At 45.1% G+C, this 288,358-nt stretch overlaps 1 protein-coding gene across 2 annotated transcripts; it reads left to right on the forward strand.

The window, feature by feature from the left end:
* The first annotated feature begins 72,439 nt into the window (after positions 1-72,439).
* On the forward strand, positions 72,440-226,933 carry LOC138300544 (protein DDI1 homolog 2). Of its 2 annotated transcripts, XM_069240037.1 has the most exons (10): positions 72,440-72,854; positions 116,654-116,783; positions 118,109-118,330; positions 118,657-118,783; positions 146,055-146,182; positions 170,189-170,317; positions 213,394-213,497; positions 215,593-215,782; positions 218,083-218,144; positions 221,814-226,933. In XM_069240037.1, exons 1-9 carry the CDS (start codon positions 72,717-72,719, stop codon positions 218,097-218,099), a joined length of 1,185 nt encoding a protein of 394 aa, XP_069096138.1. In that variant the 5' UTR covers positions 72,440-72,716; the 3' UTR covers positions 218,100-218,144; positions 221,814-226,933. The 2 variants fall into 2 exon arrangements, with proteins under 2 accessions (XP_069096138.1, XP_069096137.1); XM_069240036.1 differs by lacking the exon at positions 218,083-218,144 and having other exon boundaries at positions 72,578-72,854.
* Positions 226,934-288,358: the final 61,425 nt, after the last annotated feature.

Consider the following 288,358-nt stretch of genomic DNA (forward strand, 5'->3'; position numbering starts at 1 on the left):
AGATGTCAATTAAGAAGATTTTTAACCCCAAAATTTTCATCGGGCCAGCCGTGGCAGAGGGCGCTCGACCGGCTGCTTCTCCATCCAGAGCCCTCCCAGGGGCTTTTGACGCCTGCAAGAGCTGCCCCCCCCCCAGGGTGAATTCTTCAGCTCCCGCAGACCCTACAGAGGTCGTGGTTAAGAGGCTCCTCCAGACCACAACTTCAGACCCAGCCAGGTAAGGTTCCACACTTCTTCCCCCTTAGATCTGAGAGGCAGGCTGGCACGGTTCAAACACAATTGGGTAAAGCTCACATCCGACGCATGGGTCTTACAAACCATTCAGGGTTTCCATATAGAGTTTTATGGTACCACAGTGCAGCCAGTTTCCCCACACCCACTTCACTTTCAGAAGTCCAAGCCACCTTAATCGACAAGGAAGTGGCAGATCTCCTGTAAAAGAAGGCCATAACCAAGACTCGACGACACCCCAGTTTTTTTTTTTAGCAATCTCTTTCTGTTGGAGAAGCGGGATGGGGGGCAGTGTCTGGTAATCAGCCTCAGGGAGTTCAACAGCTGGCTGGCGTACCGCCATTTCGAGATGGAGGGTATCCATCTTTTACGGGACATTCTGCGACCCAATGACTGGATGGTCCGTTTGGATCTGTAGGACGCCTATCTGACGGTCCCAATTTTTTCCCCCATTGCAAATTTCTGCAATTTCAGTGGAGGCATCAGGTCTATGAATTCAAATCCCTGCCTTTTGGTCTGTCCTCAGCTCCCTGGTGCTTTACCAAGGTCCTTAAGCCGGTGATGGAGACTTTGAGAGCTCAGGGTTTTCGTCTGATAGTGTACTTGGACAATATCCTCTTAATGGATCATTGCCCGCGACGCCTGTCAGACGTACTTCAGGTTGCAGTCACCCTTTTAGAGGACCTGGGCTTCATTATCAACAGATGCGAGTCCCTGTTAGCCCCTGCCTGTCAGACTAACTTCCTTGGTTTCTGGATAGATTCGGTTGCAAAATCGTTGAGCCTCACGGTGCGAAAGATCGCCAAGATACGCCGGTAAATCAGAAAGACCATAACAAAAACCTCCACTTCTCTTCGGCAGATCGCCAGGGTAGTTGGCTTATTATCTTCGTCTATCCAGGCAATTTTTCCAGGCCCCCTCCACTACAGGGCCCTTCAGCATCTGAAGGCCTCTCACTTGCACAGGAGACTCCAGTACTCAGAGAGGGTCTCCATCACCGACAAGGTAGTGGACAAGATAAACTGGTGGCTGATGCACATAGATGCCTGGAACGGATGTGCCATTTTCTGTTCCGACCCCGATCTGGTGATCGAATCGGATGCCAGCAAATCAGGCTGAGGCACGCGTTGCGGGGACTTTTGTACAGGCGGAAAATGGTCTGATGAGGAACAGGCTTTGCATATCAATTGCCTGGAGCTCATGGCTTGTTCTTTCGCTATAAAATGCTGGACGAATGACCAAATTCGCTGTACTGTCCTGTTGAAGATGGACAATCATTCAGCTGTCAGATACATCAACAAATTGGGCGGCTGAAGATCCAAAATTTTGGCCGATTTAGCCAAGGACCAATGGGAGCTTTGTCTCAGCAGGAACATCTCAGTTATGGTGTAGTATCTGCAGGGGGCTTCCAATTCCGTGGTGGATTGGTATTCCAGACAGTGGTCAGACTTGAGCCTGTGGCGTTTAGACACGGCGATTTTCAGTTGCTTGAATTCCCGGTGGGGTCCCTTCACAATAGACCTTTTCGCCTCCAGGCTAGATCATCAGGTACCGCGCTTCATCAGTTGGAGGACGGATCCTCTGGCGATAACAACAGATTGCTTTTCTCCAGGACTGGTCGAAAGAGCAAGGGTATGCGTTTCCCCCTTTTGTGATGATCACAAGGTTGACAGCACAGGTTTGCATACAAGAAGGTTCTGATGACTCCGTACTGGAGGTCACAAGTTTGGTTTCCAGGTCTTCTGGAACTTTCTTGGGATTCTCCAATCTTCCTACCCCACGTTCTGCATCTCCTTCGGGATCCATAGGGCTCCTACTACCCTCTAGTGATGCGCGGCCGGATGCCGCACGTGGCTTGGCGGATTGCAGGCAACGCTGGAGAGTCCCAGGGTTATCGGAAGAGGCTGAGAGCATGTTGGCAGCTGCATGGGCCTAGGGAACGAACAAACAATATCGGTCAGCCTGGTTTAGATGGGTAAATTGGTGGGTACAAAACGACCAGGATCACCTCGGGTGCCAAGTGGTCCCCAACCTGAATTTCCTGGCGTCCAGGGGGTTGGCCTATAGAATGGTGAATTATTATAGGTCCGCGCTTTCAGCTGGCTATCTCGGTTTGGAGGGTGCCCTGGTAGGGGAATATCCCCTGGTTTGCAAACTAATGAGGTGCATACGTCTGTCTTTGCCGTCTGAGCCGCGCTACTCGGCTCTGTGGGATGTGAATCTCATTCTCAATCTCTTCCAAATATTTATCCCGAAAAGAATTATCCGCCAAGTCAGCCGTGCTCTTGTGTCTGGTCTCATGTCGTCAGGTATCAGACGTGAGGTCCCTGGACATTTTGGGCTGCTCCTTCACTCCAAACGGAGTGACGTTCACTATTTTCAAGTGATTAAAAACTAATTTGAAATGTGGTTACTTACCCATCATTTCAGTGCTTCCCCAAACTATGTGTTGTGCGTTGCCTTAGAGCCTACGAGAGAATGACAGAAGAGTTCAGACCTTCCGGGGAGAGGGAGTTACTTACCTCTTTTGAAAGGCCTCATAGGGCAGTCTCATTGCCCACTATCGCGAGATGGGTCCAATGGATCATGCAGGAGGAAGGGGTTAATACCACGATGTTCAGAGCTCACTCAGTACGAGGAGCGATGGCTTCTAAAGCGTTCAGCTTGGGAGCCCACTTGGAAGACATTATCAATGCAGTGGACTGGTCTTCAGATACTATGTTCAAGCAGTTTTATTTTAAACCAGTATTGGATATGGCTTTGTTGGTGGTAAATAAGCTTTGAACGGGCATAATCCTCGCCTCCAGTCCTGAAATAGAACGGAAAATTTCCTAGTAAACATGAAGGAAAGTTTCAATTCTATTAAGGACACGGAGGTGAGGATTATTCCCACCCTTGGCAATGTTACCATTGCCCAACCCTTGGATTTTATTTCCCGAAGATGTGCTAACTGTTACAGCATAAGGCCTAAGTAATCTTTATGGTATTCTTGGATCTGCATGCCCTAAGGAATGGGGTGTCATATGAAGTTATAAAATAAGTTCACGCTGCGTACCTGTTTTTCTGCCTATGACTACCTGGGGTGGCTTTGGGCTTCATAGGAATGCAATTTTCTGTTGGCTTAGTTATTAACTGGCATTAGAATACCAGATACTTTCTCTTTGTTTAACAGGAAATGAGGGGTCCAAACAAGAATGAGGAAAGCGGAAACCAACTTTTCTCCTTGCAGTCAAGAAAGAGGACATCACGGGGAAGCGACCCGGATGTCATTGAGCGGGTCCCGCTGTGGTGATCATGAGACCTGTAGTTCTTTCCCTGTGTTTCTTGGGAAATGTAGTTCAATGTAGTTTAAGTTGAAGCTGCTGTTGAAAAATAAATAAAGAAAGAAGGAATAATCCTCGCCTCCGTATCCTTAATAGAATTGAAACTTTTCTTCTTTTTGACAAGGAACTTTTTCATTGTCATAGGGATTTTGAACACGACTACAGCTTGATCCGTTGGATGGAATGACACCAAATTTGGCAAAAAGGTAGATCTTGGTCAGAAAGCACACTTTTTGTTATTTGGTTCAGTAGTGTGAGAAATTAACAGAAATCCAAATTTGTATATCTAGGTGCGCAAATCATTTGTGAATTCTCCTGATCTCATGCAAACATCTGATTGGCTGCCAACACTTCAGCCAAGAAGTATCTGGCGCCGGGTTTGGTGCTTATAGGGAATTGGCCACGCATGGCCGAAGGCCATGTGAGGCAGTGGTTGGATTAACGTAAAGTGATTAAAATGACTTAATGTTAAAAAAAACATAGAAATTCACTGAAAAAAACAAAGGTTACAGGGATGTTACAGTTAGGAAAAAGAATTTTAAAAACAGAGAAATTCACTTAAAAAGCCAAAGCTTAAAGAGACGTTGTAGTTAGGTTCTGAATTTACTCGCACAAAACCATAGAAATTCAGGAGTTATAGTTATCTCAAGTAACTATAACTTGTGCCTGCACCATGCACTGCTAATTACCCAAGGAGAGGGGGCAGGATGTGTGTGAAAATTGTATGCGTTCTTCAAAGTGTAAATGCAGCGTTGAATCTGAGGAGGTGTTGCCTTTCTGATCATTGGCTCAAGAGTGCACATTCATTTTAAAGTTTTAGTAGCTTGCTAAAAGTGGTGGTCAATTTAATACTCACTATAAATGGGCGAGTCCACGGTTTGGGTAAAGGACTATTGGGGCCAGAATCTTTACTATTTCTGAACAGCAAACTCAGCATCTGGGGCTTCAGCCCACTCCCAGCAGAAGGCCCTGACTCAGCCTTGACACGTTGTCTAAAACTCCTGTGGTGCGAGGAAGTGGTAAGTGGATTCTCAAGGGCAGGATGCCCGGGGCAACCATATAATTCAACAAGCAGCTCCTCCCTTGCCGTGGCCTCATCTATACTAACTTTCGGCCCGGGCAAGGACCGATTTTACACTCACGAGGGAAATGCCCTAGCGAAATGCCCTTTTGAATTTATTGGTGGTGGAAAGTAGACACCATGTACTATAACTCTGAAATGATGGCCAGTGCCCAGAGAGGCCACATTTACGGGAGGACAATGCAGTACAGTGCGAGAAGTGCTGGTTCTTCAAGAATAACAAATTGGCTTCCTGGAGTGCTCCCCACACACTTAAACAAGAAAACGTGCCCGATAATGTGCAGTAATTGCATTTCACTACTAGGTAGTGCCCAAAAGCTTTTGCGTCATCTCACCTTACGGAAGAACGGGCCAGGCAAATGTAGCGTGCAAGATAGAGCTTGACTGATTATTGTTATCAGGATTAAGGAGCCTAGAACTGTGGGGCCCCAAACCTCATCACTCTATGCCAAGCCTGCACATTATCCCCTATGTCATATCACCTCTCCCAAAGAAGTTCTCAGTGTATGTTTTTAAATGCCTATAACTCAACATTTCTACTAGGGAATACCAGGCTGAACACTGGAAATGTTTCAATCATGCAACTACTTAAAAGGGCCAATTCTGGAACAAGCAATAGCTAGAACGTACTGCCCTTGCTTCCACGGATAGCAAAGTGCAGCTGTAATTAGTTCAAAGCTCCTAAAGAAAATCGAATTTCAACTTCTACATTTCTCCCGTTAGAGTGCATCTTGACCAATGGAACCTGGCTCCATGATAACATAAGAGAAGATATTAAATACAGTGACTTAACTTTTCCGTGGGATTTAGTTTAAATCACCTTTAGGTGCTCAGATATGCTCAGCTAAGGAGACAGTTTTCTCTGCTATAGCAACCCATTGACTTGTAAACCTCAGTAAGTGACTTCTAGATTGTACAGACTCATGGGGAAGCACCAGAAGGCATAAACCAGCCTAAGAGGACAATTGAAGTATGAGCCTACTTAGGGAGGCTAGCAAATGCATGATCCAGCTTAAGTTGACACCAAAGGCATGAACCAGCTGAGGGAGGGAGCATAGGCATGAGCCAGCACAAAAAGGAGCAGCGAAGGTATGATCAAGCACAGGGAAATAAATGCACCAGAGTGGGGGCTAGGGTATGTCGGTGGGGAACCGGGAGTTACATTACTTATTAACGACTGAACTGGTGCTGGGGAAAACTAGAATTAGCATATTAATGTTTTCATAATTCGTGGCAGCAGTTTGAGTGTGAGAAAAAAGGTAAAAGAACATGTGCTGGAGAAAGTGGTGCCTGTTAACAAGTGGGGTACTACAGAGGTCGGTGGCACACACAAGATCTTCTGTGGGGAGGGTCAAGCCTTTAGCACAATTATTGCCAGCGCATGTGGATGTCATCATGAGACAAGAAGGAAATGACCCAACCGGTACAAATAACTCTCATAAGTGAGCAGTTAAGGAGGTGATATTATGGATTAGATTTAACCATAGCTCAAGTAAATCAGACTGAGCAGGAATCTAGTGGAAGACAATCAACAGGATAGTAAATGGAGGAAAATGCACAGAAGATAAGTGAACAGATCAGAGTGGTCAAGGGAAAGGGGCAAAGGTGTGAAGGAACTATCTTCGTGCAAAACATTGGAAAAAAGTTTTAGGAAGGCAACAAAATGTGGTCAAAAAAGGAGGTTTACCTAAGTCCATTTACTATGTCCTTGGTTTTCTCAAAGTAGATCTCATTGAGTGCTCCTGATCTTATTCTCCATATCCTGCAAAAGAGGAAGAAAAAGACAACTCTAAGACTCCAGTGCTGCTAACCCACCAGACTACCCTGCTAGAGTACAAACTGTGGATATCACAACACTGAAGAAACTAGTTGACACCTCCTCCCACTATCCTAACAATACATGCAGTGCGCTAGTGGCAGAGCAGGTGACTATCTCCATCTATTTTAGTACAGTACAAGCAGAAAAGTGCAGACATGGAAGGTACTAGTTAACCTCCTTCATCTATCCAATTATTATACAAGCACACTCATTCAACCGCCCCTATGACCTAACACCCATAGCGGTGACACTGAAGACTGAATGAAATCCAAGATGCATTCTAAATCATGCAAGCAATTTAGGATGATTTGCACATAATCCCGTCTAATGTAGTATTGCTGTTTGTTTCATGGTGTTTCATGGTGCAAAAAGCACACTGTTGGTGTGTTTATTCACTAGAGGTCAGCACAAGCTTTCAGTCAGTGTACATGAAGCAGCAGTGCTACTATAGGGTACTCATCCTCCCCTCCCATTCCAAGAAATACTACATGCCAGATTACCAGTGTCCTACAACACGTTCCTCGATTAACCTCCACCACACTCTCAGTGACCCACTGCTTCACGTCTACCACATTTCTTACTCGTTTATCTCTACGGTTTAGTTTGAGGTAAGATAGGTTTGACTGAATGACATAATAACCACAATGACTATGGTCAATGGTAAAAGAAAAGAAACACAATCAAAGCTAATCCAAGCCAGATTTCAAATGTGCAAAACAAATCAGAGAGACTATTATGGCAGAGCTCTCTTTAGAGCAGAGGTCTTCAAACTGGGGGGCGGGCCCCCCTTGGGGGGCCTCAAGTGATCCCAGGGGGGGCGCCAAACTCTGGTCAAAAGAAATATTATACAGATAACATGCCTTTGTTTTAAGCAGAAGCATGTTATTGCAGTTTTAAAAAGGTAACAGTACTTAACTGCACGGTTTAAATAGGTTTAGACCTATTTAAACATTGCCATCTTTCTAAAATAATTGTGAAAAATTCTGAAGGGGGGCCCAATAATTTTTATTTTTCAACTGGGGGGGCGCGGCATAAAAAAGTTTGAAGACCACTGCTTTAGAGTGTGGAACACCAGCAAACTTTTAGGTCTTGCCATCCACTAGAACCAAGTAAAGTACTTAAGAATAGAACCAAACCCATATTCATACAATTGTTTTAATTTTGAAACCTGGAGAGTGCTATATACGGCCATGAAGAAATCCTGCTCAGAGAAGATCCACACTATATGCAGACTATGAACCAGTGCATCTGCTACCATAGGAAAATTAGAGCTCCAAATGAAGTCAGTACTACCTCCCTAATACTACCAGGAAATGCATGCTTTCCTTACACTCTTCTTTGCCTCATTACTCGCCTCCACGAGTCGTCCAGTGTTGGCGATGTGTTGGGAGGAATCGCTCACAGTTTCGTTCTTCTCCATCTGAGGATCAGAAATGCAAAATAAGAAATGCCCATCTTTGAACCAGGCTTTTAATTATATTTGAATATACGATGATGGAGTAACCACAAACTGCTTCTGGGTACACAAAGGGTCCCACAGTTAAGAAGTTGTCCAGGATCAGATTTCAGCAAAGACATACCTGGTGTCCATGGAAGAATTTTGGCAAGTTCCATAGCAGACGTCAAGTAAGTGAATATTACCAATAACTATAAGGGAGTTACACAAAAAAACACTGATGCTTTCCACTGAACTGAGAATACAGATTCATTTCATGTAGGTGGATGATGAGTAGCATGTGAAAACAGAATGCAAAAAAGAGGCTCATATGTCTGTCAAAATATCTCTGTACCTAAAGAATAATTTACTTACCTTTTGTGTTTCCGGTGGATATGCTACCTGTAAATTCCTTATCTCTTGAAGCTCTTTAAGTACCAAACTGAACACAGAAAAGTTTAAATTGTTCTCCTTTTCTGACAAGTGATGTCTTTGCTCCACACAACTCCAGTATCACCCCAGATGTGATTACACTGAGCCTAGAAAGGTGCCACTGCGATGTTCTCATGTCTGTTCCCATCCATTTTTCAACTCCCTTAAAGGTGATGGTGAGACTGACATACTGACAGAAATTACAGCAGTTAACTAACTGGGGATGTCATGAGACACCAGTGGTGGCTACCGCCAATCAAAAGTGGTGGGGCGGGGAGATAAAAATGAAAATAATAAAACCTTGCCTGCTGCTCCCAATTCTCTGCCGCCAGCTCCCTCTCTTCCCGGCAGTCCCCACAAAAGCACAGGCTCCCAATCCAGATGCTGCTCTCATGCTAAACCAAGCATGAGAGCAGCACTAGGATTGGCCTAAGTGGGCTGATCTGATGCCCGCTCAGGCACAGGGAGCCTGTACCATTTCTCCATTCGGCTGTGCAACACAGCTGGGTTGGAAAAATGTAAGTGCGCATATCAGTTTGGCTGGCCTAAGATGGCCAACCAAAGCAATAGACATGCAAACTTCACAGTGCCCACCACTCCTCCTCCCTATGACCTGGCCCCACCCATACCTAGATTCATTGATTGTCAGAGAGACAGTGACCAATAAAATAATTGTATCACTTTGCCACTGCCTGACTATGAGTGGGGTGCGGGGTGCTGCTCCTCCGCTATAACAGAGGAGCCACCCCTGTCAGACAATACTCCTCACAATGAGGCTGTGGATTGCTCGGTGACAAGTCTTGACCAGAAACACTTACAGACGATAACTCATTCTTGTGATATATACTTCTACCTGCAGATGCCCTACCTCTTCAATCCATACCAAAGCACTACATCAAGAGGAGAGTCTGTGGAGAGACAGAAGAGCAGCACTAAGGGACGTGCAAGAGTGATTATCCATAGTCCCAGCTGCAAATTGAGACAAGCAACAAAAAAACAAACAGAAAATCCCTGCACAGTAAGCCAGTATATACACTTGCTGATTGAACGGTCCTTATTCTAAATTCCAATTTGGATCAACCAGTTTTTTTGTTTGTTTTACTAATGCATACGGAAGAAGCGGGAGAGAGAGACTTTCAACACAAAGACTTAGGGGCTCATTCCGACCCCGGCGGTCAAGGACCGCCGGGGCCGGGGATGCGGGAGCACCGCCAACAGGCTGGCGGTGCCCCGCAGGGCATTCTGACCGCATCGGTTTGGCTGCGGTCAGACCAGGAAAACCGGCGGTCTCCCGCCGGTTTTCCGCTGCCCTGGGAATCCCCCATGGCGGCGCAGCTTGCTGCGCCGCCATGGGGGATTCCGACCCCCTCACCGCCATCCTGTTCCTGGCGGTTCCGACCGCCAGGAACAGGATGGCGGTGAGGGGTGTCGTGGGGCCCCTGGGGGCCCCTGCAGTGCCCATGCCAATGGCATGGGCACTGCAGGGGCCCCCGTAAGAGGGCCCCACTTTGAATTCCAGTGTCTGCTCAGCAGACACTGGAATTCGCGACGGGTGCAACTGCACCCGTCGCACCTTCCCACTCCGCCGGCTCCATTCGGAGCCGGCTTCCTCGTGGGAAGGGGTTTCCCGCTGGGCTGGCGGGCGGCCTGCTGGCGGTCGCCCGCCAGCCCAGCGGGAAAGCCAGAATGGCCTCCGCGGTCTTTTGACCGCGGAGCAGCCATATGGCGGTTCCCTCCAGGGGGGCGGCTCCCGCCACCCGCCGGGGTCTGAATGACCCCCTTAATGTACATTTTACATGGCAAGTCAGGTTTTGCTTAATAACGGGAATGACAAGCTGACATTTATCTCCCACTGTACAACATCTTGCTCCAGTAGAGAAAGGCAAAACACTTAAAGAGTAGGAACCTGTTAACACGACTGCAGTATGCTGCCTTAGCAACCGATAATTGCCCAGACAGAAAGAACACAATGCCACTCAGTAAGGTCCAACACCAAACAACTCATGAACTGGGACAAACAGGCTCCACTGAGGCCCAGAGTAAAAAACTAAGTAGGATGTAGGAAGCCCCAGCAACAGTGATGGCAGAGGAGGCCAAATGAGGGTGTAACCAGATATCCTGGACAAGACAGTTGCATTTCGGAGAGCAACAGATGAGACTAACTAAAATAGACACCTGTTCACAGAGGCAGCCCCAAGAAAGCCATTCCCTCCTAAAAACATCCAACATCCTACGCCATCATCACAATTATCTGGCCATAGAATCAAACAGTAGAACCAATGGACGGGGTCTGCCTTATCATAAAGGTATACCCGGGGTGGCAGAAGTATCCATGCAAAAGTAAACAAAGTGCTTCCAGGAGGAGCTTTTAGGCACCACAATGGTGCATGCTCATCTCATACACTGCCGTTAATCCTGGTACGAACAGGACTAGCACCGCATAGATGGAAATGTTGACATTCTGAGCACAACTTCAGATATTATCAACCGTAGATAACCTGGGGGGCTACACGCGAAAGAGTGAAGGTGTGAGCAAACGCTTGATCTCCAACTAGCAGGTACACTACACCAAGATAGTGAAGGAAAGCATCCCAAAATCCACATTCTATATCGGTTTGCAAAGCTACCTACCCATCTCTGCCACTCTCGAGTTCAAGCAGCTTGAGTGGCCATAATCCAAGTCACAGATATAAATCCTGTTGCTCCCTACGAAGATGGTAGGTGACCAAGCAGCAGTACCCCTATAACAAGGCAGACATTTATAAACTGAAAAAAGTTGTTGCTCCCTCCCAAAGAAGAAGCAAAGCACTTGAGCACAGTAGGTCAGATCAACTAGAACAAATGATTGCTATACCGATGAGCGATGCAGTACTGCAGAGCACCCTTTAGATCAAAACCACAGACACAGGTATTCCATAACTAACACCAATAGACAGAGGGAAGGTGTTTACTTACTTTGAAATGCAGAATGCACACAAGTCACACAGTGTCACCTAGGCACAATCACCTACATGGGAAGAACGAATGGTCACAAAACAGGTGATGACAAAACCAAATACATTCAACTGTAGGGTAAAACCCCATCAGGGACCAATGAGATATTTCTAGAAAGAAGGGCTCCCTTGCAGAGGAATGAAACTCAGACACATCAGTTAGCAGTACAACAAGATGCCCACACAGCAAGGGAGTCCGCTGTGCAGGCTCATTATGAACAGCAGTCTTTCCAAGAACACAATCACATACTCAGACCCTCTTTCCAGCGAGACATTAACAGGGTTCGACAGGGAAACTGGGAGAGGGAGGGGCGGGAGGGCATAATGAGAAATGTTGCTTTTGGACATGGCAAGGGGTTATTGCATGGTCATTGGAAAAAACGGCAGCAGAACAGTAGAGGGAATGTAGGTTCCATTACCGATACTTGGGACCTTCAAGAGTACGAGTAAGAACAGAGCTAATCCACTGCCTCTAACTTTGAGGCAGCGAAGTTCTCAAGGTTTGAGCAAGAACCACAGGAGTCTCAAAAGAAGATCATCCTATATGTTGTGAGAAAAGAGTTAAAGACATAAAAAAAAGTCAAGAAGGTACAATCAAATGTGAGTCCTAAAGCTTCTGCAGAGCTCAGCCTGCCCAGGCAGACAATGTGTGAATCTGAAGATTTTTTTTAAACGCCTGGAACAGCACCCACAGTGTCCAGGCCACTTCTTTTGTGGCTTTATCTGTATGATATGCAAACAGAAAAAATATTGGAGCATTTTTGGCAAGCATTGAAGAGTGAACTGACCTCAGAGCACTGGTGTGGTGTCATACAGGCTCTGTGACAACATATTCATGGAGGCACACAAGTTATTTTGGAGCCCAGGCGACACCTGCCAGCAGGGGTCTATTTCAACTTTATGGGTAATCAGGAAAGCAAATAAGGTCGTAATTTTTATGGAATGAAATGTACATATGGAACAGCTTTTGATTGTATGTATTTCAGAAGGTGTCTTCTATTGTCCTATGCCCATATTGTGCTATTAAATGCTAAAACTGAAGTCAGTAAATACGATCCAGCAACATAGACTCCTCTCAACATCGATCAACTTTTATAGCTGAATATAGCATTTTTATAGCGCTCAATCTACAAGTAGTATGTTTCTAGGGTGCTTTTCTAGGTCCAGAACAGACCTTCTAAATCATTTTCAGGTTTGCATCATAAACTGGAGTTTCAAATCGTTTGGTGATCATGTGTGCTTTGTTCTCTATCAACATTAACTTGCCAGGCCCCAAGGGTTTTGATCTTAATTCCAAAAACCTATACTTGCCTACTTAGTGTTCTTCATCAGTTTGCCCAATAGCTTTGGTCTACCATTTGACCTTGTTGCTGGTGTGGTTCCGTTTACTCACTGGTTTGGGTTTTTCAAGTAAAGATTCATGTTGTGGAGCCTTCTTCTAGTGAAATGATGCTTCAGCATGTAACGTGGTGAGGGTAAATTGCTTACTCTGCCTCCCAACATGGTGTGCATTGCTATGCAGTTTCACACAACTGTTGTGCTGTGTGAACAAAAGACCAATGGATAGGCAAAGTCTACAGGGTGACATTTTTTCAGAAGTCCAGCCACTGAATACTGCTGCTATTATGTAAAGTTGTCAGTTTATGTCTCTCTGTCTTGGTAACAAGTTTCAGGTGCACAAATAAAGGTCTTAACAGAGTTGTATGTAATTAAGATTCAAAATACAGTAGAGGGACTGGGAAATTTTTAGATTGGTCCAGTGCACAAACTCCCAAAAGTCAAATATAAGAAAATGACCACTCACAGGTTGTCATGCTTCATCATTGGGCCTATTCCTCGTCATAATTATTTCGTAATTAAGATTCAGCACAGAGCTCGTTAACCCTTTCGCTGCAAGGCCTCCCGCCCCTCCAACCTTCCCCCTCCCACCCCAAGTGCTGAGCCTTTTTTTGGCTACATGGGGTATTTCACATTTAGACCCCCCAATTACCTTTTGTCCACAAAAGGTATCCACGCCAAATTTGCGTCCTTTTTTCCCCCAACATCCTGAAAATTCTGAAGGTACCCCAGGGTTTGTGGATTCCCCTGGAGGAGACCGTGAAATGAGCCACAATACAGCTAATTTGGGTTTTTGGCGAAAAATGTGCTGCAGAAGAAAGATTCTGGCGGTCATTACAACATTGGCGGTAAAAGCCGCTTACCGCCGTGCAGAAGACCCCCAACACACCGCCGCGGCCGTGGAATTCCACCACAGCTATTATGACCCACATCTCGGAATCCGCCAAAAGTCAGACACCCACACAAGTCCGCCACACCAAAGGTCAGTGATAAACTGGCGAAAACAAACCCTCCACCATCACGCCAACAGAAATACGGCCACACTATCACGACACACGAATCCACACAGCGGTCTTTCATCCGTGGTATTCCATTGGCGGTACACACCGCCGCGTTCAAAATACACACACTCTTACAAAACATCCCCACATTGGACAATTCAAAATACATACACCTGAGACACATACACACACCACTCCCACACACCCATTACAATTTAAAACACACACCCACATCACCCACAAACCCCCACAACCAAAAATTCAGAAAGAAGGCCAGAGAGAGACACCACCAGCAAGAACAACAGCATCCACAGGCACGCAACACCATCACCCACACAACTTCCACGCACCTCACACAACACACCACTACATATCACCACACTTATCACCACACACTCCACCCCACACATCACCTACACCACCCCATGGCACGGCAAAGACAACCCAGGTTCTCGGAGGAGGAGCTCAGGGTCATGGTGGAGGAAATCGTCCGGGTAGAGCCACAGCTATTCGGATCACAGGTTCAGCACACCTCCATAGCTAGGAAGATGGAGCTATTTCGCAGAATAGTGGACAGGGTCAACGCAGTGGGACAACAACCAAGAAATCGGGAGGACATCAGGAAGAGGTGGAACGACCTACGGGGGAAGGTGCGTTTCATGGTCTCATGACACCACCTGGTGGTTCAGCGGACTGGCGGCGGACCCCCACCTCCTCCCCCACAACTAACAACATGGGAGGAGCAGGTCTTGGCGATTCTGCATCCTGAGGGCCTCGCAGGAGTAGGTGGAGGAATGGACTCTGGTAAATCAAAGCGTTACTATTACATACCCCACCCTACCTGCATGCTATCACATACCCCCACACTCACCCTCACCCCCAGCACCCCAACTCCTCACAAATGTCCCATCATCACAAACCACCCATCCCAATACCAAGCCCTGCATTCAACTACAAAGCATGGACACCCATCACCAAAGCATGGCCACTGCACATACCCATACACCCCCCTAAACCATCACACAAGCTCCCACACAGGAATGCTAGCACTGGGGTACACGCTCACCCACCCATTGCACACCATTACACACACAGATTTAACAAACATCCTTTTATACCTCTGCAGGACCCCTACCCAACGTCACCGGACAGGAGGGTCCACACATGTCCACACCACCAACAGAAGAGGCCCACAGTGATGACAGCACCTCTGTCCAACTGGATCTAGATGACCAGCCCGGACCATCGGGGACCTCTGGACAGTCGGTTCTCCTCACACAGGCACAGGCCACCACAGACCAACCCCCTCTGGAAACACCTGCACAGCACCCACCCAGCGGGCCCATACCTCCGTCCCCAGGACACGTCAATCAGCTGTGTGTCCACCACTACAGGGAACCCAGGATAACCCACAACCCCAACAACAACAGGGACCTGGGGGCAGTGGTAGTGGGCACACGGTCCAGGGGACGGAGGAACTGGAACACAGGGGAACTGGGAGGGCTGCCGTGCGACGGGGTCGGACAGGCCAAGGGAACCCACTCTCCACGAGGCCCTCTCCTCCATCAGGTGAGCATACCACCACTCCCAGGAGACGATGGCAACGGTACTGGCCAAGTTTCAGGAGACCCAGCGCATGCAGGAGGAACAGTATATGGGCTTCAGGGAGGAACTCAGAACCATCAGCTCCACCCTGGGCACCATCGTAGGGGTGCTGAAGGAAGTACTCAACACCAGGAGGGACACTGTGGCACTACAAGGGGCCCCTGACACTAGCATGGAGGATGAACTCCCCACCACCTCTGCCGGCCCAAGTGGACAGGACGCCCCGCCACAGGACCACCACACCAGCACCCCACCCCCTGCAGAGGGAGAACCACCTCGCAAACGGTCCCTGAGATCCAGGAACAAAACAGAGAACGATGCCAAGACTCCCGCCAAGAAATGAGACCACCCTGATTGTCATCCTACTGTCCCACTTTGTCACCCTGTCCATAATTAAACTGCCCCAGCTCAACTTCCTATGCCCATCTGGCAATGCACCTGTGAGACTAATAGACTGGACTCTGCCATGGACACTCCCCCGCCATCACCCCTCACCATTTCACTACCCCCTCCAATATTTAGCATTTAAATAAACACACCTAAAGCACAAAATGATCTGGAGTCTGTCTGTGATTTCGAAATAGTGTATTATCAATTACAGTGACAAAATGTTTTTGAAATAGTAATGTCAACATACCTATGTCACATAGCTCTAGTCCATGAGGAATCTAAGCAGATGTCACACAGTGGGACCCACATCTGAGAAACCGTAAGGGAAAGTGACAACTCAGTGACCATACACTGGGTGAAAACGACAGACAGGAGAGAGGTAGTAGTGTTAAAGTACATGTAGTAGGCAGGATTGTATTCTTACCTGTGTCTCACTGGAAATATTGCTGGATCACTGAGTCCCTGTTATGCATTTCTTCTTCCTCTGCTTCCTCTTCATCACTGTCCACAGGCTCCACAGCTGCAACAACACCGCCATCTGGACCATCCTCCTGCAGAAAAGGCACCTGGCGTCGCAAAGCCAAGTTGTGAAGCATACAGCAGGCCACGATGATCTGGCACACCTTCTTTGGTGAGTAGAATAGGGATCCACCTGTCATATGGAGGCACCAGAACCTGGCCTTCAGGAGGCCGAAGGTCTGCTCGATCACCCTCCTAGTTCACCCATGGGCCTCATTGTAGCGTTCCTCTGCCCTGGTCCTGGGATTCCTCACTGGGGTCGGTAGCCATGACAGGTTGGGGTAACCAGAGTCACCTGCAAATGGTGAGGGGCAACTGTTAGACACACACTAACCTGGAGGCATAACCCCAGACCCAGACAACCATTCCTACTGACTTGCTTCCAGGTGCTCACCTAATAGCCACACACGGTGCCTCTGGAGTTGACCCATCACATAATCACATAAGGGATGCTGCTATTCCGCAGGATGTAGGCGTCATGCACTGAACCAGGGAAGATGGCATTCACATGGGAGATGTACTGGTCTGCCAAACATACCATCTGTACATTCATAGAATGATAACTCTTCCGGTTTCTGTACACCTGTTCACTCCTGTGGGGGGGGGGGGGGCAAAGCCACATGTGTCCCATCAATGGCACCTATGATGTTGGGGATATGTCCCTGGGCATAGAAATCACCTTTCACTGTAGGCAAATCCTCCACCTGAGGGGAAAAAATGTAGCTCCGCATGTGTTTCAGAAGGGCAGACAACACTCTGGACAATATATTGGAAAACATAGGCTGGGACATCCCTGATGCCATGGCCACAGTTGTTTGAAAAGAGCCACTTGCAAGGAAATGGAGCAATGCCAGCACCTGCACTTGAGATGGGATTCCTGTGGGATGGCGGATTGCTGACATCAGGTCTGGCTCCAACTGGGTACACAGTTCCTGGATTGTGGCACGGTCAAGCCTGTAGGTGATTATCAAATGTCGCTCCTCCATTGTCGACAGGTCCACCAACGGTCGGTACACCGGAGGATGCCGCCATCTCCTCACATGTCCCAGCGGACGGTGCCTAGGAAGGACAACAGCAAGCACAGAGTCAAACAACTCAGAGGTACATACCCACAGTTTACCCAGAACACCAATCATACACAAAAGGTGGCCTGTATGTGTGTTGAGACTAGGCCTAGGTATGTGTGATGCAGTTGAAAATGAAGCCATGTGGGCCCCTAAAATGGCGGCTGCCTGACCTGTAACGTGGGACAATGGGATGTGAGGTAACTGCGCTGGCGTTGTACACCGTCGCGGTAGGCGGTCGAAGACCACGGAGCAATGCTGCATTGGTTAACATTGGACCCTATCGGTCCCAGGAGCCAATGACGATGTACGCCGGCGGTGACGGTAGGCACCGCCACGGACGTGACCGCCATTTTCTATCACTTCAATCACTCGATACCTGATCTTTGACAGCAGAGGACCTACACTGCAAGTGCTGCTGTGACCTCGGTCTGGAAGAGACAATGGCTTGTGCGTCTGGGGATAGGGCCCCTGCCTTCACATCAGAGGAGTTGGAGAAGCTCGTGGATGGGGTTCTCCCCCAGTACATGCTACTCTACGGTCCTCCAGACAAACAGGTAAGTACACAGGGAGCATGTTGTATGGGCTATGCCTGTGTGGAGAGGGCTGGATGTAAGAAGGAAGGGGGCAGAGTGCTGCGTGCATGAAAGATGGTGAATGCATGTGCCACATGGCAAGGGTAGGGATGGGGGTCAATCACTTTGACGGTGCAGTTGGTAATGACTTCTCTTCTTCCCCTGTACATTTCATGTAGGTCAGCGCCCACCAGAAGAAATATATTTGGCGTGCCATCGCCAAGGACGTCCGGACCCTGGGGGTCTACCACAGACGGAGCACCCACTGCCGGAAAAGATGGGAGGACATTCGCTGCTGGAGCAAGAAGACGGCGGAGTCTCAGCTGGGGATGGCCTCCCAACGTGGGAGGGGTGCCCGTCGCACCATGACCCCCCTGATGTTCAGGATCCTGGCGGTGGCCTACCCGGAGTTGGATGGGCGCTTGAGGGCATCACAGCAAACACAAGGGGGTGAGTACACTCTCATTCTGCTGACTGTGGGTTTCCCTAGGCCAGGGCGAGTTCCGTAGGCAAGGCCCCTCCGTAAGGCAGGCCATGTGGCATCCCAGCCCACCTCTGTAGACTGCCAAGTACAGCTATTCATGCCCCTGTGTCATCTATGTGTGCATAGTAGCCTTGTAGGCCATTTCCCAGGAATTGAACAGTGGAGCCCAAGAGCGCGGCGTAGTGCAGGGGGCTTCTGTGTCTGTCTTGTCCGCCAACGGCAGCGGTAATCCATGCACTCAACATGTCTTTCTTCTTTCGTCCCCCCCCCTTTTTGTGGTCTCCCTGTTCTTGTGTGCATTAGCATCATCAAGCGGAGGAGCAGTGGCACCGGAGCACGAGGGAGCTGCATCCCACATGGCCCTGGAGGGCGAGACTACGGACTCGGAATTTACCAGTGGGACGGAGGGCGAGGGGAGCTTCACGGCGGGGACAGGAGCTGAGACCAGCGACACGGACACGTCCTCTGATGGGAGCTCCCTTGTGGTGTCGGCAACATCTGTGCCCCTCGCATCTACAGGTACAGCCGCCACCCCCCCCTACCAGCACTGCCCTCCCAGCAGCCCCTCAGCCTTCGCCCCGTGCCAGCTCACCCAGGATGGTGGGCATCACCTTCGCCCCAGGCACCTCAGGCCCTGCCCCAGTCACCCCTGCTGCCCTCAGTGAGGAGGCCATTGACCTCCTCAGGTCCCTCACTGTTGGGCAGTCTACCATTTTGAATGCCATCCAGGGTGTAGAAAGGCAGTTGCAACAAACTAATGCATTCCTGGAGGGCATTCATTCTGGTCAGGTGGCCCTTCACTGAGCTTTTCAAACTCTGGCCTCAGCAGTGATGGAAGCCATTGTCCCCGTCTCTAGCCTCCCCCCTCCAACGTCCTCCACCCAGACCCAATCCCCTGTACCTCTGCCTATCCCAAGCACACCATCAGACCAGCATGCACACACGTCAACACACAAGGGAAGCTCAGGCAAACATAAGCACCACACATCCCACAGGCACTCATGCAAGCTACACACACATGCAGACACACCAACATCCACTGCCTCCACTGTGTCCCCATCCTCCTCGTCTCCCTCCTCCCTCCCAGTCTCGTCTACACTCACACCTGCATGCACAACCTCTACAGCCACTATGTCCCTCACCAGCACACCCACCAGCGGACCCCGCTCACGTGCAGTCACCACCCCCACTACCATTCACATGTCCCCTGTGTCCTCTCCCAGTGTGTCTGTGATGCCCCCTCCCAAGATACACAAACGCAGGCACACACCCACCCAACAGCCATCCACCTCACGACAGCCTCCAGCGCATGCACCTGCACCCAAAGTCACCAAACATACACCTCCTACTACCACCACCTCTTCCTCCACTCCCAAACCCCCTCCAGCTACCCCTCCCAGTGTGTCCCAAAATCTTTTCCTGTCCAGCCTTGACCTTTTTCCCACACCTCCCCCTCTGTCCATCTCATAGGTCCCGAACTAGCACCTCAGCCACAACATCTCCGGGACCAGTGGTGCCTGTAGTCACCGGTATGTGGAGTGCTCCGGCCACCAGGACAGCCAGTGTGGCACGGAGCCACAGCACAGACAGTCCCTCACCTGTGAAGCATCAGAAGTTGGCCAGTGCCCGGCGGGAGAGGGGGAAGAGTCCAGCCACCAAAGCCGCTCCCAGGGGTCCCGTTGAGAGTGTGGAGTCAGCTGTGACACCTTCCAAGGTGGGGAAGGGCCACAAGAAACCTGGCAAGTCTGGGAAGAGCTGCACGGCGGAGAAGACCGCCATCATCCCCGCTGCCCAGGAGGCCACCGCCAGCCCCAGCCCAGCTGCCCAGGAGGGCACCGCCAGCCCAGCTGCCCAGGAGGGCACTGCCAACCCCAGCCCAGCTGCCTAGGAGGCCAGCCCCAGCCCAGCTGCCCATGAGGCCACCGCCAGCCCAGCTGCCCAGGAGGGCACCGCCAGCCCCAGCCCAGCTGCCCAGGAGGCCACCGCTAGCCCCAGCCCAGCTGTCCGGGAGGCCACCGCCAGCCCCAGCCCAGCTGCCCAGGAAGCCACCCCCAGCCCAGCTGCCCAGGAGGCCACCGCCAGCCCCAGCCCAGCTGCCCAGGAGGCCACCGCCAGTCCCAGCCCAGCTGCCCAGGAGGCCACTGCTAGCCCAAGCCCAGCTGCCCAGAAGGGCACAGCCAGCCCCAGCCCAACTGCCCAGGAGGGCACCGCCAGCCCCAGCCCAGCTGCCCAGGAGGGCACTGCCAGCCCCGCTGATCCATGAAGAACTGCCACACCAGCCCCGCTGGGCCATGAAGGACCGCCAGCACCAGCCCCGCTGGGCCATGAAGGACCGCCAGCACCAGCCCCGCTGGGCCATGAAGGACCGCCAGCACAAGCCCCGCTGGGCCATGAAGGACAGCCAGCACAAGCCCCGCTGGGCCATGAAGGACCACCAGCACAAGCCCCGCTGGGCCATGAAGGCCCGCCAGCACAAGCACTGCTGAACAGGGCACCGACATCTCAAGCACCGCTGAACAGGGCACCGCCAACTCAAGCACCGCTGAACAGGGCACCGCCAACTCAAGCACCGCTGCACAGGGCACCGCCAACTCAAGCACCGCTGAACAGGGCACCGCCAACTCAAGCACCGTTGCACAGGGCACCGCCAACTCAAGCACCGCTGAACAGGGCACCGCCAACTCAAGCACCTCTGCACTGGGCACCGCCAACTCAAGCATGGCTGAACAGGGCACCGCCAGCACAAGCACCGCTGAACAGGGCACCGCCAACTCAAGCACCGTTGCACAGGGCACCGCCAACTCAAGCACCGCTGAACAGGGCACCGCCAACTCAAGCACCTCTGCACAGGGCACCGCCAACTCAAGCATGGCTGAACAGGGCACCGCCAACTCAAGCACCGTTGCACAGGGCACCGCCAACTCAAGCACCGCTGAACAGGGCACCGCCAACTCAAGCACCTCTGCACAGGGCACCGCCAACTCAAGCATGGCTGAACAGGGCACCGCCAGCACAAGCACCGCTGAACAGGGAACCACCATCTCAAGCACCGCTGAACAGGGCACCGCCAACTCAAGCACCGCTACACAGGGCATCGCCAACTCAAGCACCGCTGAACCGGGCACCGCCAACTCAAGCACGCTGCACAGGGCACCGCCAACTCAAGCACCGCTAGCCCATGAGCGGCAGGGGCACTGACGCAACTGGGTCCGTCACGGGGTGAGTGTTGCACTCTGGGCACCAGTCCCCCTCCAGAATCAGTGGAGACATCCATCCACTACCTCTATCCCTCACAGGATGAAGCACTCTGGGTACCAGTCCCCCTCCAGAACCAGTGGAGAAATCCATCCACTACCTCTGTCCTTCACAGGATGAAGCACTCTGGGCACCAGTCCCCCTCCAGAACCAGTGGAGACTGTTATCCACTTGAGAGACTGTGGCTTTGCACTCCCCAGGATGGAACAGTGGGCAACCCACCCACTGTAGAGACTTGGGAGACTGTGGCTTTGCACTCCCCAGGATTGAAGAGTGGGCAACTCACCCACTGTAAAGACTTGAGAGACTGTGGCTTTACACTCCCCAGGATCCAGCAGTGGGCAACCCACCCACTGTAGAGACTTGAGAGACTGTGGCTTTGCACTCCCCAGGATGGAACAGTGGGCAACCCACCCACTGTAGAGACTTGAGAGACTGTGGCTTTGCACTCCCCAGGATGCAGCAGTGGGCAACCCACCCACTGTAGAGACTTGAGAGACTGTGGCTTTGCACTCCCCTTGATGGAACAGTGGGCAACCCACCCACTGTAGAGACTTGATAGACTGTGGCTTTGCACTCCCCAGGATGAAACAGTGGGCAACCCACCCACTGTAGAGACTTGAGAGACTGTGGCTTTGCACTCCCCAGCATTGAACAGTGGGCATGTGGCCCTCTCGTGAATTTGGCGTTGTGCACTCAAGCGGCTGAGGTGCCCCCCCTTTCCCTCCCCCTGAGGTGCCTGTTTAGTTGCTGTCTGATGCCCCTGCAGTGTTCTCTCCGTCATGGTCGGGGATCTTGTGTGGGCCTCGCCCATACCGTGTGGTCCCAGTGTTCCACTGACTTTCTTTGTGCAGTACCTGGACTACTATGCCTGGTCTATATATTTTGTACATGGTGTATATATATATTTCTGCCTACTTGTTTGTAATATATTCCGATGGTTACACTCATTTTCTTTGGTCTTTGCATTCTTCCGAGGGGGGTTTGGGGGGGTAACTGTGATGTATTGATATGCATTAGTGTGTGTATTATAGTGGGTGGGGGTGGGGTGTTGCATATGTGTGTCCCTGTATTTTGCCTCCCCCCTCCCCTGTGTCGTAGGTGCAGTACTCACCGTGGTCTTCGCCGCCGGCGTTCGTGCTCCTGGTAGAGGAGCAGGAAGACTATCGCAGGTAGAATTTGGATTTCCGGTTCCATGGTGTACTTGTTCCTCGTGGGTTGTGTAGAGGTGAGCGTTTTCCCTTCGAAATTCGTGTTTTCGCCGTGTTTTTATCCGCGGTGAATCCGCCCCAGAAAAGGTGGCGGATTGGCCTGTCATAATAGTGTGGCGGTACATTGTCTCCCGCCTGTCTGTTGGCGGTGACCGCAACGCTGTTTGTTTGTACCGCCATGGCGGTCGGAGTGTTAAAGTGGCTGTCTTTGTTGGCGGTTTCCGCCACGGTCGTAATTGCAATTTGTTACTGCCGGCCTGTTAGCGGTCTTACCGCCGCTTTAACACCGTCCGCCAGGTTTGTAATGACCACCTCTGTTTTTTCCCTGCAAATGGCATCAACAAAGGGTTTCCGCTTCTAAAATCACCATCATCTGAGCTTTCAGGAACTGGCAGACTTGACTCAGAAAACCACATTTTTCAACACAGTTTTGGCATTTTACTGGGACATAGCCCATTTTTCCTATTTTTTTGTGCTTTCAACCTCCTTCCAGTTAGTGGTAGAAATGGGTGTGAACCCAATGGTGTATCTCAAAAAGCTAAACATTTCTGAAGAGTAGGCAAAATCCCGAATTCAGCAAGGGGTCATCCTTCAAGATTTTCTAAAGAAAGTAAAAGTTGAAATAAAAAAAATATTGAAAATGAGTTGAAAACAGCCATTTTCATCTACGTTTTCATCTGTAACTTTTTTTACCTATGGTAGATTTTCAAAAGCAATATACCGTTACGTCTGCGGGACCTTTCTGGCTGCGGGGATATATAAGGATTGTATGTTCAAAGAGAACCCCATGTACCCAGAGCCCAACACCTGAGCTGCACCTTGCAATGGTTGTTCACAGAGTACTGGGTATATAGTAATTTGTTTGGTAAACATAAAGAGTGAGAAATAGGTATCAAGGAAACCTATGTATTTCTGAAATTGGCACAAGATATGGGGTTTAGAAGCAGTGGTTATTTACACATTTCTGAATTTGAGGATACCCCTACTAGCATGTGAATATGAGGGCATTTCTCAAAATGACTTTCTTACACACTGTCTTACATTTGGAAGGCAACAATGTATAGAAAGACAATTGGTAATAACACTTGTTCTACTATTCTGTGTTCCCCTAAGTCTCCAGATAAAAATTGTGTGGGTAGGCCTTGTGCCCACAACAAGAAGCAGCCCAAAATCTAACAGGGATACATCACATTTGTTCCACCCAAAACTGACCCTTTTTTTGCAATGTGCCTAGGTTCGGATTTTGGGTCCTAGCTCAGCCGGCACCCAGAGAAACCTAGCAAACCTGTACATTTTTTCAAACTAGACATCCAGTGGAATCCAGGATGGAGTGACTTGTGTGGCTCTAACCAGGCTCTGTTACCCAGAATCCCTTGCAAACTCCAATTCGTCTAAAAAACATATTTATCTCATGTTTCTGTGATGGAAGGTTCTGGAATCTGAGGGGAGCCACACATTTCCTACCACCCAGCTGTTCCCTCAGTCTCCTGATAAAAATGATACCTCATTTGTGTAGGTGGTCCAAGTGCCTGCTACAGGGAAGGGCCTAAAACTGGCCCTTGAAGCGAACCAAAGTGGGTCCAAAATTGGGAACACCACCACCTTGAGTGTCAATTTTCATTTTATTCAGCAGCACACTCCATTCATTCTTGTTTAGATTACCTATTGACACATTGCATGCATGCACACAGATTCACGCAGACCCATTTAATGACCAGGGTTATTTCGGATCACTCCCCGGTAGTGGGGATCTTTTGGGCAGACACCCAGACTAGATGCGATGCCACAAATAGATCCCTGGTACTTCAAAGACAAGGCTAAAATGGCACAACAAAGTGAGGTGGTGATTTCCATTTCTGAGAAAATAAGGGCACTGTTGACTCATCTAATACAGTGTGGGAGACCATCAAGTCCGTCCTGAGGGGACATGCAATCGTTTGTTCGAGGGAATTAAAAAAAGAGTGCTTGGTGAACTTGAAAATTTGGATGGTGAGATCCAGGAACTGGAACAGGACAGTCAGACTCAGACGGACCAAGGGAAGGGCCACAAACTGTGGCTTAAACTAAGTGAATTCTGGGCGCTTTCGGGGGCATGGCTAGGACACATACCCTGAACACCTAGCCTCAACTATACAAGGTAGGAAACAAGTCTGGCAGACTGCAGGCATGGTTGGAGAAGAGAGATCAAGGTAGAAGCTGGGTACTCAACATATGTGACAGGGCAGGAAACCTGTGGGAGTTAGCCTCTGAGTTTGCGGATACTCTTGCCTCTTACTACTTTCTACTGTATACACTCAGCTCAGAGGCCACACCGGAGGACTGTATTGAGCTACTCAATGACATTAAGGTTCAAACCCTGCCGGATGAAGACATGGAGGCTCTGTAGAGCGATATCACAGAGGGAGAGCTGGTGGGTACCCTAAAATCAAAACACTCTTGGAAAGCGGTGGTCCCCAATGGCCTTCCGATTGAGATCTATAAAGGAATGGTCACTAAGGTAGCTCAACACATGCTGGCAATGTATCAAGAGTCCTGGCCAGGGTGCTGGCACTTAGGCTACTTAAAGCGATCACCACACTAATTCAACCCGATCATTCCCGGTTCATGCCCATATGGGAACACGACGCAGTCTATGACAGTTATATGGGGTAATACACAGGACCAAGGATTTCCACACAGACCTGACATGGTCCTTCCCTTAGATGCACAAATGGCATCCGACAGTACTGAATCCGATTACCCATTTGCTGTTCTCCGGCATCTACGATTTGGTCCTAAATTTTGCACCTGGGTCTGCCTTCTGTATACGAAACGAGTAGCACGGGTCAGAGTCAATGGAGTGCTGTCCTGAATGATTAACATGGACAAAGGAACCAGGCAGGGGTGCCCACTATCCCAAATGATCCTTGCACTGGCAATGGAACCCTTGGCAGCCTGGGTCCCTGGCAACCTGGTTATTTGGGAGATTAATGGTACGGGTACTAGTGAAGAAAGCATAGCTCTTTATGCAGACAGAGGAGTACACTCTGTTTATCAAATTAAATGGGACAACTCATGTCCAATTCTGCTGATGGGCAGTATATCGCGGTTGCCATGGGGGACGGTGCTACTGCTAGAACTATAGGGCATCACTTACTTAGGCATTTTTATTACATGCGACCCCATGGAATTCCTGCAGAGGAATTTGTACAACATTCTAGATAGGCTCCGGAGAGATGTCAGTCATTGGCTGATGCAGCCTGTGTCCTTGATCTCAGTGCTTATTTTGTAAATAAAAACGTGCTGGTACCCAAAGCCCTACTCTTAAACATGCGGCTGCTGCAATTAAATGTGCGAACACGGAACGCTGAGGCACCGTAATTCTGAAGCCATCTCGGGCCTCTTCAATCCACTTACAGCCACTCCCTGCCCCTTTGGCTCACTCTTGCAGCCTTCTGCTTTCTCCCATTGTGACGCTTTTTCATTTTCCTCTTCCTCCGCCTTTCCCATATGTGTCTTTTGCTCGCAGTAAGTGCTTGAGGCAGAAACATAAGTGCTGGCTCACAAAAATAAGTGCTGGTGCCCCGCACGGAAAATATAAAATGATGGCCCTACCCAGACTTTTGTACGCCTTACAGAACACAGTTTCCCGCAGACCTTTTTCTACAGAGAGTAGACCAGATGGTGCACCATCTCCTATGGAATGGGGGGAGGTGGGGAAGGGGGCTGGTGTGAAGATTGCACTGCAGAAGCTCCAAAGGGGAGTGTATGATGGTGATCTGGCAATTCCAGATGTCCTTAAATATTACTGGGCTTCACAATTAGTTGTAAAAAATTAATGGGTATATGCCGACCATGAGGAACCAGCTCTTAAGGTGGATAGGGAGGCAATGGGACCCAGAGACTACCCTAGGCTCCTAAATACAAAAGAGCGGAGACGAGATTTACAAATGCATACGAGGACAGTCAGAGGTATGGCTTGGCACCCCCAAGATTTCTGGGGTGGGCGGGGAAAGCAACGGAGCAATCCCCCATGGGACAGTGGTTCGCTGTCTTAAGTGGGCAGGCTGGAGTGCTTCGCCAAGTAGACACTCCTAGATATTGAAGAATTAGGGGATATTTGGAGAGGGCAGGATCGCCGACCCTTTGAGGCAGTACATGCGGAGTTCCAACTGGCAAACTCCAAACATTATTGCTACCTACAAGTGGTGCATGCCCTAAGGGTGCCTTTGCCTGGGCGGAAGAATCTTCTCCCCTAGAAGACAGATTGTTATTCGACCCAGGGATGGAAAAAGCTATTTCACTTACATAGAAAAATATTATGAATAACACCCCCAATACTGAATGTGGGGACACCTGCTGCTATACTACAATGTGATATGCTTAATCCTGCTGATGCACTGAAACATGCTTGTATCATAGATCGCCAATGCTATTGGTCCTCAGATAGAAAGAAGCTAAAAAATTAAAACAAAATACAAAAAGAGAGAAAGATGGACACAAGCGTTTTATCTTTTAAGAATATAGGGAAGGACATTCAACAGAGTTTCATAAATCCAAATTTGGTACAGATATAAATATACAAAAGCGAGCTTCCGAAGCTTCTTTAAGTAGCTGTCACAGGTCTGGCAGAAATCATTCAAGTATACACCGTCAAATATCTAGTGGAGATATGTCAAACATTCCTGGATTGATCTCTCTGTAAATCAAAGTTTTTCTGGGACAGCTGCAGAGCCAGCAGCTGCTCTAACTGATCGCCACATCATTTTGACAGCAGTCTTTTCAGAAAGGAATATGTAAAAGCTGATCAGCTTTACGCATTCGCTGGTTTACATTTTAGCATTCTGTCTGACAGTCTGAATTTAAAGCCTAATACGAGAGTGTCTTGGAAGTAGGCAATCCTGTTCATTAGTGGCTAAGTCTGCCCACTCTCCCAAAAGTGATGTATTTCAGGACACAAGTATGACAAACTGTAGGAAGTTGGCTCTGTATGCACTATTTCAAAGTGAGGAAGAGTATGCACAGAGTCCAAGGGTTCCCCTTAGAGGTAAGATAGTGGCAAAAAGAGATAATTCTAATGCTCTATTTTGTGGTAGTGTGGTCGAGCAGTAGGCTTATCAAAGGAGTAGTGTTAAGCATTTGTTGTACACACACAGGCAATAAATGAGGAACACACACTCAAAGACAATTCCAGGCCAATAGGTTTTTTTATAGAAAAATATCTTTTCTTAGTCTATTTTAAGAACCACAGGTTCAAGATTTACATGTAATACTTTAAATGAAAGGTATTGCAGGTAGGTACTTTAGGAACTTTGAATAATCCAAATAGCATACACAGTTTTCAAATAAATCACATATAGCTATTTTAAAACTAGACACAGTGCAATTTTCAACAGTTCCTGGGGGGAGTAAGAGTAAGTTAGTTTTTGCAGGTAAGTAAACCACCTATGGGGTTCAAGTTTGGGTCCAAGGTAGCCCACCATTGGGGGTTCAGAGCAACCCCAAAGTTACCACACCAGCAGCTCAGAGCCGGTCAGGTGCAGAGGTCAAAGTGGTGCCCAAAACGCATAGGCTTCAATGGAGAAAGGGGTGCCCCGGTTCCAGTCTGCCAGCAGGTAAGTACCCGCGTCTCCGGAGGGCAGACCAGGGGGGTTTTGTAGGGCACCGGGGGGGGACACAAGTCAGCACAGAAAGTACACCCTCAGCAGCACGGAGGCGGCCGGGTGCAGTGTGCAAACCCGCGTCGGGTTTCCAATAGGAATCAATGGGAGACCAAGGGGTCTCTTCAGCGATGCAGGCAGGCAGGGGGGGGGGCTCCTCGGGGTAGCCACCACCTGGGCAAGGGAGAGGGCCTCCTGGGGGTCACTCCTGCACTGGAGTTCCGATCTTTCCGGTCCTGGGGGCTGCGGGTGCAGAGTCTTTACCAGGCGTCGGGATCTGGGAAGCAGGCAGTCGCGGTCAGGGGGAGCCTCGGGATTCCCTCTGCAGGCGTCGCTGTGGGGGCTCAGGGGGGGCAACTCTGGCCACTCACGGTATAGCAGTCGCCGGGGAGTCCTCCCTGAAGTGTTGTTTCTCCACAAGTCGAGCCGGGGACGTCGGGTGTAGAGTAGCAACTCTCACGCTTCCGGCGGGAAACGCAAGTTGTTTTAAAGTTGCTCCTTTGAAACAAAGTTGCAGTCTTGGGTGAACAGAGCCGCTGTCCTCAGGAGTTTCTTGGTCCTTCTAGAGCAGGGCAGTCCTCTGAGGATTCAGAGTTTGCTGGTCCCTGGGGAAAGCGTCACTGGAGCAGTGTCTTTAGAAGTGGGGAGACAGGCCAGTAGAGCTGGGGCCAAAGCAGTTGGTGTCTCCGTCTTCTCTGCAGGGTTTTTCAGCTTAGCAGTCCTCTTCTTCTTAGGTTGCAGGAATCTGAGTTCATAGGTTCTGGGGAGCCCCTAAATACAGAATTTAGGGGTGTGTTTAGGTCTGGGAGGGCAGTAGCCAATGGCTACTAGCCCTGAGGGTGGCTACACCCTCTTTGTGTCTCCTCCCAAGGGGAGGGGGTCACATTCCTATCCCTATTGGGGGAATCCTCCATCTGCAAGATGGAGGATTTCTAAAAGTCAGAGTCACCTCAGCTCAGGTTGCCTTAGGGGCTGTCCTGACTGGCCAGTGACTCCTCCTTGTTTTTCTCATTATCTCCTCCGGCCTTGCTGCCAAAAGTGGGGCCGTGGCCGGAGGGGGCGGGCAACTCCTCTAGCTGGAATGCCCTGGGGTGCTGTAACAAAGGGGGTGAGCCTTTGAGGCTCACCGCCAGGTTTTACAGTTCCTGCAAGAGGGAGGTGATAAGCATCTCCACCCAGTACATGCTTTGTTACTAGCCACAGAGTGACAAAGGCACTCTCCCCATGTGGCCAGCAACATGTCTCGAGTGTGGCAGGCTGCTAAAACCAGTCAGCCTACACGGGTAGTTGGTTAAGGTTTCAGGGGGCACCTCTAAGGTGCCCTCTGGGGTGTATGTTACAATAAAATGTACACTGGCATCAGTGTGCATTTATTGTGCTGAGAAGTTTGATACCAAACTTCCCAGTTTTCAGTGTAGCCATTATGGTGCTGTGGAGTTCGTGCATGACAGACTCCCAGACCATATACTCTTATGGCTACCCTGCACTTACAATGTCTAAGGTTTTGCTTAGACACTGTAGGGGCACAGTGCTCATGCACTTGTGCCCTCACCTATGGTATAGTGCACCCTGCCTTAGGGCTGTAAGGCCTGCTAGAGGGGTGACTTATCTAGACTGCATAGGCAGTGTGAGGTTGGCATGGCACCCTGAGGGGAGTGCCATGTCGACTTACTCGTTTTGTCCTCACCAGCACACACAAGCTGGCAAGCAGTGTGTCTGTGCTGAGTGAGGGGTCCCTAGGGTGGCATAAGATATGCTGCAGCCCTTAGAGACCTTCCCTGGCATCAGGGCCCTTGATACCAGGGGTACCAGTTACAAGGGACTTACCTGGATGCCAGGGTGTGCCAATTGTGAAAACAAAAGTACAGGTTAGGGAACGAACACTGGTGCTGGGGCCTGGTTAGCAGGCCTCAGCACACTTTCAAATCAAAACTTAGCATCATCAAAGGCAAGAAGTCAGGGGGTAACCATGCCAAGGAGGCATTTCCTTACACAACCGCCCCCCAAACGAAAGAGGATGAGACTAACCTTTCCCAAGAGAGTCTTCATTTTCTAAGTGGAAGAACCTGGAAAGGCCATCTGCATTGGCATGGGCAGTCCCAGGTCTGTGTTCCACTATAAAGTCCATTCCCTGTAGTTCAGGGACCAAACCACAGCAAAGGCCTCCCTCTCAATGGCACTCCAACGCTGCTCCCTGGGGAGTAACCTCCTGCTAATGAAAGCAACAGGCTGGTCAAGGCCATCATCATTTGTTTGGGACAAAACTGCCACTATCCCATGTTCAGACGCATCTGTCTGCACAATGAACTGCTTGGAGTAATCTGGAGCTTTTAGAACTGGTTCTGTGCACATTGCTTGTTTCAGGGTGTCAAAGGCCTGTTGGCATTCTACAGTCCAGTTTACTTTCTTGGGCATTTTCTTGGAGGTAAGTTCTGTGAGGGCTGTCACTATGGATCCATATCCCTTCACAAACCTCCTGTAGTACCCAGTCAAGCCAAGGAATGCCCTGACTTGAGTCTGGGTTTTTGGAGCTGCCCAGTCCAGAATAGTCTGGATCTTAGGCTGGAGTGGTTGAACTTGGCTTCTACCTACAAGGTGTCCCAAGTACACCACAGTTCCCTGTCCTATCTGGCATTTGGATGCCTTGATAGAGAGGCCTGCTGATTGCAGAGCCTTCAAAACCTTCTTCAGGTGGACCAGGTGATCCTGCCAGCTGGAGCTAAAGACAGCAATATCGTCAAGATAAGCTGCACTAAAGGACTCCAAACCAGCAAGGACTTGATTCACCAACCTTTGGAAGGTGGCAGGGGCATTCTTTAAAACAAAGGGCATAACAGTAAACTGATAATGCCCATCAGGTGTGGAGAATGCTGTCTTTTCTTTTGCTCCTGGTGCCATTTTGATTTGCCAGTACCCTGCTGTTAAGTCAAAGGTACTTAAGAATTTGGCAGCACCTAATTTATCAATCAGTTCATCAGCCCTTGGAATGGGATGGGCATCTGTCTTGGTGACAGAATTAAGTCCTCTGTAGTCCACACAAAACCTCATCTCTCTCTTTCCATCTTTGGTGTGAGGTTTGGGACTAGGACCACTGGGCTAGCCCAGGGGTTGTCAGAGTGCTCAATGACTCCCAATTCCAGCATCTTGTGGACTTCCACTTTGATGCTTTCCTTAACTTGGTCAGACTGTCTGAAAAAAGAAATTTGACAGGCATGCTGTCTCCTGTGTCCACATCATGGGTACACAGGTGTGTCTGACCAGGGGTTAGGGAAAAGAGCTCAGCAAACTGTTGCAGGACCTTCCTACAATCAGATTACTGTTGGCTAGAGAGGGTGTCTGAGTAGATCACTCCATCAACTGAGCCATCTTTAGGGTTTGTGGAGAGGAGATCAGGGAGAGGTTCACTCTCAGCTTCCTGGTCCTCATCTGTTACCATCAACAGATTCACATCAGCCCTGTCATGGAAGAGCCTAAGGCGGTTCACATGGATCACCCTCTTGGGGCTCCTGCTAGTGCCTAGGTCCACCAGGTAGGTGACCTGACTCTTCTTTTCTAGCACTGGGTAAGGGCCACTCCATTTGTCCTGAAGTGCACTGGGAGCCACAGTCTCCAAAACCCAGACTTTCTGCACTGGTTGAAATTCAACCATTGCAGCCTTTTGGTCATACCAAAACCTCTGGAGCTGTTGGCTGGCCTCAAGGTTTTTACTTGCCTTTTCCATGTACTCTGCCATCCTTGAACGTAGGCCAAGTACATAGTCCACTATGTCTTGTTTAGGCTCAGGAAGAGCTCTCTCCCAGCCTTCTTTCACAAGAGCTAGTGGTCCCCTTACAGGGTGGCCAAACAGAAGTTCAAAGGGTGAGAACCCTACTCCCTTCTGAGGCACCTCTCTGTAAGAGAAAAAGCAGACATGGCAAGAGGACATCCCATCTCCTTTTGAGTTTTTCAGGGAGCCCCATGATCATGCCTTTTAATGTCTTGTTGAATCTCTCAACAAGGCCATTAGTTTGTTGATGGTATGGTGTAGTGAATTTATAAGTCACTCCACACTCATTCCACATGTGTTTCAGGTATGCTGACATGAAGTTGGTACCTCTGTCAGACACCACCTCCTTAGGAAAACCCACTATGGTAAAAATACCAATGAGGGCCTTGGCTACTGCAGGGGCAGTAGTCAACCTAAGGGGAATAGCTTCAGGGTATCTAGTAGCATGGTCCACTACTACTAGTATGTACATGTTCCCTGAGGCTGTGGGAGGTTCAAGTGGACCCACTATGTCCACACCCACTCTTTCAAAGGGGACCCCCACCACTGGAAGTGGAATGAGGGGGGCCTTTGGGTGTCCACCTGTCTTACCACTGGCTTGACAGGTGGTACAGGAGACACAAAACTCATTGACCTTCTGGGACATGTTGGGCCAATAGGAGTGGTTGACTGATCTCTCCCACGTCTTGGTTTGTCCCAAATGCCCAGCAAGAGGAATATCATGGGCTAAGGTCAGTATGAACTCCCTAAACTCCCGAGGCACTACCACTCTCCTAGTGGCACCAGGTTTGGGATCTCTTGCCTCAGTGTAAAGGAGTCCATCTTCCCAATAGACCCTATGTGTTCCAGTTTTCTTGCCATTGGACTCTTCAGCAGCTTGCTGCCTAAGGCCTTCAAGAGAGGGACAGGTTTCTTGCCCATTACACAACTGCTCCCTTGAGGGTCCCCCTGGGCGTAGGAGCTCAACCTGATAAGGTTCTAACTCCAGATGCTCAGTTCCCTCAGAGGGCAGAACTTCTTCCTGAGAAGAGAGGTTCTCTTTTTGTTGTTGTGTTGCAGCTGGTTTCCCAGTTGTCTTTCCTTTTCTCTTGGTAGGCTGGGCCCTTTTTCCAGGCTCCAGCTCTACTTTTTCACCCTGAGCCTTGCACTGTGCCCTTGTCTTGACACACACCAGTTCAGGGATACCCAGCATGGCTGCATGGGTTTTTAGTTCTACCTCAGCCCATGCTGAGGACTCCAGATCATTTCCAAGCAAACAGTCTACAGGGATATTTGAGGAGACCACCACCTGTTTCAGGCCATTGAGCCCTCCCCACTCTAAAGTTACCATAGCCATGGGATGTACTTTAGTCTGATTGTCAGCGTTGGTGACTGGATAAGTTTGTCCAGCCAGGTATTGACCAGGGGAAACCAGTTTCTCTGTCACCATGGTGACACTGGCACCTGTATCCCTCAGGCCTTCTACACTTGTCCCATTAATTAAGAGCTGCTGCCTGTATTTTTGCATGTTAGGAGGCCAGGCAGCCAGTGTGGCTAAATCCACCCTACCTTCAGAGACTAATGTAGCTTCAGTGTGACACCTGATTTGCTCTGGGCACACTGTTGATCCCACTTGGAGACTAGCCATTCCAGTGTTAGCTGGAGTGGAGTTAGAAGTGGTACTTTTCTTGGGACAGGCCTTGTCTCCAGTTTGGTGTCCAGGCTGATTACAGCTACGACACCAGGCCTTTTTGGGATTTTAGTTTTTACCCTTGTACCCAAAATTGTTTTGTGAATAGGCTCTGGGCCCACCCTCCTGTGCAGGTTTTTGGGGGCCTGTAGAAGACTCTTTACTATTTTTGTTTGTGGATGTCTCAACACTCTTCCCCTGGGGAGGCTTTGTGACCCCTTTCTTTTGGTCACCCCCTGTGGAAGTCTTGGTCACCCTAGTCTTGACCCAATGGTCCGTCTTCTTTCCCAATTCTTGGGAAGAAATTGGTCCTAGGTCTACCAGATGCTGATGCAGTTTATCATTTGAACAATTACTTAACAGGTGTTCTTTCACAAATAAATTGTACAGCCCATCATAATCATTTACACCACTGCCTTGAATCCAACCATCCAGTGTTTTCACTGAGTAGTCCACAAAATCAACCCAGGTCTGGCTCGAGGTTTTTTGAGCCCCCCTGAATCTAATTCTATACTCCTCAGTGGAGAATCCAAAGCCCTCAATCAGGGTACCCTTCATGAGGTCATAAGATTCTGCATATTTTGCAGAGTGTGAGGAGTCTATCCCTACACTTTCCAGTGAACATTTCCCAAAGGAGAGCACCCCAGTGAGATCTGTTTACTTTTCTGGTTGCACAAGCCCTCTCGAAAGCTGTGAACCATTTGATGATGTCATCACCATCTTCATATTTAGTTACAATCCCTTTTGGGATTTTCAACATGTCAGGAGAATCTCTGACCCTAATTATGTTGCTGCCACCATGGATGGGACCAAAACCCATCTCTTGTCTTTCCCTTTCTATGGCTAGGAGCTGTCTCTCCAAAGCCAATCTTTTGGCCATCCTGGCTAGCAGGAGGTCATCTTCACTGAGGCTATCCTCAGTGATTCCAGAGGTGCTGGCCCCTCCTGTGAGGGAAGCAGCATCTCTGACTATCACAGTTGGAGTCAGGGATTGAGGGTCCCTGATCTCCCTAATTAGGACTGGAAGGGGGGAATTCTCCTCCAAGTCACTATCATCATCCTCTGGGAGGTCATCCTCAGAGGGGTTGGCTTTTTCAAACTCTGCCAGCAGCTCCTGGAGCTGTTGTTTGGAGGGTCTTAAGCCAACTGGGATTTTCTTTATTTTGCAGAGAGACCTTAGCTCCCTCATCTTAAGATGGAGGTAAGGTGTGAGGTAGAGTTCCATCACATTCTCTTCTGCACCAGGCATTATGGGGGTCATTCCGACCCTGGCGGTCATGGACCGCCAGGGCCGGGGACGGAGGAAGCACCGCCAACAGGCTGGCGGTGCTTCTGGGGCAATTCTGACCGCGGCGGTAAAGCCGCGGTCAGAAAAGGGAAACCGGCGGTTTCCCGCCGGTTTTCCCCTGCCCCAGGGAATCCTCCACGGCGGCGCTGCAAGCAAGCATGGGGATTCCGACCCCCTTCCCGCCAGCCTGTTCCTGGTGGTTTACACCGCCAGGAAGAGGCTGGCGGGAACGGATGTCGTGGGGCCCCTGCAGTGCCCATGCCACAGGCATGGGCACTGCAGGGGCCCCCTAACAGGGCCCCAGTAAGATTTTCAGTGTCTGCAAAGCAGACACTGAAAATCGCGACTGGTGCCACTGCACCCGTCGCACACCAGCAACTCCGCCGGCTCCATTCGGAGCCGGCTTCATCGTTGCTGGGGCTTTCCCGCTGGGCGGGCGGGCGGCCTTTTGGCGGTCGCCCGCCCGCCCAGCGGGAAAGTCAGAATGACCGCCGGGGTCATTTGACCGCTGTACGGTCTTTTGGCGGTCTCCGCCCGGCGGCCGGCGCCCGCCACCCGCCAGGGTCGGAATGACCCCCTATGTTTCTAAAAGTTGGAATACTTTTTAAGAATCTAAAACTATCTCTAGAACTTAATTCAAACTTTCACAAAACTTTTAAACTCTAAAAGAAGTGTTAACAGGGACTAACACAAGGCCTTAGCAGGACTTTTAATAAATTAGAAAAATAGCTCAAATTGCAAAAATCAGTTTCTAATGACAATTTTTTGAATTTGTCGTGTGATCAGGTATTGGCTGAGTAGTCCAGCAAATGCAAAGTCTTGTACCCCACCAATGTAGGAAGTTGGCTCTGTATGCACTATTTCAAAGTGAGGAATAGTATGCACAGAGTCCAAGGGTTCCCCTTAAAGGTAAGATAGTGGCAAAAAGAGATAATTCTAATGCTCTATTTTGTGGTAGTGTGGTCGAGCAGTAGGCTTATCATAGGAGTAGTGTTAAGCATTTGTTGTACACACACAGGCAATAAATGAGGAACACACACTCAAAGACAATTCCAGGCCAATAGGTTTTTGTAAAGAAAAATATATTTTCTTAGTTTATTTTAAGAACCACAGGTTCAAGATTTACATGTAATACTTTAAATGAAAGGTATTGCAGGTAGGTACTTTAGGAACTTTGAATAATCCAAATAGCGTACACAGTTTTCAAATAAATCACATATAGCTATTTTAAAACTAGACACTGCAATTTTCAACAGTTCCTGGGGGGAGTAAGAGTTAGTTAGTTTTTGCAGGTAAGTAAACCACCTACGGGGTTCAAGTTTGGGTCCAAGGTAGCCCACCGTTAGGGGTTCATAGCAACCCCAAAGTTACCACACCAGCAGCTCAGGGCCGGTCAGGTGCAGAGGTCAAAGTGGTGCCCAAAACGCATAGGCTTCAATGGAGAAGGGGGTGCCCTGGTTCCAGTCTGCCAGCAGGTGAGTACCCGCGTCTTCGGAGGGCAGACCAGGGGGGTTTTGTAGGGTACCGGGGGGGACACAAGTCAGCACAGAAAGTACACCCTCAGCAGCACGGGGGCAGCTTGGTGCAGTGTGCAAACACGCGTCGGGTTTCCAATAGGAATCAATGGGAGACCAAGGGGTCTCTTCAGCGATGCAGGCAGGCAAGGGGGGGGGCTCCTCGGGGTAGCCACCACCTGGGCAAGGGAGAGGGCCTCCTGGGGGTCACTCCTGCACTGGAGTTCTGATCTTTCAGGTCCTGGGGGCTGCGGGTCCAGAGTCTTTACCAGGCGTCGGAATCTGGGAAGCAGGCAGTCGCGGTCAGGGGGAGCCTCGGGATTCCCTCTGCAGGCGTCGCTGTGGGGGCTCAGGGGGGGGCAACTCTGGCCACTCACGGTCTCGCAGTCGCCGGGGAGTCCTCCCTGAAGTGTTGTTTCTCCACAAGTCGAGCCGGGGGCGTCGGGTGCAGAAAACGCAAGTTGTTTTAAAGTTGCTCCTTTGAAACAAAGTTGCAGTCTTGGGTGAACAGAGCCGCTGTCCTCAGGAGTTTCTTGGTCCTTCTAGAGCAGGGCCGTCCTCTGAGGATTCAGAGGTCGCTGGTCCCTGGGGAAAGCATCGCTGGAGCAGTGTCTTTAGAAGTAGGGAGACAGGCTGGTAGAGCTGGGGCCAAAGCAGTTGGTGTCTCTGTCTTCTCTGCAGGGTTTTTCAGCTTAGCAGTCCTCTTCTTCTTAGGTTGCAGGAATCTGAGTTTATAGGTTCTGGGGAGCCCCTAAATACAGAATTTAGGGGTGTGTTTAGGTCTGGGAGGGCAGTAGCCAATGGCTACTAGCCCTGAGGGTGGCTACACCCTCTTTGTGTCTCCTCCCAAGGGGAGGGGGTCACATTCCTATCCCTATTGGGGGAATCCTCCATCTGCAAGATGGAGGATTTCTAAAAGTCAGAGTCACCTCAGCTCAGGTTGCCTTAGGGGCTGTCCTGACTGGCCAGTGACTCCTCCTTGTTTTTCTCATTATCTCCTCCGGCCTTGCCGCCAAAAGTGGGGCCGTGGCCGGAGGGGGCGGGCAACTCCACTAGCTGGAATGCCCTGGGGTGCTGTAACAAAGGGGGTGAGCCTTTGAGGCTCTCCGCCAGGTGTTACAGTTCCTGCAAGGGGGAGGTGATAAGCATCTCCACCCAGTACAGGCTTTGTTACTAGCCACAGAGTGACAAAGGCACTCTCCCCATGTGGCCAGCAACATGTCTCGAGTGTGGCAGGCTGCTAAAACCAGTCAGCCTACACAGGTAGTGGTTAAGGTTTCAGGGGGCACCTCTAAGGTGCCCTCTGGGGTGTATGTTACAATAAAATGTACAATGGCATCAGTGTGCATTTATTGTGCTGAGAAGTTTGATACCAAACTTCCCAGTTTTCAGTGTAGCCATTATGGTGCTGTGGAGTTCGTGCATGACAGACTCCCAGACCATATACTCTCATGGCTACCCTGCACTTCAATGTCTAAGGTTTTGCTTAGACACTGTAGGGGCACAGTGCTCATGCACTTGTGCCCTCACCTATGGTATAGTGCACCCTGCCTTAGGGCTGTAAGGCCTGCTAGAGGGGTGACTTATCTATACTGCATAGGCAGTGTGAGGTTGGCATGGCACCCTGAGGGGAGTGCCATGTCGACTTACTCGTTTTGTCCTCACAAGCACACACAAGCTGGCAAGCAGTGTGTCTGTGCTGAGTGAGGGGTCCCCAGGGTGGCATAAGACATGCTGCATCCCTTAGAGACCTTCCCTGGCATCAGGGCCCTTGGTACCAGGGGTACCAGTTACAAGGGACTTACCTGGATGGCAGGGTGTGCCAATTGTGAAAACAAAAGTACAGGTTAGGGAAAGAACACTGGTGCTGGGGCCTGGTTAGCAGGCCTCAGCACACTTTCAAATCAAAACTTAGCATCAGCAAAGGCAAAAAGTCTGGGGGTAACCATGCCAAGGAGGCATTTCCTTACACAAACGATGTACAAGTTTGCTGTTGACTTAAGGCTAGGGGGTGGGCATGGATGTGCTAACTAACATCTTCCCATAAACAGCTGTGCCAAAAGCGCCAATCAGAGTTGCTGATCTAGAAAGTGCAAGAAAAGGTCTCAGTCAAACCACAATAGGCTACGTTTGACAGCATGTAAAATGAGAAACAGGTAAAGGAAAACCGTTCTTTAGAATGAGTAATTAAAAAAAAAAACATTTTGTAAGAGCTTTGTACAACAATTTCAACCACAGCGCCATATAATCGACCCAGTTGAATGCAGCTATTAGACCACGAAGCAGCAGCAGAGTACAGATGTTGGATCCACCTGCTTTGCATGCTCCGGGCACGTTCTGTGGTCAACCTTCCTGATTAATAACAGTGTACCGGATCCAGGTTCCACTTTGTGTTTTTTCTTAAGATTCCAGTACATCCTAGAGCTCTACAGGAGTCATGCTGTGGCTTATGAGCAATACTCAACAAGTGTAAACATGTGAGTTCAGAATGTTCAACAGAACATAATCCAGTTGGTGGGGTTAACTCTGTCTCTGGGTGATCAAGCCATTAAGAGGGTGGAAGATGTTCCTCAGTTCCTCTTGCTGCAAGAGCTTGCAGCATTTAAAGGAAGTCTAATTGGCAGTATTTATAGTTATATAAAAACAGGCAACTTTGTATTTTCATCAGACAGGCTACCGGGGAGCAATGTTAGACTGCTTCGACATAAGTTCAGCTCTCTATTTCATTTGAAGAGCGTTGGTCATGAGGAGGTCCTGACTGTGTCCAGACAATGATAGTGACACTAGCTTACTTTCAATGTCACCCTTGTGACCCTAAGGGGCATATTTATACTCCCTTTGCACCGAATGTGCCTCAAAACCTTTGACGCACATTCGCCGCAAACCTTGCCCCATATTTATACTATCACGCCCAATCCCGTGGACGTCAAAAAACCTCTGTCTGCATAATTTTGGGGATGCGGGAAACCGCCTTGCGTTAATGACATGCAAGGTAGGCGTTCCCGTCCAATAAATGACTTTAAGGCCTGTGTGCCTTATTTATACTCCCACGTCATTTTGACACAATAGAGGGGGCGGGCCTTAAAAACCGGCGCACAGTCTGGTGTGCGCCGTTTTTTAATGCCTGGGTAAGGGAAGGCGTTAAGGGACCTGTGGGCTCACTTCCATGGTCTCTGACCATGGAAGCAGTCCAGAGGTGCCCTTCCCTGCCCCCAGTGACACCCCCTGCTACCCTAGCCCACCCCTGGAGGACACCCATGGATGGGGGGACCCATCCCAGGTATGTACAGGTAAGTTGAGGTAAGTATTTTATTTTTATTTTTTAAAGTGGGATAGGGGTGCCTAATTTGGGTCCCCCTACATGCCACTGTGCCCAATAGCCATGCCCAGGGGACAGAAGTCCCCTGGGCATGGCCATTGGGCAAGGGGGCATGACTCCTTTCTTTGCTAAGACAGGATTCATTTCAATGGGGGTTGTGCGTCAAAAAATCAAGTCTGGTTTGAGCCATGATTTTTTACTCAAAACTGACTTGCACCATTTTTTGACGCACAACCCCCATTTTCCCCTACTCCGGCGCTGCTTGGTTTGAGTCATTTTTTTTCACTCTGACCAGCCGCAGCGCCGGCTAACGTCAATCCTTAAATAAGGCACCCGCATGGCACGTAGGAATGGCGTTAGCCGGCAGTACATTATTTGACGTAAACCAGCGCTGGCGCTGGTTTGCATCAAAAAGTATAAATATGGGCCTAAATGTCCAGCTTCTACACAGAGGGTGGGGCGGCAAGGGACTTGGAACAGCATCAAACCAAGGTGGTCTAACTGTTCGGAATCTGGGTTTACCCACCAACCTTTGACCCTTCAGTCCAAAATATAGTACATATTTCGCAAGAAGCAGCTCACAGGAGGAGAACAAGGGAAAATGAGTAGTACAGATGTTGTATTGCCTCCATTTTCATTTTGTATACTTCAAGAGACATAGCCATAAGCACACAGTAACAAACATAAGCGTTAAAGTGAACACACTGAAGCCAAAAAGTGGACATCTCACTGCACAATCTTGTTGAATGTTTTAAAAGAAAACAAAAATGGAATCAAGAGTCCAGAAGATGTCTAGAGCATACTAGTTAGATCCCTAGAGCTGATACAACTTCTATTTCACCGACTACTATTTAAAAGTTACAGAATATTCCAATAGCTCACCATACTGGAAGTCATAGAAGTTCCACACCATCGGACAAGACCACGGTCTACATTTTGAGGCAACAAGTGCCTGCGTGGCTATTATGTAGTTAGAGCAGGTGGGATACTTGGAAGTTAGAGCACAAGCTACCTTGTACATGTGGTTCATTATTTCTCTGCGCTGACAGGGTGCACTCCTCCAATAATGGGTCAAATAAACCATAAAAAATATTAAGGTAATACACTGATCATTGTTTTGTATTCAGTGTATCAAAAGTACTAATTACAATGTGGTGTGGAAAAAAATATTCTGGCGCAAACTATGCTGGACTGGGGTTATTGGATTGGGCAGGATGAAGAAGGCAACACTAGACTGCCACAGGCTAGCAGAGAAGACAGAAGGTGGGTTAGGAATTAGGAGTGGTACATAAAAGCATGCAGAAGGGTGGAAAATCATTCCATGAAAAAATGGAAAACCAAGTAAAAACTAGTGGTTCAACCCTGAAACCATCCTCAAAGATGCTAGCTGCACAGTGGCTCCAGGCTACAGCACAGATCTGCTACATTTCCGCTGACAAAGTAAGTGTTTCACCTGGGCATGCAGCTACTTTGTAGTTCGAGTATGGCCCCAGAAGAACCTGGCACTTGTTTATATCTATACAGCTTATTCTTTGCAATGCACTTAATTACATAGTGTACAATGTCTCCTATTTACAGGAGGGATCTGCAGTTCCCTTTCATGTACTGGGGATTTCACTCTATTTTTGGCCTTCTCAGGAAAGAAGCAGAACAAACTATGTTGACTGAATTCCTGCAACTTTTTCCATGTTACTGATCGGGTATAGGAGCAGTACAAAAATGCTGCACTTCCAAAGTCACCAAAACCAATGTGGACCCACTGATTCTCACAGTGAATCTACAGTTTCCAGGTGGAAGTCTGAGCCACAGTCTGAATACCGTGGTAATACCACTTTAAGAAATTATTGATCCCTTAACATTAATTATTTGGAGAGAGAAAACTACACACATTTTCAATGACCTCAGAATGGGAATCCAGGTGAACTACACCAGCTAGTAATGATTTTGTTTATAGCACCTATGGTTTTTGCACTGAACTTCAGACACACCTCTAAGCTTATGATCAAATGTCACACAGCGAGCACTATTTTCGTTTGCATTCTTGACGAAGAAAGCTGAAGGGCATTGCTATAAACCCGATGGACCATGTGAATGATGAAGCTACACCTAGCTGGGGCAAAACCAGTCTTAGGTTGCTTGTGTTACTGTTCACGGAGGACCTGGCCAAGCAGTTCGAGATGGACGTTTCCCATGAGTCCAGCAGGGTCAAAACTGATTTGCAAATGGCTGGGTCCAAACTGAGGTGGCATGGTGTGCAAAAGAACGATGGTTTGTCTGAGCTATCACCAGTGGCTGAGATTAATTCAAGCATTTCATTCATCACCTTGTTGTTATTGCATTTGCTGCCCTAATTGCACCCGGTATGCCCAGAAGTAGGTCTTGGGCTCACTAGGCCACTGGAACCAAGCTATACCTGGCTGAAGAGCCCTATCTAGGGTGAAACCGGTCTTAGATTCCTTATGTTTCGGTTCAGGGAGGACCTGGCCGGGCAGTTTGGCTAGATTGTTCCTATGAGGACTAGGGTCAGGACTGATTTGCAAATGGCTGAGCCCAAACGGAGGTGGCATGATTGGGAAGGAAAAAAAGATGGATTGGGATGCGGCCCAGAGTGATCGCAAGTGGCTGATATTAATTCAAGCATTCCATCCATCACCTTGTTGTTTTCCCATCCGAATGATAAACCAATTAACAAGCCTATGTAACCTGCACCTGAAAGATTTGTGGAAAAATCTACTAGTAAACACACAATATAAGCAATTCATTTCTTGAGACTGGCAAAATGTGACACAATCTGTTTTCACAACCTACAAACTATTCTAGGTTAAACATTTAGAAATTCACATGGTTTGCTTATTACTGTCATCTAACCTCTTAATGCATGTTCCCACTTCCTCCCTTACCAGAGTCAGATTTCAATGAATGTTAATGTTAGATAAATTTATAAAGCGCTCAAATACCCGAGGGTGTGTTGGTGCTGATCCTGCTGAGCCGAAAGACTGACACAGCATTAAAGATTGAAAAGCCAGGTTTTTAAGAACTTGTGGAAGGCCAAAGATTAGGCAACTCCTTGATTTACAGGGCTAGGGAGTGCCATTCCTTTGTGGCAACCAACCAGAAACTTCTTCCGCCCCATGAGGCTTTCTTGACCGGAGAGTCCTGGATGGGGCGTACCATTCCAGACAATCCTTCAGGGATGCTTGTCCAGATCCAAGTAATGTTTTATAAGTCACACACAACTTTAAAATTATTCTTTTATGAATCGGAAGCCAGTGTACTTGCCTTAAAGCCTCAGAGGTTGATTGAAACGTAGGAACCTTTAAAAAAAAGTGTGCAGCGGCATTCTGTATGGCTTGCAATGTATTTATAAGTTGTTTCTGCAGATTTGAATACAGGCAGTTGCTGTAATCTAATTTAGAATTTAGAAAGGACAAGACATGTAACCACCAGTCTATGCAATTAAAAGGGAAGGATTTTCTTTTTTGCTTTTAAAACATAAAAAGCAGATGAGGTAACTAAATTAACCTGGTCGGTGAAAGTCAACTTTGTATCTAGGACAATCACAAGATTGCAGGCTTTCTTCACTGAGGATGGTAGTCTCCCCAGCTCTTGTGGCCACCAACTCGGGGACCAAAATGAGGTTTGGGTTCCAAACAGCAGAACTTCAGTTTTATCTGAGTTTAGTTTTAAACAGTTCCTGTTCATCCAACCATTGACTGCAAAGATGCAGTCACGGAGTATGGGTCCTATATGGGAATCATTATTGGTCAGAGAGACGACAATCTGCATAAGTAATCAGGGGGAAGCTGTACGAAAGTATCAGGCTGGCCAGAGGGGTTATATAAATGTTCAACAGGGTAGGTCTTAAAGAGGATCCTTGGGGCACCCCGCACGTCAGCAAAAAGGGGTGAGATGCAAAAGCACCCAGGTCTACCAATTGTTCACGGCTGTGGAGAAAGGTTCTAAAAAGATTCACCACCATGCAATTTATCCATAACTGGGCAAGGCAGGTGAGAAGCAGCTCGTGGTTCACAGTATTAAATGCTGCTGATAGATCAAGTAATATAAGTGCTGACTGCGCAATGATGCTCTTATTTCTTCGGGTGCTTTAATAAGGGCTGTTTCTGTACAATGCCCTGGCCTAAATCCAAACTGTGTGGGATCTAGCAGGTCATACGTATCTATGTACTCCATTAACTGTTCATGATTTTCTCTACAATATTGGAGGGCAGTGGTAATCTTGAAATAGGTCTCGAAATGTTTGCATTTAGTTTTTTTTTTTTTGTTTGTTTTTTGAGTGGAAGGAGTGATGCCCTCTTCCAAGGTGTGGGGAAACGGCATTCTTTGAACATACGAGAAACATTTCCCTTAAGTGCACAGCAATAGGATATGGGGTGAGATTAAACACCCTTGGGGGACATGGATCGTGTGGAGAACCTGATTTGGATGATATAGTAAGAGTTTTTGGTGCCCTAGGTTGAGGAGGTAGCATACCTTCTCAACTGAGGGCACCAAAAACCCGCAAAGGGGTCCCTAATGAACCAACTGGCTGAGCCCGACTCTGCATTGCGGACATGGAGCCCATAGCAGGGGGAACTATCTTGTTCTGAAGCTATAGCTGGCCCCTCATTACCTGTGGTAGAGGTGTAGCTGGTAAACCTATTATAAGTTTATTCTACCATATTTCGGAAAACATCCTCTAGTGTATTACAGAAAGCTTGAGTTTTAATAGCCAGTTTAGTAGTTGATGGGAGTGGTGAGTTTAACAATTGTACTAAACAATTCCTTCATGGATTGTGTAGAGGCGCAGAGCGGCTGGTGTCACAATCCTAGACTCGTGCTGACATTTAGTAAAGCGTGCCCCTAAGTAAATCGCCTGCCCTTGCCTGGGCCAAAGACTGTTGTTGCTTTTGAGAAATGTTTATTTGAACCAATGCTTGTTTAGAACTCATGTAGGACTCTGGGGCACATGTCAACTTACTGCCTGAGCTTGTGGCATCTTCATGACTCAGACTGGGTGTGGCCAGGTACAGCAGCCTTATGACTCAGACTGGGTGTGGCCAGGTGACACAGACTGGGTGTGGCCAAGTGCAGCAGGTATTTAAGGCCACACCAGCCTTGAGGTGATTGCTTGGTGTCAGAGGTCTTCAGATGCAGAATGGAATTCTCTGCTCCTCCACGCTTGTTCCTCGATCGTCTATTCCACAGCCCAACATCTCGGACGCCGATCCTAAAAAAGTAGAGATCAAGAAGATTAGTATCATAAAAGGTAGAAACGCACTGCACGTGCTTGAAAGGCTTCTTACAGGTTACCTTTGATAGTTGATTGCCGGATGTTAAGACGGGCAGCGCACGCTAGAAGGGCATGTTATCAGTGTCCTTGGTTACTTGAACACTTCCTGTCTGCGAATAATAATGCTCATTGATGTTAGCTTGAAATGACAGTACAGATTTGAGCCTATGTTGGACAATTGTTATTTTAACAATGTACTATGAACATGTTTGCTACAGTTGAGCTTTATGTAGCGTTTTTGTGATATCAATCATTGCCTATGATAAAGAACACTCAGTGCTTGGCACATGCTAGTTTAAAAACTTGAATCAAAGGTCTGTTATTTTCATGTTCAAATGTCACTGTGATGTAAAAGTGACAACACCAATTACATACTAAAGTGAGCTTTAGTATATTAACCCTATGCTCTCACTGTGGTTAAAACACTGATCTCTGTTCTTTCCGATACTAACATGCTGCGCTGATTAATCCCTGAATACTTGAGAAATCTAAATACTTAAGAATTGATTTTCATTCTTTATGCCTGTGATGTGTCTATGATTGTGAGTGTGACTGTGTTTTAGAAAGTCTCATCAAGACCTAACGAGCAAGACATACAATGAATTACTGGAACACTTTAGGTAGGTCCTCCATTGGGACCACATTGACTTGGGAACAAGGTGGGAATACATGTGGATAGTATAGAAGGCTAAACATCGTATCTGGTTGCAAGTTCAATACTGTTTCTTGAAGAGAGAATGGAGAGCCATCAAAAACGGGAAAGGGGGTCCTGACAGGTACACCTAGTTTGTGGGAATTGGTGAAAAGTAGTACACTAGCCATCCTTAACCTTCCAGGCAACTTCTGTGTTTCTCTCTCTCTCTCTCATCCATCCCCTTTTCTCCGGAATGTTCCAGTGCTGATCACATACAAGTAAGTGGGAGGCACACAATGTCTAGGTGGAGTTGAGAACAAGCAACTTGGGTCAGCATTGTGTCCCTGTGGGACGAACAGTTTAGTGCTTGACATTTTTGTTGGCTTCAGAACTGTGGGCACTCTACCACTGCTAACCATTGCAAAAGTGCATGTGTTCTCTACCCTAAAACATGGTGTGATTGGCTTATACATGTATGACATAATTGATTTACCTGTAAGTCCCTTGTAAAGATTTATATTATATACCCAAGGCCTGCAAATTAAATGCTACTATGGGACTGCAGCGCTGATTGCACCACCCACAGAAGTAGACTTTCCAACCTGTCTCGGGCCTCCCACTGCAGTGCCTGCGTGCACAATTTACTGCCACAATGACTTGGCATTTTAAACTACTTACCAAGGCCTAAACTCCTGTTTTAATTCACCTAAGCACCTCTAAGGTAGGCCCTAGGTAGCCCTACAGGCAGGGTGCTGTGTAAGTAAAAGGTAAGACATGTACTTTTATGTTTTACATGTCCTAATAGTGACCAACAGCCTATTTTGTTTTTCACTACTGTGAGGGCTGCTCCTATCATAGGTTAGCATTGGGAATTCCCTTATATATTGTTAAGTGGTAAATTATGATTTAAAAGGAGTAGCTCTGGCATGTTTGGTATGTTTAGAATGATAGTGAGAAATCCTGCTTACTGGTGTAGTTGGAGTTTCCATTACTATTTTAGAGATGCCGCTTTTAGAAAGTGGGCATTTCTATGTGTTTATAACTCTAGTGTTTTGCAGCCTGACTACAATCCATGTCTTGGGCAGAGTGACAGTTACTCTTTGTGCATACATTTCAGACAGCCACAACTCAGGAAGGGCAGAGTATGACAGGAGAGGCATCTGCAGCCATCTGCATTCTGATAGTCTTCATGGGCTGAGAAAGGGAGAGGTTGTTCACACCTTACATGTCAATAGGCTGTGTCCTGCCCTCACACAAAGTGGTGATTTACCCTCTACTGAAGTCTGGAGCCAACACTGAGTTTAAAGGGGTTGTGTTACAATTGAAAGGGTTCTCTTGAAATCATCCCTTTAATCAAAGACATTTTGAGTAGAAGTACAGGGGCTCTGACCCCATATTTGTTTCAAGAATACTTTTGGAACTGGGACTGAACCTCTGTCGAAAGACTGTTGTGCTGCACAAAGGGCTCACCTAGACTGCTGTTCTGCTGTTAACCTGCTACCTGCTTCTTGCTGGGTGCCCTAAAGGACTCACTGGATTGCATTTCTGTTTGTTGCCCTGCTCCCTGATTATGTTTTGTCAAAGTACTGTGGGGCTACCGGGAGGGACCGCCATTGGAGTTACTTGCTTGCTTGAGCTGACCTGTGGCCTGCTGGGTTTCAAGAGAGACTATCACCCTTGCTAAGGAAACCCTGATGTGCTGACCTGCCTGCCTACTGCACCTCTTGTGCCCCAAGTGCCCCCCTTGGGCAGGGAACTGTCCAAAATTGGCTGTGGGGCTTGACTCTGTCCCTCCACTGCATTAGGAACTAGCGCCTGGTAAGCGCTTCATTCTCTTTCCCCGATAGTCTGATCCAGCACATATGGAGCGCTTTGTTTGTGGCCAACCTAAAGAGCAGGCCCTTTTGTAAGGAAACTGCCCCCCACCACCTGGCTACATAGCGTGCCTCCACTGGTCCTCAGCATGTGGAAAGCGTGTGTTGAGTGTTCTTCAACTATCCCTAAGCACCAGCAGCTTTCCCCATTGTGACACATGCTGTGTGTGCTGAGCTGCATTCTGACTGACCCCGTATGCTGCATTCTTTGAACTGGGCTACCCCTTCTGCCAGCAAGATTGTTGCGTAGCTGAGTGAGGAGAAGGGTGTCAACAACTGTATCAGGTGTCTGCAGAATTCAGTTGTGTCCACCACATGTTGACCCCATTGGTGGCTTCACGTGTTGAGTCCTCAGTGGAGGACCCCTGCTTCTTGTATCTAGGAGACTCACCAAAAATTATAGTACCACGTTTAATAGGCTTACAATCTGCCTGATTACTGTATTACATCTTATAAGAGTGTAGGTGGGGTGAGACAAATATTTTACTGTGATTTATACAGATGATGAGCTCTGTCTATTACCTGTAGCATGACGTGTCCTATACCTTACTTTTATACCTTACACTATTCCGGACAACAGGTACTATTTTATGTGGCCGCATAGTATGCACGGTAATGATGTTTGCAACCTATGAATCTACTTTTTACTGTATGCACTGTGATGCCTGACAACTGTCTATTTGGCAAAGTAATTACTGATTTATACTGTTCTTAGTCTAATATGTATACATATATTTATATATATATAAATACACATTTACAATATAAAAAGTGTATCTTGTGTGAAGTCTCTCTTGTGGTGCATATATTGTGTCATTGGTGTAAGTGTGTAGTGCAAATGCTTTACAGATTGCCTCTGGGGATAAGCATGACTGTTCTGTAACAAGCTACCAGGAGGTGGGCACAGATTATCTTTGGTGTGCAACTTACTTGCCCTGATTACAGTGGGGGTTTCTGTCTGGCTTAGGTGCATTCCCTAGCCAACCAGGAACCCCATTTCTAAAAGGAGGAAATTATTGAAAGACTAGCAGAGAGTGAGCTAAAAGCAAGGAAAGACAGATCTGAACAAAAGCGTGAGAAAGACAGAAAATAGAGTGATAGGTATAGAGATACAGGGAGAAAGACAGAAAAAGACATGGAGAGACAGAGGCGGACTAAAAGATAAGATGCAGAGTGAAACGGCACTAGAGAGAGAGAAAGACAGCAAGAAATGGGAAGATATAGTCAGGGAGCAGCAGAAAAAATGAGACAGTCTGGGATAGACAGAAAGACTAAGGCCCTCATTCGGACCTTGGCGGGCGGCGGAGGCCGCCCGCCAAAGTCCCGCCGTCAAAATACCGTACCGCGGTCGCAAGACCGCGGCGGGTATTTTGACTTTTCCCCTGGGCTGGCGGGCGGCCGCCGAAAGGCCGCCCGCCAGCCCAGGGGAAAACGACCTTCCCACCATGAAGCCGGCTCGTAATCGAGCCGGCGGAGTGGGAAGGTGCGACGGGTGCTACTGCACCCGTCGCGTATTTCACTGTCTGCTATGCAGACAGTGAAATACTAGCGGGCCCTCTTACGGGGGCCCCTGCAGTGCCCATGCCATTGGCATGGGCACTGCAGGGGCCCCCAGGGGCCCCGCAACACCCCCTACCGCCATCCTGTTCCTGGCGGGCGAACCGCCAGGAACAGGATGGCGGTAGGGGGTGTCAGAATCCCCCATGGCGGCGCAGCGAGCTGCGCCGCCATGGGGGATTCAAATGGGCAACGGAAAACCGGCGGGAGACCGCCGGTTTGACGGCCGCGGTCAGAATGCCCAAGGGAGCACCGCCGGCCTGTCGGCGGTGCTCCCGCCCCCGTTGGCCCTGGCGGTGCAACACCGCCAGGGTCATAATGAGGGCCTAACTGAGAAAAGGCAATAGAGATACACTTAAAAGATGGAGTAGGTGAGAACTCAGCCTACCCTTCTTCTGTCTACACCTAGCAAGCTCTGTCTCCCTGTCTAGTCCACTTACTTGTCTATCAGTCTCTATCAAGCCACGTATTTATTTAACACTGTCTCTTCCTCTGGGTAAACTGCATTCTCTTATGTCTGTAGTGTCTTGCATGTTTTAGAGCGGAACATTTTTGGCTCCAAATGGACTCCGTATCACTGTGACATAATCACTAGAATACAATGTAATGAAAGCTTGGTACACACAGAGGAATAAAGACATGTGATTTACAGCTCCATGTGTGACATAGCCATTGGTGGGCTGAGGAGGATGCTACAACTGGTGACAAGATAGGGGATAAGTAACCTGAAGAAGAACAGTGCTCTCCTGGAGAGATTGCCGTGGTCCAAGCAATCTGCTTGTGCATCCCATGTATGCCTTTGTCGAAGTACCGAGTCAATGGTTGGCGTATGTGGAGTCAAAGTGCAATTCCAGCAGGTTTGAAGCGTTTGAATAAAAATAAAGCTTCACTAAGAAGTCTATGCATTGTTGGTCAAAAAGCTAGGACAAAGACCATACTAAAAGGTACTGCGCTACCACACAAAATAAAGTTATACCTTATAAGGAGAGTTGACCCTAAAGACGTATACAACCAGGTTTACAAAGTGCAGTCAAAGAGAACCATAATTTACCACATAAGATTGAGAATAATAGCGCTGGCTGACAGAACAAGTAAAAGGGAAGCATACTATTATTACACTTACCAGAGTCTTAAGTGGAGCGTTACAACTTCAACACTGGGTGGGGAGACCCAATAAGCAGCACTAGGGTTGTGCTTACAAAGATGTCCAATACTTGAAGCGGCACACCACAAAAGATGAAAGGTGGTGGCTCAGAACAACTCCAGAGGTTTCTGTGTGTGACAAGGCTTTGTCGTAGACACGTAGCCCAAGAAGAAGGTCAAAACTCCAAAGATTATTCTGAATGACCCAGAGGCTGATCCATCTTCAGGCCTCTGTGATGATGTAGATTCTGAGGAACAGCCAACAGCTTCTGAAAGAGATCCACCCTCAATGTCAGCCACTCCCATGAACATTTGCAATGCTGCTGCCTTCCTGACACCACCACCACCCCCATTTGATACCGCCAAAAAGCAAAATATTGCCTATAGATGGACTACTTGGATACAGACATTGGAAAGTTTCATTGATGCACTTGAAGAAACTGATAACAGAGAGATTATCAAGTATATCAAAAATCTTGCTGGTGGTGGTGTGAAAGACGACATATAGAAAATGCTGAGAAATGACAAAGAAGTAATGTACCGTCAGATTAAAAATGCTTTGAATCTCACATTCAATCCAGTACCAAACAAGGATTATGAACGATAAGTTTTCAGTCAAGAACGTCAAAGAGTTGGTGAAACTATCAAGTTTGTGGAAAGACTTGATGCACTCATCAAACACTGTAAGTTCAATTAATTTAACGATGAAGAAGCTATGTGTCTTAGAGTTATGGATGGATACTTGTCAGATTCATTCACATGACAAATGCTAAGGGAAACTCTTAGTCTGAAACAAGTATTGATGGCTGCCAATAATGAGGAAGGTGCTGAGAGACAAGCTGCTGACATGGAGGCTAGAGGTGCCCAGAGCGAGTCAGTCATGAGTGTGAAAAGTAATCCAAAGCAAAAGACTGAAGGGCACAAATCGATGTCTACACATAAAAAGAAGGTGTGTTTTAGATGTGGATTTTTGTTTCCACACGAAGGAAAGTGTCCCACCATTTAACATATATGTAAAGGCTGCGGGGAAGAGAACCATTTTGTGACGATGTGTAGAGCGAAGAAAAAAGTGTGCCACAGTGTGAAGGCAAAATGGTTGGCAGAACGTTCCAGAAGCAATGTTCAATGCATGCACACAAAGCCAAGCAATTACATCAGTTGTGGCAAATTGATACTAAATTAAGTCAATTGTCATCTAAATCATCATTAAACAGTTCTTCCATTTCAATATCGAGTGAGAATGAAGAAAGTGATTGTGCTGTGTCAATGTTTACTTCAGAGAAATGTGGGCATGTTGGACTGGTCACATGTGAAGGAAAATGTCAGTCAAAGAAAAGTCGACATGCCAAAGACACAAAATCATGAAAACACTGTCCAAAGATTACATTGAAAATAATTGGTTGTTCAATACCTTTCATTATCAACAGTGGTACATCGATAAACATAATGCCTGAGAAGAAATACAATGAACTATCTCCATTGCCACGGCTTACGTCATCGAAGACTAACGCGTAGACTTGGGCTGCAACAACACCCAAAAAAGTCAAGGTTCCTTTGTAGTGACAATGAAACATAAGAAAACAAAGGTACAAGCACCAATCCATTTGCTTTAAGGTACAGTGTCAAGTGCCTGTTTACTCAGTTTCAACATGGCTGCTGATATGAGATTGAGTTCTGTGAATTACAACATGAATGCTCATCACAAAATAGTAACTCAATACCCTTTGTTGTTTCATGGTTTGGGAAATCTGAAAACTATGAAAGTAAAACTTCAGATTAATGAGGCTGTCTGACCTGTTGCTCAGAGACATCTACAAATTGCTTTTCATTTGCAAGGAGTTGTTAAAAAAGAACATGGATCATCACTTAAGCAGGATATTATTGAGCGTTTCACTAGTCTAAAACCATGGGTTCCTCCTGTAGTAGTAGTGCACAATGAAGGAGCTGTACGCATCTGTGTTGACATGCATCAGGCAAAGAAAGGCAATTAAACAAGATCCACATGGTGCTGACATGATAATGTAATTGAATGGTGCAAAGGTCTTTTCCCTTATTTATTTTAATAAGGGTTATCATCAGTTGGAACTTAAGGAAAGTTGCAGGTACATTACAACCTCCTTTTATATACATGTTGGTTTGTTTTGATATAACAAATTTAGGTTTGGTGTGTCATCGACTGTAGAACTTTTTTAAGACATCATTGTAAATGCATTCAGTTACAGCACTGACATATTAGTTTTTCGAGCTACCTAGAAGAAGCATAATAGTGCTCTCACACAAGTATGTTGTTTACTCATGCAAGGATGCAGGATTTGCTTTGAATGCATACAGGTGTGACTTCAACAAAACAAAACTAAAATTCTTTGCCTATATTTTTTCTGATGGGCGTATGGTACCCGATCTTGCAAAAGTCAAGCTCTGTCAAATGCTGATTCCATACAAGATGTTTCAATGGTACGGTCTTTTCTTGGCATGGTCATTTAATGCTCAAGGTGCATAAAAAGACTTTGGCACTGTTAGTGCTTCATTGCAAGAGTTGACAAAGAAAATTTTTCCCTCTCGATGGTCACAAGAATTTGAAAAAAGTTTTAAGAGAATAAAACATGCCAATGAAAATGATACTGAAATGGTATACTTCAGTCCAAAGCCTCATACAGAGATCGTAGTCAACACTAGCCCATTCAGGCTAGGAGATATCCTTGCACAGCATAGCGGATCCCCAAATGCTGACCAGCAGATTGTGGCCTATGCTAGTAGAAGTTTGTCCTAAACAGAACGTTCTTACTCACAACCGGAGAAAGAAAGATTGGCTATGGTATAGGCTTATGGATATTTCTATGTATTCCTGTGCAGAAAGCATTTAATACTGGTAACTGATCATCTAACATTACAGACTATCTTTGGCAATCCAAAAGCCAAGATGCCTCCTTGCATTGAAAGATGGGGACTATGATTGCAGGAGTACGATTATACAATTGTACATCGTTCAGGAAAGGATCAGAATCCTGCTGACTACTTTTCAAGACTGCCTATACAAGGTCCCAGTACTCCATCCAATATGACAGAAGCCTACATTAATTTCATTGTCAAGTCAAGTATATCAGCTCCTGTCCCATTGGCCCAAATCATCACTGCCACGAGCCATGATAATGACATGCTGAAGTTAAAAGACATAATTATCCTTCAGTCATGGAGAAAACACTCTTCGCCTCTCACAAATGCAGATGAATGTCAAACATAAAAAAGTCAAATATGAGTTGTCCAAAACTCAGGTAGAAGTTATACTGTGAGGGTCAAGAATCCTGATTTCAGAAAGCCTACAACAGAAAGTGTCTCATAAAGGACATTGTGGTATTGTTGCCACTAAAAGAGCTCTCTAAGATTCCCATACTTAGATGAAAGAGTTGAAAAGGAACTCAAGGCCTGTCATATATGCATTTGTTTTTCTACCAAGATTCCTCAACATACTCTAAACATGTCAGAACTCCCTAAACATGCATGGGAGAGTGTAGCCATTGATTTCTTTGGTGCACTTGATAATGGACATCAACTAGTGGTGACTGTAGATGAATACTCATGTTTACCATTGGTTGAAGATCTATCTATGACTCACAAATGATTAATTGAATAGCTTGATGGCATCTTAGCGACATGGACCATTCCAGCTGTTGTGAAATCTGAAAATGGCCCACCCTTTAACAGTAAAGAATTCAAAGAGTTCCTGGAGCATCTGAACATAAAGAATCAAAAAAGTACACTTTTATGACCATAGGCCAATGGACTTGTTGAGCGTTTAATGAGTGCGCTAATGAAAACAGTACAGGGTGCAACTCTTGAGAAGCTCAATTTGAAAACAGCACTAAACTCTACTCTAAGAACTTATTGTTCAACACCCCATTTCACAACAGGTGAAAGTCCTGCTACTTTGATGTTCGGGAGAGTAATGCAACCAAGTTACCTCAATGGACCACCAAGAGAGACAACAGTGAAAACATGATTTGTGTAAGGGACTTGGTTGACAAACAGAAAGTGAAAGCATATACATACAAGAGGCAACATCCGAAAAGCATCTCGTTTAGCACAGGAGATCTGGTGATTGCCCGTCAGATGTGTAAGAGAAAATCTGATGCTCCCTATGATGCTGAACCTTTCTAAGTCATGTCTGCCAAGGGACATATGGTGACTGCCCAGCCCCCTTGGAAGTCTGTTTCCAGAGACTCTTCTCCTCACTTTAGGCATGTGATTCATCGGTCTTCAACTCAAAATGGTGAAAGAAAGACTGACCTTGAACACTCAGTGACTACTGATACCTTTTTACCATCCTTGGCAATCTCTGACATTGAAGATGACAGCTTCCAGTAACCTGATCGATCGTATGATCAAAGCGCCAAGAAGATTGATTGAAGAGATATAGTTGTGTATGTCTCTGTGTAAATGATTGTCAACTGATTTTATAAAAAATAGAAATTTTCATTTAACAGAGGGGGAGGTGTGGTTTCTTGCATTTTTCAGGATGGAACCTTTTTGGCTCTAAACGGTCTCACTAACAGTGTGATGTAATTGCTAGAGTAGAATGTAATGAAAGCTTGGTTTAGAGTGTCGGAGTCCACAAGTGTGGTGTTGCTAAGTTACCATGATTCTTATTTAGAATGTAGAATTTTATAGGGTGACCACTGTGGGGGACAGTTGGCATGGACTTTGGCTGTGAAGGACGCATCAGCCACCTATCCCTTCTGATTACTAATAAACCTCCTTTCAAATATTCCAATGTGTGTGCCTTGTTACTACAAATTGGTGAGGAGCTGAGGACACACCTACCTGTGATTATGTGTATATCAACTATTGATTGTTAGCAAGTGCCTAGAGGGAATCAAAGGCATATAGAGTACTAGCAAGACAATAAACAAAGCATAACATTCAGTGTCTGTGTGGGTACAGAAAGCAAAAAAGCAATGACAATTGGGACAAGCATTGCAAAAAGCTGTGCAGGCAATGGAGCACATTCGTAGCAGAAGTCTAGTCATAAGGGACAGTGCCAGAGGTCAACAGGTTGTCCCTGAGGGGTTGCCAGATATCTTTAGGCTGTGAGGTAGGCAGTTTTAATGTAGAATAGATTTCACTAGTGGTGTTGCAATAGATTAAACTGTTAATTCAGGCTTTAACCGTTGAACAAACCCTACTGCCCGATGTATTGCTATCTCTTTTTTGGCCAGTAATAGTGTGAGTGCTGTATATCTGTGGATTGACTTGGGGACATCTGCTGCGTGGCCAAGGAGGGCCATAAGGGGATCTGAATGATGGGCAACATTTGTCATTAAGGCAGTGGTCTTCAAACTTTTTAATGCCGCGCCCCCCCAGTTGAAAAATAAAAATCATTGGGCCCCCCTCAGAATTTTTCACAATTATATTTTTTAAATGGCAATGTTTAAATAGGTCTAAACCTATTTAAACATTGCAGATAAGTACTGGTACCTTTTTAAAACTGCAATAACATGCTCCTGCTTAAAACAAAGGCATGTTATCTGTATAATATTTCTTTTGGCCAGAGTTTGGCGCCCCCCCTGGGATCACTTGAGGCCCCCCAAGGGGGGGCCGCCCCCCAGTTTGAAGACCTCTGCATTAAGGAGAGGATTTCAAATATTTCATCCCAGTACTTCCCGATGCGTGGACATGTCTAGGTGAGATGTACAAAACTGCCATTGTGTGCGTTACATTTCGTGCATTGAGAAGATCTAGTGGGATCTATTTTGGCAAGTATACTAGGGGTGGCGTAAGCTCTCTGTAAGAATTTGAATTGGAGCAGCTTGTGTCAGTCGTTAGGGGAAATTGGTTTAATCTGTGAGCAGCTGAAGTAACACTCCTTGTCTATCAGGGAATGGCCCAGGTCGGTCTCCCACTGTTCCCTAATGTTTGTGTTGCAGGCAGGTTTCAATGACATGAATGCTTTGTATGGTTTGGGAATCAAACTGCCACCCTTGAAGTCTGATATTTGTAGAGTCAGTGGGTAAAAGTCTGCAGGAGCTAGGAGATATGAAGGGATACAAGCATGAAGTGCAGCATGGAGGCGGCACAGGACGAAAAGATCCAACCACGTAGGCTGCGTGAATCTGGCATCTTCAGTATGTGATGCGGCATGCCCATTTGAGAATATATCTCCCAACGTGTGCAAGTAAATTTTATTAAGTGTGTGTTGTACCACTTGCTCGCGGGTAGGTGGGATACATAGATTATTGGACACTGGAAGTAGAGGAGGCTATAGGGGCTTGTTCCAAAGAGTCAATTAAGTTTCTTCCACGCCCAGCATGTGGTGAATAATATTTTGATATCAGTGGGATTAAGTTTGATTCCTCACGGTCAAATGGATGACAGTGGGGTGTTCTCTGATTGATCCCTTTTTGGAATGGAGTAGGTCAATCTAATATCTGGGTGGAACCAGTGGGAAGCGGACTGGCCCTGTACCACTGGATAATAAATTTGAAGGTCAGGGACACCAAATCTGCCTCTGTCATAGGGGGCTACAAGAGCACTCCAGCAAATTTGTGGCATTCGGCCAGCCCAGATGAGGCCCCATCTCATCATCTTGCCATTGACAGTGGAAGTCATGTCCATCTCTTGATCTGGACAGTGAGTTTTTTGATGGGGGTTCCATAGTTTAAAGGGATCACCTGTACCTTATCTCTATGGAATATAATACCAAGTATTTGGTGGATTCACTGCACCATTGCAGCGGGTATTCACATGGTGCAACTGAGGCAGTGTCAGTTAGTGGAAACAGTTCTGATTTTGCCCATTTGATATGGAGTCCTGAAAACTCCCCAAATCAAATAATTTCCTGAATAACTGGAGCAAGATTGTGAACAGAGTTACGTAAGAACAGGAAAATATTGTCTGCATACATAGAAATGAGTAGATGGCCAAGTCAAAAACAAAATTCATGGTGCATGTGTTTTTCTTGTAGGTGGCGTACCAGTGGGTCCATGACAATAATAAAAAGTAACAGCAATAAGGGGCATCCCTGACGCATGCCTCTGGCAACTTTGAACTGGCCAGTTAGTGATCTATTCACTTGAAGCCGTGTAATAGAGGTGCATAACTAATGCAATAAATTGCTTAGGGAGCCCAGGTTTGTAGAGCGTAGCATGAAGGAAAGGCCAATCCAGAGAGTCAAATGCTTTTTCCACGTCAAATAAAGCAAGGGCCGCAGGAACCTCTGGTGAGATCCTGTTTAATACCGTAAACAATGTGCAGAGGTTAAAGGCTGTGGACCTATGAGGAACGAACCCCCTTTGGACTGGGGAGATGATCCATTAACAACATCAGTCTGATGGATAGTACTTTGGCCATAATTTTACTATGGGGATTAAGTAAGGATAGGGGCTGGTATGGGGTGCAAAGGTGGGGGTCCTCTTAGGTTTAAGCAGGAATGTAATTACCGCTTCCCAAAGCTAGGTTGGCAACACGCCCTCCTCGAGGGCTTCAGCACACATATCTAAAATATGGGGGATAAGGATCGATGTATATGTTTTATAAATGCATCAATGGCCTGCACTATTTATTCTGTTGAGATAGGCTCACTCAGAAACTGGTGTTGTGCATCTGTGATCCACACCGTGGCAACTTCGTCAAGGTAAGCCACTCTGACGTTATCATCACCTGTAAGTTTTGTGGAGCATAGTTGCTCATAATAATGGAGTAGGGTATCAGTGATATCAGTACTAGAAGTGACCTGCCTGCCGTCGTCGGGTAGCAGTTTAGGTATGTAATCGCAACCACGGTTGGGATGTAGCAGTCGTGCCCAGGACATTCACCCACACTGTATTGATGAGATCGGGCACATTTGCCCAAATAGGCAACTTCTCTGTCAGCCAACGAGCAGTATTCGTCCATCAGTGCAGGGCACCTATGGAAGTGAGTTTCTCCATGCCGCTGCATGTCGACCCGTCAATGTCGTTAAAGTGCAGTTTCTACCCATTTGGTGCTATTCTGGATGTCTCGAAGGATTCCTGCTTGTTTTGAGAAACAAATGCCCCGGATATATGCTTTGAATGCCTCCCATAGGGTGGCCTGGTGGGTCACTGAGCCTGTATTCAAGTTAAAGTATTCTATTATAGAGTATCGGAGTTCTGTGCAGAACACTTCATCCAAGAGGGCAGAGTCTGGAAACCACCATCTTTGTTCAAGCCCACCTCTGAGTGGGATGGTAAGAGTTATCTATATGGGGGAGTGGTCTGACAATATATGTGGCATGAGCTGCACTTGGCCAAGCCAGGGGAGAGCGTCACCCGATAAAAGCCAATAATCAATCCATGTCCATACAGCATGCAATGCAGAGTAAAGTGTATAAGAGGGTGTTGTAGAATGTATGTGTCGCCAAGTGTCCTAAGGGAATATGTGTCCCCAATGATCTTAAACACTCAAGTGTCTTGAGGATGGCTAATAGAATGTGCCCCTGTGAAGTCAAGCAGTGGATCCTGTACTAGATTAAGGTCACCTCCTAGTAAAATGGTAGTGTTATCAAACTGGCCCATGATGGAGGAAAGTTCTTGAAAGAAATCGGGGTCATCAACATTAGGAACATACACTTTAACAAGAAGTACACAGTGGTCAGCCAGGTGACCAGCCAACACCACATATTGACCCTCTTTGCCCATGAAACTAGCGGTAAGCGTGAAGGGGACACTCTGGTAGATGAGTGTACACACCCGACTTGAGTAGGTGCTGTAACGAGAGAAGTACCTATGTGCCCCCCCATGTTTTTGCAAATATGGGGGAGTCTTGCAGGGGAGACGCTTTCCTTGTAAGAAAGCTATTTTTGCCTATTAAGGTAAGCTATGACTTCCTTGCCCTTATGTGGATTGTTTAAGCCCCGGATGTTCCAGGTCAACATGTAATGTCAGAAGAGTTGGCCCGCCCCACCATAGTCTCAGTCATAATGGACGGTGTGCAGTCAGCATGGTAAGTATGTAAGCATATGGAGACTCCTCCAGTCCAGGAGTAAATAAGAAAAATAGAAAGAACAACAATCCACATACAAACAAATGCCCACCCCCCGACCCACACAGAGCTTCTAACCGCTCAGTGAATCCCTTGGAATACAACAAACATACATCCCTGAGAACAAAATATGGTATACACCATGATGGTGGGCAGCGCTACGAGCACCACAGCCCAAATGTAGCAGACAACTTGAGTATTATAGCAGTTGGTTACAGACAATTTAGAAATGTCCAGTTATGAACATGAAAATGAGATGGGGTGCAAGAGACCACCCCTGCGTATTTGTCGATGTGCGCCATCTGACAGATGTCAGCCAGATGTTCAGTCTGGAGGGAAACAGTGAAGCTGGTAGATTGGCAGGCCTGTGGTCCGGTGTAGACTGTGGCGATGCAGTGCCATTAGGGTAAAGTGACTTTCAGAATAATAATGCTTCTCCAGGTAAGTCAAATATCCAGGTCTTCCCATCCACTTCTATCTGGGGCCTGGCGGAGCCTAAGGGGTTCCATAACTGCTTAGAAAATTATATTAACAGATTAATAAAGTGTATATAAACAAAGTGGCTAAATGTACAACTGAAAATTTTAAAACGTATTGTAAATGTCAAGGAGTTTGAAACTGGGAGCTAAAAATTTAATTAGTATTCTCAGATTGATTTGTGGGAGCAGTGTAGGTGCATCAAACAGAATATAGCATGGACAATGTGTGGCTTCAATTGAATTTAGAAAAGCTCCAACCTTCCTATTGAAATTAAAAACAAAAAGCATGTATATTTGTTTGGATATTAAATAAAATGTGTTTTCATTTGTGTATGTGTTTGATGGAATGCTTGTTTCTGTATTTTTATGTAATGTTTTGCAGTCCAAATCATCAAAAATGTTCAGGCCAGGGTCTCCAGCTTCCAGTAATGACAAATTGTGGGGTCCCCAGAGTACAATATTGATTCAATGGGGGTCCCCAGGTTCCAGTAATGATGAAGTAGGGGTCAAGAGAAGTCAAAAGGTTGAGAACCACTGACATACAGTATTTAAGACCCTTTTGAGGAAAAGAGCTTTGATATCTTGAAATTTGTGACGTGCCTCTGGGACAACCAATGTAAAGTCTGGGTATATAGAGATGGTGGAACCCTGTTATTGTCATGGGCCCTGCTCACTGGCCAGGCGGAGTGCTGTGTCTCCGTCTCTAAAGTTTAGCAAACATGCAGTGATGGCACAAAGAGGTGCTCCAGGCGGCGGCCTAGGCCCTAGTGATCTATGTGCACATTCCACTACAAAGGAGTCTGTAAAGCTTTGGTGGTAAAACACGTCAACCAGCAACCATTCTACAAATTTGTCCCAAAGTCCATATTGGTGGATTCTGCAGTGCTAGTTCCGCAAATGTTATTCCTATGCGATCTCTCTTTAAGATCTTCATTTTTAATGGCCACAGTCTTTAGGAGTCGTTCCATCTTTTCTAAACGTTTGGCAAGGGACAAGGAGTTGTCTTCCAGGCCTGAGATATGTTCTTCTATGCCATCCAGACGGGTACCATGTCGTTCAATCTTTCCCCCATGTGATCCAGACGGCTCGTCAATGTATCCAAGCAGCCATCAATGGACTGAAACTGGGCTCATAGCTCTGCCATGATGCCATTGGTCCCAGTAAGGTGTTCCCCAGTGGAAGGGTCCGATCTTCGCACTTCTGTGTCAGATGTGTATTCCAGCCTACCTGACTCCCAGGCTTTTTCAAAGGGGAGCTTAAGTTGCTTAGGGTCGCCCTTCCCCTTATTGGCATTCTGGTGAAGGTAAAAGGACATCACAGTTGTAGGAGACATCCAAAGGCGTGTCCGGGCTAAGCTGATTCACTTCCAGGCAGTAGTCGCAGCTAACTGAACAATATCCAAACAGACGAGTGGTGGTGATTATTATTGTTCCAAGGGGTTAACGGGCCCCAATCCACGACACTGGGGATGGCTGAGAGGCCCTCCAGTATCCGGTGCGGGATTTGACCCAGGTTATGTGTTCAATCTGTACAGTAACGGATTGCTGCCAATAGTACAGAGATCCCACAAGTGTTAGATCTCAAATAATGATGAGGGGAAGATAGGAAGGGCCCCACACTGCAGTGTAAAATAGTAAGTAGAAGGGGCCACAGCAGCAGGTGTAATGCAGGACGGTGCCGCCATGTGCAGCAGAAGTGCGCTCCCTCGCAGTATGCAACAAGAAAATGCCGACCAGGCTGCATGTGTTGTAGGGAAGCAAGAGGGTTGCGCAGACCTCACTCCTGGCGATCAGGATCATGGTCGCACCCCGGCACAGGCAAACCGCCGAGTATAAATTGATGGGGCCTCCAATGCCCACACAAATTCGCCAGAGATAGGTGCTCAAGTACTTCTGCACAGGTAGAGACTGCAGCGTGTAACCCAAGGTGGCAGTAGTCTGGAGGCAGCAGCTAGATGATACCCCTCCTCATTGAGCCTCCGTGATCAGTAGGCCTGATGGTCTTGTTCTCTGGCAGCGGTCACCAGCTAGTCGGCAGCATGTCCATAGCCACTACAGAATGCAGTCTCAGTAGGCAGTCGGTTAAAGCTGGTGAATGTGGAGTTCAGAGGGCCTGGCAGGGCTTGGTAGCTCAGTTCTGTGGCTCACCTGGGTCCCCTGTCGCTGCGGGGCCTCCAAGGAAGCCAGGCCTGTTCTAAACACCCACTAGCTTGCCGTCTCCTCCTAGCATTTTCCCGTCCACAGAGCATGATATAGTGTAGCAGGATGGGCCGCTGCAGGCATATAGGATGGATGAGGGAGGATTATTATTGGGGCTGTAAAGCTGTAACCACAATTGTTGGGCTGTCGGAGCAGAAGCTTTACTGCCGTGTGGCCATATTGGATGCCGGCGTGGCCACGCCCCCCACCTACCTGTGATTTTGAGGAAGCGGCAGCCGTTGGCATTGTGTTTCACTGTGCTGCTGGTTTCTGGGAGCTGTCACAGTGTATGTCGGTGTGGGTGGTAGCAGGCTAACAGTGAGCAAGTTCAGAGACTTGTGTGGCCATTTGTTCTTGCCGCTTCATTGTCTTTTAGTTGCTAACTTAAGGAGACAAGAGTGCAGGTTAAGCACTTGAGGCGTTTTGAGGCAGCACCAGAGGCACAGGAGTAGGTGTGTGATACATTGAAGAAATCTTGTGTGTGTTAGTACGCAGCATGGATGTTCTTCTGCCATCATTTGATGCACCACGCCTCTACTCATACCAGCATCTTAGGAGAAGTCGTCCTCAGGCAATACATTGAAGGAAGCTTGTGTGTTAATGCGCAGCACGTATGTTCTTCCACCACCTTTTGCCCCGCCACATCACTAAGCATACTGCCATCTTAGGAGAAGCCATCACATTATGTTGGCACCCATTTTAAGTGCTGCGTTCCACAGACTGTTTAACGTTATTCAACTCAGATTTGCAATTACTGTGACACGCACACCATGTGCAGCATGTCATATAAATATTGGTGTTAGCGTTGCAGTTACGTTGACAAGCCCACCAGTATAGTGTGTCATATTAATAAAATTTGCTGTGTTTGCAGTCACATTCACAGCTAAGTCGCATTTTATTAATTGTTCAAACTGATCGCCAGTGTGAATCCTGTGCACCTTATTAATACAATATAGACCTTCTCAACGTCTGCAGTGACATGCACACCCTCTCATAAGCAGAATTTGACTGCACATCTTGTATTTTATCAAAATAGATAATATTAACACCAATTTGGCATGTCAATGTGACATGCACACGTCTTCAAAGCCTATTTGGAACTTTAACTTACATCCTAATTGCATGTAGGAATCTAGAGACTTGAGGAGAACTTTATACAAGTTATATAAGCTGTACAGTTGGGTTAGTACTATTTTGTGTAAAGCACTGATGTGTAGTGTTTAGTATTATAAGTGAAATAATTTCTTACATTTACATTGTTGAAACTTTGTTGTGGTCATGTGTGCCCAAACATTTTCACTTACTCCCGCCTTTCCCTTTTTGCCGTGTCCAAGTTAACCACATATGACATGTACGGAGTGGAAGGAGTACTTCATAAATTACATTTCTGCAATTGTGAAAGAGGGGGCAGAATAATTTTGTGCTTCCAGGAGGAAGAGAATCCTTTTACACAGCCTTGGCTCAGTGGGGTTATGAGTTTTTAACCAGATGGGAAAAAAGGCCAAGTCTAGGGGGGGAACAGGGTGAGGACCTTGATTGGTAATATCAACCTGCTGTACGTATGGCGATTGATAGGTTCAGTTTCTTCCAGAGAAAACAAGGGAAATCTGAACCTATTTAAGATTACATATCTGATCTTAAGAAAATGGCAATCTTTTGTAAATTTGGCACATTCCAGGACCAAATTATCATGCACACTAATGATTCAAACTTACAAGACAGACATTGGGTTAATGGCGATTCTTCTCTTTAGTCAAGAAGAGTGAACTATGAGAACGATATGCCAAGACGGCTTAACATTCTACATCTTTGGCATCTGAGCTTAAAGAAAAAGAAGCAGTTTGCAAAATGTTTAATGTACACAGCAACAATGCTAAGGATAGTGGTAACACACAATGGAATAATAAACGTCCAAACAAAGATGAAAATGTAAGTTGTTTTACGTGTGGTAGTAAGGATCACCTTGTGAGAGAAGACTTGTTTTGCCCACAAGGTCAAATATGTATTTTGTGTGATTATTGGACATTACGCTAAAGTGTGTAGGAAGAAAAGTAAAAAAACTCAGTGTGAAATTGATGCCTGGAAAATCAGAGTTTGAACAGTCAGACGAAGCTTGTGAGAATGATGCTGAAGGAGTGTTGTGTGTGGAATGTCCTGTGTTAAATCTAAACATGGCATCTTAGAACTAACCGATGTGCAACATGGTCATAGGTGTGGGTTGGTATCGCTATTGTAGCTGACTCCTGCTCATCCTGCACTATTATTATTAGAAAAATGTGGGAACAAAGTTTCATTGAAGTATTAGGAGAACACCTAAGAGACACAGACACTCATCCAGTCACATTCATGGATAAGAAAATTCCTAGATTGAGGTATTGTGTTATCTTTTGAGTTTAAAGGTAGAAAAACCATTAGTAAATTGTATGTTGCCAAAGTGGGACCTTCAATATTAGGATGAAGGAACCAAAGATATTTAAACATAACATTAATTCCCAACAGTGTGGATCACGTGCTTTTGTTGGAAGCATCTGAGTAAGCTCTTGTTGTAAAATAAAAGAGAGTTATTATTGAGGTGTTTTCCGGCCAGGTTGGTAATTTAAGGAATTTTGCACACAAAATCAAATCAAGGTTTATAAAGTGCAACTACTCACCCGTAAGGGTCTCAAGGCGTTAAGGGGGTTTATCCTCTGAGCTTCAGTTGAAGAGCCAGGTTTTAAGGTCCCTCCTGAAATAAGGTAGTCATAGTGACTGCCTGACGTGCAGGGGCAGAGCGATCCAGCTCTGTGCTGTGAGGTAGGTGAAGGATCTTCCACCAGCTGAGGTCTTCCATATGCGGGGTACAGTGGCTAGTGCTTTTTGAGCGGAGAGGTCTGGTGAGGGAGTAGACGGTGATGCTGTGGTAGGCGGATCCTAGGTTGTGGATGGCCTTGTAAGCGTGGACAATGAGCTTGAAGTTAATCCTTTTCTCAATAGGAAGCCAGTGGAGGTCTCTTAGATGACTGGAGATATGTTTGCAGCGGGTAATGTCCAGGATGAGTCTAGTGGAGGCGTACTGGATGTGCTGTAGTTTCTTCTGGGTGTTACCGGCGTAGAGGGCGTTGCTATAGTCGAGTCTGCTGGTAACCAGGGCATGGGTTACGGTTTTGCATCAGTCCTTTGGGATCCATTTGTAGATCTTCAGGAGAAGACGGAGTGTGTGAAAGCAGCAGGATGCGACTGAGTTGAATTGGTGGGTCATGGTGATCGATGAGTCCAGGATGAAGCTGAGGTTGCGTACGTGGTTTGTTGGGGCAGGGGTGATGCAGAGAATTGATGCCACCAGGAGACATCCCAGGCTGATGTGGATGGTCCTAGGATGAAGATCTCGGTCTTATCAGAGTTGAGCTTGAGGCAGCTGCCCTTCATCCAGGCAGCAACGGCTTCCATTCCGGTGTGGAAATTCTTCTTGGCAGTAGTGGGGTTTTCGGTCAGTGAAATAATCAGCTGGGCATCGATGGCGTAGGAGCTAATGTTCAGTCTGTGGTCCCTGACGAGGGATGTGAGCGAGGCCATGTAGATGTTGAAGAGTGTGGGGCTCAGGGAGGAGCCCTGTGGAACACCGCAGCTGATCTCCGTAGTTTCTGACAGGTAAGGCATGAGTCTGACTCCCTGTGTTCTCCCAGACAGGAAGGAGAGCATCCATTATACAGCCTTTCCATGGATGCCGACTGTCTGGAGCCTGAAGCAGAGGGTGTGGTGTGAGACCATGTTGAAGGCGGCCGATAGGTCCAGCAGGATGAGGGCTGCTGTATATCTGCGGTCAAAGAGTGAACGGATGTCATCTGTGGTGGCGAGGAGGACAGTCACTGTGCTGTGATTGCTCCTGAAGCCTGATTGGGAGGTATCCAGGATGCTGATGTCCTCAATGTGCTTACGGAGCTGAGCTTTGATTGCCTTTTCGATGACCTTAGCTGAGAAAGGCAGCAGAGAGATGTGGCAGTAATTCTTGAGGTCCAGGGGGTCAGCCGTGGGTGTCTTCAAGAGCGGGTTGATCCCACTGTGCTTCCAGTGCTCTGGGAAGGTGGCTGTCTCTATGGAACAGTTGACTTTGTGTCGGAGCGCGGGTGCGATGGATGTGTTGGCCTTGTTAAAAATGTGGTGAGGACAGGGGTCCGTAGGGGCTCCGGAGTGGATGCTGCTCCTGATGGTGCGGGTTTCATCTGTGATGAGGGTGGTCCAGCGGTGCAGGGTCTGTGGTGGTTCAATGGGACAGATCTAGGGGTTTGTTGGAGGGCTCTGAGGGTATTGGGATCCAAAGATGTTGTATATGTCTTTGATTTTCCAGTGGAAGAAGGTGGCTCTAGCCTGTCGCAGAGTTCTTGGGATGGAGGGATGCTTGCTGTTTCTGATTAAGGTTTGGCAAACTCTTTGACCAAGGCAAAGAGCTCTTTGGTGTTGTGAGGACTGGCACAAATACTGTCCTGCAAAGAGGCTTTCCTGGTGACTCTGATGAAGTGTTGGTGGGATTTGGTGGCAGCTTTGAAAGCCTCAAAGTTTTCCGGGGACTTGCTGTCCCTCCATCTTTTCTCTAGCCATCTGGAGGCGTACCTGGAGTCCAGAAGTGCGTGGGAGAACCAGCTGGCCTTTTTGCTGTTTAGCTGAGGTCTTATGAAAAGGTGCTAGGGTGTTGGCGCATTTGGGGATCCATTGGTGGAAGTTCTGTGCTGAGATGTTAGCGTCTGCGGTGAGGGGTGGGGGAGACTTGCTGAGGGTGTTGGAGAGCTGTTCCTCTGTAATCCTGTTCCATTTTCTGCTTGGGGCTCAGGGTGTGTGGAGGTGGATGGTCGGTGAGGTGATGGTAATGGTGGAATGGATGCAGTGGTGGTCTGTCCAGTGAAGTGTGGAGGTGTTGTTGACTGTGATGTTGTTGTGGTTAGAAAAAATGGCGTCAAGAGTGTGTCCGGTGATGTGTGTTGGCGAAGAGACCAATTGCTTTAGTCCTATTCTGGCAAGGTTGTCGAGCAGGGAAGCTGTGTTGGTGTTGTTGCTGTTGTCAATGTGGTAGTTGAGGCTGCCGAGAAGGAAGTCGTTCGAGGAGGCAAGAGTGTGAGGAGAAATTATGTCGATGATGGAGTTGCCGAAGGCTGGAAGGGAGCCGGGTGGCCTGTAGATGAGGGTGCCGTGGGAGGTTGACTTGGGTGTGGCGTGTATCTGGAAATGGAGGTGCTCCATGAGCGGGAAGTGTTCTTCTGCGATGGTTGTCAAGCGGAGGGAGGATTTGTGTATGATGGCCAGGCCGCCGCCTGGACGAAGAGGCCGGTCTTTGTGGAGCAGTTTGTAGTCACAGGGGATGGTGATGGCGATGTCCGGTGCAGATGCTGGGTTTGTCCAAGTTTCTGTGAGGAAGGCGATGTCCGAGCGGGTGGAGTCTAGTGGGTCCCAGAGTTCTACAGCGTGTCTGTGGAGGGAGCAAATGTTAATGAGGGTGCCGCTGAGATGCTCTGGGTTGGTGTTTGATAGCTCCACTGAAGGGGGTCAGGTGCTTGGTGTAGGGTGAGGGTGCTGTGGCAGTGGAGACAGGAGAATGGTCTATTGGTGTCTCTGCGTGATGCGAGATGGCAGGCGACCGATCGTCCTGTGTTCAGCGCGTGGAGGGTCTCAGCATTGTAGCAATGGAAGGTCAGTGGAGAGTGAAAGTGACAGAAAAATAAGCAGAAGTCAAAAAAAAAACCACAGCAAGATACTTACATACAGATGGCCACTAGACCTCCAAGGATGAGGTGCTGGTGGGAGCCTGCGGGTAGAGGTAGGTCTCGAACTGACTGTCAGGCAGGCTCTCAGTTCGAAACGTGGCAGAGGAAGCAGCAACAGGTGGAGCTACACAGAAGAGGGCAAACAGAGGCTGACCAGGAGGTCGGAGGAGTCGCCCTCTCAGTGTGCAGCAGCCACCATTAAAAAGGAAAGGGAGGCGGGGTCCATTCAACTGGGAGGTGGGAGGGCAGGTAAGTGCTTTGCATGGAAGGGGGGGAGTAAAGCCACAGGGGCAGCAGCGGCGCGGGAAACTTGGAGAGAGTGAAAGGCTGAAGGAGAGTAAAAGAGACAAGAAAGAAAGAAAAGAAAAAATAAAAACGACATAAAAATAAGCAGAAGTAAAGAGACAGCAAGATACTTACATACAGATGGCCACTAGGCCACCACGGATGAGTCGCAGGAGGGAGCCTGCGGATGAAGGTGGGCCTCGAACTGAGAGTCAGGCAGGCTCTCAGTTCTGTACGCAGCAGAGGCAGCAGCAGGAGCTTCACAGAGGAGGGTGAAAAGACTCTGACCAGGAGGTCAGAGTGTTCAAATAGTGTTGAATGAAGGTGCGGTACCTGCTTGCCATAAGGTCAAGAACATTCCACTAAGTGTCACGGATGAGGTGACTAAAGAGTTGGAAACTCTAGAAAGGAAACGTATTATTGAACCTATAGAATGTGCAGAGTTGCTTGCACCACTGGTTGCGGCTAGGAAGGCTAATGGAATGAAAAGGCTATGCATAAACCTTCGAGATTTATATAAAAATACTATAGTGGCAAATTTCCTTTGCCTAGGATTTCTGAACTACTTGACAAAACTAAGAGAGTTATGTGGTTTTATATGAATGATTTAACTTCAGCATTCCACCAGGTAACCTTACATGCAGAGAGTAGGAATCTGACAGCTTTTATCACACCTATGGCTTGTTTCCGATTTGTCCGCATGCCTTTTGGTTTGATGTTACCTGCCACGGTCTTCCTAAGATTGTTGCACAAACTCCTGAAGGGCCTTCCTGGAGTAGCCTACTTCCAGGATGATATTTTGATTGTGGGGAAAAGTAAAGATGATCATGATGACACATTATACAAGGTTTTAAGGATACTCAGAGAATATGGGCTAACTGCAGAATTAGACAAGTCCATGTTTTGCAGTCAGTCCATAACATACCTGGGACATGAGATCAATGAGAAGGGATTTTCCCCTAAGAGGAAGCTTAGAGAGCCTACAGGAAATGCACCTGCTCCCACATGCAAGAATTAAATAAAGTCATTTATTTGATTTTCAGAATTTTATGCAAAGTTTGTACATTTGTTTGCGGAGCAAACAACCAATGTTCAACAACTGTTAAAAGCTAAGAAATGTTTTGAGTGGAATGAGGTGCTACAAATGGAATTTGAAAATATCTATGATGATATTTGTACAGCTAGTCCTCTACAAGGTTTGGACCCCAAGGCACACACAATTTTGACTACTGATGCCAGTGGAAAAGGGTTAGGGGCTGTGTTATCCTAAATTTCAAGCAATGGAGTAGAGGCTACTGTATCATTTGCTTCTTGATCCCTGACGTCACCTGAGGAAACGTACTCCGTTATTGAACAAGAAATGCTAGCATGCATGTGGGCAACAGGGAAATTTAGGCAATTCCGATAGGGCACTAAATTCACATTACATACAGATCACAAACCACTGCTGAAAGTTTTAACTACTGAGGGCTCAGCCAAAGCCAAACCTCGAATATCCAGAATGTCTCTTTGGTTACTTGACTATGGCTATGAGGTAGAGTACTTACCAGGCAGGAAACATAAGGTTGCAGACTATCTGAGCAGATCCCCTGTGCAAGGAGAAGCAGCAGAAACCAGTGAGTGGGATGGTTATTGTGTATCCAGTGTGGGTTGTGAAACAGGGGCAATTTCTGAAAGTGAATGGAAAGCTGGTTTTGAGGAAGACATAGTTTTGTGTGGTGATTAAGGACCCGTTACAAGGATGGCCAGATGAAGGAGAAATCTTTGAAGAATGCAAGAATTTTGGGGATTTCAAGGAGGAATTATCAATCTCTGACTCAGGTTCCTTTTCAGGAGCGGGGCAGAGTTGTTCCTCTGCACAATCCTCATCAAAGAATATTGGAGTTAGTGCACAACGGACATTTGGATATTGTTAACTCCAAACAGAGAGTTAAGTTCCTACTGGTGGCCGGGAATTGATATAGGAATGGAGATGTTTGTGAGGAATTGTGAACACTGTGCAAATGCAGATAAGAATCAATTTTTAGACCACCCCTTGGCCTAAATAAGATACCTTCACACCCTTGAGAGGTTTTAACTATTGATATTTTAGGTCCAATTTTGTACAGGAATGGGGTTCCCAAAACATTATGATGTTATTAGACATGTACTCCAAGTGGCCTGAGCTGGAGTTATGTGAACGTGTGGATGCAGCAAGTATTGTCAGGTTCCTGGAAAATGTATTTCTTAGAGAAGGGATTCCAAAGTCAGTCTTGAGTGATAATGGGCCACAATTTTTAGTTGAAAGGTTTACTAATTTCCTATTAAGAAATGGCATTGAAGAGAAAAAGACACCTATGTATCACCCAGCCAGTAATGGTGCTGTGGAGAGGTTCAACAGGGCGATCTGGGGCTGTATTGAAGCAGCCATAAATATGGGGAGAAAACTGGGAGATAGAACTTGATCAATTAGTGTGGGTGTAGTGCATAACTCCTACTGTAATGGGTTATAGCCCCTTTAAGATGTTGAAGGGCCATGATCTGTTTGCTAATATGGCATGGATGTCTCATGAAAATCAGAAAGACAACCGAAAGTGGTCAAAGCAAATTTGAAAAAGGCGCGTCAGATTTACAACATGTATTATGACAAAAAATATAATGTGAAGACTGTCACGCTTGAAGAGGGTGATTGGGTATGAGTGAAACTGGATAAAAGCATGCAGAAGGGTGGTAATCATTTTTCCGAACCATTCCAAGTGAGCAAAGGTTATGTGTGCTTAGCCAAGCATAGTAATGTTAAAGTTTGGCATTTTAGTAAACGTTTTAAATGTAAGAAGATTTTGTCTTGGAGTGGTTGAGGTTTGAGAACTCCTGGAGCATTGTGGTGAGAGGAAAAAGTCATTTGAGAGCCTTGTCATAGTCCTGTTCACGTTCAACAAAGTTATTCTAAAATTAATCTTCTAACTTTGCCTCCAGATGCAGGAAATATGTCTCATCCTGGAGAAAGGAGTGGATTAACCAGTATGAGAAAGGAAAGGGAGAATGCTTCTTCTCATTAGTTGAAACCTCACAGCAAAGGAGTGAAGATGTCAAGTTCAGGCAGAGCAATATCTATGCCTACAAAATTACAAGACTTTGTGGTGGGATAATTATTTTGGTGCATTGTTCTAGCGAGTATAATATATTGACTTTACAGTGTTAATTATCACACCGTAAGTAATTAAAGTGTAATGATTCTACCGTCTCTTATTATTCTTGCTTATATTTGAACTATTGTTACGCTTTGATGGTATGGTAAAATGAAAAGATGTGTGGTGTTGCTAAGTTACATTTAGAATATAGAATGTTATAGGGTGACCCCGTTGTGGGAACAGTTGGCACGGACTTCGGCCGTGTAGGACGCGTTAGGCTGCTCTCCCTTCCGATTACTAATAAACCTCCTTTCAAATATTCAAATGTATGTGCCTCCTCAGTACAACAGTTACATGCAGAGCAGTAAAGATGTGGCTTGGGAGGACGCTACAATGCCTGTCTTAATCTGCCTATTTTTATCACTCTTTAGGTCTGACTATAAATCCACGCCAGTTTAAATCACAATCTGCCTCAGCACATGCGAAGATAGTACCTCGGTACTATAAGACACCGCCTCTGTTCACACAGTCATATTTTCGGGATACAATTACACTAACGTGCTGGGGAAGCAAACTGCATAGCTATTTTGGCCCACGTTAAAAATTTCGCAGCCATGATCGGCGACTCTCATTATCATCTTCCAAATTGACAGCTATGCTTAATAATGTTTTGGTTTGGAAGAAGTAGTTTTCTGGTCCGGTTTAAGCAACCTGCGAAGGTTGATTAATTTGATATCGTCTGAACGCTGAAACGATTGTATGTAGAAATAAACAAAAGCAGCATAGCTAGGCGTGGAAATAAAAACAGGACCAAAGAAACAATGCCCCGTCAACAGATTGACGTTTGGTATTACAAAGCCCCGATTCGCCGGCGCTGGACGCCATAATATTGGCAATAGCATCTTTAAACGAGTAATTTCCATTATTAAAAATACATCGTTCTTGTAGACTGTGTTTCCAACATGTTTTTATTTTTAGGCAGTCTAAATATATAACTGTTTCCCCATGTTCTGTGTGGTACTTGTCGTTTTCTTTCATTGTACTGTAGTCGCTGTCATGTGTAAAGTCGCGTGTGTCACCACACCCATGAGCGATATATGTCGTGTCCAACCTTTTAAGATGGCTTTGCCCGATCACACGAAAACAGCGGCTTCCGCTGACTGGGTTGCGCCTGCGCAGTCCATAGTTTCCTGTTCTATGACGTCGCTCGTGTGGACGGGGCTACTGTACCGTTTCGCTTTCTCAATAGGTCAGTAACCTGCCCGTCCGAAAACACTGGTTGCCCCCTCCTCCCCGGCTGGCAAAGACAAGACACGGTGCCAACAGATAAGCACTAACCGGCCAGGGGAGCAGTACCCTAGGAAGCTACAATCACTGTCCATCCCTGCGGCTCCCGTCTGTGCCCCTTTCCTTCCTGACCGGACTGCGGTTCTCTACGGTTCCCCTTGTTGATTGCCGTGCGCTGCGCTATGCTGCTGACGGTGTTCTGCCTGCGCCGGGACCGCTCGGAACTCACCTTCTCTCTGGAGGTGGATCCGGACTTCGAACTCCAGAACTTCCGGGCTCTGTGCGAGCTAGAGAGCGGTGTGCCATCCCGAGAGAGCACGGTGAGTTGGCCTTAGAGAACTGGTGTCAGAATGGTAAAGCTAGAAGTTTGGGTAATTAAAACGACCATAATAATCTGCCGCGTGAGAGGTAGGGAATCAAGTGTCTTATTTTTGTTGTTTGATCTCCAGTATCGTATTGTTTCAAGGGTCCTAGTGCAATCAGTGACACGTTGCCACTCTGTTGGGTAGATAGTTATCATTGTGATGTATTGGGCCCCTTGTACACATGGCTCACAGAGTCACAGCACCTGAGGCACTAATGATAGGTGAGCCCCTGTCGGCGTGCCTCCATTTCCGGTGATCTTGGAGTTGAAGCGAGGTATTGAGAATTCTAGTCAGAAGGCATCTGATTAACAGAACTGCTGTAAAAAGGTGAGATCATTTGAGCCAGTTTTAGCACGTTAGGAGCAGGAGCTCTGAGGGCAGATCCTTTGTCAGTGGAACTTGGGTGGGCTGTTATTGTCTACATTAAGGTTATTTATATTGCTGTAGTTCGACAAGTCTTCTTTCTTCTCCTTACTGTTCTTTATATTAACGGTGAGGAGGCACTGTTAAAATTAATGGGATTCATTTTTTCCCCTTAAAGTAACAATGTAAATAAACGCACACGATAAAAACCCCTATCGACACTTGTTTCGTTTCTCGACAGGTCATTCAAATGTAGATTGTGTATTTAAAACATTAAACTTTGTTCTGAAATCACCAGAAAATGTAGCCTAGTTCCATAGGCCGATCCTACCGAATGAATATTTGTGCGGGATATATCTCCTTTTGGACTGTAGACTGGGGTTTGTCTTGGTCACATAAAAGCTGGTGATTTTACATAGAACCCTTTGTCTTCGTGCCTCAAAGCAGGTTGTCAGTCGTTGACGGTTTAAAATGTGATATAATGCGATGGCCTCTTTGGGTTGACTGCTTTGAGCTAAATGATCTGTTGGTGATGCTTGGCTCTCCCTTCCCTCTAAATAGAAGTTTAAACATCGTATGCCAGGGGCTCGTTCTTGTGTTATTGCATAGAATGCCTTCTAATTACTTTAGTGAATATTTTCAGGGAAACTTTTATTTTGATTCGGTCTATGGCAAATGGTGTCAGTTGATTTTTCTCCCCCCACCTCTCTCTGCATGGCAGGGGTCCCGATACCCTGTCCTCTTGTTCAAAGGTCGATTTTGAAAGTTGTCACGTTTCCTATTCTCCTAGTCCTTATCCGATTCCGGTGCTGCATTTGGTCTTCATCTTGTGAGAAGTATGCTTTTCCTTTATTTTTGCCTACCCTATGCTGACCATGGATACAAGATAGGCGGTGCTTTTAGAGGACGAATTTGTTCTCCACTAAGGTTGAACTCGTCCGTGGTGTACCCACTCTTGGCGAGTTAGGCTTTAGTCCTCCATGTTTGCAGTGCCCTTGGTCAGATTGCTATTACTAAACTTACATTGATGGTATATATAAAACCTTTTCAGTATGCTGTTCTATCTAAAAATGAGTGCTAAAAGCATAGAATCCTTAGAGCCTGGAATGAGCGTAGAGTATACGAAATATAGGACCAGTGAAAGTCATTAGATTCTTGCAGGTGAATATGACACAAACTCTGCTTTCTTTATAGAAGCCCAAAAATCATATCAAGTAATTTAGTTTCCCACTTACATGGATTACTGAGTATTGAAACATGGCACAACACAATTTACATATACATCCGAATTTTAAAATAAATATTTAAATAGTCATAAATTGGAGCAGAATGTTTGTTTATCACAGATTGGACATTTAAACGAATATGTAATTTGTGTTACAAGGTTTCATAAGTCAGCTTCAATAGATAGCCACTTCACTAAGAATCTTAATAATCACTTAAACATGTTGATTGTATTAAAAGGATAGTCCAGAGTCTGTAAAGTTAGAAGTGTTTCCTACCAAAAGATGCAGCACGTAAGTGTAAGCCTTAAAGGCATCTCACAGTACCGCCCAGGTACCAACTGAGCTCTCATTTAACTTGAAAAAGGCAACCATTGCTTCCCTCAAGGTGGCACGGAACCTCCAGAGTTTACTAGTGCAACTGGCCACAGGAATAGCAAGTGTGGCTAGTACCGGTGAGTGATATGACAACATGCGGGGTAGGTGTTTGATAGCTGTAATCCAGTGTGTAACAGTACTAGCGAAAAGCCAATAGTCGATACGCGACCAGGTGCCATGGGGCACTGAGTGAAAAGTATAGGCCAAGGTGTCAGTGCTGAACAGTTTCCAAGGATCATGTAGAGCAAGAGTACTGCAGAGGTCACTCAAAGCCTGGAGGGAACAGGGATTAGATGTCGGGTGTGAGAAGTGGTGTCTAGTGCTGAGTCCATTGCCATAATAAAATCACCACCCAACAAAATGTGTTCTACGGCAAAGCGATCTATGTGGGTGCGGAGATAATGAAAAAACTCAGGTGCGTCAATATTGGGTGCATAAACATTAAGTAAAATCTTACTGTTATCTAGCCGCCACGCAACCATCACATACCTACCATTGCCATCCAACCTGGTCGACAGTGGCTTAACACAGTACTATTTTATGCACCAGAATACACACTCCCTGGAAATATGTACCGTAGCTAGCAAAGTAGCGATGGGGGCCCCATGTGGACACAAAGGAGAGCGCCAGCGGTTACGTGGGTCTCTTACAGAAAAGCAGTGTGCACTGCATGTCTGCAAAGATATTGCAGCACCAGTATACCCTTTCAGGAGTTGTTGAGGCCGCATATGTTCCAGGACATGAGTGTTAGGTCCAAGATTTTTTTTCGCCCATGAGCCATTAGCCCCAATGTGAAGGGAATGTGTGGTCATTTATAAGAAAGGTGAGTATGAAAATAAACTGCATTACATAACATAACAGTATTTCAACACACAATCCATTGGGGTAAAACAACCCTCCCACACCCGGCCTAGAATTGCCAAACAAAAACCTTGTAACCCTAAACAGAAACATTTACAGTAGAAAAACAGATATCTTGGTATAAACCATGGGAGCATGACAACTCAACAATGGAGTACTCCCAGGCCACAAGCAGGAATGTCCGTAGGGAATAGGAGAGGGCAGTCTATCTAAGAAACATGTAAAAAAAAATGCAACAGAGCAGCAAGATAGTGGTTATCATTTGTTGTCAAGGGAGCTACAATGTTTAATCAAGCAGGGTGGGATCCACAAGTCGGGGGTTGGGGGTAACAGTTCCATGCTAGTAGCAGGCCCAGCATCCAGATCGCTGTGCACTCGAAAGGGACCACCGGGCGATCCATCACACCCGGAGTGTTGTTTGCAAAACACCATGGCGTCACCAAGATTGTCAAAGTAGCAAGGTTTACAGTTCACCTCCACTCTCAACCTAACCGGATATATCATACCATAACGAAAGCCAACATTACGAAGCATACTTTATGCATTAGAACCCGCCGTAGCGGGCTCTACCGGCTATTAAAGACCCGCTCCCGCGTTAAATGCCCGAGCCAAAGGCGAGGGCATTTAACAAGGGAAAGGGCCTTTAATAGCCGGTAGAGCCCGCTACGGCGGGTTCTAAGGCTATTAGAACATTCTGCCACTCAGGGCAGAATGTTCTATTAAATAAAACAAATTGCTCACGGAGCCCGAGTGGATTAAAATCCCCTCTGGCTCCGTGAGGCTTTGTTCACAGCTGTTGCTGTGAACAAAGCGAACATTGGAATGTTGGCGCTGCGGGCTTTTAGCGGCCAGTAAAAGCCCGCAGCACTCCATTGTTTTCAATGGAGCTGCCAATGTTCGAATGTTCTAATTGACTTTAGAACATTTCTGCCTGGCTTCCTGAACTGTAGGCGTGAAATTGGGAAAGGGGGGGAAACAGCTGCTCCTTGATATTGCAGAGGGCCCTTCTCCCTGGCCAGGAGGAAGGCAGTGTCATGGTCCCTTAATTCAATAGGTGTGCAATAATAAGGTGGGCAGGTGCCCCTGGGGAAGGTCGCAGGCCCACGGTGCGATGCACCCTCTCCACCACAAATGTTGAGGTGAAGTCTTGATGTCCCAACAGCTCCACCAGCAGGGTGTCAACAAACAGGTCAAGTCTGCCAGTGTTAGTGGTTTCAGAGATTAACAAGTCAAATCTGTTATCAATGGCATGGGATCTGGCCCGCAACTCTGTCAGTATGTCCTCCGCCCCGACTGCCTGTTCTCGCACTGGACACTCCAGAGCGTCATCCATGTCCCTCGCTTGTGCAGTAGCCATGACAACCTGCTGTTGTTCCTTAAAAGGAAGTTTTTGCTGTTTAGGGATTCTGCGGCCCATGGCCGCCTGGGGGCAAAAGCCCTTAATACCCACAGATGGCCAACAATGCTCCGAATGCCAATGAGCCTCGTACTATACTGTCCAGGAGCCAGGTAAAGGGGCAGCCACCTTGGCATCTGACCTCAGCAGGGCCACCATGTGGGCGCCCCACCACCACCCACTCAAAGAGCAGGCAGTGGGGTTGGAGCGCCCTGCAAAAAAACAGGCCCAGTGTGTGGCACCGCTGTCCAGTCCAGTGAAGGTGGGCAGTACGCCAGATGCAGGTATATAATATTAGGAGAAGATCATGGGTTAGCCCACCAGCCGATTTGAGCATGGCTCTCCCGGCACCATAGCGGCATCTTCGGGGCCAACAGCAGGCCCCCCTCACGCTATCATCATTCCTCGGGGAGGCAAACTAGGCCCTGACCCCTTCGCTGTGGGGAGCACTATAGGCCGTCCAATGTGTGTAGGCCGGAACTTCAGCAGTCCGTGCGCACTGTAACACTCGCCAGCCACCCCCTTCCCCTTTGTGTCCCCACCGCTCCACCATCTTCACCAGCATTTCTCCTTGTTCTGACAGCCCGCTCACACCCGGCTTATGGAAGCCACCGCAGGAGCTTCACTGCTACGTGGCGATTTCGGTTGTGGCTTGGCTACACCCCTATTCTGAATCTTTTAAACACTGAAGTCTGGAAGTAAAATGGTAACCCTCTGTACGCAGGGCTGGTCTCGAAACGGACAAGACACAGAGACTGCCACCTTCTTATGTACTTCTTCACCATCAACCTCTAAGCAGCTGAGCACGGATATGCAGTTTCTGCAGGCACCATATTTTCGGGAATGGCCCTCTCTTGAGTTTCCCTCAATAGCAGTCTGTACATTTTGTCTTTCAGGGGGGCTGAGCTGCCCAGATCTGCGCTGTTGGTAAGGAATGGGAGTCTCCAGCTGCTTCTCTAACCTCTCATCTTTATCTAACTGAAATGTCTTTTTTGCTCTCCTTGCTCTCTGAATCTCTTGGGGAAACTGTATCCACATTTGAGGAAAATTGATTATTAATCCCTCGAAGTTGCTTTTCATTGAAGGGTCCCAGTGAAACCATTTGTTTTACTCGTTACCTCGACCATACCAAAGCATTACCTCTTGAAATAGAAGCTTACCGATTTTTACCATTCTCAAAATTGTATCATTCTCACCATTTAGCCTGTGGAAACCCGTGGGCAGGAATACCTAGCACCATCATAGTTCACTGAATGTTTACTGAAAAGTAGACATCCTTTTGAATAAATGCTAGAGCTAGAGCGATCCTTGTCGCTTAATGGGTTAAGGCATGTTGCCTGCGAATTAGAAAACGAAACCCGCCCAGCAAATACTATTTGCACGCAACAATGGTGAATGGCAGCGATTTCTCTATTGTTTAGTTAGTGAACCTGTTTACTTCGGTAATACCTGTTTAGCTTGTTTTAGCAGCGTACCATTGTAGAGTCAAGGTGCTCAGTTGTGGCGTGCAGGAGCAATTCTGTATAAAAGATTTCTTGGTGTGTAACCTATTTAGTTTTTGGAGAGAGCATGCCCCCTGTTCTCCCACTAAATCATGCGGCTGATATATGAGAGACACGAATAAGGAGAGATAATTGTGTGTTAATAACAACACAGGTTGTTGGCTCCACAGTCATTGGTGTCCAACCCTGCTTATGATTTTGTGACATACTTATTGATAACTACTTACATTACATTTGATTTTATTAGCTTATAAAGTTTTAACAGCTGGTAAATTGATAACATTGGGCGCCCATCTACCTAATTTCTTTAATGCTTATAATGAACAGCTTGTGTATGAATATGTATCTTAACTGGTGAAAGCAACAGCTCAAAACCTTAACAAACTCAGTGTAACAGTTTACAGAAATAACATAATTGAGAAGGTAACGTAGAACTTTTGTTGTGGTACTTTTGTGTAGCCTCTAGTTCTCTTCAACAAAATCAAGTGCGTCTCATCTGTCTTTGTATCGTTATTAAATTCTATTTTCTTTCACATCTCTCCTTGTTGTCTTTTTCAATAAACATCTCCGAATAAAACCCATGAGTTCCTTAACAATATTTGCTGATCTCTCGTCGGGGGGGGGGGGGGTAGGGCCGAGATTTCAAGGCTGGAAGGAAAGGGCAATGCCGACAGGTGAAGGACTCCTCGTTTTATAGTGTGGTGTACAACATTGGATAAGGGTTGGGTGTTTACTGTTCTTAAAGAGGTTTTATACCAACGTTTCTGCAGCATATGGGCAAGGTTTAGCTTGATAGCCTGCTCTTTTCAGAACAGTTGAGGCTAGTTTTTTATTTGATACAATAAAGCCCAGAACCTTCAGTCCAAGCTTACCAGACCTGGCCCAAGTTTTAAATGTCAGTGTATGTCTTGATCTACTTTCTCCTCCGTTTCTTTAGCAAATTGTGCTGTGGTCTGTGTTTCTTGTAGTTGGGGTGTTTTCAGTTCGAAACGCAGCTTGATATTGAGGTCCAAGTCGCACGCTAATGGTACGCACAGCCCCACACTCGTTGCCCGCTCCCCTCGACTATCAGCAGTGAACCGAGAGGGCCCACATTAAAAACTCTGATCGTTAGTAATCCACGAACATGGCCTCCTCCTCGAATGTCGGTGTTCTGTACACTGAAAGAAGGACTTCAGTTGCAGCCTGACTGCAGCACACCTTGCTGCTGTTTTAATTTACTGCTTGCAGTGCACGACGTGTCTGAGGGGCACGTCTGAAATAGGTTCATGTTATAAAATGTACTGAAGGATATATTACTTGAATCCATAATTAGAATTCATGGACCCGAGCCACCGCTCAAAGATTTAACAGATGTTTTTTTTTCTATTAAGAGTGTAAGAAAAGTGTTACATAGATTATAGGAAATAAAGGCGCGTCCAAATCCATTGGACGACCGACAATGCATAAATATGATGCAGCACTGTGCAACATCGATTCGTGTGCCCATTAGTAATGGAGTTTTTGTGCACCTGGCTGCCACGCTTCTCTACCCACTTAAACTCGGTGGCAGTTAAAAAGAGAGTGCCCTTAAGCAATGCCGCTGTAAAAATAAATGCATTGGTCGGTCGATCGAAATTCCGCCTGTGTAGTTGTGTTTCCTAGCTGTATTGAAGGAATTGCAATTTCTACACGTTTGCAATGTTCTAAATGTTAGTTTTTTTTAAAACATACATTTTTAGTACCTTAAATAATCGATGTTACTTTTACAGAATTCATTGATACTTATTTATCGACTTGACTTGGGAAGGATGAAGGGCTACATTGATATTTCCGCGAATTAAGCTCGTGACGTACAGCTAACTAGTGTCAGCAGCCAGTGCTTAACTCACTGCAGCAGTGTGCAGGCTATTGGTTATTATTTTCGCCTTGTTTCAGTGCTCCTGCGATTTTTCGTCGTGTCAGTGTTTCTACGATTTCGCCTTTTCCTCCAGCCTCGTCGTTGAATGTTTGACACTCCACACTCCTCTGCTTACCATAGTGTGGGCTTATTTGGCTGAACACATTAGTTTTCGTATTTTCCCTCGCTTTTTGCAAACGAGCGATGCTAGTGTGTCTTGACTGGTGAAAGGAATTGGTTAGGGCCTTGTTCACCTGCTGTGCGTTTGTCTTGAGCCACCTGCACGTACTGCTTGTAAAACCAGGGCCTGCAAATTTAATAATTTATTTGTTTTGCTTTTATACATCAGTATAAATCAGGCCGGAGCTGCCATGTCACGTTCTGTCCTTGCATTCTTTAGCCGATTTCCTGCCTTGCCGGGAAGCTGAGGGGCAGTTGCACATTTTGTGGAAAAGAAACTCTGGGTTCACTTAATTGTGTGTGGACATTCTTAGTTTTAAGGACAATAAGAACAGCCCAATATTTATGATGGCCATTTTAGCTGGATATCAATTGGTCCCATGTGTGTACATGCGGATCTCTTACCAGTGGATATATGCCAGAAACAGTGGTGCAATTTTAAATTGTTTCGAATCGGATATGGTGTGCTGCTTTTGTGCTTTTGAAACTTAACCGGTTTCAAGCCAGAAATGTCGGATAAACTCCCAGAAGATGTCATTAATATTTCTCTTTGTGGCATGTCTGGAGTGTGGAAGAGAAGAGTTTGTTTCAAAGGGCCTCTGACGACTCGCAGGCAGTGCAGAAGCTCCTCTTCCTTTTACGGTCGAGGAGGCAGAACAGGGAGGGATATCCTGCCTCCTAGTGAATCCTATTTTCGCAACATACAATTAAAATCCCTGAAATGGAACCTGGAGCAGTTACCGGCTAACAGGGTCTTGAGTACAGGCACTATACTGCGTAGGCGCGGCCGTGTTCGCTGGTTCTTTTCACTTGATGACTGTAAGGAAATGCCTCCTTGGCATGGTTACCCCCTGACTTTTTGCCTTTGCTGATGCCAAGTTATGATTTGAAAGTGTGCTGAGGACTGCTAACCAGGCCCCAGCACCAGTGTTCTTTCCCTAAAACTGTACCTTTGTTTCCACAATTGGCACACCCTGGCATCCAGGTAAGTCCCTTGTAACTGGTACCCCTGGTACCAAGGGCCCTGATGCCAGGGAAGGTCTCTAAGGGCTGCAGCATGTCTTATGCCACCCTGGGACCCCTCACTCCGCACAGACACACTGCTTGCCAGATTGTGTGTGCTAGTGGGGATAAAACAACTGAGTCGACATGGCACTCCCCTCAGGGTGCCATGCCAACCTCCCACTGCCTACAGGTATAGATACGTCACCCCTCTAGCAGGCCTTACAGCCCTAAGGCAGGGTGCACTATACCATAGGTGAGGGCATAAGTGCATGAGCACTACGCCCCTACAGTGTCTAAGCAAAACCTTAGACATTGTAAGTGCAGGATAGCCATAAGAGTATATGGTTTGGGAGTCTGTCATGCACGAACTCCACAGCACCATAATGGCTACACTGAAAACTGGGAAGTTTGGTATCTAACTTCTCAGCACAATAAATGCACACTGATGCCAGTGTACATTTTATTGTAACATACACCCCAGAGGGCACCTTAGAGGTGCCCCCTGAAACTTTAACCGACTATCCGTGTAGGCTGACTAGTTTTAGAAGCCTGCCACACACCAGACATGTTGCTGGCCACATGGGGAGAGTGCCTTTGTCACTCTGTGGCTAGTAACAAAAGCCTGTACTGGGTGGAGGTGCTTCTCACCTCCCCCTGCAGGAACTGTAACACCTGGCGGTGAGCCTCAAAGGCTCACCCCCTCTTTTACAGCATCCCAGGGCACTCCAGCTAGTGGAGTTGCCCGCCCCCTCCGGCCACGGCCCCACTTTTGGCGGCAAGGCCGGAGGAGATAATGAGAAAAACAAGGAGGAGTCACTGGCCAGTCAGGACAGCCCCTAAGGCATCCTGAGCTGAGGTGACTCTAACTTTTAGAAATCCTCCATCTTGCAGATGGAGGATTCCCCCAATAGGATTAGGGATGTGCTCCCCTCCCCTCAGGGAGGAGGCACAAAGAGGGTGTAGCCACCCTCAGGGCTAGTAGCCATTGGCTACTAACCCCCCAGACCTAAACACACCCCTAAATTCAGTATTTAGGGGCTCCCCAGAACCAAGGAACTCAGATTCCTGCAACCTAAGAAGAAGAGGACTGCTGAACTGAAAAACCTGCAGAGAAGACGGAGACACCAACTGCTTTGGCCCCAGCTCTACCGGCCTGTCTCCTCACTTCTAAAGACACTGCTCCAGTGACGCGTTCCCAGGGTCCAGCAATCTCTGAAGCCTCAGAGGACTACCCTGCATCTAGAAGGACCAAGAACTCCTGAGGACAGCGGCTCTGTTCCCCAAAGACTGCAACTTTGCAAGAAAGAAGCAACTTTGAAACAACACATGTTTCCCGCCGGAAGCGTGAGACTTTGCACTCTGCACCCGACGCCCCCGGCTCGACTTGTGGAGAACAAACACCACGGGGAGGACTCCCCGGCGACTACGAGACCGTGAGTAGCCAGAGTTGACCACCCTGAGCCCCCACAGCGACGCCTGCAGAGGGAATCCCGAGGCTCCCCCTGACCGCGACTGCCTGCTTCAAAGACCCGACGCCTGGTAAAGGCACTGCACCCGCAGCCCCCAGGGCCTGAAGGATCCGACCTCCAGTGCAGGAGCGACCCCCACGTGGCCCTCCCCCTTGCCCAGGTGGTGGCTACCCCAAGGGGCCCCTCCCCTTGCCTGCCTGCATCGCTGAAGAGACCCCTTGGTCTCCCATTGATTCCTATTGTGAACCCGACGCCTGTTTGCACACTGCACCCGGCCGCCCCCCTGCTGCTGAGGGTGTACTTTTTGTGTGGACTTGTGTCCCCCCCGGTGCCCTACAAAACCCCCCTGTTCTGCCCTTCGAAGACGTGGGTACTTACCTGCTGGCAGACTGGAACCGGGGCACCCCCCTTCTCCATTGAAGCCTATGTGTTTTGGGCACCACTTTGACCTCTGCACCTGACCGGCCCCGAGCTGCTGGTGTGGTAACTTTGGGGTTGCTCTGAACCCCCAACGGTGGGCTACCTTGGACCCAAACTTGAACCCCGTAGGTGGTTTACTTACCTGCAAAAACTAACAAACACTTACCTCCCCCAGGAACTGTTGAAAATTGCACTGTCTAGTTTTAAAATAGCTATATGTCATTTATGTGAAAACTGTATATGCTATTTTGCTAGTTCAAAGTTCCTACATGAAATACCTTTCATTTGAAGTATTACTTGTAAATCTTGAACCTGTGGTTCTTAAAATAAACTAAGAAAATATATTTTTCTATACAAAAACCTGTTGGCCTGGAATTGTCTCTGAGTGCGTGTTCCTCATTTATTGCCTGTGTGTGTACAACAAATGCTTAACACTACTCCTCTGATAAGCCTACTGCTCGACCACACTACCACAAAATAGAGCATTAGAATTATCCCTTTTTGCCACTATCTTACCTCTAAGGGGAACCCTTGGACTCTGTGCATACTATTCCTTACTTTGAAATAGTGCATACAGAGCCAACTTCCTACAATGACCATTGTACTTTCACAGATATTGTAGTCTTTTAGCACTTTCATTTGGAGACTATTGTATTATAATGCATTTATATAGCGCTTAATACCCCCTAACGAGGCATTTAAGTGCTTTGCACCGGACAGGAGCCCAGAATTAGTGGTTAGGCCAGTGCTACTGGGTATTAGCATTTTTTGACTAGATTACTGTAGATATTTTACCCTAAATACTTAAACTCCCATTTTCCCCACTGAGTGAAGGGCTGAGGCACATTGACAGGGGAAACTGGTACTGCATCTGTGGTATCAGATACTTTTTAAGGACAATTTGTGAGGACTTTGTGTAGTATTAAGTAAAAAGCTCCAAAAAGTTGGAAAATACAGTTAAAAAAAGAGTGAAAAACAAACAATTGAAAACAAAGCTTTGAAGAGTTTTAGAAGGTAGTTTTCGTTTCTTTTTTCAGGTCCTGGCTCTTCACAGCCTCTGTCCATGGCCCCTGGTTGCAGGACTTTATATTCGAAAGCCTTCAATCAATGATTTGACTTGTAGAGCATGACTTGACACGCGTGAGGGTATCCAGGCAGTGGCAGGATCCAGGATCCAGGGTCCCTGTCGAAGATCCAGGTTTTTAGCATCCTACGGAACTCCCATAGATTAGGGGGGTTCCTGAAGTGCAGGGGGAGGCCGTTCCTGGCTTTGGCTGCGAGTTAGAAGCATAGTCCTTCTCTGCTGTGTTGTATGTGGGGATGGGGCAGCACGAGGGAGGCGGAGCAGAGGTGTCTGGAGGGTTTGTAGAATTTCGGGGGGGGTGGTTGATATAGGTGGGTCTGAAGTTGTGCAGGGCTTTCAAATATCGGTGAGGGGCTTAAACTGGCATCACTTCTGAACCAGTAGAGATTTTTGAGGTGGGGGTTGATGTGGGTGCGACAAGGGAGAGCCAGGAAGAGTCTTGCTGTGGTGCTCTGGATGGTCTGTTGCCTTTGAGCTAAGTGGACCTTGATACCCACATAGAGGTTTTTTCTGTAGTCCAGACGACTGGTAACAAGGGCTTGGTTGATGGTGGGTTTTGGGGAAGCCACTTGAAAATCCTACTTAACAGGTGCAGGATGAAGAAGCAGCAGGATGACACTGCATTGACTTGGGACCTCACAGTGAGTTTGCTACCCAGGATGATACGGATGTTCCTTGTGTGCTTACGTGAGGGTTAGAGTCGGCCCTAGTTCTGTGAGCCACCAGGAGGCATCCCGGGGGGAGTTGTCGCTGTCGAAGATCACAACTTCTATCTTGTCTGTGTTGAATTTGAGGTAGTTATCTCTCATCCAGTCGGTGACGCAGGTCATGCGTTAGTGGAAGCTGGTTCTGGCAGCGGTGGAGTTTTCAGAGAGGGAGAGGATGAATTGTGTGCCTTTGGTGTAGGATATAATGTTGAGCCTGTGGGATCGGAGTATGTTGGCAAGGGGGGGACATTTAGATGTTGAAGAGGGGGCAGGGCGGCTAAGAGTATATGCCATTTTGTAGCAAATTGTATTTGAGGAAACCTGTTCTATTAAAATTTTCTCCACTAAACTGGTACATCAATGTTTTTAAATGCATTTCTAAAAAGTTGAATCCAACCTCGCAAATCAATACCCTTCTTGCCAATAAAAAGTAATGCATTGTGGTTTTCCAAGGTCATATAAATCCCTTCATTGGGGGAACAGGTGTTATTTTCTTCTTAATTTCCTGTTTCTTCCTCTACTTCAGTCTTTCTATATCCTGGTGGCTGCCTCCTTCCTCAACAATGTATTTTTTGTTTTGTGCCCGGTTTATCCCCACCTAGACCCTTGTACATCTGACCGTAATTATATACCCACATACTTCCACCTGACCTTTACCCTGGTACCTCTACTATAGTAACCCTACCTATACTGTAATACCTTTATCTCTTACACTAAATAACCTTCCCTTTTCTACACCCTAGTTACCGTCCCCAGTACCTTTAATCCTACATAATCTCTACCTGTATCCTTATTCTACTCCTATCTGTATGCTAGAGCCTCCCCTGCCTGAGCCCCCTTGTACCTTTTGTCCCACCTGTACCCTAGTTCCTCTTCCTATACCCTAGATTTTCTACTCCTGGTATTCTGCCACTCCTGTTCCCTATCTGAACCCTACATCTTAAGATGCAATTTAAACCTTGCTTTATACCCTTTTACTATTACTCTGCCTGTACCCTAGTATTTCTGCCCCTCCTTCTACCCTATCTTTTCAACCTAACCTATTCCCTTGTAAGATTGTCTCAACTAAGTTCCTGGTTATCTTTACCTGTACCACAGTAAATCAGTCCTTGCCAGTTCCTTTGCCTCGCACATTGACCTTGTTAAGTTGACTTCTGTTTATGCCCAGATATCTCTTGACTTTAAACCTGCTCCCTTTTTTCCCCGAAGTGTTTTCTTGAGTCAGTTTCTTATCTTTTTTTTTTCTTGCAGTTTTTTTTTTGGGGGGGGATGACATTTTTACATTTGTCGAGGAAAATGGCATTCTTCATTATGTAATTTAACCAAAACAGATATTCACCATTGAGATTGTCAGGTTACTGTTCTTCATTCTGAGTTTTTTTCCTAGATTGAGGGATAGCCACCCTGTACTCGTGCGTGAACCTACACAGCATGCTTTCTTCTGTACACATATGCATGCCCTATGTGAGGCTCTATATTTTTTTTTTTTCACCACAGTCCTTTTTAGGTCAAGCATGCATGCTCTTTTCGACCTGTTGTAAGTATTTTGTGGGCTTTTAACCACAGCAATCTAATGCCCATCACTTTCATTCGTTCGTGGGCTTGCCTTCACAAAATCCCTTGATGTCATTGATAAATGCTTTTGATTTGTTCCGCCTTGGGGTGGTTTTATTACTGCTTTGCAGACGGACCCTGTTACATGGATTATTGCACGATTGCCGATGTACTTCAGTGTTGGCAAACATTTTTTAATTTTGTCCCTCCTCTTCGTGCTCCATTGCGGCCATGGCGCTCACAGCTCAGAACAGCAGCGCAAACTCCATTCGCAGTATTGAAGCGCTGGTCACATTGTTCACGCTGTTACCTTATCAGAGTAATTTCTTTTGGCTCTCCCCTTCATGAACCATAGCATTCACAAAAACACTTGTAATTGATAAATGCTTTACCTAAAAAATATTCACTGCACTCGAGAAACTCACCCCATAATCCTTTGCAAGCATTCTTTTACAAAACATTTTTGCCCATAACTCACCCTTTGGTGGTCCTGTGACAATGGAACCATACCTAAACTTTCACAACAACGTTTCACCTTCATGTGGCCTGGAACTTAGCATGAGAAAAGTGGGTGATTTTACTGTGAGGGTCCGAGTCCCCTGTTTGTCTTTCATGTATGTATTTTTTGGCAGGTAGCTTATGCTGTAATACCTCAGTTTCACGCCATGTGCATCATGCCATTGGATGTCAGCAGCATGTGTCCTGAATAATATTTGCTTGTGTGGTTGGGGGCTCTCATCCGATGCATACCTGCACCCTATGGCCAGTCCTCAATATACGATCCTGCTGAAGCAGCCCTTTTGGAGAAGTGCATATTTCAAAAAGCAGCTACAACATTTGTTGTGTTATCTAATATTTAGTCAGTCTGATATGGTTTGCAAATATCACATGAATTAGCTCAGCCTTGAGTTCGGAAGATAGTTGGCCGATCACACAGATGCCATATTTAAGTCATGATGGCAAGAAGTCCAGAAGTCACAAGCACAGTATTTGTAGATTGACCTAAAAGCAAGGATGAATCTAGAATGTTTAAACATAAACAGTTGGTCTTCTAAATTTTGTTCTGTAGAGACACTCTTGCTCATACACAAACTCCTTAAATGGGTATTAATAGTTTAATACGTCTGTATTATTGTTGTTTAAATATAATTAAAAAATTATGTATTCATAATTGTCTTCTCCTAAACAATCAGACTTGTGGTGGTTGTGCTGCATTTATTTCAGGCCCAATAAAGTGCAGTTTCGATTTAGGGGCGACCTGTTGTCTGAGTTAAAGATCGATGGTTGGGGACAGGGGTAAACTGGCTTAATTTATTGAAATTACACCAATTTTTAGGTTGAGCGCGCAATTGCTTTCTGACCTGTTGTTATCCATCTGAGGGCTTTTAACCACGCCCATCTCACACTCATCACTTTCACTCGTTCTTGCGCATGGCTTTCAAAAATCCCCTGATGTCATTGGTTAATGCTTTACTTTTGTCCCGTCATGGGGAGGTTTTGTTACCACCTTGCAGACTGACCCTGTTACATCCTCCTGCTTCCTCACCCTCCGCATGCTCCGGAAGATCTTCCGTTGGATCCCCGCCGACACCAGAAAGACCGTGACCCACACCCTCGCCACGAGCCGCCTGGACTACGGCAACACCCTATACGCAGGAACCACAGCTAAACTCCAGAAACGTCTGCAACGAATTCAAAACGCCTCAGCCCGCCTCATCCTCAACATACCCCGCAACAGCCACATCTCTGCACACCTGAGACACCTGCACTGGCTTCCCGTCAGCAAAAGGATCACCTTCCGACTCCTCACCCACGCACACAAAGCCCTCCACAACAAGGGACCAGAATACCTCAACCGCCGCCTCAGCTTCTACGCTCCCACCCGTCTTCTCCGCTCCACCAGCCTCACTTTCGCCGCTGTCCCTCGAATCCGCCGCTCCACGGCGGGTAGGAGGTCCTTCTCCTACCTGGCGGCCAAGACTTGGAACACCCTCGCCACCATCCTCAGGAGCACCCAGGACCACTCCGCATTCCGGAGACTACTCAAGACCTGGCTTTTCGAGGAGCAGTAACCCCTTCCCCCTAGCGCCTTGAGACCCGCACGGGTGAGTAGCGCGCTTTATAAATGTTTATGATTTGATTTGATTTGATTACATGGATTATTGCACAATTACCAATATATTTTAGTGTGGGCCAACAATTTTTTTTCTTTTGTCTCTCTCCCTCACGCTCATAGTGGCCAGACAGCACAAACTTGTTTACTGAATATCTTAACTGGAGGGGGGTGGGGAGCCATTTCTCATTCATACCATAACAAGTGTTGGCGGACATTTTCCGTAACCGACTAGCTGAAATCGGGGACTCAAAGCCACCCTGGTATGTATGCCTTTTTATTAGGGGCGAGCGAAAAGCGCTCTGTCCCATGTTGTAATCTCTCTTTGGGATTCAAACCACGCCCATTTCACGTCAGTTTCTTTAATTGGTTCATGATCTTGCCTTTTAAAATCTGCTTGCTTTCGTTAGTGAAAGGCATGCATAAGTCATGCCTTTTCCGGTGTTTAGCCCTCCTCTAGCGCAGCGACCAAGTACTGAAAACATACGATGCTCCATGTTTTCCGTATGGTTTCTGGACTAGTTTTTTTCTTTTTTCGCAGCGCGATCTCGCTGGGCAGAAGTTGACCGCTTTGCATCACATCGGCCCTGTTACATAGTTAATTGCACTTTGCTGGTTACCTAGATAATTGCACTTTTGCCGATAGGTTTCTCTACGAGTGAACTTTTATTTCCCCTTGTGTGTCTGCTTTGCACTGATGGCGGCAGTCAGCTCGCTTATGTGAAACTTTTACTTTTCAGTTTATATGGTGAGAAAAGTCTAGTTAGTTATGTGAAACTTTTTTATTTTATTTTTCAATTTGTGGCAAGAAAAGTCCGATTTGGAGTTTACAGTGCGAATTGCTCTGGCTCAAGCAAACGCGAGACCCGTTAAATTGCAGTGCTTGTTTCTGTTTGAGAATCGGCATACATAAAACACCGGAACCGCTGGAACACGAAACAAAAGTTTCTGTGGCTGCCACGACAATAAGAACTTGCGCCTATCTGTTGTACTCCTGGACATATATTTAAAAAATATCTTAGGTTCCATGGCTAATATACGTTTAAAGTCAAGCGTAAACTTTCTAAACCATCATGTGTGGCAGTGCTTTAATAACTCGTGGTCAGCTGTGAGCTTCCGAAAATGCCGAGCACAGATGTAAGTGGCAGGAATGTGACGTTGCACTTCTACATAAAGGCTTGTCACAAGTCTATGCAGTATCTGTCTAATAAGTCTTAAAGTTGTGCAAGATTTCCCCTCTATTAATTTCAAACCAAAAACATGACTGTTTATGTTGTCTTATGAAAATAAAGATAACTCACATTGCATATGTTGCAATAAGTCCAACCCTCAAATGTGGGCAGTTTCAGTGGCAGATTATGAGACCTCGCATACATTTCCACAAGGTGTGTCCTATGTTAGACAGAATGGAGGTAGGCTTGCTGATGTCCCTTTGAAACCAGTTGAGATCAACATATTGTGATCATATTCCAGTATAAAGCGCACATGTGAATAGTTTAAGACTAAGCTGAACTGCAAAGTCATGCTTACAACCATCAATCTGGCTCCGATCCTAGCCTGATTAGCAAACATCAGAGAAAGTATGTTAGCCTGAGTGCCGGAGTTTTGAACCAGCTTGATTGTTCTACAGTTCATTCCTCTGTTGATGTTAGCCTCCACTTAAAACCTACTTTACAGTGGAAGGCAATCCGAGGATTCGCCATAGTGTGCATCTTGTCAGTCCTTCTAAGACACAGTCAATCAGGCACCTTCATATATCTGAGGAAAAGGGTTTCTTGCAGGTGCAGAAGCAATTATACATATTACGTTTGTTTTTCTGTCTAATAATGTGACCATCAGCAATACTTAAGAGTGCTCAGAAGCACTTACATCTAGAGAATGGTTCATCTACTGTGGAATATTTAAAAGGTTTTTTTTTTTTTTTATTGGTAAAAAAACAAAAATGAATAATGTCTTGTTATGTGAAATCTGTGACGATCTCTATAAGGGATAACTGGTTTACCTCTCCTAGAGTGCAAACTGGCTCATATTCACATGTTCCCGAGAGTGAACTCCAGTTTCTTTTTCTTGTTTCTGTATCCATGACCAACAAACGCCAGCGAACATGCTTAACTGCACGAGCTGTGCCCGTGTTATCGTTTTAACTAGTGCGTTGAAGTAGCCTTATGGCATGCTTATTGTGTGTTTAAAGCTAAATTAAATATTTTATCATACTAAAAGATACGTACAACTAAAACTAATTCTTGTGGTACATTATGAAGCCAGTATACAAGGGACTTGAAAGACGTATCCTGTACTGTGTCAGATTCTGAAGTGGCTTAAAAATTGCATTAGGAAAAGCAACATGTTGTTGATACTGTACAAAAGCTACATAAAACCGTGAAATAAATAAGTGAAAAGTAAATCAACAATTATTTTGCCTATTTTAATAGCACTTGGCCTACCTAAGATTCCCCCCGTGCTCATTTAGTGCTGAAGATATGGAAGTGAGCTACCTTAAAAGAGGAGGAGCAAGCTAGATGGGGGAGAAGGATATGATGAAAGAAGAATGAGATGTTTGCATGATGTGGTGTTTCCACAAACAGACGGAGTGATGAATGAATAATCTTTTTGCATGACCAATTTAAATCTTAGCAAAAAAGGGAAGGAAAGGAAAGCAAACAGAATACATAGTCTCTTCAGAAAATATAATTAAGATCAATCCCTGAGTTTCAACACATGTACTTGACGCTTTGCATAAATCAGCTAAAATTATTGTGAGTATAAAATCATTGTAAAGTGCTATGAGATTTAAATCCATTAAGATATAAAGTGCAAATGAAGGGAGAACAGGAATATGAAAACATTTTACATAATGCTTTACGTAAATTTGTTAAAACTATTATGAGTATAAAATCCCTTTAAAGTGCTTTGAGATTTAAATCCTTCAGGATATAAAGTGCTAACGAAGGGAACACAGGAATACCTGAACTATTCAAGGCACACAACTATAGTCAAGCCCACTGAATTTCAGCACACATACTTGATGCTTTACATAAATCTATTAGAACTACTATGCATGTAGAATCCCTATGAAGATTTAATTCCATTAAAATGTCAAATACAAGTGACGTTACTAAAATAGTACAGTTTGTATAGAAGGGATCATTAAGTCCTCATAGTAAACTAAAAATGTTCTAAAAGTCAAGATGATTAAAATGATCAGAAACACAATCCTTACTGTGCCCGTCTTCAACACACTGTACCTTCAACATCTAGCCAAAAAGAGCTTGTTAGAGGGTCGAAGACAATGCACCTTAATAGTTAGATTGTGCCTGCACAGTCGTGCAGAACTTCTGTGAAAGACTCTCCCTTTACTATAAAACCCTAGCATATCTAAAAGAGGCATTATAGGAAAAACATAAGCAGCCTGTTTGATATTTAGCGTGCAGGGTAAAAAATGTTGCCAGTCTACAGTTTATCTGTGGTCCGGACACTTTCATTACTGCCGGATGTAAAGAGCGGAGCCCACTCCTTTAAAAAAGCAGGTTTCTGCAGTTGACGATGAGCTTCTCTTAGGGCCGGAGACATGTAAATCAGATGGACCATATCCTCAGCTCTGGCACCGCATAGCCTGCAAAAGTCTCACCACCGTTCTTCCATGTTGGTTGATCCGCTAGAGACGGCAGGGATCCTAATCGTATAGCAAGCAACAACCAAACTGAGTGATGAGGTGTCATGAGTATCTAACTTTAGACATCTGTGGGCAGGGATGCTGGCGCTGCAAAGGCATTTGGTGAGGTCGTGGCAGGAGATAACTGCAGGGAACAGGAGTTAAAAGGAGTTAGTAGGCTTTAGGATGCAGGTTGATTAGGAGAGCAACCAGAGCATGTCAAGAGTAAAAGAAAGTGTACTATATACTTTCTCTGGATAACTTCAATGATTCACTTTTTACTTTGCCTTTTTTTTTTTAAAGGGGTGTTAGTAGCCTTATTGAAAAGAAAAATGCAATGTCTGTTTATAACTGTGATTGTGAAACATTTGTTCAGTGTGACTGAAAACGTCATGGAAATATATATATTTTTTTTTACGGTTGTTTTTATTTTTGTTACTGTTTTGTTTTGGGTTTGCTGGTCCTTTAGTTATATGCACGGCCACTGAAAATATGAGGCAAGAAAAGTCCAGTTGTTAATTTAGAAAGCCAATAGCTGTAACTGAAGCAAATACAAGACCAATTGCATTGTAAATGCTTGTTCTACCCCGGTACCACAGCCAAGTTTTGCATCACTGTTTTTGTCTAGGCTAACACTTTAGAATTTTAAGTAACCCTAAAGTCTAAGCTTGAAGGCCTTTAAATTCCATAAATCTAGATTCCAGGATGGTGCCCGTTTTGTAGGCATCCTTTCCGCCCTTTTATTTGCTTTGTGTTACATATTTATAGTCGTCAGATCTCATCTAGGGTGAAGTGTCATGTAAGTCTTTTGTGTAAGTTCTGCTTAAAGAGATAAAGCGTGTTGTTTTGATTGATCATAGTTCATGCTAACTGATGTCTAGAACTGACATCAAAATGACAGAATCCCAAATCACCCTGTAATGTTCTGGAAACTTTTATGGAAATTCTTGTCGATTTTTTTCCTACACATTCCGATCTAAATTACAAAAGGGCCAACTTTACCCAAATTTGTGCCTCTGGGATTGTAATGTCACCAGGACCCAAAAAAATGTCGTTTAAAAAATAAAGAAAAAATAAAAATAAAAAAATAAAACATGCAAAGGCACAGATTTGACATAGCCATGGTGCTCAGGCTGTGTACATCTCCGCATGCGGCCAGGTAAGAGAACATGTATCATACATACTTTATGTGCTTACCCCACCCCCTCCGTGACATCCTCACTCAGTATCTGCATCACCGGGTTCCACTCAACGACAGTCCGCTAGCTGTTCAGCAAGTGTTGCTCCATTCCGTGTCTCAGTGCACGAAGTCCGATAATCTAGGTAGATATTGTGAGGATGAATGACTTGAGCGGTTCCCAAATGTCTTTGGGCCTGGAGGTCGATGGAAGCATTGCTGCATACGAGTCACATTTTTCGTTACAATATAGTAAGGATTTTAGCCACTTCTTATATTTCAGAGGTCTTCCCCGTCCCTAGAAGCAGGTCACCAAACTGCAGGGCTAGTCCTGTGTACTGTCTATAAGACACCGGGATTTCCCACACCCTTCCCAGGACCGAGATCCTTGGTCCCTGGCACGTCATAATCAATCATTCTAGAAAGCGCAGACATCTCCTCATCCCAATAATCTTGAACTGCGTTGTAGGAAAACACCAGATGCAGGTAATTCACTTATGGCTGACCACATCTAGCATAGTTAGTGTCTTCATGGAGGCCAGAACTATGTAGGGACATGGGGGTATGGTATGTGCGCTGCAGTATATTATAGTGTCTTATACAAAGCCTGCTACGTGGGAATATCATGGCCGTTTGTACACAACAGAAGGACTACATCGCCTCTGATAGCTCAAGGCCCAGCTTCTCCTCCCGATTAGAATGCATAGCATAGCGTGTGCTGATGCCAGACTATCCCCAAGTGCAGCGCAGTAGAGGTCGGAGTCTAGCTGTTTCGTTGATGTGGCTGTGGAGTGTTTACATCGCCTGGCGGACTCGGGTAGAGCCCCGAGCGAGCTCCTCGGTCTGTGATACGGGAAGAGATCCAGAGGTGTGTGAAAAATGTTATTCGTTTTTGTTGTTGTTGGTGTTAATGAAGCGCAGACCTGACTGCATAGTTAGCCGTGCGCTCTACAGAGGACTATAATTGCAAACGTGATTTAGTTAGATTAAGTCAAGAGAGGGCTCAGAAGTAGAATCCGATTAATTTAATGGCAAGGGATAGAATTGGCTTCTTGTACGGAGCAACAACGGGAGTCGAGTGTGGGATGTGAACGTGTGTTAAAGTGCTTTGCAAAAAGTTAGTAAATTTAGAATTTAGCAGATTTTCAATGAGTGATTTCCATACCCTGGGGATAGAGTAGATAAAACCTTTTTTTTAGCACATCTACATTGTGTTGGGCGGCTCGTGTGTTTCCTAGGAGGGTTTATCTGGGTGTATGTATGGGCTTAGGAAATGCAGCAGCTTTGGAAGGTGGTTCAGCTTCAAGAGGAAGCCAGGTTGGTTAGGATAAGGGGGGGGGGTGTCAGATTGTTATGGTCACTAAGATCAATCATGCTGAGGAATGAAGGATAGTTTTGAAGGAAACCGGTGAAGATTTTGGTATTCATTCTAATAATTTGTTTCTGACATCACTGTAAGAGGACAACTTGCACCACAGGTCTGAAATCTTATTCAGGAATAAACGTTTTCACATTTCTCAGTAGATTGAGTTTGTAAAGGGAAATCTTGAAAATTCTAATTCAGCTCCTTTCCGTCCTTGAGCGTGCACTTTTCATGCTAGCAACTGGTAATCAAACATTGGCAAAGCCTATAGGTCTTGGCAATCCAGGAGCTATTGACGTTGTCTATGACAGTGTCTTTTAGCAGCGTGTTATGGAGTGGATGTTTGTGGTGTCGAGTGGAATTATGTGGTTTGGAAGGAATTGGTTGTTGTTTAATTGTGTAGTGTAGAATTGTGTGATGCTGAATGAGTTATGTGGCGTGGAATTATGTGGCGTGGTGTGCAATGAAAATATGTGGATAGTAATTAAGTGGTATTGAGTGTACTGGTATTATGTGGAGTGGTATTTTGTGTCATGAAGTCTAATTATGTAGAGTGGTATTGTGTGTTGTGGAATGGCACGCAGTGGAGTGAAATTATGTGGCGTGGTATTGAATTTTGCAGCATGTGGAATTATGTGGTGTGGATTGGATGTATGTAGTGGAATTGTGTTGTGGGACAAGTTAATGGAGTTGAATAGAGCATATTAGCTGTATACTACCAGCTGTTGATAATTTCACTAACGTTCTCTAGTTTGGAGGTTGATAAGATCATTTGTTAGTTTAGCTCATGGGTGGATCAAGTACTTTAGTACGGAGGCATAGTTATTTGGGTGGTTCCAGTTAAAATGCAAGTCAAAAAGAATTTGAGATAGTCATTTGCATCATTTTTTGGAGTAGTTATGTTATCTGTCATGTTTGCTGGGCATTCAAAGGCCAAATCAAATGTCAAGCTGTGTTTTCCTGGAAGTCTGGTTATTTTGTTTTGCTTTCTGCTGACTTCAAAGTGGCAGACTTTATAAGAAAGAGGCATATGCAGTCTTTCCCCACGGAGCCTGCTTGAGCCCTTTTCTCGACATGTTGCAGTCTATTCTGTGGGCGTTAATCACGGCCATCTCACACCTTTCACTTCATTCGTTCTTGGGCCTGCCTTTCAAAAATCCCTTGATGCTGTTGTAAATACTTTTTGTCCCGCCTTGAGGTTGTTTTGTTACCGCTTTTGAGGCTGACCCTGTTACATGGATTAGCCATTTTGTTTCTTTTGCCTTGCTGCTTTATGCTTATGGCGGTATGTTGTTTATTCTTCTTCCTTGTTTTCGGGCATTTTGCTGTTTCTTGCAGGGTCTTTTTTTTTTTTTTTTTTGTAGTTTTATGTAGCGCAACCTGGATATAATGGTATTACAGCGCTTTACATGAGTACCAGTTATGTTACCCAAGAACACATTCATTCTGGGTAGCAAGGGGAGATTAAATGATTTGCCCAGAATCACTGGATAAATAGCCGGTGCCCAGACTCGAACAGTTTTTCCCAGCTCCAAGGGCGGCAGCACTGGCCCTTACGCCACATCCTAGGGTTCCTTATCTGGTGTGTATTGGGGCTGTCTGGGAATAATTTTTATTTATTTTTTCTTCTTCACATAGCGCTTGGTAATACGTTTTATAGCGCTGCACAGCAGGTGCCATTCTTAACAAAATTGCTATAATTCATTTGCATTGACCTTGGAAAGATAAAGAGGTGAAAAAGCTGTGTCTGGATTGTAATCTGTGACATTCTTGTTCTGTCAGGACCTCTGCAGTGGGTGTATTAACCAGCTGACTTGAGTAGAGCTTAACACTAGGCAATAGCATCTGCTCTTGATAACCTCCTGAGGGTCAGTAACCAAACAGTTAGGTTAGTTTTAGGCCCGAAGGTGGTGAAAGGTGTTGTCTTAAAAATGTGAGTTGTGACTTCAGACCCAAGCACTTCACGGCCTCAGGCTTGATAGCAAAAAAACATCTGGCCTTTGTCAGTTGTAGAGGCAGCAATTTTCCTAACCCTGAAGCGCAAATAAGCTAACACAAGGGTGCCACAGTGAGAGGAGCAGCGCATCATAAGGCATAAAAGTGGAGCAAACCACTTCATCCTCTCAGAATTCATTGGTGTCATAGCTTCGGTGACAATCCCCTCACAGTACTGCGACCTTCCAGATGCCACTTCCGGAAGCACTGTTTAAAACAGTGCTCGAATAGCTCTGCTTCCTTTGTGAAGAGTCCCCAACTCGAATACCCCCCACAGTCGCTTTCACAGGTGCAGAGCGCTTCCCCCATCACCCTCTGGGCTCCTGTGGATAATGATCCAAACATTATCTGTCACAGCCCAGTAATGTTTATCCTGCTCTCCTCTCTTCCAACCCCCAGGCTTCATGTAACCACTCCACTAAGTTCCCATACATCATTTGATGTAAACTGTATGCATTATTTCTGATTGATGTGGTTACTAAGTACATGGAAAATCAATGTCAAGAAAATATCTTTCTGACCGTATCGAGTGTCTCCTTTCTCACTCCTGCTTCTACTAGTGTTCCTCTCAGTGCTTCACCACGCCTCCCCGTTTCTATAGGAATATACGTGTGTTTATTTATATGGGTACACACCCCAAGTACTACATCTCAAAGTCAATCCTGGACAGTAACAATAAAGACTCCATGGGCAGAAGATGATTTAAACGGAAGAACTGTTGTTCCACAAACTGCGGCCACATGGACCAGCCACAGCCTGTAATTATGTAACCCAAATGTTTTGTTGTGACTGAAGTCTTTTTAGGGCATGTGCGCAACCCCTTTGACTTGTTAGAAGTATTGTGGGCTTTTAACCATGCCCACTTTAACGCCCATCACTTTCATTCGTTCATGGCCTTGCCTTTCAAAAATCGCTTGATGTCATTGGTAATTGCTTTATGTTTGCCTCACCTTGAGGCTGTTTTTTTCACCCCTTGCAGACTGCCCCTTTTACATGGATTATTGCACGATTCCAGACATACTTCAGTGTGGGAGAACTGTTTCTTTTGCCTCTCCCCTTTGTGCTGCATGGTGGCCATTGCACGAACAGGCACACCAGCATGAACTTGATTGACGGTGTTGAAGCTCTGGTCATATCGTTCACAGTTACCTAATCGGAATAATTTCTTGTGGCTCTCCCCTGAAAACCCTTGAAATTGGTGAATGCTTTACTAAAACAGAAATTCTCAAAGTGAAAAGTCTTTCCTAGCACAGCAGGAGAGCCGATACTACAATATTCACTGCACTCAGGAAATGACTCTCATAATTCTTTGCAAGCATTTTTACTCCTAACTCAGCCTGTTGTGGTCCTAGGACAATGGGACCACCCCCAAAACGTTCTCAACAACGCTCTCTTTCTGTCTACATCCGTCTTTGGGTCCCCGTTCTATGTTAGTGGGGACCCCAAAATAATAACCCCTCCCACAATTCAGCATCTGTTTAACCTTTCTTGTGGCTGGAACTTTTGTTTTACAGCTGAGAATAGGTTGTTTTTTAAGGGCCTTGTTTATAATATCATTGCTATAGGCTTGCTAGCCCTGAATATGTGTAATGTACTATGCCCCTTAGGGGCTAAATATAGGGTTGCACTGCATTACTTTCTGTCATTTTTTGTTTTGTGTGGTTATGTCCTCAAGGGGCAAACTATACAGCTACATGACAATGTTTCTTATACATGCTATTTTCACTGTGGGGCCCTCTAGGGGCTGTTCTAAGGATTACAGTCATAGCAACATATTAAAATATTTGCGGAACGGAAACTTGTCCCATAATGCTTTGCAGGGCATTACTTTTACAAAACATTTTTGCTCGTAACACAGCCTGTGGTGGTCCTAGGACAATGGGAAAACCTTTAAACATTGACCACAATGTTTTCTTTCTGTCTACATCATCTCGGAGTTCCCACACTATGTTAATGAGGACTACAAAATTATAACCCCTACCATTATTCATTAGCTTTTTTTTTAAGCTTTCTCATGGCGGGATCTTTTGTTTTACAGCTGGGAGAAGTTCTTATTTATGAGCCTTGTTTGTAATATCGATGCATTTGTCCTGCTGACCTTGAAAATGTGTAATGCACTATGCCCTCTGAGAGCTGAATATATAGTTATACTGCATTACTTTTCCCATTTTTTTTTTTCATGTGGTTATGTTCTCTAAGGGCTGACTGTATGGTTACATGACCATGTGTCTTCCAAATGCTATTTTTATTGTGGTGTCCTCTAAGAGTTGTTCTAAACATTGCAGTTGTAGCGTAGGCTCTCATTATTCTAATGAGACTACTGGATTTTGAGCGTCAGAATCGCCAGCGGCGTGGGAGACTAAGTCTAACCCACTGCGGGTGACACCTGTCGCTCCAATCCGGGTTTTGCTCCGGCTAAGTAGCACCGCCTCATCTCTACCCAAGGGTAGGGATGACCGGGCAGCCGAGCACATGACATACTTAGCTTCTCAGGAAGTTGTGGTCACTTAGGTCTCGTCCAGTTCAGTCTCATATATAAATGACAAACAGAGGCAGTATATGTTTCAATAATGGGCTTAATAAAATGACTGCATCTTAGATAGCAAAGCGTGAGCTGCAATAACCAGGATGACACAACATGACAGTATTAAAATTGTGACTAGAAGAGTGAAGCATAAGAACAATGCTATCATATTGTCACTATACTCAGTGGACTAGTTCCTAACTAGGCTAAGATAGAGCACAGCATGTTAAGCTCTAATTCTGCCCTTCAGGTTCCCCTGGGAAGACATCAACCCCCATACCCGAGCAAAGGCCTGTGGTCTGCGTTAGCATCTGTAGCGAAGCATTCAGCAGTCAGCATACAGTTGTGGTTCCCTAGCTGGAATCTCCCTCTAACGTGTAAGGGACAAAGTGTTTTTATAATATCACAGCTGATGTTCTGCGAAAATGTCCCTAAGTAAGGATGTGTGTTTTCTACGAAGGTTGGAGACTAAACTTCTACCACATTCACTGGCAATGTAACGTGCTGTAGCCTTGGGAGAAGCACAGAGTGACCAAGAACGTCTTGTTTGAGAACAGAGTGCTGACCTAGGCAAAAACAGTTAGATGGACATAAAACAAGACCATAAAATGGTTATTGTAACAATAATAAGACGAAGCTGAATAAAATATATCTAGGTTAAAGTGCACATCGGCCTAGTGTGTTAAAATAACGTGCATGGAGCTATAACTAAAATGGCTACACAACACAGTCAACATACTATAATATTTGCAACAGGAAAACTCACCCCATAATGCTTCTCAGGGCATTACTTTTACAACACTATTCTGCTCATAACTCAGGCTGTGGTGGTCCTTAGACAATGGGACCACATTCAAAATGCTCTGTCTACATCAGATCTGGGTCCCCAGACTAGGTTAGTGTGGACCCCAAAATATTAACCTCCCCCCCCACCATTCAGTGTCTTTAACTTTCTCATGGCTAAACTGTTGTTTTACAGCTGAGAGTTTTGTTTTAAAGGCCCTGTTTGTAATATCATTGCAGTAGGCCTGCTAGCCCTAGAAACGGCCCCTAGGGGCTAAGTATATGGTTACACTGCATTACTTTCTCCTGTTTTTTTCATTGGGTTATGCCCTCTAGGGGCTAATAATATGGTTACACAACCATGTTTCTTACAAATTATACTTTAGTTATGGTGCCCCTAGGGGCTGTTTTGAGCATTTCAGTCTAATGGCAAAAGTTTATATCTGATAAAGGTTTATATGATAATCGTATATTTTTAATAATCTATCCTTATTACAATTATGACCATTAATCAGGTCAACCTAACATTCTTATTACATTATGACTGTTTGAACAATCTTGATATGTTTGGGTGACCCTTCAAGTTTATTTCTCCTGTGTGGCTGTCTTCTATGCTTTTTGGGGAATTGTGTTAGCCAGTCAGCAACTCTGATGGTGTGGTTGTGAAAGTGGTATTCATTGGAATTAGCATGGCAGATTTAAATTAGGATGCTAAATGGCAATATTTTCAATTTTTGCTTCAGATAGAGGAAGACGGTAAATGGAGGTGCTTTAGTTAAATGCTGGGCCACTGAAATTACATGGCAGGAAAAGACGGAATTATAATGCAGGGTTGACCGATTTATGTGGCAAGAAAAGTCCTTTCATGAATTTGCAATGCCAATAGCCGTATCTCAAGCAAATGCAAGACCTATTGCATTGCAAATGCTTGTGTTTTTGTTGGCTTTAGCCATATTTCGTGTGTTTGTCTTTAACTTCTAGTAACTCTTAGCTGGTTGAGCCTTTTACTTGTGCGATTAAGAATCCTGTTATCCTGTAGTATGCAGTAATACTAAAAAAGGCTTTAGTCCCTTTTTCTGGGTACACATGCGTCAGGAAGATATACACAATAGTTAGTTTAGATATACATCTTATATTGCAAGCATATCTCTACAATAATGTAGGTTACGTTTTTTTCTCTGCCTTTGTCACATGGGTGCAGTAAAACTAATAAAATAAAAAATCCACTTAGCTTGTCAATGCCAGAACTGTTAGCTTTGACACCGCTGCTTTGATCGCTGGTACATTTTTAGTCTTGTACTCCTCCCTCCCCCCAACAACCTACTCACACAATGTGCGTTTGCTCCATTTTCCAGGAAGTGTTCACCATAGTCTCTGACCTACGTTTTTCTTTCCTAGTTGAGTAAAGTGTTGGTCTTACAGTCCATCCTAGACATGCATTTGCCACATTTTCCAGTTAGTCTTTGACAACGTTTTTTATTCCAACGTTCTGTTTTCTGAGCTTGTAACTGGGCACGTATTGTCATAGCTCTCTATAGCAGAGATTTCCCCAATATTCTTTTTACATAGTAGACTTGATAATGCACAGTTAACTGTCAGCGGTACGGGTTGTTCAACCACAGGAGACAGACATACAATAATTAACTTCTTTCTTAACTCTTATACGCAGGGGTTCCCAACCTTTGGACTTCTGTGGACCCCCACGTTATGATTACTGGAACCCCAGACCCCCACTGACTCATTATTGGAGTCTGGGGACCGCCCCACTAAGCCATTACTGAAAGCTGGGCACCTAATCTATTAATATTGTTTTATTGTCTAAGTAGTTGCCACCCCCCTGGAGGCTTTGCGGACCCCTCTGGTCCCCGGTCCATCGGTTGGGAACCACTGATGTAGGGTAACCATCACCATCCAGAGATGAGGAGAAAGTGTTACATTCAGTTAGAGGCAGCAACTAATGTAGGTGTCGGCCCAACAACTCTCGGTATCAGCAATATATAGCATTAAACCATAAGCGTCCAAGCTTCAGTTCATGGAGGGCGATCATCAAATGGGGTAATCTCCAATTAACTGTAACATCCTAGATAATCACGCTTCACACTGTGTTTGCGATCTGAGATCTCTCTCTGCCATTACACACTTGCACATGTCCATAGTACATTGGTCTGCTGAGGTTCAGCGTTGACTTTCTGTTGCATGGCAATGCACCATTGTTGCAGCACCATGCCATTAACAGCAATTTAACTAGGTCCAATAAACAAAGTTGAGGGGATGTGTCAATTACCCGTCCCTTGGTTCTGATTACCCTGAAAGGCGCCCTGAGTATGATCACACCTAGGGCAGTTTTTATTAGTAATTCCCTGAGTTACTTTGTGCTGACGCTGAAGGGATAAATTCAATTCTATGAACATTTGTAATGTATTAAATTTCAAACATGCATTCTTAGAAATACTCCTGTATGTACTTTTTTGTCTCAGCCACTGCACGTCCTCCATTATCGATCCATTTCAGTTTCTTGTTTGTTTTTCAGTTTAAACCTGGATTTATTGATTGAGGGGATGCAATCCCTGTACAAGCAAGATATCAGTCTTGCACCCTCTCCCAGCTACACCATTATAACATTGACCCTGTAAGTTGGGTTTCTTGATAAATTGTCATGCTTTACAGAACTTAGCACCAGTGCCCGTATAGGTCAGGACTGCTTGTCCATGTGCCCCATACCTTGCAGAATTCTGTGAATCCCAAGAACCTCCCTTCACAGCACGATTGGGGAGGGGAGTGTGATGTCCCAAAGGTTTCTTCAGTCAGAAATGCCAACAAAGATGTATGGCTGAATCTAATAGGTGCAGCGCATGAAGATCCATGTAAGCCCTACAAAAGACCTGCACATAGGTTGGTAAGGAATTCAAAAAAAAAAGTTCAATTTTGCAGTGGCAGCACCAACAACGTTTTTTCACTAACTCCCAAAACAAGTCAGTGACCAAGTGTAGGTAAGGTCTTTCCCCAATATTTTAACTCCATTGCTTCCTCTCACTACTGAAGGGACAGCAGTATTACAAGTGAGATGGCATGTAATATCGCAAGTACCAGATAGTCTGACTACCATCCTTCCATGATATTTTAAGTGTAGCTTACTCTGTTCCCCAAAAAGGCATAGCAACTAAGAATCAAATGTATTCAAAACAAAATGAGGAATTCTCATAAGCATGTGAGGGCTTCTATCGTGTTAGTGCTGTACAGCCCATTGATATTGCGAATGTCAACCAATTCTTTCCATTTGATTCTAATGGGCCCAGAAAACAACTTATTTGGGAAAATAGCTTTTGCCCTGTTTATATTGCTCCAAGTGTTCCTGTTTGCATTTAGATTTATGATTGGGTCATTCAACTCCTTGATTATTTCCTTATTGAGGGAGGAGTAGAGGCTGGACTCAAACGTGGGACCCGTTTCCACCCATCTAGCCTCTTCACTCTCTTTTGTAATCATTGGGGCAATTCTCTCGTATTTGTGTCTGTTTTAAGGCCCTTTATGTAGCAAATCTTCTTGTATCTCTGAATCGTCCTCTGTCTGCGGTTTCTTCTGAAAGTAGGCCATATTTCGTCCTCTTACTTTCCACATTTATTCCCTTATCCATGTCTCAAGGAAGCTAGGTTTATCAAAGGGAGAGCAGATGGTAACAGACACACTATATGCTCCTGCTCCCTGCTGTGTTGCAAGCATTGTAGCTTTGATACTTGCAGAGATTTTTTTAAAGCTTTTTAATGAGGGAAATGCTCAGAGGCTTTATTGAAGTTTAGCGGGGTAGAAGGGTATAGTTAAAGAAAGAGTATTAAGACAAGTCAAGTTGCCTCTAACCCTGCTTGTTACATTCCCAGCTTTCTCTTCAAACAGTTTTCTTTGACCTGCTTGTGAACCATTCTCATTCGAAGCTAGCATGACTTATTGTTAGTCTCAACTCTGACACTACCATACTGATCCTTTGTCTTGTTTGAGCTCATGGGACGGGCTCTGAAGATGAGCAGTAGGGACATCTGTTCTGTTGCATGCCATCCCAACTTTCCCCTAGAATGGCATCTGCAGTGGCCACAAGCAGGAGCTGCATGGGATATAAAGCAACACAAGCAACTCCACGCCAAAAAATGCAGAATGTGATCTTCCACGAGTATTCCCTACCAAACGTGATTTGATGGAAAGAAGGGAGTCAAGGAATCATTCCCAGAAATTTTACAAGTGTATTTAAGGTAAGGGAGAAGTTAGGGTTCTCAGTTGGACTGAATGCTTGGTGCAGAAGGTCTTATTCAAATTTAGGTTGTGAAATTGATCACCAAGGTTAATAGCGCTTCCAGTTAGCTCAGAGTTTTCATTGGAGTTAGTTGCCCTCGGACAGAGCTGTGTCATCTAATTATAGAAAGATCAGGTATCACTAGATATATAAAGAATCTTTGCTTTGTGTTTTAGCTGTCTTGATTCTTTTATTCTCTCATGTAGCGTTTTATAATATTTAGATGTTTTATGTTCTTGGGTTCTCTTGTGTCCTTTTTCAATAATTTCTGTTTCACTGCCATCAACATGTGCATCCTTAAAGTCTTAATTTTGTAAAACGTTGTTGGTGTGTCCTAGTTTGTAGAATGCAGTGGTTGTTTTGAAAATTTGGCAATAGTATTTGTGTCAGGGTTGATTTTGTCCACAGAACATTTCAGGCTTTTAGCTGATTATGGTTGGTTCATGGTGGTAATGAACTAATGTGGATTTGAAGGACATGGATATGTGGTGAAAAGAAGTTTGCTTCTGGTGTTTTAGGATGAGCAAAGCTGAGATCATGCTGTTCTTTTTGTGTGTTTGTTGGAGAAGTCTGCCTCTTTTCTTTGATTTGCCTTGATGTTATATAGAGTAATCATCCTTGCTGAGTACAAGGAATTGAGCGTTAGAATGATGTGGAAAATGTCTGTGATAATAGGGTCAAGGGAGTTTAAGTTATGAGCTCTGCAGTTTTGATGGCATGTGCTTACTCTGCTACTTAAGTAGGCATTTAAAGGCCAGAGAGAGCCTGTGTGTGCTGAATGTTCTTGTTCACATATTACTGAGGATGTTTGGTAGGTTTACTTTGGTTGACTTAGGTCGTTGATTGTTTTAGTGTGTTTTGACGGCTTCACTGAGCCATCTGATTTATAGCATGTTTTTTGTGTGCCCATCTAGTCAAAATATGGAAATGATATTATAGACAACCGATCTTTGCCATTTATTTTTTTGGTCAGTGGCTGGTAGTTGTATGTTCGGGGAAAACTGCTGGGTGGTTAACAGAGGAGGTTGTCTTATCTCAGCAAATTTCAGTTTGTTGTTAATGGGATATTTTCGATTTTTCTTAATTTGATTTGCTAATTTGTACATTTTCTATCTGGTTAGATGGCTTGGGTAGTTGGACTTTTGATATGCAAGCTTATTTGCAGTTTCTTTATTTTTTAAATACATTTCCATATTTCAACTATTTTAAATATTTAACAAGGATGTAAGTACAAGTGCTTTTATCCAGTAAATCATTTTTTGATTTAAGTTCACCTCTTTATCACCCAGTGGAAACATGTTGGTGGTAACTAATACTTGTAAAACAATTAAACAGAAACATCGTAAGCAGAAGCTTTGAGCTGAAGGTGTTGTAGTAAAATGCTTCCACATCCTGTATGTACACCTTCCACTTTCTTTTCTCTTAATTATATAAGTGCCCATGTTTATTACTTAGTGAATTACTACATTTTGTACAGTCGGAACTTTGGTACACTGTGTGCTTTCGCAGGGTCATATTTAAGTCTTTTCCGATCTGATTATGTTGTGTAGGCTTGTTTTGAAGAGCTGGACCATCTCTAGACACTGAAGGATTTGCCCCCACATTGTCGGTACATGCATCTGCCTTTTGTCCTAGAAACCCCGTGCTGGGCTGAAAGACTGAATTGGATACTGATTTTACTTGTCAGGGATCTGTGTGATCTCTACCAGGGGAATCTAGTGCTTGGACACAAGGGGGCATGCCTGATTTTCATGTTATCTAGAAGAGACAGACTTACATTTATTTAGTCTAGATATAATTTATATTTATCAAGGGCGTCTACAAGAGGTCTAGGGTATCAAGATATCCACATAAAATGCATTTATATACATAAATATAAAAGGGTGTATAGTGTTGGTCTTAAAAGTCTGGCATAGATCCAGAACGCCTGGGCCTACATTGGACACACATGATGTACGAAGTTGGTGGTTTGCCTCAAAATCTTCCTGGAGCAACGTTGGGCTCCCTTAATCTGTTTCTTCTTCGTGTCGGAAAGCTATGTTCCCTTTATTAGGTCGAAGCCTATCAGACAGCACAGCTGTTTGGTTTGCTAATAACATCTTGGGAACATTCAGAAAGCATTCTGTCTGTTGCTTACAATTGGCTTTGTGGTTTGTAATTCACATTTTCTTGTTTTCTATTTGCTGGCTTTATTTACTTTAGGCTGTCAAACTTGATATTTGCCCAACTCTTATTTACTGTATTCTTCCACCAGTAGTGGTTTTTTGTAAATAGGCCTTTAAATCTTGTTATTTTGATACATTTGCTGTGCAGTCAAAGACAGAGGTGAAATGTCAGGCTCTGCCTTCCAAGGAGTTTGCTTTTTACTTTTCTTTCTTTGTCATCAATGTGAGAAGATTTATGTGACAATCGTGCTGGCTACTGAGGGTATGCTAGTCTAAAGGCTGTATGGTGGTGTTTTTTTTCTAGCACACAACAACATTTTAATGTCAATCAGCTATGCAGATATTTCAGAATATGTCGGAATTCGAAAAGCACAAATGTACCACATTTTTTGGTAATTCTTGAGTGCGGTGGAATCCAATATTTTAATATGATTACAACAAATGAAAAATTTCCTATCTTTCATCAAGGAAAGGTTCAATTCTATTGAGGACACAGACGCGAGCCTTATGATCAACTTTCTTCCTTTATTCTACCAGCAGACCTCAACGTGTATATCAAACTTTCATCCCCAGCAACACATGGGAAAGAAACTATAAAGGATTGAACCAATCTTCTGCCCCCTTGTGCATTATAATGATCCTCTCCTTCTGTTACAGCATGTTGCAGGAACAAAAGAGGAAGTATTTCCTTTGGTTTTCTTATTCTCCTTCGGTGGTATCAGAACCTGAAATATAAAATATGTACTGAACTTGGCATCCCACCAGCATATGAGAAAATATTTAATTCAACACTCAAAATAGTACAATAAAACATGCTGTGGCTTTATCAGTGGAAGAATAAAATAACTGTAGGACAAGCATAAGCTGCAACTTCAAAAAACACTGTATACTTTTACCTTGCAATGAAGATTGCATCTTAGCTGAAGGAATCTAGATTAAAACGCTGTCACATAAGGGTGGGTAGTATACCCAGACACCATGGATGGGAGTAATCCTCGCTCCTTGTCCCTGATAGAATTGAAACTTTCCTTCACAAATGCTAGGAAAGTTTTCATTCTGTGTTAGGACCGTAGGCAAGGATTATGCTCATTCAAAGCTTTTCCACCACCAATGACGCCATATCCAAAACCAGGTTTAAAGTAAAACATTTTAAACATGGAGTCCGAGGACCAATCGGCCGCATTATGAATATGTCCAAACGGACACCCAAGGTGAATGCCTTTGAGGCCACGGTGCCACTCAAAAAATGAGCGCCACATTGTGACACACCTATGCCAGCTTCCTGCATGATCCAACGGATTTATTGTGCAGTTGTCAGAGAGGACACCATTTTGAAAGTTTTCTTGAGGAATATCTACAACTACCTCTCCCCTGGATGTCGAAACTACTCTGTCATAGTTTCATAGGGCTTCAAACACTGTACCATGCACAACTTATGTAACCTATCGAACGCCGGCTAGGAAATCAGTCAGGAGTTGTTTTTTGTCTAATGGGAACTATGGAACTCCACTCCTTCCGAAGTGAAGACCCTGCCTGTCAGATCCAGACCCCTGACATCGGAGACTCTTCAGCAAGAAATCAGGCTTAAAAGCATAGTCAGTTTGCTAGATAATTGCTTACCGCAGAGAAAATAATTTCCAAGCCAGGATTTAAAGAGGCGCAACACATAGTTAATGTCCCTAAGAGCGGAATACCTTGGTTCCGGTGGTAAGACGAGGCGGATGCCCCTCATTAATTTACATACCAGAGGAGGCATACCTACCTGATAACCCTGAATCGGAATATGACCTGCCGAGCTCTCCGCCCTGAAGGTGTTCATGGTCCTGAAGGCCAGACCTTGCAAGGCCAGGGATGCAAACAAATTCAGGATCTAAACAATGCTGCACCTCAGGGGATCACAATGTCTTTGTACACACCAACGAGCCATCTCGTTCATGCTGTTCTGTATCGCTTGGTGGTACTGTCGGCCCATGCTGCGGCAAACATCCTTTCAGCTTCTTCTGAAAGTCCAGGAACTCTCCATTTTTCCCTGTAATCCTCTATGAAATGAGGGGTAAGCGACCTGAAGAATTAAACGGGTGAGAGATCCCAAGAGGATCCTGAGATAGACGGATTGGAAAATCACAAGAAAGTTCTGGAGGAACTGGAAACCACAGTTGTGATCTCCAATACGGTTTGAATTGGACTACCCATGCCTGTTGACATCGCACCTGAGTTGACAATCTCAAGATCATCGCAAAGGGAGGGAAGGCGTACCTCCTTGCCCCAGTCCTGTAAAAAAAAGTGTCCACCGCCAGAAGAAACGGCTTCCAGCTGAAGTAATGATCCAACTGGTGGTCTAGGCATGATGCGAAAAGATCCACAGCGAATGGACCCCACAGGTGAATGGTCGATCAGTTTCAAAACATTTGGGTCCAGTTGCCACAGGCTCATATCAGACCATTCCTTCGAACACTGGATTGCTATCTCGCTAGAGACTCCTGGAAGGTACTCCGCCATGACTGAGTGACCAAAATGCTGTTAGAGAGGTAAAACATCCAAAACTGTTTGGTCAGAACTGATAGAAGCTTCGATCTTGGCCCTTCCAGATGACTGACATATTGGACCGCCGACATTGTCCTTCTTTAGTAGAATGCAACAGTTCGCCTTTTCCTTGGTCCAGCACTGGATTGCAAAGGAGCCTGCCATAAATAGATAATCACACACTGAAACTCTGAGTCCAAAGGGACTCCATTACTGGTTTGAGTACCTTGGTGAAGCACCACAGTGAAGACGAGTGCCCAAACTGCAGAGTTTGGAATTCAAAGACTTTATGCCATGCCACTCTTTGACAATCTACTGTGCTCTACGCCACTCGACTCTACAACACCCTACTCCAATCTACTCAACTTCCTCTATGCCACTCCACTCTGTTCTACACCACTCCACAAGACTATGCCACTCCACGACACCTTACTCCACCCTGACACTGTACTCCTCTACTCTACCCAACTCTACGTCCTTTGACTCCACGATATCCTACTCCCTCCATGACACTCCACAACACTCTACACCACTCCATGACACTCCACAACACTGCACTCTACATCACTCCATAACTTGCCACTCTACTTCAGCATGCCTAAAAGTTAGTGGGGTAAAGGAGTGTAGGGTGAACAGCGGCCACTCTGGTGTAGAACATGCCTAAATCATGTTGGCAATGCCAATAGCTCTTGCGTAGGCGAGACCTATTGCTTTGCCAATGCTTGACTTACTAGAAGTTTCCCAGTTTCAAGCCTTTCTTCAGTAGCCTGTACTGCAATCTGAAGTAGGATTTGGAATGTCCAGTTTTTTCTCCTATATTTTGAAAACTTAGTTAATGATATTTAAGAGATTGTCACTTAAATAACTCCACGAAACACAGTACAAAGGATTTCCTGCTTTTTTTAACCAGAAGCTTATCTTCTTTCCAAAATCCTAAGGACACTAAGGTTACCAGATGACTCTATACTAAGTGTGGGGTAATGGAGTGCACCATTTGGCAGTCTGTTTTTCCCTTCTGTGAATCATTGCAAACTCGATCTTTAATCCAGTTGGCTCATATATGTTAAAGCAGGGCTATCTCTCATAACAACTGTAAGGAAATGCCTTCCTTGGCATGGTTACCACTTAACTTTTTACCTTTTGTTGATGCCAGTTATGATTGAAAGTGTGCTGGGACCCTGCTAACCAAGCCCCAGCACCATTGTCATCTCCCTAAACTGTACCGTTGTTCCCACAATTGGCACAACTATGGCACACAGATAAGTCCCTTATAAATGGTACCCCTGGTACCAAGGGCCCTGTGGCCAGGGAAGGTCTCTAAGGTTGCAGCATGTATTATGCCACCCTGGGGACCCCTCACTCAGCACATGCACACTGCCTTACAGCTTGTGTGTACTGGTGGGGAAAAAATGACTAAGTCGACATGGCACTCCCCCTCAGGGTGCCATGCCCACCTCTGACTGCCTGTGGCATAGGTAAGTCACCCCTCTAGCAGGACTTACAGCCCTAAGGCAGGGTGCACTATACCACAGGTGAGGGCATAGTTGCATGAGCATTATGCCCCTACAGTGTCTAAGCAAAACCTTAGACATTGAAAGTGCAGGGTAGCCAGAAAGAGTATATGGTCTGGGAGTCTGTCAATTATGAACTCCACAGTTCCATAATGGCTACACTGAAATCTGTGAAGTTTGGTATCAAACCTCTCAGCACAATAAATGCACACTGATGCCAGTGTGGGATTTATTGTAAAATACACCCAGGGGGCATCTTAGAGATGGCCCCTGAATACCAGTCTGACTCATAGTGCTAGGCTGACCAGTTTCTGCCAGCCTGCTACAACCAGACAAGTTTCTGGCCACATCGGGGGGGGGGGGGTGAGTGCCTTTGTCACTCTGTGGCTAGGAACAAAGTCTGTACTGGGTGGAGGTGTTTTTCACCTCCCCCTGCAGGAACTGTAACACCTGGTGGTGAGCCTCACTTTTGGCGGCAAGGCTGGAGGAGATAATGAGAAAAACAAGGAGTCACTTACCAGTCAGGACAGCCCCTAAGGTGCCTTGAGCTGAGGTGACCCCTGCCTTTAGAAATCCTCCATCTTGAGTTTGGAGGATTCCACCAATAAGAATATGGATGTGCCCCCCTCCCTTCAGGGAGGAGGCAAAAAGAGGGTGTAGCCACCCTCCAACACAGTAGCCATTGGCTACTGCCCTCCAGACCTAAACACACCCCTAAATTTAGTATTTAGGGGCGACCCTGAACCCAGGATATCAGATTCCTGCAACCTACAACAAGAAGAAGGACTGCTGACCTGAAAGCCCCGGAGAGACGACGGTGACGACAACTGACTTAGCCCCAGCCCTACCGGCCTGTCTCCAGACTCAAAGAACCTGCACAGCGACGCATCCGGCAGAAACAAGCCTCAGAGGACTTCCCTGAACCCGAAGGACCAAGAAACTCCCGAGAATAGTGGCACTGTTCAAAAACTGCAACAACTTTGTCACTTTAAAGCAACTTCCAGAGAACTCTCTCTTCCCGCTGGAAGCGTGAGACTCTGCACCTGACGCCTCTGGCCCGAGTTCAAGAGAACAAACAAGGCAGAGAGGACTCCCAGGCGACTACGACGACGTGGGTACCCTGAGTCGACCCCTCTGCACCCCCACAGCGACGCTTGCATAGAGGATCCAGAGGCTCCCCTGACCGTGACTACCTGGTAACAAGGAACCCATCGCTTTGACCAAGCACTGCAGCCGCAGCCCTCAGGACAGAGAGGAACCACCCACCAGTGCAGGAGTGACCAGCAGGCAAGCCCCCCTGTGACCCCCGGGTCCCTCCATTGCTTTCAATAGCAAACCCAACACCTGCTTGGTCCACTGCACCCGGCCGCCCCTGTGCCGCTGAGGGTGTGTTTTGTGGGCTTGTGTTCCCCGCTCCCCCCTGCTCCCACCCCCTATGCTCTACAAAACACCTCTGGTCTGCTCCCCGAGGACGCAGGTATTACCTGTAAGCAGACTAGGACCGGAGCACCCCTGTTCTTCATAGGCACCTATGTGTTTTGGGCCCTCCTTTGACCTCTGCACCTGACTGGCCCTGTGTTGCTGGTGCAGTGGCTTTGGGGTTGCCTTGAACCCCCAACGCGGGCTACCTATGCCCAGGAGACTGACTGTGTAAGTGCTTTACTTACCTGAGAAACGTATCCAAACTTACCTCCCCAGGAACTGTTGATTTTTGCACTGTGCCCACTTTTAAAATAGCTTATTGCCATTTTAACCTAAACTGTGTGTACTACTGTTTTAAATCAAAGTTCTATACTTACCAGTGTGAAGTACCTTGCATTTTATGTACTTAACTCAAATCTTGAATCTTGTGGTTCGAAAATAAATTAAGAAAATATATTTTTCTATATAAAAACTATTGGCCTGGAGTTGAGTCTTTTGAGTGTGTGTTCCTCATTTATTGCCTGTGTGTGTACAACAAATGCTTAACACTTCCCTCTGATAAGCTTACTGCTCTACCACACTACCACAACATAGAGCATTAGGATTATCTAATTTTGCCACTATCTTGCCTCTAAGGGGAACCCTTGGACTCTGTGCACACTATCTCTCACTTTGAGATAGTATATACAGAGCCAACTTCCTACAACAACCTAATGCATTCTGAAGTTCAATGTAGTTTTTCTTTGTGATTATGGAGTGTAGGAAGTTGGCTCTGTATGTGCTATTTCAAAGTAAGGAATAGCATGCACAGAGTCCAAGGGTTCCCCTTAGAGGTAAAATAGTGGTAAAAATAGATAATACTAATGCTCTATTTTGTGGTAGTGTGGTCGAGCAGTAGGCTTATCCAAGGAGTAGTGTTAAGCATTTGTTGTACATACACATAGACAATAAATGAGGTACACACACTCAGAGACAAATCCAGCCAATAGGTTTTGTATAGAAAAATATATTTTCTTAGTTTATTTTAAGAACCACAGGTTAAAATTCTACATGTAATATCTCATTTGAAAGGTATTGCAGGTAAGTACTTTAGGAACTTTAAATCATAAAAATTGCATGTATACTTTTCAAGTTATTGACAAATAGCTGTTTTAAAAGTGGACACTTAGTGCAATTTTCACAGTTCCTGGGGGAGGTAAGTTTTTGTTAGTTTTACCAGGTAAGTAAGACACTTACAGGGTTCAGTTCTTGGTCCAAGGTAGCCCACCGTTGGGGGTTCAGAGCAACCCCAAAGTCACCACACCAGCAGCTCAAGGCCGGTCAGGTGCAGAGTTCAAAGTGGTGCCCAAAACACATAGGATAGAATGGAGAGAAGGGGGTGCCCCGGTTCTGGTCTGCTTGCAGGTAAGTACCCGCGTCTTCGGAGGGCAGACCAGGGGGGTTTTGTAGGGCACCGGGGGGGACACAAGTCCACACAGAAATTTCACCCTCAGCGGCGCGGGGGCGGCCGGGTGCAGTGTAGAAACAAGCGTCGGGTTCGCAATGTTAGTCTATGAGAGATCTCGGGATCTCTTCAGCGCTGCAGGCAGGCAAGGGGGGGGTTCCTCGGGGAAACCTCCACTTGGGCAAGGGAGAGGGACTCCTGGGGGTCACTTCTCCAGTGAAAGTCCGGTCCGTCAGGTCCTGGGGGCTGCGGGTGCAGGGTCTCTCCCAGGCGTCGGGACTTTAGGTTCAAAGAGTCGCGGTCAGGGGAAGCCTCGGGATTCCCTCTGCAGGCGGCGCTGTGGGGGCTCAGGGGGGACAGGTTTTGGTACTCACAGTATCAGAGTAGTCCTGGGGTCCCTCCTGAGGTGTTGGATCGCCACCAGCCGAGTCGGGGTCGCCGGGTGCAGTGTTGCAAGTCTCACGCTTCTTGCGGGGAGCTTGCAGGGATCTTTAAAGCTGCTGGAAACAAAGTTGCAGCTTTTCTTGGAGCAGGTCCGCTGTCCTCGGGAGTTTCTTGTCTTTTCGAAGCAGGGGCAGTCCTCCGAGGATGTCGAGGTCGCTGGTCCCTTCGGAAGGCGTCGCTGGAGCAGGATCTTTGGAAGGCAGGAGACAGGCCGGTGAGTTTCTGGAGCCAAGGCAGTTGTCGTCTTCTGGTCTTCCTCTGCAGGGGTTTTTCAGCTAGGCAGTCCTTCTTCTTGTAGTTGCAGGAATCTAATTTTCTAGGGTTCAGGGTAGCCCTTAAATACTAAATTTAAGGGCGTGTTTAGGTCTGGGGGGTTAGTAGCCAATGGCTACTAGCCCTGAGGGTGGGTACACCCTCTTTGTGCCTCCTCCCAAGGGGAGGGGGTCACAATCCTAACCCTATTGGGGGAATCCTCCATCTGCAAGATGGAGGATTTCTAAAAGTTAGAGTCACTTCAGCTCAGGACACCTTAGGGGCTGTCCTGACTGGCCAGTGACTCCTCCTTGTTTTTCTCATTATTTTCTCCGGCCTTGCCGCCAAAAGTGGGGCCTGGCCGGAGGGGGCGGGCAACTCCACTAGCTGGAGTGTCCTGCTGGTTTGGCACAAAGGAGGTGAGCCTTTGAGGCTCACCGCCAGGTGTGACAATTCCTGCCTGGGGGAGGTGTTAGCATCTCCACCCAGTGCAGGCTTTGTTACTGGCCTCAGAGTGACAAAGGCACTCTCCCCATGGGGCCAGCAACATGTCTCGGTTTGTGGCAGGCTGCTAAAACTAGTCAGCCTACACAGATAGTCGGTTAAGTCTCAGGGGGCACCTCTAAGGTGCCCTCTGGGGTGTATTTTACAATAAAATGTACACTGGCATCAGTGTGCATTTATTGTGCTGAGAAGTTTGATACCAAACTTCCCAGTTTTCAGTGTAGCCATTATGGTGCTGTGGAGTTCGTGTTTGACAGACTCCCAGACCATATACTCTTATGGCTACCCTGCACTTACAATGTCTAAGGTTTTGTTTAGACACTGTAGGGGTACCATGCTCATGCACTGGTACCCTCACCTATGGTATAGTGCACCCTGCCTTAGGGCTGTAAGGCCTGCTAGAGGGGTGTCTTACCTATACTGCATAGGCAGTGAGAGGCTGGCATGGCACCCTGAGGGGAGTGCCATGTCGACTTACTCGTTTTGTCCTCACTAGCACACACAAGCTGGTAAGCAGTGTGTCTGTGCTGAGTGAGAGGTCTCCAGGGTGGCATAAGACATGCTGCAGCCCTTAGAGACCTTCCTTGGCATCAGGGCCCTTGGTACTAGAAGTACCAGTTACAAGGGACTTATCTGGATGCCAGGGTCTGCCAATTGTGGATACAAAAGTACAGGTTAGGGAAAGAACACTGGTGCTGGGGCCTGGTTAGCAGGCCTCAGCACACTTTCAATTGTAAACATAGCATCAGCAAAGGCAAAAAGTCAGGGGGCAACCATGCCAAGGAGGCATTTCCTTACATGGAGTTACTGGGTATTTCTAGTGAAAACAGAATAGCAAGTCTATCTAAAGTATTTGCTAGACTACTGCCAACTGCCATACACCAAAATTGACCTAATTCTATCCGAGAAGCCTGCTCTCGTGCCTAGTAAAGAAAGAGCCACATTTGACTTGTTGGCAGTTTTTGCAAAGTGCCACCAACTGTCTACTGTACTGTTATGTTGTCAAAACTTAGTAAAATGCTTATTTGCTTGTTAAGCAGTCTTGTTTCAAATTTGTTTTGCCGTTTTTCTAACCTAAGCGTAGTATTTAGGTCAAATACAGCAGCACGCAAGCGCTGCTTTTTCAACGTGTTGGTATCTATGTGGACTTTTAACTACCCCCGCCCATCACTATCACTCGATCGTGGGCTTGCCTTTCAAAAATCCTTTGATGGCATTGATAAATGCTTTACGTTTGTCCCTCCTTGGGGAGGTTTGGTTACCGCCTTGGGAACCAACTCTGTTACATGGATAATTGCACGTTTGCCGATATGTTTTACTGCAAGGGAACTTCTTTTTCCTTTAGTGACTCTGATTCGCGCTCATGCTCATGGCAGCTTTAGTGCTTTGAATTGGCTCGCTTATGTCAACTGTTTTACTTTACATTTTCAATTTATGTGACACGAAAAGTCCTGTTAGGAATTTACAACTCTAATAGCTCTTACCTCATGCAAAGACCAGACCCATTGCATTGCACATGCTTGTTCTATTCGCTCTCGTTCCTCAGTACTGACACTGGCTTTCAACTTGTGTTTTGCAGATAATCTATGCTGAACAGCCTCTAACTGACAATCAGCGTTCCCTGTCTTCCTATGGCTTGAAAGATGGTGATGTGGTGGTCCTGCGGCAGAAGGAGACTGTTGAACCTCACCCAGCAGCTCCGTTCCCTGGTGAGAGGTCTGCCGCCTTTCATGCACGGCATTGTAGACTTGAAAACACACTTCTCTTAACATTTTATCACTGAATCATTCTTGCATATTGCAGTAATAATACTTTTGAGCTTACCTCCTCAGGCTGTCACACAGTTAATCTTATTTTGAGATGCGTCACAACTAGTGCAAATACAGTGACGTCATCATTGTGGGACAGTACCTGAGAAGGTCTCCAGATAGCTGCAAAAGCGATTGTTAATTAAATGGAAAACTATTGCGCTAATTATAAAGTAGAACATTAAAAGTCCAGTTTTGGGACTGACAGACCCACACTCTCTCAGTGCACGCTCAGTTAATTTTTAATATGTGCAGTAGGAATTTTACATGTCTCCGTTTTCTATTTATCTGTTTTAACTTTGAGTGTAGCGTTTTAACTGTAGGGCTAGGCTACACATTTAACTTTATTTTTTACATTCCTATAAGATATTGTTTTAAATGAAAGAATAACTAACTATTGTAGAGGACTATTTAAAGGTTAGTAGTGAATCTAGATCAGAAAGATGAGTTTGTTTAGTCAGTCTTTAGTCTGCTGTGCCAAATCCTACTTCGGCTGAAAAGTAACTTTTTTAACTTTTTTTGTAATGTGGGGTTTCATAGTGTTGTGCTTTTTCTTAGTAGTCATATTACAGTGGAAAAGACACTCATACACATGTGAACATTAGCGAACTGCTTGCTAACACATTTTGCTATAAGGATATGCCACAGTTTGTAGAAATAAACCAGTGTTGACAAGGTGTTTCGGAGCTGGTGCAGTGATTGGTTAGAATTAAGTGGCATGTCTATGTTAATAGTACAACTACTTAACTTGTTCTCAGCAAAAGTATCTGTCGTGCGGGCCAAGACTTTACAAGTGGGCCCAAATGTGATGCAGTGCTGCTGTTGCTAAAAAATAAATGTTCATTTAAATCCTTTTACTATTTTAGGGCCATAATTGAGTTGTAGATGAGTAGCCTTGAGTTTGACTGAGCTAATCAGCAGCTACACCTTAGGTTTGGATAACTTAGTATAACTTAGATATATGTTGCTGTGAATCTCATTAGTTCACGAATAGGAGACCCTGCGTTTGTATAGTGACATGTTAGTTCAGCACTGAAAATATTGGACAGGAAGGTAATTGATTGAAAGTAATCTGGCAGGATAAATGCTTGTTGCAAAGGAGATTGGAGATCTGAATCCCTTAATTGAACAGTTAAACTGGTTTAGTTTATCTTATCGTGGTGATCATTTCCTTCCCTTCACTGCAACACTAATCCTGATAATTACTTTGCCACCTCTTTTGACAGGCGTGCCCAGGATAGACTTCAGTAGCATTGCTGTGCCTGGGACCTCTGCCCAGCATTCAATGAGACCACAGCGCCCGTCCCCTCCTGACTCGACTACAACTCCTCAGGGACTGGACAATCCTTCCATGTTGCGAGAGATGCTGCTTAGCAACCCCCATGAACTTTCTCTGCTGAAGGAGCGCAATCCACCTTTGGCTGAGGCTCTGCTCAGTGGTGACCTCGGTAAGCTCCGGATCTAAACAATTGTACCAACCATCTGATTAAGCTAGGAACCTGACTGAGTCTGATTTTAACCCAAACAAAATCTTAATGAAGATATGATCCGTGTTGATTTTTTTAAGGAAAATGTGCACTGTCTAAATAACAATCAAACCCCACACCTGTTGCAGTATCTTTTCCCAACAAAGGTTGTCTTTTCAGTGTAATTTAATGCCACTGAATATGGAGTACATGCTTTGAAATTGGGCTCTGCCATGTCTCTAAATTATATGAAATGAAAAATATCTGGTAATTTGAAGTGATCGTGTCTAATGGTTTTAATGTTACAGAAAAATTTACCAAAGTACTGTTGGAACAGCAGCAAGAAAGGGCCCGGCGGGAACAGGAAAGGATTCGGCTCTTCTCTGCAGACCCCTTTGACCTCGATGCGCAGGCCAAAATAGAAGAAGACATCAGGTAATTCAGGTGTTGTGACTTTGTATTACATTGCATTACTTCTGGTGTTAAGTCCTGCTTTATGGAGCTACTCTATTCTTTGTTCCTTGCTTGAATTCAAGCGTTATTCCTTCTTGACACATGTACATGCTATTTGATTGCTGGTCTCGATACTGACACTAGGGCAGCTGCGTCTACTAGTAATAATGAACCCATAGCACAGTCTGTTTATCAGTCTGATGTTTGTATCATTCTTCTTTGTTCCATATTTGCTCCACACATTTCTTTAGTGACTTGGACTTATCCCTTGCTCTGTTTGTTATAAATACACCTCTATTAGGTGGCAATCACAAATGTACCCTTTGCTAAACAGACAGTAGTTTGCCGCTTGATCTTAGTGCTTTTGGTTTACATTAGCTCACTCTAATGCAAGAGCGGCTCATTACAAGCAACCTGCTGGTAATCATTCAACCAGCCAAAAATTATGGCTTCTTTTTGACGCATGTGCCATGCACAGGGTTTTTTGTATATAGCACAATATCTGCCAAATTCAGCTGCAGATAAGTGCTCTTTTGTTAGTTGCAAATTTGTGATGCCATGGGACATAAGTAACTAGACTCGTTTTGAAGATGACACATGAAGACATTTCACATAACCCAATTGAGTTACCAAACAGTGAATTGAATTAGTCACTTTGTCAGTTACTCTTTTTTTTGTTGTTGTTTTTTTTGGTTTGTTCAAACCTGTTTATTAGTTTTTAGAACATGTATCACATTGATAATCCAAAGTACAGGTGGATAAAAAGCAATACCATGGCTTAACCGAACAGCAGTAGGAAAATATTGTGAATGACGTCTGCAGACACATGATTGTGCCAATAATCAATTACATTATTCTATTTTTGTTCATCAAAAGAAACTATAATGGAACAATTAAAAGAGAGAAAATGAAACCAGTTTAATAACAAAGATATGTTATTCTGGTAACTGTACTGAGGTCTTCCACTCAGTCTGTTCCCGTCTGTCTGGTAATAAGATGTTTGGCTATTATGAAGCCCAAGTCCTAAAAGCAAGTGGTGGCTTTATTCTTCTTCAGTCTGGGGTATTACCCCAAAAGGCATACCTCACAAGTATTCTGGCACTGTCTGTTGGTACATGCGAATATGCAGGACGTTACTCCGTACAGCATGTGGAGTAAGTCTGTATATACACAATGCCAGTGAGGGCAGGCAGAGTATTGATTGACTTTAGCCATGGCAAAGTAGGCCCTGTGGATGTTGTAGGGTTATCATCAGTTTAAAGCGGGCGGGCTGGGGGAGGGAAGGGGTCATTGAGCACTCTAACAATGCAGACCATTCCTTATCCGAACAAGGACGGGTTAGATCGGTCTCCCATCTGTGGCGACGAGCTGTTACTGGTGGAGCAGTGTGGATGCGCAGTGAATCTGCAAACCAACATATTAGGTGTTGGCCTGCTCCCATCATATGTAGGTACTGTATCGTGAGGTGTGCTGGGAGTTTGTGTGTCATGTCGCCCCATTGCTTTCCTAACTAGGTCAATAAAGTGTTGTGTAGTAAGAATTGCCCAGGGGATAACCCATCCTCTGTCATTAGTGACCCATTTGGATAAGAAAGCCTTTCTGCATAGGTTGTCCAGTGAATGAATCCCAGCAGCTTGCCATGTGGTCAATTCTGCTACCGATGTGGAAGTGTCTCCCCCTAGGAGTTCAGAGGATAGCCATTGCTGGTGCATAAGGGACTAGGTATTGGGTAAGGTAAAGGCACCTAGGATAGCAGCGATAGGAAACATTTAACAAAAGAACAGCAGGGACCTTTGTTTTGTAGTATGGACGTGTTAAGGGGAGAACAGCAGATAGTCCCCAGACTGGTAACGATGTAGCCGCGTATGACAGCTGTTGATTGGCCAACCACCTGGCCACCCATTGGATCTGGAAAGTGAGATTAAAATTTTTTTAAAATACGGACCTACAAGGCCTCCCTGACTTAGGGGTGAGTATAATTTCTTCAGGGTTACTCTGCAACAAGAAGAATGCCGTATGAAGTCCCTTTATATGTTGCTGGAAGAAGTGAAAAAAGGATACCAGGATTTATATGGACAAGTTAGCAAAGTAGTATAGGAAGCAGGGTAATTACCACCACCTTCAAGAGCGCAAGGCATCCTGCCATGCTTATAGGTAATGTACACCGAAAGGTCATTTGGGACCGCAAGGATGTGGCAGCTCGTGTGATGTTACCATTGAACAGGTCAGAGAGTGGCATATATGTACCCCATGATGTGTAAATGTTGAGGGTCGCCAGGGGATCCTAGCTTTTCCAAGAGTGAGGTGTGAGTCAGGTGATCTTGTTGTAAAGAGGAATAGGCAGGATTTCGTCCAGTTGACCCGCATCCCGAAAGGGATGCAAAATGTTCAAGGGTCAGCACCATGGCAGCAGGAATGGCGCATGTGTCCCTAAAGTAGAGTAACAGGCCATCGGCATAAGGGGGAAATGCTGTGGTTCCTGTCCCCTAGGGGTATGCCTCATGAATCGCCTTCCTTGCAGAGCACTGTCGCAAGCGGTTCGATGGCCAGAGACTAAAGAAGAGGGAACAACGGGCAGCCTTGTCTGGTGGATCGAAATGGGGTCTGATATGAGGGAGCCTGTTTTGACCTGCACCACAGGTTGGGTGTATAACAGTTGCACTAGACAAGAAAGTGGTTTCCAATGCCATAGCACAGTAGTGTGTGAAATAAAAAGTGCCATTCCAGTAAGTTGAAAGCCTTTTCGAGGTCAAGAACCAGGCAACCGGCGTTAGGCCAGCGTTGTTGAGAACGGGTCATGATGTGAAAAAATTGGCATGAGTTTAATGAGGTATTCCGGGCAGGGACAAAACTGTTCTGATCTTGATGTGTCAGAGGCAGGACCAAGGGGGCGAGGTGGTCTGCTAGGATTTTGGCTAGTACCTTATAATCCATGTTGAGTAGGGCCAGTGGATGATAAAATCCCATTAACGTGGGTACCTTGACAGGCTTAGGGCGGAAGAGGAGGACCGCCTTGAGTTGGGAGGCTGGGAGGCAGTTGGCCAATAGTCCCTTAGTGTACTGTGATAGCAAACGGGAAGCCAGGAGGGAGGAATACGTTTTGTAAAACTCAGCAGGGAGTCCATCTGGACCCAGGGATCTATTGGAAGCAATGGATCGTATTGATTACTGCATTTCAAGTTGCGTGATGGGATCATCTAGTTTGATCTTTTGATCCGCCCTGCTATGGGGCAATGCTATCGTAGAGAATTAGTGGTTTAAGTCGGAAGGGTCGGCAGTCGAGACCAATTGATATGTGTTTGTAGTGGTTAGTCAGTTCATTGTGTATTTCAAACAGGGTATAAATAAGTATGTTTTGGGCAGATCACAGCGTAGCAATTTGGTGTTGATCCTGTCTAATAAACCATGCTAGTAGTTGGCCAGATTTGTCTGCAGCTAAGTGCATACGGGCCGAGTGAGCAACGTAGGTCAGGCAGTGCAATATTTCCAGCAGGGAGGAGTGTTCCCGTCTGACCTCCACTAGTCAGGGCATGTCACTTGGTTGTTGTGTGGTTTGGCATTCAAGAGACATGAGTGCGTTCAAGGTTTGAAATGTCCCTGTAGAGCATTAGGCACATGGACCATTGCGTTTCCAGACTCGTCCCCTCATCGTAACTTTAAATGCGTCCCATTCCATGGATATGGTGTCTGCTGTGTTGGTTTTGGTATCAAAATAGTCAGCAATTGCCATACAGAGGGAGGCTCGGAAGGGTGGGTCTTCCAGAAGTAATGGTTGTAGGTGCCAGTTAAGGATGGGAGAGATACGCATCCCAGGATAATTGCAAGATTTGAGGGCTATGGTCTGAGTAGGTTGGGAGCAAGGAGAAGGAGCCAACAATTCTATTGATGCGAAAATGCAACTGGTGTGATGATGAAAAGTAGAAGTATACCCTCGTGGCTAGGTTGCGGGATTGCCAGATGTCGTCCAGCTGCTTGGGCGTGTGGCCGAGCGGCAGCCAAGATGGCCGCCATTTAGCGGAGCTCAGTCCTTAGCTCTTCAACCCCCCACAATATCCGTCAACTAATCCGTCCTGCCCGCCAGAAGCTGTGGTCCGGGTGCAGCGGGGCGAATGGCGGCTGTCGGGCCCTGTGCACCCTTGCGAATAGCGCATGTGCGGCCTGTGGCCTGGAGGCAGCAGCGGGGCTGTGTGGGGCTGAACGACAGGACGCTGAGTGCTGGGCTGGTGCCGCTGGATTGTCGGTTGTGGAGAGGCATCGACGGATGGGGTGGGGTGCCCGATCTGAGGACCCGTGAGTGCTGGGCCTGGTCACAGGTCAGGGGCCACCACAGCCAGCAGGGCTGAGGCCGGGAACCCAGACACAAGAGAGTGGAATGTGGTCAGCTCCGCCCCCCCCCTTTCTCTCTTCTCAACAGCGATGCAGCAGAAGTGCCCAGTGCTTGGGAAGCGGTGTGGACCCTCCCGAGAGGAGGAGAGAGAGGGGCTCAGACCTCTCTGAGGAACAATGTAGTGCTGGTGGGGGACTTGTGTGCTGGAGTGGGGTGCTGCCTGGCTTGCTGGACTTCAGCTTGGGAACACTCGAGGCCCATGGGTGGGTGAGGCGCTGGCTGGTGTGCCCCTCCAGCATAGTCAGGAACAAAGGGCAGCTCTGACAACAGACACCCAAAATGGATAAATACGCCGTACCGAGACAGACAGGGGGGGCCCGTGGTACCGGACAATGCCGAGGGGGAACAAGAGCAGGACCAGGGCCCCTTGGGTGAACCCTCCCTGGGCGCTATAATGGCTGCCATTCAAGACCTGAAGGGTTCGCTGGAACCCAAACTAGATGTGGTGATGGTAGATGTTACCCTCCTCCGAGCTGATCTAAAGAAAGTCGCCGAAAAGGTTACGAAGGCAGAAACGCACATTGCTCGGTTACAGTCTACATCCAAGAGACTTGAGGACCAGGTACAATTTTTCACCGCGCTACATGAGAGAATAGTGCCACACTTGGAGGATCAGGAGGGGAGGGACCATATCAGAGTGGTTGGGGTGCCAGAGGAAGTTGAGGGCCCGAGTGTCGAACTTTTTCTCGAGACCCTGATCACAGAATCTCTGCGCCGAAATAGACTATTTAAGCTCTTCACTGTTGAGCAGGTGCAGAGGGCTCCGGTCCCACCTACGTTATCGGGTGCCCCTCCAAGAACAATCATTAGAAGAATTTTCAACTTTTGAGACAGAGATGCCATCCTGCAGACCGCTAGATCCCAACGGTACGACCTCCAATACGAAAATGCTACTGTCCGTGTTTTTCCCGGACTTCACGTTGAGGGTCCAACAACAGCATCAAAGCTTTCAAGAGGTGAAGAAAGTACTGCGGGAATGTTAACCCAAATACATGATGCTTTTCCTGTTGAGACTGAGGGTAATCATAGATGGTTGGGTGAGTCCCGAGCTACAGGATGTGTAGATTGCTGGAGAGGGCACAGCAGACGGAAGAAGGTGGTCCCCCCCCCCCCCCCTCCCCCATCACGACGACTGGAGCAAGGAACGGGGACAGCGAGATCACCGACATAATAGCTGGTAGAATCTGCCTTGACCCACCGCGGAGACTACAGAGTTTGAACGCTGGGGGTTCCTGGCTCCGGCTGGGGGCGCAGCACGGTTAGAACTTAATTAGAACTGGTGGGAGATTCAAAGCTTGAAATGCACTTCAGGGGATTGTCTTGAATTTTAACTGTTCGCATAGTAAATGGTGAAGGCCAGGAACGGTGGTGCTAGTCCACCCACCCAGGAGCTTGAGGGTGACAAGCGCTCCACGGATTGGGGGGATTGCGCAGTTCAAAGACTGCTTTGCGGGGTTGCAGGGTGGGGGGGGGGGGGAGTTTCGGGTTTGGGATTGTTGATTTACAGTTCTACACTGTTTCTATTCTATTGTACAGCCATGCCATGCAATGCAATGGGATGCTTCTCGGGGCAAGGTGGCACGGAAGGGACTACAAGAACGGGAGACTGGTGCAGTGACCCGGTTGGGTAGGCAAGGCTCACACATGGCAGCACCGACAGCTCGCACCCTTAGGATCATGACATGGAAAGTGAATGGTCTGGGCAGCCGCATTAAACAGACTATAGACATGGCCCGACCTTGTCTTGTTAAAAGAAACGCATCTAAAGGGCAATCATTACAAGGCGCTAGACAGGTTTTGGTACCAGTTGGTAGCTCACACGGGTTAAACAAACCGGTTGGGTGGGGGGTGGGAGGGGTCGTGGGGGCTTCCTTCTAAAAAAAAAAAAAAATCAGTACCATTTATTCTGTCACGCACCTGGTGGGACACACTGGAGCGGTATGTGGAGGTCTCGGGAATTTGGGAGGGATACATTCTCAACATGTTCTGTGTATGTTCCGCAGAGACTGCCGGGGTCTACTCTTACAGACCTTGGTGCCCTGCTACTTGATCTCCCGACGGGACTATTGATTTTTGGAGGCGATATGAATCTTGTGGCCGAGCCGGGGCTAGACAGAATTTCACATGCAAGGGTGTCAGATGCCGCAACAGGACTGTTGTCCTTTTTGGACTCTTCTGGCCTAGCGGACTTGTGGAAGGAACAGAATAAGGGGAAGAGGCGGTTCACTTACTCCTCAGTTACCCATAGTAGCTCTTCAAGGGTGGACTATTCACAACATGGGCTCATGTGGGCAGGTTCCGAGAGGCAGCACAATAGTTGAGAGGGATCTCAGACCATTAGGGGTCACCCTGCTGGGCCCTTCGTAGTCCTACTCTCTGCCGCCTTGACTTGACCCTTGGCATCTGAGGGACAAATCCTTTGTCGACAAAATGAGGGAGAGGGCTACCCAATACTTTGAGGAAAATCTAAGATCCGTTGTCTCGGCGTGTACTCTGTGGGAAGCCGTTAAAACTGTACTTGGGGTCCATGCGCAAGACATGATTGGGGGCAAGAAAAAAAACAAACATGCAAGCTGCAAAACTTGAGCTAGAAATCGCAGCCCTTGAGGCACGGTGGATGGAGGGGTGGAGGGTGGCCTTCTGCACCAACTATGTCTCAAGCGATATGAGCTGCGCTTTGGCTGAACAGCATGCCTGGGCGTATGAGCTGGCATCTCAGCATCAACTGTATGAGGTGGGTTACAAAGCCAATAAACTGCTGGCCTGGTTGGACTAGAGGGACCATGAACGATCATGGGTCAGGGAGATACAGTCCAAAGAGGGAGCCCTGTGTGGGTCCAACGGGACCATAGCGGAGGCCTTTGCTGCATATTATGAGGAGGTCTATATCTCGGTGACTCGGATGACCGAGGAGGACTGTGCGGACCTCTTGCAGGACATTCCGCTGCAGGAGCTCTCTGGGGAGGAGAGAGGAGAGTTGGGTGCTGAGGTGTCAGAGGAGGAAGTTGCCTCAGTATTGCGGGGGCTACAGTCAGGCAAAGCGGCGGGACCAAATGGACTCCTGATGGAGTTATTAAAGTGTCTGGGGAGCAAGGTAGCAAAACACATGTTGACCATGTTCCAAGAGGCATGGGAGGCGGGAGTGTTGCCTGTTGGATCAGCAGACTGTGACTATCGTATTGATCCCGAAGAAAGATAGACCCCCTGAGATATGCTCATCCTGTAGGTCCATCTCCCTCCTCAACGCGGAGGTCTAGGTCCTGGGGAAGGTACTGGCAACCAGACTGCGCGCGATTGTTACTAAGCTAATCCATCCGGATCAATCGGGCTTCATGCCATCCAGATCCAACCACTTGAACTTGCGGAGACTCTACGGGGTCTTACACATGACAGATCACCAGAATAGAGAGCAGGCGGCGCTCCTATCTCTCGACGACAAATGGCCTTTAATAGTGTGCAGTGGCCATATATTTTTGCAGCCCTTAAGAGGTTTGACGTGGGTCCATGATTCCTGGCCTGCATTCGACTTCTCTAACGAGAACCGGTGGCTTGGGTATGAGTTAATGTGATGCTGTCACGGTCCTTTGCCTTACACTAGGCCACCCAACAGGGGTGTTAGCTCTCCCCGATCCTATTCGTGCTGGCACTTGAGCCCTTGGTAGAGTGAATTAGGCAATACCCCCTGATTTGGAGCATCGACTCAGGCGTAACATGGGAGGAATGTATCTCCCTGTATGCAGATGATATTCTGCTTTATGTTACCCGACCCCGATGGTCCATCGATGGGATCATGCAGGTCTTTCGCACATTCGGGGACCACTCCGGTTACCAGATTAACTGGACCAAATTGTTGGTGTTTGCCCTGGCTCTCTCTTACCCCCCCCCCCCTTACCTTTCCCCCATGTTGTGATATGCTGATCTCCATGGACGGTTTTAAATATATGGGGATATATGTAGCTAGGAATCGGGAGCACTTTCTCCAGGAAAACTTACAGCCCCTGATTGACAGATTCCACAGGGATGTGACCCATTGGAGGATGTTAACTCTTTCTCTCATGGGTAGAGCTGCCCTCTACAAGATGTTGACGTTGCCCCGCTTCTTATATGTTTTTCAGAACACCCCTTACAAGATACCAACAGGGGTGTTTCACCGATTGGACAGGGAAATCAGACTGCTGCTATGGGACAGCGGCTGTTCCCGTTTGACATTGCTGAAATTGAAACTCAGGGTGTATGAGGGTGGGCTGGTTATTCCAGACCCCCTTCGCTACTTCTGGGCGACACAAATGGTGACCGTTAATGGCTGGGCCTTTGCTGACCAGGAGGACCCGGCGTTCCAGGTGGATAAACAGATGATGGGGGGGGATATGAGTGGGCCCTCTATGCCCATACGAGTTTACGATCGCTGCCAGTGCACACTTTAACAGTGGTGAAGGCGTGGTGTGACGCAACCGGTTCCTTGGTTGGGGGCCCCCTATGTGGTGAAGTGACCTATTGGGGGACCTGAAGATACTGGGTGGGTTCCACAAGTGGTCTCTTTTGGGGATTGAGTACCTGGGGGATGTCTGGAGAGTTCAGACATTCGTGATGTTTGAAGTCCTTCGGCAAGAATACGCTATAGCAGGAACAGAGCGGTTCAGGTACCTGCAGCTGCGGCATGCACTGGGTTGATATGTCCTGGAGCACGAGCAGTTGCCTGAAGCAGCCCCCTTGGAGGACCGCCTTTTGACGGGACCTTAGGTGGCGAAGGTCATATCTCTATTGTACCAGAAATTGCTGAACAATCCCCCAGACCCAATGACAGCCCTGTGTGCCAAATGGGAGGTGGACCTGGGAGCATTGAATGATGAGGACTGGGAGGAGGCGATACCGGGTCCCAGGGTGGTGGCGATCAAAGCACGACTCAGACTGATCCAGTTGAGGATTCTGCATAGGGCATGTTACTCCAGGGTGGTAATGCATAAGATGGGCAGGGCACAGACCTCTCAGTGCTTGGGACAATGCGGGTCAGAGGGCACCTTCTATCACATTTTATGGACATGCCCTTTGATAAATATTTACTGGCAATGGGTTGCCGGGGTGGTGGCACGAGTGATGGGGGAGAGAGGTCCCATTGGACTCCATGCTGCTTCTGCTTAATGTAGCAGGGGAGAACACTGGCTGAAACAGCAGGAATTATGGTTGGCCATAGCAGCCAAATGCAATATAGCGCAGGTGTGGGGTGCAGAGTCTCCGTCCAGTATACGTGAGTGGGAGACAGACCTAGACTGGTGCTGAAGTGCAGAAAAAGTAATCTACAAGAGCAGGGGCTTCCCCAGGAAGTGGGAGAAAAGCTTGGGAGGTTGTGGGGTGGGGGCTACAGAAGTACTGAGTGACCCTTGGTAGGCTATTTACGGGCAGGTGGAGGGCTGGGGGATCTGGCTGTACCAGACTACATGACCGGAAGAGGCTCGATTGACATGTTATACCCTCAATATTTGACATCTGCTGAAATCTGTCTCTGAGTAGTAGGTAAATGATGGGTCTTTTATTGTCGTCTGCTACATTGTACAATGGCTTTTTCGTTGTTTAATAAAAAGATTTATATTAAAAAAAAAAAAAAAAAAGTTGTTCAGCTGCTTGTGGCGTGGCCAGGTGTGTAATGCTAATGTGTTGGAGGAGATAGGTCTCCCTGGCAAGGGAGGAAAGGAGTGATCGAGGGTGGTGTCTGGGACACAGTTAAAGTCCACTCCTACCAGCCATGGCAATTTGTTCCAGCAAGACAGTACCCCTGATAGGGAATAGAAGAAAGTGCCTTGGTCCGAATTGGGGGCATAGATCGAACCCAGGAGTATGTGATGGCCGTCAAATCGGCAGAGGAAGAATACATAGCGGCCCTCGGGTATTGTCCACCACAAAGGGGGCTCCTGTTTTGATCTATAACACACCTCTTCTAGCATAGGAGAAGAAAGTGGTGGCAATCACCTGACCGCGCCAGGGTCGCTGTTGCCTGGAGGCCTCAGTCTGTGACAAGTGTGTTTCCTGCAATAGGGCAATATGGGCAGAGCGGCATTTGAGGGACGAGTATAGCGAATAGAGGTGTGACACATTCCATGTGATGATGCTAAAGTGGGGGAGGGGTCATAGGTTCGGCATACAGTAGCACAACGAGGGGTCAGGACGTGGTGGGCAATCCAGGTACTGGTAGGTAGGTCTGGTCATGCCAAGAGGGAAGGGGTAAGAGTAATTGGCATACACTTTAAATTAAGTTGAATATACCATATCAAAAACACTGAACCATGAATACCAAGAGAGTGGAAGGACAAAAGGTATCCGCCCAAACAGCCAAGCCACATATTTGCAAAGCTTAGTGAAGGGAGGAGCTAGTGGGGGAGAGCGCAGCATCCAAAGAGGTGTATCCCCTACGAAGGAGGAGGAACAGATGTGAGCCAGCACAGCAAACACTGTCTTGGTTAGGTGGCATTAACAGGGCACATGCATAGCGTAGGAGCGTGAGCTAAGAAAAGTAGGTGCAGTGTGCAATACCCTGTGTTGCTCTACTTTGAACTAAGAGGAAACAATGTCAAAGAATGCAGCACTCTTAGTCTGAGTAATGAATTTATTAAGGCACTTCTCAGATATCAAATAAACGCATAACATGGAGTCAGTGGTCAAGATGGAGTCGGTGGTCAAATACACATAACATTACACTCCACCTTTTGATCAAAGACTCTCATAGCATACTAATCTAAAAGCAACCCTTTTTGCTCTAAACGTAGTAATTAGGTTAGGTATGCATTGCATACAGCAACATAGTGTTAGACATGGCGGCTTTTTGGCATGTCACCCCTGTCTTTTTGCCTTCTGACATCCTGTTTTTATGCTATACTGGACTCTTTTTGCTGGTTTATTGTCTCTGCGCACTTTACCACTGCTGATCAGTGCTAAAGCGCAAGTTTTCCCTATATAAATTGTATTGTTGATTGGTTTATCCATGAATGGCATATTTGATTTACTGGTAAGCCCCTAGTAAAGTGCACCAGGGGTGCCCAGGGCCTGTAAATCAAATGCTAACAGTGGGCCTGCAGCACTGTTATTGCCACCCACATTAGTAGCCCTGCAAACATGGCTCAGACCTGTGTGCAGTTTTAAACTGCCAATTCAACCTGGCAAGTGTACCTACTTGCCAGGCCCAAACCTTCCATTTGTATACATGTAAGGCACCCCTAAGGTAGGCTCTAGGTAGCCCCATGGGCAGGGTGCAGTGTATTTAAAAGTAGGACATACACTGGTGTGTTTTACATGTCCTAACAGTGAAATACTGCCAAATTAGGTTTTCACTGTTGGAAGGCCTATCTCCCTCATAGGTTAACATGGGGGCTGCCTTTAAATAGCGTTAAAGCGCAGATTCCCTTTGATTCACTATGGAGTTTGGGGTCTCTGAACTCAAAATTTAAAAATACATATTTTAGTGAAGTTGGCTTTTAGATTGTGAGTTTAAAATTGCCACTTTTAGAAAGTAGGCTTTTTCTTGCTTAAACCATTCTGTGACTCTGCCTGTTTTTGGATCTCCTTTCTGGGTCAGTTTGAAAGTTGGGCAGTTTACACCTCTCCTCTAGACAGTGACACAAAGGGAGCTGGGGTGTAGCCTGCTTATCTTGATTAGCCAGCTGTGCTGGAGGGGTGGGGAGGAGTGGTCACTCACACCTGAAAGTGGTATGCCTGCTCTCACACAATGTAGTCTCCAACCCACTGGTGTGTGTCTGGGGCCTGTCCAGGACAAGGAAGGATCTTGCAAACACTTGAGACTTTGCTTTGAAGTTTGCCAACTTCAAAGGTGGAAAGAGGTATAAGTATTGGACCCAAAACCCCAGACATTTAGATTATTTCTGGAAACAAGAGGAACCTCTGCCATGGAGAAGAGCTGGAGGTGTACTGTCCCTTTGCTGTGTTGCTTTGCTGTATTGTCCTGCAGTTGCTGCTTCTGCCTTAAAAAAGAGCAAAGGGTGAACGTTGCTGTGCATCCTACTTGAGCAAGTCTTCCAAGGGCTTGGAATAGATTTTGCCTCCTATTGGAAGTCTAAGGGACACCAAAGACTTCAGTTTCCACGACCTGCAACACTGGGAACTGTGTGTTTTCTGCTGTTCAAGAGGAAAAACCACCACAACGCCACCAATGATGCCGCTGGACTACACCGTGACGTGCTGATGCTGCCCGGAGCCGCACTGCCCTGCTTCGCACTGCTACTCTGGTTTCTCCGACGCCATCATCGGACGACTTCACTGAGCTGCTGCTCGCACCGCTACCTGTGGGCCCTGCTCTCCATGATCGCCTGCTCACACCGCAGCCTGGGCATCCCCGACCCCGTTGACACTGGTGCCATTGCCTGCACCGTGGCCTGTGGACACCGCTCATGAGGTACACAAAGCACTGTCCCCCCTCCCCCCCCATCCCCAGTCCACTGACGCCAGCACCATCGACTCCAGTGTCATCAGTAGGCATCCCTTCCTGCACCGTGGCCTTTATACACCGCTTGTGAGGTTCGCAAAACACTGTCCCGCTGGCTTGGGCCTACTGACGACCGCGCTACAGCAACTATGACAATGCCGCCGCTGCCTGCAACGTGACCTGGTGATACAGCACGTTGCACCGCCCTGCTTCACACCGTAGCCCTGGTGTAGGAAGTTGTCTCTGTATGCACTATTTCAAAGTAAGGAATAGTATGCACAGAGTCCAAGGGTTCCCCTTAGAGGTAAGATAGTGGCAAAAAGAGATAATTCGAATGCTCTATTTTGTGGTAGTGTGGTCGAGCAGTAGGCTTATCAAAGGAGTAGTGTTAAGCATTTGTTGTACATACACAAGCAATAAATGTGGAACACACACTCAAAGACAATTCCAGGCCAATAGGTTTTTGTATAGAAAAATATATTTTTCTTAGTTTATTTTAAGAACCACAGGTTCAAGATTTACATGTAATACTTCAAATGAAAGGTATTGCAGGTAGGTACTTTAGGAACTTTGAATTAGCAAAATAGCATATACAGTTTTCACATAAATCACATATAGCTATTTTATAACTAGACAGTGCAATTTTCAACAGTTCCTAGGAGGAGTAAGAGTTTGTTAGTTTGTGCAGGTGAGTAAACCAGCTACGGTGTTCAAGTTTGGGTCCAAGGTAGCCCACCATTGGGGGTTCAGAGCAACCCCAAAGTTACCACACCAGCAGCTCATTGCCGGTCAGGTGCGGAGGTCAAAGTGGTGCCCAAAACGCATAGGCTTCAATGGAGAAGGGGGTGCCCCGGTTCCAGTCTGCCAGCAGGTAAGTACCCTCCGTCTTCAGAGGGCAGACCAGGGGGGTTTTGTAGGGCACCGGAGGGGGGGGGGGGGACACAACTCCACACAGAAAGTACACCCTCAGCGGCACGGGGGCGGCCGGGTGCAGTGTGCAAACACGCGTCGGGTTTTCAATAGGTTTCAATGGGACACCAAGGGGTCTCTTCAGCGATGCAGGCAAGGGGGGGGCTCCTCGGGGTAGCCACCACCCGGGCAAGGGAGAGGGCCTCCTGGGGGTCGCTCCTGCACTGGAGTTCGGATCCTTCAGGTCCTGGGGGCTGCAGGTGAAGAGTCTTTACCAGGCGTCGGGATCTGAGAGCAGGCAGTCGCGGTCAGGGGGGAGCCTCGGGATTCCCTCTGCAGGCGTCGCTGTGGGGACTCGGGGGTCAACTCTGGCTACTCACAGTCTCGCAGTCGCCGCGGAGTCCTCCCTGAAGTGTTTGTTGTCCACAAGTCGAGCCGGGGGCGTCGGGTGCAGAGTGGCAAGTCTCACGCTTCCGGCGGGAAATGCAAGTTGTTTTAAAGTTGCTCCTTTGTTACAAAGTTGCAGTCTTTGGTGAACAGGGCCGCTGTCCTCTGGAGTTCTTGGTCCTTCTAGAGCAGGGCAGTCCTCTGAGGATTCAGAGGTCGCTGGTCCCTGGGGAAAGCGTCGTTGGAGCAGTGTCTTTAGAAGTGGGGAGACAGGCCGGTAGAGCTGGGGCCAAAGCAGTTGGTATCTCCGTCTTCTCTGCAGGGTTTTTCAGCTTAGCAGTCCTCTTCTTCTTAGGTTGCAGGAATCTGTTTTCCTAGGTTCTCGGAGCCCCTAAATACTCTATTTAGGAGTGTGTTTAGGTCTGGGAGGGCAGTAACCAATGGTTACTGTCCTTGAGGGTGGCTACACCCTCTTTGTGCCTCCTCCCTGAGGGGAGGGGGGCACATCCCTATTCCTATTGGGGGAATCCTCCAAAATCAAGATGGAGGATTTCTAAAAGTCAGATTCACCTCAGCTCAGGACACCTTAGGGGATGTCCTGACTGACCAGTGACTCCTCCTTGTTTTTCTCATTATCTCCCCAGGACTTACCGCCAAAAGTGGGGGCTGTGTCCAGGGGGCAGGCATCTCCACTAGCTGGAGTGCCCTGGGGCATTGTAACACGAAGCCTGAGCCTTTGAGGCTCACTGCTAGGTGTTACAGTTCCTGCAGGGGGAGGTGTGAAACACCTCCACCCAGAGCAGGCTTTTGTTTCTGTCCTCCGAGAGCACAACGGCTCTCACCACATGGGGTCAGAAACTCGTCTCTCAGCAGCAGGCTGGCACAGACCAGTCAGTCCTGCACTGAACAATTGGGTAAAATACAGGGGGCATCTCTAAGATGCACTCTGTGTGCATTTTTTAATAAATCCAACACTGGCATCAGTGTGGGTTTATTATTCTGAGAAGTTTGATACTAAACTTCCCTGTATTCAGTGTAGCCATTATGGAGCTGTGGAGCTCGTTTTTGACAAACTCCCTGACCATATACTCTTATGGCTACCCTGCACTTACAATGTCTAAGGTTTTGCTTAGACAGTGTAGGGGCATAGTGCTCATGCACCTATGCCCTCACCTGTGGTATAGTACACCCTGCCTTAGGGCTGTAAGGCCTGCTAGAGGGGTGACTTACCTATGCCACAGGCAGTGTGAGCTTGGCATGGCGCCCTGAGGGGAGTGCCATGTCGACTTAGTCATTTTCTCCCCAAAGCACACACAAGCTGGCAAGCAGTGTGTCTGTGCTGAGTGAGGGGTCCCTAGGGTGGCATAAGACATGCTGCAGCCCTTATAGACCTTCCCTGGCATCAGGGCCCTTGGTACCAGGGGTACCAGTTACAAGGGACTTACCTGGGTGCCAGGGTTGTGCCAATTGTGGAAACAATGGTACATTTTGGGTGAAAGAACACTGGTGCTGGGGCCTGGTTAGCAGGGTCCCAGCACACTTCTCAGTCAAGTCAGCATCAGTATCAGGCAAAAAGTGGGGGGAGCCATTTCCTTACACCTGGTCTCACCTACGCCATCACCGAGCCGCTGCTTGCACAGTGACCTGTGGGCACTGCACGTCGCATCATCTCACTTTGCACCACAGCCCCGACACCACCCATGCCAGCGCTTCTGACTTCATCAGCCCAGAGTTCGATCTGCAACGCGTGTGACTTCAAGGGACCTACGATCCCTGCACGGACTCCAGAACCAAAACCGCGACGCCAGCGACACTGCTCTCCAGATCTCATTGCGAGGACCACGATGCCCTGCAATTCCAAAGGCACTGTTTTCAGGTCGTCTTACGCTGTAGCTTGCCTGCGACCTGCTGCGGCAGGCCTGAACTGTTGGTTTTGTTGATCACGACGCCGTGATAGCTGCAGGTGTAGCTATCAACTTCAAGGAACTGTATTTTTGAGTAAATCTTGCAGAACTCATATTTTTATTATTGAATTTTGGATTTTTATTGTATTTGGTCAGTATAGATAAATATTGCCTATTTTTCTAAGACTGGTGTGGTGTCCTTTTGTAGTCTTTTCACTGTATTACAGTGTGTTGTGTGCAAATGCTATACACATTGCTTCTGAGATAAGCCTGACTGCTTGTGCCAAGCTACCAAGGGGAGTGAGCAGGGGTTATCTGAGCGGGTATCTTCCTTACCCTGACTGGAGTGAGGGTCCCTACATGGACAGGGTGCGACCCGACTGGCAACTAGAGACACCATTTCTAACACATAGCTTGTGGTCCAAATTACTACAAGTATTTTACCTAAAATGGACGTAAGTTGACCTAAATCAGGAAGCCACCTAAATAACCAATCCCCATCACCCTTTGTCTAATCTTGCTTCATTCCCTTCACCAATTCTTGCAGGGCTTCACTGTGGGTTTAGATGGATTTAGAATGATCTGACAGGTTAAAGCGGCACATACCCTCAAATTCTGAGCAGCTATGATCATGCTCCAACAGTAAATAGTCAATGGCTGCCCTGTTTTGCAAATGCAGCTTGTATAGTGCCTCATATATCTAATAATAATGACTCTGCGAAAGCAATAGAGGTATGATTGATAATTTTGACCATCAAACATGCTGATTTGTTAATAACCTGTGTATTATAAACAGCTGATCCTGGAACTCCAATAGAAAGACTTAAGCTTATATATTTTGATTTAGATAATAACTGAATTTCAGAGTCAGTCTTTGCTTAATGGAACTGCTTCCCTTATGTGTTGAGTATGTAATACAGTATGAAATGAAAACATAAGTCCTAACCGTTTAAAAGCACATGGTCCGCCGGTCATATTGGCAGTAAAGTACGTAAAGGTGGTGTTTTCACAGAAAAAACAACCACCCCACCGGTAATTTCACATGCTTGATATAATTAGCGGCAGTCACCATGTTCTTACAAGACATGCTATTGTGGACCCTTCTACATGTTTTATTGTTTCTTTGCTGACATAGTACTTGTTGTTTCCACAGAATCTCTTGAGGAGACTCCATTGTTGCTTTGAGGTGCATTTGCATATTGTAAGTAACCATGTGTGGTAGATTATCCCATTTTTCATCCGTTGTCTTTTGGCAAAACCAGCAATATTCTTAAGGTGTGAAGTGTGTTAACACGTCACTTTCTTTCACTGCATTAAAGATTTGTAGAAAAATACCGGCGGGAGTCAGTATAGCAACTAAAACAAGTTGATATGACGTCAACTGTACTTTACGTATACGTCTTGCAGATATCCGATCGGTTAAGCACAGTTTGTGCCAGATAAGTCCAGATATTGTGAGACTGGTACAGTACAGATGTTGATTGGTTCTGTCTATCATTCACGTCAGGGCTGGGGGCTTTCGGTCCATCCCGACCCCTGTCACGTGAAGGGGATCCATACAGAACATCTAGCACATAGACGCCTCGTGGTATGGTCTGTAAAAGAGACAAGTATGATCATTATTGCAAATAACATTTATCAGCTGGTTGTAGGAAGTTGGCTGTGTATATACTATTTCAAAATAAAAAAATAGTGTGCACAGAATCCAAGGGTTCCCCTTTGAGGTAAGATAGTGGCAAAAAGAGATAATTCTAATGCTCTATTTTGTGGTAGTGTGGTCGAGCAGTAGGCTTATCAGAGGGCAGTGTTAAGCATTTGATGTACACACACAGGCAATAAATGAGGAACACGCTCTCAAAGACTTACTCCAGGCCAATAGGTTTTTGTATTGAAAAATATATTTTCTTAGTTTATTTTAAGATCCAAGGGTTCAAGATTTGCAGTAAATACATTGAATGCAAGGTACTTCACTTAGATACTTTAGGAACTTTGAATATAAGCAATATCATATACAGTCTTTGTAAAAATGGCAATAAGCTATTTTCAAAGTGGACACATTGCAAAAATCAAAACTTCCTGGGGGAGGTAAGTAAAGGTTAGATTAGAAGGTAAGTAAAACACTTACAAGTCACAGTTCTGGGGCATAGGCAGCCCAACGTTGGGGGTTCAAGGCAACCCCAAAGTTACCACACCAGCAGCTCAGGGCCGGTCAGGTGCAGAGGTCAAAGAGGTGGCCAAAACACATAAGTGCCTATGGAGAACAGAGGTGCTCTGGTTCCAGTCTGCCAGCAGGTAAGTACCTGCGTCCTCGGGGAGCAGACCAGGGGGGTTTTGTAGAACACTGGGGGACACACAAGTAGGCCCACAAAACACACCCTCAGGGGCGGCCGGGTGCAGTGTGCAAAGCAGGCATCGGGTTTTAGGTAGAAAACAATGGAGGGACCTGGGGGTCACTCTAGCGTTGCAGGCAAGCACCTTAGGGGCTGTCCTAACTGGTGGGTGAGTCCTCCTTGTTTTTCTCTTTATCTCCTCCAGCCTTGCCGCCAAAAGTGGGGGCAGTGGCCGGCGGGGCGGGCATCTCCACTAGCTGGGGTGCCCTGGCTGGAGAGCTCACTGCCAGGTGTTACAGTTCCTGTAGGGGGAGGTGAGAAGCACCTCCATCAAGTACAGGCTTTGTTCCTGGCCACAGAGTGACAAAGGCACTCTCCCTATGTGGCCAGCAACATGTCTGGTGTGTGGCAGGCTGGCAGAAACTGGTCAGCCTACACTAGAAGTCGGGTTGGTATTCAGGGGGCATCTCTAAGATGCCGTCTGGGTGTATGTTACAATAAATTGCACACTGGCATCAGTGTGCATTTTTTTGTGCTGAGTAGTTTGATACCAAACTTCCCAGATTTCAGTGTAGCCATTATGGAACTGTGGAGTTCGTGTATGGCAGACTCCCAGACCATATACTCTTATGGCTACCCTGCACTTAGAATTTCTAATGTTTTGCTTAGACATTGTAGGGGCATAGTGCTCATGCACATATGCCCTCACCTGTGGTATAGTGCACCCTGCCTTAGGGCTGTAAGTCCTGCTAGAGGGGTGACTTACCTATGCAACAGGCAGTGTGAGGTTGGCATGGCACTCTGAGGGGAGTGCCATGTAGACTTAGTCTTTTTCTCCCCACCAGCACACACAAGCTGTGAGGCAGTGTGCATGTGCTGAGTGAGTGGTCCCCAGGGTGGCGTAAGACATGCTGCAGCCCCTAGAGACCTTCCCTGGCATCAGGGCCCTTGGTACCAGGGGTACCAGTTACAAGGGACTTACCTGAGTGCCAGGGCTGTGCCAATTGTGGAAGCAAAGATACAGTTTAGGGAAAGAACACTGGTGCTGGGGCCTGGTTAGCAGGGTCCCAGAACACTTTCAATCAAAAACTTAGCATCAGCAAAGGCAAAACGTTAGAGGGTAACCATGCCAAGGAGGCATTTCCTTACACTGGTACATACTCCCATCTCTCCTCTCCTAGCCTGGTTTCATGACTATCCCATCTATCAGTTCTTTGTTGACACCATCCTTCAGCAACGCCATAAACATATCTCTCCTAGATACTCTGTTGTTATCTGCGCAACCTTCAGACCTTGGGGGTCTCTCAGGTTTTATCCAGTTTCTGAGCTCTCCTAACTCACAAACTGCCTCCAGCACATCCTTTAAGGATTACCTGTCTGAATGATTCATAGGTTCACTGTACGTTTGTAGGCTAGAGGGGCAAAGTAAATTATTTTGTTTCGCTCTGACAGAGAGTGTGGTCCGTCTAACAGATGGTGAGCATCACCCAGGAAAATGGCAGTTTTCATCCCCTCCTCCTTAATCCTCTGCATTGCATCACTTAATGTATACCAGGGCTTATCATTTTGTGGCCAGTCAGACTCTGTAGGATACTTATGGTTACACCCCATGACTGCTTGCTGCAGAAGGGTGATCAGTTGGTTACCCTGACAGCCCCTAAACTGCTCCTGTATAATGAAATTAGTGCAAAGAATGCAAAACTTCAGAGCGTCTCCTACATCTAACAGTACTCCAGATGCTCTTGTGTCAGATAATCATACCATCCATGTAAGTAATGTTTCCCCAGATCTCTGGCTAAATCTGTCTATTAAATCACTTATCTCCTGTTGTGTATAATCCTGTAGAGCGTCCATGTCTGCTCCCCCAAGGTATTGAGGTCCATGTTGTAACTTTCGTCTGTGTATGGGCTGCACATGAATCATTCTGTTTATCTGCCTCGCTCTGAGCACCACTATTTTTTACAAACTTCCTCGCTAGAATCAGAAAAATCTGTGAAATCCCAAATATTTGCATCCCAAGTGTCTGGCGTCCAGTATAGCCCTGCTTAAGCAATGGCTAAATGAGCTCTCTTTTTATTAACTCTCCCCTTGCGCTTCTTGTACTTATACTGAGCAACGTGCACTGCAGCTTTCTCTGCCACAGACTGATAAGTGTTGATTTTATCTTGCAGTAATTTATTCTGACAAGACTGCATGGTTGAGTTATTTTTTGCTTTGACTAGCTGCCTCTTCAATTGCTGATTTTCTTGTTCTAACTGAACACATTTCTCAGGCATTTTTCTATAAGCACATAACAGGATATAGCCTGGCTCCTTAAAGAGGTAATTCCTGCCCCTTCTCTATGGGCACTTTTTGCAAACAATTTAATACCAGAGTTGGTTCAGCATCTACAAGTCATTCCCACCAAATTTCACATAACCCTTACCACACGCCCATTTATTCGCAAGAACATTACAGGGTGCTTTTTCTCACCCTGATATGTCATTTGGCACCTGGAAAACTGCCTTCGATTAAAAAAAAAAAAAAAAAAAATTGCCAAGCATTTTCTGAAATCCTGCAGGGGGACGTCTAGATGTGTTGCTCTACGTTGAACTAGGATAAAATGACGCCAAAGAATGCAGCACTCTTAGTCTGAGTACTGAATTTATTAAGGCACTTCTCAGATATCAAATAAAAGCATGGTGGTCCAATACACATAGCATTACATACCCCTGCAAAGTAAAATGGGTTAGTAATGCAATAACAGTGTGACCTGCCCATAGTTAAGTCCATTTATTAAAACGTAGAGCAGGTTAGTGCAGTCCGACCATGGCCAAATGATGTCTTCTGTTTGTCTGTGGCATCACTTCAGGGGTGACCAGTGATTCTGGCCTAGAAATCCAGGTGACAAATGAGCAATCATCACTTATTGACGTGTTGAAGTCTTCTTCATGATTGGATACCTGGTGGCCTACTGCAGCGTGACACCTATCTGCAAGCTTGCCACCTCTCTGCAAGCTTGCCGCCTCTCTTTTTATTTCCAGGTTAGGTGAGTTCTGTAGCTGTGATGGGATAGTTGGAACAGGGTTAGCGCCTGCAATGGCAGACTGCAGAGGGTCAGTGAATGATTTCAGTCTGGGTACAGGATAGGTTGGAGACGTGTGGCCATTGGATAACAGCCATTCCCAAGTGGCTTCTGGGAAGTTAAAGTAGGTTGCTTTCCTGTCTGAAATCAATCTCAGTTGTGCCAGGAAGAGAAATGAGTAGCTGGTGTCATGTATGCGGAGGTGGTGTTTGACTGCCAGAAAGGAGTTCTGTTGTTTTTGCACCGATACAGCTTAGTCTGGGAAAAACATGATTCAGTAGTTCTCCACCGTTAGTTCTTGAGTTTTCAAGTTTCACATAAGTTGGAGTCTCTATCACAGTAGCAGAGTAGTCTGAATATGAATGGGTGAAGACACGCACCCGGAGGCGGTCTCCGCGACTGGCACAGTGGGCATGTTCTGCAAAGAAGAGCTGAGACAGCGGTGCTGGAGAGAGTAGGTTGCGTAACCACCGTTCGACACATGACACCACATCCGTCCCTTCAACCCCCTCCGGAAGGCTGACCACCCCCACATTGCTTCTTCTTGAGCAGCCCTTGGCGCAGCGCCCGAAGGCGTGAATTCAATCCGCTATAGATCATAAGGAGGAGTGTAGTTCCTGAGTTTTTGGTTGTAGTTCAGTAAGGAGATCCTTTATCTTTTACACAGTATTGGTGGAGAGCAGCGGACTGGCTCTAATCACAGTTTTCCAGCCCACAGGTGCAATTGCAGGGGGCGACAGGCCTTGCCTTAATGCAGACTTCAGTCAGCAGGGGCCCCCAGATGGGACCAAGGCCTGGAGTACATTATAGTTGGATCGCAGCAGTTTACTGTAAGTAGTAAAGAGGGAGGCAAGTTATGGTTCTGATGTAGGGCCTGGCGAACAGGGGGCCAAGCATGCGGGCAAGCAGCACAGCTGTCTAGTCGACAAGGAGTGTCCGTGAGTCGACAGGTGGTATAAAGTCCCCAAATGTTGAGGAGGGTGCCTCCCGCACCAGTAATAGTCAGTCATACACACTCTGCAGTAGCCTTCCCTCCAGGTGGGGAGTAACCGCTGGTGAAACTCTGAGAGCAGGAATGTATGGGTGGGAAGAGCCACAGAGAGAACACCTCTTCCATCAATGCCAGTAGGGCCCCAGGTCCTGGAGGTATGAGAACTTCACGCCCCTCGCCAGCATGGGCCATTCATATGTTGCGTATGTGTGGAGAAATTCTCCACACATATAGGTGTGTGCGAGGTCCGCGCATATATCAGCGCAGAGGGACCCCTCCTCACTCAGCATGTTGCAGGGCCGACAACGCGGCTCAGAAGCAGCCCAGCGCGCCTTGTGAGTCTTACCGGCATGCATGCTCTGCGGTCGATGAAGACGACAGCGCAGCAACACCCAAGCCTCATGCGCAGAGGATGTTTAGCTACAGAAATTGTTGTTCGCCCACTCGTCGCCAATGTTGAAAAGTAACTCCACACAAAAGGGTTTCGTAGGGTCTCTTCCTTTATTAATTTACAGCCCAACATCCATGAAGCGCCTCTCAGGAACAACTCTTTGCGGACGATCCTTCTCCCACTATCGCCGTCCTCCGACCTCAACCGTTCCTCTGTCAAATCCATCCCTCAAGATTCTAGCCCCAGTTCTAGAATAGTTCTTGAATACTACATAAGTCTTGCGGGTGGCCAATGCAGCCAGTAAGGGACTCCGCAGGCCCAGTCACAGGTCCTCGAGTCTCGGGTATAGTGCACCAGGCCAGCTCGTCTTCCTCCACCTGCTATTCGCCAGCTGCCTGCATGGGAGATTAAAAAAGCAGTCGCGTTCAAAACTGTTGTTCCAAGCAGCTCAGAGTGCTCCTGGGATGACGCGGAAGGCAAGCTCGCCACAGAATAATTAATAGTTTGGTCTGGATAAGTGGCTGAGCCTTCTGAAATTGCATCCTCCTTTTTGGTCGCACAAGCCACTCCCTTTAGAGGATTACTGATGATTCCCAACTGTTGAAAGAATAGGCTTAGTTGTGGAAACACAGAAAGATGGATATATGATAGCAATGTTCTCAAGGCAAATAAAACACATACACAAAGTTCAATTTGATAATAAAGCTTATAGAGCCATCGATACTTGTGGAGTCCAAAATACATTATTAAATGCTGTCCCAAAACAAAGGATCTAAAAGACATAAACTTTGAATAAGGTCCTTGTTGAATACTGTTATGTTATTGTACTATTTTTTTTTTGTGTGTCCCACCACCAATTCTTTAGATCTATATCTCTACCAGGAATGCTGCTTGCTAGTAATGAGTGTTTCACTTGATCCTTTATGATGATTCACCAAAGGAGTGGATATTGATGAAACTCTGAGTGTGTGTTAACTTTACCTTAGATCCTTTTTTTTTTTTTTTATAACTATTTAGCAGTTTCATGATGGTTTAGCCCATAAGGGAGGACGCTCCCATGGGGTTATTAGATCATGACACCCAGTTTTTAACATGTCTACTCATATGTCCCCCTTGCTATAAATTTGATTGTGCTGTTATTTGTCTTGGAGTTGTTCCGGTTTTGTGACTGTTATGTGTTCCTTGTTGAGGTTTTTGATATCCGTGTTTCTCATGGTGTTCGTGTTTTTCATGTCCTGTCCTTCTTCATCAGTGCAGCAAGCAAATACTCTGTGAATGGGTTTATACTTTGACCTAACCCCAACTGGTGCACAAATGTGTAGGTTGGTGGATCTGAGTTGGGCCTTCGGGTTTTCCTTGGCATGAGGTGTGCATGTTACTACCTGGTTCTCTGATACTATACTCACTGGTCTGTAGTATTAAACCGCTTGAGTTTGCCTTTACTTGTGTTCTAGGATGGGATGAAGTAGTTGTTTACCAAAGTGAAATACGTCTTTTGCTGACACCTTCCAGTGACTGGGAAAACGTTGTTACTTATAGCTGTGGTGGTCTCTCTTTGATTGTAAGCTGGAAAAAAATACGATTTTGTGTTTTGATTTTTTTATTTTTTTTATCGAATATCAAAAGGAAACGTTAATTGGTTAAAGTGCATTAGCACCCTGGTACTATGTGTGTTACGAAGAGGTTGGTGTGCACTGCTACGGCAAGGTAGGAGAAGGATCTGCCTCCGGAGGTGGTGCGTTAGATGCGGGGGACTGTGATGAGGGTGAGGTCAGCAGAGCGGAGGAGACGAGTGGGAGAGTGGAAGTTCACTTCTTCGTTGAGGTTGGCTGGTCCAGTGTTATAGAGGGATTTGTGGTCGTGGATGAGGACTTTGAAAATGATCCTTTTGCTGATGGGTAGCCAGTGAAGGGATCTGAGGTGGGCGGAGATGTGTTCATGGCGTGGGAGGTTCAGGATGAGACGTTCGGCTGCATTCTGGATCCGCTGGAGTTTCTGCTGAAGCTTGACTGTGGTACCAGCGTAGAGGGCGTTTCCGTAGTCTAGTCTGCTACTGATGAGTGCATGGGTGACGATCTTCCTGGTTTCTATGGGGATCCTTTCGCAGCATGCGGAGGGTGTTGAAACAGGAGGAAGTTATAGAGTTGATTTGCTGGGCCATGGAGAGAGATGAGTCTAAGATGATGCCGAGATTGCGTGTGTAGGTGGAGGGTGTTGGGGGTGGTCCTAGGGCGGTGGGCCACCAGGAGTCGTCCCATACTGTCTTGTTGGAGCCGAGGATGATGATTTCGGTTTGTTGGAGTTGAGTTTGAGGTGGCTTGCTGTCATCCATTTGGCGGTGTTGAGGTGTCCGGCATGAAGGTTTGTATTGGCGGTTGTGGGGTTCCTGGTGAAGGAGATGACGAGCTGGGTGTCGTCTGTGTAAGATATGATGGTAATTCCGTGAGGGCGGAGGATGTTGGCTAGCAGGGCCATGTAAATGTTGAAGAGGGTAGGGCTGAGGGAGGACCCTTGGTGGACCCCGCAGATGATCTTGGTTGCTGGGGACTGGAAGGGAGGGAGGCGAACTTTCTCGGTTCTTTCGGCGAAGAAGGAGGCGAGCCAGTTAAGGGCCTTGTGTCGGATTCCTGCGTCGAAGGGGCGTGTTTGGAGGATTTGGTGCCAAACATTGTCGAAGGCTGCCGAGAGGTCCAGGAGGATGAGTGCGAAGGTCTTGCCCTTGTCAACTCTGGTTCTGATGTCGTCAGTGCAGGCGATGAGGGTGCTCTCAGTGCTGTGGTTCTTGCGGAATCCAGACTGGGAGGCGTCGAGTTCGTTGTTTTCCTCTAGGAAGTGAGACAGTCTGGTGTTCACTAGCTTCCCAGCGATCTTGGCGGGGAAGGGGAGAAGAGAAATGGGGCAGTAGTTTGTGAGGTCATCCGGGTCTGCTTTGGGTTTTTTGAGGACTGCGGTTCATGTGCTCTGAACGTAAACATAGCATTAGGCCCATATGATATAGAAATAACATTGCATTTCCCTCCCTAATGATTTAAGAGTAGCTGTTCCGACTTAAGTGATGTGATCAGTGGTGCCAGTAGTGTGATGTGAAATGTTATCTCATCAAGGACCTGTATTGTTACAGACGTAACAAGGCTCATTGAGATGTTCCGTGGTAGGTAGGAACATGGGAGGATCAACAATGTGAATTAAAGAAAGGGTCTATAACTGATGTGAATTCAGTTTGCCCCCCCATCACCAAAATGCCTCAAATTCAGTGAACAATTCCTAACTATGGCAGAAAAAGCACAGCTATAGACATCACACCAGCTTTGTTCATCCTACGGTACCATCTTCAGCTGTCACATTCTGAACAACGCACATTTTTGTGTCTAGTCAAGGTACTGGTATGAATTTTATTAGGTAAAGCATCTGCTCTGATTTAATTGGTGTTGCTTTTGATAGCAGAGCTCTTCCTGTTGGTTTCAAAGAGAGGGAGCACACTGCCTTCACTCCAGCAACAAAGTATAACCCCAAAGCATCATGGTAAATGCAGTCGATTCGTAGTCTGTCCAAAAAGTAAAGAGTCTTTCACCTCCGTAGGTGCAGCAAGTGCTGTATATCCCTGTACATATGTTTCTGGGTTTAGCCTGTCATCAGCAGGGAGCAGTGTGGACTAGGGGCTTGCTTGAAATGCCGTCAGATGTCTTCTCAGGTTTAAGTGCTGTTCATGGCACACAGGTGCCTCCCACGGCTCGTAAGCCGTGGCTCAAGGGAGCCGTCAAAACTCTCTGGTTTTCCTGCTTAAGAAGGCTCCCTTGAGCCAACGAGCTAACGAGCTCAGGTTGAGCACCTGCATGCCAGTGAGTGGTACATAAACCTGAGAGGACTTTTGGCAGCCTTTCCAGCAACTCCACAGACAAAGCTGCTCTCTGCTGATGGAGGGCTGAACCCAGAAACATGTGTCCAAAGATTTGCAGCACTTGCTGCACCTAGTAAGTTGAAAAACTACAGTTTAATTTATGGATTAAAAACAAACTTTGACTGCATTTACCATGATGCATTGGGGCTGACTGCATGCTGGAGTGTTAGTTTTCCTGTTGGTGTTTGTACAGTAAAACATCTATACCACATTCAACATTAATAGTCGATGCCTCAGTAGTCTACCAGAACTAGAGTCTTCAAAATTTACCAGAACCAGAGCCTTCAATAGCTTGTAAATTGAATTTAAAGGCAAAACACTCATTTTGATTTTTTTTTTTTTTTTTTTTTTTTTTAAATAGTTTTAGAAAGAGTGTCCGTTGTAAATTATTGTGTGTTCCTTTTACTCTGGATGGTTGACTCAGCTGGTGTTAAATACTTCTCTGGGTGTTGTTTCCTTCTCATGATTTGTTTATTTGCTAATCCTGTAAGGTTCTATCGTTTTCTACTGAAGTGTTTTCATTTGCTGTGCTATTATTTACACTCTAATTGTTATTTATTTAAGGCAACAAAACATCGAGGAAAACATGACTATTGCGATGGAGGAAGCTCCAGAGAGTTTTGGACAGGTAGTGATGCTGTACATTAATTGTAAAGTCAATGGCTATCCAGTCAAGGCCTTCGTTGATTCTGGTAAGACATTTTGTGGGGAATTTCTTAGATTATGGTTTTAGCCACATAGAATGTATAGCATTATAGGCCATTATTTCTCTGTTCTCTATAAGAAAACTATATAAAATCAGATTTGATGCAGATAATAGAGTTAAGTATATTCATGAATGCTGTGACTGTCATCTGTATAGATGTTTTTTGCATGCACTTCTGTGGCTGGGGGAATTTTTAGGTGCAGCCTCGAAACTGGTTTAGCTGTCTTTTGTGTTGTCTACTGTTAGAAATTGGGTCTCTGGTTGGCAGAGTTTTGCACCCTGTCCAAGTACGGACCACAGTCCTAGTCAGGGTAAGTCAGATACACACCCTCAATTAACCTGTGCTCATCCCTTGTAACTTGACATAGAGCAATCAGTCTTAAGAGGCAATGTGTAAAGTATTTGTGCAGCACTTAATAACAATAACACAGTGAAAGCCACCACAAAAAGACCCCACACTGGGTTAGACAAACAAAATATTTATCTCAGTAAAACAAGACCAAAACTACAAAAATCCAACCAGTAGAAGTCGAGATATGACTTTTTAAAGATTAAATGTGAAAACAGTGCTTAGAAGTCTATAGCGGTTAAAAGGTTATTTGAGGTCACGTGGGACCAATGCAAATCCAAAATTCAGGCTGACCGTGCTGGATGGTAGGCTGTCTATAGAACACATGAAGGGTCTGCTGAACAGTACCTTTGTTGGAGCAATGCATCCATGGTAGGACACATTGGGGGTCATTACGACTCCCGCCGGACGCGGTGACCGCGCGCCTTGCGGGAGCCGCCAAAATACCGTACCGCGGTCGCAAGACCGCGGCGGGTATTTTGAGTTTTCCCCTGGGCTGGCGGGCGGCCTTCAAAAGGCCGCCCGCCAGCCCAGGGGAAAACGACCTTCCCACCATGAAGCCGGCTCGTAATCGAGCCGGCGGAGTGGGAAGGTGCGACGGGTGCTACTGCACCCGTCGCGTATTTCACTGTCTGCTATGCAGACAGTGAAATACAAGCGGGGCCCTCTTACGGGGGCCCCTGCAGTGCCCATGCCATTGGCATGGGCACTGCAGGGGCCCCCAGGGGCCCTGCGACACCCCCTACCGCCATCCTGTTCCTGGCGGGCGAACCGCCAGGAACAGGATGGCGGTAGGGGGTGTCAGAATCCCCAAGGCGGCGCAGCATGCTGCGCCGCCTTGGAGGATTCTGACGGGCAGCGGAAAACCGGCGGGAGACCGCCGGTTTTCCTGCACTGACCGCGGCCAAAGCGCCGCGGTCAGAATGCCCTAAGGGGCACCGCCAGGCTGTCGGCGGTGCTCCCGCCAACCGCGAGCCTGGCGGTCACAGACCGCCAGGCTCGTAATGAGGGCCATTGTGTCTATATTTCTGCAGCGCTCTAGGCAGATGCGTCACTTTTTGTAGTTTGTAGCTGCAGAACCCACTTCTGAGGACCATGGCTGGAGAAGAGGCACCTCAGGCCAGGGTAGGACTCGCAGATGGCAGAGTCCAGCAGCACCAGGAGAGTTTCAAGCAGTCTTTGATGTCTCTGAGACTGCAGAAGAAGAGAGGGCAAGTCATGGCCAGCTTTAGCGCTGCTGGAGCCAGGTGCAGCAATCTTTTTTTTTGGCACCCTCCACCCCATGACCACCTTAGATTCCATCCCTACCACCTGACAAAAGTGTCCCTCATCTCTCCATAGTCCCTCTCACATTCATTTAATTTGCTTTAAAGCGCTGGTAAAGGCTGGCTTTACTAATCTGCTCATCTCCACTTAAAATATAGTTATGTTCTTTGCTTTATGGTGAGTCAAAACTGCCACTGGACAAAAGGCTGATTATATTATATATATATATATATATATATATATATATATATATATATATATATATATATATATATATATATATCTCTCTCCCTCTCCCTCTCCCTCTCCCTCTCCCTCTCCCTCTCTCTCTCTCTCTCTCTCTCTTCCCCCTTCCCCCCCCCCCCCCCCCCCCCTTCCTGAAGGCTGGACACACAAGGAACTTTTTGGCAGGTGCTTTTAAATCTCAGGTTTCGTAAGTTACTGCTAAACACAATGTCCCCGAGATCAGCGCCCCTCCTATCCAGGTCAGAACCTGGTGTGACCGCGCCGGCCTTGCAGCAAGCCCCTGGAGCCTCTTGGGTTCAAGGATGTAGATAGCAAGTCCAGTCCCTCTCCCTGCAGGACAGAAGCAGCAGACCAACACAGCGGAGCAGACAGCAAAGTGGCAGTCCCTCCTACAGCACAGCAATGAGGCTGCAGAGTGGCAGTCCCTCCTGGCAGCACAGCAGTCCTTATTCCTGGCAGAGTGTCCTAGGATCCAGTAGAGATCTGATTTGGTGGGAGTTGAGGTCATCAGCCACACAAGGGTATTCAAGTAAGAAAATGCCAGCTTTCTGAAAGTGGCATTTTCAGACTTAAAATTTTAAATCCACTTTACCATAAGTTGTGATTTTACATTATGAGTCCAGGGAAACCAGACACCATATTTCTATCTTTTCCCCAGTTGGAAATTACACTTAAAAGATGTTTTAAGATAAGCCAGACGTTATCCTAGGGGAGCGATAGGCCTTGCAATAGTGTAAGAGTTTTTCACTATCTGGACATGTTAAACTTCAAAGTACATGTCTAACCTTTTGTAATTCACTGCACCCTGTCACTGGGGCTAATTAAGGGCTATGTTAGGGGTTGCTTACATGTAATAACAAGCATTTACAATGCATCGGGTCTCGCGTTTGCTAGTGTTAGAGACGATCGCGTTGTAAACTCCTAACCCGACTTTTCACCTATCGGGCAAAAGTGCACTTATGCACGTAACCCGAAATAGTGAAATCAAGTAGGTAAAGCGCTCGACTTCTGCCAAGCGAGATCGGGTTCGTAAATTAGTTTTAAAAAAAAGTCTACGAGCCCGATGGAAAACAGCGAGCCTCGCATGTTTTCTGTACTTGGTCACTGCGCTCGAGGAGGGCTAGCCACCGGAAAAGGCATGACCTATGCGTGCCTTCGACTAATGAAAGCAAGCCGATTTAATTAGGGAAGCCCACGAACCAATAAAAAGCACTGACGTGAAGTTGACAGGGCTCGGAGCCCTTTTCTAAATACTAAAGAGTCTCCCTGCTATACGCATGCGCGAGCGCATGCAAAGCAGGCTCGACCCTAAAAAGGAAGGTTTGGACCTGGGAACTGGATACACTTGCCAGGTCGCAATGACAGTTTAAACTGCATACAGCCTCTGCAGTGACAGGCCTGAGACATGTTTGAAAGGTTACTGCAGTGGGTGGCACAATCAGTGCTGCAGGCCCAATAGTAGCATTTCATTTACAGGCCCTGGGCACATATAGTGCATTTTACTTAGGACCTGAAAGTAAAATAACTATGCCAAACAGGTGGAAAACCATTATACCATGTTTGGAGGAGAGAGCACATTCAATTTAGTGCTGTTTAGCGGTGGTGAAGTGCCCAGAGTCCAGAAACTAATGAAAACCGGATCAGAAAAAGAGGAGCAAGGCAGAAAGTTTGCGGATGACCCTGCAGAAAGGGCCATTTCCAACAGCTACCATACATTTTCCAAAAGTATCATAATACTCTTTCCTACTTGTAGGAAAGTGGAGTATTATGCAGTGAGGTTCTTTAGGCTTCGCTTTGTAATAATCTCACAATATCCCAAAAATGATCCCTCAGATTTACAATAATAACTCATTAGCACAGTGATGGTAGTGTGGCAAAGAGCAGTCAGGCATTGATGTGTGTTAAGCATTGAGAATAGTAAATGACATGACTTAAAAGAAATCTGACATCAATTTATAAAAAGTGAGCAGATTTTTATATAATTTGACACCAGAATAAAGCAAATCAGATATGTATAGGTGGAGATATGGATTTTAGAGCAGAAATAAATCAGTGCATTTATCAGCTGTCAAATCTCACCATTGTTGTCAATGGGAAAAGTCACTAGTCTCTCGGTCACTTGCGGGGTGAGTTCAGAGAAACCCGCTAGTAGTTAAGATTGGGCATGCTGCAAGACCAACTGCGACAGTCTGATAAATTTTACCTGGCTCATGGGGCCTAGGTGCAGGGGTGTCCTGGCTGTTCTTTGTGCTGAACACAGGGGCCGCTGATGCTGAAAAATGGTACTTCTGACACTTGGTCACTTGCAAGTTGAGTTCATGGAAGCCCACTGGGGGTTAAGTTTGTGTGGGGCCCTGGCCTAGGATTTACCAGGCAGAACAACTCCACTTAGTCTCGGCATCTCAGGTGCAAAGGTGGTGTTGTGTATTCTTAGTGCTGAACAGGAGCTGCGATTGCTGGTTTTACCACTCAAACAATGTGGGTGAGGAAACGGATGCAAAAACTCAACAATAGAGTCACAGGTGACGTTGAATGAAGGTGTTACAGTGTGCCCTCGGAGTGCAGCATTGTGTAAAGGTGGTGATGACTGGACTGGCCACCAACAAGCCTTGGCAGTGGTAAGGTGAAAGAGAAGCTATCTCCTCTTCTGGAGGTCCAGTGGAAAATGGTAGCCGACCTTAACTTTGCAGGAAGCTGGACTACACTTCCCACAGTGCTCTGGACAACCTGTCTTCAGGTGATCCCTTGGATGGCCCGATTGCCAGCACTTCTTCGGATCAGGTGAGTTATTTTTACCTGTGGTGGACAGAGGACTACTCCCACTAGTCTAAGGGAACCTGATCTTGCCTTTGGCTCACAAACGGCTCCCTTATGTTGGGGAGCAATCTTTGGTCCAGCATGAGCCACAGTCGAGCAGTTCAAGGTGTTTGCCACAGGTTCATGTTATCACACCTTTTGAAGGTACTTTTTCCACTTTGTCCTTGATGTGGAGCTTCTCTTGTCACAAGTTAACACAGATCTGAGGTTGTGGTGCTAGAGGAGCTCCTTAATTCCTATATTTAGTGCCGTTAGGGGTGTGGATGCAAGTAGCCAATGAGCTACCAGCCTCAGCGGCTAGTCCACCCCTGAGGGGAATTTTGCATAATGGAGTAAGGTCATTGTTACAGAGGAATTAGGATATGAGAGGGACAGTGGGTTGATTTGTGTCTACCCAGTTTAGATTTGAATCTCCTTGGGAAGTTTTGTTGCCTAAAGAGATCAAACATTCTTGGAGGAATTTAGTTAGTTTTGAAATTTTTATATTGATACCAGGCGGTTGGTAAATGCTGTGAAGTTTGTTAAAGACTGGGTCTGTGTTTTTTCTTTCTTTCAGCATGCATTGAAAATGCAGCCTTTTTGCAGGTGTGCTTTCTGTTGTTTCTCCATGGTCATCTACTAGGATTTGTCAGCACTCTGAAATTGTGTTAGTGATGGTGGGTGTAAGGGAGAGAAATACCCTTGAGCTTAGGAGCTTCACGCAAGAGCAGCGGGCTACTTTATAGAGAATTGCGTGGGACAGGAGAGTTTGAACTTTAAAAGTCTACATCATGGAGTCCCAAGGGGCCCAGCACTGAGCCCAGTTCTGCTCAGTTTTTACATAAGGCCACTGATCTCTCTGATAAAGGCCTATGACATTAGGCAGGTCATCTATGCAGACGACACACCGCCAATTCTGTCTCTGATTCACGAACAGCAAGATTCAGTGGCGGTGTTCCAAAATTGTTATTTAGATGCCATCCACAGGATGAATTCAAACTCTCTTAAATTAAGTGGGACAAAACCGAATTGTGATGCTGTTCAGCTTGTAGACTTCCTGTGGAGCACCCCGGAACATCTAGCCTCTACCGACAAACAAAGAACTGCATCCTTCCAGTGCAGTCTGTAATGTGGGGATTCTATTTGATGACAAACTATCTTTGTAAGGGTATGTGACCAAAGTCGCTGGCACCTATTTTGTGCTCCTCGGGGTGTAACAAAGGTTTTACCACTCCTACCCAATAAAGTTAAATCACCATTATGCATAGTTTCATATGAGCAGATTGGATTACTGTAATGCCCACTACTTGGTGCCCAGGTCTCTCTGGTCTGCAGACAGCACAGAGTTCAAGTGGTGGCAGCTAAATTGGCCTAAATAGATCACGCAGGCATCGGCGGCTAAAGCCTTAAGGGATTTACACTTCTAATCAGACCGAGGGTTACGTTCAAAGCCATGTGTATTATGTTTAAAGTCCAGCATGGAAAGGGCCTGCTACCATTACAACACAGACTGAAGTGCTATACTCCTGGGAGATGTCTCCGCTCAAGCACTGCTAACCTGGCTCTTATAAACAAATTCCACAAGATCAGGCAAGGTGGCTGTGCTTTCACAGTTAAGGCAGCTCAGCTCTGGAACAAACTACCTCCTAACCTCAGATCAGCCACTGAATTCTGCCTTTCAGGAAAATGTTCAAGACCTGGCTTTTAGCAAACTAATGGTACATGCTAACGTTATATCCTTCTTCAAGTGCTCTCTTTTGTTATCCACACGCTGTGTCTCTATTCTGCTGTCAGCGCCAGGATGCCAGTTTTGACGACAGTTTGCGATTTACAAATTAAATAAATAAATCTTATTCAAGAAAAAAAAAAACACACACACACTCTCTCTCTCTCTCTCTCTCTCTCTCTCTCTCTCTCTCTCTCTCTCTCTCTCTCTTTCTCTCTCTCTCTCTCTCTCTCTCTCTCTCAATATCAGAGCTTTCTCCCAGAAAAGAAGGGTGCATATTGGCTTAACCAAGAATGGGATATATCATGGACCTTGAAGCAGACATGGGAGTGAGAATTGAGAGACAAGCAGGGAGGCGAGACCATCCCAGCAGTTGCTGAGCGAACCTCAGTGTAACAGCCAGGGATGTTTACCAAAGTTGCGCCGTGGTTGAAAAACATTTCATAAGGCAGAATCTATTTGTTTTTTCATCCCTGATTATGCAAAAAGGGGATTAGTGTTTAGGGTATTAATGTTGCAGGGGTGGCAGTCAAGTGAAAAAAAAAACCATTCAGATAGGATAGATTAAGTAAGGAGAGTGCCATGAAATCGGACAGCCAGTTAAGGTAGTAGAGAATGCACTAGGCTTGATGAGTGTGAAAGTTGTTGGTTTATCACATATTAGCGAAAATGTGTATAACAGAGGTGCCAAGCTACTTTTTTTGCACACAAAAAAAAGCTTGTCCTGACCATTCAGAGTCCCTGCATTAGGAAAAGCTTTCACATTTCCCTATAGATTGAATACCTCTTCCACTGAACTTAATGCAGCACAATTGTGGTGGTGCTTTCTGATCCTGAGATTTTGAGGGAAACTGGTGTCAAAAATGAAGAACTGCCTGTTAATGGTAAATACGTCCACCTTTTTCCACACTTTGTTTGTAAAAATTCTAAGAAGGAAGCTGTTTTTGGGGATCTGTGAAGAGCTTTAGACTCGCTCCAGATTCAACACTTTCCTTCCGTCTTCCCTTTATTGACTGTATTGTCTTCTCAATCGCGTATTTCCATCTTCGCGTTCGTTTTCACTTGTCGGTTCGGGCACCGACCACACGCCCTCCGGAACGACCGCCCCAGTTTCTGGCCTACCTCACCACGTGGCACCATATGCCGAGCTAATGGAACGGAAGCGGTTTTGTTTCTGTCCTCGGTGCTACTCACAATTTCCCCACACCAACCAACATTTGGTGTGCAATTTGTGCCTCTCCCCCCGATCACCAGGAAGCTACCTGTGATGCCTCTAAATCCTTCCGGTCGAAGAAGACCCTTTGAGACCAAAGAACTTTGGGGTTGGAGATGGTGCACCAGACTCTGGATGACACCCCAGACATCTTTGGGGAGAAGCATGACTAGGAGGAGCCGGAACAAGAGAATGCCCTTTCCATCCAGGAGTCCGACATGCAGTCAAATGTTGAAAGCCACAAGGTGACATCATCCAACCTGTGAGTCTCATCTTTCCTGCCCACCCTAAAACTGCTACAGTGCTACTTACAGAGGTCGCCGAACCGCCACTGCAACCAGGCCATGGTTGGTTCAGGAAAGCTGTTTTGCTTGCCCCTTCCTTCGGCTTAGCTCTGAAAATAGCCAAGACCACATCATCATCTTTGGCATTGACCTCCAGCTCCTTGGTCCGAGCCATCCAGATCCGGACTTCGGCACCATGTACGTGGGCTCAGAGTCGCCCAGCCTCCACTGCTGCTTCGGTGCAGACAAAAGAACACTGACTGAAACCGTTGGTGCCGAAAACAAAGGAGCCAACACCTCCGGAGAACAAAGACCCCAGCCAGTCTTCAGCTATGCCATCATCCGTTCAGCCTATTTTTAAGACTATGGATGCTCAACAGCGCTGCCTCTATATTCAGGAGGGTACAGGATGCATTATTGCTTCTCCCCCTTGCACGTTCAAGAGAAAACTGTCCTTCCAAGAGGCTTTGGACACTTCACCCCAAAGAAGGCCACTATAGACAAAGCTGCCACTACTCCCAAGCCTTTTCCTCTTCCTACTCCTGATCCACCTTCTCCACCACCTTCACTCCCAGCTTCTCCTTTACCCCCTCCCCTCCTCTCCTTACCCCCTCCCCTCCTCATTCACCTGCTTCTCCGAAATGCAGGAGATCTGATTCCTCTTTCCCTTCATTTATTGGGGAAGATTTGGGTGGTACACAGCAGGACCCAGATCCATGGTACACGTATGACCCCAATCCCGTAATAGATACAGACCCAGATTTGTACCCCACAAGACCCTCCCCACCAGAGGATGCTACATCCTACCAGTAGGATGTAGCTCAGGCAACCGCCTTCCATAAAGTTGGGCTGCTCAGGGACCCTACTGAGGAGGACTTCCTTTATGACACCTTAACCGCCCCACATAGGGGTATCCAGTTCCTCCCCATGCTCCATGGCATGCATTGTCACACAGACAACATTTTTTAAGTACCGGTCCACTCTAGAGTTATCACCCTTAGAGTAGACAAAGTATAAACTTGCTCCCTCTGATCCACTATATATCAGATCCCAGGCACTGGCAGTCTCCATAGTGGCCACCACGCAAGAAAATGGGCCAATAGTCAGGCCACAGGGGACTCTCCTCCCCCAGACAAGGAGAGCAAAAAGTTGGATGCTGCCAGTAAAAGGGTGGCTGAACAGGCAGCCAGTCATTGGTGCATTGCCAATTCACAGGCCCTGCTAGCAAAATATGATCTTGCTCACTGGGATGAAATGGAGGAGCTCATCCAATTTCTCCCAGATGAGCACAGCAAAAGAGGACAACAGAGCAGAGGGGCAAACAAACTCTAATAATTCTGTCCGCTTTGCTCTGGATGCTGCAGACGCAGTTGCACATAGTATAAACAAAAGTATAATACTAAGGAGGAATGCCTGGCTTAGATGCTCTGGCTTCAAACCAGAGGTCCAGCAAACAGTGATCAATATGCCCTTTGACAAGGAAAATCTTTTGGACCCTCAAGTGGACTCCACCCTTGAGAAGTTGAAAAAAGATATGGACACTGCAAAAGCCATGGGTGCTCTTCAGAGTTTGTCACAAAGTGGCACTTTTCGTCTCCCCACATTTAGAGGTGGTTACAAATCAACAACTTAAGACTCTTCTACCCACCAGTCCAGACAACCTTCAACCTCATACTTGCAAGGTTTCTTCCTATAGAGGCAAAAACAACTGGGGCAGAGGTAAGAGCACTACCACCCGCAGCTCTACCTCCACATCCAAACAGTGACTACCTACGTCTCTGCACTCCCCACTCCAACCCTGTCTTGGAGATGACTTCAAACTTTTCATACAGAATGGGCCAACACCACCTTGGCCAATGGATCCTTTCCATTATCCAACATGGTTACTGCCTGAAGCTCATTACCACACTTCTAAACATTTCCCCTCGCTCTCACTGTCACCCCACCCTTCTCAAACAAGAGGTACAGTAGCTTCTCCACAAAGGAGGCATTCAGCCTGTGTTATTACAACACCATGGAGCAGGATCATACTCCCTATACTTCCTCAACCCCAAAAAGGATGGCTCTCTCGGACCTATTCTCGATCTCAGAACATTAAACCACTATATTCTCAGAACACTTTCACATTGCTACTCTTCAAGATGTTATTCTACTTCTACAACAAGGTGACTTTATGACGGCCCTAGGTCTAAAGGACGCCTACTTCCATATCCCCATCCACCCTGCACACCGATAATACCTAAGATTTGTGGTGCAGGCAAACATTACAATTTCAAAGCCCTGCCTTTCGGAGTCACAACTGCTCCCAGAGTCTTCACAAAGTGCTTAGCAGTAGTCGCCCCACATCTCAGAAGGCAAAACATGCATGTGTTTCCTTATCTAGATGACTGGCTCATCAAAACCAATTCACTACGACCGTGCCTGTATCGCACTAAGATGACAGTGAACCTGCTTCACACACTGGGATTCACAATCAACTTTGTCGAATTCCATCTATACCCTCTTCAGATTCAGCCCTATCTAGGATCCATTCTCAATGCAGAGTTGGGGCTAGCATACCTCAACCTGGCCTGTGTACATAGTTTTCTGTCTCTTCGCTCCCAGTTTCAGGAGAATCACACATTCACAGTCAGGACTATCATGTGCCTGCTATGGGTAATGTCATCCTTCATTGCCATTGTTTCCCATGCCGGACTCCACATGTGCCCCCTACAGCAGTGTCTATCTCCTCAGTGGTCTCAGTCATAAGGTCACCTGGAGAATCTAGTGTTAGACCACCATACTCACGACTCTGCAATGGTGGAGCACCACCAATCTGTTAAAAGAGCAGCCTTTTGTGGCTCCTGTGCCTCCGGTTGTTCTGACCACAGACGCATCACTCACGGGTTAGAGCGTTCACCTTCAGGGCCTTACAGTACAGGGTCACTGGGACCTCAGTCACCAATCACTACATATAAATTACCTCGAGCTTCAGGCAATCTTTCTGGCCCTGAAAGCATTTCTTCATCACCTGGCTCATAAAGTTGTCTTAGTCCTCACGTACAACATGACAGTTGTGTGTTATTTACAGGAATGGGGGGAGTGGAGTTATCCCAGTTGTCACAACTCTCTCAGTCAATATGTAATGAGCTCTTTACCAGCACTTTCACCTGTTGGTAGAGTATCTCCCAGGGACGGACAACGAATATGCAGACGACTTCAGCAGGATGCTGCAACAAGTCCACAAATGGTAACTTCACCCATAAGTCCTTTAAACGTACTTTGCAAAGTGGGGAGTTTCTCAAATAGACCTTTTCGCCACAGCAGAAAACGCAAAATGCCCAATCTTCACCTCCAGGTATAAACACCCTCTATCCAAGGGCACCGCTCTATGGATGAATTGGTCAGGGATATTTGCTTACACTTTTCCACCTCTCCCTCTCATTTCATTTCTGGTTCGGAGGAACAGGTACATCTCTTACCATGATCCTTGTAGCCCCTACATGGGCACGTCAGCCAGGGTTCACCACACTTCTGTACATCTCAGTAGTTCCCCACGAGGAGCTCCCCAAAAGGCTGAACCTTCTCACTCAAAATTAAGGACACAGCAGACATCTGTGCCCCAAGTCACTTAGCCTTGTCATATGGCTCCTGAAGTCATAGAGTTTGGTTACTTTCGATTGCCTGAAGAATGTATGGGCATTCTCAGGAAAGCTCGAAGACCCACAACCAGAGCATGTTATGCTGCAAAATGGAATCATTTTGTATGTTACTGCCAAGCCAAACAGATAAACCGCATAAAAGTTACTGTCCAGTTCATAGTTTGTTACTTGCTCCACTTACAGAAAGCAACTCTAGCTTACACTTCCATTCGCTTACATCTCACATATCTACAGAACCGACAACATACTTCCGTTTTCAGAATCCCGGTCATCAAAGCTTTCATGGAATGCCTTAAAAAGATTATCCCACCCAGAGTGCCTCCTGCATCATCCCGGAACCTCAATATTGGGCTTACCAGGCTCATGGGCCCTTCTTTTGAGACTCTTCATTCATGCCCTCTTTGAGTACCTTTCTTGAAAAGTTGCGTTCTTAGTTGCTGTCAAACCACTCAGAAGTGTTAGTGAGCTCCAGGCCCTAACCTCGGAAGAACCTTTCTTCCAAATTCCTAGAGACAAGATGATCCTTCGTATATACTCAAAGTTCCTTCCTAAAGTAGTTTCCCAATTTCATATCTGTCAATTTATTGAGCTTCCAGTCTTCTTCCTGCTGCTTGGCTCAGTTGCGGAAGGAGCTCTACATACTCTAGATGTTAAACGAGCACTTAGTTTTACATAGACAAAACCAAAGAATTTAGAAAAACAAAACAGCTCTTTGTAGCTTTTGAACTACCTCTCAAGCGGAGTCCAATATCTATACCAGCATAGCTAGATGGATGGTAAAATGTATGCAAACCTGCTATGCTAAAACAAGATCTCTTTTGCATCTAGAGCAATTTGTACGCAGAAAAAACTGAGCCACTGTGGCTTTCCTTGGAAACATACCACAGCTGACATTTGTAAGGCAGGTACATGGTCTACACCACAACATTTATAAAACATTACAGTGTGGATGTACTAGCACGTCAGCAGGCCAATGTATGTCAAGCTCTGCAACAAACACTTTTCCAGTCAACTGCAACTGCCACAGGCTAGTCGTCTGTTTTATGAAGTACTGCTTTACAGGCAATGCAGAGCATGTGAACCTACAGCGCACATGCCATTGAACAGAAAATGTTACTTACCCAGTAAGCATCTGTTTGTAGCATGTAGTGCTGTAGATTCACATGCACCCTCCCTCCTCCCCGGACACCTGTGACCGTTCTAGTTACTTTATGTTTGTATCTTCTTGTACATATGTAATTACATTTGCATGGACATCTCTTTTCCTGCACTTCCTCTACACTCCTTTTCTCACCCACCTGCGGGAAAACAATCTAACAAAGGAGTCGATGCCCATGTGCACTATCACCGAAAAGGAGGAGTCACTCGATCATGTGACTCAAAAATGCTTCTTGGAAGAAAAACAACTTGCAACACTCCGGACCCAACACTAGATGGCAGGAGTATGCAGAGCATGTGAATCTACAGCACTACATGCCACGAACAGATGCTTACTGGGTAAGTAACATATTTCTTTTAATGGTATTTGTATATTGCAGCCCTGAGGAAGCTCGAGTGAGAGCGAAACACGTTGGCTAGTTTTAAATAGGAAACAAATTAAATAAAGAAAAGCTTTTTACATGACAATTTCTGGAGACTATCTTTGAACTCTATAACTGAAGACGACTGCTTTGAGATTCAGATCATTACAATGATTGCCTATGTATCTATATGTTTCCTGATATTGGGTTGTTGAACAGCCAACCCTTAGAGGTGGGCAATTAGTTGAATACTGTAGAGGACATTCACTGGGGGTGCGGTACTCTGTTTCTTAGCTGTTCATTGTAGCCTGAGTTGTCAGGCAAAGCAGCATTCTAAAATGCCTGTGGTTGATGTTTTTTAGGGATCCAGGACTGGGTAAACTGCCTATTTGCACTACACTAGAGGACTCATTTTTTATTTTTTTTAATCTAAGGTGACAGAGCCGAGTAGCAAACCAAATGACTTCTTATTGGTCTCCTTTTGTCCATTCTCTCTTCTTTGTCCATTCTCTCTTTTTTGTCCATTATCTTTGACTGCAGCTGTATGGAGCACGTTTTCCTAGCCGCTGCCGGCGATACTGCAGTGGAGTGGCTCATGGTGGATCCATGGACAGTAGTTGTAAGCAAAGTGGTGAAAGGCGAATTTTCATTTGCCTCATGAAAGGGCTTGTTTGCCAGCAGCTCGGTGGAGGAAAACAGAGCTCCCCAAAAGGACCTGCAAGCATGAATTGGGTTCTAACTGTGCCATAGGAATTGTCAGACTGCATCTCACTGAGGATGTCCAGTAGGCCGAAACTGATTTGTTTGTTTCCTGTGCAGCAAACATCTGGCATGGCAGTTTGGGTTGGACTGTTCCTACTAGAATGGGACTAAGTCTGATTTGTGTGATGGCAGTTGTTGTTTGTGACATAGTGATCAGACAAATGATAGACTGGAATGCAGATTATAGTAAATACCAGGGGCTGAGTTTAATTTTAGCATTCCACCTATCATCATCGTCTTGTTTTCCTGAGTATGACACCCTAAATGTGACTAGCATGCACAGATGTGCGTTCCATGCTCTCTGTGCCATAGGAATGGCTCTCAAACATTTGGGCATCTTCTGTGAGGTTTAAACCGGGCTTCTGGAATTGCTCTTTTACACTCCAGAGGGACTTAGCCTTGCTGTTCAGGCGGGACTGTTTCTATTGGATCAGGAGGTAAGCCTGATTTGGATGATGCTGATTATTGTGAGAAATGGCACAGTTAAAAAAGCAGCAGAATGCTGCCCAAATTAATTCCAGTGGCTGAGATTAGTTCATGCTTTATAGCCATTACCTTTTTGTTTTTCTTTGTTGTTTAACTCTGTGGCTCCAGTGGTAGAGAGTGGGGCAGCCTTGTAGTTTATTTGATGCTTGGTGGTGTAACAGGAGCCACCTCTTTTACTTTGCCCTATGTGATCTAGAGATGAAAAGTGGAGGAGTAGGATTCGGGGGTTGTAGGGCAGTTACCCAGAGCAGTGCTTTTCTGTAGTGATCCTTGCCGAAGATTTGTCAGAGTTGATGCAGTCATGGAGAGGGTGCATTGTCCAACTTGCACACAAGTCATGCAAAGCAGAACTTCTTTGAAAACCAGTGCTAAAGCAAAGAGTGTGTGGAGGAGGAGGATTCTGGAGATTGTGGTTAGGGAGCTTATGAGCAATCGGAAAGAGATGTTTCCAGTCCCCTTAAATCTCTACTTCGCTTGTCACCTTTCTGACGCTGTCCTACAGTATCTGTCATTTTGGTGGTGGTTTAACAGGAGCTCTTGAACAGTGGTCTCTGTCACTGGACTAAGAAATAGAGTGGTGCATTTGTTTCTGGCTTAGTATTTCTTGGAGTGGTAGCTGTACAGGGGTTTGAGAGTCATTGTGAATGTGTCCTAAAAAGTGAATTGCATCGAAGAACATCTGTTAGTGAGTGAGATATGATTTCCAAACATGTTACATCTTGAGTTGATTATGTCTGAGTGTGAGGTGTTTGATTTGCTGTTTTCTCTTTGCCTTACACTATAAAATGAATTTATATTGATATTAATGGTCGGCCCTTCCACTCTGGACTACCCTAAAGGTTGATTTATAGTCTCATCAGCTGCACTCAGAAAGAGAAAAGCTCAAACTCTGATCAATTTGCATATTTTTTATGTATAATCCTTCCTGTGTTACAATATTTTAATCTTTAATGTGTTTTTTTTTTTAATTATATTACATTACTGTGTCTTTGTTGGAGGTTACCCCTGCTACTTTTTCTTTGCGGTGTCTTTGCTTCCTCACCTTCTCATCGCTGTTATCTTGTTGGAGTTGTTGGTTCATTTTCCCCTTGTTTGACTTTCTCTGGCTTCTTCATGACAATACTTTTGTCTGTTGAAGTAAACAGTAATTAGAGAAAAGTAGAGATAGTTTCTGTAATACTAATATGAACCTTTAACAGATTTTACAGTTTGTGTACATATCTCTTTGGTTTCCATTCATTTGATAACAAGTTTTATATGTATTCCACTTTCCCACCTGTTCACTCTAAATGTCAGATTTTGCAAGCATGACGTTTGAGTTAGAGCTCTCATATTTATATGTGTAAACCTGAGCTGAGGTGTTTGAACTTTGCCATGTTGAGGACAGACCAAAATAGTGAGTGATTAGTTTATCAATTACCTATGTTTTATATTCAGATCATGATTAGTTGGAATGTACTGGATTCATCCATAAATAGGTTTGTATGAAAGGGTTTAAATGCTGTCCCCATTCAGTGTCCTGCAGTTATCCTGAAAATGTATTTAGTTAACATGAATCAGTTGTTAAAAAAAAAGTAGATTAAATCACTTTTTGGAGTACATCGAACTGACTTTTGTACCTCCATTCTTGTATAGATTTCCTTTTATGCATGATATGTCTATATCCATGTTCAGAAATAAATATTCCTTTCTAAAAGGTCTTCATTGAAACATTCTCTGTGATGCTGACGTTGAAGGACATAATGGGCTGACCAAGAGTTTGCTATAAAAATGTATTTTAGGTTGACAAATATTCTTTGTATGCAAGTGAATTGTTTGCAATGAAAAAAAAGTTAACTGCTCAAAATGAACAAGCAAAATCCGATTCCGGATTGTGAGAAGTAAGACCAGAGCTGGTGACGCTGCGAGGATGCAAGGAGGCGGATCACAAGCAGGCAGGCAGGCTGTAGGAAGAGCAAAGTGGCAGTGGTGGTAGTGACACTGCAGCGCCGTGAAAGGACGCTGCGGGAAGGACGCTTGCCCCTTTCTCACACTCCTACTCTTGGCATGGGGAGAATTTGGGAGTTTTGGCGGCGAGAAAGACCGCAAGAGAAACAGAGCTACCGTGGCCTCTTCTCTCCACGGCCACCCGGGCAAAAGATAGCAAAGACGGTGCTTGTCTATGCCTGTGGAGCTGGGGAGACGGAGACAGAACGAGTGAGCGCTCCCCTCCCATGAGGCTGGGCTGCCCGAAGTGCCAGAATTAGGCTGATTTGGGCAGTTTGCTCAAGGAAGAAGAGGAATGTCTTTGCCAACAGAGGGAAAAGGTCAGCGGGGCTGGTGAGACAACCTGCAGCATTCTCCTGGAGATAAATCCTGGTGTGGCCCAAAAGACAACAGGCAGAGGGGGAAAGAAGAAGAGAGACACCCTCTGAACATACAAGGTAAAGCACATGAACAGCACTGAGGAAGCTTCAAGGAGCCAGCTGCGCAGAGGATACAGGTTAGCAGGTTGTGGAGAACAGTGGGCGGAAGAGAGCTGAGTGAGCCGGGAATTGAGGGGAGCTTGTATTCTCACATTAAGGTACTGTGGTTTGTTGCTGGTTCCACTTTCTTCCTTTACTCCTTTGCTTCTGGTCCGGCTTGGCCCTGCTAATGTTGAGCCTCAGCCTGTTTGCATTGTTATAGAACGGGTGCCCTGAGGTCTGTGGACTGTCTGTGGATTGAGACTCTTCAAGACCCAGAGGGCATCCCTAATTTAGAGTGCAACAGAAGGGTGCAGCAGGACAAATTGTACCCAGTATCATACTAGTTCCTGGTGGATCGCTAAACAATTTTCCTGATAGTTTGCTTGGAGAGTGGACTCAGGAAAAAAGTAGAACAAAGTAGAAAAAGGAGTAAAAGGATCGGAATTAATAAAAATAACTTCTAAAAGCATGAGAAGGAGCAGGTTGTTTCTCAGTCGGGCCTGTAAAAAAAAAAAAAATCGAACCCCTTAAGAAATACGGGTGTCCACCATCTGAATGCAAAAAGTTTGAACTCTATTCTCCCATTTCTCTGAAAGGGCCCATGTGAGAAATCGGTGGACAAGGCGGAAAATCTTCTCGGTCCCAACAATATCTCCCAAGGTTCTGTCCAGGGTAATGACCTAAATTACATGATGGATGAGGGCACTACTGACAGGGGGAGTTTAGTTGTCTCCGCCTCCACCCTCTTGAGGAGGGCCAATCAAGCTGAAATTATGGAATTTACCCTCCCCAACATTGACCCGGATGAGGTGCCCTGCCCCAGAATTGTCCCTTCATCCATCCCAATAACGCCCGTAGTAGCTCAATCTAATCCTGGTTCCCCTATGCTAAAACTTGTTAGTAGTACTCCCTCGGACCACTTCCTTTTGGATATAAGGTCCTCAGAAACCCCGGATTTGGTCTGTGCGGGGAACTTTTCCAATTGCCCACCAGATCAACACAGTCTTTCTGAATCCTTTAAGTGCCTCAAAAGAATTCTTTTGTCTATTTTGGAACGCCTCGAAAAATCAGTTAAAAATTCTGATCACACTCAAGATATTCGTTTCCATACTGAAGGTTCTATTAGTAAAAAAAATGTGAGCCACCCTCCCGATGAGTTGGCCAAGACGACCATAAAGAATGTATGTCAAGGATTGGGACTAAACATAAATGGTACCTGTTTGCAGTCCTCATCTGCTGGAGATTTGACTAACATAGGTGATATGTCCACCCACTCTAATAAAGGAACCCAGGCAGGAAAATCACAACTGGATAAAGCAGTTTCAACACTAGTGACTCTGGCTTCCCAAGAGAGTGAGGTATATTCTCTGGGCAACCTCTTTCCCAGCATGAGTTCAGCGTGTAATACTCCACCATTGGTCCAAGATGTTCAGAAAAAGGAACCCACTCTAAACCCAGAGCGGATCCATTCCCAATCTTCCTTCCTAAAGATCACTTCTCCTCAAAGTTGATGGAACAGAATGAAATCGAGATGGAGAAGGCCAGTAAACCAACTAAAATAAGAGGGAAAAAGGCAGTGGAAAAAAGGAACCGGCGAATCTCTAAAAAGAAGGCAAGGAAGGTTAAGTTTGAGGAAAGGGAGCATGTGGAATTTTCGGATGCGCTGGAACAGGTCCCCTTAATGGAGAACTTCCAGAACGGGACTGAGGAGTTTTACAGCAAATGCCATATATGGGTTCATCGCAAGATCACCGACAGACTATCTGGTGATCCCTTGTGCCACATTTGATTCAATCGATGTAATCTCGCCTGGCACCGCCCCATTAAGAGCTTTGGACACCTGCTCTAGACTAGTCACTCAGAATGTGGGAGAAAAATCCAGAAGGGATAATGACCTTATTAGGCATATGGAGTTACCGGATAGCCTGGAGTTTCTGACTATATTTGACTCTAATATAAGTTTAAATCGTTCCTTTTACTGTCGTATTTTTGGGAAATCGAGGTACTCAAGAGAGTAGCAATATTGTGAGATTATAGGGGGGTGTAAGGCAAAAGTACGGTTTACCTTTAAAACCGTTTTGAAATTAATTATGGTCAACTGTGCTCAACTCCAATGCAGAGGCATAGATGTTACCCCAGTCTGGGATTAGTTAACGTACCTTGGCGGGCAGTATTTTACTCATGGTCTAGACTCCACAAATAGTAATGTGAAGCGGGGGAAAAATGTTCTTCATCCTCTGGCAAAATTGTGCAAGTTCCTTTATTCCAGGGTGCAAGGGTAGTGAAGGTTTTGGAAGGTCCCATACATCAGGGCACCAGTCCTAAACATAAAATTTGGAATTGGTTAGCGGGGGCCCTGAACAGGTCTCAGTCGAAGGGCAAGCTGATACAATCAAGTTACTAACACTGACCTCTCATTGGTCTCTTGGAATGCTGCAGGATTAGGGAAACATCTAGGAAAATTAAATGTAATTTGTTCAGTGAAGATTGATCAGATATGCCTTCAAGAGAACTGGTGTTTAAATGACTTCTCATGCCCCCGGTTACATGGTTATAAGTACAAAAAGCACTCCCTTAAAAAAATTTAAAAAATGGCACGCTAGAGGGTGTATAGCTATGCTTTTAAGCAATAGATATAACTGGAAATTTGATAGCCTCCGCGTGACTACAAATTTTTTCCAAATAGTACGAGTACATGTTAGTGGGTAGAAGGGTGAGAAATTCCCCTTGATTATTGTAAATGCAGATATCCCCCCTGAAAAGGAATTCAACGCTATTCTTCAACAGATGCTTAACCAAGTCTTTTGCCTTAGGAAATTCTGTTGACTTAATTATAATGGGGGATTTAAATTGCAAAATCTCAAATTCTTCGCTCCACATCTATTGACCCAGAGAGGGACAAAGTGCTGAATATCCCACCTATCCTATTTCCTCCCAGAATTAGGACAGACAAAAGAGGACTGATCTTATTGAAAGGTCTGAAGTCCTGTAGCAGTATTATTCTGAATGGGCATTTCTGTTCACACTCGCCCGCAGCCTACACTCATAAGTCCCTTATGAGTAATTCCAATATAGACTATGCACCTGCACCTCGTACAATATCACTCAAAGAGGTGAGGTTATGGAAATAATAGATACCTCGTAAAGTGAACATATGATTCTAAAACTTATCTTAAAAATCCAGCTAGGGGCAATAGATCCTTGGTCTATAAATGGCATAAACCTTAGAATTGATGAGAATAATAGGAGAATGGTTTGGTCGACAGCTAAAATAACCGATAAAGCCATTGTTGGAAAATATTGTGGGAAACATGGAGGTTTGGAAGAAGGATGCCTTAATATATTTTCCCAAATTAATGAGACACATTATTACGTGTAATCAGCCTGAGCGTAGTATAAGTGGAATTAAAAAAGCTCAGCTGCCCATTGTGAATCTGAGTAGAGACATTAACAAGCTATTAAGGCGACAGTTGGAGTGTAAGACTATGGAAGTGAGTAGGAAAACATCACTACTTAAGAGAAGAAGATCGCAGGTGAAACTGGCCATCCGAAGGAAATAAGCAGATCACAAGTGTATCGCACTGAGGGAAGCAGCTGCAAAGAGAAACCCTAGTAAATTTGGTGCTATTACCTCTGAGGGGTGCGGAAACCGTAAAACCCTTTTCGCCGACTAGCAGAGGAAGACTGCGGACTGTATATCCGGGTCCTTTATGCTGAAAACCGGGTCATGGACCCTGGGAGAGAGGTGACAGTATTAAATAGACGGGGAGAAATGGATAATATGGGTGCACGCACCATGGCTGAACCAGAGGGGATTATAAAGTCAATGTGCTCATCGGGCTCCATGGGCCCCGATGAGGTTCTGATGACTAATTAAAAGGGAGCCTTCGCTTTGGGCAAGACCTCTTCACCCAGTATTTTGCACCTGCTATTCTCAAGGCAATATCCCGGAATCTTGGACAGGTCGTATAATACTCCCCTTATATAAAAGGGGAGATAGAACAGCACCGTTAAATTATCGACAAATTGCTTTATTAGATGCAACAGGAAAGATTTTTACAAAAAGCATCTTAATGCAATTAACTTGAATGGGTTGAGGAAAATGGTATTCTTCCGGTGGAACAGGCAGGCTTTAGAAAGGCTCACAATACCTTAGATAATATTTTATTAATGCAAACAATAATTGACAAATATGTCCAGACTAGAGGGGAAATAGTGTATGATCCATTTGTGTATTCCACAGCATTTGAGAGGGTGGACAGGAAACTCCTGTGGAGGAAATAGAGGTTCCGCCTTGCCTGGTGCTGTTGGTCATTGCCCTGCACTCTTCGACATGGTGTAAAATCCTCATGGATGGAGAGCAGGGATTGCCAATTTTTAACCAAAAATGACCTGAAGCAGATTTGTTTATTGGCCCCACTGCTATTTTCCCTATACATCTATGACCTCCCCAAAATCCTTAGGAGTACAAATGGCTATGCCCCTGTGGTGGGTTGGTGACCAATCGCCTGCATACTATAACCGGATGACATAGTTGTGTTGGATCTCACCCCAAAGGGCCTAAATCAACGTCTGGCTGCTCTAAATCTTTACTTGGTGTAGCACTACTTGAGAATTAATACATCTAAGTCTCAGGTTGTATGCTTCTCGGGGAAAAAAAAACAGAAGGAAAATCTGTTCCTCCTGGGTCAACATAAGTTGGAGCGGATAGATACATATTGTTTTTTGGGTAAAATCTTTTCCACCAAAATAAATGATCAAGATCATATTTGTAATAATATTAGTAACGCTATCTCGCATGCTCAAGGTTTGGCAGCTTTCTTCAATGCAAATGGTAAACGCCATTTTTTTGCATCTATTGTCTGCCTAACAAGTTAAGATACCAGCTACTCCTTTATACGCACTAGAATGTATAGACACAAATAAATGTGACTTCCTTGACAAGACAGAAAGCCGAAACCTAAAACGCCTGGCTTCCTTCAATAACTCAGCTTCAGGGGCAGCTCTAATGCTTGAATTTGGCATCAAGAATATCTTTGTGCAAGGCCTTGCGGCCGTGATTAGAGGGGCACATTGCCTTATCCACAGCGAGGAATTTACTCTGAGAAACCTGGCTTTAATGGCATTTTTAATCATTTGAGAGAAAAATCCAGTTTTTTTTTTTAAATTACACCTATGCTACTCAGGTCTTAGCTCCCTCACTCCTTCAATACCCTTTATAATCCTAAAAAAAATCTTGAAGGAAGTGACATGGTCCAAAGCCTTTTCAATGGACCTAGATGCGTGCCGCCCTAAAAGAGGTCTTGAGAAGCCAATCAAGTCTGTTTCTATGAAAGTGGTGCAACCTTACCTCACTTGGAATCTTCCACATGGTGTGAGCCGATTTTGTTTATACTGATTAGACTAGATAGAATACCTCTCAGGGATCTAATTTCTAAATGGGATGGCGCTACTAATTCTTGTGACTTGTGTCAAGGTGGGGTACAGAATATCAAACACATTTTATTTGTCTGTCCAGCTTTAGCTGCTCAGAGGAAATTGTGGTTGAAACCCCTCTACTTGCGGTTAAATATTAGATCTTATAGAAAGGCCCTAGATTTATGTTAGTACCCTCGTAATAAAACATTTTGTTATAGCATTTTTTAAAAATTTCAAACCTTCTTGCAGTTAGATTGATCTTCTGTGATTAGATCTCCTCTCGGCCCCTGGTATGGAAATTACATTAAATATTGTAGGGACTTTAGGGGTCTTCCTACAGTTTTAATTTTTTTTTTTTATGGGCTCTGATGGAGGTGGGGCCCCTCGATTCCCCATGAAATTTTACGTTGTTCCGTTTTAAAGAGAAATTCTACGGATGAAGGAAGGGAGGGGTTTGTCCCTCAGTTTCGTTGGGCAAGGAGTCTTTGAATTTAAGAATTGGTTTCTGTAGTGGGAGGTTAAATTAGTTATTTTTAGATTAAATATTGCCATTTATTGGTAGTTCTTGTAATGTGTGAAGTATGTAGGAATGAATTGATGGTTTGGAGTTTTATTTTTAGAAAGTTTATTAATTTATTATGTATTTATATGATTTTGTATCGTTATTCACTTGGATTTCTTTGGAGTTTCAAATCAGTGTAATAAAAATGTAATTGAACAAGCACAACATTAATTTGAATTTCTTTAGACCTTTTATCTGGCCTTATCTGCTGGGAGAATACACCATTTGTTTTATTTTACTTTACTTCTCATTCAAGTATTAAGATATATTTTCATTACCAGAAAACAGATTACCTCTGATATATTTAATAAAAGACTATTGTGTTTTAAGCTGCTTTCCTGGGGCTAAAGAAGTTAAGTCCCCAACTGTTCTTCGCAATTGGATATCTTGCTACTTACTGCCAACAACAAGATCTTGTATATTGACAAGCCCTTAAAACTCCAGATACTTGCCATCTGTATGGACGGCTGTATAAGTGAGCAAGAGAGATTTTTTATTTCAAGTTTGTAATGTACTCCAAAGCAAAACAAATTATTTCGGTATATCTCCAAACATCTGGCATTTAGTGGTGTCTACAAGAATCACATAATGTACTGGTCAAACTTTAGGTAAAAGTTAATGACCATTCAACCTGATGGTTTTGCTTTTTAAAATGTTTTTCCAAGTTGGTGTTGTTTTACATAAATTAGTAAGTAGATAATTGACCCCTTCCTTGGTTCATAGCTTGTTCTATTTGGAAATGATAGTTATTGCTTCCCAAAATGATATCCATACTGCCACTTTACCCACTCTCAGAAACCTCATTCCTCTGTGCTTTCCTGTCTTGAAGTCTTTAATACTGTTACATCTAATTTAACACCTGGAACAGATGCTATCTAACAATCTTTTTCCCTCATACTTCAAAAAGGAATTTAAAAGGCACATTGTAGGGATCAAGAGATCCCTACACGGTTAACTATTTTCTAATAAGCAAGAACTAATTTCCTTATCCAATGCAGTTCCCAGGAGCTATCCCAAATTACTTTTGACTCTATAGAAGATACCCATGTTTGTTACAGGCAAGTAACTTTTTCTACAATACTTTTTTCATTTTGCACTTGCTTGTTGAAAATAGCAGATTTGAAAACCTTAAACCGTGTTGTCGTATTTGTTTTGTTATGTTTGTTTTCTGAAAGTACAGTTCTCATAGAAAACCAAACACTCTTAACGCCTCTTTCCTTCCCTTTCTGTTTTTGTTCATGTTAACCCTGATTATTATAAATGCCTTCTCCGGTAGGTGCTCAGATGACTATTATGAGCCAAGCTTGTGCTGAGAGGTGCCACATCATGCGGCTGGTTGACCGAAGGTGGGCAGGAATTGCAAAGGGTGTGGGCACACAAAAGATCATCGGCAGGGTTCACCTAGGTCAGTGCTTAATGATGCATATGTCGTTTAGCTCTTCTTGACAATGTGGACCTTTTCTTTTTATTAATGATAAGTATGGAAAGTTTAATAATTTTGTATATGCCATAATTCTCAGGGGAGAGAATTTGAACACGTATCAGAACATATACCTCAATTGTACACATACCAGGGCTTATGTAAACTTTAAAACTTTACAGTGCAGGTTTCTTGCATGACACTTGATGCTCCTGGTTGAAAATCTCATTGTGTTGTTGAATGAGATTTTACTAATGCTGGCAGAAACAAAAGTAATACAGGAACTGGCTTTCATTAGGATGCATACACCACCTGACTTGGAAATTATCCTAGCAGTGAGAACAAGATACACAAAGCCTGAAGGTGTATGCGTTTGTGTGTGTGTGTGTATATGTCCGATGGCATGAAGATGTGCGCTACCTGTGCTGTAACTGTGAAGGCTATAGGAGATATTGCAGAGCTTTTTGGATATTTTTTATTTTGTTTTTTATTTTATTTTTAAGTACAAAGAAGTGCATGCTTTTTTCTAATCAGTCTTCAGTGACTCGACAGCTGTTGGGATTTGTCAGGATATGGCTATTGCCATGGCACACCCATTAAATACACCTTATAGCTTAAAATTAGTAATCCTTTTTTTAAATAAGTATTGTTTTAATCTGTGCTAAGGTGAGTATATGCACAGAATTAACTCTGTGGTAGATACTCTAAAAAGGCTTAGGGAAGGCACAGTCATATCTGCTTTTTCTTCTACTAAAGTCTCTTCAACAATACCATAAATGACAATTCAATTTTAACAGGAAGGTGTGGCTAGCACCTATTGTCAATGGCAGAGAAACCAAATGCTATAACAAAAAAAGGACTTTACCCTCACATTTATTAATATGGGTTGAGGAGAAGCTTTGCAATACACCTGAAAGTGTGATAAAAATGAACAAAATGCAAAGGATATTGACAATTGTGGGGAGTACATACACTCAAGTTCAGGTCTCCACATTGTATTAGACCATGTGTGTTTTTGTTAATGACGGAAGTGTTTTGATGTTGTGTGTGCATGACCAGAGAGGTGCTTGTATCTTGTATTGCTGTGCTTAGAGCTGTGATATGAGCTACGGCTGAGCTTCCACAAGGCCCAAACAATCTATTTAAATGGGGGTGCGGGGGGATTATAGGAATTTCTGTATTAGTAGCTGACGTCCTTTGAGAAATACAAGTGGTTCATGTGTAACAACTTGCCAGAGAAAACTAGAATTCTACAGTTACAAAAATCAGGATTGGAAAATGTTCAAACCAAGTTGGTTAAGAAGATAAGAATTTAAAATGTAAAATGCCTGCACAATGAAGGAAATCTGGTGTAGGGATCTCATTCACATGATAACGTTTTTATTTATTTTTCCGCTTTCTTATTAATTTTCTTTTACATTTTGATTTAACATAAAAGTAAATGTTTACTGTTATATATATTTTTTAATTTTACTCCATACTCAAATTCCAATAATAAATCTACTCATTCTGTTATTTATTAGTTCTGGTTTAAAATAATTATTTTTCTATAGTTAATTTGCTAAATGTTTAGACATAGTGCAAAAATTGGAGTGATGAAATTGACTGTTGTACCTACAACTCCACAGCCATTGGGGATATTTCAGCAGTTTGGGGTGGTGAGGTTTATTATTTCTACTTCATTTCTACAAATATTGGAGAAAGTGCAAACGTTGGTTGGGGTAAGGTTTGCCATTCTACCTTTTGTCCCAAACACTTGGGAGTTAAAGAGCATACATTGGAGGCAGGGGTGCAAAATAATATTTTAACCCCAAACACACATACATTGGGGAAAGTAAAAAAAAAAAAGGTTTGGGGGAAGCATGATTAAAAAATACAGATGTAACTCCAGTCCCACAAACATTGTGAAAAATGTAAACATTGAAAGAGGGAGCAAAGATACTATCATATTTCCTGACCAAAAATAAAAGTTTAAAGTTGTTTTTAATAGTAGTTCAGACATACTATTAAAGCAAAATTAAAACCTCTTAAATATATATGAAAATATTAACAACAAAATATAAAAAAGGTATACAGTAAAGTTAATTAAAAAAATAATAATAATTTAATACATCTGCACCCAAAAAACTGCCCCACATGTAATTGCATAACAAAAGGAACTAAACATTAAAAACCCTAAAACACAATTACCCTAATAATAAAACCCTACTCACCCAATCGCATGTAAAACACACAATACAAAAACTATCTTAACCTCTTTGCTGCCAGGCCTTTTCCCCCTCAGGTCCAAACCTTTTTTTGGCTATTTGGGGCAGTTCGCGCTTAGGCCCTCATAGCTTTTTCTCCACATAAGCTACCCACACTAGATTTGTGTCCTTTTTTCCCAACATCCTAGGGATTCTAGAGGTACCCAGACTTTGTGGGTTTCCCCTGAAGGAGACCAAGAAATTATCAAAAATACAGCAAAAATTTCGTTTTTTTCCAAAAACAAATGGGGGGGGAAAAGGGGCTGCAGAAGAAGGCTCATTGTTCTTTCCCTGAAAATAACATCAACAAAGGGTTTGCAGTGCTAAAATCACCATCTTCCCAGCTTTCAGGAACAGTCAGACTTGAATCAGAAAACCCCATTTTTCAGCACAATCTTGACATTTTACTGGGACATACCCCATTTTTACTATTTGTTGTCCTTGCAGCCTCCTTCCACTTAGTGACAGAAATGGGTGTGAAACCAATGCTGGAAAGCTAAACATTTCTGAAAAGTAGACAAAACTGAAAAAATTCTGAATTCAGCAAGGGGTCATTTGTGTAGATCTTAGAAGGGTTTCATACAGAAAATAACAGCTGAAATAAAAAAATATTGAAATTGAGGAGAAAAAAACAACAATTTTTCTCAGTGTTTTGCTCTGTAACTTTTTCCTGCGATGTCATATTTTTGAAAGCAGTATACTGTTACGTCTGCTGGACTCTTCTGGTTGCTGGGATATATAGGGCTTGTAGGTTCATTAAGAACCCTAGGCACCCAGAGCCAATAAATGAGCTGCACCTTGCAATGGGTTTTCATTCTATACCGGGTATACAGCAATTCATTTGCTGAAATATAAAGAGTGAAAAATAGGGATCAAGAAAACCTTTGTATTTCCAAAATGGGCACAAGATAAGGTGTTGAGAAGCAGTGGTTATTTGCACATCTCTGAATTCCGGGGTGCCCATACTATCATGTGAATTACAAGGCATTTCTCAATTACACGTCTTTTTTACACACTGTCTTACATTTGGAAGGACAAAATGAAGCGAAAGACAAGGGGCAATAACACTTGTTTCGCTATTCTGTGTTCCCCCAAGTCTCCCAATAAAAAGGGTACCTCACTTGCGTAGGTGGGCTTGATGCTCACGACAGGAAATGCAACATGGACACATCACATTTTTACATTGAAATCTGATGTGTTTTTTGCAAACTGTCTAGATGTAGATTGTGGCCTCTAGCTCAGCCAGCACCTAGGGAAAACTAGCAAACCTGCACATTTCTGAAAACTAGACACCTAGGGGAATCCAAGATGGGGTTACTTGTGGGGCTCTCACTAGGTTTTGTTACCAAGAATCCTTTGCAAACCTCAAAATTTGCCCAAAAAAATACTTTTTCCTCTCATTTCGGTGACAGAAAGTTCTGGAATCTACGAGGAGCCACAAATTCCTTCCACCCAGCGTTCCCCCTAGTCTCCCGATAAAAAATGGTACCTCACTTGTGTGGGTAGGCCTAGCTCCCACGACAGGAAATGCCTCAAAACACAACGTGGACACATCACATTTTCCCAAAGAAAACAGAGCTGTTTTTTTGGAAAGTGCCTAGCTGTGGATTTTGGCCTCTAGCTCAGCCGGCACCTAGGGAAACCTACCAAACCTGCGTTTTCGGTCCTGGGCTAAGCAGCCATCTAGGGAAACCTACCAAACCAAGACATTTCTGAAAACTAGACACCCGAGGGAGTCCAGGGAGGTGTGACTTGCGTGGATCCCCCAATGATTTCTTATCCAGAATCGTCAGCAAACCTCAAATTTAGCTACAAAAAATCACTTTTTTCCCCACATTTCTGTGTGGGATCACCGCACCGGGACAGATTTACTACCACCCAATGTTCCCCTCAGTCTCCCAGTAAAAATGATACCTCACTTGTGTAGGTGGGCCAAGCGCCTGTAACAGGGAAGAGCCAAAAACATGTCGAAATTGAGGGGGAACCAAAGCGGGTCCAAAAGGGCAGTTTGAAAATAAACATTTTTAGGCTGACAAGTGCAGCAGAAATTTTATCGGTATAGATGGGACTATGTTGGGTGGTAGGAATTTTGTGGCTTCCTGCAGATTCCGGAAGGTTCCATCACAAAAATGTTGGAAAAATGTGTGATTTTCAGCAAAGTTGGAGGTTTGCAGGGCATTGTGGGTAAGAAAATGGTGCGGGTGCATGTGAAGCACACCACCCATTGAAAACCTGATGTTTAGTTTTCAGATGTGTCCTCGGTCTTGTGGATTTTTCTACATGGCAGCGTTCCAAAGTCAAAAAAGTGCAGCCCTCACCATTCCAAGTGGGACGATTTTGAGAGTTACCAAGCTCTCATGGCCCAAATGTAAAACCAAAACCCAAAATAATCAAATGCCTTCTTGTTTTGCGTGGGATAAAATGTTTTAGTATGCGGGGGAGAGCTGAAAGACTGTTACCTCTTTCAGTTGGGGTGGGTACATAACCAGGCCCATACTGGTTGGTAGCCACCTCCCCACTATTTTTTTTTTTTTTTAATTCCATGCCATCTAGTAGACTTGTTTCTGCGACCCCCCGCCAGAAATGGCCTAGAAAAAATTTAGCCCCTCAGTGAGCGACCCTTGCTGAAGGGGTCACTCCCTAAACATAAAAGGGGGGGGGGGTGGGCAGAAATGGCCTAAAAATGATTTGCCCCCAAGGGGCCGCTCCCCTTATATTCATTTAAAAAAAAAAATCCCTGTTGTCTAGTGGGCATTTCTGCTGCCCGATCGCATTCTTGCAGAGACATGAAAGGAAAGGCCTTTCCTTTCCTTTCATGTCTCTGCTGGACCCCTCCTCCCGGACGGAAGAGAAATGCAGAGCATTTCTCTTCCGCAATCGTGCTGGAAGCATGCTTCCAGCGCAATGGGAGGTGACCTCTGATGACTGGGGGGGGTCAGGGTGGAAGGGGAAGCAATTCCCCTTCCAGCCCTGACCTGGGGGATTGTGGGGTGGCACTCAGGGGGAGCGCTGAGAGGCGCAGTAGTGCCTGAGAGGCGCAGCCACGGACGTAACCATTACGTCCATGGCGGTAAAGGAGTTAAATTCTTAAATACATGAACCCCGATAAGTAAAAACAAAATAAATAAAAAAGTGTTTAAAAAGAATGAACATTCATCATCTTGATAAATAGAAAAGAAAATTATCCAACCAAAACCCCAAAACAATCCTAAACCAAAATACATTTTCCTACTACTTCTGCAACAAAAAAAATATAATACACATTCTATTACATGCCACAACATTTTAATATATTGTCAAACATATAAAAGACCTACATTTGCTATTATGTCCCATGATCTGTTTGCAATTGCAAGTTTTTTATCAGAATTTTGTGTCTAGCGATATTTTCAACTCTCTGTTCAGCTTTAAACTATTTAATTATTCTAAAGGGAGCCAAGAGCCATTTGACCAGACTTCATACACTGTCAAATGAAGGAGATTGCATCTAATATGTGAAGAAGTCAGTCAGCCCACCCCCCCCATCTTTCCCTCAGTTCATGATGGCCACAATGAAGTTGTACTATCTTAGATTTTGTATTTTTGTAGTCTAACTGTCCACTTGGTAGCTACTGTTGCCTCCTCTGACTCCAGTACCCGTGTTAACCTTGCTGATGGACTTCGAAAGCACCCTCTAGCCATTGGTTGATTCCCACTCCCCCTCAGGTACATAAGGGAGTGAAAGCAGAGTTGTCTGCAACTTGTTGCAACTAGGAGCTCATTCGCAACAAATACCTTTAGACATCATAAAAAGACCCTTAGACATCATTAAAAGAAGGGCGGGTGCCCACATTTGCAAGATGATCTGACTTCCTGAACACCTCCAGTCCACCCAGGTACTGCTCATTGATGAAGCAAATGCCCCTCTTTAGAGTCTAGCAAACAAGGTCTTCTATCCTGTCTGTTAAACTCTTGGTCACCCCATCACATTTACAGATTGACTGACCTTCAGTTTTCAAATTCCAAAGCCCTATTGGCTCAGCGCTTTCTTTTTTTATATAGACACTTCTACTTTCCAGTCAAGTGTGAATGGATATAATTGCAGCAGCTTGGGAAATGCATACTACTGATTAGTAAATAACCAGTGATCTACAGTTCCTCACACTGCCAACCAAAATAGAAAATTTGATGTTGCAGGTGTCCCCAGTGACCTTCTTCATGGCAAGTGTGTCTCATATCCTAAAATTGATCTTCCCAACTCCTCATTTGTTATAGTTGCATGACTAAACATAATTCCATTCTTGCAGCTGCAAAGCGTCATGGCTTATATTTTTCTAATTATGCAGTTTAAGTTTTGAGTAAGGATCTTCCAGTGATCTTGTAAAGACCCCTCAGATTACAGCAGAGTCAGTATAGGAGTCTGTACAACAAGTTTGTTTCTCTCAAACGTCATAGCTCATTTCAGTGGTAGAAGGGGGTGAACAATGTACAAAACAGAGACCATTTTGTCATAGATTGGCCTTGAAACTATAATCATAGAAACTTCACTGGTAGAGATTAGAGTGAAAAGAGGAAGTCTAGGTCTTCCTGGTGGAAAAACAAATAGCTGGCTTCATGGCTTCAGTAGAAATCTCTTCATGTAAATATGCTAGAGTTGTGACCGATTTACCTAGCACTGAATTCTTTCTCCCCTTTGTTGTCTATATTCACTGTAGAGCATTTAGGCTTTGCTGGTCTTCCCTCACATCCGCAATGCTTTGTCATTTCAGTTATTCTGAAGGTGATAAACATGGTAAATGAACAGAAGCGGAAGTTATTCTTGAATGTTCCACTTTGGGCAAGTATGACCCAGAGCCTTTGGACCTGAGTGTACATTTCCTCATGGTACATACCAGTTATAGATGCTGGGAGCTGTCCCTTTGGTTTGTAAATCTGTGTCCTTGAATGCCGATCAGAAACATTTAGTAGCCACCTCATTAGCTGCATAGACTACAGTAATGGTGGTTTCCAGAAGGCCTCAGCTAAATTCTGCATGCATGTAAATGCATGTAAATGGAGTAGGTGTACAATGAAACAATCTGAATGTTTCCGGAATATGCAATTTGCCCTTTCATTGGCAGAGGAAGGCCTAGGTACTGTAGTGGTCTGGAATTTCTGACACCTAATGCCCATGACATATTGTCGGGTTCAAGGACAACAAGTTTTTATGTTTGTTTTGTCCACTATACCAGTAGGTTCAACCCCCTCCAGTGCAAACCCTTTGGTTCCAGCCTACAGACCCATAGTATACACTTTAGAAAGAGGAGTGTTTGGCAGTAAGAGAAGGTTTGAAACCTTATATTTGTTGTTCATACAATTCATTCACACTTAGATTATTAGTACTTCATAATACTTTATTTGGCTCAATTGAGCAATAAAAGTCACATCATCACAGAACAATACACAATTCTTGATAAAAAGAAGAATATTAAAACGATAATGAGAGACATCTCGACTTTTACATGAGCCTTAATATTTAGAGCACACCTCCTTCAGAGCACTTATAATATAATTTAAAACCGCCTGAATAACATTTTAAGTACCCAACTGGTGCAAAAAGGCAAAAGCAGCTACATGTGATCGGAGTCCTAATGCTCATAAAACTGGGCGCAGAAACTGTCTTCTTTGAGCAACATAAAATGTACATGAACAATACAATGTGCAATGTGCTCTGCTCAGCCAATATCTCACAGTGGTAGGGAGGGAGAGATTCAAACCAAGTACCTTTCTGGGGAAAAGCCACCAGGCCATGAATAGTTTTGAGATGAAACCTTGTCAGTCAAAACACGTTTCTCATTTGAAGTATTCTGTAAATAAAGTGCCGGGTGCGCAGCAAGATCACCAAAAATAGGGGCTATCCCGCCACGCCTGGTCTAAAACCGTATCCTTAACACACCTTGTTTAAAAAGTTTTTTGGTTTGCCTTAGGGCAATAAGACTTAAACACTCAAGATTATAAAAATTAGTGGGGGCATTAAGCTTTTTAAAGCTCGTTTTAATGTACTCCAACCAAGGGATGTCTAAATGCTTGACCAGAGCCATGCAATCTTTTATTATGGTTTAGCACTATTGTGCCTCGGGATTTCTCCATACTCTATGCCAGTGGTTCCCAAACGTTTGCGTTAGGTGGACCCCTACTTTATCTTCACTGGAACCCTGGGACCTCCCCCCCCCCCCCCCCCCCAAATAATTATTATTGGAATCCGGGGACCCCCCCCACACCCCCCCCCCCCCCCCCCAGTTATAAGTCATTACTGAAAGCTGGGGACCTAATCTGTGAATATTATTTATTTTTCTAAGCAGTCGCGGACCCTCGAAGGAGGCTTCGCGGACCCCCAGGGGTCCCCGGACCACAGTTTGGGAACCACTGTTCTATGCCATAAATATAGAAGTTTAACAAAATTGAAAGTATTGGACAGGCCATCCTCTTCATGGCAAAAATACGCTGTGGTGGATTGCGGGACTGCCAACAGCCTTCTCAGAAACGTATTTTCGGCTACTTGAAGAACATTGCTGTTCACATACCCCAATACACCTGCGCCAAAAGTGGCCACAGGCACACACTTACTGTAAAAAATGCAAGCAATTTCTCTCACTGGCTTATGGCCCAGCCACTTTAATAATCTAAAACCAGCATCAATTGGAAGTTGGAATTGCATAATTCTCACGTTAAGTAAAAACTTCCAATTAAAATCAAACTCAACATCAATCTGGATCCCCAAATAAGTAAAGTGAGGAGTTTTCACAATTTCCTCACCTCTAAGTACAAATGTCCTTGTTATAGTTTTGGGCCACATTTCATAACAGAGGACTTAGTGCAATTAGTGCTGAGACCTAAGCCAGATATAAAATTATTAAAAGCATCTAACAGAAGCTGGAGTGCATTAGCTGTACGGGCAATAAAAACGGCATCATCTGTGTAAAGCAGAACGGGTCTTTCTCTCGTGTTTACTCTGGGAATATCTTTGCCAACTTTAACCAAAAACTCTCCCACAGAGTTAATGAAAATTAAAAAAAAAAAAAAAAAAAAAAAAAAAAAAGGTGGAAGGCTAAGACACACTTGTCTTACCCCTGTTAAAGATGGATATTGATCAGTAAAATCCCCTCCTTGCTCTACCTCACTCTAGCTCTGGTGTGACCATTATTGCACTTCTTATGATGTTAGTTAGAAGGGAAGCCCAGAACTGTAGAAGAGATTTCAAAAAATCCAAAGGGACTCTATCTCGTCCCGGGGCTTTACCAGAGTGGTGATTCTCAATGGCAAAAGTAACATCAAATGATGTGATTGTACTGCAAAGAGCCCGGCTATCACAAAGAACTTCACTTTCAGAGCCCGTGGCAGAGGGCTGCAGCTTAGTGCCAAAGACCTTAGAAAAATTAGTCACCCAATCCTTACTTGAGATAGGACATTCAGCTTTCATCGAAGCCTCACCCAAAGGGTTCAGGGCGTTTACGGACTTGCCAAAAGCTTCGGGAATCTTTCCTCTCAAATGCTACTTTTAAATCATCCCAGGCCTTTGCTCTAATTTCAGTGTTCCTGGCGCAAGTTGTCTTTTTTTTATAGAGCCTCCTGGCCTGAGCTATTTCTGACAGATCCTGCGGACTCTTCTTTAAGGCAGATTTTAGCTGCTTATGAGCTTTAGAGCAAAACCACTTTGGGTTATCCATGTTTCTAGGTTCAACTTAAGTTAATTTAGCAGCCATATAGCTATTTAGCCTGGTGTATGCATTTATAACTTCTGATGGGTCTGCATCCTCCTGCAAAACTTTGCCAATATCTGACTGATTATTCAATACAAGGCCCCTAAGGAAAGTTTCCTTGTCTTTCTTCTCCCATTTAATACTTAGGCCTTTATTACTACTATATTCTGTTGAAGGTTGGAAGACTGTCTATATAGCTTTAGATGGAACTAGCTTAAGCTCAAGCTTGAGTGGATTATGATCACGCAAACATGATGCCATGACATGTCTCTAGTGCTGATAATAATGGGCTAGAGATGAGCACATGGTCAATGGAAGAATTTGATTTAGGGCCCTTAAGCAAAGGAAGTTTTAATGTGCTCAACTGCATGTGATCTAAGGATTAAATCAAATTATATGCAGAAATCACCCTATTCATTGAATCACCATAAGGTGTATGTCTACAATGAGTGAAGGGTTGATTGAATTCATCACATATTCCACATAGTGCACCTAAAGCACATACTTCAATTGTAAAATCTCCTACCCACACTGTTACCACCTCCTTTATATGATCATTCAGAGTTTTATACAAAACCTCCTCTAATTCATCCACAATACTAGTCACTGAGCGATCAAAATGTAATTATAATTTACCAGAACAAGATCAAAAGGCTACTGTAGAGTGATCAATACCACATGAAAAAAGATAGAAACAGCCATTTCAGATATTGTGCAGCAACCGAGGAGACAGATACAAAAGTGGCCAAGCCCCCCTTAGCCCACCCTGAAGTTGAGGGGATTGCTGGAACATGATAAGTTACAAACCCGTTTAAATACAGCATGTCCTGTAGCCATGTCTCTTGGCAGCAGATTATTTAAAATGGTCCACTATGTTCAACCAATCTGGGGCCTCCTGTTTGGTAAGCAGACCAGCCACATTCCATGAGATTAAGCCCAAGGTGCCTACCTTTGCTGGTGAATCATTGATAATTGTCAAAGAGTTTGCTAAAGAATTTGAGGAGTTAGGCCTTCCTTCTGCCCTATGGGACTGTCCGTCCAGTTGCTCCAAGGAAGACAGAATATCAAACCTATTGGAGACAGTCAAGTGAAAATTATGCAATGAGTCATGAGGAAACCTTTGTGTCCTTGGAGGATAAAAAGAACCCAGCGAGAGGGCTTTATTGTCGTCTGAATTAACAGCAGTGTGGCTGAGAGAATTTAAAAGAGCCTGAACTATACGGGGACTTCTGAAATTAACTACCACACATTCTCCCTAGAAGGTTTTGTCCGCTGGGCCAATCCAAGCAAACCCTCCTTGAAGTAATAATCTGTCTTAGGGAATCATAAGGTCCATGTGAGTATGTTCCCAATCAATGTGATACCTTATTTCTCAAAGAACCATGTGATTCTGGGTACCTTGTGTAAACATATGGTACGTTAGCCAAAATAATAACATATGGTGTGCAGTCGGGGGTATGTCGGGGTGAGGAAGGTAGGCATTGTTTCCTAACCCCTCCCTTACAAAACCTGCCTCCTCTCTATGACAACTCCTCAGTGGAGCAGTAGACCACCTGGACTTTGATATTCCGGTTATCTTTGCGTTAGAGTTATTACCAGAATTTCAAATCGTGAGGGGCTTGGCAGTACTAAAATTTCCACTCGCCGGAATGGACTGCTGATCAACCCGCTGATCCTTCTGCAAAGAGATGTGAGCTGGAATAGCTAGAGGAGAGACTTGGGTACCCACCGCTCCCCCTGTAACTAAACCTGAGGGCAATGAAGATGTAGGTGGTAAAGGTGGCACTGCGTGAGCTGCTCCTATGAGACCCCAAAGCATTTAGCTTCTTACGTTCAGTCTCTATGACTTTTAACTGCTCCAAAATGGGTTTCAACCAAATGTCCAGAGCGGCATAGAAAGATTCATCTCAGGGATCAAGTTTGAGCCCAGTTTTTTAGCCTCCCGCGATGTAATGTCTTTCTCCCGTGATGACTAGATTGTATTGACCCTTGGTCACTTAGATTTCGTGGCCACCTCCAGTCTGTCTCTTCCCAGCCACTCCCTGAGTTGGAGAAGTAATCACCATAACTCTGGTTCCAGACGAATTATAGGCAGGTGGGGTGGATGAGGCCACAGAGAGGTGGTGAGATCCAAAGTAGAATGAGCCTGGTCTTGTCTCCCCCTATTCTCCATTGAGTCAGTTAAAGGACCGGAGCCTTCCTCTAGGTATATAGAAGAAGTAGGTTGCATTTCTCTCAGAGCAGGGAAGAGGAGCGTGATAAGCAGTGCTCTGCTAGCACGGTTTCCTTGTTAATAATATCAACTGTGCGAGTCGGAAAGGCATCCCTACCTGGTTGGAATAAATGACTGACTGAGCCCGCTAAAGAGAGTCACCGTGCCACAGCATTTGTTGAAGAGGTTCAGAGAGAAGTGCTTCAGATCTGTCAATACCCTGAGCAGTGGCCCACCAAACTGTTGAGTAGGGCTCAGAGCAACTTCATAGGTATTCAAACAGCAAAGAGTTGAATGCAACTTTTGGATTTGTGAAATTTGACGATGGTAGCCAATAGAGAGTCCGCCATTCCAATTAATGTTAAAGATGATCCTGAGACCCACACGTCAAAGGACTCTAGAGAAAGTTTGTATAAACTTGGTCAGCAAACCGTGTCAGAGAACACACTACTTTGAACATCAGTTTACAATGCTGCCACTGTCCTGAAACCACCACCACCTTCGATACCCCCAAATATTAAAAAATGGTGGTAGATATACAGCTTGGATAGAGGGATGTATGTCGGAACGACGCCTGCCGGAACAACGAATGCCTGAACAACGAGGTCGGAACAACGACCTTGTTCTTACCACTAATAATGCCTTTACCACTAATGCCTTAACGATTTTTCGTTGTGAAGGCATTCCTGGTAAAGGCATTAGTGATAGGCATCCATTGTTCCTGCATGCGTTCCCCCTGGCCCCCACCCCTAAAAATTACTTCAACCCCCCCCCCCCCCTCCTCTAAAACAACACCCACCCTTGCCCCTAAAACTAGCCCGCCCGCCCCTAAAACTGACCCCCACCCTACCCCAAAACAACCACAACCCCCACCCCATCCCTGAAACCTAAAATACCCACCAGCCCCTACCCCGCCCCTAAAATTACCCGACCCCCCCACCCCTAAAACCGACCCCCACCCTACCCCCAAAACAACCCCCACTCCTAAAACTACTGAGCCCCCCCACCCTGCCCTTAAAGCTAAACCCCCCCAACTCCCCACCCCGCCCCTAAAATTACCCGACCGCACCAACCCACCCCTAAAACCCCAACCCCCCACCCCGCCCCTAAACCAGAAAATACCTAAAACCCGACCCCCCCCCCCCTACCTGCCCCCCAAACCAGAAAATACCCCCACCCCCAAACCAGAAAATACCCCCACCCCTGGCCCTAAACCTTAAACCCTGACCCCCCCCACCCCAAACCAGAAAATACCCCTGACCCCCACCCCCGGCCCTAAACCTTAAACCTGACCCCCCCCCCCCGCCCCTTGGCCCCAAACAAGAAAATACCCCAACCCCCCAGCCCTAAACCTTAAACCCTGACCCCCGCCCCCAACCCAGAAAATACCCCCTCACCCCTGCCCCCAACCCAAAAAATACCCCCACCCCCGGCCCTAAACCTTAAACCCTGACTCCCCATCCCGCCCCCAAACCGAAAATACTTCATTCCCCGGCCCTAAAACCCCGCCCCCCAAACCAGAAAATATCCGACTACCCCTGGCCCTAAACCTTAAACCCCGACCCCCCCCCTGCCCCCGCCCCCAAACCAGAAAATACCCCAAAGCCCCCCCCCCCCCCCCGGCCCTAAACCTTAAACCCCGACCCCCATCCTTGCCCCCAAACCAGAAAATACCCCGACCCCCCTGGCCCTAAACCTTAAACCCCAACCCCCACCCCCCTAACCAGAAAATACCCCGACCTTAAACCCCGACAACCCCCCTCTCCCCGGCCCCAAACCAGAAAATACCCCGAAACCTCACCCCTGCCCCACTTACCTGAGTCGTCGCGTCATCCTCCTCAGCCGACTCCCTTGTTTGTGCCTTAACCACACGTGCGTTGTTCAGCAGGTGCGTAGTTAAGACACAAAACAACGAAGTCATGGTTAACGAAAGCATTGTTCCTCTTTCGTTAACCAGGACTTTTTTGTTTAGGAGTCGGCGTTGAGGGCGTTTCCCTGGATAGAGACATTTGAACATTTCATTGATTCACTTAAAGAGACTAACAGAATGATTTTCAGGTATCTCAAAAATCTTGCTCGTGATGGTGTGAAAGAAGTCATAAAGAAAATGCAGGGTACTGACTAAGTCACATACCGTCAGAGTAAAAACGCTTTGAAACTCAAGTTCAGTCCCGCACCAAACGTTGATTATGGACTATACATTTTCAGTCAGGAATGTCAAAGAGTTGATGAAACTATCGATGAATGTTTGGAAAGATTAAATGCACTCATCAAACACTGTAGGTTCAATTAATTTCACAATAAAGAAGCTATGCATCTCAGAGTTATTGATGAATATTTGTCAGATTAATTCAGACGATGAATACTGAGACTTAGCCTGGAGCAAGTGTTGATGGCTGCCAGAGGTGAGGTGCATGCTGAAAAACAAGCTGCTGACATGAAGGCCAGAGGTGCCCAGAACGAATCAGTCATGCGTGTGAAAAGTAAGCTGACGCAAAAAACTGAAAGACACAAAGTAATGTCTCCGTATAAAAGGAAGTTAAGTTTTACATTTTGATTTTCATTTCCCCACAAAGGAAAGGGTTCCACCATTGGAAAGCTATGTGAAGTCTGTTGGGGGGGGGGAACATTTTATGGTGATGTGTAAATTGAAAGAAAAAATAAAAGCGTCATGGCCTGATGACAAAATGGCCACCAGAACGTTCCAGAAGCAACGTTCAACCCATGCCCACAAAGCTGAGCAGCAAAATCAGTTGAGGCAAATTGATACTAAATGAAAATCATAGTCAAACAATTCATCAGTTTAAAAAACAAGTGAAAGTAAAGAAAGTGATTGTGCCATGTGAATGTTTAGCTCCGAGAGCAAAATCGTACAAACACTGTCCAGAGATATGTTGAAAATAAGTGGTTGTTCAATATCTTTAATTTTCAACAGTGGTGCATTGATAAACATAATGCATGAAGAGAAATACAATGAAATATCTCCATCACTGCAGCTTATGCCATTGAAGATCAAAGTGTATACTTGAACTGCATTGATGCCTAGAAAGACTCAAGTTTAATTTGTAATAACAGTGAAACGTAAGAAAACGAAGGTAGAAGCATTGATCCATGTGCTTCAAGGTACAGCGTCAAGTGCCTGTTACTCAGTTTGAACATGGCTGCTGTTATGGGATTGATTTCAGTGAATTACAACATGAATTTATTCCCTTTGTTTCATGGTTTAGAAAGTTTAAAACTATGAAAGTAAAACTGCATAATAATGAGGATGTTCGTCCTTTTGCTCAGAGACCTAGAGTTGCTTTTCATTTACAAGAAGCTGTTGAAAAAGAACTTGAATTGTTACTTAAGCTTGACGATACTGAGCAATCCATTGGTCCAACACCATTGGTTTTTCCTATAGTAATAGTGCCTAAAAAGGACAGTGAAGGAGCTATACGCATCTGCGTTATCATGCGTCAGTCAAATAAGGCAATTGAACAAGAATGATATCCAGGTCCACACATTGCTGACATGGTAATGCAGTTGAAAAGTGCACAGGTTTTTTCTCACCATGATTTAAATAAAGGTTATCATCCGTTGGAACTCAAAGAAGTGGCAGGTATATCACAATCTTTTCTACATATGTTGGTTTGGTTCGATGCAAGACACTTAGTTTTAGTGTGTCAACAGCTGCAGACCCTTTTCAGGACATCATTAAACATGCCATGCAGCCTATTCTGAATGCATTCATTTATAGCAATGATGTTAGTTTTTGGAGCTACCCAGAAGTAGCACGATAGAGCTCTCGCACTACTCCGTTGTTTACTCAGTGATGCAGGATTGACTTTGAATGGAGACAAGTGTGAGTTCAACAAGACAAAACTAAACATTTATGGCCACACCTTTTATGATGGGGGATGACACCTGATTCTTCAGAAGTGCATGCTCGGTCAAATGCTGATCCCGGACAAGATGTTTCAATGGTACATTTAGATTTCGAGGTACATACAAGACTTTGCCACTGTTAGTGCCCCATTACGAGAGTCTACTGAGACAAATGTTTCCTTTCAATGGTCTCAAGAATGTGAGAATTTTCAGGAGGATCAAGCAAACCATTGAAAATGCTACAAAGATGGCATACTTCAGTATGAAGTTTCATACAGAGGTTGTCGTTGACGCACGGCTGGTCTCATTAGGTGATATCCTTGCACAGCATAGTGGCGGCCAAATGCTTGATGGCATATTGTGGCCTAAGCTAGTAGTAATTTGTCCCAGACAGAATGTGCTTGCTCACAATCTGAGAAAGGAAGTTTGGCTGTGGTACGGGCTTGTGAACATTTCTATGTATTTCTGTACAGAAAGCTTTTTAGGCTGTTAACTGATCATAAAGCTTTACTGAGCACATTTGGTCAAGATGCTGCCTCGCATTGAACGATGGGGACTCCCCTTGCCAGGATATGATTAAACAGTTGTGCATCATGCAGGAATGGATCAGAATCCTGCTGACTACTTTTCAAGAGTGTCTATACAAGGTCACAGTACTCCATCCAAGATGGCTGGAGCTACAGTAACCTCACTTTCAAGTCAAGACACCAGTAGTTATCTTGTTAGCCCAGATTATAACTGCCACAAGCCATGATAGTGACTTGTTGGAGTTAAAAGAAATAATTACACATCAGTCATCGAACCAACACACTAAACCTCTCACCAATGATGGTAAATATCAAATATACAAGAATGTCAAGGATGAGTTGTCTGTAACACAGGTAGGAGTTACACTGCAAGGGTCGAGAATCCTGATTCTGGAGAGTGCAACAGAAAGTAATTAAAGTGGCTCACCAAGGACATTGTGGTATAGTCTCCACAAAAGGAGCTCTCTGAGACCATGTCCGGTTGCCATACTGAGATGAAAGTGTTGAAAAAGAACTCAAGGCCTTTCATATATGCAACAGCCTTTCTACCAATGTTACTCAATATGCTTTAAACATGTCAGAGCTCCCCAAACATGCTTGGGTAAGAATAGCCATCAACTTCTTTGGTCCACTCGATAACAGATATCATCTAATGGTAATTGTAGATAAATACTCATGTTACCTGCTTGTTGAAGATATCTTATCTACGACTCATGAACGAGTCATTTAAAAGCTTGATGGCATCTTCGCAACCTAGGGTATTCTAGACAATGTGAAGTCTGATAATGACCCACCCTTTAACAGTTCAGAATTCAAAGAATTCCTGAAGCATCTGAACATAAAGCATCAAAAGGTTACACCTTTGTGTCCGTAGGCTAATTGACGTCTTTTTATGAGTATGCTAAATAAAGCAGTTCAGCGTGCAAATCTTGAGAAGCTCAGTTTCAAAACAGTACTAAATTTTACTCTACGAACTTATCGTTCAACACCCCACTCAACCACACGAGAAAGCCCTGCGACTTTGATGTTTTGGGAGAGCAATGCGACAACCAAGTTACCTCAGTGGACCAACAAGAGAGACAAAAGCGACAACATGATTCATACAAGAGACCTGGATAACAAGCAGAAAATGAAAGCTTATGCTGATAAGAGTTGACATGCAAAGCACATCTAGTTTAGAAGAGGAGATTTAGATGTTGTGTGACAGGTTCTGCAAAAGAAAATCTGATGCTCTCTATGATGCTGAACCTTTCCAAGTGGTGTCTACCAAGGGACTGCCCGGCACCCTGGGAAGTCTGTTACCAGAGTCTCTTCTTACTTTAGGCCTGTGATTGTTTTCTTTCTGCCATCGGGTTCGGGCGTGTTCCTCTACGCTCCGTGTTTCGGTTTGGAAAAGATAGTTATACATCGGAAAATTCGACGGTATTGTTTGCGCTTGGTACCGGGTTAGTGCTAGCACATCGATACCGAAGAAAGAAAAGTTCCGGCAGCCTGTCGGGGTTTCCACGCCTCGGCGGGGCCTAGTCGGCTCGACCGCGTCCATCTTCAATGCTCATGGACCGGACCCACTTCCGCTTCTGCCCCAACTGCCACGCATAGTATCCTTATACAGACCAACACTTGGTCTGTAATCTGTGTTTGTCCCCTGAACACAAAGAGGATACTTGCGAGGCCTGTCGGGCATTTCGATCCAAGAAGACACTGCGGGATCGTAGAGCTCGAAGAGTCCAGATGGCGTCGACACCGGCCGGACACGACGTCGAAGAAGAGGAGACATTCGAGATTCGGACTCGGACGAGTCCGAGAGTGAGCAGCCGAAGACGCAGCAAACCGTGAGTAAACCGGCAAAAACACACTCGAAGATCATGAAGGCCCAGGGGACGCCACCGCCAACAGGCCATGGCTTTACCCGAAAACACGGTGACCTAACATCGGCACCGAAAAAGGCCTCCCAGCAGCTGAAGACATCCGATTCCGGTCGAGATACCGGCTCCGAACAGACTCTGCACCGAGAGTTCGGCACACCGAAAGTCAAAAAAGGTTTCCTCTGTGCCGAAAAAGACTGTCGAAAAATTTTTGGTACCGAAACATTCTTCATCGGAGCCGAAAGAAAGCTCCTATACAGAAGAACAAGGCCTTTGCACACAATTACAAGGCCACCGATTCGAACAAGAGCTGGGCATGGGAGAACCTGACCATACCCAAAGAAGGCTCCATAGCCAAAAGGACAGGGGGAAAATCAGAACTCTTCCTCCAATCAAAATGAAGCGGAAGCTCGCATTCCAAGAGGTGGAAATGCAGCCTAAGGCAAAAGTGGCAAAAGAGAAAACTCCACCACAGGTTTCACCACAACAATCACCAATACATTCGCCACATCTGTCACCGGTAGCAACACCCCCAATGATGCAGTCACCAACGCACACAGGGATGAGTCAAGATGACCCGGATGCATGGGATTTGTATGATGCACCGGTCTGTGACAATAGTCCCGAATGCTACCCGGCAAGACCTTCACCACCTGAAGACAGTACTGCTTAGATGCAAGTGGTTTCCAGGGAAGCTACATTTCATAATGTAGCATTGCATGCAGAGCCCATAGAAGATGACTTCTTGTTCAACACCTTGTCATCTACTCACAGCCAATACCAAAGCTTGCCAATGCTGCCAGGCATGTTAAAACATGCTAAACAGGTGTTTCAAGACCCAGTCAAAGGCAGAGCCATCACGCCTAGGGTGGAGAAGAAATATAAACCTCCCCCTATTGACCCTGTGTACATCACATAACCGTTAACTCCAGACTCAGTGGTAGTAGGAGCAGCCCGAAAAAGGGCCAACTCACGAACTGCTGGAGACGCACCACCGCCCGACAAAGAAAGTCGGAAATTCGTTGCAGCAGGCAAAAAGGGTGGCAGCACAGGCAGCCAATCAATGGCGAATTGCCAATTCGCAGGTATTTCTAGCAAGATACGACAGGGCCCATTTGGATGAAATGCAACATCTCATTCAACACCTTCCCAAAGAGTTCCAGAAACGTGCCCAACAGGTTGTCGAGGAGGGCCAAAGTATCTCCTACAACCAAATAAGGTCGGCCATGGACTCAGCAGACACAGCAGCCAGAATAATAAACACGGCGGTAACCATTCAGAGACACGCATGGCTATGAACCTCCGGATTTAAGCCCGAAATTCAGCAAGCAGTGCTAAATATATAAGTTTATCATTTGTACATATGTAGATACATTTACACTTGCATGGACATCTGTTTATATTCTCATGCTCTATCACTCCTTCCTTCACCCTTTGCGGGACAGCAATCTAACAATGGAGTTCATGCCCATGCTCACTATAACCAAAAGGAGGAGTCACTCGATCCCGTGACTCCGAAAATACTTTTTTGAAGAAAAACAACTTGTAACACCCCGAGCCCAACACTAGATTTCAGAAGAGATATGCATAGCATGTGAATCTGCAGCACCACATGCCACGAACAGATGTTCGTGGGTAAGTGATATTACACACACACACACACAAACATATTGGAGTAGCAATTTTACCACTATTGCATACACAATAGATAACAAAGACACATTTTGAATAAAAGCATCATAAAATTTCGAAGGTTTAAAGCTCAAATCCATTGTGGGTTATGTGTAACTTAAGTAATCTTAAAAAGCTCACTATTTTTACATTTAAAAAGGAAATGCCTTGTATATTTTTACAAAAGTGCATTCACAGCAGCACATTGGTTCATTCTCTCATCAATCCTAGAGCTACAATTATCATTAGCACTTCCTAATTAGAAATAGCCCTCCTTATACAATTAAGACCAGTATAGCAAATGTTATGTGATTCCAGTGAATACAAAAGTCTGAGACAATCTTGGCCTAAATAATTTCATTCGGGGGAGCAAAGATGTGTTCTTGGAGAGTGATAAAGTGAACAGAAAAGTAAAAAGTGTGTGTTAGATTGCTTAGATATATTATCACAAGTGCATGGAGGAAGATTTTCCAGCTATCCTCTTTTGTGCAGGAAATGCCGCTAAGAGATTCACAGTACCCAGATTAAATCTGTTCAAATAAAATCAATGCTGAGAATCTGAAACAAATGACAAATAGAATTGCATCACTGAAGTAGGAAGAGTATCAGTAGAATTATTAGAGGGTACTGCTGGGGAAATGATCGCTGGTGGGTATCCGACTCAGTTTCCAAATAAGCTACCTATCAATGGGCTTTGGCAAAAGGCAAAATATGGGCTGGATCATCAAATAAATCGGTAAGGCCCAATTCGCCAAAAGTGCGTTTAACATAACTCATCGACTGGATTTTCTCGTAATTGCACAAGGACAGGCAGGCAGATAACATTTGTCTGGAGAATTCTAATTCAACTGTGGCCCATATTTTAACCCATAGTAATAAGGGGGCGACACCTGTGGAGTATACCAGCTAATTCAAGCCACTTCAGAGTGACAAAAAGAGGTTTAGGACCCTTGAGAGACCATCAATAACCTCTACAAACTGGAGCTTAGAACGATCACTGTTTCGACACACTCCACCCCCATTGGTGGTAATAGACATACATTTAGATTTGTACAAGGTTAAAAGTTCTCTGACGGGCTTCTGACCAAGCTTAGCTGCAAAAAGAAAAAGTGCTTCCACTGTTCTATTAACTTGCTGCACCCTTGGGGTTAAAAGAAGATCACACTTCAGTTGATTGTTGTAAAGGATCCCTAAATAGCAGAACTCTGAGTCTTTTTTCAGTTTCCTTGTAGATAAAATGTTTTAGGATTAGCAGTTTTGAGCCACAAACCACTATATATGATTTTTAAAGTTCATTTTAAAGTCCAAAGAGGACATGTTTGCATAGAGAAGCGACAAAATGAAATAATTACCAATCCTTGGATAATCTAAAATCTTCTGCAACAGGAAAGTCTCCAAGCCATTTATGTAAATGAGGAACAAAAAAGTGGCCGGATGTACCCCTGGAGGACACCCTTGGTTGAAATTAAGGGATCAGTACTATCACTTACAGGGCTGTAACATATTGTTCGATGGCATCTGTCGCTGTAGATACACATGGTATGCATTAGCTCGCCATCTGGTGTTGGGTCGGAGTGTTACAAGTTGTTTTTCTTCGAAGAAGTGTTTTCGAGTCACTGGACCGAGTGGCTCCTCCTTCTGTGCTCATTGCGCATGGGCGTCGACTCCATCTTTGATTGTTTTCTTTCCGCCATCGGGTTTGGACGTGTTCCTGTCGCTCCGAGTTTCGGAACGGAAAGATAGCTGAAAACGGAAGATTTTCGACGGTATCGTTGCGATCCGGTTCGAGATAAACACATACGACAACGCATTGAACATCGAAGCGCTTCGGTGCCCTTTGGGGTAGATTTCGGCACACCGTCGGGGCCTAGTCGGCCCGACCGCGTGGAGAACAACGCCGATGGAACGGACCCCGTTTCGATTCTGCCCTGAATGCCACAACAAATATTCTTATACGGACCAACACTCGGTCTGTAACCTGTGCCTGTCACCCGAGCACAGCGAAGAATCCTGTGAGGCCTGTCGGGCGTTCCGGTCCCGAAAAACTCTGCGCGACCGTCGAGCGAGAAGACTGCAGATGGCGTCCACGCCAAAAGAGCATCGACAGTTCGAGACAGAAGAGGAACAGGAGGAATCCTTTTCCATCCAGGATTCAGACTCCGACGAACTCGACCATCCAAAAACAGTGAGTAAGACGTCGAGATCAGAAATTCAAAAAGGCCCAGGGGACGCCACTGCCAACCGGCCATGGCTCAACCCAAATTCACGGTGACCAACAATCGGCACCGAAAAAGGCCCATTCAGTGTCGAGATCGTCCGACTCCGGTCGAGACACCGGCACGCAGCCTCCTCGGGACCGAGAGAGTGCTAAAGAGAAGCATCGACACCGAGAGTTCGGTGTCGACACGGATCGACGCCGAGACAGTGGCGCCGAAGATCATAGAGGCCAAGATTTTTCGGCACAAAAGAAGAGGAAGGTTACCTCGGAGCCGAAAAAACAAACAACAGGGTTTTCGGAGCCGAAAAAAGCACCAACAGACCCAGTTTCAGGCTCCTATACTGAAGAACTTTCTATGTCTTCACAAATGAAAAGACACAGATTCGAACAGGAACTGCAATCCACTGAAGTGGATCACACGCAGAAGCGTATCTTTATTCAGCAGGGGACAGGGAAGATCAGTACCCTTCCACCTGTCAAAAGAAAGAGAACACTTCAGTTTGTAGCACGAGAGGCTCCTCAGCAACAAACAGCAAAGACGGTAACACCTCCTCCCTCGCCTCCACCTGTAACTCCGGCTTCACCAACTTACACCCCGTCACATTCGCCAGCTCACACCGCCATGAGCCACGATGACCAAGATCAAGACGCGTGGGACTTGTACGATGCACCAGTGTCTGATAACAGCCCAGACACATACCCAACTAGGCCATCACCACCTGAGGACAGCACAGCCTATTCACAAGTGGTGGCTAGAGCAGCTCAGTTCCATAATGTGGAACTACACTCTGAACAAGTAGAGGATGACTTTTTATTTAACACCCTCTCCTCCACCCACAGCTCCTACCAGAGCCTGCCTATGCTCCCAGGCATGCTTCGCCATGCAAAGGAGATCTTCAAAGAGCCAGTCAAAAGCAGGGCAGTAACGCCTAGAGTGGACAAAAAATATAAGGCGCCTCCTACGGACCCTGTATTCATCACCTCTCAGCTGCCGCCAGATTCTGTGGTGGTAGGGGCTGCCAGAAAACGGGCAAATTCACACACTTCTGGGGATGCACCTCCCCCAGATAAAGAAAGCAGAAAGTTTGATGCAGCCGGGAAGAGGGTCGCTGTCCAGGCAGCAAACCAGTGGCGCATCGCAAACTCACAAGCGCTGCTAGCGCGATACGACAGAGCCCACTGGGATGAGATGCAGCATCTCATTGAACATCTCCCAAAAGATCTACAAAAAAGAGCAAAACAGGTTGTTGAAGAAGGTCAAAACATTTCCAACAATCAAATACGCTCCTCTATGGATGCAGCAGACACAGCCGCAAGGACCATTAATACGTCGGTTACCATCCGTAGGCACGCATGGCTCAGAACGTCTGGATTCAAGCCGGAAATTCAGCAGGCAGTACTTAACATGCCAGTAAACGAAAAAATGCTGTTCGGTCCGGAGGTCGACACAGCCATAGAAAAGCTCAAAAAGGACACTGACACTGCCAAGGCCATGGGCGCATTCTACTCCCCGCAGAGCAGAGGATCTTATACCACCTTCCGCAAAACACCTTTTAGAGGAGGGTTTCGGGGTCAGGCCACACAAGCCAGTACATCACAGTCCGCACCGTCCACCTACCAGGGACAGTACAGGGGAGGCTTTCGGGGCCAGTATAGAGGAGGGCAATTCCCTAGGAATAGAGGAAGATTTCAAAGCCCCAAAACCACTACCAACAAGCAGTGACTCACACGTCACTCACCCCCCCCACACAACACCAGTGGGGGGAAGGATAGGTCAATATTACGAAGCATGGGAGGAAATAACTACAGACACATGGGTCCTAGCAATTATCCAACATGGTTATTGCATAGAATTCCTGCAATTCCCTCCAGACATACCACCAAAATCACAAAATTTATCAAAACACCATTCACAGCTTCTAGAGATAGAAGTTCAAGCATTACTGCAAAAAAATGCAATAGAATTAGTACCAAGCACACAAATAAACACAGGAGTTTATTCACTGTACTTCTTGATACCAAAAAAGGACAAAACACTGAGACCAATTCTGGACCTCAGAGTAGTAAACACATTCATCAAATCAGACCACTTTCACATGGTCACACTACAAGAAGTGTTACCATTGCTCAAAAAACACAACTACATGACAACCCTAGACCTCAAAGACGCATATTTCCATATACCAATACATCAATCACACAGAAAATATCTAAGGTTTGTATTCAAAGGAATACATTACCAATTCAAAGTATTGCCTTTCGGTTTAACAACCGCTCCAAGGGTATTCACAAAATGCCTAGCAGTAGTCGCTGCACACATCAGAAGGCAGCAAATACATGTATTCCCGTATCTAGACTGGCTAATCAAAACCAGTTCGCTCACACAATGCTCAAACCACACAAATCAAGTTATACAAACCCTCTACAAACTAGGGTTCACCGTCAACTTTGCAAAATCCAACATTCAGCCAAGCAAAGTACAGCAATATCTAGGGGCCATAATAGACACGACAAAAGGAGTAGCAACGCCAACTCCACAAAGAATTCACAATTTCAACAGAGTCATTCAACACGTCTCCAAATCAAACAATACAAGCAAGAACAATACTACAGCTCCTAGGCATGATGTCCTCATGCATAGCCATTGTCCCAAACGCAAGACTGCACATGAGGCCCTTACAACAATGCCTAGCCTCACAGTGGTCTCAAGCACAGGGTCACCTTCTAGATCTGGTGTTAATAGACCGCCAAACTTACCTCTCGCTTCTATGGTGGAACAGTATAAATTTAAACAAAGGGCGGCCTTTCCAAGACCCAGTGCCACAGTACGTAATAACAACAGATGCTTCCATGACAGGGTGGGGAGCACATCTCAATCAACACACCATAAGAGGACAATGGAACATACATCAAACAAAACTGCATATAAATCATCTAGAATTATTAGCAGTTTTTCAAGCACTAAAAGCTTTCCAACCAATCATAACCCACAAATACATCCTTGTCAAAACAGACAACATGACAACGATGTATTATCTAAACAAACAAGGAGGAACACATTCAACGGAGTTAAGCTTATTAGCTCAAAACATATGGAAGTGGGCAATCCACCATCAAATTCGCCTCATAGCACAGTTTATTCCAGGGATCCAGAATCAACTGGCAGACAATCTCTCTCGAGATCACCAACAAGTCCACGAATGGGAAATCCACCCACAAATTCTGAACACCTACTTCACACTCTGGGGAACACCTCAGATAGACTTATTTGCAACAAAAGAGAACGCAAAATGCCAAAACTTCGCGTCCAGATACCCACACAAGCAATCCCAAGGCAATGCCCTATGGATGAACTGGTCAGGAATATTTGCTTACGCTTTTCCTCCTCTCCCTCTCCTCCCTTATCTAGTGAACAAATTGAGTCAAAACAAACTCAAACTCATTTTAATAGCACCAACGTGGGCAAGACAACCCTGGTACACAACACTGCTAGATCTTTCTGTAGTACCCCACATCAAACTGCCGAACAAACCAGATCTGTTAACGCAACACAACCAACAGATCAGACACCCAGATCCAGCATCGCTGAATCTAGCAATCTGGCTCCTGAAATCCTAGAATTCGGACACTTACAACTTAGCCAAGAGTGTATGGAGGTCATAAAGCAGGCCAGAAGGCCATCCACTAGACACTGCTACGCAAGTAAGTGGAAAAGATTTGTTTGTTACTGCCATCATAATCAGATACAACCACTAGACGCAACTCCAAAACATATAATAAATTACTTGCTCCATTTACAAAAAGCAAGGCTAGCCTTCTCTTCTATTAAAATACACCTTGCAGCAATATCTGCATACCTGCAGACTACCTATTCAACTTCCTTGTATAGGATACCAGTCATCAAAGCATTCATAGAAGGTCTTAAAAGAAGTATACCACCAAGAACACCACCTGTTCCTTCATGGAACCTAAACGTGGTCCTAACAAGACTCGTGGGCCCACCTTTCGAACAAATGCACTCTTGCGGAATACAATTCCTAACCTGGAAAGTTGCCTTTCTCATCGCCATTACATCTCTGAGAAGAGTAAGTGAAATTCAAGCGTTCACAACACAGGAACCTTTTATACAAATACATAAAAATAAGGTCGTCCTACGACCTAATCCAAAATTTTTACCAAAAGTTATTTCACCGTTCCATCTAAATCAAACGGTAGAACTACCTGTTTTTTTCCCACAGCCAGATTCTGTGGCTGAAAGAGCACTACATACATTAGATGTCAAAAGAGCATTAATGTACTACATTGACAGAACAAAGAACATCAGAAAGACTAAACAGCTATTTATTGCATTCCAAAAACCTCATGCAGGTAACCCAATATCAAAACAAGGTATAGCCAGATGGATTGTTAAATGCATCCAAATCTGCTACCTTAAAGCAAAAAGACAACTGCCCATTACTCCCAGGGCACATTCAACCAGGAAAAAAGGTGCTTCAATGGCCTTTTGCATGAAATATGTAAGGCAGCCACATGGTCTACGCCTCACACATTCACCAAACACTACTGTATAGATGTGCTATCCGCACAACAAGCCGCAGTAGGTCAAGCTGTATTAAGAACTCTATTTCAGACAACTTCTACTCCTACAGGCTAATCCACCGCTTATGGGGAAATAACTGCTTACTAGTCTATGCATACCATGTGTATCTACAGCGACAGATGCCATCGAACTGAAAATGTCACTTACCCAGTGTACATCTGTTCGTGGCATCAGTCGCTGAGATTCACATGGGCCCACCCACCTCCCCGGAAGCCTGTAGCAGTTCAGAAGTTACCTTCAATTTTGTACATTTGTATATATATTATTTAAACCTGTAATAGGTACATACTTACATACTTACACACTTCATTGCGCGGGCACTATTACTATAGTACAACTCCTACCTCACCCTCTGCGGGGAAAACAATCGAAGATGGAGTCGACGCCCATGCGCAATGAGCACAGAAGGAGGAGCCACTCGGTCCAGTGACTCGAAAACACTTCTTCGAAGAAAAACAACTTGTAACACTCCGACCCAACACCAGATGGCGAGCTAATGCATACCATGTGAATCTCAGCGACTGATGCCACGAACAGATGTACACTGGGTAAGTGACATTTTCATTCACCACAGTATTCCAGTGAAACCTCCAGGGAATAACCAGGGGTTCCTCTACAACCATAAACCCCATCGTACTCCAAAGTTAATCATGATTTACAGTATTGAAAGTGCTGACAGGGCCATGAATGCCAGATGTAATGAGCTCTTCATGGACTTTGTGTACTTGCTGACAGTATATTATTTTCACTGGCCCACACTTTCAGATGAGCTAAAAGCACCCTGCCCAAACCCTTGGCCGTTGTATCAATCAAGGAAATTGGTCTATAGCACTCTGTGCCGTTTCTATCCCCTTTTTTGAAAATTAGGAACACAGTAGCCTCTTTTCAAGAAGCGAGAAGAGGACCAAGGACAGCAGCTCTATAATATTAGTAAGGGCTGGAGCCCAAAGGGCAGGGTTATTTTTAAAAAGATCAAGCGGGTCCTCGTCCAGGCTTGGCACTTTCCCCGATGCCTTTGTTGATGGCTAGCTCCACCTCTTGCGCAGAGATTTATTGGCTAAAATATGTAGCCTGATCCATATCTTTGATAACAGTGGTATCCCTTTTCTCATTATCAGTCAACTTACCCAGGGGATTAAAAATACGAGAAAAGTGCTCAACCTGCGCTCTCAGTAATTGAACAGTCAATTTTAGATTGAGGTCCCTCTGTGAACAATGGATGATTCACAAAGTCCCAAAACTTATTTGAATCCTCGAGACGACCAGCGGGCAGTAAGTCAGATCAGGCTTTAGTTCTAATCTCTTCCTTTCTAGCTTCAAGTACAGTGTTACAATTTTTCCGTGCTGCACTAACTGTATCTTTATTTCTTGGGGCCATATGGAGAGCCGTCTTTAAATGTTTATGGGCTCTTGTGCATGCACTATCAAATGAACAAAAAGACTGAGCAGGTTGGGTAGAACGTTCAACTGTTAACTCAGTTATTATGGCTTGACACAGTGACTCAAAATTCCTAATCAGGACATCAGGAGTAGCCTCAGCTGACAGACGACTATGTATTAAACAAATGTTTTCCCCGACTATTTTAGCTTCAGGAGTTTGCAGAGCTGTCCTCTTCCATTTTAATCTAAGGCCCTGATTTGAACTATACCTAATGCTGATTGAGGGATTACTCTGACCCTTCCCTCATATTTTATGCTTAAACTAGTTACTAAAGGGTTGTGATTGCTGGTGCAATTCGGAATAACTCTAAAACCCTTAACCTAGGAATTATAGTTGCTAAATATTAACATGAAAATCAATTGTACTTTATTTATTCCCTCAAGAAAAGGTAGGGTAAAGTATAGAATTATCTTTTACACAGTCAGACAAAAAGATTAAGTCATTAGATATAAAAATGTTATTTAAAACATCTCCATATTGAGAATGTATAAAATGAGTTAGTGCCTGACTGGCCTTATTTTCTAGGCCACACACCCTTCTGTTACTAAGATCACAAACTGAACAGTTAAAATGACCTACCCACAAAATACACAATGAGCGGCTGGAAAGAGTAACCCTCACAATGGCCTCATTTAACAGATCTGCAACACGTGTTTCGTTAATCAAATACATTATGATAAAAATTAGCCACCAAACTATCCATAGCACCCAACCCCATTATTATCAATAACAGTTGAAACCAGGGTGAGGAATTAAGGGACTTAACATTGACATTCTTGCATTTATGAGAAATCAAAACAACCAGACTACACCTCTCCCTCCCTTAAGAAGCGTATATCTCAGGGTTACAAAAAGAGCGATACCCTTTAATATAGAAGTCTGTTAGAGACCATGTCTCCTGTACACAAATCAATTCATAACCTGTAATACAGCCCAACCATTCCTCATTTCCCAATTTTGTATGTACCCCCACAATATTCCAAGACAGCACATCGAGGAGGGAATCGGCCACAAGAGTCTGAGACAGCTCCTCTCCTTGATCCTGGGATCACTGGAGTATCAAGAGTTGTGGAATGTGGTAAGGCATTACCCAAAGCAGGATCAGGGTCCAAGGGTAAACTCGCTACAATAGGGCCTGAAGAGAGATGAGACGATAGTAGTCATTCATTCTCTTCCAGTTCAGCTAAAACAGAGAAATAATTGTTGGAACAGACCTGAGGAGAAAGTGAGCAGGTAACTAGGTAAACAGGAGCCCTATAGTTAGCAAGTGGGCCTCCGTGTAAGCCCCTCTGTGCCACATAAAAATAGCCCTATGGTAACACTCTCATTTGATAGTGAGTCTGCCAGACGGCTTAGTGCAACTGAAAGCTTCCTCACCAGCCCAGGTGATATAATATTGTCAACCACGCAGTCTCGGTCCAGCAATGCTGGGCGATGATGAATGCTCATCACTTGCCTGACTAAGTATCTCCATTAACCTCCCCACATTGGATCTGAACCAGTGTAAAACTTTGTACTAGGGCTTCTTTTGATTTAACCTCCCCTCTAGATAAAGTAGGAAACCAGTCCAAAATGATAACCTAAGGGGGGGTGAATCAGGGGGAAGATGTAAATGCGAATGAGCTGGACAATTAATCGATGGCCTTACAGAAGACACCTTTACACTGGCAGAAGGAGCTGCACTTGACTGGTATCCTGCCTGATTCAGATTTGCAACTTTAGTATCTGGCACAGACTGAGTTCCAGCCGCCCCATTTTGCTGCCTTTGGCTTCATTTAGGTTTAGGGTGAATGATCCCTGATGTCATTAAGGCACTAGAATTGTTATCAGCACAGCAGTCCCCCTGACGATTAGGCAGTTGTTGGCCATTCATAGCTGCTATTTTTTTTTTTTCCAAACCTTGTTCTGATTTGCCAAGCAAGCCCTTTTTGAGAGCATGAACTAATATTTCTATCCTGTTGAAAAGGTCGTTGTGACAGGACTTTAGTAAAGCGCCTAAATGGGCAAGAATTCCTCCTTGGGGGCCAGCGTTTACAAGAGGATAACATAAGTCACCCAAGTTCAAAGGCTGATGACAAGACTTCCTCTTTGTAGGCTGCTGGTTACACCTACTTCGTTTAGACAGCGGTGAATCAGAACAGGAGCTGGGGGCAACAGCAGCAGCTGTGAACGAATTACTGATAGGGTTGACAACTTCCCCAGGGCTGCCCACTGAATTGCCAGCCCCAAGGTGGCTGCCACTACTAGGCATAACAAGCCTAGCAGCGTGATTCAGGCTTGTGCAAACAGTGTCCGATACCCTGCTAATACTTGACGAATCACTAAACAGTGGCATAACACCTTCATTAGGTGCTATTTGGAAAGGAAGTTCTTGCGGGGTGGCCAAGGGCAGAGAACTCCTCCTGACTGTGTTAATTCTTTCTTCAACTCATCCAATTTTACTATTCAAAGCACCCATAACTGTTGACAAATAATTAGTGATGGGAGGTGTGTTAGATGAAGTGGATGCTAACATTGGAGATTTGCAGTCACCTTCAAAGGCCCTGGGCTTTGGAGTTTCCTTTTACCCATGATCTTAGTTCATGTGGATAAGTACAGCAAAAAATAGTACATGCTGACAAATGAACTGTAGAAGTAATTCAGATTTCTCTTTTAAGTTGTCACATAAGGCTAACCTCCAACACATGTTGACAAGCCAAATGAAACAGGGGTGGCCCATCCTTGTCTGGCCGCAGAAGGGTGCAGGTAGGCCAATTCTTATCCCAGGTAAAGCCCGGGTGCGTCCCGCACAGCGGGAACTCGTGACACACTTTATAGCGCTGAAACTACCCCAGGTGCGGTGAGTTCAAAGAGCCGCCTCCAGCAACCCAAGGGCTTGTTGGATCTTGTAGTCCTCCTCAAGGCAGTGTCACAAGCAAACAAACAGTAACTTTTTACTCATTTTTGCCTCCTTTATGCTCCCTCCCATACCACCTGTCACTTGTCGCCCTGCCCCCCCTACTGATTGTTGCTTGTTTTACATCCCTCTTTCTCCTGTATATTGCTTCCCATAACTCTCTCCTGCCCTTGCTACTTAAGGGAATCTTTGATTTCCCAAAATACACCCCCAGAAAAAAACATGTTTCCCTCTTCGTCTCTGTCTTAAAAAAAGGCCCATTTAGCTGCAACTGGTCTCTTTGATTCCAGAAACATTGAAGTGAAGTTCCTTACCCAAGTGATTCCTGTGATGCATGTTTAAAGTTCTCTTTGCTACTACCCTACATCACAGATCCAACTGATGATACATTTGGAACCAAAGGGTATTCAATGTCCTGTGGGCATTTCCGTCAACCTAACATCTTCATTAGGACTAGCCAGTTTCAAGGTGCTGGTCCATAAAGTCTCCTACCCCTGTGGGACTTTGCTTGACTTCCCACCAGAGCTTCCTCAATCTAACATTGAGCCATTTACAGTCATAACTGTTTCACTTCTGGTTGATATGAGCAATGTAAATACTGAACTTGCCTTTGGCATCCTGACTAACCTTTTGGAACTTGGGTGCAGCCCTGTTTTAGGTTGAGGGCAAAGGGAGTTTGAACTTTGTTTTTGTGAGACTTGTTGGGAATTTGGCCACTCAACCTTAAATCGACTGTGTTGTTTTTATCATTTGTTCTAATATGACACACATGTAACAGCTGTGCAAATTCTAGGGTTGAAGTGTTCGGTAATGAAGCAGGGTATACTAGAGAGGTGCTCGCATGAGGACGATTCCAACATGTAAGGTGACTAAGTGGTGGAATAGATATTTAACCAAAGACAAACCCAGACATTGGTTTGAAAGCAGCTAATAGGGCAGTCCTCAATTAGATCATTTCTAGATTTGGTGATTTCATAGATGTTGCCTAATCAAGTCAGTCAGTCAAAACGTATGTTTATTTAGGCCATAGACTTTAAAACACTGCTAAAGCACTTTATCACATAAAATTGCAATGTTCACAATTAAATAGTGTACCCTGAAATACAATAAAACATATCGCAACTATATAAAACCACCATATACAAAAACCTGTTATATAAAATAATTTTTCTCCCTCAACCTGGTAAATATGTCACATTATTGTCTCTCAGAGATGCTCCAACAGAAATTAAACATCAACCCATCTCGCGTCACATCTAAGAGTCTCATGTCCATTAGCAGGTCAATTACTTGTCCCCTATCCCTAATACCATATTTAAAAAATATATGCTTTAGGTACTCCGCCCGTTGGGGTAAAAACCACAAACAGTCAACAAGGATATCGAAAGAATGCAGTTTTCACATTAAGACCACATTGGTAGATTTTCTCTTCATTTTACAGAACCTCCCGATTCCCTAACTAAGTTTATTCCACACCAAAACCTTAATATACTTTGGTGCATCTTAATGTTTGGGATTTTTTCCAAATTGAGGAAAATATAATCGTTCTTCCAGGAATTTAGCAAATGTGAAACTGAACATTTATTACTCTGGCACAACAGATCCTCTTCCCTGCAGGCCTGTTTTAATATTCTTTTGAACTCAGCCTTACTTACTCCGACCTCATCAGTACTCCTTGTTACCTGTATCTTTAATGCCCTGGCACAAGCCTGAATTCTTCCTCTTACTCCCCGTGCCCAAAATTATTCGCTTTGTAGTATCTCCACATTTTCGAAATTCCTGCTCTATCAATTCTTGTCCAAAATTTTAATATTGCTACACCAGCGATCTGTGTCCACCCTAATAAACCTGTATATACTCGAACCTCCTGCGCCATGGTAGAAGATGGGAGGCAGAACAACCTTTTCCAGCACATTCCTCCTTCCGAGTTTCAGCTCTTTTTACCCCCATACCCATTAACTCAACCCCATACATGAACTGCAGTCTTACCATGGACAGTACCGGTCAGTGATCATTCGTCGAGTGACTCTCTTTGAAACCATCCTGCCCCTGGGGTTGATAGAATTTACATCCACCCACTCATTAATCATAGTCAATAAAGTTTTAGAAAAAGTCTTAGCACCAATGTCCAACACATTAATGTGTCTATAATTTCCTGGGAGGGTATAGTCACCATTTTCCTGGATTGTTTTAATCACTGCCCCCTTCCAACTATCCGGAAATCTTCCTGTTGCCAGGATTTCCTGGATGACAGTGTAGAACAGCCTGAACCACCATACAATATTAGTTTTTATTACCACTGCCAGCACATTATCTGGGCCGGCAGCCCCTGTAAGCTTTATCCTCTCAATAGTTTCCTTAATTATTAGCTCCAAAAATTCCATCTTTGTTTCCTTATCAGTACTAAAGGTGGTTGGGCTCTGTTCTGTTGGGACACTGTGATTATAGGCCACCTCTAAGAACTTTACCCACACGTCCTCTCCCACCTGTCCCAGGTACTGCTTTTGTGAGAAATCTGCCCCACACTGTACCAACCTCCAAAATTTCCTAACATAGTTTTTATCATCACATCCCAACATAATGCATTTGATTCCCGTTTCTTTCGAGCTACTAAAATTCTGAGTTCCCTTTTTAAACTAAAGAGCTGCCATCCTACCCCTATATTTCATGAGTGCCTTTGGTACCTTTCCAATTTCCTAATATTACTTTTTAATATCCTACTTTCTTTATCAAACCAATTATTTATTTCATACTATTCATGCTTCCTAGCTTTATTTTTTAAATTTGTCTAGCATTAAAAATCCTAGCTTTGGATTTAAGGCAGGCAACCACCTTGTTTATTACATTCACAGCTAAGGGATCTAAGGGAACCACCCCACAATCTAGGTCACTCTAATTATATTTTAATTCCTTTAATAAGCGTAGGTGCTTGTTCGTAAACGCTTTGAGCAATCAATATTCAGCGCTAAATCCCTCATTTGTCTTGGGGCAATATGCATTTTAATGATTGTTCTTAGCGGATAATGATCACTCCCCTCCACTCACAAGACCTCAGAGTTCATCACCAGCTCAGATGCCCATATCGATACAAACACATAATCGATTGGACACCTCTGATTTTCTTGTTTAAGCGTGTTTCTACCCGGGTTATCTGTGGGCACATGACCATTTAAATTCACTAGTCCACTTCACAAAAGGAAATCTAATAGAGCGATATCCTTCCCAGTTGCCACGCTAAGTGGCATACAGACAGGTTGTATATTAAAAGCAACTAAGCGCTCCCCTGACTTTTGGTTCACAAACACAGATAGCAATTTGTGATTACAATCTCCCATCATAATGGTCAGGGTTTGTGGATGCGAAACACCTATGGCAATAACATCATCCTTAAAAAGTTCAATCTGTCTTTTATAATCGGAGGTACCACACACTTTCAGTTATACATTTAAGATTATGATATTTTTCCTTTTCCTACCTATATCCAACAATTGTATGCCACAGGCCAACATCCAATTACACTGAGTTTTAATCTGCCATAAACTGGAGGCAATTTGGATAGAGACCAAAGTTAACAATACCCCAGAGGGTCGACCTGCGTTCTATTTTTTTATGACTGCTTGATAGATCCCCAGGAAACCATCTAACAGTGGGGGTTCTCTGCAGCCATGTCTCCTGGAAACATAAAATAGAATACTGCCTTATAATTCCATCATTCACTTGCCGTTTCCTTACGGTACTAAACCCTTGTATTTTCCAGGAGAGCAAACTAATGCTGTGCTGAGAGGCCTGCCCCCTAGTCCACCTCACTTGGATCGTGGGCAACCTCCTCCCTCTCTAAATAGTCATACCTATTTGGTTCGCAGGTAATACCCCCCCCCCGTATTCATGTTCCTCCTCTCAAGGGATAGCGACTTTAATCCGACCTACTCTATTTTCCATAACTAATCTGTTACTAATTGAGCTTTCCTTCGGCCCCTATTTTACTTGGTTTACCTTTAGTCCACTGTGATGATTACAAATGCCAAGATTGTGACTTGGGGGATATTCCCCAACTATTTCCCCAGCCAATTCCCCAAATATTTTCACACCATGGACCTGTAACTTGCTTTCTGATTTGAGAATGGAATGCCTCAGTAATCCTGAATACAACAGGAGCTTTGTAACATCTTTCCCATCTCTATTCTGCAGGAAGCTTACCTGTTTCAGGTCAGTTGTTGAAACTGCCCTTAAATTGGGACACAGTGAAAATGCTTGAAGGAGCCATGACCTATTTAAGGGATATAACTTCCTTACCCTTTTCCCTCAACATCTGCCTGATGTTGGCTCCAGATAAACCCATAAAAAGTTTACCTCCTTCTCTTTACCTTCAAATCTACTCAGGGATGGACCACCTTCTTTGGGCTGCCCACTAAAACTTTGCTCCAGTAAATATATACTTCTTGTCTCACTAGTGTGTACTTTGCTACACACCTTCAGCTGAGCCCAAATTTATGTTCATCACAGTCCCCCCCCCCCCTACCCCCCCCCCCCCCCCCACTGCCCCTCATTACACACTAGTTGGCCTTTCTGTTGCTCGAGTCTAGTTGCGATGTCCCTAATGTACAGTTCTTTATCTTATGTTTACAAACACGTTCCCTAACCTTAGTGTAGGAAGTTGGCTCTGTATGTGCTATTTCAAAGTAAGGAATAGCATGCACAGAGTCCAAGGGTTCCCCTTAGAGGTAAGATAGTGGCAAAAAGAGATAATACTAATGCTCTATTTTGTGGTAGTGTGGTCGAGCAGTAGGCTTATCCAAGGAGTAGTGTTAAGCATTTGTTGTACATACACATGGACAATAAATGAGGTACACACACTCAGAGACAAATCCAGCCAATAGGTTTTGTTATAGAAAAATACCTTTTCTTAGTTTATTTTAAGAACCACAGGTTCAAATTTTACATGTAATATCTCATTTGAAAGGTATTGCAGGTAAGTACTCTAGGAACTTTGAATCATTACTTTAGCATGTATACTTTTTACATAAAACACAATAAGCTGTTTTAAAAGTGGACACTTAGTGCAATTTTCACAGTTCCTGGGGAGGTAAGTTGTTGTTAGGTTTAACAGGTAAGCAAGTCACTTACAGATTTCAGTTTTTGGTCCAAGGTAGCCCACAGTTGGAGGTTCAGAGCAACCCCAAAGTTATCACACCAGCAGCTCAGGGCCGGTCAGGTGCAAAGGTCAAAGAGGTGCCCAAAACACATAGGCTTCAATGGAGAGAAGGGGGTGCCCCGGTTCCAGTCTGCCAGCAGGTAAGTACCCGCGTCTTCGGAGGGCAGACCAGGGGGGTTTTGTAGGGCACCGGGGGGGACACAAGTCAGCACAGAAAGTACACCCTCAGCAGCGCGGGGGCGGCCGGGTGCAGTGTGTAAACACGCGTCGGGTTTGTAATGGTTTTCAATGAGAGACCAAGGGGTCTCTTCAGCGATGCAGGCAGGCAAGGGGGGGCTCCTCGGGGTAGCCACCACCTGGGCAAGGGAGAGGGCCTCCTGGGGGTCACTCCTGCACAGAAGTTCCGATCCTTCAGGTGCTGGGGGCTGCGGGTGCAGGGTCTTTTCCAGCCGTCGGGAAATGGAGTTCAGACAGTCGCGGTCAGGGGGAGCCTGGGGATTCCCTCTGCAGGCGTCGCTGTGGGGGCTCAGGGGGAACAACTTTGGTTACTCACAGTCGTAGAGTCGCCGGAGGGTCCTCCCTGAAGCGTTGTTTCTCCACCAGTCGAGTCGGGGTCGCCGGGTGCAGTGTTGCAAGTCTCACGCTTCTTGCGGGGAGTTGCATGGGTCTTTAAATCTGCTCCTTGTAACAAAGTTGCAGTTCTTTTGGAGCAGTGCCGCTGTCCTCAGGAGTTTCTTGTCTTTTTCGAAGCAGGGCAGTCCTCAGAGGATTCAGAGGTCGCTGGTCCCTTGGAAAGCGTCGCTGGAGCAGGTTTCTTTGGAAGGCAGGAGACAGGCCGGTAAGTCTGGGGCCAAGGCAGTTGGTGTCTTCTGTTCTTCCTCTGCAGGGGTTTTTCAGCTCAGCAGTCCTTCTTCTTGTTAGTTGCAGGAATCTAAATTCTTAGGTTCAGGGAAGCCCTTAAATACTAAATTTAAGGGTGTGTTTAGGTCTGGGGGGTTAGTAGCCAATGGCTACTAGCCCTGAGGGTGAGTACACCCTCTTTGTGCCTCCTCCCAAGGGGAGGGGGTCACATCCCTAATCCTATTGGGGGAATCCTCCTTCTACAAGATGGAGGATTTCTAAAAGTCAGAGTCACCTCAGCTCAGGACACCTTAGGGGCTGTCCTGACTGGCCAGTGACTCCTCCTTGTTTTTCTTATTATCTCTCCTGGACTTGCCGCCAAAAGTGGGGGCTGGGTCCAGGGGGCGGGCATCTCCACTAGCTGGAGTGCCCTGGGGCATTGTAACACGAAGCTTGAGCCTTTGAAGCTCACTGCTAGGTGTTACAGTTCCTGCAGGGGGGAGGTGTGAAACACCTCCACCCAGAGCTTGCTTTGTTTCTGTCCTCAGAGAGCACAAAAGCTCTCACCGCATGAGGTCAGAAACTCGTCTCAGCAGCAGGCTGGCACAGACCAGTCAGTCCTGCACTGAACAATTGGGTAAAATACAGGGGGTATCTCTAAGATGCCCTCTGTGTGCATTTTTTAATAAATCCAACACTGGCATCAGTGTGGGTTTATTATTCTGAGAAGTTTGATACTAAACTTCCCAGTATTCAGTGTAGCCATTATGGAGCTGTGGAGTTCGTTTTTGACAGACTCCCAGCCCATATACTCTTATGACTACCCTGCACTTACAATGTCTAAGGTTTTGCTTAGACACAGTAGGGGCATAGTGCTCATGCACATATGCCCTCACCTGTGGTATAGTGCACCCTGCCTTAGGGCTGTAAGGCCTGCTAGAGGGGTGACTTACCTATGCCACAGGCAGTGTGAGGTTGGCATGGCACCCTGAGGGGAGTGCCATGTCGACTTTTCTCCCCACCAGCACACACAAGCTGGCAAGCAGTGTGTCTGTGCTGAGTGAGGGGTCCCTAGGGTGGCATAAGACATGCTGCAGCCCTTAGAGACCTTCCCTGGCATCAGGGCCCTTGGTACCAGGGGTACCAGTTACAAGGGACTTACCTGAGCACCAGGGTTGTGCCAATTGTGGAGACAATGGTACATTTTAGGTGAAATAACACTGGTGCTGGGGCCTGGTTAGCAGGGTCCCAGCACACTTCTCAGTCAAGTCAGCATCAGTATCAGGCAAAAAGTGGGGGGTAACTGCAACAGGGAGCCATTTCTTTACACTTAGCCTTCACCTTAGTCTGGGTCAGGATAGTTGAACCTCTTTTAGCTGATGTACGACCTTTACACTTTACGCTATCACTCACATGGTCACCCCCTATAGAGTTGGGATGGTGTCCAGCTCCTTGGGCTTTCCTTATTCTCTCTCTGCCTGATCTCCCCTGACCTCTTTTATTTGTTCATTTACTCCTCCCTCGGGATTCCCAGTAGTAAAAGATCCCATTTCCATACCTGCTTCCCCTTCTCTTTTTTTTATTAACACCAGGCATTTAGAGATATACACAGAGGGCTTCCCCTTTAATGCTGGGGCTTGATCATTTGGACTAATGGATTCGCTCTTCTTACACATAAAGCCTCCAACTTCTGCAGGCCCTCTCCGCACCTTAACAGGTCTCACCGGATTAGGCATACAATTATTAATTTGCTTTAACTCCGAGGTTATGCACTGTGAGTAAACCATATGTGACTTCAGCGTATCTGAGTTTAATACCACCGCTTCAAAAATACCCTGTAATGTTTTTTGCATCAGAACCATCACATCTAACATTGATGCGGAGGAGCAGAGGCAGACCACAAAGTCCGATAGAAACAGGGAAGTGAGATTTTCACCCCCGAGCGAATTGGACTCCGAGGCAATTTCCCCACCTCCCCATTTGCCTTGTGGCCATTGTCCTGAGTTTTGGATGGGGCTCCACTTACAGCAGATTCCTCCATATCCAATATTTCTTGGCCCCACAGTTCTTGCCTCGTGAAAATGAACACTCCCAAAGCCCCTCAGATGAAGACAGGGTGATGAAGATAATCTTGGTTCCAAGCGGTGCGTACCTTCCTCCAGTGGGGTCTGGGACATGAAGTCCCCTATCTTTTCCTTGTCTAATGACTTAGAGGTAACACTGGGGGGCGTAAGGGACATTATTTCGGACACCTTTCTAGATGATACACGTTTAAAATGTTTCCCCACAAACTCCCTAATTGATCTCCCCATCCAAGATGCCCCTTGATGGTTCAGCATTTTCCTCCTCCTGTACAGCTGCAATCCCTAAATGACCATCCAATGTAATAACTTCCTCATTGTCATTTTTACTTATTATACTTGGGGAGTTTACCTGAGCATTTAGTTTCCTCCCCTTCCTTGCTCCTGCAGCCCTATGGGCCTTACCAGGTACCATTGTGTATAGAGTATATCTTCACAACTCCACCCAAAAAAAAGAATTGAAAAGCAGTTTGCGCTTACCTGACCGCTGCCTCCACCCCCTTAGTCGGCACCAAGTCCAAAAAAGACCCAAAGCCAGTCACTCTAGTTTTTTCCAATCTTTTAAGAAATCTCACAACCAAGCAAATGGCGTTTTAATGCTTTAAAGAAGGCTCCAGGTATATATATATATATATATATATATATATATATATATATATATCCCACTCTTGTTGAATTAAACACTAATTAAAAAAAAAAAAAATCCTCACACTATGGCGATCCGAAACAGTGACAAGGAACCGCAGCGAGCAAAACCAGGGTAGTCTGGTCGCACCGCCACACGTCACACAGTGCCGTTGCTTCCCGATGCAGGCCGATGCGATCACAACACCCTCTCCCTGCTCACCCGGATGGTATTTGGCGAGATGAAAGGTGGAAAACAAAGTAAACAGCCCGCCACCTACCAGATACTCGGTAGATGCGGGAAACAGGACAACGTTGTGTGGCTGGGAGTAACTCCTACTCCAGGGAGCAACGAATATGCGCTACAAACCAAAGCGCTCGATGGCAAAGCGCCAAAATCCCCACTCCAATCTCTGTTTTCTGCTCGATGGCCAAGTGTCTATACAAGACAGGTGATGTCCGATGAGCGTTCTCATATTGTGACATTCCAATGTACTTGAGGATCGGAGGCCTGTGCTTCAAGTTTGGGGGCGGGCACAAGCACGGTCAGTCTGAGAACCAATTCAGACACTCTACCGTTGGCCCCTGTGGTTCAATTAGTCATCAGCCTTCAGCTTGGTGGTCGCATTTCCTGGTGATTCTCCAGTCACGCAAGTAGTTTCAAAGTTGCTGTAGTTTTTCACCAAAGTTGGTGCAGGTTGTGCTGTTATCTCTAGACATGTGTTTCTGGGTTTAGCCCTTCATCAGTAGAGAGCATTAGTAGCAGAGAAAATCATCTGGTGTTGCGGGTAATCTGCCCAAGTATTCACAAGTCACAGTACCATTCCACAGGCACTCATGTGCATCAAGGTGAGCTGACCAAGATAGAAGGGTTTTCAAACAAAGGAAATTTATTTTTGCTATTGACAAGTAGGTTTAGTTTAGGAATAGGCACAATTCCACACTGTCTATTCATGTAGCTACAGTCTTTGCTAGACAAGCCTGACTCCAAATAGGTTATGTCCAGGTATGCTCACAGATGTCTGAGTTACAATTGCAAATTTGATTTTTGATGGGCCATTTTAGCAGCCTCCAACATTAATTCTGGCTGTGTTGTAAATCTGCCTTGAGATGGTGATTAGAACCAAAATAGCACTTAGTTTTACAGTTTTAATAGCATTGATACCAGCGTCACTGTTTTACAATATTTCATAAGGTAGCAGGAAACTATGAACCAGTAATGTAGTTTTAGTGCAAGAACTCCAGTAATTTGGTAGTCAAACCTGGGTAGATTTTGCTATCTCCTTACTATGACCTTTGCATTGAAAGTGGAGAAGACAAGTGTTTCTTATCCCGTCCTCAGAGTTCTACTTATAGGAGTTACAGGTGTTCAGAATTCGACAAACATGTCAGACAACTTTGGCCTTTGATCCCTCAAGTGAACAATAAGGGGACCCGTTCTAAACCCACAAGAGTAGTGTTCTTCCAAGTGTTGGGATTTATGTGCTGTTCTTCAAGTCATATGGGCAAGAGTTATTATCATACTATCATAACGAAATATAGCTCAAAAATAAAAATAATGCAATGAATAAATTCACCCCAACCAATTACTTATCAAACATCCCTAAGGTATTATAAAAAAAAAAAAAAAAACTAACTGCTTTCCAGCTTCATATCATTCATGTTTAAAGTATTCCCTTCCGACAGCATTCCTTCCAGCATCTGGTCTTTTCTGTCCACCCTACTAGCAGGAGACTTCGATACTTTTATCCTTTAAGTCTACGAAGCAGAAGGGGACCAAAGCACTCAAGCCTACATTTAACAACACAAAGCTGAAAGCAGTGCTTGAAAGTGCAGATGAAAGAGCTTTGTGTAGCTTTTGCTTTTGGCCAGCATGAAGCTGTACCCTGTCAGTCTGAAGAAGTATATTTCACAGTCGCAGCCTTGGGGAACATTCAGCACAGAATGAAAAAAAACCTTAGCTGAAGCAATTTGAGTAGATGATGTGTAGCAATTTCACAGACACAAACAGTGCTAGTTTTCACATAAAGAAGCTAAAAAGTGTGTGTTCATTCTCAGACTGGAAATCCCTGCTAAGCACACTTGCACTCTGCAAACCATTCACTCTGTATGATCTAATCCATACATGGACACTATTAACATGCATTAAAGCCTGTAAAGCAAGTTCCTAGAAATGCATGCCCACGCATGACCGCACGGTCTGCAAAAAAGCATGCATGGGGTGCTCCCATTATTCATTATGGGCACATTAGCACTAACTTGTGCATAGAACCTGAGAGGTAATTGAACAAAAGGATAAAGCTTATCTGGGCAAAGAGTTGCCTTTGTTGTGCTGCTAATCTGTCTTTAAACTTGCCTCAGTTTCCCACCTTGGTGCATAACTAACTCAGTGAATTGTACATGTTTAGAACATTCAAGAGTCCAACCATCAAAAGGTTAAGCTCAGAACCAGGGCCAAAGGTGGTGAATGTCAATAGAATTTCAAAACTTTCCTGAGGTCCTAAAATCCCAAGAACAAGCGACTCTCTTTGAGACACTTGATCTGACACAACCAGAAACACTGCTCAAGCATCATCCCCTCTCCACTCTAAAGCATGCCTTTAAAGTTGAGTTGTAGCTAGACCCTGTTTTGCATGGTTTCCTCTTTTTTTTTATTTATTTTTTTAGCAAGAGCTTTGTTTCAGGATTACCTTGCCAAAGAGTTTACGGCATCTATTTGACGAACGTGTACTTGGCAGATGGCCTGACCCAATCTCTGTCCCCTGGTCAGTAACTAGAACTGCATTGAATGTAGTGTAAAGCACATGCCCCACCCTGTTAAATCATTCATAGAGAGAATTAGCAGGCGTACAGTCTGATCTTGAGGCAATCAGTGTCCTTACGACTCACCAAAGAATCAACCTATGAGATATCAGTAGTCATAAACACTCAAACCACTGGAAATGTATGAAGGTTGCTGTTCAAAACTGCCTACCTATGATAATCTCAAGCAGTTGCTATGGTTGCCCTTTTAGGTATTAAAGGTTATATGTTGCTTTTGAAATGTTCCTATTTTTTAGTGAGGTTGCACATAGACATTAATATTTGCCTCCTATTTCTCCAGCTCAGGTTCAGATTGAAGGGGATTTCTTGCCATGCTCCTTCTCAATACTTGAAGAACAGCCCATGGACATGCTTCTCGGACTGGACATGCTTAAACGACATCAGGTAACAAGGATCTGTGTTTCCTTTCACTTAATGGAAATAGTCGTGGGTCTCCAAGTGATCTCCCTTTTGCACATGTTGGTAGGTTTGAATGAGTGGTTGTACTGGTGTTAGTAAGATGACCTTCACTGACCGGTGACTCCCAGACTGGCCTTTCTTCAATTGTTTTACCTGGATAGGTTTTTTTGTGCTGGCAGATTGCCAGATGTCTGTGCTTTTCTGTAAGCCATTGGATGATGGCATTTGCATGTTGGATGACTTATTTCACTTCCTGTTCTATTTGATATTTGTTCCTGGGTGTGTATGCTGCATTTCATGCTCTCTGTCAATATGTCCTGTGAGTGTAAATAGCTCAATCGATGCTGGAGAGGCTGGAAAGGATTGTGTTGAATAGTGAACTCTTTCAAACATTTCACGTTGCCTAAACCTTTTCTGCTCATTATTCCCAATAAAAAAGCGAAAAGTATTTTTTGATTTCTCGCCTTTCTTGATGGAGAAATTGAGGAAAATTAGGTAGATGGGCAGTGGCCTCGCCAAAGAACAATTTAGCACATGTGGCAATTCTCAGATATGTTAGCGCTTCCACCCTACTCTGGTACTTGGTTAGTGCTGCCCTGGGGCCATGCGGAATCTGCCTTGATACCCAGTCCCTGCTGATCTTCACTTTTAAGCTAAATTAAAGTCCCTCAGAGCTTTACACATCATACATTTCTGGTCTGTGTTTGGGGGGAGGGGAGCAATGATAAAAGGCTTAAAAAGCAGAATAGTGGCTTCAAAGACATGGGAAATTGAATCCTGGGTCTTCCACTTGGCTATCTTCATCAAAGTCCTAACTGGTTCATTATTATGGCTGTATTAAGAAAATAATATTTTGAAATAGTTCTTTAGGCCTTATCACTTACTTTCCTGCCCATAAAAATAAATGGTGTAGTGCGCACTGCTTTCTGTGATGGCTACTGCAGTCAACTGTCTGAAAGCAACTGTGTCAATGTCATCTTAAACAATGCTACTCCTAACCTTTTACATTGCCCATATTTTTCCTGTTAAAAAAAAAAAAAAAGTTAAAAAGGCTGATTCATCATTCACCTTACTTTAGAACGTTAATTGGTTAGAACAGCTGTTTGATGTTACCTTTAACAATGTGAATTATATATTTTCGAAAGAGTAGGTTTGAAATATTTTCCAGAATGTCACCCATTGAAACAGTATACATTGAATTTAAAGGATATGCGCATGATTGGCATTTAAGTTTAGATGGAATTAAACGTACCTATTGCTATCATACGAGTGGAAGGACTGCTTGCATATCAAGTAACTGCCGCTGGGTGCCTTTGTTTGCGCTTTGCTCTGATCAGTTTCTTAGGTGACTGCTCGGTTGCCCCCAAACCTTCAGTGTAATTTTGGGTGACAGTTTGGTCTCCATATGATTTTAGATGTCCGCTGAAAACCTTAACTTGTCTTTCTAGGCCATTGTAAAGTCACACGTCACTTTGTGCTTCTTGGGGACAGATGAGGGTGGGGATGTTGAGTAGTTGGGATGAGGAGATGGGGTGCACCAACCAGATCGTTCTCTTTAGTACTTATGCATATTGCTCTATATGCTGCTGCTTGGGTGAATGCAGAAGGGCATGCCTCATGTTTTAACTAATTCCTGTGGCCTGTCTCTTGAGCTACCAGGTTACTCAAAGGTAGCATCGATTTTGGTGTGCTGATCTTCAACCACACATGATCCCTGGCTGTGTGCTTTCTGGTTGTTGAATGAGGTCGACTTACCTCTGGTGCATTATATGCGAGCCCTGTTGACTGCAGAGACATTTTGCCAGTGTTCTATTGAGGAACTTCAGGAGCATGCCCTGATGCATTTCTGTAGAATGTTATTCAGCCCAGTGGGGTTGTAAGTGAAAGGAAGACTCACACTGTCCTTGTGCCGTTAGGTGATGGATGGAACTTAACATCCTGTGTAGTCTGGTAACTGCAGGACTCAAGGCGATATAACTTTCTGTATATTGTCTTACAGTAAAAGTCATTACACCTTTTTATTTTAGTGGATTATGTTATTTACTGAAAAGACAAAGGCAAGTCTGCTGTTTTATTGCAGTGTTCCATTGATCTCAAGAAAAACGTCTTGGTGATTGGCACTACGGGCACTCAAACTGCGTTCTTACCAGAGGGGGAACTCCCTGAATGTGCTAGACTTGCATATGGCCCTGGGCGGGAAGACATGCAGCCAGAGGAGATTGCAGATCAAGAACTAGCAGAAGCACTACAGAAATCTGCAGATGAAGCAGGTATTGCATGGAGCTGCACGTTTTGAACCGTTTGCTGCGTGAATTCTGCATGGCACAGCGCACTCTGTCTAATCTCACCGAATAACCGACATGGATGAGGTACATTTTATGCATCATGTACCGCAAGCAGAGGGAACTTCTTACTCTTCAAATAAATATTTAATTTGCAGTTGTGAAATAGCTTCTTTATTTAAAAGAAATCCTAAATAAGCTTCAACTCCAAACAGTCCTATCTCACGCATCTTCATCTGCTTCATGGTCCGTGGTGGTGGGTGTTTTCTTAACATTTAGCATACATGAATAAGAAATCACTGATGAACCTTGATAAGTTTTATCATCTTAGTTTTTTGTTATTACCGCTACTTGCTTCTCCGTGTATTTATTTCTGTAATAATTTGTATTTTTTGCGGAATCACAAAAGGTACTGCATTATTGAGGGCAGGGGTAAATACATTTTCCATATGATACAAATATACACACTTCAATAGGAAGCCTAATAAAAACTAATAAAAAAATAGAGATTTCCCTATGTCAACATTCTGTAAGCATTTATTGTTTAATAAAAAAAAATGTCAATTGAAAACTAAAATTGTATTAATTAATCATGAAACTGATAGATTTTCATGAACTATGTACCAAGTATTCTTTACAAAACTGATAAATGCTCAGAAGCTTCATTATTATCCTCACCAAGAGCCTGTCTGTGTAGACGGCCAACACGTGTTTTGCTGAGTTCCATTTATGACCACTTCTTTACGGCTATAATTTCTAAATGTATAATTCTTTTAACTTAATAACGGTCTCAGATATCACATTCAAGCTTCCATTGATCAAGAAGCTTCTTTTAATTCTTTATCAGTGATCTAATTTACATAAATATCTATTATTTATTTAATTCAAACTAATCCATGTTTTTTCTCATAAACCAGCTGATTATAGAGATAATCCCAGCTCATATTCTGCAGAACTGATTTTTAATATTAACTCTATTCCATCAACTCCACAATGATCACGAAGATCCAATTACATCGTTGTAGCAAGTGTGCCTCAGTAAAGTATTGATCCGATAGACAAAGAAAACAGATCAGCAGTTCAAATTCAGGTTTTTGCCACTGTTAATATAGGAAATTTTCTTGGTTTTTGTAATTCTTTTCTATTGGATTTTTAATTGAATTGTTTTTTAATTTGAAATTTCAACCACCCCCTCCCAGTCATATAGTACCTTTTGTTTGATCCACAAAGTTCAAATTTATTGGACTAAGTAAAGTTACAGTGGCTGTGATGGTAAGAATATTTGCAGGACCACTGACCCAGATTGTTTTATTCTGTCTTTTGCCCCGTAATTAAACATTAATAATTGTACTGTTTTTCTGCAGTGTTTGTTGATGAATGAGGTATTTGTACCAGAATCAAAATGTACTTAGTATCAAGAAGGAGCATCACCTACTCATTGTAAACCAGTGGAGTGTTCATTTTGTACTCGTAAGAGTTAAGCCTTAAAATGGTTTGTTGCCTGTCATCAACTAGTTGATTTCATTTTTATTGGTTTAATTGCTTAACGTAAGTAAAACAATGGTGCTTGAGGCATTAAAAGAGCGCACCAATTGAACCATGTTCTACCTTAGAGAGGACTAAGTTAGAGCTCTGAAGAAGGGACCTGATTGTATACAGGAAACTGCAGTGCCACCCCCAGGTTATATTTGATGAAATGTATTAATGCTCCATTTGATTGAGCAACGAGATGCTTGTATAAATACTTTAACAATTAAAAAAAGACGGCTAGAACTTGGAGTGCAGTAGTGATGCTCATCACTCTATAGTAGGGGTGAACCGTTCTGGTTTGACTTGTGTGAACTTGTTCTGTTGGAAGTGTCAGTTGAATGCTTAGTTTATGGGCATTCCCAGTAGAGGTAAGTGTGAGGTCACGAGAGGTAGCATTATAGGACAAGCACAATATAAAGTAGTGAGTTAGAGAAGCATGCATTAAACACTCAGTTGCAGAAGTGGAGGATAATAGTAGTGGGTTTCCCATATCACATGGATAACTGTGTGCGGGGTTCCATGTTAAAGGTGTCTAAGTGTGGATTAGAATGAAAATATTTGCAATACACACTTTAGCGCCTTGCCATTCACTGTCTAGAATGCATTGCTTTCTCCATTGTAAAAGGACGCAAGGCACCTGTTTTATTCGACATACAAACCATTGATGGTTATAGGGGATTCTCATAACCCTGCATGCAGAGTGCTTTGAACTCCTAACAAAGGTTTGCTGTTTGTGTTTTATTCCCTAATCCCAACAGACACTCCGAAGCCTTGATGCATGTTTGTGTGCTTACAGCAGCTGGCGTGGGCTACAGACCAGGTATTTATGGACCTCAATTTGCTAATGACTTTCATACATGGTGGGGGGAACACTATAATAATCATACGCTGGCTCTCTATTGAGTTATGTTGTTTGTAGGCGCAACTCTGGAATAGGTCGTCACTTCTGTGATCTCTCATCACAGGTGACTGGTTTTCTCGAGTACTTACAAGTTAAATGTCATCCCACTTGAACCCAACCCTTCCCCTGCCCCCCACCCTCCCCCCCCTCCCTCTTGACCATCCCAGTCCTTTGGGAAAAGCTGTTTCTCAATGGGGCAGGTAATTGATATTTGGTATCCGGTTGGATCCATTGCCCTGGCTGGAGAAAAGGCAAAGGAGCAAATCCCGTCTGAACCACTGCTGGGCATGGTCTCTACTTTTCCCTGCTGTCAGGGCACATGTGGTGGAAAGGCAGGACAGGCAAGTGTCAAATGGATGTGTAAATAGTACTTGGTGTGTGTCGTCTGGCTTTTGCACATTCCCAAGCTTCGGGAACTACAGCCTGCTGGTTCACTACGCTTTGTTACTCGATACTACGTCATTAAAGTTAAGTAATCGCGCACATGATCGTTCTTTGAAAATGGCTTTGAGACTGCCCTCCTTTAGACTCAGTGACTTATTTTTTCACAACACGTCACTCATGTCATTGTTCGAGTTTGGGCCCTGCTCGCATCAAGTCTTTCACAAACAGATTTCTTTTTTTTTTTTCTTTTTTTTGCTGTTGCTGCTGGGTTTTTAAGGTAGTATTTCTCTAGCAATGTTGTCACTGTTTTGGGGCAGTGCCCCCTGTTTCATTCTGCCAATTTTAAAAGCGGTTTGTTCTGTAGTAACATTTTCCCACCATTGCTATATAACGTAGTTCTTTTAACACCCCTTGGAAAAGGTCTGTACAATTATTAAACCTTTCCAGCTATTGAGAGGAGCCGTTTTGGTTTGCCCTCTGACGTTAAAAAACATCTTTGTACTTCTAAACCAGTGGTTCCCAACCTTTTGATTTCTGTGGACACCCACTTTAACATTAATGGAAACCAGGGATCACCACTGGATCATCATGGGAATCCGGGGACCCCCGCCTGAGTCATTACTCAAAGCTGGGGACCTAATTTGTCAATATTTGTTAATATTTGTTAATATTTTTTCATTTACTAGGCTCTCTTGGACCCCCAGAGAAGGCTTTGCGGACCCCCAGGGGTCCCCGGACCACAGGTTCGAAACCACTGTTCTAAACCATTATTTTCTCTGCCAGGAAATTATTATTTTAGTAAAGTTTTCATTCTTTTAAGATTTAACAATAAAATACAAAACAAAAAACAATATGGGTTGGCGTTCGGTCTCTTTTTCTTTAATGTACGTCACACGCCACAAACTAACTTTCTCTAGGAACTCTGCATTTAAAATGATAAAGCAACAAAAGATGTAACAAAATCATACCAATCTGGTCCGGGGAGAATACCGTAATTTTTTGGGAAAGGAAGATTTTAGTCTTCCTGAAGCTCAATAATGTTGGCTTTGGTCAAGAACGTTTTCCCCAAAAACCTCAAACCTGAGTTTCAGCTTCATTGAAGTCTGAGCTCTTGGAATTATCAGTACTGGCTGTTTATTGGACGTAGAGAACCTGGCAGTGTTGTTCTCTAACTGTGCTAGGGATTTACCTTTAATACATACATGCACTGCACCAGGCATCACATCTACATATAACCCGTTCAAAGAGACGACCGTCATTGCATTTCTTCAGGCACTGATATAGCTGTTAGGCTTCCTAACGTTTAGGAGTAGATAAACAGCTGCATTCTACACCTGTTACAGTTGGGCACGTGGGGAACAACCCATCCAAAGTAGTGCATATGCATATTCCAGGTTTGCATTGATTAAGACCGCACAATTGTTTGATGATGGGTCTTGCCTTTAAAAAGGAATCTTGCTGAGCTGTTCTAAGCTGAAAAGGCACTGAGCTGATGATGCTGCCCCAACGCTTAGTTCAGCATCGTATACAACATTCAGTTACTGTACTTTTATGGCAAACAAAGTGGGTAATGCTCAAAGATTTGGAGGTCAAGGGCGTGACTCAACAGATAGTAGTCAGAGACTAGATCCCAGCAGCACAACTTAATCTTTCCCCCATTTTATCTGAGGCCGGTGAGGTTCACCTGCTGCACTATTTTATATTAAAAAAACTGGGCCTCTTTCGTAATCGATTTAGTAATGGTTTAGGATTCACTGCATCAAAAGTTGTGTACAGATCAAGACCAGTGTGCAAGGAAACGTGTCCCTTAGCTGCCCTGCCAAAATATTAGCTACTAATGAAACTTGCAGGTTATCTACAATACAGAAACTGAAAACTGGATTGCAATCAACCATCTGTTTATTGGTTTAAAAAGTGCTGCATTTGATACACTACTATGCATTCATTTATTTTTTTAATAGTCTGGACTGCCCTGCTCTTCAAATTTAGATCTATCTATCTGTCTACCTATCTACCTACCTATCTGTCTTAACTATCTCAGTCTTTCTATCTTATTTAACTATCCATCTATCTTATTTATCTCTGTCTTATCTATCTCGGTCTATCTCTCTTGGCTATTGGTCTAGCTGTCTCTCTGACTACTTCTTTATATCTGTCTCTCTGTCTGTATATCTGTCTCTCTCTGTCTATCTCTAGCTGTCTATCTGTCTATCTGTCTCTCTGGTCTTGTGTCTCTCTAGCTGTCTGTCTCTATCTTTCGACCTCTCTCTCTCTATCTGTCTATATCAATATCTCTACATATCCATCAATGTAGCCATCCTTCTTTGTAGCCATCTCTCTATATAGCTCCAGCGTATAGCTATCTCCCTATCGCTGGATAGTCATTTCCCAGAATCTGTGAAAATAAATGATCAGTACAAACAAAATAAAATGTTACTGACTAAGGTAAATCTTTGTTTTTGCCCTTAGACTCCTTCACAATTTTAACACCCCATTTTCCCACGATACCAAAGTTCTATTTATATGTGAGGTTATATCTCTAACTACCCATATACATAGTCTGAACTAGGAGTGAGGTGGCCTGCGTAAATATGTTAAATCCTCAATGGATGTGCATGTGTGCTCTCATACACTTATTAAATAAAAGCTGTACTGTTCCAAAGCTCTGTCAACGTCTGACTAAAAGTTTCCAAAATGTAATAGAGAGTAGGAGATAGGCCTCGTAGAATGACTATGCTAAGTACTGTTTCTCTCCTTCATGTAAACTGACTTATGATACATGCGGAGTATGAAAGTAATGACAGATCCCTAAGACTGATGTCTCAGTCGTATCATCATTCCAGAGTAAATCTGTTGATAAGAAGTTATTCCTTAGCATGGCTGACATTGGTGCTGTTGCTGTTTATGTACCTTTTATAAACCGATAATAAGAGGCTCTGCCATTTAATCCTTTATAGCCGCTTTCCAGAATCCTAGAGCAGGTTATATGAACTAAGCCCTGGAATACCAGCGTTTTGGCCAGCACCTGCTGTAAAGGTTGGCTTCTTAGGGATGTAACACACTCCTCTTATTGGGTGTGCTTTGCGAGCCCCTCATAGAAAATGGCATCTATATATATATAACCTTTGAATTTCATATATGCATGTCATTGTTATTTGCTTAATCTAACTATCATTTACTGTCCTTTTGTCCTCCAATTAATAGAACATGGAAATGAAGAAACTACCTCACTGGAGATGCCATCCCCACCATCGACAGATCTATTGAACAGAGCAGACAACTCTTCAGGATTTAGTTCCAGGGTCTGCAATCCTCCTGGTTCAATGCTTGACCGCTCTGTCTCAGCTCCTGCTTCGGTTTTTGTACCTGAATCCAGTGTAGAAGAGAACATTTTTCCCGAGTCCAGTACCAGAGAGAATACTGAACCTCATGTGTTAAAGCTTTCGGGGAGACCCGCTGCAACCCTTGCGTCGGAATCTTCCACCACCGAGCATTTGTCTGACTATTCTTCCCTACCAGGTTATGCCTCTCCTGTTAAGGCTGAAACTGCAGTTGCTAAGAGCCCTGTTATCCCCTCAAAAAGTATCTTACAGGAGGCTATAACTGTACCAGATGCTAGTGGTCATGAGTCTGCCACTAGTGAAACTGTGGAAAAATTGGCATCACAACATTTACAGTGGCGCCAAAGCAAGGTGCCCTCCAGCCTAAATGAGCTTTCTAATGATCAGCCTGTACCTCAGGAAGAGGAGACACATGTTGATCCAAGAAGTACCCTTGGAGATGAAGACTTGCAGTGCACTGTTTCAGATTGGCAAGGATCCCAGGATGAGTTTTCAACTGAGGAGTTTCTAAAAACTAGCCTTCTAGATACTACCCCTTTACTGGTATCCAGTGATGAAAACACTGCACACTACATGGAGGTTGACAGCTCTGTGCAATCACTTGCACCTAGTCAAGATACAGAATTGCTTTCAGGCTCTGAACCAAATGGTTTTACTGTAGAGCTTACCCCTCATTCTTGTGAGATAGAGATGTCTTCAGGAGGTGTGTCTCTTCCTAATCCCACAACGTGCCATAATTCCAACAGTGACCATTCACAAAATATCAGAATAGGTCAAGTGGATAGAGAATCAACAAAGAAGTCTTCAATTTCCTCTTCCCGATCAACTTCTGATTTTCCTTGTGATGCTCTGGATAACCCTAATTTAGGGACAAAGACAGAGGAGCCTGGTGTGTCATTAGCAGCAGCTTTGAAGGAACTTCATAAACTTTTGATTGTCAGCAATAAAGATGGTTCTCGAAGAGCTACTTCTGAAGAGGAACTTTTGCATCAGTGTCAATCAGACCATGTGGTTGAAATTCAAGAAGAACGAATGGACATCCATGAGGAGAGTGTTGAAAATCAAAAGCTTTGTGCAAATTCTGATGTCCTCAGTCCGGAAGCAGTCTTTCAGCATGAGGCACTGGAAACTGCTGTGTTGGGTGACACCCATGTCACATCACTCCGGTCTTACCCAAAGGAAGCGGAAAGCAAAAGTGTCAGTGGTTTTGAAAATAACCCCTGTGTTGTTCTGAAAGTGAATGAAACACAAGATGTTCTGGGAAAGGACATAGCTTTGGATTTTAAATCTGATGGCACATCTCTTGCATGTGCCAACTTTTTATATTTGCCAGAAACCCAGGAAACCTTTAATGGCAGTTCTGATTTAAGTGAATCTGTCATGTCCAAGGATATGTCATTTAACAATTCTCATCAACCGGATTCATGCAGTACAGAAACAAGGATACCTAAAAAGGATGATAGCTTCTTGCATTCAGAAACTGCTACGCCTATGAATGTGGACATTGTGCTGCCACCTGGGACACCAGTTGCACATCCGGCAGTAAACCTCACGGTGCAGCCGCCACCCTTCCCTGAGACTGCCATTAGACGGATTCTTGGTGCAGGATTTTCATTGCAGGAGGCAATCAGTGCCTTAGAACATGCTGGTGGGAATGTGGACCTTGCTCTGCTTGTTTTGTTAGCAAGAAATATTGTAGTCCCTTAACAGCCCTGAAAGTGGTTCTCTGACTTTTCCTTACTTACACAAATGGGGGAATTGATTCACTTGAAGAGAGACGATGCTGGATTTTAGTTTTAAATTAAGCCAAATTTTGCCCACATTCGCATTTCTGTATAGCTTTCCTTTCATCTTTGGTTACCTAGTAATCTTTTATATTTAAATGTCAACATTATTGCAACATTTACATTACTTTCATTTCAGGGTGATGTGTAATTAAAAACTGTATTTTTTGTTGCTTCAGAAGCAAGTTCAGTTATGTGAATATGAATATCGAATGTAGTGGTGCTGCGACAGGATGGGGCTAATGACAAGTAGAAGTAGTTAGGTTAGCAGTGACTACTATGTCGGTATTTTGGATCTCTGTAAAAATTACGCTTCGGCAACTACTTTATTTAAATGCAATGCTAAAGGGCCAGCTAATGGATGGAACTTTAAATCAGAACGTAATTTCATGCAGGGAGTATCAGTTGGAAGTTAGGTGGTTAAAGATGCAAAAGCATAGACCCCACAATCTTATCTTTAGATTACAAAAATTTCGACCTGCATCAAAATACGCTATCAAGCATTTGTCCCCAGATATTTTAGGTTTGCAGTTAGAACAGTAAATCAACTCAATCCAGAAATATACAAGAAGATTATTTGACTGGGTTAAAAGAGGTTGCAGTATTAGGTCGAAATTTTGTCCGTTTACGCATGGAACAGGAAACAAGGTTAAAGCATGAAATAATATCATACTACATGTGCAGCTACGGCTGCCTTAAAACGGAAACCAAATGTGTAGTATTTATGTGCAGACTAAATAAGTTGCAACATTGTGGCTGTGGGTTAGAGTTCATACTCCTCTACCTTCGCTCAGTTGGTTGTTGAATAAAGTAATTTGCCTTTTAATTCTAAATGACACTCATGCTCTTCCTTACGAATGAGCACTGCTGAGAACTCACCTACAAAAGGCTGTATTTTTAAGGATATGGGAGCACTACAACGATTTCAGCTGTTAAAGATAATGCATTTCCAAATTTATGGCCCTAAAAATTGCTTTTGTCTATCATGGTCACTCTGATGTTTTTAGCTACTTTCTTTTATAAAAATTGACAATTGGTTACAAATAGTATTAGGCAGTTTCGGCTCTGTCTATAATGTCCATCTTGTAGATAGTTGAGAAGCGATATTAATGTAGTAAACTTGCTAAGTAGATGCATTAGTCACAATATAAATTTTTTCATCACTTAAACATGCTTTTGACCCCAGCCGCTCCTCCTGCAAGTCAGTTATTTGAAGCCCTTCTTCAGCTTGGCATGAAACAAGGCATAGTTTATTTATACTGCCATCAATAGGGTTTAAGCCGTAATTTAATTAGTTGCATAATGATACGTCCTTCCACATTTTAAATCTCTGTTATTTACAGTCTCTCTGTGGTGTCCTAGTCCGTGTCTGGACCTGAATCTGCTTCTAAAAGTTGCTAAAAATAAAAAGTGCCACATATAGCCACTTCCATTCATGCTTGCATACACAGTATGCATTTAACACCATTTCTCACATATTTGCCCCACACATGTGCACCCTTCACAGTTCCCTCCCTTCCAATGACTGGCATGGGCTAGGAGTGCCACCCTTTGACGTAGTTTATGCATCAGCTGAATAAACATCTGCCACAGCCACCTGCATGGGGACAAAACATCTTTGCCATGGTTGCTTCTAATATTATGCTGTTCTGATTAAGTTTGGAAGAACGTTTTGCTAATGCTTAGAAGGGGAGACCCCATCAAATGGGCGATATGAGATATTTTAAGGAGGTAAGTACGGGAACTCAAAAACTGGGTTTCTGTACTGTGTTCCTCATAAAGTGTGAGCTCCTCAGCCATCTCATGGGGGTCCCACCCCATCTGTTTGGCGTCACTGTTGTGGAGTAAGGGTTATGGTTGTTAGTATCCTACAGAAAAGCCTAAGCATTCAGTGGCACAGCAGTTGTTCCCACGATGCTTCTACATTAGGACTTAAACCACCAGATAGATCCAGTACCCCATGACTTGTTTCATTAAGATCTAGTCTTTAATGTATAAGGAATGGGCATTCCTCCTCCAGGAAATGAAGGCTTTTCAGAGACTGAATTTCCCACTGCAGACTGACAGTTCTCTGACTGCTCTAGTCTTTCGTTCTGTTTTGGCACAATGGCCCCGGTCTTCTGTTGCTGAGAGGAAACAAACAAGCCACTCTTTTTTAATGCAGTGGCATTAGATTTCCTTATGGGATTTTTTTTTAATGGTTTGTAAATTTAGCGTGAAAAATGAACAAGCTTATTGCTTACCTGCATTCCTCTGCTACAAAATATTGGACCGCAGACCCTGAGCAGGAAGAGAGAACTGTTAAGGTGGAGCCCTGTTGAGGTCATGTAGCATTCCACTTCTGCATATAAAATCCTCCATATTTCTTTGTACTCTTGATGATCCCTCCATTTTGTCCCCTATAGACCGCTAATTGTCTTACGGCAAAGTTTCTATTTGTTTTAATCCCATTGGGAAATTAATGAGATTGCTGTGCTAACTTGGGTATTCAGCTTATCTTTTGGTAACTGTGCACTCATTGAAAGAAACACTTTTTTTGTTAAATTGTTTTGGGGGTGATATTTCCCACTTGAGTATATATTTAAATGCTATCTTAAAATCCAGAGTGCATGATGTTTTTCCACATTTGGTGCCAACTTAATACAGTGCATTTGATTTTGTATCTTAACAGTATACCCGAGGTATATTCAGATACATTGTGTAATGCTTTCTAGTCTTGCTAATTTATGTATTAATTCAAAGGAGATTTGCCAGCCGACAGGCCAACCTTTGAAGCCACAAGATATTAAAAGAACAAAAATGAAATGTTAGACAAAATGTAATCAGTATCATACATTACTGATATTTAAGGTGATGAAAAACACCTTTTCTGCTCAGATGATACCTTTGAGATCTGATGTGCTGTAATTTGATGGGGCCGATGTAATTACAATTGATCTAAACTACAAGATATGTGTCTATCTGGTCTTACTTAATGGCACCTCTTTCTCAGTAGCCATGTTTCTGTACGTACCACTTCCCTCTTCAGCCATAAGGTGTTACTTGGTTGTTGGGGAGTGGATGGAGACTTAGTGATGACTTGGGTTTTGGGCAACTTGTTGCAAAGCAAGCTGTTTTTTCTGTTGGTAGCTTGTTATGGGAAGATTTCTGGATATTTTATTTTAAAGATTTGTGAAACAAATAAAATGGGCAAGTTTTAGGTTGTTGTTCCTTCTTTGACAAATCTAAAACTGTATCATCTTGATTTTCCCTAGAATTGCAGTGCTTGTTAATTGTTTTGGCTATTTAAAAGATATTGTTTTCCAATTACATTTTAGGATTACACACATCTACATAATATAGCTTTAGAAAAAAAACACCCTTGCTGTGTGTTTAATAGCATATACTGTTTGTTGCTGGGATTTTATTGTCTAAATGATGGGCTCCATGCTTATACTTCCAGTTTGCAGCCTGGGTACCAGTCTTCTTTTGTCCAAAAAAGAGTTAATTGTAACCTTGGGGTGGGCTATGCACATTGACAGACTCTGTCCTCTCTTTCCTTCCGGCCCCACAGTACCAAGTAATTTTATTTTTTCTTCAGCTTCTATTGGGGGAATCTTTAAGTGTTTGTTACCCGTGGTCGATTACTTGCTCTTCCTCATGACTGGCTAATCCTCCTTCTGCCTTTTTGCCTTTTTCTGTGCAGAAATTGTTAGTAAAAAGATTAAAACTGGGCGTTTTGTTTGACACCAGATAAGGATGGATAAACATATCAATAACTTCTTCACGTCCCCTCACGTCCACTTTGCAAAAACCTCATTGACGACTGCATGTAGAATCACACAACAAATTTAAAAGCATGATGCTGACAGCTAAAGATGTTTATGGCAATGCCCCAACTTAACTGGCACAATTTTCCAGTCCCCTCTAATTCTCTTGGGACATTACGATTTCTAGATCCTTTGCCCCTCTCACTCAACTGTGCCACCAAAGGTTTATAAGAAAGAAGGTCATCAAAGGATAGAAGAACTTAGCAAGGCATTGAAAACCTTGCTGTACTGATTAGCTTTAAGCCTCGAAAGGGGCAAAAAGCAGACTGCTGACGAGCTGGCGTCAAGAGGCCCAAGGATCTGGCTGTGGCTCGAGAGTCCTTAAACTGCTCAAGCGCCAAGTCTGCCTTTCCTTCAAAAAGGCACGAGCCATCAAAAGGCATGTCCATAAGGTTTGTCTGGACATCCCCCGAAAAGCCAGAAGTGCGAAGCCAGGCGTGGACTCAAAGGGTCACTGTTGCTGAAATTGCCCTGCCCAGCGAGTCGGTCGTGTCTAAACCACACCGAATCGCAAACTTGGCTGGGTCTCTCCCATCTTTGGCAGCTTGAGAGAGAGTGTCCCGTGCGACCTCCTGGACCTGGGGCAGCACCTGTACCACTGTATTCCATAAGTATGGGAAAAACGGCTCAATAGGCTTGATGTGTTTATGGACCTCAATGCGAGGCTGGAGGAAGAAAATATCTTCTTACCAAGCTGATCCAGCCTGGACCACCAAGCTCTCTGGGGTGGGGTTGTTGGGTGAGGAAACTAGGGTCTGTAGGAGCTGGTCGATGGCGGCGGCCGATAATCCTGTTTACAGGAGCCCAGTGCTGGGTTTGTACCACGTCCCTAACCTGGACAGCAGTGAGGGCTTCATTGAAGGGTAACATTGGTTCCGATGTGGAAATCCCAGGCTGAAGCACCTCTGTCAGGATCTTAGTCCTGACCGGCACCGGTGGCAACTCTAGGTCCAACACCTCGGCTGCTCTAAGCACCACCATGGCATATGAAGCTCCCTCCTCCGTATCCACAGAAGGTGAGCGCATCCCAGTATCTGGAGAAGTATCCAGTCCACTGGCTTCCCCTAGATCCTCAGACCAGTCCTGCTCCAATCCATATTCTAAAGGGTCCTCTGTCCCCTTCCATTCCTCACCTGACCTGGCTGTTCAAAATAAGCCTCAGGCACTGGTCTGGGCCTTGTCGGTGCCGTTGAAGTTTGAAACGGCATCATACGACGTCGTTCAGTGTTACCATCCGGAATGAGGATAGGGCTCGCACCATTGGTGGGCGCCAGCGGTGGGGGGAGCGTCGACGTCAGGACCTACGCCAAAGGAGGTCGAGTGTGTGGAACTGGTGTCGATCCGGATGGAATATCGGATCCTGGGGTCCCCAACAGTGTCAGGGCCGAAGGATGGGGCGTGGCTAGCAAGCCAAGATGGCAGGCGCGATCTAATCGTGCTCCGCGGTTCTTCCCCAGTTTATCCAACCTAATTCCGACACAGGGGGCAGATGACCGCCGCCCACCCCGCACTCGACTGAATGGGAGCCTCTGGCACGTCGACGGCGGTGAGGGACGCAGGAAGCTTTGTTAGAGCTGTTGCGCCGCGTTTGGGGCTGCCGGCGGCTGCCTTCCTGGAGGAAACAGAGGGAGGGGACCCGGCTGGAGGAGTGTGCTGCGACCACGCGCGGCCCCCTGGCGGCGGCTGCACTTGAGTGGGCGTCGACTGTGGTGCTGGTGATTGGGCGCCTGACTGACCTGGGAGCACTGGCGCGCCTATGCTGTCCGAGGACCACTGGTGATCTGGGACGGCCCCTGGGCCTGCCGTGACTCTTCACGCCTGCGATGTAGAACGTGGCCCTACCTCTATAACCTGGGCTCCCTGTGGCTGCCGGCTGGTACTGGCGCGGTTGCACGCCATGGGCACCTGGGGCTGACGTCCACTGAGACGGTGCCGTGTTGAGCGGTGGGGCTGCTTGTGCTGCTGCGCCCCATTGTCTTTGGGGCGCACGCAAGCGGGCCTGCCTTGCTCCGGCGCTTGTCGCCCACACTCAGGCGCCTGACCCTGTTGACGGCTGTGCCATGCACGGAGGGGACTCCTAGTTGACTTCCTGACTACCTACTATTGTTGCATGGACCGGGGAGCAGACAAATTAATTCTACCTGGAGGCGCCCAGATGTGCTGCGTCGGCTGGTCACCTTGCCCGCCTCCTATGGGTCTGTATGCGGTTTGACCTACCTTGTGGCGCCGACAAGACAGAGGAGGGGGCTGCACGTGCTGCCGCGTCCTCCCTTCAGAGGGTGTGTGAAAGTGGGCCCCCACACCCACGTTTGCTGAGACTTGGCTTGTGCCTACAGTGACGCCCTGCAGCAGCACACATAATTTCCTCGCCACAAACATGGTGGGCACTGGCCGCCTCCACTCAGGGACTGGCGTTAAGCCCTCATCGGAAGCGCTGCATCGGGATAGTCACAAGTTTGACGCTGTGTTGGCAGCGGTGGAGCGCATAGGCGCTTCTTTGGAGCAGGCCCTCGCATCTCTGTAGGGCAAAATAGATAAGGTGACCAGCGACCTTACCTTGCATGCGGACCACCGCAAGCTGACAGACTGAACATGCACACTCAAAGACCGGCTTGGTGAGCTGATGCCCATGACGTCTCGGCTGGAGTCTTCGCTACAGGACGCTCTGACCCGAATAGGCTAGCTGGAATACCATGTTGAGGATGCTGAGGGCCGTACCCGGAGGAACAACATTCGGGTTATATGCCTCCCGGAAGGCGTGAAGGGCCTGGATGCGGTCACCTACTCTGAATCCTGGCTTCAAGGGCTGGTGCCAGAGGGATCTTTGACGCCCTTCTTCTCGGTGGAGCGTGCGCATAGGGTCCTTACCAGGGAGCGGCCACCAGGAAACGGACCACGTCCCTTTCTGCTCTGTCTACTTCACTATGCAGACAGAGACATTATCCTCCGAGTGGTCAGGTCGTCGCACCCGATCCAAGTGGACAATGCTCAGGTCATGCTGTTTCCTGATTATACACTGGCTGTACAGAGAGAACGCGCCTCATATCTGCCTTTAAAAAGCTCTGGGCTCTTGGCCTCACATACATCCTCCTATTCCCAGCCAAACTTCGTATAACAGCCGAGAACAAGTCCCATTTGTTTACTACACCGGAGTCGGCATGGGAGTGGCTGGAATCTACTGGCCGTATCAGTGGACGAGACCTAGAGACGGTTCCACCAATGGCGCTGTGAACTCTCACAGTCCAACAGTGAGGAACCTTCTTCTCTCGAGCACTCCTCCGAGGTGGGGTGACACCCAAGATGGCAGATGGTCTGCTTTAGTCTTTATATTGACCTCTGCCTGCTGACATCACTGCCGAATTATATCCTTGTGAGATTGTTCTCCCCTCAATTGTTACAGTTTCTATAATTAGGAATGGTGTCTGTGCTACTTATTTCATGGCCCGACGGAGACTCTGACCGCTATGAAGTGGTCCTGGACATCCCTGGTCACCGACAGTGGCCCCCTTTGGCATGATTCGCGCTCCTGTGCCCCTCATGCATTTACTCGCTTCACCTTCATTGGCTCCCCTCCCTTCATATTATCCAGGGAACCTACTCTACCTTACTATCACCTACAACTTACCTGGCCTACCCCACTCTCCTTAATAGTGGAGACTTGTTGTTCATACCTGCTTTGTTGACTCTACGGGTTGCTCGGTTTGGGCAGATACCAGTTGTCCCTCTGCTCTCATGGTATTTTGTTAATTTTGGAATGGAGTTTGGAATTTCCCAGCCTACCGATTTGCCGGAGCCCTGCTGTTATCAATACAGCTTCTCATATATGTGACACTCAGCTGTTTAGTCGCTATCGTTACCATGACCCGCCATGAGCTCCTACTCAGCTCTTGCATGGAATGTGCGCTGCATACAATTGTGTGCGCGCAGATATTCTATATACTCCTACCTTAAAAGAGACTCAATACACATAGCTTTCTTGCAAGAAATGCATCTGACACAGCTCGAGGTGCCTCGCTTGCAGCAGCGATAGAAGGGACAGCTCTATGCAACAGGTTATTCTACCTACTCCAGAGCTGCTTTGGTTTGGATCAGGCCGGGCAACCTCTTTGTCGCAGAGGATCAAATTGTTGATGCGCAGGGGCGATATGCCTTGGTGCGGCGGCGACTTGCGGGCCGAGCTCTGGTGTTGGGCTCCATATATGCACCGAACTCGGATTAGGCCTCCTTCCTCTGCTCCTTGTCCAGTCAGCTTTCGAGATGGAGTGGCTACCCCTGGTTATTGGCGGGGGCCTCAATAGTGTGCTGGATCCTGATTTGGACCGATCCTTCCCTCCATTGCCCACGGCGCCTACTGTGGTTGCTGCACGGGCACTAAACACCTGGCTCCAGAATTGGTGCCTGATCGACATTTGGTGCCAACGCAACACTACCGCCAGAGTCTACTCATACTACTCCGCCCGCATCACTTACATGTTCGTCTTGATAGACTTCTGTGCAGAACTAATTTCTATCCTGCAGTGTTGGATACGGACTATTTGGGTCCTACTCATTTGGATCACAACCCACAGCTCCTGCGACTGGGATGGGACATCTCTCCCTCAAGTATTCCGACCTGTAGGCTTTGGCCTGAGCTCCTGAAGGATGCAGCATTTAGAGCATAGTTGGTTGGGGCGCTCATAATACTTCGAACATAACACAGGCACGGTGTCTTCTGGTTTGATTGAATGGGATGCATTTAAGGTCTTCGTTAGGGGCCAGTGCATGGGTACACATTGGAATCTGCGACGCTCTATTGAAAGTGCTCTCATGCAGGTGGAACTGACTTTGCTGCAACTCGAGCAGGATGCTACTCAAAACCCTACAGGGATGGCACAATTATCAGCCCGAGTTCAGCATATATCCCTTTTGGAGCAGCTACGCTGCTTAGACTATGCAGCCCACTCAGCACGCACACATGCTTCTGCTGACAGATCGGGCAGATGGGAGCAGGACCGGAGCCCGGTTGTGGAGCTTCGCTCAGTGACCGGGAGTGTACTTTACACTCCCTCGGAGATCCATTCTGAGTTTACACATTACTACGACACACTCTACAGCTCTGCCACACCGCTGAACCAGCGAGCCTGTGAAGATTTTTTTATCGTCTATCACCCTGCCCTGCTTAACGGACGCTCTACGGGAGGACCTGGAGAAACCCCTGACGCTTTCTGAAATCCACATGCTTTATCTTCAGGCAGAACCCCCGGTACGGACGGCCTTCCAGCCGACTTTTACAAGACCTTCTCTGCAACCCTGGCGCCCCATCTACTTCGTTTATACGAGGAAATCTATACAGGGGGCATCTCGGTCGGTATTGCAAAGAGAGGCTCTGCTGGTATCGCTTCCTAAACCAGGCAGGGACCCATTGAAACTTGGCTTTTACAGACCATTCTAGCTAAGGCTCTGGCGACACGCTTGGAACCCATGGTCCCTGACCTGGTTCACACTGATCAAAATGGATTAGTAGCTGCGCAAGATACTTCTCATAATATCCGGCGCCTATTCCGTATTATGCGATACTCAACACGCTTTTACTGGCCGAGAGCTAGGTGCCTGGTCCTTGACTTGGAAAAGGCCTTTGACTCACTGGAGTGGCAGTATCTTTTTGAAACTTTACGGCGGCTTGGCCTTGACCCACATTTCTTGCAAATGGTTAAACTTATATATTCCTGCCTAGGATTCGGGTCAAGATGGGTGAGAACATCTCGGACCCAGTTGAAGTGCACAGAGGCACAAGACGGGGCTGCCCCCTTTCCCTGTTACTGTTCTCCCTAGCGATGGAGCCATTGGCCGTGGAGCTCTGCAGCTGGGACCTCCGCTGAAGTATTGCGTTGGGTGACGGTTTGCATACCGTATCACTATATGCTGATGGCCTCCTGCTGTACTTTAGAGACATTGCTAATATCCATTCGGAGATTGGGATTATCCTGCAGCGTTTCACAAATCTCTCGGGCCTACGTGTCAACTGGGCGAAATCATGCCTTTTCCCCTTTGACCCGGAGCTTCTGAATCCTGAGTTATACCTTTCTGGCGTTAATGTACCTTGGCAGCCATGGACATTCTGATATTTTAGCTTCCACATATATCATCGGAAGGAGGATCTATACAATGGAAATCTTGGAAGGGCAGTGGCATCCACCCGCTCCCAAATGACTTTCTGGCGATCGCTGCTGCTCTCGGTTGCAGGCCAGGTTGCCCTCCTGAAAATGATCGTGCTACCGCGATTATTATACTATTTCTCCAATCTCCCACATTATATCCCAGTTAGTTTTTTTAAGAAACTGGAGCCCAGACTGCGCAAAGATATCTGGAATAAGGGTCGCGGCAGAGTAGCACTGAAAAAACTCTACTTACCTTTGGAGCATGGTGGCCTTTCGGTGCCAAATCTGCAACATTACTATTTGGTCTTGCAGCTTCAGTGGGTGTCCCAATGGCTAGTGGAGCTTCATCTCTCCGACACGGTGGCCACCTCTGAGCCAAAGACACTCGCATGACTAGCACACCTTTTCCACCCACCCACCCACACGTTCGGCGCCACCTGAGGAGCTCCTCCTTACTGTGTCCCATCGCTGTTACCGCAGGTGCCTGCAGCTCACCAAAAGGGGGTCATCCCCATTCGCCCCGGCCTTGGCGTTGCTGGGTACACATCGTTGTCCTAGAGTCACGTCTGCCATTGAGCTCTGGCCGTGGCATGCTGTGGAATTATATACGCTAGGCGACCTTTATAGCGATGGCAGACTGACTCCGTTTCTTCCATTGGTGGCTGAAACGGGCCTCCCAGTGGGACAGTTCCTTTTCTATAACTCGTTGCTGAGGTCAGTATCGAACAAATGCGGGGGGAGGGGGCCATCAATTGCGCGTCAAACTCATTTGCTAATACAATATGTACAGGTTATGGGTCAGGGCAGACATCTGATTAGATGGTTCACAGGCGCGCTTCGGACTCAGACATGGCATGATCATGGCGCACTGCATGCTGCATGGGAGGGGGACTCTGGTACTCCCTTCACAGATGCACAGTGGAGATCGGTCCTGTCCGGTCATACAACTATCGCCCGCAGCTCCAGATTCCGACTCATCCAATTCTATATTATTCATAGAGCATATCTTACCCCGGCCCGCGTCAATAGATATTTCTGCCACGTTGATGCAGCCTGCCAATGTTGCAAACACATAAATTTGGATGTCCTCCACATGATGTGGTCTTGCCCCCTCTTACATAATTACTGGGGTGCTGTCGTGTCATGTTTGTCGATATGCACCTCGCGCTCACTGTCGCACACATGGGAAGCTTGCGTGTTAGGCCTATTTCCTAGAAGCACGAACTGCAAGGCCACCGCCAGGTTCCTAGACCTTGGGCTTTTAACAGCCAAACGGCTGATAACCCGGAGATGGAAGACTGCCGAAGCACCAACTGTGTTGGCCTGGAAACACTCCTTCCTGATATGGGCGGAGGCGGTGGGAGTGGCGCTGAGGTGAGAAGACACACTTGGCCTACGCAAGTATCCCCTTTCTGACGGCTAGGAAGCAATGTTGACATCTTTGCGTACCCCGTAGACAGACACTGACCTCATTGTGGGAAATCAATAACTGATTACAGCCCAGCAGCCATAGTCTTCTCTTGATGTGTTGAAAGTGTCATTGGCGATTTGCTCAGTTATTACACTTTACCACAAGGATCTGGATTGGTTCGGTGGTGACACTGCACATACAGATACGAGTTGATCACTTCATGTGCGGACATTCCCGTAGCCTTGCCGAGGAACTCCTTGCATACGGGGGCATTGACTTGCTTGTTTTGGACTCCTTACTCCATTGAATTCCTTAGTTGTATGTTATTGTTTTGCTTCACATTGCCCTAGAATTCACATTTACACATAAATCCATAGTCATTCTTACTGTCATTTAGTGAAGCAATAGAGTTGCTGGATACTTTAAGGTTTATATTCAGACACATGTAGATTACCATTTAGTGCGCAAGTCATCAATGTTGAAGTCTCCTCAGACACTCCTGGTTGTAGTATGTAGTCCACAAGTTCTGGTAGCCAGCACAACAGTTCTTCGTACTAGTCACTATTCACTATACCACCTATTGTGAATCTCATATGACCCACAAGATGCTTAACTACTGAACTATTCGTTACAAGCAATGAGAGTACTGTAATGTTATGTTCTGTTACTATTAATAAACAATAAAAAGATTCATGCAAAAAAAAAAAAACAGTGTCAGGGCCGAAGCCACTGACGTGGAATTAGATGGGGCCCCTGCTGACCCTGTGGGGCCCAAAGGCTCACCAGCAGGGGCAGCCCGCTCAAATACGAAGTGCATGACTTTGTAAAACTCTTTAAATTGAGCGGGGGTTCCTCCGGCTCCCGGATGGGGGGGAGGGGGAAGGAAGACGCGAAGTCTGCCCTGGCATCAGTTCCGCCAAACCGTGCATGGAACGTCGACGTTCCCGATTCACCTTGTCAGCCGATGGGCATGACTAAGTCGAAGTCCTCTTGGACTTCTTCTTCTTGTGCCTCTTCCCGGAGTGCCCCGAGGACTTCGGGTGCGAAGAAGAGAACTTGGGCCTCCTGGAGCAGTCCCGTGACCTCCTCCTGGAGCTGGACAATGATCTCCTAGAAGTCGTGCCAACCAAAGTCGACTGCCGGGCCGCCATGAGCTTCAGAGACCGCTCTCTCAAAGCTTTCGGGGCTCTGGCCTGCAGTCCGAACATGACTTCGAGTCGTGGTCTCTGTCGAGGTACCAGAGACATACCTGCTGGAGGTCCGTCACCGACATGGCGCAATGGCATGCACCACACGGTTTGAACATTGTCTTCCTCGAGGACATCTTGCACAGATGCAAAAAACTTCCACAAAAAAGGCAGAGGGTAGCTCAATCCCGGACCTGCGCATAATGGGTGGAAGGAAAAGAACTGAGAGCGCGCCCTGGAGTGGTGCCTTTATAGGTGACTGTGATGTCACAGACTGCTTCAGCGACGCTGATGACACCACGTGGAGCCAAACGACGCATGCGGATCCGAACGATGTCACCTGACGCCGTGCGGAGGGTATTGCACAGCAAAAAATTCAGTAGAAGCTGACGCCTGGGAATTCAAAGGTAAGGAATCTGTAACTAGATAGTCTCTACCAGGTAATGCGTTACTAAAGGTAAGTAACTTGTTCATCTGGCATACCATGTGCTGAGATTCCTTTTATGCTTCTACCATAAACCTGTTAATGGAATGACAATACAAATTAGATGCTATGACTACAGAGTCCCTTTATGTGATTTAAGTCGGAGAGTATAATGCTATTGCTTGGGCCTAAAGGGTTATTATAACAAGGATGTGTCCATCGCCCTTAACAATTTTGAATGATTTGGTGAGGTTCCTTCATGTATTTTGAAGTCTCACCAGTCGGATAAATCTGCATGGCGTGTTGGGGAAAAAACAGAATTCCTCCCTCCCCATACCACTTTCTCCAACTTGTCAGTATGGAAGGAGCCAAACTGAACCCTTTGGGAAACTCAGACCACCTGGCTCTGGTAGGAGTGAGGATTTTTAACTAAAAGTCAGGACTCTTAAGCTCCCTCTGTGGGAGTTGCATTTTTAAACTGCTGATTTTGCCTTCTTATGCTCAATACATCAAGTTTCAACATACCTTTTGGCACGTACAGAACATTCTTGTGGGACAAATATTTGTTTCAGGCTCTTTGCAATAGTCAAGATGAATTTAGGGTCTGCATACCATTCAGAGCCTTCACCTCTTTACCTTTGTCCTGCACTGTGAGTAGTTCTTACTAATGGGTTTAAAACTCATCCTGGGCACCATAAAAACCTGTGACGGGCTTTGTGCCATTATTCTAAAACAAAATATATAGTTTCACACCACATTGTGGCCAAATCCATGAAGTTCCTGCAGATTAGGGTGGAAGCATTCACTACCAGCATAAATAAATTCTCTATAGACTGTTTTGTTTATCCATTCTGTGTTCAATTCTATTCAATCTTTATTCACGATTTGGAATTAAACGAGGTCCACATGATTTGAAGCAGAAAATTCACAGAAACCAAAATGATCATAAAAATTCAATAACACCCATATAAATCATAATAATAAATAATTCATAAAACCAATCTCCATCAAATATCAACTATTCAAACTCCTCGTAAACGTTGGGGCAGTTCAAATCCTAGGTAAAACAAGTACATGGTTCAGAGAAAATTAAAGTGCAATATGGAAGATTATATAAATACTGTACACAGTCCCATCATATCCCATGATGGGCTCACCCTAAATCTGCCACACACTTTGCATATAAACAAAGGGATCCCCCCTCCTAGCAAAAAACAAATATCCCTTGAGATGCATTCAAAGGATTCCCGGAGAATTTATAGGATCTCAAAACAGTTACCTTTTAGAAATGTAAACATGCCTCCCCTCCCCCCCCACAATAGCATCAAAACGACATTACTAATATAAATTCATAAGTCGCTGAAAATTAAGGTTCTTTTGCAAATTACAACAATCATCAGAAAAGGGAGACTCGTGCCCATAATTCTCCCATAAAAGGCTCCCCTTAGTCCAACATCATGCCATAGATGTGAACACGGGAACCCCTCCCCTCCTAGCAACAAACACATCTCCGAACTGATACATTTATAATTCCCTTAACAGTTAAAAAAAGAATGCATTAATATAAATTCATAAATCCCTTAAAAAAATTTAAATGTACATGCAAATTGCAGCATTCTTAGGGGGAAAAAAATGAAACTTCCACACCATCTCAACAGAGGATACCCTATTAAACATAAATAACGACGTTGTAGAGGTTGCAGAGCCGGGCAGACAATAAGTACATGATTGAGATCTTGACATACAAAGTCTCAAAGATTACATGTTTTCCCCATTTCTCAATGTGAAGACCAATTTGCAATTAAATCATGTTAAGGAAGCAAATTAATTTGAAATAAGGCCATGAAGCGGTGAAGACCGTGTTCCAGGTTCCAAAACAAATACTTATGGACCACTTTCAGCCCTCTGTCCCTGGTTAACACCTGTAACCTTCTTTTTACTCACACAATACATAGGGCCAGATGTAGCAAACAGTTTGCACGTCGCAAACAGCGAATTTTGTACAAAACCCCTTTTGAGATTCGGTAACCTGATTACCGAATCGCAAAACAGGTTTGCGAGTCACAGTTAGGAAAGGGAGTCCCCTTCCTAATTGCGAGTCGCAGTGCAATGCCAGATTGCTTTGTGACCGGGAACGCGGTCGCAAAGCAATCGCAGTTTGCACCCATTTGAAATGGGTGTTAACCCATTCGCAAAAGGGAAGGGGTCCCCATGGAATTCCTTCCCCTTTGTGAATGGAAGTGCAAACGTTTTTTCAGAGCAGGCAGTGGTCCTATGGACCTGCTCTGAAAAAACGAAACGGAAAAGTTTAATTTTTTAGTTTTGTAATGCATCTCGTTTTCCTTTAAGGAAAACGGGCTGCATTACAAAAAAAAAAAAAAACTGCTTTATTTAAAAGCAGGCAGACATGGTGGTCTGCTGTCTCCAGCAGGCCACCATCCCTGTGAGTGCCGCGAGTCTCAAGGGGGTCGTGATTTGCGACCCACCTCATTAATATTAATCCTACATTCCAATTTTGCAACTCGCAATTTGCAAGTCGCAAATTGGAATATACCTACATCTGGTCCATAGTCTCTCCGCTGACTAACCGTGCCAGTAATGCTTTTTAACAAAGATTTCAATTCTGAATGAGAAAGGGCGGTTATAATCTCTTCCTTTAGGCCCAAATATCTCAATTTCAGGGCAAAATCTTGAGAAAATGAATATTTCCCAGACTCTGACTCAGATCTCACAGTTCATGAGGCTTGCATAGATTCCTTATCACTATTCTTCAACTGAGAGACCCACCAAACCGCCCTGGCCAGGCCTTGTACATAGGCACTAGTCAGTTTGAATTCCAGCCTAATTGCTGGTATTGGGACAACAGAATTAAACCCACAAATCTTACGTAGAATTTGCCCCTCTATTTGTTATAGAAAGCCCCATCTATCCTGACTAACAGACTCTATAGCATACAATATAATCAGGGGGACGTTCACCTTAAAGACAGAGAGCAAGTGCATAAAATGCAGTCGCCACGTTTCCTTATAAAAGGTGTCGATACCATTTGCACATGTGGTGGCCTTTTGTACGTGTGGAGGCCTTTTGTAACAGCTATCAATATGGCCCAATCCGTATACTACCTGAAACCACATTCCCTAAATAGGAGTAAAATTTAACTGTTTCCAATTTTTCCTCCTAATCCCCCAAGCCAAATTTTAAGCGTTTCCCATACTTTCTGCGTTTCATTATTAAGATTTCACTCTTGGAAACATTGATTTTCACAAAATGTGATGATGTATACTGTTGAAGGGATAACAATCTTCCCTTCAACCCCTGTAGAGCTAAATCCATAATTATGTCATCCGCATACATCTGACATGGTATGAGTTGAACACGTATCTTTGGGGCATCTCCCCTGCTGGCTGCCAACCAGAATGGTAGATCTGACACATACTGGGAAAAAAGTAAAGGGGTTAACAGGCACCCTTGCTTCAGTCCATTTTGTGCTGGAACTGCCTTAGATAAAGCACGTTCACCTCCTAGGAGCACCTGGTACCATGTGTCTGAATACAAAGCAATTATTAGAGACAAAAGGGTTTCAGGAATACCTCATTTCTGCAGTTTTTTTCCAAAGCAAAGGTCGAGCCACCTTGACAAAGGCTGTAGAATAATCAATAAATGCCACATAAACATTGCCCCCCCCCCCCCTTATCACTGTGTACTTTTCCACAGTGAGTTCCAACATACAGATGTTATCTAAAGTACAGTGCTTTAATCGAAGGGGGATTAATATACTACCCGGTTAAGAAGAGGGAGTAACCCTATTCTGATAGCAATTGATAAAAAAGAGGAGATAAAAAGGAAGTCCATAACACCGGCTCCTTTTTAAGGAGACTCATTAGAATTTCATCTGACCCATGGCCCCTGAGACTTTCATTCTCTTAATAAGCCCTGCAGCCTCATGCTCAGAGGGGGCACAGCCACTACATGAAGAATCAGTGACTGCCAATAACGGAGGCGACACCCAATGCGAACCAGAATTTGGAGAAGATACTCTTTCCATACTTTTTCTTTTATAGGAAGTCGCAGGGACCTAGTTCTGATGCCGCAACCCTCTGCAATCATTTCCCTTTTTTTTTTTATCATCCCTATTTTTGGCTTCCTCCTTTAACAAAACCAAATTACTATCTTCTTTTTTTCTTTCATAGGGAATATTTAAGCCTATTTCTTTTCCTCTTAAGGCGGGCTGTTAACTTACTTTGCTCAAGTGATTTATCTAAAAAAAGGTGCTCTTACTAATTTATTTATTTCTCTATTTAGACATCTCACTGGATCCAAACATGGTCTACAATTGGAGGTTAGATTATTATTTTTAAATGAACAAGCTATAATCATAGATTTTACATACTCTCCATGTCTTACCCGGGGGCCCACATGAAGCTGCTGATTCTCCATTAGTGCTGAAAGCATTTCTTTCATTTTTACACATGCTTTGGCATTCCAATACATTCTGCCATTAGATCTATTAAAGGTCACCAGTTTGTTTTTAAAATTGCACGGAGCTACCTCAGAGATGCCCGCTTCTAACCTACAAAAAATTAACCTGTGGTCACTCAGAGATTTCTCAAGCACATCCATATTGGACAGTATTACAAAAGTAAGAGAGTGGGTAATCTTTGCTAGAGAGTCACATCTACCATTTGCTACCAAACGTTGGGCTGACCCTAGGCCTTCAAGCAAGATTAATCCTCTTTTGGCTAGTCTACCACTGACCGGAAACACAGCCAGGGGAATTTTAAAAGCCTCTTCTTTGGATTAATTTGCAAAAATCCTTAAGGTAGTATTGGAAACTTGGCGTTCAAATCACCTAGCAAAACCAAATTTCCACAATCTACCATAATAGGAGAAATAACAACAAAGGGGGAGAAATTAAAATCAGACGGAAATAAAGCGTTTACAACCAAAAAAGTATCCCTGCCATGCTGATCCCTATTTGGCTCTATTTTCACTGCTTGAACTAAATTTGAGACGTGCGGAAAATAATTATAATCCCAACTAATATTGGTACTAAGTAAGATTGCTATACCCCCTTTGTAGGTATGTCTGTATAGTTGTGTGCGTGTATGTTTGAATGTGGGTGTCCGTGTCTGACTGTGTGTGTGGATGTTGGCATGAATGTCGTGTTGGTGGTGCGTGCGTGTTGTGTGTGAATGAGTGATGTGATGTTGGGGGTCGGGTGGGTAGGGGGGGGCCCTGCCACCTTTGGGGGGTGGCAGGGGTGGTGGGGGGTGTAGGGGAGGGAGTCGGGGTGGGGGGTGGAGGAGACCCCTATCAGTGCCAGGGAAGGAATTCCCTGGCACTGATAGTGCTTACCGCCATGGATTTCATAATTGCAAAACTTTGACCGCCAGCCTGTTGGCGGTCTTACTGCCGCTTCTCCGCCGTCCGCCATGGTCGTAATGACCCCCCATGTTTCCTGTATGCAAAGTATATCCTCCTCAAAACCTTTCACCAATGGTAATTTATTATCATCAGACAAAAAGACCTGCTGTATTCCAAGAGATTAATCTAAGGCCAATACTAGGAATGCATATTAGCTCTTAACCCTGTCTGCTGTCTCCAACTCGCAACTTCTCCCTCTATGGACGAGAGAGGGTCTACCTCCTTTTGACTCCCAGGTAGCAAAGAAACCCTCCTGCATCTTTCCCCACAGAGTCCAGCAACTTATAATCCCTTTCAGCAGGTAGTTTCACTGGGGAACTAGTTCGAAAATGAGAAATGACTGAGTTAGTGACCTGATTATGAATAACTTCGGATACTTTTTCTTTCCAGTCAGGGAGAACATCAATACCACAGCAACACAATTTGTCACCATTCAAAAGCACCAGATTATATTTTACTTTTGAATTAAAGCTAACTTTAGCCCCTCCATATTGCCCGTGATTGATAATTTGAACCAGAGAGAGGTCATTACTTTGTATCATTTTAAGGTCCGGGATATCAGCAGAACAACCCAGTAAAAAGGACCTATTCAAGGTTTCCTGATCAAAATATTTACAAATTCTAATGAATTGGTGATTGGTGCCTGATTGACGGGTGAAACATCCCCAATTAGCCCTTCTTACTTGTATCATAAAAAACGTTATCTCCCACCTTTGGAACAAATAGATTTGCTAGGGAATTCAGAGGATGAGAAGAGGACATTGGAGTCTGACCAAAAGGTACTACAGACGGTCTATTTCTCCTATACATGGTTGGTGAACTCCCTGGTGAAGCCTGAAGAGGCAGTATGATGGAGGGGAACTTATCCTTTCCAATGGCCTGACCGCCCTCTTCTACTACTATGTTTTAAGTCAGACCAGCCTTTGAGGGAGAGGTTGTAACAGAGTCAATTTCAAAACAGAGTTTTGTTTTTTTACCGTATTTTATTAATATGGCGGAGTGTCCCCCTCTTTGAAGACTTTTGCCCCTTCGCACTCTTACTCCTAGCAGGTTTAACCACCTGTCCTCTTTTATCTGAATCCTCCTTATCTCGAAAAATAGGGAACAGTTTTTCCCCCTCTACTTTATTTATGGGGGGCATAGTTATGGGCTGTAACATTTCTTCTCCCATCTGAAAACAATTACTTCAAGGACTAAGATGGATCTAGCCCAAATACATCTTGACTCCCTCTCTCCTGCGGCCCACAAAAGTGTGCTTGCTTGAGTGCTGAAATCCTTGCCCAAAGAAATAAAACCCTCTGTTTCTCCATGACCCTTGTTAGTAGCACACTTACACACAGACCTCACAAGCAAACCTTTGCATCCTTTAACCACTGGGAAAGTAGCTTTTTCAACAAGGGTCCTTTTGTCCAACCAGCTATTTAGTTAAAGCCAGGATTGCGTTCAGAATTTGATCAGAATTATTTACAGACTTCTCCATCAAAGCCAAGATCGATGATCAGATTCTCTCCAAGCAATTAAAATTATCGAACAACAGGTCCCTGTCATCCATGGGATTTCGGAAGCTATTTGGCGGGACACAAAGTTCCGGCGTATTCGACATCTCCAAGTTGACTAAATGACTTCCACTAGGTGTAGTACTAAACAACTGTAACCTAGAAGGGGTATCCAATGAAGAGTGCATCTTATTTCCTGCTGCAACCTGTGTAGAACTAGCTGCTAAAGAGACAGGGTGGTACAAATTGGTCACTGTATCAAGATCAATATCCGGGAGAGTGAAATCTTCAACCAAAGGGACACTTTCCATTGCTGAAGGAATTAACTGAGCCAATTACTCCTTTGATTACGGACTCCCACTAAATAAAATGGACAAGGTTTCAGTCCCAATAATGGGCTGGGGATTTATAAGTAATTCCTGCCTACTCTCCCTCAAGATCCCTTTATTTGCCCCTACTTCTCTTTTCGAACAAAACGTGGAGATTACATTGAAACCTTTCACCCCATTCAAATGCGCTGACTTATTCCTTAGGGTATTAGCTCTGGTCTTTGTGCAGGCTATATAAAAAAACAGCATCCCCTAGCAGAGCTTCTTAGCTGTCATTCCTTAGCCTTTTAAGAGAAGCCCCTCTTTTTCCAGTAACTTACTACAGGCTTATGCAAAGGCCCAATTATTCACCAAGAAATCACATTCACCACGTCAAAAAAGGGCCTTGCAGCAAAGTTCCTTTTCAAAACTGTTTAACACAGGATGCAGGGTGCGGAGTATTGCTGACGGTGCACTATGTACTATCCTAGCATAACCAGCGCCTTCCTCCAAATGACTCTGCTTCTCACTGCACCTCGATGCACTCAGAGAAGTAGTTTTTGTTGCAACAGGGGTTATACCCTAACCTCACGCAGCCTCCTCACTCCTCCAAAGTGCTCCATCACTCCCAGCACCACAATGCGCAACGTAGAGATGAATTTTAAGATGCAGGCGTCTGGACACCCCAAGCCTTGGCTCCAAGCAGGCCCCTACTGATGTTACCGGCGGGGACAGGCCCGCCCCTGGGGAGCAAGCCCTACTGGCCTACTACCAGCCGCTTCCGCCCCACCTAAGGTGACCCAAAAGCTATAAGCCTTACCTTGCCTCCTCTGACCTGTGTCTCAATACATCCTGCTACTCACTCACAAGATACTGGCCCAGGTGCCACAGTGGGGTCCAAACTGCTGACTAGCAAGGATTCGTGGAGAACAGTTGGGGGTGCGGCTATCTCGTCGCCATATGCTGCCTTGTGCCTCCTGATGTGGCCTGGTGCTGTCCTAATGCCGCCCAAGTCTTCCCACTGGGCGGCCCACCCAGCAGCACGCAAAATATCTCTCCAAGCCCCACGCAATCAACAAGGCGAGAAGTTTAGCGTGGAGCAGGGATTGTGGCTTGCAACAGGCTTGTGCGTAACTTGAGGGGCATACAGGGATCGCAGTGAGGAAGATCCCTGCCACCTCGCAACCTCCACTCAACGGCGCCTCTTCGACTCAGCTATCCACTCGCGGCACCCTGCTGCACCGACCCCGGCCAATCCTGCCGACTTTGCCTCAGGCTCCTCCAGTGACACCGAAATCAGAAGCGATCTCATGTCTCAACGTGAGTTCAAGACATTCCTTGGCACCCTGTGTTCACCAAGGTTACACTACCCATCTACATCAGCAGCAGGACACAGCTCTGCACTTTTTATATCATTACTTCTTTATTGAAAAATTCACAATAAAGGTTTACAGTCAGTATCTCATTAACTACTAATTATATGCACATTTGTAAAACCTTTGCTACTTCTCATTCTCGATTGCAGGTACGACAACTTGTCATCAATTCTGTCCGTACTTCGTTGTTCATATATGTTTAGAACCAGGGATGAATGAGTAATATACAGCACTGAAAGAATGTTGGTGCCTCAGCCTCTCATGGTTAGGGGTTAACATGGTTACAAAATTGTGTGTCTGTTGTGGGGCCGGTGGCCAGCACGATGTTTAGAGTGAGGCCTCACAGAATCCTTCATGAGCAAATGGGGTTAAGTCGGGTTAGGTTGGGCATTGGTCATTTGTTGTGACGAAAGAGGATCAGATGCTGTCAGAGGTGTAGGTTTGATCTAGTAAACTGATTTGTTGGTGAGATACAGTGACTTCCTTGTCACATATCCAGCCTTCATAAGAGAAGGGAATGCATTGTTACTGTAAATGAAGAATGGACGTTGTTCCCACGCCAGTGCTGTGCAGAGACATCTTTTAGTGTGTCGGCTCATGTCAGAGATTTTGAGATTGCATTGCAAGAAAATTAATTCTGCTGTTGGTTGCAGATTTATCCCAGAGTTAATGTTGTTGAGTATCTTAATCCAGAACTGTTGTTGGAAGCAAATGACCATACCAAGTGCTTGATGTTCCAGTCCTGGTGGCCACATCTCCAGCAGTGTAATAAATGGGTGAGATTAGCTTAGTAATACTTCCGTGGAGTGCAGTGCAAGTCCTGCAGCAGTTTAAAGAAACTAAGCTTTAGCCTGCCTCCCGGAGACCACCGTTAAGCTTCTTAAGAAGTTCAGACCAGTCGGGTATATTTTTCTTGTTTATTTTGCGACTGTCTCCTTTAGGAATAGTCAAAGTGGTTGAGACTGGAGTTCCTCCAATAAAGACCTGACATCACACCTGGTTATGATCGCCATTTGTCCAGGTATTTCGGGACTACTGATCTTGTACCTATTTTAAAGATTGCCCATTAAAAGCCATTCCCTTAATCCCTTCGCTGCTAGGCCTCTTCCCCCCCCCCCCCCCAGGTGCTGAGCCTTTTTTGGGGGGGGGGGGGGGGGCTATTTGGGGTAGTTTGCGCTTAGGCCCTCAAAGTTTTGTCCACATAAGCTATCCACACCACATTTGTGTCCTTTTTTTCCAACATTTTAGGGATTCTAAAGGTACCCAGAGTTTGTTGATTCCCCTGGAGGAGACTAAAAAAATTGCCAAAATACAGCGAAAATGTCGTTTTTTCAGAAAAATGGGGGAAAAGTGCTACAGAACAAAGCATGTGTTTTTTTTTTCCTTTCCTGAAAATGGCATCAACAAAGTGTTTGCAGTGCTAAAATCACCATCTTCCCAGATTTGAAGAACAGGCAGACTTGAATCAGAAAACCAAATTTTTCAACATTTTGGCATTTTACTGGGACATATCCCATTTTTACTTTGTTTTGTGTTTTCAGCCTTCTTCAAGTTAGTGACAGAAATGGGTGTGAAACCAATAGTAGATCCCAGACAGCTAAACATTTCTGAAAAGTAGACACAATTCTGAATTCAGCAAGGAGTTATTTGTGTAGATCCTTCAAGGTTTTCATTCAGAAAGTGACATATGAAATAAAAACAAATATTGAAATTGAGTTGAAAAAAACAGCCATTTCTGTCCACGTTTTCTTCTGCAACTTTTTCCAGCTATGGCAGATTTTTTTAAAGCAATATACCGTTATGTCTGCTGGACTCTTCTGGGTCCGGAGATGAATAGGCCTTGTAGGTTCACCAAGAACCCTAGGTACCAAGAGCCAATAAAGGAGCTGCACTTTGCAATGGGTTTTCATTGTATACCGGGTATACAGCAGTTCGATGGCATGTGTAGCTGCAGATACACATGCTGTGCACATCCCGCCATCTGGTGTTGGGCTCGGAGTGTTACAAGTTGTTTTTCTTCGAAGAAGTCTTTTCGAGTCACGAGACCGAGGGACTCCTCCCATTTCGGCTCCATTGCGCATGGGCGTCGACTCCATCTTAGATTGTTTTTTTTCCGCCATCGGGTTCGGACGTGTTCCTTTTCGCTCCGTGTTTCGGGTCTGAAAGTTAGTTAGAATCTCGGAAAAATCGTTGGTATTGTTTGCGTTCGGTATCAGGTTAGTTACAACAGATCGACACCGACTTTTGAAAAGCTCCGGTGGCCCTTCGGGGTTTTTTCGATCCCCCGTCGGGGCCTGGTCGGCCCGGCAACGTGTCTCTTCGAGGCTGATGGAATGGACCCCATTCCGCTTCTGCCCAAAATGCCATAACAAGTATCCTTATACAGATCAGCATCTGGTCTGTAACTTGTGTTTGTCGCCGGAACACAAGGAAGATACTTGTGAAGCCTGTCGAGCGTTTCGGTCCAGGAAGACACTAAGAGACCGAAGAGCAAGGAGACTGCAAATGGCGTCGGCGCCGACAGGACAAGAGCGTTTCGAAGAGGAGGAAGAAACATTCTCCATCCATGAATCTGACTCGGATGAGATCGATCCCGAAGAAACGCCGAAAACCGTGAGTAAGACGTCGAAACACAGAACTCACGAAAAAACAACTAAAGCCCAGGGGACGCCACCGCCAACAGGCCATGGCTTAACCCGAAAAATAGGTGACCGATCATCGGCACCGAAAAAGGGCACGCTGGGGGCGAAGTCATCCGACTCCGGTCGAGATACCGCCACACAGCAATCTCGGGCTTGAGATAGTGGCTCCGAGCAGGTTCGGCACCGAGATAGCGGCACCGAAATGGGTCGGCACCGAGAGACCATGACGCCGAAAGTAAAGAAGGTTTCGTCGGAACCGAAAAAAGCAGCCGAAAAGGTTTCGATACCGAAACATCCGGCCTCGGAATCGAAAACAAGTTCCTACACTGAGGAACAAGGACTGGCCACACAAATGAAGACATAGATTTGGACAGGAATTGGAAACAATAGAGCCAGACTATACACAAAGAAGGCTCCATATCCAAAAAGAAACAGGGAAGATCAGTACTCTCCCTCCGATTAAAATGAAACGCAAACTTGCCTTTCAGGAAAAAGACAAGCAGCCACAGGCAAAGGTGGCTAAACAAGTAACCCCGCCACCATCTCCACAATGCTCTCCGCAACCATCACCGGTAGCCACTCCACCAATGATGCAATCCCCAACTCATACAGGAATGAGTCAAGATGACCCTGACGCATGGGACCTTTATGACGCACCAGTGTCAGATAATAGTCCTGAATGTTATCCAGCTAGACCGTCGCCACCAGAGGATAGTACAGCCTACGCACAGGTGGTGTCGAGAGCAGCGGCATTTCATAATGTCAGCCTGCATGCTAAGCCCATTGAAGACAACTTTCTTTTTAACACACTGTCGTCCACACATAGCCAGTATCAAAGTCTTCCTATGCTACCCGGAATGCTAAAACACTCCAAACAAGTGTTTGAAGAGCCTGTAAAAGGAAGGGCCATTACTCCAAGAGTGGAGAAAAAATATAAACCGCCACCAACAGACCCCGTGTACATCACACAACAGCTAACACCGGACTCAGTTGTAGTAGGGGCTGCGCGCAAAAGAGCGAACTCACATACTTCAGGAGATGCACCACCTCCAGATAAAGAAAGTAGAAAATTCGACGCAGCAGGCAAAAGGGTGGCGGCACAGGCAGCAAACCAGTGGCGTTTTGCCAATTCACAGGCTTTGTTGGCCAGATACGATAGGGCCCATTGGGACGAAATGCAACACTTTATAGAATATTTGCCCAAGGAGTTCCAAAAGAGAGCGCAGCAAGTAGTAGAAGAAGGACAGAGTATCTCCAACAATCAGATACGGTCAGCAATGGATGCTGCAGAGACAGCTGCTAGAACTGTCAACACAGCAGTAACAATAAGGAGACATGCATGGCTGCGTACATCAGGATTTAAACCAGAAATACAGCAATCTGTGCTGAATATGCCATTCAACGGACAGCAGTTGTTTGGGCCGGAGGTGGACACTGCGATCGAAAAACTTAAAAAAGACACTGACACGGCCAAAGCCATGGGGGCACTCTACTCCCCAGAGGGCAGAGGCACATTTCGAAAAACACAGTTTAGAGGGGGGTTTCGAGGACAAAGCACAGAACCCACAACCTCACAAACAAGACCCACTTACCAGAGCCAGTATCAGCGGGGAAGTTTTCGGGGACAATATAGAGGGGGACAATTCCAAAAGAATAGAGGAAAGTTCCAAAGTCCCAAAACTCCTCAAAACAAACAGTGACTTCCAAGTCACACATCCCCAACACATAACATCTGTGGGGGGGAGACTAATCAAATTTTACAAACATTGGGAGGAAATAACAACAGACACTTGGGTCCTAGCAATTATCCAGCATGGTTATTGCATAGAATTTCTCAAATTCCCTCCAAACGTCCCACCGAAAACACACAATATGTCAAAACACCATATAGATCTTCTAGGACTAGAGGTTCAGGCATTGCTACTAAAAGAAGCAATAGAATTAGTACCAAAACACCAGAAAGGAACAGGAGTTTACTCTCTGTACTTTCTCATACCCAAAAAAGACAAGAGTCTGAGACCTATATTAGATCTCCGAACATTAAATACCTACATCAAATCAGATCACTTTCACATGGTGACATTACAAGACGTAATTCCACTACTCAAACAACAAGACTACATGACAACACTAGACCTAAAGGATGCATATTTCCATATACCGATACATCCTTCACACAGAAAGTACTTAAGGTTTGTATTCCAGGGGATACATTACCAATTCAAGGTGTTGCCATTCGGAATAACAACTGCGCCAAGAGTTTTTACAAAGTGCCTGGCAGTCGTAGCTGCACATATCAGAAGGCAGCAAATACATGTGTTCCCGTACCTAGACGATTGGTTAATCAAAACCAACACGCTAGAAAAAATTTCACAACACACAAAGTATGTCATAGAAACCCTCCACAAACTAGGTTTCTCAATCAACTACACAAAGTCACACCTTATACCGTGTCAAACACAGCAATACTTAGGGGCGACAATCAACACAGCAAAAGGGATTGCCACTCCAAGTCCACAAAGGGTTCAGGCATTTCACAATGTAATACAGGCCATGTATCCAAAACAAAAAATACAAGTCAAAATGGTGATGAAACTCCTAGGCATGATGTCCTCATGCATAGCCATTGTCCCAAACGCAAGGTTGCACATGCGGCCCTTACAACAGTGCCTAGCATCACAGTGGTCACAGGCACAGGGTCAGCTTCTAGATATGGTGTTGGTAGACCGCCAAACATACACCTCGCTTCAATGGTGGAACAGTATAAATTTAAACAAAGGGCGGCCTTTCCAAGACCCAGTGCCACAATATGTAATAACGACAGATGCCTCCATGATAGGGTGGGGAGCACACCTCAATCAATACAGCATCCAAGGACAATGGGACACTCACCAAAAACAGTTTCACATAAATCACTTAGAACTATTGGCAGTATTTCTAGCGCTGAAAGCATTTCAACCCATAATAAGCCACAAACACATTCTTGTCAAAACAGACAACATGACAACGATGTATTACCTAAACAAACAGGGAGGGACACACTCAACACAGTTGTATCTCCTGGCACAAAGAATATGGCATTGGGCGATTCACAACCACATTCGCCTAATAGCACAATTTATTCCAGGAATTCAGAATCAGTTAGCAGACAATCTCTCTCAGGATCACCAACAGATCCACGAATGGGAGATTCACCCCCAAATACTGAATACTTACTTCCAGAGTTGGGGAACACCACAAATAGATCTATTTGCAACAAAGGAAAACGCAAAATGCCAAAACTTTGCATCCAGGTACCCACAAGATCAGTCTCAGGGCAATGCGTTATGGATGAGTTGGTCAGGGATATTTGCTTACGCTTTTCCCCCTCTCCCACTCCTTCCATATCTAGTAAACAAGTTGAGTCAAAACAAACTCAAACTCGAACTCATACTAATAGCACCAACATGGGCAAGACAACCTTGGTACACAACACTACTGGACCTTTCAGTAGAGCCCCATGTCAAACTACCAAACACACCAGATCTGTTAACGCAACACAAACAACAGATCAGACACCCAAATCCAGCATCGCTGAATCTAGCAATCTGGCTCCTGAAGTTCTAGAGTTCGGGCACTTAGACCTTACACATGAATGTATGGAGGTCATAAAACAAGCTAGGAAACCTACCACTAGACACTGCTATGCAAATAAGTGGAAAAGATTTGTTTATTACTGCCATAATAATCAAATTCAACCCTTACACGCATCTGCCAAAGACATCGTAGGATACTTACTACATTTGCAAAAGTCAAAGCTAGCTTTTTCTTCCATTAAGATACATCTTACAGCAATTTCAGCTTACCTGCAAATTACGCACTCAACTTCTCTATTTAGGATACCAGTCATAAAAGCATTTATGGAAGGTCTAAAGAGAATTATACCACCAAGAACACCACCAGTTCCTTCATGGAACCTCAACATTGTCTTAACACGACTCATGGGTCCACCTTTTGAGCCCATGCACTCTTGTGAAATGCAATACTTAACATGGAAAGTTGCATTTTTAATTGCCATCACATCTTTAAGAAGAGTAAGTGAGATTCAAGCATTTAACATACAACAACCATTTATTCAAATACACAAGCATAAAGTAGTTCTACGGACAAATCCTAAATTTTTACCAAAAGTCATATCACCGTTCCACTTAAAATTAAACAGTAGAATTACCAGTGTTCTTCCCACAGCCAGACTCTGTAGCTGAAAGAGCACTACATACATTAGACATCAAAAGAGCGTTAATGTACTACATTGACAGAACAAAACTAATTCGAAAAACAAAACAATTATTTATTGCTTTCCAAAAACCTCATACAGGAAATCCAATTTCTAAACAAGGCATTGCTAGATGGATAGTTAAGTGCATTCAAACCTGTTATCTTAAAGCAAAAAGAGATCTGCCTATTACACCAAAGGCACACTCAACTAGAAAGAAAGGTGCTACCATGGCCTTTCTAGGAAATATTCCAATGACCGAAATATGTAAGGCAGCTACATGGTCTACGCCTCATACATTTACCAAACACTACTGTGTAGATGTGCTAACGGCACAACAAGCCACAGTAGGCCAAGCAGTACTACGAACATTGTTTCAAACAACTTCAACTCCTACAGGCTGAACCACCACTTTTGGGGAGATAACTGCTTACTAGTCTATGCACAGCATGTGTATCTGCAGCTACACATGCCATCGAACGGAAAATGTCACTTACCCAGTGTACATCTGTTCGTGGCATTAGTCGCTGCAGATTCACATGCGCCCACCCGCCTCCCCGGGAGCCTGTAGCCGTTTAGAAGTTGATCTTGAAAATCTGTATATTTGTAAATATATTACTTTAAACTACATTATGTACATTACTCCATTGCATGGGCACTATTACTAGCAAACACAACTCCTACCTCACCCTCTGCGGGGGAAAACAATCTAAGATGGAGTCGACGCCCATGCGCAATGGAGCCGAAATGGGAGGAGTCCCTCGGTCTCGTGACTCGAAAAGACTTCTTCGAAGAAAAACAACTTGTAACACTCCGAGCCCAACACCAGATGGCGGGATGTGCACAGCATCTGAATCTGCAGCGACTAATGCCATGAACAGATGTACACTGGGTAAGTGACATTTTCCATTCATTTGGTGAAATATAAAGAGTGAAAAATAGGTATCAAGGAAACATTTGTATTTCCAAACTGGGCACAAGATAAGGTGTTGAGAAGCAGTGGTTGTTTGCACATCTCTGAATTCCTGGGTCCCCATACTAACATTTGAATTACAGGGCATTTCTCAAGTAGACTTCTTTTTTACTCACTGCCTTACATTTGTAAGGAAAAAATGCGGAGAAAGACAAGGGGCAATAAAACATGTTCTTCTATTCTGTGTTCCCCCAAGTCTTCAGATAAAAATGGTATATCACTTGTTTGTGTAGGCCTAGTGCCCGCTACAGGAAACTCAACATGGACACATCACATTTTTTTATTGAAATCTGACTTGTTTTTTGGGAAGTGCCTAGCTGTGAATGTTGGCATCTAGCTCAGCTGGCACCTAAGGAAACCTACCAAACCTGTGCATTTCTGAAAACTAGACACCTAGGGGAATCTAGAACGGGGTGACATGAGGGGCTCTCACCAGGTTCTGTTACCACGATTGCTTTGCAGACCTCCAAATCTGGCTAAAAAACACTTTTTCGTCACATTTTGGTGCTGCAAAGTTCTGGAATCTGAGGGGAGGCACAAACTTCCTTCCACCCAGCATTCCCCCACATCTTTCAATAAAAATGGTACCTCACTTGTGTGGGTAGGCCTACTGCCCGCGAAAGCGAAGGGTTCAAAACACAACATGGACACATCAAAATTATCTATTACAAAACTACCTTTTTTTTTTTTTTTTGCAAGTGGGGCACCTGCATTTTTGGGCCTGGGCTCAGCAGCCATCTAGGGAAACCTTCCAAACTCAGACATTTCTGAAAACTAGACACCCGAAAGAGTCCAGGGAGGTGTGACTTGCGTTGATCCCCCAGTGTTTTCTTTCCCAGAATCCTCAGCAAACCTCAAATTTAGCTAAACAAAAAATAAAAATCACATTTTCATCACATCTCTGTGTGGGATCACCGCACCAGCACAAATTTTCTACCACCCAGTGTTCCCCTCAGTCTCCCGATAAAAATTACACCTCATTCGTGTAGATGGGCCAAGTGTCTGTGACAGGGAAGGGCCAAAAACATGTCCAAATTGAGAGGGAACCAAAGGGGGTCCAAAAGGGCAGTTTGAGGGGAAAAAAAAACATTTTTAGGCTGACAAGTGGGGCAGAATTGTAATCGGTATAGATGCGACAGTGCTGGGTGGTAGGAAGTTTGTGGATTCCGGAAGGTTCCATCATACAAAATGTAGGGAAAATGGGTGATTTTAAGCAAAGTTGGAGGTTTGCAGGGCATTGTGGGTATGAAAATGATGTGGGGATGCATGTGAAGTACACCACTCTGGACTCACCCAGATGTTTCGTTTTCCAAATGTCTCTAGGTCTGGTAGATTTTCCTAGATGGCAGCGTCCAAAGTCCAAAAAGTGAAGCTGCTCACAGTTCCAAGTAGGACGATATTGAGAGTTAGCCAAGCTCTCTTGGCCCAAATGTAAAATCAAAACCCCAAATAATAAATGTCCTCTTGCTTGCCGTTGGGATAAGATTCTTTAGTTAGCAGGGTGAGCTGAAAGACTGTTACCCCCATCAGTTGGAGTGGGGGGGGCATAACCATGCCCATAGTGGTTGGCATCCCCAACCTCTCCATTTTTTTTTTTTAATTCCCTGGCATCTAGTAAGCTTTCTAATTTAATTACCCCTCTGCCCACCAGTGGGCTGAACACCTTTGTCACCATTTATTTGGGATGGGGATGTGGCCATACGCCCACCCTTTTTTTTTTTTTTTTTCTTCCCTGGTGTCTAGTGAGGTTTCTGCCCACCTTGGGAGCAGATGGGCCTTACAAAAATAGGCTGATCTGCCCCGGGGAACAGAAATGGCAATCAGTAATGTGACCCCATGTGGAGTGGCCATTGCCCAAGGGGGCACCCCACCCCACACAAAACACACACCGATCCCTGGTGCCTAAGTGGTTTCTGCCCCCCCCCCTTGAGGGCAGTTGGGCCTAATAAAAATAGGCCGATGGTCACAGTAATGTGTCCCCATAGGGAGCGACACTTGTCTAAGGGGCTGCCCCCTCAAACAAAACACGCACACGATCCCTAGTGCTTAAGTAGTTTCTGCCTCCCTTGGGGCAGAAGGTCGTAATAAAAATAGGCCCATCTGCCCCCAAAGGGGGTGGAAAGGGCTAAAATAAATTTGGCCCCCAGTGGAGATACCCTTGCCTAAGGGGCCGCTCCCGTCTGTTAAAAAAAATCCCCTGTGCCTAGAGGTTTCTGTCCCCTTTGGGGCAGATGGACATAATTAAAATAGGCCAATCTGCCCCCAAGCGGGGCAGAAATGGCCTAAAATAAAAATGCCTCTCTTGAGCGACCCTTGCCCAAGGGGCTGCTACTCTTCTTTGTTTGCCTAAGGTAAATAAAATCACTGGCATTCCTGCAGCACGATTGATTTGCGATTGTACTGCAGGAATGCTCAGAGAGACATGGAAAGGAAAAACCTTTCCTTTTCCTGCCTCTCCTTCCCCCGTGCCGAGGACAAACTAATCAGTTTCTCTCTTGGACACCCTGGAAGCCATGCTTCCAGCACAATGGGGGTGAACTTTGATGAGGTCAGCGCGTGATCGTGTGCTGACATCAGATGTCACTGGGGATGGGGGGAGTCAGGTGGTAGGGGAAGCGCTTCCCCTGACATCCCTGCCCAGGGGAGGGGGTTGGGAGGCCCATAGGGAAGCGCTAGCGCTCCCCCGTGGGCCAGGTGCAGGACGTAATGGTTACGTCCTCGGCACAGCAGGGCTGCAGCCGAGGACATAACCGTTATGTCCACAGCTCCCAAGGGGTTAAAGAGTTGTGGTTGCCCTTCACAGTGCTGCCCCATCTCTATTGGCACATCTGCCCATGAACTTAGATAGCTGTTTTGTAACTACCTTTAAGTGGATCTTTTTGTTGCATTAAATACCACTCATACTTGTGTCAAAGTCCTTCATTTAATTGGGACCATATTTGCCATTGTTCCTTAACAACTTGGCTATTTGAGAGAAATCGTAGATTGATGTGATTGTGCATATAAATTTTGTCTTTTTACACCTCAAAATAGCAGCCATTAGAGCTCAGTGTCTGAAATCCTGTTGTTTGATTCCTTTCTCTGGGTATATAATGGACAGTCTTATTTGGTGGCCTTAGGAGACCTCCAAACTAGTAGTTTTTCCTTAACTTTATAAAGCATAAATTCACCAATTTGCCAAACCAAAGCCTATGCAAGAGAAGTGGCTTTTGGCCATCTTGTGATACGTAAAAATGATTCACTCTTGACAGGTGTCTCCAATATGCAGTTAAAAGCAGCATTTGTGTCTTTGAAGACCTTCCTGGTGCTTGACAGAGGCTAAACAACCATTCTTCTTTTGGACAACGGGATGACTTGTTTTCCACTATGCAAACTTCAATGAAATCTGAAATATTGATTATTTCCATAGCGCTTTTAAGTACCTATTCACAGGGCACCCGTTGTAAAGTATTCTCAGTTTTCCTTTGAGTGAAGGTAATCAGAATTAGAAAGGGCACTGGAAAAACGTGTTTGGTTTCACTCTTGCTATTCGTTTTTCTCTTCCCTAGGGTTAAATGTAAGGGAACCCAAGATGACAGACAAAAGGTTAAAAGAATGTAACATCAACGCAGACACATTAATGAAAGCCTCAGTTTGGCACCACTGTTTTTTTTCCTCTGAGCAGGATCTTTGAGCATTAGGAACTACTGATTTCATTTTTCTAAGGTATCACTTCAATAAAACTAAGGATGCCACAATATCTTGGTGTGAACAGGCATAGAAAACATTGCAGCAGACTTTTGCGAGGTGGATCATTTCATGCATTAGTATAACGGACTGCTAACTACCAGATTACAGATAATCTTAGGGCTTATTCCACAAAGGGAAAAGCTCCACTGAGTTTACAGTATGGCTTTGGGAATAAAGTTCTCATTCTATTGGGTCTTTGGCTGTCATTCAACCTCCTGTGATACTGAAGGAAAGGTAGCTTGCTTGCAATTCTAAATCTTTCTTTGAAATCTCCATGGATATCTTAAACCTTATCCGATCCCTGGCATCTTCAGTTGTAGTAGAAGTTTAAGAATGAAAGCCGTACTGTGCTGCCACTGTCAGTGCTGTGCCTTGTGATGCAGTGGAGTGGCTGACACCATAAAAAAGTTGTTCCTTCCCTGCTTTAAAAATAAACGCAAACATAGGCAAAAGTAACCACCCTCTTTCATTTAGTTCAGTTACTCGTTTTACAAAGAAGGAAATCGTAAGCACGTGTAATTAACGTTACCTGACTTCTATTTTTTAGTAGACAGTTTCCCTGAAACTGCTCTAGGATCCCATACGTGAGAAGAGTTGACTTTTAAGAAAAACTACGGTAAATGCCAGATCTAGGATTACAAAGGTCTCTTCTTTATGTATTAACAAGCAAATGGTCAGTTGCAATACATAAACAAGGTCATTGTACAAGCCAACCTGTGTTCATCATAATTTGGAGCTCAAGAATCTTTTGTTCTGCATTTTAGGATCTTCATTGATAGCCATAAAGGTGTGAATGATCTGCATGCTATCTGTATGGACCAGAAGAACGTTACCAGAAATATGCTATTCATACACAGAGCACAGGTGTTCCTTTTCCATTTGTTAATAGAATGAATAGCACTTTGTAGCGCTCTATCGGAAGTGGGGGGTTTTCTGGAATTGATATAGAGATTTACTCTAGTAACTTTTTGAAAACTACATGGCAACATTTAAGTGCAAAGGAATCTTAAAAGGTCTTAGCTTTTTTACTAGGAGTGAAAGCTAAGACATTGTTTCCAAATCAGCGCCTCCAAAGAGCCAGCACTCCACTTTGTTGCATAGTTTGTTTGAAGTCATTCCCCAATTTTGGAATAACCTTCCTGAAGGTACTTTATCTGCTTTCCAGGAAAAATGTAGTAATTTGTTTAGACAACGGACAAGCACAGCCTATGATCAAATCAGGATCAAGAGCTATATCTGAATACTCTGACACCTCTGCAGTTTGTGATATTTTATTTAGTGGCTTAACAAGGTTTGTCAGCTTATCTTGACATGAATCTCAAACAGGATCAATTCCATTTTAGGGTCCTTGGGTAGCTTTCTAAGCCACTTCCTTCAAATCCAACTTGGAGGTGTGCATGACTTAGCCTTCTGTTGAGCGACCTGGAAACTTGCTTCTGCTTTGAATGCACCATTTTAGCAGTGTCTTTATGTAACTATAATAATATTTAGCAAGCAGTATGCCTGAGAGGACATAATTCCATAGAAAGTGGTTGTTGTAGATTCAAAGAGTGAGCACTTCGATCCTCCCCGGATCATCAGTAAGCATTGTGAGGACCGAGCCACAATCCTCTGAAACGAAACTTCTTTTAAATACTTGAAATATGTTTTAGCAGTAAAGGAGTACTTCCCTTCCTATAATGGGAGACAATTAATTAATAAAATCCTACATATCATCACCTTCAGTATAAGTAAATACCACCTGGTTTTCCATTTTTAAAGGAGCACCTAATTGTCCTACCTCTTGGACAGAGACTCGTTTGTGCAACTCTATCATGAGCTTAAAGGACTATACTCAGTTCACCTGAACTTTAAGAGCTTGAAATCATGTTCTAACATTTTCTTTTTTTTATTTTTTATTTTACTTCTTGTCTTCCCATTGTATTCCACCATCCTCATTCCAGCACTCATTGAACTGCAGACTTCCACGTCACACAGACCAAAATTCATCTTGCGAGTAAGGCACTGGTAAAATAGTCTACATTTTTAGCATACTCATGTTCGATGGCATGTGTGGCTGTAGATACACATGCTGGTCATACTCCTGCCATCCAGGGTTGGGTCCAGATGTGTGTAAGTTGTTTTTCTTCGAAGAAGTCTATCGAGTCACGAGGTAAAGTGATTTCTCCTCTTGGTGACAGTGCACATTGGCATCGGTTCCATTATTAGATTATTTTCTTTCTGCCATCGGGTTCAGATGTGTTCTTCGGTGCTCCAGCTCAAGACCATTTCTTCAGGCTCTATTTGGTATACCTACACCTCGTTTCCCATCAGTATTTTTCTTGATAGTGTTTCCTATCGCGGCCATTGATAATAAGGAAAACAGTCACTTGTCGATTTGTCGTGCTTTACTTGCGGGCTTTGGGCCTCACCAGTCCGGGCCTTTTATTCTTATCTTGCCGGTCTCCAACTGTGTTGAGCTGCTAATGGAACAGACGCCATTCTGATTTTGTCCTCGCTGCCACACAAAGCACCCTCATACCGAACTACACCAGGTTTGTACCCTGTACCTGTCTCAGGGCCATGACGAGGAGAACTGTGAAGGCTGACCATCGGTCCAATGAAAAATACACTGCGGAATCGCAGAGCGCATGAGAAAGAGATTCAGTGTAAGGACCTCAAGGAGACCCTCAACATCTTCGGTAACCATGACAACAAACAGGAGGAAGAACTCCATGAGGCCTCTGCAGCAGAATAACTTTCTATTTCAGATTCGATGTTACAAGCCAGCATGCAGATCCAATATCTTGCTTTGGGACAACACGCAGTGAGAACTGATGCCCCTGTCCAACCTACAAAAAGACTATTGGTTTCAACCTAAAGTTTGGCTCCCGGGCCACCAGTGCCTTTGGGCCATGGTAGGCTCCAACGATCTGCTGAGGATGCCTGCCCTCCGGCTCAGCACCGAAAGCCAAGCCGAAACATACCTCTGCTGTTTCAAGCCGACCAGTCTCGGTGCCTAGCCAACCTTCCTCTTCTGGTCTGAGCATTTCCATGGCTACTACTTCGGCTCTGACCACCTCAGTCCCAATCACCACGTCACCGAAAAACAAGTCATCTTCGGTTCCAAAGCATACCTTCCCTGCACCGGAACCAATATTAGAAACTAGGGCTGAAAGAATCAACCCAAAACGGAAGATTCATATTCAACCTTCTACCGGATGTATACTGGCAAAAGCGGTGTGCTAAGCGCCAGTTATCTTTCCAAGAGGCCATCAAAATACCAACTCCTCCGAAAAAGGGCATTGATACTAGTCCTATTCATCCACTTTTGCCAGCTTTGGCTCCACCACCTCTACCTCTCTCACCACCTACTTCACCACTTCACACATTTAGTGATCTAGTTGAGGCTACACCACAAGGCTCCCAACAGTCTTTTACAGGGGATCAAGGGGTGGAACACCCTACACATCAAATAGCCGTAGCTCCATGGGACACCTATGACGTTGACACCCCTAACAATAATGAGCTACACCTTTTTCTGGCTAAACCTTCATCAGACTGCAACATAACTCAGGAACTTGTAGCCAAGGCAGCTGTTTACCACCAGACCCCATTACATAAAGATCCAATAGAAGTAGACATTCTATTTGAGACAATAAATTCCACTACTAGAGCATGCCATTATTTGCCCATCTTGAAAGGGAGACCAGACTTGCTGAGGAGATCTTGAAAGACCTAGTAAGGGCATGTATTATTACTCTATGTGGAGATAAACAAGCATTTGCAATGCAATAGGTGTTGCATTTAATTGAACGAGTGCCCGCATTATGAAACAAACAACTCTCTATTTTCCATATAATTCACATTTAGCTGGTCCTCATATATATTATTTCTTACAAAGTTTTACTTTACCAAATCTTCTTGGTGCTAATGAATTAAACATAAACACAGAAAAAAGGAAACTCACAGGTTTCAATAATTGGTGGTCTTTTATCTATCATGTTTACTCAGTGCTATATTAGACTAAATGACAGCATGCCTAAGAAGCAGTGACTTTATCCCCTTGCATGCCCTACTGATAAACAATCATAAAAAGGTGTACCCGTACAGCATTGACAAATATATGCATCATGTGCAAGAGGCACAAATGTCAAAGGACATATCACTGGAAATATTTTTACAGTGTAACCTCCCCCACTGCCCTTGCTGGAAGTCATACATTAAAGCTGCCTGTTCAACTTTACACAGCCTGCTTTATATATCATAAATGCCATAATATTGCATCGTAACGGTATGCCTACCTAGCTAGGTATATCTGTTTCACTACAGCACAGCTGGACAACACATATTCCACCACCCAGCTTAAAAAAATGGCAGAGTCTTTTGGCATACCGGTCGATTAACAACACATCACAAATATATTTGTCATGTCTAAACTCATTTTACATTCTCAGTAACCATGTAGAAACCTTCATAAACTATACATTTATAAACGTGTGACCCCCCTCCCCCCACCTTTTAATCGAGGGAAATGCTTGACCCGGAAAAGTGTCTCTAGATCACGAAAGTGCTAAAATGTCATTTTAGATTAGAATGTAGGAGGTGCAGATACAGATTTGACCTGCAACAAACGAAAAATAAATAATGACTTCTATCCCTAAAAGCGGCTTTATTACTTCAATACATCCTGCTGTGCTACCACTTATCCTAGCCCTCACACAGACTGCTCATCGCTTGGTCTTTTAAACATTAATTTGCCACCCTTCTCCTTTGCATCCCATCGTCACTGAAAGGTCGTGGTTTGTCATTGGAAGGGGGTATTTGGTAGTTTGTGAGTTGTTCAGACTGGACCGTGCTGACAGTTGTCTTTATTGTGAAACGTATTTTGTGGGTTATCAGAGGGGGCGTTGGTGGTGACGTGAAGACAGATTTGTCAGTTATGGTTCTGAGCGTGACCCGGAAATAATGTTATGTGATAGCGGAGAGAAGGGGGCTTGAAAGAGCTGTGGCAGAAAAGCAGGTCGTCACATGCTGGCTGTCCTCGCTGGTAACGAGGGGAGGTAGTAAAGGTGGGGAATGAACTGAGTCGTGCTGTGGCTCTGGACAGATCAGCGATGGCTGAGAGGGAGGGGTTGACAGTGCACTGTTTTTGCGAGGGCTAGAGACGGCGACAAGTGGTTTTGGAGCGCTACATGTTTTCCACTGACATTGTCCGCCAACTCTACAAGACCGGGCTAGAGGGGGTTGATTTCACCCTAAATCTTAAATAAAGTGCAACCTGGATTGCAGATACATGTAAAGACGAACACTGTGAGATATTTTAAAAAGAGCTGGGGAAGGAGCATCTATTCCCCTTTAAGGAAGAGCTAAGAAGACCGAGAATCCCCAGGGGAATTTCTTCTTTTCGAAGGGCCATATGAGATAGAAAACTCACTGGTGAGGTTTCATTGTCAAGTTTCCACTCAGGATAAAGTATCACACTTTAGGCTTTGAAATGTCAAGCACAGGGACATTGTAAACATAGAAATGTCACATAAGCAAACTGAAGATTCGGCAGCCAGATGCTTTTATAAATCATTTTCCTGTTCTTTAAGCCAGTTGTATTAACAGCAATGCCTTTTGGACTTCTACTCCCAGAATGCTCTGGATTGTAACTCTAAACCCACTGGGCTGTCACGTATGGCGTCCTTAGTGACCTATCGCTCTGGGTCTCCCTCCTCCCCCTATAAAAGAACACCCTCCATCCATTCTCCCAAAATTACCGTAGTTAGCAGTTCTGTGCGGAATTATTTGTTAACCTAAAATAAACTTTAAAACTAACCGTGTAATATTGTTAAACCCTGGGAGCAGCCCATTCTTCTGAATTTTATGTCAAAAATATGCACGCTCCCATAGACACAAGTGGCATATGTCTAACCACCCATTGCATTCTGGGAGATGTGACTTTGCCTTACTTCGTTATACCCAATCCGGCTGAGGCAGCTGATCAGTTTGTAAAGGAAAGCCCAGGGAATTGAAATGGTGTGTGCTGGTGACATGCAGCCATATTGTCCCCCCACATGGGCTTTGCATGTGGCACTTGTGCAGGTCTATCGTTTCTTGGAATCTGAAATATAGTTTTAGAGGCGATGTGTCATTTGTACTACCCATACCGTATAATAATGAAGATTATAAAGTAGGAATTTTGTTACCCAACTGGAACAGAGAACGGCGCTCATATACATCAGTATAAGCTTGTACTCATGTCTGTCGAAAGTGCTTCTGTGAATTTTCAGTGGCATACAACACTATGTAAATGCGTTTGTAATTATTTTAAGTCTTGTGAAGGTTCATTTAAGTAATCAATGCATTCTGGGAGTTTTAGGGTCAGACTAGTTGACTCAGTTGGGCTCACACAAAATGATTTGCAAAAGGAAGCCAGACCCAGGGTTTTGAAAAACAACTGCCTATGGACATGGCTTCACCTGGCAACCCAGGCTTCCCATAAAGTACTTGTTATCCTCGTTAGAGATCTTACGTTTTCATGATTGCAAGGTTGAGTAACAAAAGAAACAATGCGACGTAACTGGTAGTCATACAGAGTGCTCCAATACCGCCAATTCAGTTCACGCTGTATGAAACTTCTAAGCACCATGAGCGCGAAGGAGAGACACAAAAGAAAAAAGTAGTTTGCTCACACTAAAACTTATTGCCAATCGTGCAATAATCCATGTAAAAGGGTCAGTCTGCAAGGCGGTAACAAAACCGGCCCAAGGCAGGACAAGCGTAAACCATTTACCAATGACATCAAGGGATTTTTTCAAGGCAAGCCCAGGAACGAATGAAAGTGATGGGTGTGATATGGGCACGGTTAAACTCCACAAATACATTACAACAGGTCGGAAAAGCAGCACTTGCATGCTGCTATGCATGACCTAAAAATATAATGCTGCTCCATCTGACCCTCAGTATGTTAAGGGCCAATTTCCTCTACACTCAGCAGTATCTAATGCGCTCAAAAGGGCAAATTCACAAGCAACATCACATGCCCCTTCTCCAGACAGAGTCCAGGCTAATTAAAGCGTTGGGTAAAAGAGTAGCAGCTCAGGCAGCTGACCAAGGGTGCATAGCAAATACTCAAAGATTACTGGTGAAGTATGACGGAGCCCATTGGGATTAAATGGAGGAATTATTACAATACCTCCCTGAGGAGTATAAGAAAAAAGGGCAGCAAATTGTTGATGGGGGTTAATTAATCTCCAATAATTCTATTAAATGTGCCCGTGATGCAGCAGACACAGCAGCCAGGGGTGTCAATACAAGCAGTTCATTATGCAGACATGCCTGGCTATGCATATCCTGCTTTAGGTCAGAAGTGCAACAGACAGTATTAAACACCCCATTTGACCAACATTTCTTTGGTCCACAAGTTGATCAAACCATAGAGAAACTGAAAAAAAGACAATGGGGTTGCCAAATCTATGGGGGCACATCGATCTCAAAATATCTGCGGCTCCCTTTGGCACCCCTCATACAAACATGGCCATAAAATAACTCCCAACAGATTCCTCAACCTCCTCTTATAGACAACAATATCAAACCTGCCCTTCAAGGGTTTTTGAGAGAGGTTATATAGCGAAACAACTCCAAAGGACAAGATAAAGGTGCCTTCACTCGTGCCACTCCCTGCACCTCCAAACAGTGACTCACTTTCAATTCCCCCATGACCATTCAACACCTGTCAAGGGACGTCTAGAACAATTTTTCCTAGCTTGGAAAAAGATAACAGATCAGTGGTTGTTGGACATTATCCAATATGGTTATTGCATAGAACTCATCAAAACACCTCCAAACATACCACCAAGGAAACAAACTTCCCATAGAATATCTGGAACTGTTAAAGCAGAAAGTACAAGCTCTTCTTCACAAAGCAGCTATATAGCCTGTTCCTCTTCAAAAACAAGGGACAGGAGTCTACTCACTGCACTTCCTAGTTCACAAAAAAAGATGGCTCTCTTCAACCTATTCTAGATCTCAGACCTTTCAATCAATAGATCCTTTCAGAGCACTTTCATATGGTAACCCTACCGGATGTGCTCCCTCTGTTACAGCAAGGAGATTTTATGCCTACACTAGACCTAAAAGATGCTTATTTGCACATTCCCATTCACTCAGCTCACCGCGCAAATATCTCAGGCTTGTAATACAAGGAAAACATTATCAGTTCAAGGTGCTTTTGTTTGGAGTCACTACTGCACCTCATGCTTTCACGAAGTGTCTGGCAGTAGTTGCAGCACATCTACGCCCATCCACACTTACATTCATGTCTTCCCATATCTTGATGGCTGGCTTATCAAAGCCAGTACATTAATATTATGCCATCAACACACACAAGCCACTCTTCACCTTCTTCATCAATTGGGTTTCCCAATCAATATACATGTCACATCTACAACCATCCCATGTTCAACCATATTTGGAAGCTATCCTCAACACACAACTAGGACTTGCTTACCCAAATTCATTCAGAATTTAAAACATTCCAATGTTAATAAAACAGATATGTCCCAATCAACATGTAACTGTCAAAGCAGTACAGGGACTCTTATTAATGATGAGATCATGCATTGCCAGTGGTCTCATTCTCAGGGTCAATTACAAGAACTCGTGTTGGTAGACGACTGCACTCATCATTTTCTGCAGTGGTGAAACATACAGAACCTATCAAAGGGATGGCTGTTTCTCAACCCTGTTCCCCAGATCATTCTGGCAGCAGATACATCCCTCACAGGATGGGGTGCTCATGTCCAGAACCTCACAATCCAGGGGCTTTGGAACTCTAAACAACAAAATCTACACATCAACTATCTGCAGCTTCAAGTCATTCATCTGTCATTGAAGGCCTTTCTAGTCCACCTAACTGGCCAGATTGTATCAGTCCAGACTAGCAACACACAGTCCTCTTTTATCTACAAAATCAGGGGGCGGGGTGCTCACTGTACAGTTATCACACTCATCTCAACCAATCTGGCATTGGGCACTACATCACCACATTTAACTTTCTATGGAACGCCTTTCAGGCATGGACATCACTCTTGCAGGCCTTCTCAGCAGGAAGCAGCAACAAGTACACAAATGGGAAGTCAACCCTCAAATCCTCCTCCAATATTTTCGCAGGTGTGGGTTTCCCCACATAGACCTGTTGTCAACCTCAAACTACACAAAATGCCCAAACTTCGCCTCCAGGCTCCCAGACCCCCTATCAAAGGGCAATGCTCTCTGAGCGAACTGGTCTGGGATATTTGCCCACCGATTTTCCAACTCTACCACTTCTTTCGTTTTTGGTTTGGAAGCTCAGACAGACATCACTCACCGTCATTCTAGTAGCTCCAACTTGGGCTTGACAACCATGATTGACCACACTACTCAAACTCTCTGTAGTGCCCCACGAGAAGCTTCCCCTCAACCTGGATTTTCTCACTCAGGACCATGGAGAAATCAGTCACCCAAATCCAAAGGCACTCAACCTTGCAATTTGGCTCCTGAAGTCGTGCAGTTTGGTTACCTCAGTTAACTATATGCCCTTTCTCCAGGAAGCACGTAAATCTACAACAATAGCATGCTATGCAGCTAAATCAAAAAGATTATTTTCCACTGCTTTGAATAAAAATATTGATCCTCTCAATGCAGCAGTGCAAAATATTGTTGGTTATTTACTGCATTTGCATGATTGTGGTCTGGTGTGTACCTCAATACTCAACACCTAGCAGCAATAGCTGCTTACCTACAAAACTGACAACATTTATCTTTATTAAAAGTACCAGTAATAAAGGCAATCATAGAAGGCCTTAAAAGAGTGAATCTATCCAAGGTGCCCCTTGCACCAGCCTGGAATCTCAACATTGTATTTACTAGGCTCATGGGCCCACCATTTGAACCCGTACATAGTTTCTCTTTGCAGTTTTTATCATGGAAAGTAGCCTTCTAGAAGCAATCACTTCACTTAGACGTGTCGGTGAGCTGCAGACATTAACTTTAGAAGAATCTTTCTTCAAACCACATAAGGACAGAGTGGTCCTTCATACTAATCCAAAAGTAGTTTCAGCTCTCCACCTGAATCAGTCAGTTGAACTACAGGCATTCTTTCCACAACCTACTTCAGTTGCAGAAAGTGCCCTGCACACATAAGATGTTAAAATGGCATTGATGTATTATATTGACAGAAGTAGAGTTTTGCCAAACCAAACAACTCTTTGTTGCTTTTTCGCCACTCCACACAGGGCAGTCTATATCAAAATCGGGCATCTCAAGATGGATAGTTAAATGCAATCATTACGCAAAAGCTAAAAGAACTTTGTCCACACCTCCTAGAGCTCATTCTACTCTTAAAATAGGAGTATCTGTGGCCTTCTTAGGCAATATACCAATAGCTGAAATCTGCAAAGCAGCTACGTGTTCCACTCACTTTCACTAAACACTATTGTGTGGTTGTCTTTGCACGCCAACAAGCTAATGTAGAACAGGCAGTGTCACATTAACTTTTTCCAACTACTGCAACACCCACAGGTAAGCCAGCACTTTTTGGAGGGCACTGATTTACAGCCTATGCACTGCATGTGTATTTACAGCCACACATGCCATTGAACAGATTATGTTATTTACCCTGTAAGCATCTCATCATGGCATGTAATGCTAGTGGATTCAAATGCACCCACCCTCCTCCCCAGACACCTGTGGCCATTGCAGTATCCTATTAAATCACATCTGCATGGACATCTCTTTACTATCACTCTCATACTACATTCTCACCCAACTGCGGGAAAGTAATCTAACAATGGAGTTGACGCCCATGCGCACTATCACACAGAGGAGGAATCTCTTTACCTCAAGAGACTTTTTTGAGGAAAAACAACTTGCACAGATCTGGACCCAACACTAGATGGCAAGAGTATGCACAGCATGTCAATCTAGAGCACAACATGCCAGGAACAGCTGCTTCTGGATAAGTAACACAATCTTTTCCTTGCTGGTGGACAAAATATTTTTAGTTCTGGAGACATTTGCTGCCCTAATTAGATTTTAATTGCTTTAAAAGTAGAATGCTTAGCCTTGTTCAAGATTTCCTCTTCAGCAGGAGGGTTTCGTCCTACTTGGAAGTTCTTGAGATATTTTGTCTTTTGGTCCTAGGGACCCAGAGTGCTCATAGTGAACAACGATAGAAAACCCACTTCAAGTGGACTTAAATTTTCCTTGAGGAAAGCTGTAGCTGTTGAATGTCCAATATGTGCGTAGTGGGCAAAGTCTGGGTGACTAAGGCCAGTAAACAATGCTCACTCGCCTCTTAAAAAGTAGGTGCATCATCTGCTTCTCATAGATACAGAAAAGCCTCCATACGTGACCTGTGTCAAAATGAAGAAGTAAAAGTCACTCTGTGGCAGCCACATGGAGATGCGAGTGTGAAATTGTGTTTGTACACTTAATCAACGAATTATCCTAATTTCATAGAAAAGACGGAGCACAAAGAAAACATCAATTTGTTCATCAGCAAAAGAGAATGATGCAGTATATCTCTGCAGTTCATTAGTGAAGTATTGGTGAATTGCTACCAAGCAATTCTTATAGTATTCATGACAGTTGCAATATTGTCCTTGTTCCAAGATGTTTGCTTATTGCAAACAATCGGAATGAAACCCCCTGGTTTTCACAGTATGCCCAATTATTTGTGTAATAGTTTATCTTCATTTTACATCCAAAACATGACTGGTGTCTCCAGGCTTTGTATTGGGGAACAGGCTAGCCAACTCTTTTCTTCCTATATAATGGTGAATTGGGCATACTAACAGTAAATGGATCTTGGCTTCTAAGGATCTTTTCCCGCATACACAAATATGGAGGTTATTTGTATGTTAGTGAATGTTATGCCTACCCTTTGAGAGGAGGGCAAATGCTGAAGTTCCACCAGTGGTGCCTCGACCATCTCTTCCAGCAGAAACCATTGACCCATGGACTGCAAATCAAATTGGTATGGTGATTGGGCATTATGTATCCAGGCTCACAAAGCAAATTGTGGTCCTAACGCTCATGTACCAAACTTGTTGCTTTCAGGCCCTTGACTTTTCGGTTTTATGAAACAAACTCCTGCTTTGGGAGTTTGTTTCAGAAAAATAAAGAATGCCAAGCAGAACAACAACAAAAAGCACGCGTTCGGCAGTCGGCTATACCGTAAGTGCAGCTCCTGCACTTAGAGTTGTGCTGTAGACCTAGAATCCTCTCCAAACATGTGAGGACGTTCAGATAGCACCTGTGGTCCCTCCAGCAGGGCAGCAGAGACCAACGCCTCTGCTGAGCTGGCATAGCTATTAGGCCTTGTAGTTCCTCTGCCACTTGTCATTAAAACCTAAATCAAAGGTATCCGGAGAAAAGACAAGGGAGACGAGCTTACTGAAGATAAGAATCTATACTTTGTCTATCTATTGATGCATTCCTTTTTGCGTCGAAGCTTACCAGAGAGAGCAGCTGTCTGGTTTGAATGCATTTTTCCCACTACTTACCATTGGCTTTGTGGTTTGTAACTCAAATTTTTTTGCTTTCTATGTGCTTGCTGTATTTGTTTTAGGCTGTCCAGCTTCAGCTTTAGTTCATCCCTGCCCTTACCCAAACATCTTTACAGTATTATTCCGAGATCTTACTTTATGTAAACAGGCCTTTAAATTCTGTTCTTACCTTGTCACATTTTCTGTGCATTTAAACACGCAGGTCTAATGTCAGTCTCCTTCTTGGTGTTTACCTTTCTTTCTGTAACTTCAAAGTGAGAGTGTCTGCAGGAGAGCAAGAGGAATGCGGATCATTCTCTCCATGGAGCCCCTTCGTGCCCCTCCTGTGATCCAGTTTATAAGGCTTAACCCTTAAAATGGGCTTGCAGTGAGGGTGTGTGGGGAAAAAACTGGGTTGTTGGTTGACTGGGCTGTGAGCCATAGTCAAGCAACAGCTACAATACCTAGTGGAGTGAACCACAAAATGTAACTAATTTAACCTGCGGTTAACTCTGGGCAGCTTGACACAAAAAGCAGTCAGGCTTAACGTAGAGACAATGTGTAAAGTATTTATACAGCACACAAACAGCAATACAGTAAAAACACAACACAATAAAAATCCCAAACCAATTTTGAAAACTAAAAGACATTTAAATCAATTATTCAACACCAAAACCATGAAAATCCAATTAGTAGAACCACAGTTGTGAATTTTTAAAATTTGATTCAAAATAGCAAGCCTTCCGTTTTTGAAAATGCCCACCTGGGCACCTTAAACACCACAACCAAGAGTCCAGGTGAAGGTTTAAGAAGGGGTAAGCCTGTTATGTCCCTGTGGCTTAGAACAGGCTACACTAGCAGTTGGACTCATTTCTGAAGTCCTGGGTTGAGGTGGCGATGCAGGGCTGTACACCAGGGCTGGTCTCTGAAAGTTCCAAGCAGCAAAGCAGTCCTTCCAGGTACAGCAGCAGTCTGTCGGAGTGCACAGGAGGTCACAGCAGCAGGCAGTCCTCTAAGAGCCCTTCCATGGGTCCAGTAGCGAACTGATAAGCAAGTCTGAGAGCCCTATTTTTAGTTTGAGCGCGCAAGTGTTCGGACGTGTTGTAATCTATCTGTGGGCTTTTAACCACGCCCACTGCACGCCCATCATTATCACTCGTTCATGGGCTTGCCTGTCAAAAATTCTTTGTTATCATTGGTAAATGGTTTACATTTGTCCCTCCTGGGGGCAGTTTTGTGACCGCCTTGGCCATCGACCCTGTTACATGAATAATTGCATGTTTGCCGATTCGTTTGACTGCGAGCAAACTTCTTTTTTCATTTTGTGTCTCTCGTTCGCGTTCGTGCTCATGGAGGCCGTGGCACCTTGAATCTGCTTGCTTATGTCAACTGTTTTACTTTTACTTTTCAATTTATGTGGCAAGAAAAGTCCAGTTAAGAATTTACAACACAGATAGCTCTAACTCGAGCAAACACGAGACCCATTGTATTGCAAATGCGTGTTATACCCTGGAGCACTGCTCCTAGAAGTTGGGTGACGTTTCCGAAAGGCTCCCCTGGCTACTGGCTCGCTGTACTAATAATACAGGGTCTTTTAGCGTATTGTGTGGTGGCAGAGCTGAGCCTATTCAGCTGCAAGTGGGACTGTACTTATCTCTTCCCTCCCTCACCCCCGTCATTAGTTAATGGCCCACTCAGGTACTGCTAATCACACTATTGTGTGATTGTCTGGGGTGAATTCACAAAGTCTCAACTGTCACTTACACCCAGTCGTGGCCTAAGGCAGGCTGCAGGCACAGAGGGCTAAGAGCACGAAAATGGCAACTTTCTAAAAGTGGCATTTTCAGACTTGTAATGATAAATCCGGCTTTAGCATTAAAAAGGGTTTAGCATTACAAGTTTCTAGATACCAAGCAAGATATATCTACCACCTCTGGTTTAGAATTTTCATTTAGTTAAATCTAATAAGGAATCACCAGTGTTATTCTATAGGAGGGATAGGCCTCACAGTAGTGAAAAAAATTGGGAGTTTTTTACTACTAGGACATGTAAAACTAAATGTACATGTCCAACCTTTTAATTACACAGCACCCTGCCCTATGGGCTATCTAGGGCCTACCTTAAGGTGACTTAAATGTAATAAAAGGGGAGTTTAAGGCTTGGCAAAGGGTTTTAAATGCCAAGTCAATATGGCAGTGGACACTGCCTTCAGACTGCAGTGGCAGACCTCAGACATGCTGTAAAGTTCTACTTAAGGGGGTGGCACAATAGGTGCTGCAGGCCCAGTTGTAGCATTTAATTTACAGGCCCTGGGTATAGGGTATACCATTTTACAAGGGGCTTCTGTGTAAATTAAATATGCCAATCAGGTATATGCCAGACAAATCATTGGTTTAGGGAGAGAGCACAAGCACTTAGCACTGGTAAAGTGCACAGAGTCCTAAGGTCAATAAGCCAAATCCAGCAAAACGTAGGAGGAGGAAAGCAAAACGTTTGGGGTGACCATGTAGAAAGGGCCGTTTCCAATAGGTTGCACACACTTTCTGTGGCAACAAATATTCATGTTGAAGTTCTTCTATCAAAGCACTGTTGGCTTTTGATTAATGTGACCATCTAGTGAATGTCCAGTGAACTTTCTGTTTACAGTCAGCGAGTCAAAGAGTACCAAACTCAACCCTTTTAATAATGGATGCCATACGATATAACCTACACAGCTACACTTAATGAGCAATAGCCTCCGAATGTGCAATACGTGTGGTAGCACTAGGCCATAAAAGCCAAGACAACACAGATTGTTTTCCAGAAAAACTAGAAACGAGAGCCCGGAAAACAAATGCATTATGTACACTACAGCCTTAAAAATCCTGCCTGTGTCAAAACATATTTATATACTATTTGATGGATGCATGCGTTGTAAGCAATGAAATAGGTGAACGTGTTCCACTGAAACAACAACAGTCTACCAGCAGGGCCAGCTTTAGCACTGCTGGTACCTGCTGTGGCAGCACTTCGCTCCATGCCTCTGTACTCTACCCCACTCTACTATGCACACCAGCACTCTTCGCCACTGCGTTATACACCATGCCAGTCTAGGCCACTCCATGCTAATCCACTCTTGACACTCTACTCTACAACACAGCACTCTACGTTAGTGCAGTCTGTGCCACTACTTTATGCCACTGCACTCTGTCCTGCACCACAACACTCAACCTTGGATCACGCCACTCTGGGCCTCTTCACCCTACTCTGAAACAATATACTCAACACTACTGCAGTCTATTCCACTCCACTCTACTCTGCGCTACTTCACTTTATACCATTCTACTCTACTGTGCACCAACCTACGCCCCTCGCTGTGCTACTGCACTCCACCCTGCATCACAGCACTCTATGCCACTTCACTCTACTCTGAAACAATCTACTCTACACCATTGCACTCTATGCCACACTACTCCACGCCTCAGTGCTCCACACTACACCATACTACTCCACTCTATGCCCTGCCTCTAAGCCACTCTACTCTAAACCACTGCACTCTACGCCAGTGCACTCAACACCACTCTACTCTGCGCCACTCTATGCCGCTCTAGACCATGCCACAGCACTCACTGCTCTCTACCCCACGGCAAGCTATGCCACTCTACACCAGTGCACTCTCCACCACTCTGTTCAACTCTGCACTCTGTTCTTCGCCACTTTACTCTTTGCCACTTTACTGTGTGCCTCTGCACTCTACAACACTCTACTCTGCAAGACTGCACTCTCTGCCACTGAACTCAACACCACTCTGCTCCAAACCACTGCACTGTAGCCTACACCACTCCACACTATGCCACTTCACTCTATTCTTAAACAGTCTACTCTGCACCATTGCACTTTATGCCACTGCACACTACTCTGCACTACGCTACACCACACCACTCTTTTAATGAACTCTACACCACTTTACTCAAAACCAATGTACTTTATGCTTCTACACTCTACGTCAATCTACTCCGCCCCAGTGAGTCGTACTCCACTTCACTCTTTGCCACTCTTTAACACTCTACAACACTAAACTCTTTGATACTCCACACTATGATGTTCTTCTCCATTCCACTCTGACACTGTACTCCACTCTCCAACTTTCTACTCCACTCTGTGCTGTTGTCTATGCAACCCTTTCTACGCCACACCACTCTACACCACACTGATACTCCATGCCATACCACACAACTCCACAACATTCTACTCCACTCTGACACTCTGTGCCACTAAACTCACTCTCCACTCTGACACACTACTGCCTCCATGAAAGTCCACTTCACTCTACTTCAAAACACTCAACTCTACACCATTCTATGTCACTCCATGCCACTCTACTCCACTCTCCTTTACCCTACAAACGTTTAGCCACCGTGAACAGCAGCCACATTGGTCTGCAACATGTCTAAAACATTGGCAAAGCCAATTGCTCTTGCATAGGTGTGACCTATTGGCTTTGCCAGTGCTTGTTGATATTTGCCAAGAGTTTGAGACAGCTCTAAAAAAAAATAGACCACTCTCAAAATTTTCTCATTACAGATTGGTTTTTATATTGCTGTTAATCCTGTGGCATACCGAGTTCTCTCACCTAATGTCAGTACTGTCCTGGTGGGTTTAGGGTGCCGCTTTCCAGAAAGATGCATATGTAAACCATGATGGTCTCTGACATACTGTGCCCCATATCAAGGCTGCTATTATGCTTGTAAAATGTTTACATTTCTTCCTTTGGGGTCAAAGAGAATTAGATATCAAGCAGTGCATCGTATATAAAAGGTCACTCTAAAATCACATCTCAAAATAGTGTGCTCAACACTTGTATAGGACTCTGATCATAAAAAATTATGTTTGAAACTTGACGGTTTTCATTTATTGGACTTTCACTCCCTCTGACGCTGAGAAATCTATTATTGACAAAGACTGCAGAGCAATAGGTAAGATGTTAGATCTTGTGTTGACAGACATCAGACAATTTATGAAATGTCCACTCTGTCTGATACTTACCTAATTGCTGTGACTTTGTATGTGACCTGTCTTAAACAACACCTAGCAACATGTTGAAATCTAAAGAGTATTGGCAGTATCTAAATACCATCTCCTAAAATCCAGGGCTGTCAGTGTTGAGTCTGGACATATATTCGCAAGTGCTATAAACGTTAGACGAGGTGTTTCTTTTGTGAAATGCAACAATCAACCAAGAATGTTTCTTGAAGCATGGCCACAAGAGAAATAGACTAGAAATTAAACTGATAGGCAGTTTGCAGATATGCAAAAGGAGACAACGCCTATGACAGTTCCTAAAGAGGTAGTGATTAGAAGTGAACATGGAAGTTTAGTCCAAGGGGTCATGGTGAGCACAGTAAAGAAACAGCTCACCTTTCAGTGTGTTCTGAAGCAAGGGACAGCAATGTGAAGCATCTAATAAGTAGCAGCAGCAGGTATTCTGTGTTTAGAGAGCTCTTTGGAAAATAGCATTCTTTTTTTCCTTTAAAAATTGAAGCAAAGAACCAGAATCTTGATTAGCTGCAGCCCTTTTTCACTTTAATATGCATTCTCAGTGGATTTAGCATTAGTCGGCGAATGTGTGTACCTATGTGATCACTACTCATGAACCTAAAGTGTGGACAGCTTACTAGTGTGCTCTACTTCCCTACTGGTGCCAATATGTCTTGCTGTAGCCAAATTAAATCTGTCTTCTGTAGCATTAATATGTTTACTCTCAACCTGTTGTATGTGAATAGCTTCCTAATTATGATGGATATTTCTAACTGCAGATTTCTCACCTTAGTATATCCACCAGGTGCCAGGCTGTTTTTTTTGTCTCAGTGCTTCTATCTGCCAGTAGATGGCTATATGCTGCTCTGTGCCTACTCCATACCACCCTGGAAGTGAAGTTTTGGAGCCACATATAAGCACAATCCCTTCATGCTAGCATCAGTTCCTTTTTGCTGCCTCCCATTGTGGATCTGGAACTCCTCTTTTGAAGTTGTTGGTTTCTGATAACCCTAAAGTTTACCATAGTGTGCTATTGAACAAGGTTCCCATTGAAAAAGACAGGATTCTACCAATGTCATGACTGCAAGGAGCAAGGGCAGGGAGTAAGGGCCAGATGTAAAACCCTTTCCTTTTGCGACTCGCAGATTGTGAATTTTTTTAACTCGCAATTTGCGAGTCGCAAAAAGGAAATGTGCTAATGTGTCACAGGCACATTTAGTGATTCCCAGTGGGATTGCAATTGACCTGTCTCATCAAAATTCATAAGGCACGTTGCAATTTGCGATCCAATAGGAATGGGCAATAACACAGGGATGGTGACCTGCTGGGGACAGCAGACCATTAACTCTGTGTTAGCTTTAAAATAAAGCAACTTTCTTTTTAAAATGCAGCCTGTTTTCTTTGAAGGAAAACAGGATGCTTTTCAAAAAGAAAAATAGAATGTTTCTGTTTCATTTTTTTAAGGGTTGGCAGTGGTCCATAGGACCACTGCCTGCTCTTAAAAAACATTTTTGCTACCATTCACAAAGGGGAAAGGGTCCCCTGGAGACCTCTCCCCACTTATGACGGGCTTATCACCTACTTGAAGTAGATGGTAAACTGCGCCCGTGGCCCACCCTTCCTAATGGGGACTCGCAAACCCCTTTTTTGTGAGTTGTTAATAGGTTACTGACTCGCAAAATACGGTTTGTACATGACAGATGCTGTTTTAGCAGTTGAAAACGGGCAGAATCTCTGTTTGTGACTGCTTAAAACAATCGTACATGGGCCCCGAGATGTCAGTCACAGTGTGCTAGTTATGTGATAAGTGCACACTCACGCATCCAAAGGCAATTCGAGACAGGCAGGCACACATGTATATCATTAAATACAAGAAGAAGTCTCAATCTTCATGTAGATCCCGGGCCAGTCACAGGGCTGTTCCTGTGACCCTCTCAGATTTAATTCACAGACAGAAACCAAGCTGTACGTGGCTCCATTCTGTCATTTTATCTCCAAAGGGAAAACATGAGGGTGCCAAGGTATCAGTCTAACTCCATTGAAGTCGCCGGCCAAGGAGCTGATTGTTCAATTGTTTAAGAAACATTCCAAGTTTCAAGGGCCTTCGTTGGTCCCTGCAGCAGATAGAGGCCTTCAATCAGGCCATGCTGCACATTTTCAGTGTACTTCCAGCTCTTCCTGGCATGCCGTTTGAGCCCCACAGAACTGGAAGGGGCACTAGTCAGGTTACTGTCAGCAGGCATCTGCCTGGTGCTGTGTCTCCCTTTGGGCCCATGCCAGCCCTGGTACAGGTTTCTAGGCAGGGCTGAAGATCCTCCCCAGTTCACAATGCTAGTGTTGATGCTGTAGATTCGGGTGGAGGATCCAGTGCCTGTAGCCATTTCAGATCCTGAATCAATGTCTGAGCTCAGCCGATATTTCTTATGAGATTACAAAAGCTCAACTGGTAGACATGCATTCTGGCTTTCACTGTGTGTCTGTACTTCATCGCAGCTATCAGCAGATGCTCCGTTCTCTTTTTGGCTCTATGTCTGACACGGTGCCAGAGCAGGATATTGATGATGATAACTAGGAGGATTGCTTGCTTCTCTCTTCTTACACTAATAATTCCTGATAACTTGATTTACAGAACAACAGTGGCCTTGATACATGTCCTAAACCTATGCTTGGCTTGCTACCTGGACCACCATTGTATGAAAGTGCCTCGTTTGCATTCGGGCTTCGAAGTGAAGCCTAAATGCTAGAATTGCAGCTGCCCTTCATTGAAAGTAAGACAGATATTTTGACAGAAATCCTTCGGCTTTGGCCGGCAGCCTCTGCGCCCCTACTCCTATTTATTGATACCCTCACAAATACCCTGATGGCTACCTGATTGAAACCATGTTCTTGCCCACGTGTGACCAGGAGGTTCGCCAGTGGGAGTCAGGATCTAGCATTTCTTCTAGGTTTGGCAATCCATCACATCCAACAGGTGGGTCTTGCAAATTGTTCGAACAGGCTAGCCCTACCTTTCCTCTCCTCCCACTGAACATTCCTCCCACACCAGAATACATTTCAGCAGCACATATATTGATTTTGCTATAGGAAGTATTATTGCTTCTCACTGAGGGTGACAAAAATGCTGCTGCACTTGCAAAAGATGAAGTCTCTTACTCACGCAATTTCCTCATCACTGAAAAAGGATGGCGGTTCTCAGACTTATCCTAGATGTCCAATCCCTTAACCCCTTCTTGTGGGAAGATATTTTCAAATTGGCTCTGATCCTCTGTGCTTTGAACCCAGGAGATTGTGTGGAGTCATTGAAGTTGCAGGACACCTATTTTTATATACCTGGCCTACAGATGTTCTCTGTGCCTCAAGGTAGGCCAGGAGGTTTTTTTTTGTTTTTTTTGTCGTGCTTTACTTCAGCCTCACCCGCGCCCCGAGGTTGGTCACAAAATTAATAGCTTTGGCCACTGCCCATCTTCGGTGAACTACTGGCTGCTTAAGGCAGGTCAGGCTCACTGTAGTCAGTTCTGGACCAATTACAGATGATGGTGGAACTTTCAAACTCTTTAGGTTTCACTGTAATGAGTCGCAGTCCCTCATAATTCTCTCACAGAGGCTTCCATTCATTGAGATGATTCTGGACACAGCAACAATTCCAGGACATTCTGACCATGATCCCGATGTTTCAGGCTTGATCCTGGATCCAGGTGAGCATGACTCCTAGGCTTCTTGGCTCTGTAGCTCTGTGTATCCCCTTTGTCATCCACAACAGGCGGCACATCATAGCCCTACAATGGAACTGCTAACACGTCCCTTTATGACTAATTTATTCACTCTGGGACTCGTTTTAGGCCAATGAATCTTTCGACCCTGTTTGAAGACACCTTAGGACGAGATAGCTGATCAACATGTCAATCAATATGTGAATATCATCAATATTCACCATAACAAGACAATTCAGATTAATCAATGACATTAATAAGACTCAGAAACCACCATGACCTTTCAGTCATGAATAACCACACCAGATTAGTACGATTTTGTGATGTTTATTCCCTATTGATTACAATTCTACTAGCAAGTTTATTAGTCTCAAAACCAAGAAACACATTAGCATTGTCACAATATGGCAACCCTGATAAGATTTCATCAAAGCAAGGATCACGAATATTAGAACATAGCATGACGTCAACATAGGTTATCCTTAGCAGAGTACCATTAGAGCCTTGTTCAACAAAGCACAGATTCAGTCATTTGTCTATTTGTGTCCGTTTATGAACCCCTTAACTAACCTCGAATTAGCATTGGCATGTTGGGCTTCATGCAAAACAATTTAGTAACATCAATTTAGAAAACCTCTAACTGTGGTCTCTGTCAAAAGAAGCAGTTGGTACCTAGAAAGGAAAAGCAAACAGACAATTACAATTTGTCATATCATAGTTACCCTCTGTATTGGGTCAGCATACAGATTCGGTCTTCGTCCTCAGGACATCAGTTAATTCGCCATCAGCCAATAATTCAGCAAAGTTCGGTAAGGCAGGGTAAAAGGGCACTTCCCTCATAAGGAGGTAAAGTATAAATGGGCAAGGTAAAGGCAAGGAAGGGTTGAAGAACCAAACAGCAAAGTCTCTAGGTAGAGTGACAGAGTGTCTGGGTCATAGCAAAGTTTGCAATAGCATCTCCCTAACTAACTCATTTCCTTGTGTCATAGGTTTTTATCCCTTTTCTGTTGTACAGTCCCCTAATTCCTAATTGGTTGAGGTTGGCACCCCACTATCTTCATCCAATGGGTTTCCAATGAGTTCATCAAAACTGTCACCCCATAATGGTTCTCACGTAGTTTATTGGTTCTTATGATTGACGTCTCCAGCGGGTAGAATGGCCGGTATGATTTCATACTCTTGTGGTCCTTGTCGCATCTTCAGTCAGTGGTTCCATGGTCTGTACCGGTTCAGGCCACCTTGTACCTGCGACTAGTCTACACTGTTGATTTCAGCAAGAATGTTTCCTTGAGCAAGTTGAATTTCATGAGAACGGATCTACTACGTTTACATTCATCTTCTAACTTTTGGAAAAGTACGAGTTCATGTCCTTCAGCAAGTCAGCACACTGTACGTTAGAAAAACACATTTAATATGAAACCGAGCAGCTAGGCCTCGACTCCTGCTAACTAAGGCCTAATGATTTTGCAGTGAGCACTGTGAAAGATTGTGTCAGCCATTTCAACCTTTTCTATGTTTTCCAGGACAACCACCCTGTTTAAATCAACTGTTGCGATGATGCTCACATTCAGCCCCCACAAACTGTGGTGCCACAGTGCAATGCTTTGGTCTTGACATTCCTCATGAGAATCCTTTTTGTGCTTTCACATAGCTGTTCGCTGATCTGCTATTCACTGACCAAGAAGCAACCCCTGGAAGGTCTGAGGACTCATTCCATCAGGGCCAAGGACTCTACCACTATGTTGACGTGAGGGGCGCCTGTCCTTGACATCTACCAAACTGCTTCTTGGGCATTGCTGCATACATGCACAAAGCACTACTGCTCAGTTTTGCATGACGTTTTGGTCTGAGCCCATTCCATAGACCCTCCTTCTTGAGGAGATAGTGCTTTGGTATTTAAGGTGAGAAATCTTCGGTTAGAAGTATACATGAGAAGAACAAGTTATTCACTTTCAGTAAAGCTCTTCCTGATGAATACTTTCTATATAATCGAGATTCCTCACTGCACTCTATTCTCATTCTGTGGAGTGGCCTCTCTTTAATATGTCAACAAAGCCCCAAGATATTAATTAGCACACTGTTACCAGCAATTGTTCATGCTTTCTGTTTTAGGGTGTGGAAATGGAAAAGATAACAAGCTGGCTTCAGCGCACAGGGTTGACACTCATATGCTGATATGCTCCTTCACTTCTTGGGAGATATGGAGTTTTCACCGATCCACATGGGGTCATCTAGCAGAGCATGGGAGCACTGCTATGTACATTTTCAGGATCCAGTCTGTTGTCTGAGAAATATTCTGTGGTCAGCAATCTGTGGTTAAGAGTATCCACAAGAAAGAGCGTTACTGAAAGTAAGCACCTTGTTCTGCATTACATTATGTACCAAACACTTAACGAGCATACCCATACCAAAGATAACTAAGGTCAGTGCTTTGTTTCAATAAACATTCCTTTAAGGTTCTGCTCTTGAAGTCCAGCCCTTTTTTTAAAACGCTCCCCAGGTTTTATTTTTTATGCGATATTAGATTTTTTTTTTAAACAAACGTTTAATTTTCTGTGAAAACTTTTAATTCAAACAACATTTAGATCTGAGTTGATTTGTAATAGAAAATCCTTCTGTTTCTGTAGTGAGTGGTAGATTTACCTAGTTAGGATTCGCCACCTCAGAGAATTTTCTGAAGGAATTACCTTGTATAGAAAATTTCCTTACAGAGGAAGTGATAAAAGATATTTGAAGAGTAACCCGCAATGCGGAATTCTACAGTCATATTGCCTAAACTAAGTGGCGGTACTTCTCCAACAGAAAAACTACCACTTTATTCACAAATCAGATTATTTTCATTGCTAAACAGCTTCTAATCAAGCCCTTATCTTGAAAATATTTCATTTGGAAAAAAAAAAGGTTTTAAATACGATCTTTAACTTTACCGTAGCTTACAATACCAGGTTCTACTGTCTGAGTTGTCAATGACTGGAGTTTGTTTAGTAACTGCCGAGTTGCAGCGTTGACCAAATTTGATGTAATGGCCAATTAGAGGTAGTAAAATAAATGAGCAATGTCGAAGCCAGTAGGTCACGCCTCTGGGACATATTGGACATTTTAGTGATGCTGTACAGCATCGGGAAAAGGTGTTTTTGCAGATGATGTGCAACATCGGCCAAAATGAAAAAACAAAAAAGCTGCAATCACGCAGATGCTCCTGCCATTCACATCTTTTCATATGAGTGTGATGATGTGTGCGCATTCATGCATCATCGCGCAAGTGCTTGTAAGGCGAAAGGGACAGCAGCACTTTACTGCAGCGCCCTCCAAATAAACATTTTTAGAAAACAGCACCAGCAGGGGCACAGATAACCTGTTGCAGGGAGGAGCAACAAAGAGTGGTGGGGGGAGGGAGGGGATAAAAACAAGCTGGATGTGACTGAGTAGTGACATCCCTGAATAATGGAGTCCTTTATTTCACCTTTAATGTCTAAAAGTGTGGAGACTCCCGCTAACTTTTAGCCCAAGATGGAAAGGTGTGATGGTCTTTTATTGTTGCCAGTTTACTGTTTGTAGTTGGAGCCTCTAAAAACCTACATGGACAAGCTTGTGAAAATATGTCATCAGGCCCAGAGGGGCTGACCCTAATTTATGCGTATACTACTGTTAGTGAAAGATACATTTCCTCATCAAAGAAAGACAACTAGTGGGACCTTGTAACTTAGAGGGGCACAATGTCTATCTCCCAAACGGTTTTTGTGAATATAGGATTTGGAAACATGAGTTAGGAAAGGGAGAGATGGTTGGAGACTGCACTGCTGAGAGCAGCAGTGCACGTGCTCTGTGTTATGATCAGTTGTGTTGCAACGCACACGAACCCGGAGATGGTGCCATGATAGGATTAGTTAAATGACATACTCATGTACCCTGCTTTCATGTTGCATCGTATTACCCATGATGGTCAGCCAGTCTTTATTTTACCCTTCTCCACTCAAGGATTCTCACGCATGGCCCCTTTCTATTGGACACTTCTAACTGCAGATTCCTCACGTATTGAATATTTAGCATGAGTCAGAATGATCCAACAATCTTTAGTACTACCCCAGCGCACCAGTAGGTGGTGTCATGTATCTCAGAACCAATGTTCTGCTCTGGAAGTGATGTGAAGAGACTCATTTAAGCGCCACACATTGGTGCAGTTAGTTCTTTTCTTTCTGCATTAACAGATAGAGATCCTGAGCTACTCCTCGTCTCTTTCCAGGCTTTTTTCTTCAACAAAATAATACTTTTATACTCTAGTGTACTAAGGAAATGTCAACCCCCTAAAAACCACAGGGATCAAGTCTTGTAGGGATTGTCACAATAAAATGTGTGTGACATATCCCTAACAGGTTTGCTTCTGGAGCTTGGGATCAAAACACGACTCCAATACCTTTAGTGATTGCTCATCATGGGTAAGATGAAGGCCATTTGGGACTGTTGGGTGAAGCTGTATGTCACCAAGTACCTGAAGACTCCATGGCATGACTGGTTGAAGTCGAAGATAAGGTCCTATTCCTGCTCCCGGAGTTGTTTTTGTTTTCACAACAGACTTTCATTACCTTTGAAATCCTAGGATAAGTCAGAGAAGAAGCACAAAAAGTTAAAGTGTGATTCGGCACCTTCCCACCACTCTCGAACTCCTGAGAAGAGGCAAGGGAATAAATAGGCTTCTCTCTCTTGCAAGCTCTTATCTCCTTCGGAGCTGATTCCGACTCACTTCCCCAGTCAACCAGAATTTAAGGGTCCCTTGGCGACACTGCAGTAAATCCACCATCTCGACAAAGCTATGCTGCATTTCTTCGGCATGCCACAAACTCCCTCTGGTTCATCTCAGCCCCCTCCCCCCACCCTCCCCCCAAGAACCGTGAGGACCTCCACCGAGATTCTGCCAACTGGTCGGCCCTCTGCACCAGCTGGAAACTGAACCTCTGGACCAGTTACCGGCCTCACACTGGCTTCGGTGCTGATGTCTATCGTTGCGCCACAACCACACCAGACCCTTAACAATCAATGGCTGTGAAGCAAAAACAGTAGTGCTGTCCAACCCAGAGCTGACTGAGACTGAGACTGTGCCCTAAATGACTTGGCTGCAGCCTCCCTGATAGCCCTTGGACTCTAATAAATTGCCCTTGCCTTAACAACTTGCGTGCATTTTATACAGCTGGGAGCCATCTGACGCCACGGTGCTCATGTGCAAACACCAGAGGGATTTCTTTCTGCCAAAAACCAGCCTTAGCAGCTGGGGAATAGTTTCCCCAGCTCCCGAGGCTGTTATGGGTTTTCAGTCAAATGACGATCAGCACGCATAGCATGCTGACAGCATTTCAATGAAAACTAAAGTGAAATGAGCAGATCAGCTCATTTCATTTTCACTGCCTTGGTGCTCAGGGGACTATCTCCACCCCCTGAGCGCCTGGGTAGACTGGAGAGGTATCATTGGAAAGGGAAGAATCTCCTCTTTCCAATGGCACTGTCCCTTAGTGGATCCCTGCTGGGGGATCGCTGCAGGAGTGTGATCCCCAATCAGGGGTCAACTCAACTTGGCACCTGGGAGGGGGGAGTGTCCCCATGGGCAAGGGCTTTTGTTCCCCCCAAAATTTTAGGCACATTCAGTCTTTCTGCCCCCCCTGGGGGACTGAAAGCCCACTAGGCACCAGGGATTCTTTTTTTTTTTAATATGTAGGGGTGGGGTCTGCCCTAAGAGGCCATGCCAATGCCCCACCTGCCCAAAAAATAACTAGGAACTGTCTTTCTGCCCCCCTAGGAGGCAGAAAGCCCACGAGACACCAAGATCTTTTTTTATTATTATAAAAGAAGAGTGATGGCTGCCTTCAATGGGCAAGGCTTTGCCTCCACTATATATAAACTGGTCTAAAGTCTTTCTGCCCCCTCTCGGGTGTAATAGCCGAAAGCCCACTCAGCACCAGGGATTTGTTTTTAATATGTAGGGGTGGGGAAGCTACCCAAAATGGGCATGCCAATGCCCCCAAACACAAATGGCTACAGTCTTTATGCCCCCCCCTCCCCAGGGGGGCAGAAAGCCCCCTAGACACCAGGAACTATTTTTTTGGTTAGTGTAGGGGTGGGGTTGCCCAGAATGAGCATGGTAATTCTCTCACCACCCCACAAAAAATGGGAACCTCTGGGGGTAGATGGGGAGTATTGCCCCCAATCTGCCTCTTCCTGCCCTGACGGGGCAGAATGCCCACTAGATGCCAGGGAATCTTTGTTTTTTTTAATAGGGGTGGGGCACGTCTGTGCCACCACCCCAAATAAATGGGGACAAAGTCTTTCTGTCCCCCAGGGGGGCAGATAGGGTAATTACCCCGATCCACCCCAGGGGTGCAGAGAACCCACCAGATGCCAGGGAATTAAAATAGATGGTTGGGGGCTGCCCAACACCAAGGGCATGGTTATGCCTTGACCCCAAACGAATGGCGCAGCAGTCTTTCTGCTCCCCCTCTGAACTAAAGTATCTCATCTCAATGGCACGCAAGAGGACAGTTGGCTCTTTTGGGTGTTGATTTTACATATGGGGCAGGAGAGCTTGGCTAACTCCCAGTATTGTCCCACTTACAATGCTGAATGGCTGCACTTTTTGGGTTTGGGTGGGCTGCCACCTGGAAAAACCTGCCAGACCCAGACACATCTGAAAACTAGACATCTGGGGGAGTCCAGGGTGGCGTGCTTCACATGCACTCTACACCATTCTCCTACTCACAATGCCCTGCAAACCTTCAACTTTGCCTGAGGTCAATCGTTTTTACCTACATTTCTCTGATGGAAATGTCTGGAATCCACAAGAATCCACACAATTCCCACCACTAAGCAATTGCCCCACCAGTGCAGATAAAAACTCTGCACAACTTGTGTGGCTGGGCCGAGCGACAGGAACGGATCCAAATGAGGTCAATAAGAGTCTCCACACAAGGACTCCCATTGTCCTTGCTATGATCCGTTCCTGTTGCTGCACCAGACGCAGCCACACAAGTGCGGCAGTGGTAGAGATTTTGTGGATTCCTGCGGATTCCGGAAGTTTCCATCAAATACATTTATGGGCAGTGTGTGATTTCAGGCAAAGTTTGAGCTTTGCAAGGCATTGTGGGTGAATAAACCTAATGGGATCCACCCAAGTCACAACATCCTAGATTCCCATAGGTGTCTGGTTTTCTAAAATGTACAGGTTGGCTAGGTTTCTGTAGGTGCTGGCTGAACTAGGGTCCAAAATGTAGAACTACCCACATAAGTGAGGTTACATTTTTATCAAGAGACGGATGGAGAAATGCTAGGTGGAAGGATGTTTGTACCTCCCTGCAGATTCCACAACTTTCCATCAGAGAAAAGAGAGGAAACAGTGTTTATTGGTCAATGTTCGATGTTTGCAGGGGATTTTGGGTAAAAAAAATTGGTGAGAGCTAGACAAGTCAGCCCACCCGGATATCCCAAGGTGTCCAGTTTTAAAAAACGTACAGGTTGTTTAGGTTTCCCCAGGTGCCAACTAAGCTAGAGTCCAAAATGTAGAACTACCCACATCAGAAAAAGGGTCCGTTTTGGGTGGAAAAATGCACTGTGTCCATGATGCGTTTTGGGTCATTTCCTGTAGTGGGCACTAAGCCTAACCACACAAGTGAGGTGCCATTTTTATTGGGAAACTCGGAAGAAAGAAGTGTGTGGCTCTGTGCAGATTCCAGAACTTTCCATCCCATCTCAGAAATCTGAGAAAAGTGTGTTTTTTTTAGTCAAAGTTTGAGGATTGAAAGGGATTATGGGTAAAATAAAATGTGGTGAGACCCATGCAGGTCAGCCACACCCTGGTGTCTAGTTTAAAAAAATGTACAGATTGGCTGGGCTTCCCAAGGTGCTGGCTGATCTAGGGTCCAAAATGTAGAACCACTTATATTGGAAACAGCGAGTCAGTTTTCAGTGGAAACATTTGATACTTCCCCTGTTGCATTTTGGGCACTTTCTTGTTGCAGGTACTAGGCTTATCCACACAAGTGAGGTACCATTTTTAATGGAAGACTTGTAGGAGCATAAAATAGTAGAACATTTGTTATTGCCAATTGGATTTTGTTCCATTTGTGCCTTTCAATTGTAAGACAGTATATAAGAAAGATGACATTTTGAAAAAGACCTTCCAAACCATACACTAGTACTGATAACCACGAATTCAGAGATGTAGAAATAACTACTCCTCCTAAACTCTGTATCTTGAGCCCATTTCAGAAATACATAAGTTTACTTGGTACCCATTTGTCATTCTGCCTATTTTGCCTTAGGAATTGGTCTATACTTGGTAGTCAATGAAAACCCGTTGTATGGCGCAGCTCAGTTGTTTGCTCTGAGTACCTTGGGTTCTTGGAGAACCTACAAACCCTATATATCCCCGTGACCAGAACATTCTAGTGGACAGCTACATGAACCACTTCATATGATCATGAAGCACTACTGACTCGCCAGCCAAGTCTGTCGAGAGGGGCACTTTGTTCTCACCCCTCACCGACCGTCCCAACCTCCCTGTTCTGGAACTGAGCTCTTTGCTCTATCTGAAAAGATTGCACGTTTGAAGATCTGCACACTGGTCACAGCCAATCTGCTAACAGGCTCAGTGTCTGGGTGTGCTGACAGCCTAGAAAGCAACTGAGGTCAGCACACATGCTTGGCGCATATATGCCACTGTGCATGTCGCTTCCAGAGGGGAACGATGTTGGCTTGGAGCTACACAACCACCTATCAGTGTGCAGGGGTACTGCTAAAGATTTCCCGGAGCCTGTCTGATGCCAGGAGAATATTCAAAAGGTGAGGAGTCTATAGTTAGATTATTCACCAGAAACAGTGTTGCCAAAGGTAACAAACTTGTTCACCACTGCATTTTCTCTTTCATAAACGAGCCAGTACTGGTCATGTAGAGTTGACTGCCTACACAGTGTATTGCAGAACTTTGCTGCACAGCCGAACTATGTCATCCATTATCTCAATTGTGTAAGTGATTATAAATGATTGGCTGCTCCCTATATCAGGCTTTTTGTTGATGCCGGCGGTTCCTGTGCTGCATGGTCTAGTCCAGGTGTCTCCAACCGGTCGATTGTGTGCTACCAGTAGCTCACATAAAACTTCAGAGTAGCTCACAGCCTTGAGTTAATTTTTAAATAAGCACAGGATCACATTTTCCTTTTAAAGTTAAGGGAAGATTGTGTTAATTTTAGAATGTAATCTTCAGGCTGCAGACAGCAGGGCCTGATAATGAGAAGTACTGGAGTCAGACTTATGATTCGGGGCACAGAGGTATTTAAATATTTAAATCTTAAATTTAAAAAACATTGTTGTCAGCTCAATATTGGATTATGAGAACAACAATATGTTTCTGAATACTTTTGAATGGGACAAAATTAAAATGAAGAGTTAACTTAATGATTAAGTTAACTCTTCATTTTAAATGTATACCGTTTGAAAGTGTTCAATTTACAAAACAGCAGGTCTCTTGCACCCACTGGCCAGTAGACACTGTGTGCCATATTTATAGCTAAAAAATAGTCATTCTTTTCAAATGGAAGACATTTAACGTGAATAAATATATGCTTATGAAACATTAAGTCAATGTTTTTCTCCACTTTCAGTTAAGCCAAAAATGCCTTCATATTTTATGATGCCTGTTTCTTCATTTAAATTCCTCCTAATCAAACACATGGCTGTTTCTTTCTGTTATGGCACTGTAACTACAGGCCACTGGGTGCAAGATGCCTGCTGTTTGTTAATGCAAGACTTTGAAATGGGAGAACCTTTAAAAGATGAGTTTTATGGAATTCATATAAAGATAAAGTAAACTTTTCAGTTTAATTTTCTCCCATTTCAGGGTGTTACATTTACACACAGCAGGCATCTTGCTCCCAGTGGCTGGTAGACACAGGGTCATATTTATAACCAAAAAATAGCAATTTTTTTAAGTGGGAGAAATTTAAAGTGCAGAAAATGTTTCCATACAGTCAATGAAACTGTCTGTGGGAGTATCAAGTAACATTGTGCAAGTACCTTGGTTTTCAGTAGTTCATAATGATTTTCACTGATCAGAAGTAGCTCTCACTACAGAAAAGATTGGAGATGTCTAGTCTGATGGTGTTGCCTCAGGATCATCCTGAGATGATAAATATTCAATTGATTCAATCAAGTGCAACTAATCCCAATGCAGCTCCTTCGGTGAGTCATACCCCT

Source organism: Pleurodeles waltl, chromosome 6 (assembly GCF_031143425.1).
Source record: "Pleurodeles waltl isolate 20211129_DDA chromosome 6, aPleWal1.hap1.20221129, whole genome shotgun sequence".
NCBI classification, from domain to species: Eukaryota; Metazoa; Chordata; class Amphibia; order Caudata; family Salamandridae; genus Pleurodeles; species Pleurodeles waltl.

What these genes read in the sequence shown, in the direction of transcription:
- LOC138300544 (XM_069240036.1), top strand. Translation starts at nt 72,717, where the DNA reads ATGCTGCTGACGGTGTTCTGCCTGCGCCGGGACCGCTCGGAACTCACC. An exon ending in ACATGCTTAAACGACATCAG is followed by an intron (nt 213,498 to 215,592) that starts GTAACAAGGATC and finishes GTTTTATTGCAG; the next exon opens with TGTTCCATTGATCTCAAGAA. An exon ending in GAAATCTGCAGATGAAGCAG is followed by an intron (nt 215,783 to 221,813) that starts GTATTGCATGGA and finishes TCCAATTAATAG; the next exon opens with AACATGGAAATGAAGAAACT.